Source organism: Lithobates pipiens, unplaced genomic scaffold (genome assembly GCF_037356315.1).
Source record: "Lithobates pipiens isolate NorthernLeopardFrog02 unplaced genomic scaffold, aLitPip1_a1.2 Scaffold_13, whole genome shotgun sequence".
NCBI classification, from domain to species: domain Eukaryota; kingdom Metazoa; phylum Chordata; class Amphibia; order Anura; family Ranidae; genus Lithobates; species Lithobates pipiens.
In genome coordinates, this window is record NW_027507718.1 from 347,838,053 (window position 1) to 348,126,410 (window position 288,358).

Sequence of the window (288,358 nt, forward strand, 5' to 3'; positions counted from 1 at the left end):
AATTATTAATAGTTTAGTTTATAACATAGAAGCAAACGTAAAAAAGAATCAGCAGGAAAATTATAATTTACTGGAAAAGAATAAGGAGTTAATTAGGGCCGATTATAGTAAATTAAGAGTTAATAAGGGGTTAAACAGAGGAACATTTAATAATAAAAAAAACTTTTACTTGACGGGTTACTTTAAACTGATTTAATCTACAGGTCAAAGTTCATCACTTTGATCTGCAGATAAATAAACAGTAGGACATAAAATAAAACAATATTTCTTTATATCCTTCTGTTGTTGATAAACATTGCCAGGCTGCTTTTTTTTTTTTTACAGCTCCACCAGTTGTGGGGGAATCCCGCTGGCAGTTGAAAGAACCGAGCTTGAAAGCATTATACTAAGCATTATGCTTAGTATCAACACCGATCGGCACCGAAACCAGTATCGGTATTGGTGCAACTATAGTGATACCTATTGTATATTTTATCACAGTATGGTTATACAGACCTGAGGTTTAAAAGCAGACCCCCTTTTTAATGGATTTGAAAAAAATATGTGTATAAGAAGCTTAAGTAATTACATCAATTAACATCTTCTAGTTCAAACAAACACCCACTGGGCTAGGTTTATTGCTCTATTGTAAAATAGCTTGACCCAGTCATAAATGGATTAAAATTCAGCCAAATCAGCAGGAATCAGATGCATTTCAATCCTATATGGTCTGGCTGGTTGTACTGAAGTTAATCTATTGATACTTCAGTACAATCAGCCTGTTTGTTTTTTTTTCATGTGATCGCTGGTGACGGCTATAGCTGCAAGCAGTGTTTATTGTGTTCTGATGTCTGGAAAACCTCCCACTGTCAAAATTCAACATCTCTGAGGGTCTTAGGGTCGGTTCACACAGGCGCAACACGACTTTCAACACGACTTTTGGAGGCAACTTGCACACGACTTGGGGCGACTTACAACACGACTTTAAGTCGCCCCAGGCCAGGCGACTTTTGCCGTGGCCAATCAGAGAATGAGCTCTCAAGGGGGAAATCCACGCCAAACGGCATGGGTCCCCCCTCCGAGAGCATACCAGGCCCTTAGGTCTGGTATTGATTCTAAGGGGAACCCCCTACGCCGAAAAAACGGCGTGGGGTCCCCCCCAGATCCATACCAGACCCTTATCCGAGCACACTACCCGGCCGGCCAGGAAAGGGGGTGGGGACGAGCGAGCGGCCCCCCTCCTCAGCCATACCAGGCCGCGTGTCCTCAACATGGGGGGTGCCTTGTCCCCATGTTGATGAGGACAAGGGCCTCTACCCGACAACCCTGGTCGTTGGTTGTCGGGGTCTGCGGGTGGGGGGCTTATCGGAATCCGTGAGCCCCCTTTAATAAGGGGGCCCCCGGATCCCGGCCCCCCACCCTATGTGAATGAGTATGGGGTACAATGTACCCCTACACATTCACCTGTGAAAAAAATGTAAAAAAAAAAAACACAACACACAAGGGTTAAAATAGTTTATTGCACAGCTCAAGGGGTCTTCTTCCGTCTTCGGGGGTCTTCTCACCGGACTCCTCCACTATCTTCTGCTAGCTCTTTTGCTAGCGGAGGAGCCCGGCTTTCTTCTTCGCCGCCGCTGCCCTCTTCTTCCAACTTCGGGGGTCTTGTCCCGCTCTTCAGTTCTTCTTGCCGGGCCACCGCGTCTTCTTCTAGCTCTTTTACAAGTGGTGGCCCGGTCTTCTGTCGCCACTGCCGCCACCGTCGCCGCCGCCGTCTTCTGTTCTACTCTTCTGGAGATGTTGCCTTGTCGCTGTCTCCGCTCACTATGACAGAACACGCGGCATGCGGCGACTTATATAGGGACATCGCCGGATTATGTACCCGCCCATTATGATGTCACATTCCCAGAGGATGCTGGGACTGTGACATCATAATGGGCGGGGACATCATCCGACGATGTCCCTATATAAGTCGCCGCACACCGCGTGTTCTGTCATAGTGAGCGGAGACAGCGACGAGGCAACATCTCCAGAAGAGAAGAACAGAAGACGGCGACGGCGGCGACAGAAGACCGGGCCACCGCTTGTAAAAGAGCTAGAAGAAGACGCGGTGGCCCGGCAAGAAGAACCGAAGAGGGGGAGAAGACCCCCGAAGAGGGGGACAAGACCCCCGAAGTCGGAAAAAGAGGGCGGCGAAGCAGAATGCCGGGCTTCTAACAGAAGATAGCGGAGGAGTCCGGCGAGAAGACCCCCGGAGCTGTGCAATAAACTATTTTACCCCTTGTGTGTTGTGCTTTTTTTTTACATTTTTTTCACAGGTGAATGGGTAGGGGTACATTGTACCCCATACTCATTCACATAGGGTGGGGGGCCGGTATCCGGGGGCCCCCTTATTAAAGGGGGCTCCCGGATTCCGCTAAGCCCTCCGCCTGCAGACCCCGACAACCAACGGCCAGGGTTGTCAGGAAGAGGCCCTTGTCCTCATCAACATGGGGACAAGGTGCTTTGGGGTGGGGGGGCTGCGTGGCCCCCCTTCCCCAAGGCACCCCCCATTTTGAGGGCACGCGGCCTGGTACGGCTCAGGAGGGGGGGGGCGCTCGCTCATCCCCACCCCCTTTCCTGGCCGGCCGGGTAGCATGCTCGGATAAGGGTCTGGTATGGATCTGGGGGGTTCCCCTTAAAATCCATACCAGACCTAAGGGCCTGGTATGCTCTCGGAGGGGAAACCCACGCCAAATTGTTTTAATAAATTTGGTGTGGAGTTCCCTCTTGAGAGCTGATAATTCTGTCAAAATCGCCTCTGTATAGACGGAGATCCGACTTAGAAGCGACCTCCATTGAAATCAATGGGTACCAGTCGCCTACAAGTCAGATTGAAGTAGTACAGTAACCTTTTCTGAAGTTGGAGCGACTTCAGTAGTGTGCATTAAGATGGCTCTCATTTACTTACATTGATTTTTACATGTTGTCTGACCTGAGGCGACTAGGGGCGACCTGAAGTCGAATCTGAGTCGCCCCTGTGTGAACCGGCTCTTAACCTGCAGAAAACAGAATACACAATTGTAAGAGTCCAGGGCTTACTACGCATGCAACAATGGCACGTTGCCGCAAGAGGAAATCCGTGCCAACTGAGCATGTGCCAAAGACGCCTCAGTGTGCTAGCCTGCACCTGCGCAGAAGACTTGATGAAAAAAGGCAGGAAAATGCCCAGGACGCTCACAGGAAATGGCTTCAACCTGATGGAAAAAGGTGGGAAAATGCCTAGGAGGCGTTCTTCTGATTAACCCTTTTATACTTCATTGCCCAACTGGACTTGACCTTGGCTCGGATCTCAGATTAAGGCTTGCATGGTACTTCACACCCCTGGCCCCCTTGCCACTTGGTATTCACCAAGTCTCTGTCTCCATCTCCAGAGGCTTCAAGAACCCGAGGTGCAAGGGAGGCCTCCCCACTACTTCTGTGTCACATCAGGTACGTGGCTCTTGTGACAACAATCCTGGTTGAATATATCTCCCTGTAGAATCAAAATTTAAATGTGTTTCATAACTCCTGAGCTGATAACATTACTTTAAGAATAAGAACATACAGTATTCATATGTCTCAACTAGGGATGGTCCTGATGTTCGAATTGCGGATTCGTGGCAAATTTCAGCGCAGTGGAGCACCCCATAATGCAAAGCGAGATCACCGTGCATTGACGACTGCTGATTGGCCAAAGCATGCACCTGACCTGCATGCTTTGGCTAATGACAATGCCCTCTGCTGTGAGAGACATGATTGGCCAAAGGCAGGGTGCATTAGTACAGTGATCTACCCACTGAGCCATTGTGTTCTGGCATGCCCCCCTCCTGCCAAAACACACTGGTCAGTGCTCACATTGGCTGTGCTGATTCAGCCAGCTTCTGTTAAACAGGCTGATGTACACACGGGCCGAATGTTGACCATTTTCTATTGAATACCAGCCGATATATAGTACCAGACTCAAGTGTAGTATTTTATTAAAACATTAAGATAAAAAAACAATATGAACTCAATAGATGAAACAATGGTTTAATATCTCCTTCCTTCTTACTCAGTCTTGTGCCATTCCACTTTTTATAAATTTTTATGATCTGCTTTGGATTTTGTATGGGCTACACTACTGAGTTCCTCCTTTTCTTGACCTCACTTCTATTATATATATTTATCTCCCTCTTTTAAACCTAGCCCCTCCCTTTTTAATATTTATATAGTCATTCTCCTTTTTGTATGAGCCCACAAGCTGGGTATGGAGAACTTTAAAACTATAGATGCTTTGAAAAGGAACACTGAATAAAAGTGTTTTCTTTGTTACCTAAAGGTATGCCCAATTGTTCTAAGACTTTGTCCATATCTAAAGCTTAGTTTTTACCCAAACAATTCCGCCAGCTGGAAGATAAAACAAAAGCAGATTATACAACAGAGGGACATATTTTTCCTCAAACAATAGCCTGCTTTAAAAATCATCACAAGATGACTACAGATTTTAAAATTGTGTATTTTTTGTATAATTTTCCAGAATACAACCTTTTAAAAAAAAATGGGAAGAGTTGCCAGAAATTTGTACCACCAAATGGATCTGTTTAACCTCTTCCCGCCTAGTCCATGGACGGAACATTCATCACTCCTATTATATGACATCCTCCAAAAACGCACCTCACACGTGCCTCAGTCACCAGTTGTGTCCTCCGATGACTGATCAATGTACCAGCCTGCTGCCTGTACCATGTGATCACCAATCACAGCAGATCACATGACAATTGTATACAAGGGATGGCTTCCTTTCATGCCATTCATTGTGTACAATTGTGTTGCTAACTCTGATTGGTCACAGTGATCACATGGTACAGACATGGCCAATCATAGCTTATCTGTGCCATGTGATTAACTGTGGCCAATCACAGCTAATCACAATAGTAAACACTGAATGAACCAGTTTTATTCAGTAAAAATGGTTTCTTTATACCAGTGAAATTTACTAATATAAGCAATCAATTTTTTTTACATACTGTCACCATTCAGTGTCCCTGATCACTGTCACACCAGTTATATGATGATGCTGTAGTGCACTGGTGACAGTATGTAAAGAAAACAAAATGTGAATTTTTTTATTTTTTATAATTTCTTAATTTTCCAAAAAATTGTGACAAAACAATTAATAAACTCACCATGCCTCTCAATAAACAGCTTAGGCTGTTTAGTTTCCAAAAAGGGGTAATTTGGGGAATATTTCTACTGTCCAGCCATTTTCAGGCCTTAAATGATATTCAAAGCCATCAATACATCAGGATGGATTAATCTTCAGATATACTGTATATACCATAGTTTGTGGACTGTGCAGTGTGTGGACTGTTTCTGTAACAGAATACAGTTTGGTAAATGAAATGTTTTCCTACACTCCAGCCATCTTTTCCAAACTCCCCAATATTAGTTTTGGAACCATCCTATTGTTGGGTGTTTTTGGACGTTAGTTCCCTTTACATCCCTATACCCATGTGACAGGTTTACAAGTGGTTGGACATTTTTTATTCACCCATTCCTATTTGAATTACAAACAGGTCCATTTTATAGGGAAAGCTACAAATTACTGTCTAGAGCACAAATATTTTACGATTGGCGAACAATTCTACATCCAGGTCACAGGCACAGCTATGGGGGCAAGTTTCGCCCCCTGCTATGCAAATTTGACAGTGGGCCTGTGGAAAAACAACTACATCTACCATCACAACCCTTTTGCTGAACAAATATTCACCACTACACATCAATTAAAAGACAAATATGGGGGGGGGGGTTTCAGAATCACATTTACCTAGGTCTGATGCTACATCTGTCCCCCACTAAGACTGAGAACCGAGAGAACAAACACTGACAATTTCTTGGTTCTCAGGCCTCCCTGAGCAGAGAGCTGGTGACTGTTAGTCACCACTGTCTGCTCTACCACCCCTTGCTCACTGGAGCGTTGGGCTGTGGAAGGGGTGGGAGCAACCAGCTCAGGCTCTCAGTGGCTTGCTGAGAGGCTGAGCCGGGTGCCAGTTCAGGCATGTGGGCAGATCCGGACTTCATTGTTGCAATCTTGCCTGAGCCTGGACTGGCTCTGTGCATCAGCCTACAGTGGGCTTTAGCCCGCTGTCTGCTGAAAAAAGGTCACAGGAGTGCAGAAGGTACTGCACTCCTGTGATCCACAGGAGAAGTACAGGCAGATGAGCTGTACTTCTCCTTTAAGCAATGACAGGAGAGAGGGAAACTGGGTTCATATCAGATTTATTACTCAGTTCCCCAATAATTACAAGAAGATAGAAAAGATTGTTTTCAAACACTGGGGATCCTTTTACATGATTCACATTTGGGGCCTCTATTACCTCTCAAGCCAAAATTTACACACCAACCAGCATGGAACATCAAAAATCAAACAGCCCCCAGCAATGTTACAAAGCCTACAAAAACTTGTCCAGCACCAGGTAACCTTTTTGGTCATTTATGAGACATGTACCAGTGGCAAAACATAACATTTCTCACCTACTCCTTTGTTCCACATCGCTTGAAGTTTAATCAAGTGAATGGTAAAACCTACCCTATTTCTATTTTTTACAATGGTTCTACTGAATTTGTCATCTATCCTCTTAAATGCCCATGTGGCTTGGTGTATATTGGTAGGACTATTTAGACACTCAGAATATGATTTGGTGAACATAGACAGGCCATCAAACATGGGAGCATAAAATACAGTGTACTCCGTAATTTCAAAGAAGTTCATGCACCATCCACAAAGAGATTGCAGGTTTGGATTATGGATCGCATTCCCAATACTTATTCCAAAGCAGAAAGAAGGACACTGGATTGTGACAACAACACATTGATGGGGTGGCATTTAAGGGCATCAAACTACACCCCTTTATCAAGCCTATTGGACACACTTCTGGTTCGAAGAGCATTTAACAGACCCAGCGGCTTCCTGCATTAATCTCTTGCCTGGCAGTGCTTTCCTGTTAACTCTGCAATAGGGATGAGCTGAACATCCCCCCCCCTCCCCCCGGTTCGGTTCGGTTCGGTTCGGTTTGGTTTGCACCAGAACACTGCAAACAGGCAAAAAATTTGTGCCAACATAAGGTCTATGGGACACAAACAGGAAAAATCAAAAGTGCTCATTTTAAAGGCTTATATGCAAGTTATTGCCACAAAAAGTGTATGGGGACCCGGGTTTTGCCCTAGGGGACATGTATCAATGCAATTTTTTTTTTTTAAACAATTGTTTTTACAGGAGCAGTGAATTTAATAATGCTTAAAGTGAAACAAAAAATATTCCTTTAAATATTGTGCCTGGGGGTCCCCTTAGTATGCCTGTAAAGTATCTTTCCCATGTTTATGACAGTACTGCAGCTAAATTATACTTGTAAAAGAAAAAATGTAATTTAAAATTGCTCGAGGCAGTAATGTATTGTCGGATCCTGGCAATATACACAAAAAAATATTGAAAAAAAATGGCGTGGGGTCCTCCCCAAAATCCATACCAGGCCCTTCAGGTCTTAAATTTATGGGTAAATCTTATACATTTTTTCCTTTTAGTTAAGAGGGCTGAGTTGGAAGGGAGCATGTGTCTTTTAGACACATGCCCCCTTCTATTAAACTGCATTGATAGGACAACCTCCACTGCAGCATTTTTATTGGGCAGCTTGGACCAATGGTACTTTACCATTGGTCCGAGGCTCCAAGCTGTCCATTGAGCTCAGTGCCTGTCAGAAACAATGAAATCAGACTGAGACAGAAGTACAGTTAAATTACACTTGTTTAAATATAGTACTAAAAAGAATAAAACGTAGTCAAAACATAGCCCAAGTTCAGTAAACGGTATGGATCGTCAGCCAGGCCAGGAGTCAGGGATCAAAGTAGTGGAACAGCAAGCAGGATCTGTAGCCTGAAGGGATGTAAGCAAAGCCAGTCTTTAAACAGGAATGCAAGCGATAGTTTCTTGTGATGTGACCAAGGCGAAGGCAGAGCTCCTCTGTACTGGACTGTTTAAGTAGGCAGGACTGAGGAGCAGGATCAACAACAGCTGGGTAACTGTGGAGAGAGATGGGAGCTGGCAATTAGCTGACAGCTGAGCGGCCAGCTCAGAGAAGTAAGGGCTGGGCCCAACCCTGACAGTGCCTCTGACAAGAAGTGAGCTCATCCTCCAAGTCTGCTGCAAACAGCATATGCCAGCTTGTATTTAAAACTGGCCACTCTGTATGTAGCTCTTCACATCTCTCCACAATTATAGGTGGCAGGAGCCCCAAATTTTGACCAGTGGTGGAGTAGGACTTCAGCTACCTATCGTCGCTGAGCTACGACCCTCAAAGCTCGATCAATTTTTTTGTTATGTTCATGGCAGATGAGGCTCTGCCTCACCTGCCTCACCTGACTGCAAGTCCCTGCTCAATACTTGTTCGGGGGTTCCTTTTGCATGAATTACTGCATTAATGCGGCATGACATGGAGGCGATCAACCTGTGGCACTGCCGAGGTGTTATGGAAGCCTGGCAAGAGGAAGATGAGAGACACCAGACCCAACAATGCAGACGAGTTGAAGGTCGCTATCAAAGCAACCTGGGCTTCCATAACACCTCAGCAGTGCCATAGGCTGATCGCCTTCATGCCACAATGCATTAATGCAGTAGTTCATGCAAAAAGAGCCCCAACCAAGTATTGAGTGCATATTATACTGTACACGGACATACTTTTCAGTAAGTCAAAATTTCTGTTATGAAAAATACTTTTTTTTATTGGCCTTACATTCTATTCTAATTTTCTGAGATACTGAATTTTGGGTTTTCACTAGCTGTAAGCCTTAATCATCAAAATTAAAAGAAAGAAATGCTTCCAATATATCACTCTGTGTGTAACGCATCTATATACAATATACTGTATGAGTTTCACTTTTTTGAATTGAGTTAGCAGCCCACCCCCCCCCCCCCCCACAGTTAGAACAGTTAGGGAACACAGTTAACCCTTGATCGCCTCTAGTGTTAACCCCTTCCGGCCAGTGTCATTTTTACATTGATCAGTGCATTTTTTTAGAGCACTGATCAATGTAATATTGTCACTGGTCCCCTAAAAGTGTCATTTGGGATCAGATTTGTCCACCGCAATGACGCAGTCCTGCTAAAAATCGGAGATCACAATAAAAGTCCCTAAATCTATCCCATAGTTTGTAGATGCAATATCTTTTGTGCAAACCAATCAATCTACACCTATTGCGATTTTATTTTTTTACCATAAATATGTAGAAGAATATATATTGGCTTAAACTGATGAAAACATTTTATATATATATATATATATATATATATATATAGTTACATAGTTAGTCAGGTTGAAAAAAGACACAAGTCCATCCAGTTCAACCTTAAAAACAAATAAATAAAATAAAAAATAATCGTACAATCCAGATACCCAATTTTATGCCCACAATTGATCCAGAGGAAGGCGAAAAAAAACCCAGCAGAGCATGCTCCAATTTGCTGCAGCAGGGGAAAAAAATTCCTTCCTGATCCCCCAATAGGCGATCGGATTTTCCCTGGATCAACTTTACCTATGTTAGTACCTAGTTATATTATGTACCATCAGGAAAGTATCCAAGCCTTTCTTAAAGCAGTCTACTGAACTGGCCAGAACCACCTCTGGCGGGAGTCTATTCCACATTTTCACAGCTCTAACTGTGAAGAAACCTTTCCGTACTTGAAGATGAAATCTCTTTTCCTCTAGACGTAAAGAGTGCCCCCGTGTCCTCTGGGTTGACCGTACAGAGAACAACTCAACACCAAGTTCACTATATGGACCCCTAATGTATTTGAACATGTTGATCATATCCCCCCTTAATCTCCGCTTCTCAAGAGTGAATAAATTTAGTTCCTCTAATCTCTCCTCATAGCTGAGTTCCTCCATGCCTCTTATCAGTTTGGTTGCCCTTCTCTGCACTTTCTCCAGTTCCCCGATATCCTTTTTGAGAACTGGTGCCCAAAACTGAATGGCATATTCCAGGTGAGGTCTTACTAATGATTTGAATATATATATATATTTATTTATTTTTTTTTTGTTTTATTTATTTATTTATTTTTTTGGGAGGGGGGAATATGTATTATAGCAAAAAGGTAAAAAAAAAAAAAAAATTCCAAAATTGTCGCTCTTTGTTTGTTTATAGTGCAAAAAATAAAAACCGCAAGGGTGATCAAATACCACCAGAAGAAATCTCTTTGTGGGGGGAAAAAAGGATGCCCGTTTTGTTTGGGTACAGTGTCGTACAACTGCACAATTGGCAGTTAATGCGACACAGTGCCGTATTGCAAAAAATAACCTGGTCATTAAGGGTCAAATCCTTCTGGGGCTAAAGTGATTAAGCTCACCCCCTTTGCTGCTGCACATATGGGTTACATGACAAGTAAGTAGTTAAGGATCAAGTACCTACTATTTTTTTTAATGAATTATATTAAATTTTTTCAGGTGTGATTATGTGATATGTATCACACATAAAAAGGTATTGCTTTTAACAGTAATAAACTCCAGGAGCAAAATAAAACAAAACGATTTGCAGATGCTGAAAACGAACACCATAACGATAGTGGTATTGAAAAAAACTGCTAAAACAAACTATGACGCATTTTCCTGGTTGATGTTAAAAATATAATCACATAAGTAGGCATACTAGTTAAGAAATTATAGTACACTTTACCCACAACATCCCTAACATGACACTAAACCCTGGTTTAAACGAATATGTATTCAAGTAGGGTTACACCAATACTGTTTTTTATCGGCGAGTACCAATACATGGTGGTGTGATTTGCGTCAATACAAAAAAATTGGAGCAAATCGCACTGCAAAGACTCACATGTGGCTTGAACAGGAATGAGGTGCAATTCTTGTCTGAAGCTCCTGTGTGGGTGTATAGAAGGGAAAAGCACCAGTTTAAAAATGTTAGAACTCACAGTACATATCCGGCCACAGATGGGAACCTTTAATGTGACTGGGAACCTCTGATGTGAAGGAAGGCTTCTAATGTGATGGCGGAACTTTTGATGTGATTGGGAATCTCTGATGTGATGGCAGAACCTCCGATGTTATTGCGAACCTCTGATGTAATGGGGAACCTCTGATGTAAAGGAGGGCTTCTGATGTGATGGCGGAACCTCTGATGTAATTGAGAACCTCTGATATGATAGCAAAACCTCTGATGTGATTGGGAACAGTGGCAGAACTACCGCCATAGCGACCCACACAGCCATTATGGGGCCCGCAGCCGATTGGGGCCCATGGGGAGGATGAGGAATGCATACTGCAGGGGGGCGAGCACCGCCTGCACGGCCGCCCAGCCAGGGGAAGTGAGGAGAGGAAGAGGCAAGCTGTCTACGAGCAGAGAGCGTGATGGTCCGCTGCAAAGCTTTTATTTCCCGGGGCTCACCGCCACATAGCCCCACCTCTTGGCCCGGCACCTTTGATAGACAGAACAGCGGTCCAATGCGTGACATGTGACGTCTTCAAAGGCGCCGGGGCATGAGGTGGTACTATGTGACAGTGAGCCACGGGAACACAGGTAATTCAAATGAAGGCTATTACAGCTCTCTGCTTGTATGGACAGCTTGCCTCTTCCTCTCCTCACTTCCCCTGGACCGTGTGGGTGGTGTTCACCCCCCCCCCCCCTCAGGCAGCTCCACGCTCGCCAACAGCCATTTGAGGGTTGCAGCATGCATTCTTTATCCTCCCCGATAGCCCCGCCACTGGCTCGCCTCTTCCTCTGCACAGGTGAGGCTGCATTGTGCATGGGTCACGCTCCATTGGGTGCAGGTGGGGCAGTATTGGGCACAGGTGAGGCTGCATTGGGCACAGGTGAGACTGTATTGGGCACAGGTGGGCACAGGTGAGGCTGTATTGGGCACAGGTGAGGCTGCATTGGGCACAGGTGAGGCAGTATTGGGCTCAGGTGGGCACAGGTGAGGCTGTATTGAGCACGGGCAGGCCACATTGGGCACAGGTGAGGCTGCACTGGGCACTGGACATGCTGCATTGGGCACAGGCAGGTCACGGTGCATTGAGCACAGGCAGGTCACGCTGCATTGGGCACAGGCAGGGAGGCGCTGCATTGGGCACAGGTGGGCAAAGGTGAGGCAGTATTGGGCGCGGGCAGGCCACGCTGCATTGGGAATAGGCAGGCCACATTGGGTACAGGTGAGGCTGTATTGGGCACGGGCAGGCCACATTGGGCACAGGTGAGGCTGCATTGGGCACTGGACATGCTGCATTGGGCACAGGCAGGTCATGCTGCATTGAGCACAGGCAGGTCACGCTACATTGGGTACAGGTGAGGCTGCATTGGGCACAGGTGAGGCAGTATTCGGCACAGGTGAGGCTGTATTGGGCACGGGCAGGCCACGCTGCATTGGGAACAGGCAGGCCCCATTGAGCACAGATGAGGCTGCATTGGGCACAAGTGAGGATGATTTAAGCGCTAACACCAGATGTTTGGAGTATCTTTATCTGTTGATTGTTAAACTTTTGGAATACATATATTGCTATTGTGGTGTAGGATCTGGGCCTGGTGTCCCTCCTTCCCTTCTCTCCCCTTCCCTCCCTATCTTTTCTTCTTTCTTTCTTTCCTTCTTTTTTTCCTTCCTTCCTCACTCCATCCCTCATTCATCTCAGACTCGAACCACACCCCCTTTGAGCCTTGCCCTTTAAGCCAAGCCCAGTATTTAATCTAATCTTTTTTGGGGGGGGGGGGGGGGGGCAATACAACATTTTGCTATGGGGCCCTGTGTTTTCTAGTTACGTGCCTGATTAGGAACCTCTGATATGATGGCTAACCTCTGATGAGATTGGGAACCACTGATGTGATAGGGAACCTCTGATGTAATGGGGAACATCTAATGAGAAGGAGGGCTTCTGAAGTGATGGTGGAACCTCTGATTTGATGGGGGAACCTCTGAATTTATTGGGAACCTCTGAATTTATTGGGAACCTCTGATGTCATTGGGAACCACTGATTTGATGGGGAACCTCTGATGTGATGAGGAACCTTTCATGTGAAGGAGGGTTTCTGATGTGATTGGGGACCTCTGATGTGATGGGGAACCTTTGATGTGATGGGGAACCTTTGATGTGATTGGGAACCTCTGATGTGATTGGGAACCTCTGATGTGATGGGGAACCTTTGATGTGATGGGGAACCTTTGATGTGATGGGGAACCTTTGATGTGATGGGGAACCTTTGATGTGATGGGGAACCTTTGATGTGATTGGGAACCTCTGATGTGATGGGGAACCTTTGATGTGATGGGGAACCTTTGATGTGATTGGGAACCTCTGATGTCATTGGGAACCTCTGATGTGATGGGGAACCTTTGATGTGATTGGGAACCTCTGATGTCATTGGGAATCTCTGATGTGATGGAGAACCTCTGATGTGGTTGGGAACCTTTGATGTGATGGGGAACCTTTGATGTGAAGGAGGATTTCTGATGTGATAGCGGAACCTCTGATGTGATGGTGGAACCTCTGACACCAGAACCCTCAAAAATTCTTCCAACACCCCCCATGATAGCTTAAACAGAATCTAGCATCTATAACATTATTACATGTCACTTATCTTTACATATTTGTAGTTGTCTGGATGCAAACAGCCCTAGTTACAAGGGACTTGTTTGTCTCTGTGGAGGGATACAGAACCTCTTCGCCGCAGTTTCCGATGCTCTGCTTATAGTTCTGGCTACTGGAGCCCTCTCAGGACTGCTCACTCTGACAGTCCGACCTAGTGGAGAGGAGCTGAGAGTGTGGACAGGAAGAAGAAGGAGCTGCACGGACTGGGCTGTGAGTGCGGGAACAGCAAGACGGAGAGGGGAGGAGAGAAGCTGGCTGGCCATTACCAGATGGCACATGTATGTATTCATCTCATAGTGTGTTGTGGTTGTGTCTAGTGTATTTATGCATGTTTGTGTGTATCTGAGTGCATGTATTTAGTTGAGGCTGCACCGATGGGCACAGATAACGTTGTTAATATTTATTTTTAGAACCTAATTCTGTATAAAACATTTTAGTGTAATTGCATGAGATAATTTATGAGCGCGTGTTTAGGGGAGGAATTAGGGACGGGGCAAGGTAGGGGTTGGGTGGGGCAACTGGTGGTGACTAACCCTTGAGTAACCCTTGAGACCTGGCTAGTAGCTCAGGACTTGAAATTTTGAGCATATATATATATATATATATATATATATATATATATATATATATATATATATATATATATATATATATATATTTATTTTACTAACCTGCCTAATCTAGCTCAAATTCTCTCAATCTCCACATTATCACACTACATATGGCCACCGTGTAAGCAGTCTTATATAGTCTGTGGTGTGGACTTTTGCCCCCTGAGCCATGATTGGTCAAAGGCACCCTACCTTTGGCCAATCATGGCTCTCACAGTGGATCGAGCTGTGATTAGCCAAAGCCTGCAGGTCAGGTGCATGCTTTGGCCAATCAGCAGCCATCAATGAACTGCAATCTCAGTGACATGTGACAGTCAGGGATGTGACAAGTGACAGTCAGGGATGTGACAAATGACAGTCAGGGATGTGACAAGTGACAGTCAGGGATGTACAAATGACAGTTAGGGATGTGACATGTGACAGTCAGGGATGTACAAATGACAGTTAGGGATGTGACATGTGACAGTCAGGGATGTACAAATGACAGTAAGGGAAGGTGACAGATGACAGTCAGGGAAGGTGACAGGGATGTGACAGATCACAGTCAGGGAAGGTGACCATCAGGGAAGGTGACTGATGACAGTCAGGGAAGGTCACAGTCATAGAAGGTGACAGATGACAATCAGGGAAGGTGAGTCAGGGATGTGACAGATGACAATCACAGAAGGTGACAGATGACAGTCGGGATGGGACAATGACAATCAGAGAATGTGACAGATGACAGTCAGGGAAGGTGACAGATGACAGCCATGGAAGGTGACAGTCAGGGGTGTGACAGATGACAGTCAGGGAAGGTGACAGTCAGGGATGTGACAGATGACAATCAGGGAAGGTGACAATCAGGGAAGGTGACAATCAGTGAAGATAAGAATCAGGTAAGGTGACAGTCATGGATGTGACAGATGACAGTCAGGGAAGGTGACAATCAGTGAAGATGACAATCAGGGAAGGTGACAGTCAGGGATGTGACAGTCAGGGTATGTGACAATTAGGGAAGGTGACAGAGGACAGTCAGGGAATGTGACAATCAGGGAAGGTGACAATCAGGGAAGTTGACAGTAAGGGAAGTGACAGATGACAATCAGAGAAGATGACAGATGACAGTCAGGGAAGGTGACAGTCAGGGGTGTGACAAGTAACAGTCGGGATGTACAAACAACAGTCAGGGAAGTGACAGTCAGGGATATACAAATGACAGTCAGGGATGTGACATGTGAAAGTCAGGGTTGTGACGTGTGACAGTCAGGGACAAATGACAATCAGGGAAAGTGACAAATGACAATCAGGGAAGGTGACAGTCGGGGAAGGTGACAGGGGTGTGACAGGTAACAATCAGGGAAGGTGACAGCCAGGGAAGGTGACAGATGACAATAAGAGAAGGTGACAGATGACAGTCAGGGAAGGTGACAATCAGGGAAGGTGACAGGTGACAGTCAGGGAAGGCGACACATGACAATCACAGAAGGTGACAGATGACAGTCCGGTAAGGTGACAATCAGGGAAGGTGACAGATGACAGTCAGGGTAGGTGACAGTCAGAGAAGGTGACAGATGACAATCAGGGAAGGTGAGTCAGGGAAGGTGACAGGTGACAATCAGGGAAGGTGACAGATGACAGTCACGGATGTGACAGATGACAGTCAGGGAAGGTGACAGGTGACAGTCACGGAAGGTGACAGATGACAATCAGGGAAGGTGACAGTCAGGGATGAGACAGATGACAGTCAGGGAAGGTGACAATCAGTGAAGGTGACAGTCAGGGATGTGACAGTCAGGGTAGGTGACAATCCGGGAAGGTGACAGTCAGGGAAGGTGACAGATGACAGTCAGGGAAGGTGACAATCAGGGAAGACGACAATCAGGGAAGGTGACAGTCAGGGATGTGACAGATGACAGTCAGGGAAGGTGACAGTCAGGGATGTGACAGATGACAATCAGGGAAGGTGACAATCAGGGAAGGTGACAATCAGTGAAGATAAGAATCAGGGAAGGTGACAGTCATGGATGTGACAGATGACAGTCAGGGAAGGTGACAATCAGTGAAGATGACAATCAGGGAAGGTGACAGTCAGAGATGTGACAGTCAGGGTATGTGACAATTAGGGAAGGTGACAGAGGACAGTCAGGGAATTTGACAATGAGGGAAGGTGACAATCAGGGAAGTTGACAGTAAGGGAAGTGACAGATGACAATCAGAGAAGATGACAGATGACAGTCAGGGAAGGTGACAGTCAGGGGTGTGACAAGTAACAGTCGGGATGTACAAACAACAGTCAGGGAAGTGACAGTCAGGGATATACAAATGACAGTCAGGGATGTGACATGTGAAAGTCAGGGTTGTGACGTGTGACAGTCAGGGATGTACAAATGACAATCAGGGAAAGTGACAAATGACAATCAGGGAAGGTGACAGTCAGGGAAGGTGACAGGGATGTGACAGGTAACAATCAGGGAAGGTGACAGCCAGGGAAGGTGACAGATGACAATAAGAGAAGGTGACAGATGACAGTCAGGGAAGGTGACAATCAGGGAAGGTGACAGGTGACAGTCAGGGAAGGCGACACATGACAATCACAGAAGGTGACAGATGACAGTCCGGTAAGGTGACAATCAGGGAAGGTGACAGATGACAGTCAGGGTAGGTGACAGTCAGAGAAGGTGACAGATGACAATCAGGGAAGGTGAGTCAGGGAAGGTGACAGATGACAATCAGGGAAGGTGACAGATGACAGTCACGGATGTGACAGATGACAGTCAGGGAAGGTGACAGTCACGGAAGGTGACAGATGACAATCAGGGAAGGTGACAGTCAGGGAAGAGATAGATGACAGTCAGGGAAGGTGACAATCAGTGAAGGTGGCAGTCAGGGATGTGACAGTCAGGGTAGGTGACAATCCGGGAAGGTGACAGTCAGGGAAGGTGACAGATGACAGTCAGGGAAGGTGAAAATCAGGGAAGATGACAATCAGGGAAGGTGACAGTCAGGGATGTGACAGAGGACAGTCAAGGAAGGTGACAATCAGGGAAGGTGACAGGTGACAGTTAGGGTAGGTGACAGTCAAAGAAGGTGACATATGCCAATCAGGGAAGGTGAGTCAGGGATGTGACAGATGACAATCACAGGAGGTGACAGATGACAATCAGGAAAGGTGGCAGATGACAGTCAGGTATGTGACAGATGACGATCAGAAAAACTGACAGATGGGAAGGTACCAGTCAGGTATGTGACAGATGACAGTGAGGGTAGGTGACAGTGAGGTTAGGTGACAGTGAGGGTAGGTGGCAGTGAGGGAAGTTGACAGTGAGGGTAGATGACAGTGAGGGTAGGTGGCAGTGAGGGTAGGTGACAGTGAGGGAAGGTGACAGTCAGGGTAGGTGGCAGTGAGGGTAGGTAGCAGTGAGGGTAGGTGGCAGTGAGGGTAGGTGAGAGTGAGGGTAGGTGGCAGTAAAGGAAGGTGGCAGTGAGGGTAGGTGACAGTGAGGGAAGGTGACAGTGAGGGTAGGTGGCAGTGAGGGTAGGTGGCAGTGAGGGTAGGTGACAGTGAGGGAAGGTGACAGTGAGGGTAGGTGGCAGTGAGGGAAAGTGACAGTGAGGGAAGGTGGCAGTGAGGGTAGGTGGCAGTGAGGGAAGGTGACAGTGAGGGTAGGTGACAGTGAGGGAAGGTGACAGTCAGGGTAGGTGACAGTCAGGGTAGGTGACAGTGAGGGTAGGTGGCAGTGAGGGTAAGTTACAGTGAGGGAAGGTGACAGTCAGGGTAGGTGACAGTGAGGGTAGGTGGCAGTGAGGGTAGGTGGCAGTGAGGGTAGGTGACAGTGAGGGTAGGTGACAGTGAGGGTAGGTGGCAGTGAGGGTAGGTGGCAGTGAGGGTAGGTGACAGTGAGGGAAGGTGACAGTCAGGGTAGGTGACAGTGAGGGTAGGTGACAGTGAGGTTAGGTGGCAGTGAGGGTAGGTGGCAGTGAGGGTAGGTGGCAGTGAGGGTAGGTGACAGTGAGGGAAGGTGACAGTGAGGGTAGGTGACAGTGAGGGAAGGTGACAGTGAGGGTAGGTGACAGTGAGGGAAGGTGACAGTCAGGGTAGGTGGCAGTGAGGGAAGGTGACAGTGAGGGTAGGTGGCAGTGATGGTAGGTGGCAGTGAGGTTAGGTGGCAGTGAGGGAAGGTGACAGTGAGGGTAGGTGGCAGTGATGGTAGGTGGCAGTGAGGGTAGGTGGCAGTGAGGGAAGGTGACAGTCAGGGTAGGTGACAGTGAGGGTAGGTGACAGTGAGGGAAGGTGACAGTGAGGGTAGGTGGCAGTGAAGTTAGGTGGCAGTGAGGGAAGGTGACAGTGAGGGTAGGTGGCAGTGAGGGAAGGTGACAGTGAGGGTAGGTGGCAGTGAGGTTAGGTGGCAGTGAGGGAAGGTGACAGTCAGGGTAGGTGACAGTGAGGGTAGGTGACAGTGAGGGAAGGTGACAGTGAGGGTAGGTGGCAGTGAAGTTAGGTGGCAGTGAGGGAAGGTGACAGTGAGGGTAGGTGGCAGTGAGGTTAGGTGGCAGTGAGGGAAGGTGACAGTGAGGGTAGGTGGCAGTGAGGGTAGGTGACAGTGAGGGTAGGTGGCAGTGATGGTAGGTGGCAGTGAGGGAAGGTGACAGTGAGGGTAGGTGGCAGTGAGGGTAGGTGACAGTGAGGGTAGGTGGCAGTGAGGGTAGGTGGCAGTGAGGGTAGGTGACAGTGAGGGTAGGTGGCAGTGATGGTAGGTGGCAGTGAGGGAAGGTGACAGTGAGGGTAGGTGGCAGTGAGGGTAGGTGACAGTGAGGGTAGGTGGCAGTGAGGGTAGGTGGCAGTGAGGGTAGGTGGCAGTGAGGGAAGGTGGCAGTGAGGGTAGGTGACAGTGAGGGTAGGTGGCAGTGATGGTAGGTGGCAGTGAGGTTAGGTGGCAGTGAGGGAAGGTGACAGTGAGGGTAGGTGGCAGTGAGGGTAGGTGGCAGTGAGGGTAGGTGACAGTGAGGGTAGGTGGCAGTGATGGTAGGTGGCAGTGAGGTTAGGTGGCAGTGAGGGAAGGTGACAGTGAGGGTAGGTGGCAGTGAGGGTAGGTGGCAGTGAGGGTAGGTGGCAGTGAGGGAAGGTGGCAGTGAGGGTAGGTGACAGTGAGGGTAGGTGGCAGTGATGGTAGGTGGCAGTGAGGTTAGGTGGCAGTGAGGGAAGGTGACAGTGAGGGTAGGTGGCAGTGAGGGTAGGTGGCAGTGAGGGTAGGTGACAGTGAGGGTAGGTGGCAGTGATGGTAGGTGGCAGTGAGGTTAGGTGGCAGTGAGGGAAGGTGACAGTGAGGGTAGGTGGCAGTGAGGGTAGGTGGCAGTGAGGGTAGGTGACAGTGAGGGTAGGTGGCAGTGATGGTAGGTGGCAGTGAGGTTAGGTGGCAGTGAGGGAAGGTGACAGTGAGGGTAGGTGGCAGTGAGGGTAGGTGACAGTGAGGGTAGGTGGCAGTGAGGTTAGGTGGCAGTGAGGGAAGGTGACAGTGAGGGTAGGTGGCAGTGAGGTTAGGTGGCAGTGAGGGAAGGTGACAGTGAGGGTAGGTGGCAGTGAGGGTAGGTGACAGTGAGGGTAGGTGGCAGTGATGGTAGGTGGCAGTGAGGTTAGGTGGCAGTAAGGGAAGGTGACAGTGAGGTTAGGTGGCAGTGAGGGTAGGTGACAGTGAGGGTAGGTGGCAGTGATGGTAGGTGGCAGTGAGGGTAGGTGAGAGCAGTGTAAGTTCCCTGTGAGAAGTGGGGAGGGTGGTCCTGTCCTCATTCCTCCCTTCCCCCTCTCCGCCCTCTGTACACAGCATTCCTGTGAACACTTCCAGCGCTCTCTATGAAGTCCGGGACCTGTTAGACATCGGAGGAGATCGGAGAGCGGCACATGAGCTGACAGCGGCGCTCTATCATGTTCTGCACCAAGCTGAAGGAGTTGAAATTGTCGGGAGAATGTCCCTTCTCGATGCTGAGCCAGCCGCCGGAGGACGATGAAGTGCCGGCCAGTGCCGCAGCTGGAGCCCCGATCTGCAGCGAGGAGTCCGGCGTAGTGCGGCACAGAAGAGCCGCCGAGGAGCCTCCGCAGAGGAAGAGCAGCCGCACCAGGGTCTACCTTCACACCTTGGCTGAGAGCATCTACAAATTAATCTTCCCCGAGGTAATCCACACTAATGACATCTATTTCACACACCAGAAACTCTTCTCCCAGGGCTGCGGCAGCTAAGGGGTTACAGCTGACATATTTACAAAGCTTCTTTATATTTCTCTCTAGGGATGGGGAATTATCAATATTTATACAGTCTAGGTCAAAGGAGGGGAAAAAGTCATTGTAAAGCTGGCCATACACAGGTAGGGTGAACGACAAAATTCGAACAGATTCTTCAAGCACACCCAGCTCAGATAGATGGATCTCCCACCGAGGCTTCTTCAGAACAAAAGTCAGCTCCATCAGCATCTGATTGGACGCAGGCGCTGTCCGGCCGACAATTTTCTGCCTAAACCCTTCAGTTTTTAATTGAAGGATGTTGGGTCGGTGGAGTGTCGACAGAGCGAATGTTGGCTGGTTCATCGGAATCAGACGAAACGCGTATGGCAGGTATGACCAGCTTTGGATCAGCAATGGGCACATTTTTGTGCTGTGGTATGTCTAGAGTCACACCTTTGCGGTTGGTTGTGGTATAGCATGTAAATCGCACTCCTGCACCCGCAGCCAAAATCAGTTGCTCTTCTGAAGATGCACAGGGCTGCAATTCATCCTTAATAGCACCCCCGCACGCTTCTGAAAATGCAGCATGTTTTTGGGTCATGGAAATCGTATGGTGCAAAAGCACCATGCCATCTCATTGCGACTGTGTTTTGAAAAAGATACAGGGACCCTTTTTCCTGTGTTTCCAACAGGTACAGCAGCTCATTCAAATAAGTAGGTTGCCTTGCCCACGCAAACGTGGGACGCACTGAAGACATAGGTGTTAAAGCGGTAGTAAACTGCATTTTTTTTTAACCCTGTGGGACAATGACATAATGTGCTAGTATGCATCGCATACTAGCACACTATGAAATACTTACCTTAGAACAAAGCCCTCCAGCGGCACGCTGTCACCGCTGAAGGCGTTTCCATTTTCACCCGTTCTTCGTTATAGGTTCATGTCTTCCGGCCATCCGATTGACTGCACCGCAATGTCATCACTCTTGCGCATGCGCACAGGGGTCGCGCACTACAGCGCGGAGTTCTGAAGGGATGGCATGGGTATGCCATCCCTTCAGAGCTCATGCACCAGTGACGTCAGCAGCTGCATGTAGTGTAAATATCTCCTAAACGGTGCAAGTTTAGGAGATATTTACTGTACCTACAGGTAAGCCTTTTTTTGATCTTGTACCTACAGGTAAGCCTTTTTTTGATCTTGTACCTACAGGTAAGCCTTTTTTTGATCTTGTACCTACAGGTAAGCCTTTTTTTGATCTTGTACCTACAGGTAAGCCTTTTTTTGATCTTGTACCTACAGGTACGTTTTATTACAGTTTTACCTGTAGGTACAAGATCAAAAAAAGGCTTTGCTTCCACTTTAACCTAGCATTAATATGAACATTTTGGGGGTTATTTACTAAAGACAATGCCACTGTGCATGGCAAGTGCACTTGGAAGTAAAGTCGCTGTAGATCCAAGGGGGACATGCAAGGAAAATAAAAAGCAGCATTTTAGCTTGCACATGATTGGATGATAAAATCAGCAGAGCTTCCCCTCATTTCAGATCTACCCTTTAGATTTAGCACAACTGCACTTCCAAGTGCACTTTCAGTGCAAAGTGGATTTGCCTTTAGTAAATAACCCCCTGTGCATTGCTGAGACTGAGGTTTAAACACTGATCCAGCCATCTTATTAAAGTAGACATAATGCCAATCACTAAAATCTCATATAAGCCTTTACATTTTAATGCCGTTTCAAATTGGCCGTACGCTATACAATCCAATTGTACAATCATCTTTAGATCTGCCGCCAACTAATGCAAGGAAATTGAATGGATCGTTCAGGGTGGTCCCTGTATTACATCGTTTTGGTAAATCTATGGAGGATTTGCTTAGATTGTACAATCTGATTGCATATTGTATGGGCAGTTTTAAAGCAGAAGGAGCTATACTCGCCTTTTCTTACCAGCATTGGCATCTTTTTGTGTGCTCCAGTTTTTGTCCATCTTCATTGGCCAGCACAGGATGATATCACTCCTGCGCATGCACAGGGGCTAGTCATTCAGGCGGGCAGGGATTGGGCCAACGCTGGGCTGCGCATGCATAGTTCAGTTTACATGCCTAAGAGCAGGCAAGTACCCTGTTTCCCCGAAAATAAGACCTAGCGTGATTGTCGCTGATGGCTGCAATATAAGCCCTACTCCCCCAAATAAGCCCTACCTCATTTCCCCGAAAATAAGACCTACAATATCTTTAACTAGGGCTTATTTTTTGGGGGAAGGGCTTATATTGCAGCCATCACCAACAATCACGCTAGGTCTTATTTTTGGGGGAAACAGGGTAGGTACCTCTTCTTCGTGTCTCTTTAGCAATAAACAGCCTGCTTGCAGTGAATAACAGCAGAACTTTAGATCCACTTTGAAGTCATTTCAATCTTTTTAAACCTACAGGTTTTGTTAAAATAACGCCTGCCGTGGTGTTTCATGTCCGGGCATGAATTTCCCAATCATGCCACTGTGTTGTCACCCTGTCAGACATGTGTCCACCACAGGTCTACTGTTGTCACCATCGGGAAAGCCACCCTAATAAATGAAATGGGAAGCGATTGCAAAGAATTTGCAGGGGATCAGCAGCGCTGGGATGTAACGAGGGATGGGAAGGAATAGTGTATGCCAAACATAATAATGGTTTGTGATAGTCGCTGTCATTCAGTTGTGGTTTACATCGACTTTAACACTCCAGGCAGTTTGCTGAAATGGAGAAATAAACACTCCGGCAGCCAGCACCAACGTCTTTCTCAGCTATATAAATAGACAATGTAGCCAAGCTCCCTGCCTGGATGGTGTCTGTGCATAATGTAGGTGTATTATCCATCACTGGCCCACAGTGTATGATTATACAGATAGGCACCTCCATGGAGGGGATGCATGTCAGCTGCTTTAATGCGTCTGTGTGTTCTGTCCATTCCAAATGAAGAAGGATGAGTTTTTTTCCGCCAGCACACGAAAATCAATATACAGCGGTGCCCAGAGCAGACGCACTAAGTGATGTGCCCCTATTGGCATGGGTGATTTTTGACGTCATTGTGCAGATCTGCCCTTTCCTAATTAACATTTTTATTGTGTGATAAATATCTGAGCGGGCAGCACTGTGCGCATTTACATCTAAACTGCTTTCTACAAGTCCAGGGCTGTTCAGGTGCACTGTTCATTATGTCTAAGTGATCTCTCCTAAAATAAACGCACTTTCTCCTGCCTTCCTATGATTACACAGTGTGCTGTAATATTTACACCAGATGTTCTTAGTGTTGCCTGCCTGACACCGTTTTCCTGATGTCATTTGTCATGTGAAATGTGACCTTGTTCTAGCCAGTAAGTAGCAGATGCTGATTGAGGAGTGCGCAGGTTTTAGGTTGGATCTATGTTCATTCATTTTGCAGTCAGTTTAAAATTAAATTCTTTCACCATTAGTATGGTAGCTGTGGCCCTTATTGTGCAGACCTCAGGGCCCCTGCCAACAATAGTCTGTTTTAGCTTGCCTAGGTGCTTGCTCAGTTCAGTGAAGAAAATATTTTCTTTGGACCGGTGTTTTCAACCGGGGTGTCGCAGCACCCTGGGGTTCCTCAGCGCCCTGGGGTTCCTCAGCGCCCTGGGGTTCCTCAGCGCCCTGGGTTTCCTCAGCACCCTGGGGTTCCTCAGAGCCCTGGGGTTCCTCAGCGCCCTGGGTTTCCTCAGAGCCCTGGGGTTCCTCAGAGCCATGGGGTTCCTCAGCACCCTGGGGTTCCTCAGCGCCCTTGAATTCCTCAGCACCCTGGGGCTCCTCAGCGCCCTGGGTTTCCTCAGAGCCCTGGGGTTCCTCAGCGCCCTGGTTTCCTCAGAGCCCTGGGGTTCCTCAGCACCCTGGGGTTCCTCAGCGCCCTGGAATTCCTCAGCACCCTGGGGTTCCTCAGCGCCCTGGGTTTCCTCAGAGCCCTGGGGTTCCTCAGTGCCCTGGGTTCCTCAGCGCCCTGGGTTTCCTCAGAGCCCTGGGGTTCCTCAGCACCCTGGGGTTCCTCAGCGCCCTCGGTTCCTCAGTGCCCTGGGTTTCCTCAGAGCCCTGGGGTTCCTCAGCACCCTGGGGTTCCTCAGCGCCCTGGGTTCCTCAGCGCCCTGGGGTTCCTCAGCGCCCTGGGGTTCCTCAGCGCCCTGGGGTTCCTCAGCACCCTGGGTTTCCTCAGCTCCCTGGGGTTCCTCAGCGCCCTCGGTTCCTCAGTGCCCTGGGTTTCCTCAGAGCCCTGGGGTTCCTCAGCTCCCTGGGGTTCCTCAGCGCCCTGGGGTTCCTCAGCACCCTGGGGTTCCTCAGCAACCTAAGTTGCTCCAGGGTGCTGCAAGCACAGGACCCAGTTTTGTCTGGATCAGTGTCATGAGTTGACGTGGTGTAGGTATGCCAGCCACCACCATAACAACGATATAAAAACAAAAGAAGGGGCGCACCAGCCTTGTGCATTAAAAAAGGTCCTGGTGTTCACACCACAAGCCCTGCTGACTTATTGAGCTATATGCCCATTTGAGTCCCTATACTCCGATTATGACCGTTGGGTGCTGATCTACCGATCGAATTGCGATCTCTGGGTTTGGCTTCAGTACATCTATAGCCACCTCCGGCCATTGTCGGTTTGATGTCCGGATGGTGATCCTGCAATACAAGGCTCTCATTGCTTGCCTTCTGGTAAGCACATATGCTGTGTGGTGGAGGTTCACATGTATTCGTGGTCTGTCTGCACAAAAGGATTTTATTAGTCATCCCTTTCACATATTTCACTGGACTTAGACATTATCCTCTATTATTCTCTTGAAATTTGAGGACTGGTTAATTATCACAGAATATATATTCAATTATAATATTTATTTTTATGATTAATTGATGTCATATAATTCAATTTGTGTCACGATATGTTTTAGTATAATTTTATTGCGCAGCTTTTTTTCTATTCCTGTTGCTTGTACATTATCCTTTGGGCATGTATTTAAGTGATAAAAAAGAAAACTACTCACAAACAACTGTAGAATTCTTGAAATATGAATAGTCATCAAATAGCAGCATTCAGTCGTATTGATGACTATTTATATTGCAATATGTATTTATTAAAAGTGATAAAAAAGAAAAGTAATCACAAACAACTGTAGAATTGAACAATATAAATAGTCATCAATGCGACTGAATGCTGCTATTTGATGAGTACTTTTCTTTTTTATCACTTTTAATAAATACATATCCAAAGGATAATGCACAAGGCTGGTGCACCCCTTCTTTTCTTTTTATACCTTTGACTATTAGGATTCCCCCATCCTTGAGGGCAGCAAGGCCTGTGACATTATATAGTTTGTCTGGTAATCCACTTGTGCGCAGGAGCGTTTCTTTTCCGCTATCAAAACCACCATAACAACCAATGAAGCTCTAGGGGTCAGGACACATGGCACCATTCATTTCTATGGTGATGGTGACCAGCTCACTTGTACCATGGCAATAAGTGACTCTGATCCAGGGCAGGCAGGATGCAGGGCCACCCCCAGCATTGAGGAGAAGATGGAAGTATGCCTCCTCCACTTCCTGTCCTCTGCTGGAGCCATAAGGTAGGGCTCTGATATGGAGGAGACTGTGTTATTTGGGGGTTCTGATGGGGGGGGGGGGGCTGTTTGGGATTCTCAGTGATGAGAGGGCCTGTGTGACTGAAGGCCCTGTGATGGGAAAGGCTGGTTGTATAATGGGGGGGGAGGGGGGGGGGGGACTCTGATGTAAAGTGAAGGTTCTGATGTGATGGAGAGGCTCAGATATGATGGGGAGGCGCTGATGTATGTACATGTGGGCTACATGGGCTTATGTATAGGGGCCTCGGATGTACAGTTATGATTCTGATATGATGTGGGGCTCTCATGTATAGGGATGCCTTTAATGTATAGGAGTGACTCTGATGTGATGGGGGGCCTCTGACATGAAGGGAGGATTCCGTTATGATGGGGGGGGTTTCTCTGAGGTGGCACTGGCATGTAGGGGGGACACTGATATGATGGGGGACCTATCATAAGATGGAGAACCTTTGATGTGATGGGGGTTCTTTGATGCAAAGGGGGTGGAGACTGATGTGATGGAGGTGCTTTTGATGTAAATGGGGACTTCTGATGTGAAGTTAATTTTATTAGGGTTGTGTTCATTGTTCCAGGTTCAGGTTTCTCACGGATAGGTAACATTTACCCTTTTTTTTACTTTAGATTGGGGTGTCTCGAGATTTCCCATTTTTTTAAATGGTGCCGCAAATGAAAAAAGGTTGGGAAACATTGCATTAAACTGGCTCATAGTAGTAAAAAATTGAGTTTTTTTTTCCCCTTTGTCTTACTTTTGTTATGCTTCCTAGTCATTTCACTTTTTACTTTTTTTCCCCTGTGATTATTTATAATAGATCTTGTTGGAAGAAATATCAAAAATAGTACAAGTCATTTTTAAGGGGGCTCTAGGGAGCACCAACTTGGAAGCATTAATTTGTAAAGGTGTTTTACTAGCAGGGATCTCGGCAGTCTTATATGTGATCTGTCTCCAGTCTATGATTCCCAGTCTCCAGTAACCCCTATAGCATGTTTACAGTCTTTGACCATCACAAACCCATAGTCTTTGATCATCTTCTTTTACATATCTGCAATGTCCTGACGGCTATCTGTAGCAATGCATTCACTACATGTTATGGGTGGCCCTTCGGTGATATTCGGGGCTGCACTTGAGGCCTCCTGCATCATGACGGTTGAACATCACTGGTATAGAGTCATAATGAAAGGGGCACTCAGGTAACTAGAAATACAGTGGGGCAAAAAAAGTATTTAGACAGCCACCAATTGTGCAAGTTCTCCCACTTAAAAAGATGAGAGAGGCCTGTAATTGTCATCATAGGTATACCTCAACTATGAGAGACAAAATGTGGAAACAAATCCAGACAATAACATTGTCTGATTTTTGAAAGAATTTATTTGCAAATTATGGTATAAAATAAATATTTGGTCAATATCAAAAGTTCATCTTAATACATTGTTATATATCCTTTGTTGGCAATGATAGAGGTCAAACGTTTTCTATAAGTCTTCACAAGGTTGTCACACACTGTTGCTGGTATGTTGGCCCATTCCTCCATGCAGATCTCCTCTAGAGCAGTGATGTTTTGGGGTTTTCACTGGGCAACGTGGACTTTCAACTCCCTCCAAAGGTTTTCTATGGAGTTGAGATCTGGAGACTGGCTAGGCCTTGAAATGCTTCTTACAAAGCCACTCCTTCATTGCTCGGGCGGTGTATTTTGGATCATTGTCATGCTGAAAGACCCAGTCACGTTTTATCTTCAATGCCCTTGCTGATGGGAGGAGGTTTGCATTCAAAATCTCACAATACATGGCCCCATTCATTCTTTCATGTACACGGATCAGTCGTTCTGTTCCCTTTGCAGAAAAACAGCTGCAAAGCATGATGTTGCCACCCCCATGCTTCACAGTAGGTATGGTATTCTTTGGTTGCAAGTCAGCATTCTCTCTCCTCCAAACACGACGAGTTGTGTTTCTACCAAACAGTTCTACTTTGGTTTCATCTGACCATATGACATTCTCCCAATCCTCTTCTGGATCATCCAAATGCTCTCTAGCAAACCTCAGACAGGCCCGGACATGTACTGGCTTAAGCAGAGGGACACGTCTGGTACTGCAGGATGTGAGTCCCTGGCGGCATAGTGTGTTACTGATGATAGCCTTTGTTACGTTGGTCCCAGCTCTCTGCAGGTCATTCACAGTAGGTCCCCCGTGTGGTTGTGGGATTTTTGCTCACCGTTCTTGTGATCATTTTGACCCCATGGGGTGAGATCTTGCGTGGAGCCCCAGATCGAGGGAGATTATCAGTGGTCTTGTATGTCTTCCATTTTCTAATTATCGCTCCCACCATTGATTTATTCACACCAAGCTGCTTGCATATTGCAGATTCAGTCTTCCCAGCCTGGTGCAGGTCTACAATTTTGTTTCTGGTGTCGTTCGACAGCTCTTTGGTCTTCACCATAGTGGAGTTTGAAGTGTGACTGTTTGAGGTTGTGGACAGGTGTCTTTATACTGATAACAAGTTCAAACAGGTGGCTTTAATACAGGTAATGAGTGGAGGACAGAGGAGCCTCTTAAAGAAGAAGATACAGGTCTGTGAGAGACAGAAATCTTGCTTATTTGTAGGTGACCAAATACTTATTTTCCACCATAATTTGCAAATAAATTCTTTCAAAAATCAGACAATGTGATCTTCTGGATTTGTTTCCCCATGTTGTCTCTCATAGTTGAGGTATACCTATGATGATAATTACAGGCCTCTCTCATCTTTTTAAGTGGGAGAACGTGCACAATTGGAGGCTGCCTAAATACTTTTTTGCCCCACTGTAATATGTTGCAGTAATGGCCTTCACATGGTTTTACCTGCAGAATGATTATAATTAACCACTACAGATCCGCGCTATTGCCAAATGACGGCATTAGCGCGGACCTACATTTCCGGGACTACGTCTATTGACGTCGTCCCAGTTACGAGCGGCCTGCGCGCCCCCTGAGGGGCGCGCGCGGCGCGCTCTGTGATCGGCGAGTCCGTGAGACTCGCCTGATCACCGATCCGTGTAAGGGGTCGATCCCGACCCCTTATCACGTGATCAGCTGTCAGCCAATGACAGCTGATCATGTGATAGAACGGAGCCGGTAATCGGCTATTATTCCTCCTCGCGCTGACAGCGCGAGGAGAGAAAAAAAAAGCCGATCACCGGCGGCCGTGATCGGGACATCAGTCCCGATCACGGCCATCAATACAAGGGACCACCTGCCACCTGCCTGTGCCCACCTGCCTCCCGCAGTGCCATCCTGAAGTAAAATAAAAGCAAAAGTAAGTGCCCCCCGTCAGTGCCCCCCGTCAGTGCCCATAGTGCCACCCCACAGTGCCACCCCACAGTGCCACCCAATCTGCCTCAAAGGTGCTGCACCCCAGTGCCGCACATCAGTGCCCAGCAGTGCCGCCCATCTGTGCCCAGCAGTGCCGCCCATCAGTGCCCAGCAGTGCCACCTATCAGAGCCACCTATCAGTGCCACCTATCAGTGCCCATCAGTCCCATCTATCTGTGGTACCTATCAGTGCCCATCCGTGCCACCCATCCGTGCCACTTATCCGTGCCACCCATCCGTGCCATCTTATCTGTGCCCATCTTTGCCCATCAGTGCCGCCTTATCTGTGCCCATCGGTGCCGCCTTATCTGTGCCTATTAGTGCCGCCTTAACTATGCCTATCAGTGCCCACCGGTGCAGCCCATCAGTGCCCACCAATGCAGCCCATCAGTGCCCACCAATGCAGCCCATCAGTGCCCACCAATGCAGCCTATCAGTGCCGCCTAATCAGCGCACTTCAATGAAGGAGAAAAATGACCCGTTTGCAAAATTTTATAACAAACTATTAAAACATGATTTTTTTTTTTTTTTGCATCTTTTTTTGTTTGTTTAGCAAAAAATAAAACTCCGAGCTGTAACTAAATACCACCAAAAGAAAGCTCTATTTGTGGGAAAAAAATGATAAAAATTTCATTTGGGTACAGTGTTGTATGACCGCGTAATTGTCACTCAAAGTGCATCAGCGCTGAAAGCTGAAAATTGGTCTGGGACTGAGGGGGGTTTAAGTGCCCAGTAAGCAAGTGGTTAAAGAGGTCATGCAAGGCTGTCGATCCAGCCAGCCACACTAGACCTTTTTAGAAAAAAAAGCCTCAGTAATGGAATATATATTCAAAATTTACACCTGCATATAAAAAAGGTGTGGTCTTTTACACCTCACGGCACTATGGGGTTTTGCATGAAATTATCACTCAAAGATACAAGTGGGAAATGCTTCTAATATCTGACTTAGTAACTAATTATAATTATTATACAGGATTTAAATAGCACTAACAGAGGTGTAACCAGAGCCCCGGTTCAAGAAACCATGAAGGGCCCTCCTGACCCTGTCCCGGGGGTACTTTCCATTGGTCCCAGGGCCCTTGCCACTGGTCCCAGGGCTCTTTCCATCAGTCCCAGTGACTTCCATTTACTCCCATCATGGGGCCCTTTCCCAAGTTCTGCAACGGGCCCTTTTCCTGCCATCTTGGGACCCCCACAGTGCCCGTTCACAAGTGCGACCGTTGTGACCCAGATAGGTCCGCCACTGACCTTACAATAGCTCTAAGGGGGCACTCTGGAGGAGGATGTAAGGGGGCACTCTGGAGGATGTGAGGGGGCACTCTAGAGGATGTGAGGGGGCACTCTAGAGATACTATAATAGTACCTCCAAAGTGCCCCCTTACATCTTCCTCCAGAGCTCATAAAGAGAATCTGGGTTTTTTGCTGTCAGTATGAATATTGTTAGTGGCTATATAGCCAAAAATCACCAGCCACCTCCTTTTCACACATTCATGATGGGTTTTGGCTTTCAGGGAGGAAAGCAAGTGCAAAGATTGTGTACGTTGGGTAAAACATTTTTATAAAATGTCCTTGTCGGGGACTTAGTCAATAAATGTACTGCTGAGCTTGGTCTCTACTTGTGCAGTGGGGCATGTGAACATAAGCCACACCCCGCTGCCCGATCCAGTGAACGAAAACCTACCAAAAAGGCATGTACATGCACATGCTTAATTGAAGCCTATGTGTGTAAAAACGCAGTATGCTGCACCAAAAGGTGCACCCGTATTGTTTCAAAAGTTGCACTGCACCATGTTGCATTGATGGGATTGGGCACCATAGAGAATATCATTCCAAATGTTGTGCATTGCATTGAAACAGCAGATGCAGGAGAAATCACACTAGTGTGAATGGGGCCTGGCTTGTTTTATACAATATATACATATACAGTATAGAGAGAGGAGGAAAGAAGAAAAAGAAACAATAATGGCAGACAAGAAAATAAAATGCAGTCTACGAAGATTGTAGTGTACAATTTGATGGTCAGTGGAAAAATGCCCTCTTATATTAGTGGTCAATGAAGTGTCGTTTAACATTGGTGATCAGTGGGACACACCCCTTAACATTGGTAGTCAGTGCAAAAGTGTCCCTCATACAGGAAAGAAGGGAGTGGAAAAGTGCCCTCATACATTGGTGGTTAGTATAAAAGGGCCCCTTTACATTGAAAATTAGAGGCCCCTTTACATTGGTGATCAGTAAGAGAGGTGTCTTCTTACTTTGGTGGTCAGTAGGAGAGGTTTCTCCTTACTTTGGTGGTCAGTAGGAGACATGTCTGCTTACTTTGGTGGTAGGTAGGAGATTTGTCTTCTTACTTTGGTGGTCCGTAGAAGTGGTGTCCCCTTACTTTGGTGGTCAGTAGGAGACATGTCTCCTTACTTTGATGGTCAATAGGAGATGTGTACTCCTACTTTGGTGGTCAGTAGGAGAGTTGTCCCCATACTTTAGTAGTCAGTAGGAGAGGTGTCCACATACTTGGGTGGTTAGTAGAAGAGGTGTCTCCTTACTTGGGTGGTCAGATTAGAGGTGCCCCCTTACCTTGGAGGTTGATAGGAGAAATGTTTCCATACTTGAGTGGTCAGTAGGAGAGGTGTCGCCTTACTTTGGTGGTCAGTTAGAGAGGTGTCCCCTTACTTTGGTGGTCAGTAGGAGAGGTCTCTCCCTACTTTGGTGGTCAGTTGGGGAAGTGTCTCTTTACTTTGGTGGTCAGTAGGAGAGTTGTCCTCTTACTTTAGTAGTCAGTAGGAGAGGTGTCCACATACTTGGGTGGTCAGTAGAAAAGGTGTCTCCTTACTTGGGTGGTCAGTAGGAGAGGTGCCCCCTTACTTTGGTGGTCGGTAGGAGAAATGTTTCCATACTTGTGTGGTCAGTAGGAGAGGTGTCACCTTACTTTGGTGGTCAGTTAGAGAGGTGTCCCCTTACTTTGGTGGTCAGTAGAAGAGGTGTCTCCCTACTTTGATGGTCAGTTGGGGAAGTATCTCTTTACTTTGGTGGTCAGTAGTTTAGTGGTCAGTTAGAGAGGTGTCTCTTTACTTTGGGGGTCAATAGGAGAGGTGTCTCCCTACTTTGGTGGTCAGTTGGAGAGGTGTCTCCTTACTTTGGTTGTCAGTAGGAGAGGTTCTCATTACTTTGATGGTCATTAGGAGAGGTGTCCCCTTACTTTGGTGGTCAGTTAGAGAGGTGTCCCCTTACTTTGGTGGTCAGTAGAAGAGGTGTCTCCCTACTTTGATGGTCAGTTGGGGAAGTGTCTCTTTACTTTGGTGGTCAGTAGTTTAGTGGTCAGTTAGAGAGGTGTCTCTTTACTTTGGTGGTCAATAGGAGAGGTGTCTCCCTACTTTGGTGGTCAGTTGGAGAGGTGTCTCCTTACTTTGGTGGTCAATAGGAGAGGTGTCTCCCTACTTTGGTGGTCAGTTGGAGAGGTGTCTCCTTACTTTGGTGGTCAGTAGGAGAGGTTCTCATTACTTTGATGGTCAGTAGGAGAGGCTTCTCCTTACTTTGGTTCAGTTGGAGAGGTGTCTCTCTTACTTTGGTGGTCAGTTGGAGAGTTGTCTCCTAACTTTGGTGGTCAGTAGATGAGGTGTCTCTGTACATTGGTGGTTGGTAAGAGATATGTCTCCTTACATTGATGATCAGTATGAGAGGTGTCCCCTTACTTTTAGTAGTCAGTGGAAGGAATGCCCTGTTACTCTGGTGGCCAGTGCAGAGACTCATATATTGAGAGAAGATATTCTGCAAGCGTGGAAATCAATAAACCACTACTAAAGGAAACTTAAGGTTCCAGAAAATTCCTGTTGAGAAAGACTGGTCAATACATGAGTTGAATCTGAGAACTAGTTAGCAGGGTCTTAATTCAAATTCGATTGAGGTCCCTAGAAACGGTAGAGTATCCCAGGTTTGATAGGGAGTTGTGCATAGTTGTATGTGAAACTAGGTTTTTAAATGTGGCCTAGTCTCTGTAGGCTACCCAGCAGGATCAGATCACAAGGGCTTCTTCAGATCTGTTTTGGTCAAATGCCATACTGAGCATGTTATGGGGTCTCATATTACAAGAAAGCAGAGGTCAAGTTGGGATCCACAGTTTACAATAGAAGAGGAGCCACTGTTTATCTGGTCATTTGGTCTGCCTGCAAATGAGCAGGGACAATGGTGTTGCCCCCAAAACACATTGGCTGTATTTATATGTTTTATTTACCAACAATTAAAATGATGTAGGACTCTTTCATTCAATTATGGTCTGGTCTTTCTTTCTGTATTTCTATAGATTGTGCTACTGTCAGGTGCCCATTGAGGGAAGCCTTGCTGTGTGGAAGCCGAGCTACTGATTTTTTTTTGCAGTTTTCATTTATCTGACTGCATGTCTCTCTAAATATGTGGTTCTGGGGTACAAATCAGCCATTGCCAGTCTAGTACCAGCAGTCTGAGCACTCTGGAAGGTGGCAAAAGGGGTGGGCTATAAAGGAGTGTTTGTAGGCTGCATACATATGACCAGCAATTATTGCTATCACCCATGCTTATACCACGTTTAGACCCCCGAGTATATCATTGCTGTTTTTATTCCAAGTGCGGCCCTGACAATTGCTGTCATGCTCGTTTTATGTTTTAATTTCTTACATGTCAACACAGACTATGCATACATTATAACACATCTTGAAACCATTGCAAGACCAATATAAATCTGCTGTGTGAGAACAGACTTGTACATACCATATATTCAATCTATTTGACAGCACAAGAAGAAAAGCTTAAGATTTCCACTACTTGTCATTGTGCCCTGGTGACATGCAGCTCAGCAGTTTTACGCTCTCTGGGAACCTTTGGTTTCAATTCCCAGGATGACAAGCAGTCATGTTCGCAGAATGAAGTCGCATCTTAGTGACAGTCAAAATAAAATGCCAACGGCTGCAGTGACTGTGTCACTGAGACTATATATACCTGTATGTATCCTGAAATGTTAACACTTAGTGAAATTTACAGTATATACCAAAAAAAATATTATAGTTGTATATAATTTATTTTTTGTAGAAATGAACTTTAATCCCAGTGAAAGTTAATAAGTTAATAATATATATATATATATATATATGTGTGTGTGTATATATATATATATATATATATGTGTATATATATGTGTGTATATATCTATATGTAATAAATAAATATATATATATATATATATATATATATATATATATATTAAATTATACTCATATGCATATCTAATCTATGTCATCTATGTAAAATAACATTATACTTAGAAAAAACACCACAACCATCTTTGTACAAGAAAGCTTACCTCTAAAGTCTTCATAAGACGCTAACTGTTGTTCACACATTCAGGGACTTGAATTAATTAAACATAACTATTCCTCCATTTTCACTTATCTCTTTTATAGCCTGATCCATAAAACAGAGATATTTTATTCTGTTCTTTGGAAGTTATGCTGTCAGCCGGCATGCTATAATGGCAGTGGTGGGCACAGACATGGTCAGGATCTTTTCAGAGCCATGACCGGCTCTGTGACATCAGTTAACAGCGGGTTCAGCCCGCTGTCAGCTCAAAAAGGATCACAGGAGTGCAGAACAAACGTCACGTGATTCATAAGAGAAGTATAGCCAAAATAGCTTTGGCTATATGTCTACTTTAATACATTATAGCTTACCAGTCTTTAGAAGTGGTGTCTGCATTTGTTTTCTGCTTTTTTAGCTAAGAACATTTTCTTCAAATACAGAAAATACCTGTTAATCTAGCCAGAAATGCAGTGTCCTTGTCAGTTCCTCTGATCTGAAAAGAAAGTACAACTATCTTTATATGTATTGTGTAAACTACTAGTTCCATAAAATTATCATCTAATAAAGATAAAAAAGGCAAACATGTTTGAGGTCCAGCCTGGGTGACATCCATGGCTCCCTCCCAAAATATGTGGGTAAGTGTAGCCACCCAGGAACATGAAGTGTGTTGTTTTTAGGATTACCATGTGAAAATAAAGGAAACGGGCTTGAATAAAAGAAAACTAAAGGACTGGGTATCTAATATATCACATAGTTTTGTGTTTAGGTTTAGATATACTCAAAGAAGGCCAAACAACCTATAATCTGCTTGTAAAAACTCTGTACAATATTCTTCAAATTTGCCAAGAGCTGTGTAGTGCAATAATGCTCTACAAAAATATATTTTATTTATACACAATAAGTTAATGCATGTAGTGTGTATGTACTATATACTGTATGTGTGTGTACAAACAATTGGGAATCAAATGAACACTATGGTGCATAGTTATAAAAAATGTATTTGAGTATGTCTCACCATTCGCACAAAAAAAGGGCAAAACGGCATGGGGTTTTCCCCTAATTCAACAAGATGGCGGCTATGCTTCCACTCTCATTGGTCCGCCTGTCACCAAGATGACAGCGGTTGAATATCTGCCTTTCTAAGAGGCTTCTGCCGTGCCCCTTAAATAATTGGGGCAGGCCATAGGAGGTGGGCAACAAGGATATAATGCAGGTGAGGGAGAGGGAGTTGTGAAACTTGGCAACACCATGGGGAGGTGTTGCCAGGTTCTGTTTTCCACCCCACAGGTAAAGAGTGGAGCCTACAACCCCATTAGTTGGCTTTAACTTCTGCCTTGCTGCTGAAGTGACGTCACACACCGGGGGAGTGTATAACAGTGGAAGAAATATATAAATACCCTCATGGGGTTCCAATAGACATGCTGCTCTGCTAACTCTATGCGTGTTTGGCCCAAGAAGGTCCTAGCTTACATTATTACATAAGGTTGGTTACATATATGAATTTGTAGTTTATATTTGTAATAAGGTTTCATGTCTAGTTATAGGCACCTATAGACCTGGGATATATAATTGTGAAGAATTACGTTCAGCCTATTGGTGCTGCCCTCCACAACAGTCCAAGTTTCTCATGTGGTCCCTTGGGAAAATTAATTGCTCGTCCCAATTTACATTGTGGTACATTTTGTGGGTATTTTTATGTTCTATGAAAGGACTTGTCAACAATTTTATGTGAATAAGTAGGAATATTATGTACCCCTTAGTCATTCACATAAGGGGGGTGGTATCTGAGAACCCTCTTATTTGTAAAGGGGTTCCAGATTCTGATAAGCCTCCTGCCTACAAACCCCCACAGCCACCGGGCCAGGGTTGTGAGGCAGAGGCCCCTTTTCTCATGAACATTTGGTCAAGGTGGCCTGGTATGGTTCAGGAATCAGACTGCAAGCGCACATAAGGGTATGGATTTTGGGGCACTACACACATTGCTTTCTTGTTTCTATGTCTTTTCTTTTACCTGGCAGTCATTAATCCCCAGCTGACAGCTGAATGTCCCGGGGGAGGGTGAGTCACTGGTTAGGATGCCTGTGGGTGCTGGCTCCCTAAGGCTGGATTCACAATGCTTTTTGCATTTTGCAGATTTGCACTACAGCCCATTTAACATGGTTTCCTATGGAACATGTTCTGTAGTGCAAATCTGCAAAATGCAAAAAGCACCAAAAAATGCATAGGTGTGAATCTAGCCTAACAACCAGGAGCCCTGAGATGGAATCTAACACATTTAGCAGCTGTAATAATACCGCTGTTAAATGTTTAATTTCACACTTGAGCTGGAGGTTCACTCCATTTGTTTGGCTGTTCACACAGGAATTTCTGTAGACTGTACATGGCGCTGAAGTCTCCTTCATATTATTTCCCCTGCTGGTCAAATGTTCTTAGCCTATAGTGTTAGGCTATTTTCTCTGTTTTATGAATGTTCTTCAGACCACATAAAAAAATGTAAGTTCACCTTACTTTTAACAACCCCACCACAATGCAATTCTATGTCCCATAAATAGTGCATACCCGTGGTCCTCATTTAAAAACTCTGCTCCGGCTGTTAGGGTGCACACACATGTAGCTTCCAGCCCATCCTGGAAATGGGAGAGGTCCCCCATGGCTTCATATGTAAAGAAAAGTGGGAACAGCATTTTAAAATGAGGGCCACTGGTATGTACCAGTTATGGGACCTGGATTGCATAGGGCTTTTTTGTAAAATGTTACTAAAGGTAAACTTACACTTCATACAGGGACAAAAGCACCCCCCTCAATGACAACATGCCTTTTATAATCTTCAGCTTTTCTTTTTTTTTTTTCCTGTGCATTGGTGCCTTTTTTTTTTGTAATCTAGCTGGGGCTCACCCAGCTCATGGTTATTTCCAGACAGAAGAATACAATTACCCAGTCACATACTGCCAAATGCCATTTATGCACAAGATGCAGCAAACTGAGATAATAAGGATTTCAAAAATGTTACAATATGAAGAATGCAGTCCAAGCAAGAAAATGTAACATGTCTGAATACCATGCACATTGCCATGTACAGTGGTGTGAAAAAGTGTTTGCCCCCTTCCTCATTTCCTGTTCCTTTGCATGTTTGTCACACTTAAGTGTTTCGGAACATCAAACCAATTTAAACAATAGTCAAGGACAACACAAGTAAACACAAAATGCAATTTGTAAATGAAGGTGTTTATTATTAAAGGTGAAAAGAAATCCAAACCATCATGGCCCTGTGTGAAAAAGTGATTGCCCCCTAAACCTAATAACTGGTTGGGCCACCCTTAGCAGCAACAACTGCAACCAAGCGTTTGCGATAACGTGCAATGAGGCTTTTACAGCGTCCTGGAGGAATTTTGACCCACTCATCTTTGCAGAATTGTCCTAATTCAGTTACATTAGAGGGTTTTCGAGCATGAATGGCCTTTTTAAGGTCATACCACAACATCTCAATAGGATTCAGGTCAGGACTTTGGCTAGGCCACTCCAAAGTCTTCATTTTGTTTTTCCTCAGCCATTCGGTGGTGGACTTGCTGGTGTGTTTAGGATCATTGTCCTGCTGCAGAACCCAAGTTCGTTTCAGCTTGAGTACATGAACAGATGGCCGGACATTCTCCTTCAGGATCTCTTGGTACTCAGCAGAATTCATAGTTCCTTTTATCACGGCAAGTCTTCCAGGTCCTGAAGCAGCAAAACAGCCCCAGACCATCACACTACCACCACCATATTTTACTGTTCGTATAATGTTCTTTTTATGAAATGCAGTGTTCCTTCTATGCCAGATATACTTGGACACACACCTTCCAAAGAGTTCCACTTTTGTCTCATCGGTCCACAGAATGTTGTCCCAAAAGTCTTGGGGATCATCAAGATGTGTTGTGGAGAAATTGAGACGAGCTTTGATGTTCTTTTTGCTCAGCAGTGGTTTTCTCCTTGGAACTCTGCCATGCAGGCCATTTTTGCCCAGTCTTTTCCTGATGGTGGAGGCATGAACGCTGACCTTAACTGAGGCAAGTGAGGCCTGCAGTTCCTTGGACGTTGTTGTGGGGTCTTTTGTGACCTCTTGGATGAGTCGTCGCTGCGCTCTTGGGGTAATTTTGGGCGGCCGGCCACTCCTGGGAAGGTTCACCACTGTTCCATGTCTTCGCCATTTGTGGATAATGGCTCTCACTGTGGTTCGCTGGATTCCCAAAGCTTTGGAAATGGCTTTATAACCCTTTCCAGACTGATAGATCTCAATTACTTTCTTTCTCAATTGTTCCTGAATTTCTTTGGGTCTCGGCATGATGTGTAGCTTTTAAGGATCTTCTGGTGGACCTTACTGTGTCAAGCAGCTCCTATTTAAGTGATGTCTTGATTGTGAACAGGTGTGGCAATAATCAGGCCTGGGTGTGGCTAGAGAAATTGAACTCAGGTGTGGACAACCACAGTTATAGTATGTTTTAACAAGGGGGGCAATCACTTTTTCACACAGGGCCATGATGGTTTGGATTTTTTTTCACCTTTAATAATAAACACCTTCATTTACAAATTGCATTTTGTGTTTACTTGTGTTGTCCTTGACTATTGTTTAAATTGGTTTGATGTTCCGAAACACTTAAGTGTGACAAACATGCAAAGGAACAGGAAATGAGGAAGGGGGCAAACACTTTTTCACACCACTGTATGCATAAACAAGAAATCCTCTGGCTATGCTTAAAGAGGAACTGCAGTCTGCTCACATAATTTGTAATAAAAACATCTTTGCCATTCTGAAGCTTCCCTCCAATCACTTTGCATATTATTTTATATATACTGTGATTCTGTACCTAACAAATATGCTGCAGAAATCTCTCTCCATTGAGTCTGGCTGCAACCATTTTAACTGTGGGCAGCTGAAGCTGCTGCCTGTTCACTTCCTGGATTTACACAGATAAACAGAGGCACACCTCCAGCTCTGCAGCTCTCATTGGCCCTCTTATGACTCACCCCCCTCCCTTCCTGGCAAACTCTCACAAGAGTGAGAGAGCCGTGCATGATGTCATAAGCCTAGGCTTTTTACCAGACAAGAAACAGGAAGTGGGCTGTATAATATAGGTATTTACTGGCAGAAAAAAAAAAGTTTTACTATCCAAAGTTAAAACAACAAGGGCAGAGGAGTTAATAGATAATAGATGGGTAGATGAAAAAATGACTAAAGTTCTGCTTTAAATGGAAATATGGTCTTTTAGCTTGTTTTAATGGTAGATTTCCATTATAAGTGAGATGTAGCAGCACAAATATTTGATTTAAATGTGGTTAAAAATTAAACATCTCTGTGCCATCTAATGTTGGGGAGAAAAACGAAAAAAAAAAAGACCAGCAAAGAATATGTAACATGGGTATTCTCTGTGTACTACAATGTCTTTCATTAATGTCTAGTACCAATTATTGGTGCTGACGAACATGGGTATCATCACCCAAGCCACCCACAATCAACCATTCTGTGCTGTAATCTGAACATATACAGTATCTTCAACTTGGCTATTATAAGGAAACATAATAGCAGTCCAGCTAATATACTCCAGTTTATTTTTGAGTACTGCATGTATAGTTCCTGTGCACTTTGTGTAAGTACTGGCCATATACACCTTATGGACAAAATGTGTGGACACCAGACCATCAAACCTATACAAGCTGTTGGACATCCCATTCCAAAACCATGGGCATTCATTTTGAGCAGGCTCTTTTACTGTATGTGATTCCACTCTTCTGGGAAAGCTTGCCTGAAAACTTTTTCATACTGTGTCTGTTTGAAATTGTTTCTCTGACAGTGTATCTGTATAATACTGGTCAGAAATTGAGGCCATTTTGCACAGTAACATTTTAATCATTGTGAACCAAGGTTATGTGGGTGAGCTGCTCAGGCTGTATAGGAATGAAGTCCTGTGCCCACCGCTGTGAGTGCTGGCAGGGAAGGGAGCTTGTCCATGCTCCAGGCATTCGTAGAGAGTAACTAGGTGTCCCGGGAGCCACACATCAAGTCAAGACCTGCTGTGTAATAGTGAATGGTGGTCTCAGCCTGGGCCCCTCCAGACTAGGCCTCAGACAATGCCTCTGCCCCTGGAGTTTACTCATGGGGATGGAGTCTCCAGGGGGAAGGGAGCCCCCTTCCACCTGGAAAATTCATCCCCATAAGTAAGCTCCAGTGGGCACAGTGAAACACGTTTGGGCATGCCCTGGCGGGGGTCCAGGCTGAGACTACCATTCTCTATTACACAGCAGGTCTTGACTTGATGTGTGGCTCCCGGTACACCTAGTTACTCCCTAACATTTCAATCATGCAGTGGATTTTGATGCATAAAGTAAAAGGTGGGTTTTAGCTTTTTATTTGGCCACTTATGAAAAAAATTGTAGAATGAGTAATATTGCTGTGAAGATATGTTTGTGTCCATTTAGGAGACACTTGCAGGACCATGTGGACAATAGACATGGAGCCTAAACAGTTGCACCCCACCTCAGTCCAAAATCCCGGTGCAACACTGGTGAGAATTGCACCCTCAGCTGATGAGTCAGGGAAAAACTAGGCATAATTTTTCTTAGAACTGTACAAAAAAAGTGGCAACCACTCCAATCTATGACTCGCCTTTGCAGTAAGATTCACATGGAAGGGCAACACGCATCACAAACAAACAAAAGATTTCCCAGTATACTTACCAGCCAGCCTGCAAAATTGACCTTTAATTACAATTTACGTTAAAAACAGAGGGTTTTGCAAATATAAAAGCTGCAGCGTTCATCTCAGGACTCCTCTGTAAACTGCAGTCCTAAATTTATAATTTAGGACTGCAGTTAGACAGGGTCAGTTTGGTTGCTGTGCAGGCTGGTTGGTAAGTGTACTGGGAAATCTTTTGTTTGTTGTGATAATTGTTCTTTGCCAGTCAGAATATACCTAGTGTATTGAAATCCCTTAGAGCAGCCCTTTTCAACACAACTTTGTTTTACCCCAGAGGAACCCTTGAAATAATATTCATGTCTCAGTGATTCTCTACCAAAAATGATTATACCTACAGCTCAAAGTACATTAGCATGATCTTTAAATTCTAGGAGGTTTTAAGTAAAAGAATGTGTCTTTCCTAGAGTATTTGACACGTAGGGTAGATTATTTTTTGACAAACTTGGTTTTATACAGCAACATTATTTTCAGTAATAATCTTGAAATAAAAAAAAATAATGACAATAGAAAAGAAATACAGAAACGAAAATGGCGGTGTCCCCTAAATAAAGAAAATAAGTTCAATTTGTCTATATAATTTATCATTATCCTGAAAAATGCATGACATGTGTCGGCGGGGCTTGACGTGCCCAGTGGGAACACTAAAAAAGCGCTCACTTATGCCTGTACAGCAGGTGGAAGTTGCGGTCGTGAATTTAGCATTAAGGCGGTATTCCAAACTTAGAAGCGACTTTCACAGTTAACACCTTGTATTCGGTAGCCATACACTGTTGACACTTCTGCCCTAAGGAAACAATTTTGGTTAGAGAGCACCCGGGTGTGCAGCATTCCTGAGTTAGAACCACAGAGTTTGTACCAGTCTCTACCAACCCAGCAGTCCCGTCAGAGCACTCCCAGTGACAATGTCCGTATTTTACTATTGGACACAGGAAACACACTTTTCCGTAACTCCATGCTTGTTCTCCTTCTGGGACTCCTTCTACATCTCTCTCTACGTAACTCCAGGCTAAGTCCCTAGGTGCTCTGTACCATGAGACTGGTCCCACCACCAGTAACACCTCTTCACTACCAGAGTATCCATCACCCCGGCCATGTCACCTGTTTCTTGGCTGGTTGGTTGCTTTAGCATGTGATACAAATACAAATTTCATTAGCAATGGCAATCTAGCCTCCTTGCAACAGCTTCTCTGTTTGACAGACCCATGAATTGTATCTTCCTCTCGTCCCCTTGAATAAGCCCTGTTCTTTTCATCACCTTGCATGTACCTCTTTATTAATCTCAAAACAGGCAATGTCCAAAAGCAAAGAGGATATGCCACAGGTCGAAAACTGAGCAATCCCATGCACCAACCCCCAGTCCCTCAACTGGACTCTCACAAGAGTAACCACTATGTCTTGACTATTTCCCTTTTTCCTCTCCTCTTGGGGCATAAATGAGCCTCTACTTATATGGTGTGGCCTGCAGGGGACAATAACTGCCACGAAAATGGTAGGGAAACCTGACTAGCAGTGTTAACCCTTCCTTCTCCGGATCCAACAGGTCAACCCAGGACACAGTGCAAAAAACCTACATTGTAACAAATGGTTCTTACACATGAATTTGGTTGAAATAACCAGACCCGAAACATAGAACACAATAGAAGAAAATGTAACGCACAGAACATTTTGCAGGAAGCTGCTTACACGTTTAAATGTTCTTGCCCAAATAATATTTATCCCTATTATCATAGTTAACTTACTGTTTTACTATTTCTTTATACTTCTCTGGTTATACAACATTATTCTTTCCAAATAAAAATATAAAATGGGTATCTTTGTCAACTGACATAATCATGGCTTGTACAGGGTAAAGCAGCACTACCACAATAATGATATAATGAAATGTTTTCCCATGTGCTTTATTGCTGCCACAAGTCATAAACCATCACATATGTGTAATTACTTCTCGTAGTCAGTATTGAGCATTTCTTACTGATTTTCGATGCACTGTTTTGCAGTTTGACAGACTGAACCTTGCTCTTCAAAGAACAATCACAAGACATAAAACTAAATTTAGCACCAACAGGTAAGCCCCGTTGCATATTTATTATAGCACATGTATTTGTATATGAAAAGTCACATTATTGTCTAGCAGGAGCTGGTAAGGACTTTCAGCATCCACTGATCTGCCTAGTGGTTTGTTTAATACAGACAGTCTAATAATAGACCGCATAAGTCCATTTAATGCTTCCACCACTGACCTGTCTTTCAAAACCATGTAAGCTAAAACTAATCATATTAAAAAAATGAGCCATCATGTTGTGCATAGGCGGTATTTTTCAGCTGCTTCAATCATTTTCATTATACCAGAACAATTTTTAATATTTAGCCTTCATAAAAACACTTAGCCATGAATCTATTAGGCTGATTAATAAGGAAAAAAGCAAGGTGCAAAGTGCAGTAAGTCACAGCAATCTATTAGAATTTATCTTTCAATGATATGACATCAGTGAAGTGACATTTGATTGGTTGCCTCTGGTTACTACACTCTGCATGTAATCTTTGCACTGCCTTATTACATAACATAGCCAGTTCTTATCTCTATGTTTTCTTCAGCTAAGCACTTGCCATGAATAGTGTCTCCTCTTCAGCTGTTCAGACAGAGATTCTGTTGAAGCCTCCCTTTCTATTCAGTGTGGCATGTGAGAAAATGAAAAAGACCGCTGGCTCTGGTTTCCATTAGATAACGCAACAAAAGCAATCCACCTGCAGATTCACAGAGGCTTCTCATCATGATAGTATTGCATCTACTGAGTAAAAATTTAAGAGGAAAATGGCTGATTCTTAGCCCTTGTACACACGGTCGGAGAATCTGTCAGAATGTGTCCTATCGGACCATGTTGTCGGATAATCCGACTGTGTGTGGTATGCATCGGACTGATTCCTTCGGAATATCCATCGGACCCAATTTTGCAACTTGTTGGAAATATTTCCCGACCAACTGGGCCGATCGGACATACTCCGATCATGTGTAGAGAATTTTGATCGGACCAAGTGCCACGCATGCTCAGATCAAATTCCTACATCAAAGCTATTGGCTACTAGCCTGAATGTAGTCCCATCGTAACGAAATTACGTCATCACGTTCTGAAAGATCGGATTTTTCGACAACTTTGTCCGACCGTGTGTATGCAACAGTTTCGGACAAGATCCGACGGACAAAATCCGACGGGCAAAATCCGACGGATTTGGTTGTCGAAATCTCCGACCGTGTGTACAGGGGCTAATGGTTTTATGGAAGTAAAGAACTCTGAAACAATGCTTAAAACTAGTACCAGCATTATAATACATACTGTATATAATATATATAGATATATCCATATCCATTCTTTTTATATATATATATATATATATATATATATATATATATATACAGTGCCTTGAAAAAATATTCATACCCCTTGAAATTTTCCACATGTTGTCATGTTACAACCAAAAACGTAAATTTATTTTATTGGGATTTTATGTGATAGACCAACACAAAGTGGTACATAATTGTGAAGTGAAAGAAAATTGATAAATGGTTTTCAATTTTTTTTTGACAAATAAGTATCTGAAAAGTGTGACATGCATTTGTATTCATCCCCCTTTACGCTGATACCCCTAAGTAAAATCAAAAAAACAATTGCCTTCAGAAGTCACCTAATTAGTAAATAGAGCTCACCTGTGTGTATTTAATCTCAGTATAAATACAGCTGTTCTGTGAAGTCCTCAAAGGTTTGTTAGAGGAGCTTAGTGAACAAACAACATCATGAAGGCCAAAGAACACACCAGACAGGTCAGGGATAACGTTTTGGAGAAGTTTATAGCAGAGTTAGGTGATAAAAAAAACTTCCAAACTTTGAACATCTCATGGAGCACTGCTCAATCCAGCAGAGTATGGCACAATCCAAAGAGTATGGCACAACTGCAAACCTACCAAGACATGGCCGTCCACCTACACTGACAGGCTGGGCAAGGAGAGGAGGAGCTACAGAGATCCACACCTCCAGTTGGAGAATTTCCCCACAGGACAACCATTATTGTCAAGAATTGGGAATTCTAAGGATATTGGGGCAGTTGCTGAGGCTGCTCCCTTGATATCCACACCCAAAAATGTTTGTTGAGGGGACTATTGCGGTACTAAATAAATCATAAAAGACTTTGTTATAAAAAATTACAAGTAATTTAATAAGGACAAAAAAAATGAAATCCATCAAAACTTTCATATTGCTAAAATCATATACACCACAATTTAATAAACTACCGACGGGTAACCCCGTAAGGTTTCTATTGAAGAGGGGTACAGAAACGTTTCCTCTACCGGTTTTGCGGCGAACCGCTTCTTCAGGAGGATAGTCTACAGAGTAAATAAAAATATTTGCAAATAATCAAATAGCAGCGAATCATATAATGACATAACAGAAGAGTTACAGTAATTTAAATAGCGAGGGGATCAGCTCACCCACAAAGGAGATAGCAGTAGATCACAGGACCCATCGGTTTCCTCCCACGGCAGATGCGGGGGCTTGTAAAGGACTCTTCAAATTTAAACAGATATATATGATATGAGAGTTAAAGTGAGATGAGACATTAACCTATACACACCTAAAGAGCGATATATAGGTGAAAAGAGGATGGAAGATAGACTGTGTATAGGGGCTGTAAAAAGAGCCTATAAGAAGGAAGTGCTTAATTGTGCATCCTAAGGTGTCCTAAGCAAGCAAAAAATTACCAAAGAAATGTGACCAAATTGGGAAGAAAAGGAAAAATAAATAAGGAGTCTGTGGAAAAGGGCAAACCACCACAAAAAATAGGGTAAAAAGGATATAAGTGAAACAAGTGTGAAAGTAAAAGCCAAACATACCGTTTGTGCTATATTATCCAGTGCACACCACCCATGTTCATAGAGGGAGATCGAACAGGGCAACACCATAGTAGCCAAAGAATACAAATGTATAGTGTGCAGGGCAGGTATCACCTACTATATATATAATACACTCCCCAAAGGGAGGAACTGGTAAGCATGTATGCACAGGTTGCTGTTGTAGATGGACACCACAGGTGTATTGCAGGTTAGCACACCAGGTAATAATGATAATTAGTATGGTAATTCATTAGCCAGGAGACAAACATGAACCTGGGTATTGATCGCCATCTGTGGGGGTACACACAGAGCAATCACTTTAAGCATATATGAAAACAGGCATAAAGTAAGATAAGACCAGGAGACCTAGGGTACTAGAGGTCCTAGTCATCGGGTACAAAAACAACAATACTCTAACCTGTATAGACATGTCCAACAGCTCAACCCGGCATGTGGAGTCCTGAAAACTGCTCAATAGTGGTCTAACGCAGACCACTATTTAAGCCCCCAACCCAGTGTTGCTGTAAAGGAGATCCGCTCCCCCCCAGGGGGAAGCTTGGGTCTTTTCTTGGATCCCTTGTTGTGTTCTCCTGTCTGGCAGATGTGCGCTCGCCCTGGTGGGTCCCTTATTTTGGGTCCTTCTTGTGCTGGATGCGCCCGGACCTTTTGGTCCATGGGCCCCTCCGGCACGCACATGCGCTGTGCGCACATCCATGCACAGTGTGTCTACATCAGCGTACGCGATGGTTGCATGGCCGTGCGAGCGCGCGGTGTGGGTGGGCGGACCCCCGTGACGTCAGACGCCGCCGTTTAGCGGCGTGCGCTGATGCCGGAAGGGTTGGGGGCTTAAATAGTGGTCTGCGTTAGGCCACTATTGAGCAGTTTTCAGGACTCCACATGCCTTATTAAATTACTTGTAATTTTTTATAACAAAGTCTTTTATGATTTATTTAGTACCGCAATAGTCCCCTCAACAAACATTTTTGGGTGTGGATATCAAGGGAGCAGCTTCAGCAACTGCCCCAATATCCTTAGAATTCCCAATTCTTGACAATTATCAATTGGGATGATGGTACTGTTATATGTATTACGTATATTTTGTATTTGAGGCTATACTCAGTCTATGGCTAGGACAACCATTATGCCGCGTACACACGATCAGACTAGGTCCACCGGACAATTAGATCGTGTGTGGACTCCAGCGGACTTTTTTCTTCCCAAAAGTCCGACAGACCTAGAAATAAGATTTGCTTCAAAAGTGTCCACCAAACTCGGCTTTTAGCGGACAATCCGTTCGTCTGTGTGCTAGTCTGACGGACTAAAACCGACGCTAGGGCACCTATTGGCTACTAGCTATGAACTTCCTTATTCAACGTCATCACGTTTAAATCCACCGGACTTTTCGAGTGATCGTGTGTGGCCAAGTCCGTTCGCTTAAAAGTCCGGCGGACCTCAGCTGCAAAGTCTGTCGGATTGTCCGCCGGATAGTCCAATCGTGTGTACGTGGCATTAGTCGTGCACTCCACAAATCTGGCCTTTATGGAAGAGTGGTAAGAAGAAAGCTGTTGTTGAAAGAAAGCCATAAGAAGTCCTGTTTGCAGTTTGCAAGAAGCCATGTGGGGGACAGAAAACATGTGTAAAAAGGTGCTCTGGTCAGATGACACCAAAATTTAAAATTTTGGCTTAAAACCAAAATTCTATGTGTGGCTGAAAACTAACACTGCAGAGTTGATGGGAGGATGGATGGAGCCAAATACAGGCCAATCTGTTATGCCGCATACACACGAGTGGACTTTCCGGCAGAATATTCCGTCGGATAGTCCGATCGTGTGTGGGATAGTCCGATAGTTTTTCAATCAAAAATTCTGACGGACCTAGAAATAGAACATGTTTCAAATCTGTCTGACGGACTCAATTCCTATCGGGAAAACCGTTCATCTGTTTTCTAGTCCGGCGGACCAAATACGACACAAAGGCAGCTATTGGCTACTGGCTATTGAAATTCCTTTTCTACTCCCGTCGCACGTCATCACATTCAAAATGAACGGACTTTCGAACGGCTTTAGTCCGCTCATGTGTGGGCAAGTCCCTTTGTTCGGAAGTCCATCGTAACTCCGTTGAAAGTCCGTCGGGAAGAGCGTTGGACCTTTTCTGCCAGAAAGTCTGGTCGAGTGTACATGGCATTAGAGTCTGCAAAAGACTTGAGACTGTGGCAGAGGTTTACCTTCCAGCAGGACAATGACACTAAACATACAGCCAGAGCTACGAAGGAATGGTTTAGATCAATTCATATTCATGTGCTACAATAGCCCAGTCAAATTCCAGATCTAAATCCAATTGAGAACCAGTGGTAAGACTTGAAAATTGCTGTTCAGACGCTCTTCATCCAATCTGACAGAGCTTGAGCTATTTTGCAAAGAAGAATGGGCAAAAATGTCACTCTCTAGATGTGCAAATCTGGTAGAGACATCCCCAAAAAGACTTGCAACTGCAATTGCAGTGAAAAGTGATTCTACAAAGTATTGACTCAGGGGGGCTGAATACAAATGCACGCCACACTCCAAAAAGTTTGGAAAACCATTTAGAATTTCCCTTCCACTTCACAATTATCTGCCACTTTGTGTTGGTCTATCACATGAAATCCAAATAAAATACATTTACCATTTTGGTTATAACATGACAAAATGTGGAAAATGTCAAGGGGTGTGAATACTTTTTCAAGGCACTGTATATACACTCACCAGCTAAAAAAAAAAAAACACTTGTTACAACCAAGGTATGCAGAATACAATCTCTAAATGCACAACACATCAAACCTTGAAGCAGATGGGCTATAGCACAGAAGACCACACTGGGTGCAACTTCTGTCAGCAAAAAACAGGAAACTGAGGCTACAACTCGCACAGACTCACCAATATTGGACAATACACGATTTGAAAAATGTTGCCTGGTCTGTTGAATCTCAAGTTCAGCTGTGACATTCAGATGGTAGGGTCAGAATTTGGCATAAACAACATGAAAGAATGGCTCCATCCTGTCTTATATCAACGGTTCAGGCTGGTGATGTCATGGTGTGGGGGATATTTTCTTTGCACACTTTGGGCCCCTGAGGCTGGATTCACACCTATGCACTTTTAGTGCTTTTTGCATTTTGAATCCAGCCTTAGTGCCAATTGAGCATTGTTTAAACGCCACGGCCTACCTGAGTATTGTTGGTGACAATGTCCATCCCTTTATGACTACAGTGTACCCATCTTCTGATGGCACCATGTCACAAAGCTCACATCATCTCAAACTGGTTTCTTGAACATGACAATGAGGTCTCTGTACTCCAATGGCCTTCACAGTCACCAGATCTCAGTCCAATAGAGCACCTTTGAGATGTGGAATGGGACATTGACATTATTTATGTGCAGCCGACAAATCTGCAGCAACTGTGTAATGCTATTATGTCACTATGGACCAAAATCTCTGAGGAATGTTTCCAACACCTTGTTGAATCTATACCACAAAGAATTAAGGCAGTTCTGAAGGCAAAAGGTCCAACCCGGTACTAGCAAGGTGTACCTAATAAAGTGGCCGGTGAGTATATACAGTGTATATATATATATATATAGGTACAAGGAAATAACAGGTTTGAATAACGTTTGAAAGTGAGGGGCAAATTAATAATAAAAGGGGATGTAAAGTTTTCTTTGCAGTGAAATAGTAGAAAATATTAAAAACGAAATTAATATAGCGGATGGCTAATCATCTTTACAGTAAAATATTGCAAAAATTAGGTAGATTGTGTTTGGTAATAAGTAGTGGGCAACTAAATTCTCAAAGAATGATGGAAAATCCTCTTAATGATAAAATATTAAAATTAGGGTATATTGTACTTGGGGGAAAAATGTTAAATCAACAAGACAAAGAGTGTACAGACAGTCAGTGCACACTTTGTCTTGTTGATTTTGTTTTCATAGTGACTGGTTCCCGCTGGTACTCAGAGAGCTGCATTGACCCCAAGTTTCTGATATAATTCACTTTTGTGGCTGGACTTAATTATGAATCCATGGACTGGACTGCAGCAAGTCTCATTTCATTTTCCAGTTAGTGCAACAACTAGATATACAGTATTATGTTTTTATTTTTGAAAAAAAAAGAAGCAGACAGTTAACTAATAAAGAAGGATGGACATTCTTCTTTACAGCAAAATATTACAGAAAATAGATATGTTGTATTGGGGAAAAAAAGTAGCGGGCAACTAAATTACTAAAGAGGGGTGAAAAATATTCTTTACTTTGAAATATTGGGTATGTTGTGTTGAGAAAAATGGAGGGAAATAAATTAATAAGGAAAGATGGAACATCTTCTTTACTGTAAAATATTAGACAAGTTTTATATGTTGTGTTTGGAAAAAGTAACAGGCAACTAAATTAATGAAGAAGGATAAAAAAACTTTCTTAATAATAAAATATAAAAAAAAATAGATATGATGTATTTGGGGGAAAAAACTTGCAGGGAACTATATTAATAGGGGATGCACTAAAACCTTCTTTACATTGAAATATTAGAAATATTTGGTATGTTGTTTTGAGAAAAACGGAGGGAGCTAAATTAATAAAGAAGGATGGAAAATCTTTTTTACGGTAAAATATTAGAAAAATTTTATATTTTGTGCTTGGAAAATCTAACAGGCAACTAAATTAATAAGTAAGGATGGAAAACCTTCTTAACAATAAAATGTATGAGGAATTGGATATGTTGAATTTGGGAAAAAACTAGCAGGTGACTATAATAATAAAGAGCGGTGGAAAAACCTTCTTTACATTGAAATATTTTAAATATTGGGTATGTTGTTTTGCGAAAAATAGAGGCAACTAAATTAATAAAATAAGAATGGTGCAAAATCTTCTTTATAGTAAAATCTTAGAAACATTTCATATGTCGTGTTTGTAAAAAGTGACAGGCAACTAAACTGATAAAGAAGGATGAAAAAAAAACAATTAGAAAAATTGGATATGTTGTATTTAGGAAAAAAGCTAGCGGGCAACTAAATTAATAAAGGGGGATGGAAAACCTTTGCATTGAAGTTTTAGAAAATTTGGCTGTAATGTGTTCGTAACAAAGAAGGGGTAAACTAAATGAACATGGGGATGGAAAATCTTCCTCGGAGTGAAATATTACTGGATACTGTATGTTAAATACAGAAAAAAGATGGTTAAAAAAAAAAAAAAAGGCCAGAAGATTTCCTGGCATTTTCTGATACCCAAAGTTATAATTACTGATGGATAACAGGGCAACGTTTTGGTCCAGGAAATTGATTTATTTGCCCCTGGGGATCAGGAAGGATTTTCTTTTCCTTCCTGTATGGCAAAATTGGAAAAGTCTTTATTTCAACCTTATTAAAAATGGAATGGCCTTTGTTGAGCATTCTTTTTTTTTCTTTTTTACAGCAGGTTACTGAAAAAAATCTCACTAGAGCAAATACACAAAAATACTGCTGCCAGGGGGCTGCAGGAAGAAGCAGTAGGCAGGCAAAAGACATGGACTGTTTTGGGAGAGGTCAGAAAGGGGGAACAAGAGTGATGACAGAACACACGCTGCTGCTGCTGAGAAGAAGGAACAAGAATTCAGCTGACAAAAGATACAATCTTATCTTGCTGCTTCCTCAGCAGCAGTATTCATCTGTCTAAATAAGCCAGCATTCTGGGAATGTACAGCCACCGGCAGCCTCCTAGTCTTGCAAAGCTAAGATTCCCAGGCACATGTCAAGCTGCACACTCAGTGGAGTCGCTTTACTAAAGGCAAATAGGCAGTATATTTTACTAAGGAAGTTGCACATTGACAGAGTATTTTCCCCAGAGTTTTTTTTCCTCACAATGAGATAAAGCTCTGCTGACTTTCATCAATCACTGCAAGAAAAAAAAAAGCATTTTTTTTTATATTTTCCTTGCACGCAATAAGGTAAGCGAAATTTCCCTGCACTTTGCCACTTCTCTTGCAAAGTAAACAGCCTAGTTGCCTTTAGTAAATCATTGCACGCATGTCCAAGAACAACATACAATAAAAAAATCACTGGACTCCACCTTTGCCAATATGAATGTCCCATGTGACAAAGAAAAAGGGCCTGTGCTAGAGACAATTAACAGCATACACTACTTTAGCAAGCATGGTTATTAATGTGCTATGTATATTTCTTAAGAAAAAAACATTTATTTTTTTATATACATGTTAAAGTGATACGAAATAGAGAAGTGTTAATTGCCATAATTAATTCACAAATAAGCATGCATATGTAGTCAGTACTTGGTTTGGGCCCCTTTTGCAGCGATTACTGCCTCAATGTGGCGTGGCATGGAAGCTGTCAGCCTGTGGCACTGCTGAGGTGTTATGGAAGACCAGGATGCTTCAATAGTGCCCTTCAGCTCTTCTGCATTTTTCTGTCTCATGCCTCTCATCCCTCTCTTGGCAATGCCCCATAGATTCTCTATGGGGTTCAGGTCGGGCAAGTTTGCTGGTCAATCAAGTACAGTAATCCCACGGTCACTGAACCAGATTTTGGTGCTTTTGGCAGTGTGGGTAGGTGCCAAGTCCTACTGGAAAATTAAGTCAGCATCCCCATAGAGCTCGTCTGCAGAAGGAAGCTTGAAGTGCTCCATAATCTCCTGGTAGATTACTGCATTGACCCTGAAATTAATGAAGCACAGTGGACCAACACCAGCAGATGACATGGCTCCCCAAATCAACACAGACTGTGGAAACTTCACACTGGACTTCAAGCATCTTTCAGTGTGTGCCTCTCCATTCTTCCTCCATACTCTGGGTCCTTGGTTTCCAAATGAGATGCAAAATTTGCTCTCATCAGAAAAGAGGACCTTGGACCACTGAGCAACAGGCCAGGTCTGTTTTACTTTAGCCCAGGTAAGACGCTTCTGATGTTTTTTGTTGTTCAGAAGTGGTTTGACAAGAGGAATACGACATTTGAAGCCCATGTCCAGCATCCGTCTGAGTGTGGTGGCTCTTGATGCACTAACTCCAACCTCAGTCCAACACTTTTGAATGGCCTTTTCCTGACAATCCTCTCCAGGCTGCGGTCATCCCTGCTGCTTGTGCACCTTTTTCTTCCACGCTTTTCCCTTCCACATAACTTTCTATTAATGTGCTTTGATACAGCACTTTGGGAACATCCAACTTATTTTGCAATTACCTTTTGAGGCTTTCCCTCCTTATGGAGGGTGTCAATGATGGTTTTCTGCACAACTGTCAGGTCAGCAGTCTTTCCCATGATTGTGATTCCTAATGAACCAGACTGAGAGACCATTTAAAGACTCAAAAACCCTTTGCAGGTATTTTTGGCTTAATTAACTTATTAGGCCGCGTACACACGGGCGGATTGTCGCCCAACTAAGTTCGTCAGACAATCCGACAGACAGTCCGTCCAACTTTTGAATGAACGGACTTGACCATACACGATGAACAGACAGTCCGCTGAAAGCTTGCGCGATGACGTGTACAGCACGTACGACGGGACTAGAAATACGACGTCCAATACACTGCAATGCAACCTTCGGCGTGTAAATCCTTTCTGAGCATGCGCCATACTTAGTCCGTCCAACTTGCCTACACACGAGCGGACTGTCCGCTGAAACCAAGTTTGGACGGACAAAATTACGGAAATTCCGAAAGACTTAGTCCGCCAGACTGTCCGCTGAAAAAGTCCGCTGAAGCCCACACACGAGCGGATTGTGTTTCAGCGGACTAAGTTGGCCAGACAATCCGCCCGTGTGTACGCGGCCTTAGAGCGGGACACTTTGAACTTAGAATATTGCAAGATTTCACAATATTGTAATTTTCTGAGATTGTGTATTTAGGGCTTTCATGAGCTATAAGCCATATGCCGCGTACACACGACCGGACTTTTTGGCAGAAAAGGTCCAATGGTCTTCCTGACGGACTTTCAACTGAGTTAAGACAGACTTCTGAATGAATGGACCTGCCAACACATGAACGGAATAAATCCCATTCGAAAGACCATTCGTTTTGAACGCAATGACGTACAACGGGACTAGAAAAGGAAGTTCAATAGCCAGTAGCCAATAGCTGCCCTTGCGTCATATTTAGTCCGTCGGATCAGCATACAGACAAATGGTTTTCCCGATAGGAATTGAGTCCGTTGGACAGATTTGAAACATGTTCTATTTCTAGGTCCGTTGGACCTATTCTGCCGGAAAGTGCGGTCGTGTGTACGCGGCATTAATCATCACAATTATGACAAATTACAGCTTGAACTATCTTGCTTTGCATGTAATGAGTCTATCTCATATATTAGTTTCACGTTTTAAGTTGCATTATTGAAATAAATTAACTTTTGCACGATATTCTAATTTTTCGAGTATCAACTGTAAAGATCCACATAGATATTGGAGGACCAACCAAACATTCTTCATACCTTTGCTACAGACCTGCTGCCTCCTATAGCTAAATACATGACAACACATTCTGACTTCATTTTTGTTGTGTAATAAATATCAGAAATGTATCCAGCAATTGTGCACCAGTTGTGAGCAAGCAGACAAATGTTCCCGTTCCTTAATTTGCTAACATTTAAGGTGGTTTCAGGGTCCCACACTACCTGCACTTATATGCAACAAGCACGTGTCACCATAAGGCTACACTGAGGCGCTTTACAGGTGCTACAGCGCTAAAAATAGTGCCTGTATAGTGCCTCTCCTGTGTCTCCAGTGTGAAAGCCCAAGGGCTATCACACTGGAGCGGTGTGCAAAAAAGTCCTAAAAGCCTGCAAGCCGTATCTTTGCAGCGCTATAAGAGCAGTGTATTCACCGCTCCTAAAGCACCCCTTCCTATTGTGAACAATGGGGCAGCACCAGAAACCCGTCGGCAAAGTGCCACTGCAGCAGCACTTTGCCGGTGGTTTTAACCCTTTTTTGGCCGCTAGCAGGGGTTAAAACTGCCCCGCTAGCGGCTGAATAGCGCCGCTAAAACGACCGTAAAGCAACGCTAAATATTTAATCGCATTACTGCCGGCGCCCTCCCGCCCCAGTTTGAAAGTAGCCTTAGAGTGGTTTGCACTTAAAATAATCCTTGTGCCCCGTACACACGATCGGACTTAATGACAACAAAACCGTGGAATTTTCTTCAAAGGGTGTTGGCTCAAACTTGTCTTGCATACACATGGACACACAAATGTTGGCCAACAATTACGAACATAGTGACGTACTAGATATACTACGTGTTTTTTCAGCTCTTTAGCGCCACATTGGGCTCCTTCTGCTAATTTAATTTTATTAGAAGTTTGATTCGTGCTTTTCAGTTCATTTCTGAACAGCGGTTCGTCAACCAGACATGTTGCGGAATCGGAGGAGATAACGTGTTTTTTATTATTCACCTTGGCGTTATTGCTTTGACATCATTTTTTTGGTTGAATAATGATTTGATTTGGTATATTTTCTATATTTTTGGATGCATAGAATGCACTTTTTGGTTAAGTTCTATTGGCAGATAGCATGTCTAATTTTATTTGTTTTATTTTTATAATGCACAATAAAAAAATTGTGGAGAATAATACTTAGCTATGTGTTTTACTTCAAATGACAGTTTGGGAGTATGCAGTTACAACATAGTTACAACATAGTTGTATCTTTGAACTTAAAAAAGGGATAATGGTGTTGTGGTAACTTGCACAAATAAAATAAATAAATAAAAATAATATTATTCTTGACTTCACTAGAAAAAAAAGCCTTTGGAAACTCATTTGCAATAACTCCATCAGTATCACCAGCAAAGCAGCTTCATTATTATCCCATTAAAGAAGAAGAGAATTGTGTGCTGCATTTGGAGATTTCATAATTTGCAACGAATGTTAATTCTCCATTACAAACACTAGTTTACAAGACCGACTGCTTCTGCTTCCGAGCATGCGTGTTTGTACTTTGGACTTTTTTTCTGTGTACATACGATCGGAAAATCCGACAACACACATTTGTTGGCGGAAAATTTGAGTGCACGCTAGCCAACATTTGTTGGTAGAAAGTCCGACAACAAATGTCCGATGGAGCATACACACGGTTGGACTTACCGCCAACAAGCTCACATCCAACATTTCCCATTGGAAAATCCAATCGTGTGTACGTGGCATTAGTCTTTCCTTATACCAGGGAAAATCATTGAGGCTTTCTCTCCCCTTGCTACAGCCCATTAGACATATTGACTTTGTTTGCTGAAAGCATCTCAAGCACTGCATGCTCTAAGATAGATGTGCTCCCTGAACCCAACATAGGTCTTGTCTACCGCTGACAGTAGTGTCTCAAAGCTAACTTTTGAGCTAGATATTGATGCATTATGAGTATCCATTCCTGAGAACAGCCCGTAAAAACGAATTAAAACTTTCTCTTTTCCTTTATAAACACAAATACATGCATTGCCGATCTGAATAATATACAGTAAAGATGAATGTTCAGTTTCAATTAAAAACAATATGGACACAAGAAAAAAAAGCTGAGAACATGTAACAGCATCAGTAGTGTTCCTGGAAATTAATGGCACTCCATAACAGATACTACTGCCATGATGTATAGATAAATTAATTTAAAGTAATGTATTAAAGTTTTGATGGTAGGAGTATTGTGCACTGCTTCTATGGGAGGCATGTGCCATTTGTATTGTAAGTGAACCCACTGAACAGAAATAATGTTTTTGGATGCTTTATGTCCTGGAGGCAGAATGTTCCACTGCCTGCTTGAATGATGTTCTGCTATACACGGTCAATCAAATCACTATGGTGCTGTCTAAGCCAGAGGTGCTCAAATAGTCCCAGACTGAGAATTAAAACAGCAATGGCACATAAAACATTTCATCCTAAATTTATGAGCATTGATATTTTTCTGTGTTCTGTATTTCATATTGCGAAAAAAAAAAAAAGATTATTAGTAGACATCACCATAGGCACAGTTAAGCATTGAAGGTCATGTACAAAATGTGACTAATGGCCCTTACTCATGATTAGGGATGAGCTTCGTGTTCGAGTCGAACGTACGTTCGACTCGAACATTGGCTGTTCGAGTGGCTGAACGTGCGCACTCGAGAGCATCCGTGACCGCCGGGTCCATAGGACCCGGCGCATCACGGTAAACGGCCGCTCATAGCGGCCGTTTACCACGTGATTGCTCCGTCAAATGACGGAGTGATCACTTGGAAACAAACCGGCGTCATGTTATGACGCCTGTTCCTCCCTCCCCTTTCTGTACCGATCGGTACAGCGGAGGGGAAAGAGATCGGTGTCAGCAGCGATGTGGGCTGCATCTGCAGTGCCCACATCGCTGCTCACCGAATTTAACCCCTCAATTCCCTGCCAATACTCTGCAATACCAGTGCATACTCTGCAGTACCCTGCCATTACTCTGCAGTACCCCGCCATTACTCTGCAGTACCCCGCCATTACTCTGCAGTGCAGTACCCCGCCATTACTCTGCAGTGCAGTACCCTGCCATTACTCTGCAGTGCAGTACCCTGCCATTACTCTGCAGTACCCCGCCATTACTCTGCAGTACCCCGCCATTACTCTGCAGTGCAGTACCCCGCCATTACTCTGCAGTGCAGTGCCCTGCCATTACTCTGCAGTGCAGTACCCTGCCATTACTCTGCAGTACCCCGCCATTACTCTGCAGTACCCCGCCATTACTCTGCAGTGCAGTACCCCGCCATTACTCTGCAGTGCAGTACCCTGCCATTACTCTGCAGTGCAGTACCCTGCCATTACTCTGCAGTACCCCGCCATTACTCTGCAGTACCCCGCCATTACTCTGCAGTGCAGTACCCCGCCATTACTCTGCAGTGCAGTACCCTGCCATTACTCTGCAGTGCAGTACCCTGCCATTACTCTGCAGTACCCCGCCATTACTCTGCAGTACCCCGCCATTACTCTGCAGTGCAGTACCCCGCCATTACTCTGCAGTGCGGTACCCTGCCATTACTCTGCAGTACCCCGCCATTACTCTGCAGTACCCCGCCATTACTCTGCAGTGCAGTACCCCGCCATTACTCTGCAGTGCAGTACCCTGCCATTACTCTGCAGTACCCCCCATTACTCTGCAGTAACCCCCATTACTCTGCAGTACCCCCCAATACTCTGCAGTACCCGCCATTACTCTGCAGTACCCCCAATACTCTGCAGTACCCTGCTATTACTCTGTAGTACCCCGCCAATACCCCGCCAATACTCTGTAATACCCTGCCATAAATTGCCATACCCAGCCATACTCAGAGATACCCAGCCATACTCGGTGATACCCTGAAATACCCAGCCATAGACGCCCCCCACCCCTCACCGCCCTCCGGTGCTTCTACCAACTCGCCAGTACGATCAAAGCCAGAATCTTTTTTTTATTTTTTATTTCAGGCTTCCCAGCCTAGAGGTGAGATGTGGGGTCATATTGACCCCCCAGATTTCAATGTAAAGAGGACCTGTCACCCCATATTCCTATTACAAGGGATGTTTACATTTCTTGTAATAGGAATAAAAGTGATCAAAAATATATTTTTGGGAAAAAAAATGTCAAACTAAAATAAATAAAGTAAAATGAACAATAAAAAAATAAAATAAAAATTAAAGCGCCCATGTCCCCATGTGCTCGCATGTGCCATACATGTGAGGTATCGCCGAGAATGTTAGAGCGAGAGCAATAATTCTAGTCCTAGACCTCCTCTGCAACTCAAAACATGTAACCAGTAAAAAAATATTTAAAGCGTCGCCTATGGGGATTTTTTAAGTAGCGACGTTTGGCGCCATTCCACGGGCATGTGCAATTTTGAAGAGTGACATGTTTGATATCTATTTACTCAGCATAACTTCATCTTTCACTTTATGCAAACATTGGGCTAACAAGTGGTTAATAATAGAGCTTGCAGTCAGTAGTGTTAGGAGATAGTGCGTGCTGTCTGCGTGCTCTGTACCCAGTACATACCGCTATAATATAGGGCAGGCCCCTACTTTCAAACATCCAACTTACAAACATCTCCTACTTGCAAACGCAAGGAGACAGCAGCAAGTGAGATGAAAAAAGATGGACGACAAAACAAATTATACAGGGGTGATAACCCTTCCCTATGTTTTCCAAAAAGCTTAAAGATAGTTTTTTTGACTGGAGCTACACTTTAAAAATGTACCGGTTGAAAATGACAAACAGATTCAACTTAACACAACAAACCTACACAGTCCCTGTCTTGTTTGCACCGCCTGTATACTGCTGTTCTGAGTATATAGGGCCTGGGGGCCACACGCATTTCCTTTTTTTAATATGGGTACGGGGTTCCCCTTAATATGCGTACAAGACCCAAATAGGCTGGTAATGGGCAGGGAGGGCTACCCATGCCATGTTTCTCAATGATTTTCAACCATATTGCAGGAACCAGATATAACATTAAAACCGCAAGCAGTTTTAAATGGTGTTATTTCCGTTTAATGTCATTTTGTGCAGGGACTGTTCTAAACACGGGAAACACGTGGCACTTCACAGGCATACTACAGACACCCCGCAGGCACCATATTTAAAGGAATATTTCACTTTTTTTTTTCACTTTAATCGTCATTAAAATCAGTGCTCCCGCCAAAACGGTAGTTTTTAAAACTTTTTTTTGCAGTGACCCATGTCCCCTGAGGCAGGAGGCAGGTCGCCAAACCCTTTTTAGGACACTATCTTGCATATTAGCCGTTAAAATTAGCACTTTCCAATTCGAACGTTCGAGTCCCATAGACTTCAATGGGGTTCTAACGTTCGTACCGAACGCGGGGGTCGTTCGCAAGTTCTGGTGCGAACCGAACCGGGGGGTGTTCGGCTCATCCCTACTCATGATTCAAAAATCGGACAACGGATTGTCCATCTTTTTACGCTCAACAGTCACAAGTAGAAATTGAATAGGTTACTAAAGTCATGAAAATTCTCGTACGACAGAAAAGAAAATCGGAAGTGATGTCATGTGTTGTAATGTATTTGTATTGTATTTTCAGATGACAACTGTACTGACTAAACGAAAATCGTACAATCTGGGATCGTACAATCACGTTGAAAGTGGTATTTTTCATCCAATTTTTGGATTGTGTTCAGGCCATTAGACAGGGTCAGGAGCACAAATTAGAACAAAAATACACTAATGCCTATCAGGTATTTTAGTACCTGTCAGAGTTACCGAATTCCCAATCAGTTCTGTGATAAAACTTTTATAGGCTGAGACTTTAGCTGTGTCATAGGTCTGAGACCCCAAATAGATAAGATTTCACATTTTTCTCATGAAAACCGATGCCATGTAAAGCTCAGCTATGCAACACAGAGAAGGTTCTTAAAGAGGACACATTAATTTAGTAGATCCATACCAAAGTTTAAAATGCTTTCTGGTTGTTGAATGAAATGATTTTACATTTGTTTCTCTGTAGATCTGGTTGCAGTACATTTAAGCTGCCTGGCATGTGTGGAAAAGTTCTTGGGAAAGAGGATTTTGAGAAAATTTTGATAAACCAGTCAAATGCAGCAGGTGAGAGAAATTTGGAAAATCATGTCAACCTATTTAAGTGTTCAACACATAGCAAACGTATATTCATTACCTCATGGTTTTTTCATCCACCCCCATAAATTTAGGACTCCCGAAAATGTTTACTGGTTCAGCAAACCATCTATGTTGACAAAAAAGTTCTGAAAACCAATGAATAATATAGAATAACAAATGTGACTAGTATAGTAGGAAAAATGTAATTAATATATGCTACAAAAATATTTATTCAGTTATAAGTTTCAAATATGGTATTATAAGGGAACTTAGTATAGGTCCAATGTATGCCTGTGGTTGTACAAAAAGGTCTTTTTGTCTAAAGCAGTTTACATACAAATTCTGCAGGTTGCAGTCTCCAATGCACACTCCAAGTATGGAAAGATATAATAGACTGGAGGATATAAGGCAAGCGGCATCTGTATTATGCTTAACAATGTTATTAATAACTAGATGATTAGTTGTATTGCGGAACGCCACTGTGGTTACAAGGGCTGCTGTGGCAGTATCAATGAATAAAAACAGCAGTAGTGTTGCTAAAATCCTTTAAAATTAAAGTAAAGCCAGGGTATATAATAATCCTCATGAATAGGACATTTTTTTGCTGTAAAGCCTTTGCTCCTAAATTACCATGCTGTGATTTCCTCTGTAAACATTTGTAGTCCTCCCTTTCCTGTCTCATGTTGTGAAATGTTGTTATTTCAGGAGTTCCCATGGAAGATGTTAAAAAATCTATTGGAGAAGAACTTTTCAAAATATGTTATGAAGAAGATCAACATGTATTGGAAGTTGTTGGAGGGTCATTGAAAGACTTTTTAAACAGTTTTAACACACATTTAAAGCAAAGTGGACAAAGCAGAACTCAGGAAGATGGGGGTGGACTTCAAGAAGGGTCAATCTTGTGCCTAGAAAAAGATCCAGATCACTTAAATGTCTATTATTTCTTCCCAAATAATATAACAGCATTGATTTTACCAGGAATTATTAAAGCAGCAGCATATACACTGTATGAAACAGATATTGAAGTGAAGCTGATACCACGTCGCGATAACGATAGTAATGACTTTATTAAGGAACCCTATCTTTTATACTCTGTGGAGGTCAAAAATACCAAACCATCCTTGTCTCCATGTAGACCACAGTCGTATGTGGTTATCTCAGCAGCTATCTTCTGCAAGACTTTCCCTTTCCATTTTATGTTTGACACAGACATGAATATGCTACAAATTGGTGATGGAGTAAAGAAACTTCTCAACTGGAAGGACATTCCTGGGAAAACCAACTTTGAAGAAAATTTTGAAATAATTTCTCCAAAGATAAGCAGTACTTTTAGTGCGATCATGACTATGTTGAATATGCAGTTTACTATAAGAGTTAAAAGATGGGACACAACCATTGGGAAGTCATCAGAGGTGAGATCAGTTACAGAAATCTAAGATGTATTTATCTGACTAATTTAGTAGATGGTTTGCTTTGGTGTAGAACCTTTGTTGAAAATTTCAAGTGCCCACTTTACATTCATTAGAATTGTTATTACCCTTTGCTTTCCAACCTGTCCTCAAGTCCAACCAACAGAATGCTTTGCAGGTAAACCTAAATATGCACATGTGAAATAAATGAAATGTCTTAATAGTACAAGACAGAAGAAAAGACAGAAAGACACGGGATCTTAAGCCTAGAACAATTTTCATCTGAATAGTCCATATCAGCTTTTGAAAGCATTGTATTAATGAACAGAAAATCGAACGATTATTCTGAATACAGATATTTTTGTCTACTTTTCTAATAGTGTGTACTGGGCTTTGGTCTTAATCATGGATTATATACAGCTACTTTCAGTTGATTGGCAAAAAAAGCTGCAGGGGCATGCTCTAAATAACCCCTCCCAGCTTGCCTCAGTTTTAAGTGGGTTACACACTATAAGAAAATTGTATTCGTATGATTTTTCTTGATGTTTCACAGCAAATTGGAAACAACGAATGAAAATTCTCGTACGACAAAGGCTTTTTTTTTGTTTATTGTTTCTGATCATGCGCAGTCTTTCTTTTCAGAGTTTTCTTGTACGAAAATTGTACGAAAAGGTACACATTAAACAAAAATCGTTTGTTCTGTTCATGTACGAGAAAAAATTGCCCCCTTTTTTTGTACAAAAACTCAGAATTGGCTGTCGAAAGTTATGTACACACTATACGAAAATCGTACGAACATTCTTTGGACAAAAATGTTTGTCCGATTTTTATAGTTTGTACAAGCCTTTATGCTAGTGACCTTAGGTGATAGATATATTCTCTCTACTGAGAGAAGTGTACTTCTTTTATGTTGAGTTTTTTCTCTCATTTCATTCATTCTGTCAAGTTTCTAGCTGCTCCAAAGCTCTCTGTATCAGATTGACTCTTCAGCTGATCTTTGGGGGACTGCACCCATACCCCTATTGGTCCAAGATTAAGGGTTGGCTTGTAAAGTCACTTCAGCACTGGATCCTGTGTGGATGCTCATCTTGGCATATGGCTCATTATGATGAGTTAGCCACGGGTTGCTATATAGGTTCAGAGCCATAGTCTACCTGTGGGGGAGGCCTGTCCCTTGAGAATCCTTTGGGGGGTTGCCCATATTATCCTGCAGAGAATGTAAGACATCTGCCTCAATAAATTGCTCAGGGCTTTCACCCGTCTCTAACCCAATGTGCTGATGCTTGAGTGCAGAGTGGTTATAGTAGAATGTAGGCTGCAACATTTTAAATGCAGTGTTGCAGCCATGGAGAGGGAGTGCAGGTCGTTTTTGGCCCTATCTTGCAGACGATTGTCTTGCAGTCTGTCACCTCAATTTCTATGGCTCCATTTTGCTTCCTCTTGGCACACTCTCTTGGTCAGCACCTGGATTCCCAGCCCCCCGCAGAATACAGAAGGCGATCCATGGATGCTTCTTGGGTTTTACCAGCCCACAGAGCCTGGCTACGAAGGCTTCACCCTTTCCCCTCACAAACAGGAAAGGGAGTAACCCTTTGGGGGACATGTCTCTCTACACATTGCAAATTATAGGTGCATGATCTAGGCGCTAGGTGGTCTCATTGGCTCAGACTCAGCTAATGGCTCCAGGAGATGGGGGGAGATAATCTCTGTACAAAAGGCCCTGTAACTGCTGTTATGATAACTGCTCCCAGCCTGATTACCATCTTTCCTCTGTGAACTCCATTGACTGCTCACCATTCCTCCTACCTACCTAAAGAAGCATTTTCTGCCATCATGTCTAATGTTATGGGCAGGATCTCATGCCTCTTTATAGTCCATAGATTGCAGGGGTGACAAAAGAGCACCTTTATTCTCTCTTTCACAGTTGGTCTATTTTGTGGCTGATGGGCTGTCTGAGAAGGCGGTAGATGAGGATGATACTTCTTATAAAGAAGATTATTTCAGGATGAAACACCTTCAGCTGAGATCTAATCAAAGCTTGGATATCATTGCTCCTAAGCGTTTTGGCCTGAGACCCTAGCTTAATTTTCACATATCTATTCACCACCACATAGAGCTCCTACCTATGGCCTTACTCTACTATGCGACTGGGTGGGTACACTTTGCAAGATCAGAGCCTCCTCTCCATTTATATATGAAGGATCCTTTGGCTCAAATTCTGGTGTGTGGAACTTCTGTGCAAGAAGTGCATGCCTTTCAATGGAGAAGTTTCGTACTTTTATAGACAAGTATATCAAATAAATCACAGGGAGAAAGAGTACTGTCCAAGGAAAAACATGAAAGTTGGCTACAGGTATATCTTTCGACTCCTGAGATCCTTTCCTTTAATCTTTTTCAGGCCTCCAGCTTCAAGTCTAAGTCTGTGACCTTTTCCCAATAAGGAGGTGCCCCAGTTCTGGGACACCTGTCAGTCTTTTCAGCTTTCTGGTTCCAATAAATTTTAGAGGCTGAATCTAGAATGTAATTTTCATGGGCTAAAAATTATAGTTTCAGACTGTGGGGGTTATTTAAGAAAATGAAATCCACTTTGCACTACAAGTGCAAACTACAAGTGCAAAACGTACTTGAAATGCACTGAAAGTGCACTTGGAAGTGCAGTTGCTGTAAATCTGAGGGGTAGATCTGAAATGAGGGGAAGCTCTGCTAATTTTATTATCCAATCATGTGCAAGCTAAAATGATGTTTTTTTATTTTCCTTGCATTTCCCCTTGGATCTACAGCGACTGCACTTCCATTTGCACTTTCAGTGCAATTTCAAGTGCACTTTGCACTTGTAGTTTGCAGTTGTAGATCAAAGTGGATTTGCCTTCCGTAAATAACCCCCTGTGCCTCCTCTGCTTCATGATTTCAAATTTGCGTCCTCTGTAAAGACAGGTAGATCTAGTCATCAGTTCCTCACTTAACCACTTCACCCCCGGACCATTTTGCTGGTCAAAGACCAGACCACTTTTAACTGACAATTGTGTGGCCATGCGATGTGGCTCCCAAACAAAATTGGCGTCCTTTTTTTCCCACAAACAGAGCTTTCTTTTGGTGGTATTTGATCACCCCTGCGGTTTTTATTTTTTGCGCTATAAACAAAAATAGAGCGACAATTTTGAAAAACTCAGACTCCTAATGGACTCTCTGTGTACCCTCTCTTGTTGTCTGGACCCTCTGTACAAAGGGCCTTCTGCTGGAAGGGATTGTTTGACAATCCAATGCTTATTATCCCAGAAAATGGCTAGAACTAGGCTTTAAGACTGCACCTCATTCTTTATATTGGTAGAATACAAAGAAGGGGAATTGGATAGGGATTATAGCGATGCCTAATATATAGAAAATTACAGTATTTTACAGAAGACAACAAACATAGGATACATAAAATATAAGCAGAGTAATAAACAGATAGTAATACTGGCCAAAGTATCCATATGCTTGAAATGATCACTGATGCATGTCAAGTCCCTACATGTTTCACCAAACAGTAGCTTCTTCAGGGGTTTATATGATCATTAGTGTTCAACAGTGGCTCTGATAATAATAAACACTTAATTAATTATTACAACGTCGGGAAGAAGTTGTGACGAAAAATACAATAGTACCAGGAAAAATGCATGCAAATATATATCAAATATATATCATGGCTCATAGACTGTCCCACTTCACAAATCCCACCGAACCTTCCAAGGGGATCCCCATAGAAGGGCACTTGGCCAGGGAGCCCAACAATCACAACAAAGGGAGGCCTGTTCATGTGACCACAGGGGGCATACAGGGGCCAGGCTAGATTAAAATTAAGAATAAAATTATAAATGGAGTAATATATATAGTTGGACATAACACAGTCCAATATTATGGGCTAACATAGCCTCAGGCAATACTTACATATACTCTGCTAAGAAACAATATGGGTACAGGGGTGCAAGAAAAGCCAAACAGCACTGTAAAGTTGTAACTTCACCATATATAACACACGGAAAGTAAAAAGAGGGAAGAAATACAGAGAAAAAAAGATCAAATACATTCTGATAGAAAAAGGGAGTACAAGAAATACTGAAATAAAATATACTGATAAGGTGGAAAAAGAATCTGTAATACAGCACTACAGAGGCGCCACAATGCACCCAACTATACTGAACCCTGCAAGAATAGGATATATCCCAATATAAGCCTGCAGTAGATAACAGCCAGCCAAAAAGAACATCCCATCACAATATGATAGGTGGTGTCAATATATAGTAGTTTTCAATAGTAGCTTATGGAAGAAAAAGGAAGAAAGGATTAAAGAGGGAAAGCATTGGCTCAGCACAGCAATATATGAAAATGCCATCATGCAGCATACCCACGGGTGAGCACAGCATCCAAGCTTACCTGGCATTGGTGTGACTGTCGTAATGGCTGCCCCTGAGATCTAGCTGATGGTATACTGAAATCCCTGGCCCAGGCGTCTGATGTCACCGACCGAGTGTGGACGAAACAGCTGCTGCGCATGAGGGCCCTCCGGGACGGGGGAGAAAAAACCCCCAGGCCAGGTTAGCAAGACTCTAGCATGTCTGACAGCAACCAAAAACGGGCGTCTGTCCCAGAACAGGAGCAGACGCCCGGGGCGTCCGTGCAGCCACACATAATGTTCACCCAAGGCTATCGTGGACAACCCAATGTCTGCCCAAAAAAGAGGAGCCATCAAGGCAAGGGAGGAGAAGAGAAAAGGGTAAAGGACAAGTCAGAGGACACTTATACATAGACAAGTCAGAAGCATAATTATTCATATGTTTTACCAAAATGAATAATAATTATAAAGACAACACACGATTCATAAAAATCTAACAAGAGAGACGGGAAAGTATGTACATATATTAGTCTGTTTTACAGTGTATACCTATGCGGTGATGCAAATCGCAATCCAGGATAGTAAAATGGCTAAGGGGATACATAATGTGGGAGCGAGAGGGAGGCAAGATGGAATAAAGCATTCATGACCACTGCTATTACCAACACAATAACCAGGATTAAACGCATACACTTTACATAAACATAAATAAGGAAAATCTCTACATTACAAAAAAGATTTAAAACAAATATACTTGTTCAAGCCGGGATATCTTGTGGCATCCAGATTATGGATCCACCGAGTTTCTAATTGTAGTAACGTGCCGTCTATGCCAGTAAATATATTACTGTTGAACGCTGATGATCATATAATTCCCTGAAGAAGCCATTGTTTGGCGAAACATGTAGGGAATCGACAAGCATCAGTGACCATTTCAAGCATATGGATACTTTGGCCAGTATTACTATCTGTATATTACTCTGCTTATATTTTATGCACCCTATTTGTGTTGTCTTCTGTACATTTATGCAATAAAATGTATGTTTTTTTAAGTAAAATACTGTCATTTTCTATATATTAGGCAACGCTATAAACCCTATCCAATTCCCCTTCTTTATTTTTTAACATTCCGCCCCCATTGACTTCAATGGGATTCCGGATTCAGCACTCATACTTTAGCCATGTTCGGCAAAGCCTGCTTGATCCTAACCAACGTTGATCCTGCACTTCAAAATGCAATGAGAGAATGTTGTGCTTGCAAAGTTAAAACTAAAACTACTTTTTACTTATCAAAGCTGCAGCTATTTATTCAGTGTGATCTGTTGATGATGTCCACTATTGCACAAAGGCTAGTTAACATTTTTTGACAATACATTTATATTTGAATATGTTATTTAAAAGGGAGGATGATTATGTATGGGACTGCAACCTTCTGTCCTAAAGTAGAATTCCAGGATATTTCTAACTATGCCTAATCCTATACCAACTCACCTGTGAAAGGAAGATGCATATACTTATCTTTTCTCAGAGCGCTCCGCTCCAGTCACGTGATCCCCCAGCGGCAGCTTCAAGGGAGAGGAGAGATCGCCAACAATGGCTGCAATGCCTGTGCGATGACATTACCCATAGACTTGCTATGGCCCATCCATTGTCAGTTGTCCCTTCTCTCCCCAGAAGCTGCAGCTAGGAGCTAATCACATGGTGGGACCAGCACGCCCTCAGGACCAGAACACCCCCCTATTTTAGCATTTTCCCTTCACAGGGTGGCTAATAAAGGATTTAGAAGCAGGTTTAAAAGATAAGTTCACCTTTTGGAACATATTACGTGTTTCACCCATATTTAGGGTGGAACATGTAACATGTCCCAGCAGCTGCATCCTCTCCCCCACTCCCACACACGGCCGTGTTATTCCTTCACAGTTTCCTGTGTATGCACGAACCTCAACTACAATCACTCAATGCCCCCTATGACTTGTAATTCAGAATGGACTGCAAGGTCACTGATGAGCAGCCTTATAGTTCATTCACAAGCCCTGCAGCTTGTAAACAGTCAATCCATATGCAAGTATGGACTGAAAGCTGCAATGCTTGTCTACAGGAGTCTGGCTTTGCACCCCTGATCCACTGATCACGGGTGCAATGCTTTCCAGACTCCTTCGGGAAAAATAATAAATGCACTTTTTTTTTTTCTGCAATGCGCATTTATTATTTTTTCCCAAAACGTGAACTTATCCTTTTAACATACAGTAACTAGGAATAATCTGGAATTCCATCTTAAGATCTTTTTTCCCTGTCATGCCCCAATGTGTGCGAAAGGTTGCATTGAAGCCTGTAAAGGCAATCTACTGGAAAATATGGGTTTTTATTTTAAATGAGATTCAGACTGGTTTAGAGCAGCAATTATATGGATTTATCTGGCAAAATGGCAATTTAAGTAAAATAATTAAGGTGAAGCAAGCATGCAACTCCAATAAAATATGTTTTAATTGTAAAGTTTCATGTTTGACCTTAAAAATTACTTGATAAGTAAAGCAAGTTTTGTGTTCTGAACTAGATCTGAACTGATCAGCCTTTGGAAGCGTTCGCGTAGTTGCTTAAATAAGATGCTTTGCAAGCGTATCTGATCCCTGCCAAGCACATCACCACACCACCTTCTTACCCATATTAACAGCTCCAATAACATGTACCAAGCAGAATGGCAGCCCAACAGTACAGGTGTTAGATGTGCAGAATAAGTAAGGGCTACACCTAAGCCTCCAGAAAGTGTTTATTGCTGGTTTTGTCTCTAGAGGTGATGTTCTGGTGGACATGTTGAGGGTGAAAGAATATTTTCAGTTTGGGCGCATATAGCACTGGAAACCTGACAGGGATTTGAACCCTGTCTATACTATCAAAAACACATAAAAATGTCTGGCTGGAGATTTACTAGTAAATCATAATTTGGAAAGCATGAACCCATCATTGGTCCCATTAGTAAATGAACCATTGCTGATTATTTACCAGTAAAACAACAGTGTTTGGTGGGCTTGGCCATTACTTTTTTTATGTAAGGGTTTTTTAGTCTTATTTTGAGGCTAGGATACAGCTCCTCTTTTTTTCTATTTTCTAGCCCCTAGCTACATCAAAGGATTCGAGATCTTAGGCTCACAAAGTCATGAATCAATTGTTCAGTGTGTATTTAGACGTGAAATTTATCCTACTCTCTGAGAGATTTGGTCTGATTATATGAATGATGCAGGCAGCGTCAGTTCAATAATCAATATTGACCTCAAAAGTTGGATCAGCATGACTGTCTCTTTGGTAACTGCAGAAATAGAGCCTTCAAGGCTTAGGAAGTGAGGCAGAGTTAATCATAGAGGCTGCAAGAGGAAGCACAGGAAGTGTGCATTAATATTATTATCGCTATTTATCTGACCAGCTTGTGCAAGGAAGTAGAAAAAAAAAAAGTCCGCTATATATATTGAAATTTTAGGACTCTTCTTGGCAGATCCTTGTTCTTTTCTGTTCCGTAGTTACAATATTGACCTTGTAGATAGATAGGATAACCTGGTTTAAACAGGCTTTGTCTATTTGTAAATGTTGGAATTGCCATACTGACTTTTCACTGCGCACACATGGGATATCTATTGGAGCTAATACACTTTTGATTGCTAAACATTTTAAAACAATAACACTTTTTTCATAAAATGAGAAACCTATTAGCTTGTTTCTAACCCAACAGGCAAAAACCTGAAACAAGCTGCATTTGTGCTATAGTCTGATCTGATTCAGTCAGAATTGCTGATGGACACATCAGGATGCGATTTAAAGCTGAAATCTAGCCCTAACTTCATATTTGCACAGTTATACAGGTTCCTCCTCTGTACTGAATTTGCTTACTCTGATTTCACTGTACATTTTGAGAAGATTCACCCAGACAGTTCAGGTTTGGAATCATGCGTCTGGGTTTCAGACTGTCTGAAACCCAGACACATTATTCAGACTGGACTATGGCTTCCCAGCAGGGTTGCCGGCTACAGTTGTCTAAGCCGGAAGTGTCTGTTACACTCTGTCTCACACTGCCCAGCACTAACACCCCCCCCCCCCCCCACATACATATGGGAGAGGAGAGAGGAATTGATCTGCACCCTCTTCCTCCCGTCCCTACCCCTCTGTGTCTGCCCACACTCCAATCTCTGGTGCCGTGCCTCAGAATAGGAAAGTGGGTGGCGGAAACTGGAAGCCCAGTAGCGACAGATACATGGATTCAGATGTAAAGGGGGACTCTGTGAACTGTGATGTAAAGGGGAACTCCTGTGATTAGCTTCATATGATTAGAAATGTTATTTAAAGTGGTTGTATACTCATTTTTTTAACTTTTACCCACAGGAAAGCCTATAATAAGGCTTACCTGTAGGTAAAAAAAAATATCTCCTAAACCTGTACGGTTTAGGAGATATTCCCCTCGGTATGCGCCTCTGACTGCAGCGGCGCATGCGCACAAGGGGATTCTCGGCTGAAAGTCCGGCAATGGCCAGACTCGGCCGGGATGAAATCTCCTGCGCGCATGCGTGGGAGTGACGATATCGCGGCTCCGGCCACTCACAGCGCCGGAGCAGCGATACCCGGAAGAAATGCCGAGGGAGCATGTCAGTTCCCTCGGCGTGGATCGGTCCAGATATCGGGGCCTCGTTCTAAGGTAAGTATTTCATAATGAGCTAGTATGCGGTGCATACTAGCTCATTATGCCTTTTGCTTTGCAGGTGGTAAAAAAAATAAAAAATAATTAGCGGGTTTACTACCGCTTTAATCACAAAGTATATCTATAGGTTATACTATAAAAAAATTGCTGTGCTAAAGTGTTCATGTTTGACTTGAAGAAAAAGTGGCACCCCTACCTCAGGTCCTGGTTGAAGAACATCCAGCATCATCCAGTCTTTTCTCCCAAGCCTTACTGTCCGTGACCTAGCCATTTAATGCATTGGATTTCAGTTCTTTTCATTCATAGAGGTTCAGCAACACATGTTGGTGTTACCTAAGATGGCCTGCAAGCAAATGCAGTCTGCCTAGGAGCACCAACTTATGTAGACTGACATCCATCCATCCATAACATTTTCATAACGCCTGCAAAGAGTCAACCTACTGCTATTTGCAGGCACCTTCCACCTTCCATGATCTTCTATTGCATAGAGAAGCACAAAAAAAGGAAAGGTTTTATTTAAAAATGCAACTAGCATCCTGATGAGGGAGGAACCATGAATGCAAAATATAAGCAGGTTAAGTAAACCCTGATGGTTGTTACTTCTTCTTTGTTTCCCTGCAAAGGTAAAGCATAATGGGCTACTATGTGACACTTACCTGCAGGAGAAGCCCGCAATGTGCCTGTCTTCCTCGCTAGTAGCGAGCATCCATTCTTCACCCCTCTTCCTTCTGGGTCCATGAAATCCGGCTCTTTGGCTGGCCGGAGTCGCATGACATTGCGTGACGTCACTCCCGTTCATGTGCACGGGAGCCACCTTTAACAGCATGACCTGAGCTAGAAACGGCACGGCGTGCCCTTTCTAACTCCGGAGCATGCACACAAAAAAATCGCCATACGACGATTTGCAAATATCTCCTAGACCAGTGATGGCGAACCAGATGTTTTGGAACTACATTCCCCATGATGCTCAGCTACACTGCAGAGTGCATGAGCATCATGAGGAATGTAGTTCCAAAACATCTGAGGTGCCAAGGTTCACCATCACTGTCCTAGACCGTGCAGGTAAGCCTTAATCTAGGCTTACTTTTAGGTTAAAGGGTTTACAACCACTTTAAACTTCAACTTTAACCACTTGCCTACAGGGCACTTATACCCCCTTCCTGCCCAGGCTATTTTTCAGCTTTCAGAGCTGTCACATTTTGAATGACAATTGTGCGGTCATGCTACACTGTACCCAAACAAATTTTTCATAATTTTCTTCACACAAATAGAGCTTTCTTTTGGTGGTATTTACTCACTGCTGTTTTTTTTAATTTTTTACAAAAAACAGGGCAAAATGTTTTCGTACTTTGTTTCTGTCAGTAAAATTTGTAACTGAGTAATTTTTCTCCTTCACTGATGTGCGCTGATGAGGCGGCACTGATAGGCTGAACTGGTGGGCATTGATGAGGTGGCACTTATGGGCACTAATTAGGTGGCACTGATGAGGAGGCACTAATATGCTGCACTTATGGACACTGATAGGTGTCACCGATGAGCACTGGTAGGTGACACTGGTGGGGACTGATAGGCAGCACTGGTGGGCACTGATAGGTGGCATGGATAGGCAGTACTGATGGACACTGATGGGCATTGATGGGTGGCACTTATGGGCATTGATCAACAGCAGTGATGGGCATTGGTGGGCAGCACTGAGGGGTGGCACTGATAGCCAGCACTGACTGGCATCGCTAATGGCCACTGATTGGTGGCACTTGTGGGCAGTGGTGGGCACTGATTGCTGCCACTGGTGGGCACTGATTGCTGGCAATGGTGGGCACTGATTGGTGATACTGGTGGCGCTAAATTGTAATCAGGGCATTGATGATCAGTGCCCTGATTACATGTGTAGATGCCCCCCTGCATGGACCCCGCACGCTGATTGGTTCTCCTCACCACACACTCTGTCAGTGTGAGGAGAGGAGTGCCGATTACCGGCATCTCTGTGTTTACACATGACCGGCTGTGATTGGACACAGCCAATCACATGGTTAAAGAGCCGTGAACGTGGCTAATTACAGAGATCATGGTCATGCCGTGCCCTAGCAACACAGTGTGGCAGCGTGAGAGTGTGCGTTTTGGGACGTACGGTGTCCCAGAATGGGAGCCACACCGCCCCGCTGTCATTTGATGGCGGGGCAGGCTGCAACTAGTTAAAGCAGTATTAAACTCAAAAACAAAAATGTAATATATCATAGCTTGCCAAACCTAAAATGTAGTGGCTGTATTTGTTTACTTTTCTTTAGGCTTTGTTTCATTTATTTTCACCTGGTGATCCAGTCATTAGCATACTTCCTGTCTTAGGGTAGCTCCTCTATGGTGGAATAACAGAAACATCTTTGGATAGCTGCAGTACCTGAAAGAGTAGGTTGTATATACTAGTAGATTTATATGGACTTTACATTTTATGTAAGCACTCCTGTCAGTCTTAGGCCGCGTACACACGGGTGGACTGTTCGCCCAACTTTGTCCTCTCGTGTGTGGGCTTCACAGGACAGTTTCAGCGGACAGTCTGACGAACAAAGTTTTTCGGAATTTCCGTAAGACAGTCCGCTGAAACTTGGTTTCAGCGGACAGTCCGCTCGTGTGTAGGCTTGTTCGACAAACTAATTTTCACGCATGCTCAGAAAGGATTTACACGGCGAAGGTTGCATTGCAGTGTATTGGACGTCGAATTTCTCGTCCCGTCGTACGTGCCGTTCACGTCATCGCGCACGCTTTTTTGCCCAACTTTGTTCGTCAAACAATCCGACAAACAGTCCGCTCAAAATTTGCATGAACGGACTTGACCACACACGATGAACGAACAGTCCGCTGAAAGCGTGCGCGATGACGTGAACGGCACGTACGACGGGACGAGAAATTCGACGTCCAATACACTGCAATGCAACCTTCGCCGTGTAAATCCTTTCTGAGCATGCGTGAAAATTAGTTTGTCGAACAAGCCTACACACGAGCGGACTGTCCGCTGAAACCAAGTTTCAGCGGACTGTCTTACGGAAATTCCGAAAAACTTTGTTCGTCAGACTGTCCGCTGAAACTGTCCGCTGAAGCCCACACACGAGCGGACTGTCCGCTGAAACACTGTTCAGCGGACAAAGTTGGGCAAACAGTCCGCCCGTGTGTACGCAGCCTTAAAGGATAGGTTCACCTTTTTACCTTGTTACATGTTATGCATGTATTCAGGGTGTAACATGTTCACGCAAACCCTCCTCTCCCCTTAACCACCCCCTCCCCTTTCCTGTGACAGCAGGTGAGACTTCCTCTTCCCCACTGCCGCTGTAACATTTTAAAATCGATGCGGCTGTGAATGAAGAAACTAGAAGTTCAGTTTTCCACCTCGGTAGGCGTCCTCATAGTTCACTGACACATCCTCCAGCTCTCAAACAGAAAGTCTGTATATAAGTATAGGCGTGAAAGCTGGAGGACTTGTTTGCAGGAGCCTGACATTGCACCTGCGATCAATGCTCGGCAGGAACCCATGAATAAATAATGTACATATGTGCATTTGTTATTTTTTTCAGAAATGGTTTGTCTCAACCCTCCAACTTACAGTTCGGTCTGTTAAAGAAAAGTGAAAAATAAAAGCAAGATAAACAGATGGAAAAACTATGTTATGGGAGGCTCAGAAAAACAGACTCATTTGTTAAAGCTGTGGTAAAGCCACTTTGTTTTATTCCTAGAATCCCCTGTGTTATATTAGGTGATATGCCCCAGTGTATGTGAATTCTAAAAAATACACCACTTCATACCTTATTTCAGAGCGCCATTTGATGCTCATGTGACCGCCTTCCGCTCTCCTTCCCAGTCTGAGAACTACAGCGGAAGAAGCTGAGAATCCCCTGCTGACGTCAGACAGGGGGAGAGGAAAAGAGTAGCAGGCAGTCATATGACAGCCGAGTGAAAATAAATTAGGTATGAAACTGCATATTTTTAATAAAGCACATACACTGGGGCACATAATTTAATAAAACACATGGGATTCTAGGAGTAATATAACTTTTTTTTAGCAGTATTTACTATTATAGCAGCAGGGTACGAGGGGTGGGGAGCAGATCAGCACTGAGACTAGCTGACAGGCAGGGAGGGAGGGGAAGAGAGGAGTGACAGCGGGCTGACGAAAGCACGTAAACTGGCCATGGATCAGCAGCCATGATAAATGTGGTCAGTTTACAGAGAGGAGAGCAGCACCAGGCAGAATCAACCAGCTATTTTATATCATAGAAAGGGACAGATTACACAGCATAAGCACTGTGTTGATATTCATGCTTTATCCCTTTGAGGACCAAGGGACGTATTTGTCCCATGTTTTTAATTGCTTGTATCATCTGATTAAGAATGTAAAATACTTTTTTCTTTTGGTTTGAGTCAAAATATTAGTTTTTATCACAAATGGATCTATTTTTTTGTCAGTTATTTCATGAAATGGCTTAGTTACAGCAACTGAAGTGTACGAACTTACCAAAAAATAAAAAATAAATGCTTCTTTTGGCGTTCCATAAAAAGTGACCTAAATAGTCAGATATTATTAGATCATCTGATATTTGTTGATAGACTTGTGTTTGACAACAACAAATGTTTTTTGTTGTTGTCATTTTTTGTTGTCATTTTTTTCTCTGGGACACATATGTCCAAAGGACCATAGGGACACATTTGTCCCATGTCATAATTCCTCCCCCAAAAATGACACAAGTGTGGAAATTTTATTTATTGTTCAAATACTACATAATAATACATTCTTAAAGGGAAACAAAATAATTATTTTTGTATTGATGACGGTAATCGTATGGTCCTCAAAGGGTTAAAGTAACTTTTTTTTTTTTACAACCGATTTAATACTAAACTGCATCATATATGATATTTTTGATTTTGTGTTTAGTACCATTTTAAGTCATCAGGTTGTAGGGAATAAATGCATGTTTTGGTATTCCCATGGGCACGTGATGGAATCTTCCTAAGGCTAGTTTCAAATGGACACAAACTGGTGGTCAGGGGCAGCCGCCGCAGAGACCTGTTAAAGCTGGCATTTCTATACACTGCATGCACACCTTGATTTGTACTCTGTACAGTTCAATGACCAAGACTGACGTTGTTTGCATTTTTTATATGGAGCCTACTACCAACCTTGGATTCAGAAAGTGTGCGTCCAGGGATAACATTTCTGCTTAGTTTCTGGCAGCAAACTGGCCACAGCTAATTGGCCATTTTTTATGTGGCCATAGCACAGAATGCAACTGCATACAGAGGCGATGTTTGGCCCCCTGTGAAGGCGGCAAACTATCCTCCCCGCATTGCCCATGTGAATGCAGCCTAATATGTAAACAAAATATTTGCAATATTTTTATAAAACATTTCAGCAAAGCAAATGACCCACAGCACTTAGTTGAGAAGTTAAATCTTTCCATACCATTATCAAATAGAATATATTCCGTGCGCTCAGCAGGCGCTCTAAATTAACTAGAAATCCATTGGCTCACCCCTTTGATCGTTCATGTATAAAGTAGCTAGTTTATCTGGTACATCTTGCTCTTATTCAGTGTATACTAAAACATTTTCAAAATTCAGTTTTATGGAAAATCATTTTGTAGAATGCTGAGATGCTGTATATCAACAATTTACTTTTAAAATGTTGTTTTAGTTTAATATATTTATGTTTCATTTTCCATATTATGCTGGGCTTTTCTTAATACTGTACATCTGCAGTTTTAAAGTTGGCAGTATTAAGTTAATGAAATGATTAGAAGTGGTTCTATCTAACTAAAAATAGTGGCACAGACATTGGTTCCAATGCTTGGATTATGCAGTTAATAAACTGCAGATGTGAAAATTAGGTGACAAAATTACTCCTTAATTTTATGCAAAAGTAATATGGCTCAGCTGAATTTCATGCTTCATTTCTATGCTTTTCATTGAAAGCGTAACTCATCACCTCATTAGGTGTGATATACACAAAAATCTTAATGAAATGTGACGGTTTTTCTTAGTAAGTTATAAGGTGATTTTCTTCTCTGGCATAACTTATTAAAAATGTATGTAGATTTTTATTTTTGGGTGGTATAATCATTATTAAAAAGGCTTAGGATAATGACATTCCCTGGAAATAGTAGTCAGAATATGGAAATATTTCTCATACCTGAAAATGAATATTTTGTACATCTCAGATTTGTATTACCAGTTTGACAGGTCGTAAATTCCCTAGAGAAGGGATATTTTCTCTCTCTTAGCAGAAATCATTGCTATGCGGCTTATGGCATTTCTTCTGACATGTTAAGATAGTATATAGTATGGCACCTGATGACACTGCGTATCACATAATTAACTGTGCTGGAGCACTGTTTATTCCTTTATATGGTTAAGCTATTTGTACAGGACTGGAAATGTTTGCACGTGTCATCCCGGCACTTGCCCATATAAAAGTTAACCCAGTGGAGTATTTAACTTTTAGTTGATGTCACAAATCTTGTCCCATAAAAAGTGAAAGGAGCAAAAATAATTAAAAAATTAATTGTCAGTTTATCTTTAAAAAGCTCAAGACTTTGTTTTTCTGCATTTGTTTATTTTATAGTATTTATCCTACTACATTTATGTTTGAGTTGGAAGGAAAACAATAGTGATCGTAGTCTATCAGGGCTCACAGGCATGAGTGTCCGGGCTGCTGCTTTGTGGCTGCCTTGTGTTGCTGTCTGTTTGTTGTCTGTATTTCTCTGACTCATAGAGAGGAACGACCTCTACAGAGCCATATGTTTCTCTATGAGTATTGCATTTTAGTAAAGCAAGGTTCAATATGGTGTATGGAGATTGTAAATGTAGAATTAATGAAATGTTGTTCATTAGGACATAAATGTTATGTTCGAAATAGGGCTGCTGGCTTTCAGAAGAGATCTGTTTCGAAGTCTTAACGATGTCACTTTTGTTTCTTTAAAGTGACATTTGCCATTTCTTCTGCTATCTCATTTAATAGTACCGATACATAGAGGCTTGTAAACTATTTGCTCTCTTTATTATGTTTCAACCCCCCAAGCAATCCCTAGATAGCAGCTGTGAAAACTCAATGTAAAAATCCACTTTAATTTCAGTTTGGCTTCCTTCCCCCCTGCTTTCTCTATTAACTAGGATTATTTATTATTTTGTTTTCTGTCTGCTGACTTCAGCAACTAGAAAAAACATTAAAAGTGGAGGGATGATGATATATTTGAAAGTATTTGATTTCTAGCATCTTTACAGCTGCTATTCATTCTGTAAGAGAAGACAGGGAGCAAAAATAGAGCTTACGAGAGGATTGACATGGGTCACATTAAGTCTCATTTCATCCGGTCTTACCAATTTTACTGGAACTCCTACTGCCTGTAAAATATAATTTTCATAGAATGTTTACAATATTTGATTGTTATAAATATATGGTCTACTGCCCTATATTCTTTTTCCTAACTCAAAATTAGACTATTTCTAAATATAACACACAATCCAAAATGCACAGTACAAAGTGCTGTTATTGTTATGTGAAAGGAAGAAAGCAGGACTTTCTTATGCAGGCCATACATGGTCAAATTTCGAACAAATTTTCTTTTCAAAATCAGAATTTTTTATTTTTTTTTGTGATCCGATGATGCCACCATTGATTTTCGAAATTCGGCCGAACAAGCCTTCAATTTCACCTCATGTTGCTACAGAAAAGAATTTTCTTGGCCGGGAATCTTCTTTTCTCTCCGTAAATTTTCTTTTATCTCCATACATTTTCTTTTCTTATTACATTTCTTGCACGATTCTCCCATCATTGATTAGAAAATCGTTCGTTTTTCAAAAAATTTCCAACATGTTCGATTCCTCAAATTTTAGTTCCGCACAAAAATTGGCTGTTGCTGCAGCCCACTAATGGTGCGAAATTCATACGAAAATTCTTAGATACGATTTTCGAAAGAAAATTCTTTCGAAATTCGAACCGTGTATGGCCGGCATAAGTGAAGAAGTAAGAGCCAGAAAGTTGGACAGCAAGGGTTTTAAAATATATCCAAACTGAAAAACTAAAAATGAATATGTTGCACCTTGTCAATTCTTAGATGGTATGGCTGCATTTGTTTTCATTTTTCAAGTTTTTTTTCCTTTATTTTCACCTAGTAATGTTGCAAATAACACACTTTTCCTCCACTATATCTATGGTGGGAGCCATGGTTGCCACCCAAACTGGGATACAAATATTTCTGAATTTGTTCATCTCCATTGCATAGGTAGTGGTGATAATAGTTCACAGAATGAATTACATAATACTGAAGGTAAGAAACGTCCCTTGTGTTGATTTTTTTTTATTTTTTAGCCCAATGCAGCCACCAGAAGTGCATGTATATCTGATGGGGAAAAAAACCTTTTAATTAGGATGTTATAAAAATTGGGGCATCTAATACTGGTGACCGCTTTGTTCACAATGTTTTTGTCTTGTATTTACAGACAATGAATTTGAAAGGCCAGATGATCTATGTTTTTGAATCCAGTGCCATTTTATTCCTGGGGTCTCCATGTGTGGATCGGCTAGAGGATTTTACAGGACGTGGTCTTTACCTTTCAGACATCCCCATCCATAATGCCTTGAGAGATGTTGTACTGATTGGAGAACAAGCCAGAGCACAAGATGGGCTGAAGAAGCGGCTGGGGAAGCTGAAAGGTACACTTGAACTTGCTCATCAGGCTTTGGAGGAAGAGAAGAAGAAAACTGTTGACCTTCTATTTTCTATCTTTCCTGGTGAAGTTGCCCAGCAGTTGTGGCAAGGGCAGACTGTGCAAGCCAAGAAATTTAGCAATGTGACAATGCTTTTTTCTGACATTGTAGGCTTCACTGCAATATGTTCTCATTGCTCACCCATGCAAGTTATTACCATGCTTAATGAACTCTATACACTTTTTGACTTCCACTGTGGAGACCTGGATGTCTACAAGGTATGTCTATTTTAACTTCCCTGTTCTGGTGCTAATAAGCAAAAATGATTGTTTTGTGCTACTTCAGGGGCAGATCAGCAGGAGAGGGTGCGGATATAATCACTAAATGGGTAAGCCATACTATAATAAGATATAGTGCATAATTCTGGTGCCATATACAGGGATGCGTGGGTCTTTGGTTTAGAGAGATACTGTATATAGTGGGGCATGATTTCAAACATACAGATAAATAGTTTTAGAGTTTATATACACTAAAATGCTTCACAAGGAGTTATCATATGGAAAACGCTAACGAGCTATTTTTTTTTTTTTGCCTAGATTTGGACAAGGGTAGATCGCCTGAAATATTTTTACTACTATGTGGAACACTGGTGGGAAGGTCTTATTACACCGGCAGCATATTCATAACAGGCTGACAACCTTGACTTTTAGCGAAAGCTACTTGCTTTTATCACGTGTAGCTGCACCCTATAATTCCTCCATAAGGATATATGGAGCATTCAGGGATCAGTGACAGTAGCTTGGTTAGAATCCTAGCTTTCAGGTAGTCATAGCTCTGCTAGAGTTGAGTGAAGATCTGTCTGAAATATCTGTTTTGGGAAATCAATAAATGGTTGGAATTACACCCAGGAGCTTACAGATTCAGATTCAGATACAGATTCAGATTATATAATTATTAAACTGAAATGAACTATTTTGGGTTGATCTCATATGAATGTTAATGTTGCAGGCATGACTAATGAAGGAAATCCCTGCCCAGCTGATATTTTCACATGGGTAACACAACAGTGGCCAAAATGTATTTTTCTTTTTTTTTTAGGGATGCATATGGGTAATGCTAGCTATTTCTATTATTTTGTTATGTATTCCATACCACTAGGATTTTACCCAAAAAGTTTCTATGGCAATACGTTAACTTTTTTCTATATGACCACAGCAGGAGGTTATACATTGATCTACATCCCTTGGCTTATTACCTTCCACAGTAAAGCTCTGGGATATTTTGAGCAGAGTTCATCTGTTCGTGGCTGGTTGTTATTGGGGTTGCTACCTTAGATATTCGTAGACTATAATAGGCTTCTATCAGAATAGCTGCTGACGGAACAGAGACTGGATATTTCAATCCTTGTAAAACATTTCTTATGACTCCGCAAATTAATTAACCAATCAAGGCATTGGGAGTTGACTCTCCCAGTATCTCATGCTTTATTTTTATTGTGAATTTTCATGAGGATAATTTATTAGGCATCTGAAAACCTCAGTCTGGAGACATGCTGGCGCTTTGATCCACAAAAATGTAATTCTTTAAACAAGGTTCAATAGATGAAAGGGAAAGACCCATATGACAGCTTTCAATTATTTTTTGTTGTTGTTGTTGTTGGGTAGGGGGATTATATTGTTTGACATTAAGACCTAGTGTTGATCCTTTATTACATTTTTTTTTTTTTCATCATAATGAGCAATAATGGCAACTGCTGGAGCTGTAGGTTCTTATTCATCTCTAGTTAGCAGAGTTAAGGTTTTAAATTAGTAAATTAATGAGCTTATGTATTTTCCAAATACAGTCATAGAATGCATAATCTAGTGGATTAGCAGTAGATATGCAAATGTAATTTTAGATATAACTTTATATTTTAGTTTTTATGGGAAAAGTAAGATCTTCTCATGTTACTATTGCTGTCTGGCTCAGCCTGGGGACATTCCTATAGTTTTCTGTTTTGCTGATTACTGTCATCAGAATAGAAAATGAAAGGAATCTTTATTGATGATAAAAGTCTTATGGTTCAGACCAAAATAATGACTGATTAATCACAAAGTGTCCATTCAATACATGAGCAGCATATCTGGTAATCAGCTGAAGTGAAGGCAATCTTTAACTATAAGGAAAAAGTATACTACTTTTGTACAAAATAATGACAGATTAGTCACAAAGTGTTCCCTCAACCAACAGTACAAGTAGCATACTTGATACATTTTATTATAATTGAATCATCTATATTTCTTGACTTAGTTGAACTGTGAGTTTTGCATTTCATATTTCTGCTCCCCTGATTCATCATTAGTATAAATTGCAGTGAACGACAGTGCACTTTTCCACTGTGGCCTATTTTCTTGAACCTCTGGAAGGATGGGGCTGACCGCTGAAATGCTAATAGCTTTGCTACAATATGAGCAGGGCTGGGTAATTATAGACATAACAAGGCTTTTAGGGGAAAAAAACTGATGTTGGTTGGACAAATCACTGCTGACCTTATATTTTTATAAGGTCAGGAAGCTCCATTGACAGGATCTATTATCTTGAGTATGCGGATTCCTCTTTACATGATGCTTAATGATACTGTGGGGCACCAACAACAACACAATTAATAGAATTGGAGGGCTTGGCCTTTCTAGGCACGACCACAAAGGGTATATGAGAGAAAAAAACTATACATTTATTAAACATAAATGATACATATAAAATTGCATCATATCAACAAAGCAAGTCAATATAACAAAGTCCTAATCGTATATCCAGCACATAGCCACAGGAAATAACATAAATGGTTAAAGTATGAGGTACCACTGATTCCAACATAAATATATTGAACTCCGAAGGAAGGCTATGTAGCTGATAAAGATGGTAATACCGTCTTGGGCTCTACATGTTACGTGCTTAGCTCTTCATCAGGAGAATCGAGCAGACTTAATTTGTTAGATAAGTAGGAAATATATAAAAAGTTTGTGTGCAAAGAGAATAATTCACTGGTGAAATAATAGTCTTGCTGACGTAGCGTGTATCATAGTATAAAAAGGTGACTGAGCGCCTTCACAATAAGAGGTTTAATGTGTAGACTTGAGCAACCAAAGCTAGAACAGCACTCAAAAAATACCTAGGTAGAAGTGGCTTTACATGTAGGAAAGGGCCTCATCATTTATACACAGGGGAGGCTTATATCAATAGCCGGGATGCTGATAGTCAGGTAATAGGTAAGGTTTAGGCAATACGGACACCTAATGGTAATACACAGTGTAACAGTCCAGCATATGGACAGCTGCTTGGGTAGAGAGCAGCCACCGCAGAGGTTTATCTATCCAAATCCTCCATGGCGGCTGCTCTCTACCCGAGCAGCTGTCCATATGCTGGACTGTCACACTGTCTGTTACCATGAGGTGGGGCAACTATAATCTTGGAATTTTTAGACCAAAAGGATGTCGGTAAGGGACATTTTAGACACAGATGTAAAAAAAAGCACAGATTTTTACATACTGTCCCTGGGTTTACTGAGGCTGGCAACCCTGATGGGGCCCCCTAGTGGCCCAGGGCCCTCGGGCAGTGCCCGAGTGGCCAAATGGTCAGTCCGTCCCTGGGATCACCCTATGTGTATGACCTACAAGACCAAACTTTGGCTGAGGTGGAATTCCAACCTGGTGCTGGAGCCAGGGAAACCAAAGAGATGGAAAGTTCTGACAGCCTATGCAATGCCTTTGGGCTGGAGAAAAGTCCTAGATGCCTTTTTAGTACACGGGACTCGATTATCAGAGGAAGCTTGACTTCCCATCAACACCCTGGAACTTAATGCAATTTGGTTGTCCCTTCAACACTGGACCTCCCATCTGTAAAGTAATCCCACCAGGATTCAGTCAGACAGTGCCAAAGGAGTGATCTACATAAACCAAGGAGGCATCAGAAGTTGCACCGCTCAAATCGAAGTGGGCTAGATTCTTTCTTGTACAGAGATGCATATTCCAACCCAGTCCACTGTCCATATCTTGGGTGTGAAAAATTTGCAGGTGGACAGGTGGCAGCCATCAGCGCCTGGATCTGAGTCACATTTTTTGCCACAGGTGGGGGATACCAGAGATGGATCTTCAGTCACCCAGATTCAACAACAAACTGGACAGGTTTGTCAACAGGCCCATGGACTCTTGGACCTTTGTGGTGGATACTCTGGCGACTCTGTAAGATCAGTTTTTCCCAATTTATGACTTACCTTCTCTACCTGCTTCTCAGTCACTGACTGTTAAAGCATGGCGGTTAAGGCCCAAATCTTTAGGGACAAAAGGCTTTGGTAATCCCTATCCTCCTGAAGACTGGGAAGACTACTTCTCACAAAGTCTACTGTGAGGCCGCGTACACACGCGGGGACTGTTCGCTCAACTTTGTCCGTCAAACAGTTTCAGCGAACAGTCCGCTCAAAATTAGCATGGACGGACTTGCCCACACACGACGAACGAACAGTTTGCTGAAACCGTGCGAGATGACGTGAACGGCACGTACGACGGGACGGAAAATACGACGTCCCATACACTGCATTACAACTTTCGGCGTGTAAATCCTTTCTGAGCATGCGCGGAACTTAGTTTGACGAACAAGCCTACACACGAGGGGACTGTTCGCTGAAACCAAGTTTCAGCGGACAGTTTTTCGGAATTTCCGAAAAACTTTGTTCAGCAGACTGTTCGCTGAAACTGTCCGCTGAAAGCCCACACACGGGCGGACTGTCCGCCGAAACACTGTTCAGCGGACAAAGTTGGGCGAACAGTCCCCGCGTGTGTACGCGGCCTCACTCCTGGAAGGCAAACTTTGCATGGTGCTACAAGGCCAGGAAATTCCATCTTAGGAGACGCTTTATGGGATGCATCCTGTTTTTTCTTAAGTCTAGACAAGATCAGCATCAGGCCTTCACAGCTTTTCAGCATTGGGCATCAATTTATTCAGATTTGCAGGGCTTCTACCTGACTTTCTGTTTAAACGTCTGTTAACTTTTACCAAGTAAACATGCAGGCCACCTCGGATGCCAGTTTCACATGTGAGATGCTGCAAGCTGCTCTCTGACTTGCAGGTGTGGTGCACTTTCTAAAAGCACACCACACCTGAATGCAGGAGTTTTGGTGCACTTTCAGAAAGTGCACCAAGCCTACAGGATATATTAGATGTCTATGGCTAAGAGTAGGGATGAGCTTCGTGTTCGAGTCGAACATACGACTCGAATTCGGCGAATTCCGAACGTTATGGGCCGTTCGCACCAAATTCGTGTGGCGCTCACGGCCCACAATGCACTGCAATGGCGCAGTGCATTGCTGGCTCATGATTGGCCAAGCATGCACTGTGACCCCGCATGCTTGGCCAATCACAGCGCCGGCAGCGAGGAGAGCCATGATTGGCCACAGGCAGGATGCCTGTGGCCAATCATAGCTCAGGCTGTGTAGTACACGCCCCACACCTTGTGTAGTGTGTTGGCATCTGTAGCAGTTAATGGGTGTTCTGTGTACCTTCAACACAGTATACAACGATCGTTATCGGCCGATTTTTCGTTCTTGCTCTTCTGTAGTGGTTGTTGTGTGCGTGCCCTGACCGCAGTATACACCGCTATATTCACCTATATATCTAGCGATATATCTATCTTTTATAATAGAGCTGTCAGTCAGTGTTAGGAGATTGTGCATGCTGTCTGCGTGCTCTGAACGCAGTATACACCGCTATATCCACCTATATAGCTAAATATCTTGCTCGTTTTAAATAGAGCTTTCAGTCAGTGTTAGGAGATTGTGCATGCTGTCTGCGTGCTCTGAACGCAGTATACACCGCTTTATCCACCTATATAGCTAAATATCTTGCTCGTTTTAAATAGAGCTTTCAGTCAGTGTTAGGAGATTGTACATGCTGTCTGCGTGCTCTGAACGTAGTATACACCGCTATATCCACCTATATAGCTAAATATCTTGCTCGTTTTAAATAGAGCTTTCAGTCAGTGTTAGGAGATTGTGCGTGCTGTCTGCGTGCTCTGGACGCAGTATACACCGCTATATCCACCTATATAGCTAAATATCTTGCTCGTTTTAAATAGAGCTTTCAGTCAGTGTTAGGAGATTGTGCATGCTGTCTGCATGCTCTGAACGCAGTATACACCGCTATATCCACCTATATAGCTAAATATCTTGCTCGTTTTAAATAGAGCTTTCAGTCAGTGTTAGGAGATTGTGCATGCTGTCTGCGTGCTCTGAACGCAGTATACACCGCTATATCCACCTATATAGCTAACTATCTTGCTCGTTTTAAATAGAGCTTGCAGTCAGTGGTAGGAGATTGTGCATGCTGTCTGCGTGCTCTGAAAAAGACGGACGGCAAAACAAATTATACAGGGGTGATAACCCTTCCCTATGTTTTCCAAAAAGCTTTAAAAATAGTTTTTTTGACTGGAGCTACACTTTAAAAATGTACCAGTTGAAAATTACAAACCGATTCAACTTAACACAACAAACCTACACAGTCCCTGTCTTGTTTGCACCGCCTGTATACTGCTGTTCTGAGTATATAGGGCCTGGGGGCCACACGTATTTCCTTTTTTTAATATGGGTACGGGGTTCCCCTTAATATGCGTACAAGACCCAAAGGGGCTGGTAATGGGCAGGGAGGGCTACCCATGCCATTTTTCTCAATGATTTTCAACCATATTGCAGGAACCAGATATAACATTAAAACTGCAAGCAGCTTTAAATGACGTTATTTCCGTTAAATGTCATTTTGTGCAGGGACTGTTCTAAACACGGGAAACACGTGGCACTTCACAGGCATACTACAGACACCCCCCAGGCACCATATTTAAAGGAATATTTCACTTTTTTTTTTTTATTTTAATCGTCATTAAAATCAGTGCTCCCGCCAAAACGGCCGTTTTTAAAAAGTTTTTTTTGCATTGACCCATGTCCCCTGGGGCAGGATCCAGGTTCCCAAACCCTTTTTAGGATAGTATCTTGCATATTAGCCGTTAAAATTAACACTTTTAATTTCGAACATTCGAGTCCCATAGACTTCAATGGGGTTCTAACGTTCGTACGAATTTGGGGTCCGTTCGAAAGTTCTGGTGCGAACCGAACCAGGGGGTGTTCGGCTCATCCCTAGCTAAGAGTGGCAAACCCACAGGAAAGCTGCAGGTGCACTGTACCCATGATGTGAGTAAACAGCAGCGCATCAGTGTGAAAGTAGCCCTATACTATTATGCCCTATGTATTGCTTCACACTGACCTGAGGATCTCTTCTTTCTTGCTGCTGGCACCACTCTGGAGACCACTAGCAGGGATAAGAAGTGGAGTGCGGTCGGTATGGGGCAGGAGCCAGCACTAAAGAGGAGGCATCGGCTTATGCGGCTCTTATTCCCTTAGTCCCTATTACAGCTCCAACTTTACAAGTGTTCCCTCTGAATTGCACTCTGATGCACTGGGGTGGTGAGTCAGCAAGCACAAACTGCGATCTACCAGTCAACTGGCCTCGATCTACGGGTTGCTGACCCCCACCTTACAGCATATAGTATCCACTAAACTGCACATAGTTAAAATGTATGCCAGAAACTTAATGTGTTTTAAGTGCTATCTGGGGCTCCATTAGGGATATTAATGCCCAGCTCCTGTTCTGCTGACAAAAGTTTTATTAGGCAGAAAATGTGGGAAAATTTGCAACAGGAACACGGACAGAAAAAAAATCTGACGGGGATTTAAGCCTCCCCATATTTTAATAAAATAATGATTTTTTATTTTTGTAATATGTTGCTGTTGGAGAATCTTCACCAGGATAGAAGGTCAGGTTAAATTGGTTCTAAAGGCTGATGTTTTTTTACCTTTGTGCATTCTTTGCACAAAGGTAAAATAACTTCTGTATCCAGCTCCCCCATTGCCCCCTTTATACTTACCTGAGCCCCATCGCGATTCAGTGCTGTACACAAGAGCAGTGTCTGTCTCTGCTTTGTCCCCCCTCACAGGGCAGATTCATAACAGCGGGAGCCAACTGTCAGTCAAACTCTGTGAAAAGGGAGCGTGTCTCTGGATGCAGGCAGCTTGGCTCAGGAATGCCCCTTCGGAAGTTGCTTCCTATGGAAGCACTGAATGAATGGGAGGAGCCAAGAGTGCTGGTGGGGGACCTGAAAAGAGGAGGATCAGGGTTGCTCTGTGCAAAACCATTGCACAGAGCAGGTAAGTATAACGTGATTGGTATTTCAGTAAAAAATAAAAATAAATTACCTGCAGAAACACTTTAAATATCTATAATTGAGCCCCAGACTTTACAGGGGTTCCCACTCTATTTCCCACTCTATCCAACACTAAGAAAAAAGTTTTGGCTGAACACATACTTTAAGGGTAGCCAAACGACTAGATATGATAACATGCGTGGTGATTTTTACTTGCATACATGCAGTTAATCAAATAGAACAATTATATAATTATATATTCAATTTTGATTGGCTGGTAGAGGTACTGAGCTCTGATCCCTACTTTTACGACATAGATTTTGGGTAGTAGCTTTTAAGCCAATACTGATACATGTCTTTTAAGCAGATATTAACATTATCAAATACAATTTTCTGTTCCAAGGTGGAAACTATTGGGGATGCTTACTGTGTGGCAGGAGGATTACATAAAGAAAGTGAGACACATGCTTTTCAGGTTGCATTGATGGCATTAAACATGATGGAACTCTCAGATACAGTAACGTCTCCTCATGGTGAGCCCATCAAGGTATGTTAACATTTGCATATACAAAATAATATATTAGAAACATCTATTTTTTAATAATAATAATAATGCATAACGTATCCAGGAATGTTATATCTATCCTCTGCTGTTAGAATACACTGACTGGTGGCTGCAGCCACTGATCAACGGAAAAATGTTTCAACATTTTTGTTTGAGAGCAGTACATTAAAAGGAGAAGCAGACACACTGATCGAAGTTGAGCTGATCCCACTAATACCGCTCCAAACTCTGACTGTAGGTATATTGTAGCTGGTGCAAACAACTGCTACACCATTTCATATGAACTGCTGAGGAACAATATTCAATATATGACATAGATCATCTTTTAGGTGCTGCCATGAATAATGCATGGATTTGTGTATTTACATTTAGCGATAAGCCCTGAAGGGGGTAATAAAGCAGATCTACCTTGCCTGTTTGGAAGCCAAGCCCAGATACCAGTTCCAAAGCAAGCCGACAAACACAGGCTCAGTGCAGGGGTGTCTACATGCACCCCCCACCTTAAAAACTGGCTATGTCCTCATCGCCAAAAACTTGCTCTTGCTCCCAAAAGCAGAGTATCCTGATTTAGAGGGGTAGGCGGAGGTACAATGGGTAGTCAATAACAGTTATAACATAGTAAATAACGTTTTTCATAATGAAGGACTTTATAACACATAACAAAAACATTGCTACAGGCAGTCAGCCATGTAATGACAGTTACTATTGCAATAAGAATATCAAAAAAGTACATTATATTACCAGGTAGATCCCCACCACTATCTAATCATTACAGCAAATAACAAATGCCAAGTCCACAGTCTTCTGATTTATTGTAGTAGTTGAACACAGGTGGGAAGAGGGATGAGGGTGCAGGGTACTCCTAACACAAGCAGTTACAGGAGGGCAGATTCTCAAGCAAAGTCTTTCAATAGCAGCCTTAAATATTGCTCGATATAAAGGGGACAGTCGGTCAAAGCAGTCATAGTCCTTCTTGCAACCTCTGGCATCTAACCCTCAAAGCACATATGCGCCTGAAGTTCTAGACAAAAAGTCCTACACACAATGTCCAGACACAGCTCTCCAACCAGCTGCTCCGTGACACTCTTCAGTGAAAGGGGTCCATCGCCAGTCCAGCTTCCTAAGGTAGTGTCCTCCAACAGATGTCTTTCAGACCAACAGCCAAGCTCATGATGAGACCTAACAGCAACAGATCTTTAGTAACACAGGCTGTCTCCCATGGGCAGATGCCCAAAGAAAAGAGACTTCTGAACAGGCCCTCACAAACATTTATCTTCTCCCCAGCCACACCTTCTTAGCGCTCCCTCTCAGGGATTGGCTGAGGTCAGATAAATATATACATAGCCCAAAGATAAATCTTCCTACTCTACTCCTCCTACTCTGGGAGCATCTTCCAGATGCAGGCAGCAGCAATCAACCCCCAGGTTTAAGGATAGACCTAAAAAATAAATTGCTGCTTCACTGAGTGGAGTGGAGTCAAAAACTAAATTTATCCAGCCTAGGGCTGGGCGCTACATAGAGATTTGGTGTTAAAAAGGGTCTGAAAGATGCAAACATATTGTGCAGAGGAAGATGCATGACAGAAATTAATTTGAAGCGGTTCTTCACCCTAAAGGGGAAGTTACGCTAATCTGATCCCCCCCCCCCTCCGGTGCCACAATCGGCACCTTTCAGGGGGGAGGGGGGTGCAGTTACCTGGATAATCCAGGTATCTGCACCCACTTCCGGGCAGACCGCCGCAGACCCCCACAGATGCCCCCTCCCCCCATTGTGTTCTGGGAAACACACAGTTCCCAGGACACAGCGGGGACCAGAAGAGACGCGCAGCGCGACTCGCATGCGCAGTAGGGAACCGGGCAGTGAAGCCGCAATGCTTTACTTCCCCATTCCCTGACAGAGGATGGCGGCGGGGGCAGCAGCGAGACGAGCGATCGCTCGTCATCTGCCGCCGACATCGCTGGACCCTGGGACAGGTAAGCGTGATTTTATTAAAAGTCAGCAGCTGCAATATTAGTAGCTGCTGGCTTTTAATATTTTTTTTTTAGGTGCAGAACCGCTTTAAACTGTTGACAGCTGCATTTAGACTAAACAGTTTTGCTTCCAATTATTTAAAAAGACCTCCCACCTGTGCTGAGGTTGAGTTAAAACTGCTGCAACATTTGAAAACCTCTTTAAAAGCCTAAATAAGAAATACCAACTAATCAAGTTAGACTTTTAAAAGCGCTTTTATAAATGTATTACTTATTGGCTTTTTGTTTATCTACAATAGATGCGTATTGGGCTGCATTCTGGTTCAGTGTTTGCTGGAGTCGTAGGAGTAAAAATGCCACGCTATTGCCTTTTTGGAAACAATGTCACTCTTGCCAATAAATTTGAGTCATGCAGTGAGCCAAGGAAGATAAACATCAGTCCTACTACATACAGGTAAATAACCAATATAGTTTACTATACATCAGCTTTTATTATATAGAACAACTCACATCAGGCCTACAGTAGGTGCCAGAGATATTGTGTCACTCTCGCTGCTTTTATCGGCGAGATTGACACCCTGCGAGCCCCGTTGCGGGAGCCAGCGCCGAGCCGGCTCGCATCGGGAAAGGAAAAATGTTTCTTTTAATTTCCCGATAAGCGACAAGCATCGCTGACTGGTGCGGGGATCCAAACTGGATTCCCGCCAATACCAGGCACTGTATTTGGTATGAATCTTAAGGGAGAACTCCACGCCAAATTTTAAATTAAAAAACGGCATGGGTTCCCCCCTCCGGAGGCATACCAGGCCTTTAGGTCTGGTAGGGATTTTAAGCAGAACCCCCTACGCCGAAAAAACGGTGTGGGGGTCCCCCCAAAATCCATACCAGACCCCTATCCGAGCACACAGCCCTGCCAGTCAGGAAAGGGGGTTGGGGCGAGCGAGCGCCCCTCCTGAACCGTACACGGCTGCGTGCCCTCAACATGTGGGGGTGGGTGCTTTGGGGGAAGGGGGTGCCCTGCTGTCCCCCCACCCCAAAGCACCTTGTCCCCATGTTGATGAGGACAAGGGCCTCTTCCAGACAACCCTGGCCGTTGGTTGTCGGGGTCTTCGGGCGGGGGGCTTATCGGAATCCGGGAGCCCCCTTTAATAAGTGGGCACCCAGATACCGGCCCCCCACCCTATGTGAATGAGTATGGGGTACAATGTACCCCTACCCATTCACCTGGTGAAAAAAGTGTAAATAAAAAAACACAACACAAGTTTTTAAAATACGTTATTAGACAGCTCCAGGGGTCTTCTTCCATCTTGGGGGGTCTTCTCGCCGGACTCCTCCGCTATCTTCTGCTCTTTTACTAGCGGAGTAAGTAAGAAGCTTTCTTCTTCGTCATCGCCGCCGTCTGGGGGTCTTCTTCTGACTTCGATGTCTTGTCCCGCTCTTTGGTTCTCCTTGCCGGGCCTCCGCTATCTTCTTATAGCTCTTTTACTAGCATTGGCCCGGTCTTCTGTCGCCACCGCCTTCCTCACCCGGTGACCTCGTCCCTTATACCTACATAAGTCGCCGCACAACGCGTCCCTGCCATTGCGGCCAGAGATAGCGTTGTGTCAACATCGGAAGGAAGAAGAAGAAGAAGAGAAGAAGAAGGCAGGGGTGACGGCGACAGAAGACCGGGCCAACGCTAGTAAAAGAGCTATATGAAGATACCGGAAGCCCGGCAAGAAGAACCGAAGAGCAGGACAAGACACCGAAGTCGGAAGAAGACCCCCGGACAGCAGCGACAACAAAGAAGAAAGCCGGGCTAGTAAAAGAGCTAGTAAAAGAGCAGAAGATAGCGGAGGAGTCCTGCGAGAAGACCCCCCCCCCCCCCAAGATGGAAGAAGACCCCCAGAGCTGTCTAATAAAGTATTTTAAAAACTTGTGTTGTGTTTTTTTATTTACACTTTTTTCACCAGGTGAATGGGTAGGGGTACATTGTACTCCATACTCATTCACATAGGGTGGGGGGCTGGTATCTGGGGGCCCCCTTATTAAAGGGGGCTCCCGGATCCTCATAAGCCCCCCGCCCGCAGACCCCGACAACCAACGGCCAGGCTTGTCGGGAAGAGGCCCTTGTCCTCATCAACATGGGGACAAGATGCTTTGGGGTGGGGGGGCCGCAGGGTGCCCCCCTTCCTCCAAAGCACCCACCCCCCCCATGTTGAGGGCACGTGGCCTGGTACGGCTCGCTCGTCCCCACCCCCTTTCCTGACTGGCTGGGCTGCGTGCTCGGATAGAGGTCTGGTATGGATTTTGGGGGGGACCCCCACACTGTTTTTTCAGCGTAGGGGGTTCCCCTTAAAATCCCTACCAGACCTAAGGGCCTGGTATGCCCCTGAATGCATGCAGGTCTCATTAGAGAGGCGACATTGTCGCTGATCTCTCGCGCTCACTACCATAAGAAAATGTGACATTTTCCTATTGCAGCCAGCGCGAGAACCAGCGCGGCGGGATCGCGCTGGTAAGAGAAGCCTGGCGCCGGGAACCAACGCGACAGGATCGCACTGGAAACACAATATCAGCGGCACTTACTGTACCTTGCACCAACATGGTTCCCTGAATTCCAATACACTTACCTGGTACTTCTAAAAGGTTTTTTCTGCAGGTTCAATTTTTATTTTCCCTTTTCAGTTTTCCAAAAACTTGCGGAAAGTGATGAAGGACTTAAAGAGGAAGTAAACTCTCCCACTCTGATGCTTCTTTTCATTTAATCCATTATAATAAGTCATTATCAGACTATAGCCACTGTAATCCAGCCCAAATTGCGTATTACTTACTGTTTAAAGAAACTTTAAAAAACTTGTTTCCAGGGGTTAGGCAGCGCCATCTTAAGTATTGTTTTCTGAGTCCACAGTGGAGTGTGTTCTCGCCCTTACATTGAGCACTTCCTGTACTGTTAACCAAGCCTCCTTCTCAATCCAACGTTTCTATGGCAACCCTGCTTCCCTGTTCATAGCTTACTTGTTTATTTCATAGTATTTACTTGTGCTAATGTCTAATGGCCATTACTGCAGTCTTATCAGCTGAAGCTGATAAGTCTGACAAAGGGAAACACGTTTAGACTGTATGTGAGGTCACATGGTGTGTAGGAGGAAGCTCTGAGTGATTAGCAGGGTTCAGTGCTGTGCCGTAGGAAGTCCTTATAACAGATAGATAAGACATAGAGAGTGTGCCTTAAATCGGGGGAGATCTGGGCATGCTCAGTGACTTCATTCTACAGAACAACAAGGATTACAACAATACTAAGCAAGTAAGGAGCTATCTACAAGCAGTGTTCATTAGGGTTTTTTATGCTGATTTACATGGGACAAAGTTGTGGGGGAGGGTTTACAACCACTTTAAAGTGATTGTAAAGGATTTAAAAAAAAAAAATGTAAATAACAAACGTGTTACTTTTACCTGCTCTGTGCTGTGGTTTTGCACAGAGCAGCCCCAATCCGCCTCTTATCAGGTCCCCCCACCGGCACTCATTGCTCAGGAGCCCCTCTCTGTGTGTCCATATGACACACAGAGCGGGACTCATCTCTGCCCCCCGCTCCTCCTCACTGGCTCTAATTGACAGCAGCGGGAGGCAATGGCTCCTGATGATGTAGCTGAGCCAATGAGGAACAGGAGAGCCTCAGCTCTTGTGCACATCGCTGTATTGAGATCAGGCTCCATTATGTATTGGGGGGGCTGGGGGATGAGCTGCATGAAGAAGGTTTATCACTTTAAAGAATAGACTACAGTAAGGTAAAATAAACCTTCTGCTTTTACAACCACTTTAATAAATATTAAAGATCAGTTTTACCCAGTACTGATTTCTCAATCTTCCATAGCTACTGGTGTGAGGAAAAAGAACCCATTCAATTCTTTTATCTCTCGGGGACCCCCACTGCCCCTCAGCAGAACCAAAGGAGTCTCATTCTCATCAATGAAGTTTTGAAAGGATGGTAGCGCCACACCAGCTTTTAGAGACTTTTAAAAGATTTTTACTTTGGAACAGCCAACGCGTTTCGAGCATCCAGAAAAGTCTGACAAGATCGCTAATATATTGGTTTAAAATTGGAACAGTTCTTTATCAAAATAAAATATTTTCAGTCCCTGCCTATGAATATCCTAAAGGATGCACACGGTTTCACAAGATGTTATATGCAGGGCCCAGGCCTTCATTGGTTAACTTCCTATATTCATTTTATTGTTCATATCTACAAGAAGATGGAGCGTCTGTCAGGTGTTAATACAAGGTTCCGTTTATCTATTCAAATAGTTCATTTGTGTATGAAAATATCACACTGCTGTAGGGTTTTGTATTGTACTTAATATCTTTTTTCTTTTTTTTGACAATACATTTTGTACAGCAGTAACTTCCTCTTCCCCTTTAAAGCTAAAATTGACAAAACTAACGTGACTGAAGTAAAAATGTACTATAACTGGGTTACTTGCATACTATATCTCTGAAAAAAATTATTATTTCACAGTGAAAAATCATTAATTAACTCTTTAGAACACTACAGTTTACTTCATAAAATAAACAAGAAGATACCGCGCTAAAAATAAAAATGAAAAAGAAAATAAAAAGTTATAAACCAAAACAAACACAATACCCCCTACCAGCAGCCGCTCTAATTTGTGAGATAAGCACAAATATAAATGTAATAACGGAAAAAAGCTGCGCTAACTTATATATACATAATATATATATATATATATATATATATATATATATATATATATATATATATATATATATATATATAACCCCTATTTGTGTATTCAATAAAGAAACAATCCAATATTATATACAATAGTGAATTATACCAAAAAAAAAAAAATAATAATAATTAATAAATAAATAATTTTCACTATTGTATATAATATTGGATTGTTTCTTTATTTATTTATATATATATATATATATATATATATATATATATATATCTATAATGTATATATAAGTTAGCGCAGCTTTTTTCCGTCATTACGTCATAAAATAAATAATAATGTGGTTTCTTTATATAAACGTGTAAAAAAATCATATTGATGAAAATAACCGAGTGTTTTATAAACCTTGATTCTGTGTACTTGTTATTAAATGTGCACATAGGTGTAGCCAAATTTGTAATCATCAGCAGATCCTGCTTTGCAGTGCTACAGTCCACAGTGCTGGGTTGGATTTATTGAAGGAGTATGCAATCATGTGCTAGCAAAAACTTTTTTTAAAACTTTTTTTTAATTGCCCCTGCACAACGTGATTGGGTAGTCAAAGTGATTGCAGGTTCACTCTATTCACTAGCATTCACTTGAAGAAATAATCAGCCAATACACCTCAATGGTTTTGTTTTGTTGCTCCTTCCCAAAATGCAAGTCGACCAACTGCTGCCCTATGAAGAAAGACAGTGAAGTAATAAAAAAATATGAGAAATCTTAAGCTGGGTATGCACATCTCAAAATTCAACAGGAACCAGACAATTTTTAGACTGTGTGTAGCCCTGTCTGTTAACCACTTGCTTACTGGGCACTTAAACACCCTTCCTGCCCAGACCAATTTTCAGCTTTTGGTGCTCTCACACTTTGAATGACAATTACTCAGTCATGCAACACTGTACCCAAATGAATTTTGTGTCCTTTTTTTCCCACAAATAGAGCTTTCTTTTGGTGGTATTTGATCACCTCTGGGGTTTTTATTTTTTGCGCTATAAATGAAAAAAGACCGAAAATGTTGAAAAAAACGCATATTTCTTTGTTTCTGTGATAAAATTTTGCAAATTATAATTTTTTTTTCATAAATTTTGGCCACAATTTATACTGCTACATATCTTTGGTAAAAATAACCCAAATTAGTGGATATTATTTGGTCTTTGTGAAAGTTAGAGAGTCTACAAGCTGTGGTGCGAATCGCACAAAATTGATCACACCTGATGTACTGGTGGCCTATCTCATTTCTTGTGACCCGAACAAGCCAGGAAAGTACAAATACCCCCCAAATGACCCCTTTTTTGAAAGTAGACATTCCAAGGTATTTAGTAAGATGCATGGTGAGGTTTTTGATGTTGTCATCTTTTTCCCACAATTCTTTGCAAAATGAAGATTTCTTTTTTTTTTTTCTCACAAAATTTTCAATGTAATAGGTTATTTCTCTCACATGGCATGTGTATACCACAAATGACACCCCAAAATACGTTCTGCTACTCTTTCTGAGTATTACGATACCAAATATGTGAGACTTTTACACAGCCTGGCCACATACAGAGGCCCAATATTGAAATAGCACCATCAGGCATTCTAGGAGCATAAATTACACATTTCATTTCTCAACCACCTATTACATTTTTGAAGGCCCTGGAGCACCAGGACAATGGAAATGCCCACAAAGTGACCCCATTTTGGAAAGCTAACACCCCAACGTATAATCTATGAGGCATAATGAGTCGTTTGAATGGTTCATTTTTTTTCCAGAAGTTTTGGGAAAATGTGGAAAAAAAATGAAAACGCATTTTTTTTACGCAAAGTTGTCCATTTATAAGATATTTCCAACACATAGCATGTACATAGCAAAAATGACACCCCAAAATACGTTCTACTACTCCTCCTGAGTATAACGATACCAAATGTGTGAGACTTTTACACAGCCTGGCCACATACAGAGGCCCAATATTGAAATAGCACCATCAGGCGTTCTAGGAGCATAAATTACACATCTTATTTCTCAACCACCTATTACAGTTTTGAAGGCCCTGGAGCACCAGGACAAGGGAAATGCTGACAGATGGCACTGGGCTGACAGATGGCACTGGCACTGGGGCTGACAGATGGCACTGGGCTGACAGATGGCACTGGCCCGGTGGCTGACAGATGGCACTGGGGCTGACAGATGGCACTGGGGCTGACAGTTGGCACTGAGGCTGACAGTGTAACAATTTATCACTTACAGATCGCTCTCCCTCCTCACACGCTGTCTCTGTGTGAGGAGGGAGAGACACAGCAATGGGAGATGATCAGAGTATGGCTAGGTATGGCTGGGTATTGCAGAGTATGGCAGGGTATTGCAGGGTATGGCTGAGTATGGCAGAGTATTGCTGGGTATTGCAGAGTATTGGCAGGGTATTGCAGAGTATGACAGGGTATTGCAGGGTATTGAGTATTGGCAGGGTATGGCTGGGTATTGTAGAGTATGGCAGGGTATTGCAGGGTATTGCAGAGTATTGGCAGGGTATGGCTGGGTATTGCAGAGTATGACAGGGTATTGCAGGGTATTGCAGAGTATTGGCAGGGTATGGCTGGGTATTGCAGAGTATGGCAGGGTATTGCAGAGTATGGCAGGGTATTGCAGAGTATTGACAGAGTATGGAGGGATGGCTGAGCATGGATGGATGTGACTGCAATTGTCACAGAGCAGCACTGTGGGCACTACAGATCCAGCCCACAGCACTGCTTCCATCTAATCTCTCACCTCCACTGTATAGATACACAGAGGGGAGAGAGGAACCAAGTGAACGCTCCGTCATTTGATGGAGCGATCACATTGTAAACGGCTGCCGGGTGTACTAAGATGGCCATCGCTCTGGAGCTAGAACGAAGCCGCGGCCTTTCCTAAGGCCAAGGCAGCAGAGCGCTCTGCAGATCGCGGGGTGTGCCACTCCAAACAGGTTGACCCGTTCGGATCATGGATCAGTGACGATCCGTTGTACCCCTAATGGATACATAGTTACCTAGTTGATAGGGTTGAATAAAGACAACAGTTCATCTAGTTCAAACTGTGTAGGTGTGTGTGTGTGTAAAAAAAATATTTCCATATCCCAGTATATTGTTTTTGCTAAGATGCACAACCAAGATTCTTTTAAAACTATCCATACATCCTTTGACACCACCAATTGTGGAAGAGAGTTCCACGTCTTTACTGCCCTGACAGTGAAAAACCCCCTACACAGCTTAAAGTGGTGTTGCCATTTAAAAAAATAAAATAAAAGTCAGCAGCTACAAATACTGAAGCTGCTGACTTTGAATAATTGGACACTTACCTGTCCCAGGGTACTGCAATGCGGGGGATCGAAGCCCCGCTCTTCCCCCCCTCAGTTTCCGGCGCCAACATTGTAACTGTGGGCGCCCGGCTGTGGCTTCACAGCCGAGCACCCACTGCACATGCGCGAGCGATGCCGAGCACCGTGATTGGCTGCTCAATCATCTGGGACCTGTCACGTGTCCCAGATGATTGACAAGAGGGAGGGGGCAGAGCTGAGCCGAGGGGAAGAGATGTCACGCACCCAGGTACTGAAGGAGGCAGACTATGAGGCACCCCCTATCAACAGCCATTTAGAGGTGAGTAAAAAATAATAATTTTCCAAATGTTTTTTTTAGGAACATTCATGATTATATATTTTTTGGGTGCCACTTTAAAGTTAAGCCGCTTCTGTTTAAGTCTAATCGTGTGGCCTGTGTCCTCCTACACTCCCTAGGACTGAAAAGTTACGCTGGAATCACTGTTGAGATACAGGATACCTGCATGTATACCCAGCTTAAGTAAAAAAAAATAATAAAATGCACAGCAATTCAGAAAATACTTGTATAGATCAATACAGTATAAAACGCACCGGCCACTTTAACCCCCCTGGCGGTATTCCCGAGTCTGGCTCGGGGTGGAATTTTTATACCAAAAGCGGTAACCCCGAGCCAGACTCGGGACCGCATCGCTGGATCCAGGAGGATGTTTACTTACCTTCTCCCTCGGATCCAGCGCTGTCTCCCCGCTGTACGAGCGAGCCGTGTGTCGCTCGATCTATCACATCGCCGATCTCCGTTCCCTGCGAGCGTTGCGACGCATGGGGACGGAGATCGGCGCCAAATTCAAAAAGTGAAACACACAGTATACATACAGTATACTGTAATCTTACAGATTACATTGCTGTATGTAAATATTTCACATCCCCTTTGTCCCTAGTGGTCTGCCCAGTGTCCTGCATGCAGTTTTATATTATAGAAACTGTTCTTTCTGCCTGGAAACTGGAGATTGTCCATAGCAACCAAACTGTCATTTTACATCAAAAATGCTTTTAGACCAGCTAGAAAGCAGCGATAATAAATTGGAATCACTCGCAGAATTGAGGGATATCGATTTGTGGGGAGATCCGTCATCAAATACTGAAAAGTAATGACAGTGACAATTCTGCAACTGAGCAAATTTCAGTGTTTTTGATTTGATTACATTATTGAATAATTTTTATTATTGTTATATTATTATTTGGTACAATTATTTATTATATTATAATTTATGATTTCATTTTTCAAACTTTATTATACCCGGGATGTCTGCTAGACTCTGGTTTGGACAGATTTAAGTGAGTTATTCCTAAGAATTACAGGACTACAATATAAAACGCCAAATTTTCCGCTTACCGCTTTTAGCACCTAAAATCCGAAATAATCGTACCGCCAGGGAGGTTAATAGGTACACCTTGGTAGTACCAGGTTGGACTCCCTTTTGCCTTCCGAACTGCTTTAATTCTTCGTGGCATAGATTCAACAAGGTGTTGGATTCCTCAGAGATTTTGGTCCATATTGACATGAAAGCATCACACAGTTGCTGCAGATTTGTCGGCTGCATATCCATGATGCAAATCTCCCCTTCAACCACATCCCAAAGGTGCTCTATGTGATTGAGATCTGGTGACCGTGGAGGCCATTGGAGTACAGAGAACTCATTGTCATGTTCAGGAAACCAGTTTGAGATGATTTGAGCTTTGTGACATGGTGCATTATCCTGCTGGAAGTAACCATCAGAAGATGGGTACACTGTAGTCATAAAGAGATGGACATGGTCAGTAGGGATGGCCGAACGACCAGCGGTTGTTTTGCGGCGAATTTCGGCTGTTCGCGGTCCACCCGATCGGTGCACTATTCCCGCCGTTCGCCCGGCGGACTTCCGTGTTTACTGTGTAAAAGAACTTTGACCTATGATGACACATCCATCATGGGGTACAGGATAGCCAATTGAGACATTACAGCACATGGACACTTGGACATTCCCCCTAACTTATAAATAGACCCGATCCGGCGGCCATTTTACATTCTTTCTACTGTCACTATAGGGAGAGGTTGCTGTGTGGAGCAGGGAGAGATTGCAGTGACCCAAATCGCTAGCTATTTGGTCCACAAAAGTTCTTTTCAGGACTGGTATAGGTGTTAGGTGTAGTTCAGGATATAGGTTTGAGGCACTGCTGTTCTACTGATTGTTGCAGCAGCCTGTCTCTTGTCAGTGTAGAGAGAGGGACAGGACGCTGTGTGCAGTAGGGACAGTCAGTTTAATCATTAGCTGTTACTATTAAGTCCACAAAGGTTCTTTTCAGGACTGGTATGGTAATAGGCTTGTACACGTATAATATTCTTTCTTCCAAATATAGAAAGAATATTATACTTGACTGCTGCCCTTCTGCTGCAGTAGTCCTTAATGAGTATAGGGACTGAGGTACAGTCTGCTAATCATTCACAACCTACTAGTTCCACAAAGGTCCTTATAAGGACTGGTAAGGTCTAGGGTACTACAGTACATAGGGTTGGGTGAGGTACAGTCTGCTATTCCTTAAGGACTGGTATAGGTCCACAATATATGGGGTTGAGGTGCACTACTGCTGACTGCTGCCCTATTCTGCAGCAGTCCTTTATCAGTATAGGGACTGAGGTACAGTCTGCTAATCATTCACAGCCTACTAGTTCCACAAAGGTCCTTATAAGGACTGGTAAGGTCTAGGGTACTACAGTACATAGGATTGAGTGAGGTACAGTCTGCTATTCCTTAAGGACTGGTATAGGTCCACAATATATAGGGTTGAGGTGCACTACTGCTGACTGCTGCCCTACTGCTGCAGCAGTCCTTTATCAGTATAGGGACTGAGGTACAGTCTGCTAATCATTCACAGCCTACTAGTTCCACAAAGGTCCTTATAAGGACTGGTAAGGTCTAGGGTACTACAGTACATAGGGTTGAGTGAGGTACAGTCTGCTATTCCTTAAGGACTGGTATAGGTCCACAATATATAGGTTTGAGGTGCACTACTGCTGACTGCTGCCCTATTCTGCAGCAGTCCTTTATCAGTATAGGGACTGAGGTACAGTCTGCTAATCACAACCTAGTAGTTCCACAAAGGTCCTTCTAAGGACTGGTAAGGTATAGCGTACTAGAGTATATAGGGTTGAGTGAGGTACAGTCTGCTAATCACAACCTACTAGTTGCACAAAGGTCCTTCTAAGGACTGGTAAGGTATAGCGTACTACAGTATATAGGGTTGAGTGAGGTACAGTCTGCTAATCATTAAGGACTGGTATATCACGGTGCTGGTGTCAGTGCTTTATGTCACGCTGCTGATGTCAGTGCTCTCTATCACGGTGCTGGTGTCAGATCACTCTATCACGGTGCAGGTGTCAGTGCTCTATATCATGGTGCTGGTGCTGGTGATCATCTCCTGCACCCTCTTCTTTGCCTACCCTGACCTTCCCTCGCCTCCATTGTCTCAAGAGTCCTGAATTGTCAGAATTTCACACATAATAAAAGAATGCTTGTAGTTGTCGATCACAGATTCACCTCATACATGTGTTATGTCATTGGCCATGTGGTGGGACTATGTGTGCACAGCTAGTAATTATTTTGTGGCTGCAAATATGATCTGTAGGTTTGTAAAGTTCACCATCCCGGTGTTGTGCTGACTTCCTCCTGGGGCTGCTTATTATGAGGGGCTCCCACCATCCCTGTGCTATGCTGACTTCCTCCTGGGGCTGCTTATTATGAGGGGCTCCCACCATCCCTGTGCTGTGCTGACTTCCTCCTGGGGCTGCTTATTATGAGGGGCTCCCACTATCCCTGTGCTGTGCTGACTTCCTCCTGGGGCTGTACCTCTGCTGTGCATATTATGAGGGGCTCCCACCATCCCTGTGCTATGCTCATTATGAGGGGCTCCCACCATCCCTGTGCTATGCTGACTTCCTCCTGGAGCTGCTTACGGTGCTGGTGTCAGTGCTGTATATCACGGTGCTGGTGTCAGTGCTTTATGTCACGCTGCTGATGTCAGTGCTCTCTATCACAGTGCTGGTGTCAGATCACTCTATCACGGTGCAAGTGTCATTGCTGTATGTCACGCTGCTGATGTCAGATCACTCTATCACGGTGCTGGTGTCAGTGCTGTATATCACGGTGCTGGTGTCAGTGCTTTATGTCACGCTGCTGATGTCAGTGCTCTCTATCACAGTGCTGGTGTCAGATCACTCTATCACGGTGCAAGTGTCATTGCTGTATGTCACGCTGCTGATGTCAGATCACTCTATCACGGTGCTGGTGTCAGTGCTGTATATCACGGTGCTGGTGTCAGTGCTTTATGTCACGCTGCTGATGTCAGTGCTCTCTATCATGGTGCTGGTGTCAGATCACTCTATCACGGTGCAGGTGTCATTGCTGTATGTCACGCTGCTGATGTCAGTGCTCTCTATCACGGTGCTGGTGTCAGATGACTCTATCACGGTGCAGGTGTCATTGCTGTATGTCACGCTGCTGGTGATCATCTCCTGCACCCTCTTCTTTGCCTACCCTGATCTTCCCTCTCCTCCATTGCCTTCATGCGCTCCACAGTCCTGAATTGTCACAACAATTTCCCATATGAAAAAAGAATGCTTGTAGTTGTCGATCCCAGATTCACCTCATACATGTGTTATGTCATTGGCCATGTGGTGGGACTATGTTTGCACAGCTAGTAATTATTTTGTGGCTGCAAATTTGACCTGTAGGTTTGCAAAGTTCGCCTCCCATTGAAGTCAATGGGGCCCGCCGCGAACGTTACGGTCCGCGAACTATCGGCCGCGTTCGCGGTCCGCGTTCGCGAAACGTCCCATCGGAAGTTCGTCCATCACTAATGGTCAGCAACAATACTCAGGTAGGCTATGGTGTTTAAACTATGCTCAATTGGTACCAAGGGGACAAACGTGTGCCAAGAAAATATCCCCCGCACCATTAAACAACCACCAGCCAAAACTGTTGATACAAGGCAGAATGGATCCATGCTTTCATGTTTTTTATGCCAAATTCTGACTCAGAAATTCTGTCGCAGCTGAAATCGAGACTCATCAGACCCGGCAACGTTTTTCCAATCTTCTATTGCCCAATTTTGGTGAGCCTGTGGGAATTGTAGACTCAGTTTCCTGTTCTTAGATGACAGGAGTGGTACCCGGTTTGATCTTCTGCTACTGTAATCCATCTGCCTTAGGGTTCGATGTTCTGTGCATTAAAGAGGAAGTAAACCCTGATGAGTTTACTTCCTCTTTCATTCCCTGCAAAGGCAAAGCATAATGGACTACTATGCATCGCATAGTAGCCCATTATGTGTCACTTACCTGACACAGGAGCCAGCGAAGTCACCGCTGTCCCCTGTAGTCCGCCGCATCCATCTTGCTGGTGGCGTCTCGCAGCTCCGCCGCTGTCATTCGGCGGAGCCGCGATGACGTCACTCCCGCGCATGCGCACGGGAGCCGACACGCGCGGCAGATCCATTGTTGGAAATGCCGCGTTCAGTGCGCCTGCGCGTCGATGTCTGCGGCACATGCGCCGTAGACAGCGGTGCCTGTCTTCAGGCAAATATCTCCTAAACCGTATAGGTTTAGGAGATATTTCTTGGACCTACAGGTAAGCCTTAATCTAGGCTTACCTGTAGGTCAAAGTGGTTTGTAAGGGTTTACAACCACTTTAAGAGATGGTATTCTGCATACCTTGGTTGTAACAAGTGGTTATTTGAGTTACTGTTGCTTTTCTGTCATCTCAAACCAGTCTGCCTATTCTCCTCTGACATGAACAAGGTATTTTCATCCACACAACTGCCGCTCACTGGATATTTTCTCTTTTCCAGACCATTCTCTGTAAACCCTAGAGATGGTTGTGCATGAAAATCCCAGTAGATCAGTTTTTGAAATATTCAGACCAACCTGTCTGGTACCAACAACCATGCCATGTTCAAAATCACTTAAAGCGGGGTTCCACCCTAAAGTGGAACTTCCGCTGATCGGAACCCTCCCCCCTCCGGTGTCACAATTGGCACCTTTCAGGGGGGAGGGGGGTGCAGATACCTGTCAAAGACAGGTATTTACACCCACTTCCGGGCATAGACTCCCGTGGGAGTCTATGCCATTTCCTGTCCTGCCGCGCTGTCTGCTGGGACACACACGGGTCCCAGAGACAGCGCGTACAATTCCTATTGCGCTGCGTTACTCGCGCATGCGCAGTAGGGAAGCGGGAAGTGAAGCCGCTTCGCTTCACTTCCTGATTCCCTCACCTAGAATGGTCGCGGCAGCAGCCGAGAGCCGAGCGATCGCTCGGCTCTCGGCTACCGGTATCGCTGGACCCCGGGACAGGTGGGTGTCCATTTATTAAAAGTCAGCAGCTGTAGTATTTGTAGCTGCTGGCTTTTAATATTTTTTTCCGCAGTACAGTCCCGCTTTAAATCCTCTTTCTTCACCATTCTGATCCTCAGTTTGAACTTCAGCAAATCATCTTCACCTCGTCTAGATGTCTGAATGCATTCAGTTGATGCTAGGTGATTGGCTGATTAGCAATTTGTTTTACCAAGCAATTGAACAGGTGTACCTTTTAAAGTGGCCGGTGGCTGTATGTATATGTGTATTATTTCATTCAAATTCACATTGGGTTATGTATAAATGAGAGGCATTTCAAGGGAGAATAGTAGCTAAGATTGGTACAAACACTTAAACAAGTTATATGTGCTTTGGTACTGCTCCATTCACAGAATGCAGGTGTGACGAATCACGAGTGTGTTCCCATACCTCACCTGTAGGGCAGCCCAATCATTTCAATATGCTGGTCTATGCACAAGAAACACGCAAAAGAAGTCCATAATCCTTTTTCAAAGTCACACAACGCACAGAAAGACATCATGTCGTTTTGGAGAACATGAACATGCATGCAATAGCAGATGCTGTTTTGCAGTTAAAGCGGTGTTCTGCCTGGGGAAAAAAAATTAAAGTCAGGAGCTACAAATACTGTAGCTGTTGACTTTTAATATATGAACACTTACCTGTCCTGGGAGCCTGCAATGTCCGCACCCCAGCTGATTTTCAGATCAGCTGTTAGGTGCTATCCATCGTAAGGGAAACTGGCAGTGAAAACTTTCAGCTTCACAGCCAGTTCCCTACTGCACATGCACAAAGCCTGCTGTGCTTTCTAACTGGCCCGGAGGGGGGCCGTACTTCTGAGGGACAGTGCCGCTGCGCTGTCTCCTCGAAGTGGGGAAGGATACCTGTCTAAAACAGGTACCCCCCCCCCAAAAGGTGCCAAATGTGGCACTGGAGGGGGGGGAGAAAGCAGATAAGTGGAGGTGCCATAAATCTATTCCCTATTTTGTAGGCGCTATAACTTTTGCGCAAACCATCAATCAATATACGCTTATTGAGATTTTTTTACTAAAAATATTTTTACTTTTTTGGGGATATTTATTATAGCAAAAAGTATAAAATATTGGTTTTTTTTTTCAAAATTGTCAAAAAAAAAAAAAAAATGCAGAGGTTATCAAATACCACCAAAAAGAAAGCTCAATTTGTGGGAAAAAAAGGATGTCAATTTTGTTTGGGTACAGTGTTGCACAACTGCGCAATTCAGTTAAAGCTACACAGTGCCATATCGCAAAAAGTGGCCTGGTCATTAAGGGGGCAAATCCTTCCAGGGCTGAAGTGGTTAATGTTCAGCTTTCTAGCAGAAGCCTAAAGGTTTTGTACCAATATTGATTGGTATTTGGAACTGTTCAAAATTCCCTCTACCTTGACTAAGACCTCTGTTCCAGCTGAAGAAAAACAGCCCCAAAGCAAAATGCTGCCACCACCATACTTTACGGTGGGTATGGTGTTCTTTTGGTGATGTGCAGTGTTGTTTTTGCACCAAACATATCTTTTGGAATTATGGCCAAAAAGTTCAACCTTGGTTTCATCAGACCATAACATATTTTCCCACATGCTTTTGGGAGACTTCAGATGTGTTTTTGCAAAATCTAGCTGGGCTTGGATGTTTTTCTGGGTAAGAAAAGGCTTCCGTCTTGCCACTCTACCCCATAGCCCAGACATATGAAGAATATGGGAGATTGTTGTCACATATACCACACAGCCAGTACTTACTAGATATTCCTGCAGCTCCTTTAATGTTGCTGTAGTACTCTTGGCAGCCTCCCTGACCAGTTTTCTTCTCGTCTTTTCATCAATTTTGGAGGGACGTCCAATTCTTGGTAATTTCACTGTTGTGCCATATTTTCTCCACTTGATGATGACTGTCTTCACTATGTTCCATGGTCTATCTAGTGCCTTGGAAATTCTTTCATACCCTTCTCCTGACTGATACCTTTTAACAATGAGATCCCTCTGATACTTTGGAAGCTCTCTGCGGGCCATGGCTTTTGCTGTAGGATGCGACTAATGCCGCGTACACATGAACGAATTGTCCGGTGGACTTGGTCGACCGGACAATTCGATCGTGTGTGGGCTCCAGCGGACTTTTTCATCGTAAAGTCCGGTGGACTTAGAAAGTAGTTTTGACTAAAAATTTGTCCACCGGACTTGGCTTTCAGCGGACAATCCGTTCGTCAGTGTGCTAGGCCGGCGGACTAAGAATGATGCATGCTCTGAAGCAAGTACGAGAAGAAAGCTATTGGCTACTGGCTATTGAACTTCCTTTTTCTAGTCCCGTCGTACGTGCTGTACGTCATCACGTTAGAAATCGCCGGACTTTCCGTGTGTCTGTGTGTGGCCAAGTCCGTTCGTTATAAAGTCCGGCGGATTGTTTGCCGGACCAAGTCCACCGGACAATTCGATCATGTGTACGTGGCATTAGAAAGCGTCAGGAAAGACCAACTAGAACAGCCGAATATTATTTGGGTTTAATCAGAGGCACCTTAAATGATGGCAGGTACTGACTCCTATTTAACATAAGTTTTAATGTGATTGTTTTATTCTGAACACAGCTACACCCCCAGTTATAAGAGGGAGTGCACACTTATGCAACCACATTATTTATTTATTTTTATTTTTATTTCCCCCCTAAAAGATTTCAGTTTGTTTTTCAATTGAGTTGCACAGTTTATAGGTCACATTAAAGGTGGAAAAAGTTCTGAAATTATTTATCTTTGTCTCATTTTTTTACATCACAGAAACCTGACATTTCATTAGGGGTGTGTAGACTTTTTATATCCACTGTACTTATGCAGGCATGTAGATCTCATCCAGCCTTTGTCAACCTTTTTAACACAGAGGAACCCATAAAATAACTTTCTGATCTCAGGGAAGATTTGCTAATAATTACTATATCTATAGCTCACCTTTCGTTAGAGTGAAGGTTACTGGAAATACGTTTTCTTACATTTTAGGCCAGTGGGAATAATTACTGTTAAAAAGATCACTGGTGTAACTGGTCAAGTGGTGAGACAAAATTTCACAATTGCTCAAGTAACCCCAAGCAACCTCTGGAGGCACTCTGCACCGACCCCTGGTTGAGAAAGGCTGTTCTAAACTATGCATACTTAATTTAGAGGAAGAATTGCATGTCAGTCCTAATACACAGGATTGCCTGAAGGGAGCATTCGGTGTGCATTGTTGACACGTGTTCCTGAACCTGTATGCATTTGTATTGAGTCAAAAGACCTATACAGGCAATCACGTAAGTGTTTATCAGTTTGTGTGTGTGTGGCAACTTCCCCATACTGTATATTGTGTGCATGTTTGCTTTGAGGCAGTGCAGCACTAAGAAAATAAATCTTCCATGCAGTTCCCTTCTCCCACCACTGCCTGGAAAATGCTAAAGACATACAATCGACCTAGAAATATTAGAATGCCTTCTAATTCCTAAACATAGATGAAAAGTAGGCAGTGCCAATGATACGCAACTCTATTTCTATTACCATACATGGGTTTGCAGTATCGGATCACTGGCAAGAGTCTACAAACTTCTTGTTTTATCACAGTTAGTTTTGTGTCCACTTTATGTAAGCTTTAGAAGAGATAATAAGCTAACAGTGGGACAGAATGTTCTGTACCTTCAGCATTACATAACTAGAGCCATAGGTTTGGTCTCTGGTAATTCCACCACTAGTTGTGGCTTAGCCACAATATATGAACAAAATGGTACTCTTATGTTTGGTATAAATGTGCATTGCTGTTTTATATTTACATTTGTGTTTACAATATTCTTGCAGTTTGCTTAAGGATTTCAAAGGGTTTCGATTTATCCCTCGGTCTAGAGAAGATCTTCCACCAAACTTTCCATCAGACATTCCTGGGATCTGTTACTTTCTTGAAGCTTCTGATCGAGATCTGCTGACCAAGACATGGCGCCAAAAAAAGACTCTCGAAGATTCACATTTTGATTCACATTTCAACAAAACGAAATAAACTATTTTGCTGTATCATTTGTAATGTACTATATTGTGTAGAAAATGAATACTGGTGTAAATGATAATCTTGTCTTCCTTTGATTTGACATTTTTCTTCAGTCAAACATCTCTCTTATGAATGACTTGTAATTCACAGTACTAATTTTAACTGCACACAAGAACTAGTTTTACAGATCCAAAAAAAAGTGATTCCTTATTAAATTTGAACATTTATATTCAAATCCACTGTGTTTTTCAAGCATTGCCAATTGGACCACACAGCTGCTGACCTAAAACTTCATTATGATGGCTATTTGCATAACAATTAAATAAACAAAATGCTGTTTAATAATAGGTCTAGATTAAATGGGTTTCACTATCTTCCCACTGTATCATTATGGTGTCTTTTCATAAATGCAAAACCTTCATTTAGATAATAATCTAAAAAGATATAGCAATGCTTAAAAATCAAACCAGAATTTGAAAATGAATCCTATATACACCGTGAAGCATGCCTAAGTATGCTATACTGTGAAATAGCACTGCTACAGATATCTCAAATCCCTGCTCCTCCCCATTCCACCTCCAGTCAAAGTAGCAATATCAGCTAAAGCATGGGGCCTCCAAATGTTTTTTTTAAAAAAGGCCATTTTAATGTCCTTCAGGCTTTAGGGGGGTCAGACTGTGGCCCGAGGGAGTGGAAAATGTCCTGTCATCAGTGGGAGTAAACAGTGAATCTTAGGTATTAAGGGGAGGAATAATGTTCCATCGTTGGTGCCATTGGGAGAAATAGTGCTCCCATTGTTGATGTCAGTGGCAAGAATTATGCCCCATGGTATGCCCTATACACACAGTCGCATTTTTTTTGTGCGGTTGGATCGTGTTGTCGGAAAATTTGATCGTGTGTGGGCTCCATCTGACTTTTTCCGTCGGAATTTCCGACACACAAAGTTTGAGAGCTGGATCTTAAATTTTCCGAGACCAAAATCCGATTGTTTATATCTGATCGTGTGTAGACAGTTCTGAGGGACAAAGTGCCACGCATGCTCAGAATAAATTACGAGATGAAAGCTATTGGCTACTGGCTCATTTATAGTCCCATCGTACGTGTTCTACGTCACCACGTTCAATCAGATTTTCCGAAAACTTTGTGCGACCATGTGTATGCTAGACAAGTTTGGGCCAAAATCCTTCCGAAAAAATCCATCGGATTTTGTCGCTGGAAAGTCCAACCGTGTGTACAGGGCGTAAGTGTCAGTGGGAGTAATAGAGTAATAGTGTCTCCTATCAGTGAGAAGAATAGTGCTGCCTGATAAGCACAGGACTGCATCTGGCCCTTTGCTCACAGTTTGAAGACCACTGAGCTATATGGTCAGGATTTATGTCTTCTGAACCTGGAGACACAGAGCCACCAATGCTGTTAAACAAACCTGTATGAAGATTACACCTAGGAAAGCTACTTATTCATTTTATAAGATGGAATGGTAAGGTCTGCGCTCTTTGACTTCTCCACGTAAGTAATGTTTTGGGTTTTTTTGTATATAAAAAAAGCAAATCTGATATTACTAGAATGCTCTGAGCTGGTCTGGAAACAAGTTAAGGGGATTTAAATTGGAGTTTAAGCTTGATTTGTGTGGCAGTGAAAAAGCTAAGTGGTTCTAAAAGTGCAATTAATTGAAGAGTGGGTATAAAGTATAATAAACATGTAGATCTGTTAATTATAGTGTGAAGCAGGTACCCATGGAAGCCCCTAAATTCAGGGCACTCTCATATGCAAATCTGAAATTTTGTTATGAAAATGTAGCTTTATGCCACCTCTCCTTCCCCCAATGCTGTACCCTGTAAGCCTTTTAAATGTTCTAAATCAGTAGAAAGAGCACCCAGAGAAAAATCTCCCAAACCTAGGGCTTTCAATAGACGTTGAAAATAACCGCCATATTTGACTCCTATTCTTGTTCTCTAGGCTCCCCCATCCCAGCTACCTTGGTTAATTCTACTGCATTTGCAAAATGCTCCATCACCTTTAAAGGTACACTTACTAGGCTGGGAACACTAAATAGTTGAAGAAGAGGGACAAAGTTTACATAGCTAACAGAAGAATAGGTGGTTAGTAAGCAGGTGTTTTAGGAGCAGGTACCTCTCAGACCCTGCAACAAACTGTTAGACAGGGTTAATTCTGTCTGTTGTTGCAGGCTAGCTTGTAAATGAGTGGGGAATTTTTGTTTGTTGTTTTTTGACATGTGTTGTCTTTCTATGTGCTCCTTGCTGCAAAGGCCAGTAATAGGTTGAGGTGGTTGCCATTGGTTTGTACCCCTATAGTACCATTGAAAAATGCAGTGATAGTGTTCACAAAAGAGATACTACTTACGGTGTGCCATGGTTTTTGAAGAACCCAACAAGATCACATCAGCCATTGAGGCTAGAGGCTAACAAACTGTTAGTAAATAAGGTAAACCTGTGTTTGAATTTAATACTCAATAATATTCATGGTTATCCATAACCACCAGGCCACGTCATTTTTCTAACAGGCGTTAGAAATATGAAACATCTGCTGATGGCTATGAGTAACACTTTTTTCCTATTAACTAACCCACATTTTATATTTGGTTAATAAACTTTAACATAATTACATACATAGTTACATATTTCATTTGGTTGAAAAAAGACACAAGTCAATCTAGTTCAACCAATAAAAGGGAAAAACATTTTTCTACAATCCTATATACACAATCCTATACCCACAGTTGATCTAGAGGAAGGCAAAAAAAACAACAAAGCATGATCCAAATTGCTCCAGCAGGGGAAAACAATCCTTCCCGATCCCCCAAGAGGCAATCGGATATTCCCCGGATCAACTTTAACTATAAATCTTAGTATCCAGTTGTATCGTGTACATTTAACACCTGTGTAGGTTGCAGTTTGCATATTATAGGTGCCAATTTCATTTTTCAATACAATACATTGAAGTCTATGAAACCAAAACCACAAAAAGGTCCCTGGCCCTTTCTATAAAATGCACAGATCTGAACTACATCCATAGGAAACCAGGTTAAATAGAAGACTGTAGTGTGTTTCTGCAAAACTGAAAATGCACTAAAAAATGCATAGGTGTGAACTAGGCCTTAGGAAAGAATCCAGGCCTTTTTTTACAGCACTGCTCTTGAGGGAGCTTATTCCACATGTTCACAGCTCTTACTGTGAAGAAGCCTTTCTGTGTTTGACACTGATACAGTGGAGCTTTTTTGAAGAACTGAAGCCAAAACAGAACTGTCTCATAGTTATTTGCCCGGTATTAGATTTGCATACAAATCTACACAGCATTAACAAGATCAAATACAATTGGTTGCTGTTATCAATATCTACAATTATTCCAAATTTTATAATTGGATCCCAGCTTGTTAATGGTGCTACTCACAGAAAGATGTCCACATTACGTTTATGTCTAAGGTTATGCCATTTCTTTTTTTCCTTTAAAATTTACCTTTATTTATAAAATATGATTCTTGTGATATTATTCACTTCATTTGTTACACAAATTTATATATATATATATATATATATATAAACATATATATAAACATGTCACATGTGCATGACATATACAGAGTATATTTTTTATGTGTTTCTTATGAAAACCTTTCATAAAAATGAATTAACTTATAATTGTCAAAACTTACTTAAGCATTATAATTAATATGATAATTATATAGGTGTAAGAGATTATGCAGAAGTCCGTTGAACAGTCTTCCTGCTCATGTTGCCAAATACTTATACAATAAGCAGCTTCCAATGAAAAATAGTATTTTATTTTGAATGCCGTGATACTGTTGTTTCTACATCTTGTAGCAGTATTTTAATTGGAAAGTCTTTAAAAAAACAACTAGTGGTATACTTCATAGTGTGATCCTTCTGTTATCTTTTAATAGATGATGTAACGCTACCATAAAAAAATTATATGTAGAACAATTGTGTCACCAAGAAATGTTTAAAGCACATTATTGTGTAATAATATATTGCTTATATATTGTCACAGCTCAGGCGGAATGTGCTTCACTAGTTGGTCCCTGGAATGTACTTGTTATGAGACAAGCATAGGCTTACTGGATGTGAGCATTTATATGTGCTCTCTAGATTTATTCAACTCTAATTGTAAACTGTAAATGTCTTAGCAATAAATGTTTTTATATTATCCCATTCTTTTCAAGTGCATCATTTCTTTACTACCATTCCAATGAAAAGAGAACAGCCATCTGCAATCCATGGAGTGGGGTAAGTGTGTCTCTGCTAGGAATGTGGTTTTGGGTTCACTGCTGCTATGGGCTTGTATTGAATCCCTGATATTTGCAAGGTTTGCAAGAAAATTTGTAGGTTTGCCCAATAAATAAGCAACAACCTATAATAATGCAATGCATAGCCTTTGCTGCTTATCAGAAAGAGCCATAAGAGTCAACAATTGGAAGCAATGGATAGCTCAGCCCTACACACAGCAGCCATATTGTCAGTGTGTGTTGAAGCTATAAAGGAGAGCTGACAATTCTGTGTATGGAGAAATAGTTTTTTTTTTTTTTTATTGATACATTTAGAGTACATACATGTTTGTATTTGCTTTTTTTTTTTTAATTAATTCTTTTTTTTATTATTTCAATCGTTTTTATTAACCACTTGCCGACCGCCTCACGCCGATGTACGTCGGCAGAATGGCACGGGCAGGCATAAGCACGTACATGTACGTGCTTTGCCTCCCGCGGGTCGGGGGCCCGATCGGGCCCCCGCCCGGTGCCTGCGGCGGTCGGTTTTCGTTCGGGAGCGATCCCGGACGAGGGGACGGCCATTCATTCATGGCCACCCCCTCGCGATCGCTCCCGACGAATGGAAATCCCCGGTGACATCACTTCCTCTCCTGTAATGTAAACACAGGAGAGGAAGTGATGTATTCTCTCCTCCGTGTCGGTATTTTTCGTTCCGACACGGAGGAGAGCGGATCAGTGAGTTGCACCAACACATCCCACACACAGTAGAACATGCCAGGCACACTCACACCCCCCCTTTACCCCCCGATCACCCCCCCAATTACCCCTGCCCCCCAGTCACAGTGACACCAATGTCATTTTTTTTTTTTTTTTTTGCATTGGTGTCATTTGTGACTGTAATAACTGTTAGGGCAGTTAGGGTTAGCCCCCTTTAGTTCTAATGTACCCCCCTAACCCCCCCAATAAAGGTTTAACCCCGTGATCACCCCCCGTCGCCAGTGTCACTAAGGCTGGGTTCACATTGCAGCGGTTTATGAGAACGAATGTGATTCGCACCGCACTGCAGTGCAAATCACATCCGATCTCTGTGCGATTCGAGTTCAGCCATTCGCCGCACCCGCCGCACCCGCCACACCCGCCGCACCCGCCGCAAATTCGCACGGGACCCTTTTTTTGGCCCGCAGCAGAATCGGATCGCATGGGTGTTCACACCATGCGATCCGAGTTTGCAGATCGCACTGCGATATGCGAACTGATCTGGGGGTGTCAGTAACATTTCACTGACACTCCCAGCAGTTCGCATAGGGCAGTGTGAACTGCCGCCGGGAGGCATGCGATGCGGGAACCCGCCGCGGATTCGCGGCGTTTCCGCATCGCTCCAGTGTGAACCCAGCCTAATAAGCGATCATTTTTCTGATCGCCGTATTAGTGTCACAGGTGACGCTAGTTAGGCAGGTAGGTATTTAGGTTCGCCGCAGCTTTTTATAGCGCTAGGGACCCCCATATACTACCGCATAAAGCCCCCTGATTGCCCCCTAGTTAACCCTTTCACCAGTGATCACCATATAACTGTTACAGGTGACGCTGGTTGGTTAGTTATTTTTTTATAGTTTCAGGGCACCCGCCATTTATTACCTAATAAAGGTTTAACCCCCTGATCACCCGGCAGGTGTCATTTGTGACTAATAACTGTTAGGGCAGTTAGGGTTAGCCCCCTTTAGTTCTAAGGTACCCCCCTAACCCCCCCAATAAAGGTTTAACCCCGTGATCACCCCCCGTCGCCAGTGTCACTAAGGCTGGGTTCACATTGCAGCGGTTTATGAGAACGGATGTGATTCGCACCGCACTGCAGTGCAAATCACATCCGATCTCTGTGCGATTCGAGTTCAGCTATACAGATAGTATGGCTGAATTCGTGTCGCACCCGCCGCACCCGCCGCAAACTCGCACGGGACCCTTTTTTTGGTCCGCAGCAGAATCGGATCGCATGGGTGTTCACACCATGCGATCCAAGTTTGCAGATCGCACTGCGATATGCGAACTGATCTGGGGGTGTCATTAACATTTCACTGACACTCCCAGCAGTTCGCATAGGGCAGTGTGAACTGCCGCCGGGAGGCATGCGATGCGGGAACCCGCCGCGCATTCGTGGCGTTCCCGCATCGCTCCAGTGTAAACCCAGCCTAATAAGCGATCGTTTTTCTGATCGCTGTATTAGTGTCACAGGTGACGCTAGTTAGGCAGGTAGGTATTTAGGTTCGCCGCAGCTTTTTATAGCGCCAGGGACCCCCATATACTACCGCATAAAGCCCCCTGATTGCCCCCTAGTTAACCCTTTCACCAGTGATCACCATATAACTGTTACAGGTGACGCTGGTTGGTTAGTTATTTTTTTATAGTTTCAGGGCACCCGCCATTTATTACCTAGTCTCACTAGTGTACCCCTAAATTTAGGGGTGTCTACTTTCTAAAATGGGGTCATTTGGGGGGGGGGGGGTTTGTGCCATCTTGGCATTTTATGGCCTTCAAAACTGTAACGCCCTTAGAAAGCCTGAAGGCGGTGCTTGGTTTTTGGGGCCCCGTACGCGGCTAGGCTCCCAAAAAGTCCCACATATGTGGTATCCCCGTACTCAGGAGAAGCAGCAGAATTTATTTTGGGGTGTCATTTCACATATGCCCATGGCATGCGTGAGCAATATATCATTTAGTGACAACTTTGTGAAAAAAAAAAAAAGTTTGTAATTTTCCCGCAACTTGTGGCAAAATATAAAATATTCCATGGACTCAACATGCCTCTCAGCAAATAGCTTGGGGTGTCTACTTTCTAAAATGGGGTCATTTGTGGGGGTTTTGTGCCATCTTGGCATTTTATGGCCTTCAAAACTGTAATAGGTAGTGAGAAGTGAACTCAAAAAATTACGCCCTTAGAAAGCCTGAAGGCGGTGCTTGGTTTTCGGGGCCCCGTACGCGGCTAGGCTCCCAAAAAGTCCCACATATGTGGTATCCCCGTACTCAGGAGAAGCAGCAGAATTTATTTTGGGGTGTCATTTCACATATGCCCATGGCATGCATGAGCAATATATCATTTAGTGACAACTTTGTGAAAAAAAAAAAAAAAGTTTGTAATTTTCCCGCAACTTGTGGCAAAATATAAAATATTCCATGGACTCAACATGCCTCTCAGCAAATAGCTTGGGGTGTCTACTTTCTAAAATGGGGTCATTTGTGGGGGTTTTGTGCCATCTTGGCATTTTATGGCCTTCAAAACTGTAATAGGTAGTGAGGCGTGAAATCAAAAATTTACGCCCTTAGAAAGCCTGAAGGCGGTGCTTGGTTTTCGGGGCCCTGTACGCGGCTAGGCTCCCAAAAAGTCCCACATATGTGGTATCCCCGTACTCAGGAGAAGCAGCAGAATTTATTTTGGGGTGTCATTTCACATACGCCCATAGCATGTGTGAGCAATATATCATTTAGTGACAACTTTGTGTAAAAAAAAAAAAAAAATTTTTTTTTTGTCATTATTCAATCGCTTGAGGCAAAAAAATAAAATATTCAATGGGCTCAACATGCCTCTTATCAATTTCCTTAGGGGGTCTACTTTCCAAAATGGGGTCATTTGGGGGGGTTTTGTACTGCCCTGTCATTTTAGCACCTCAAGAAATGAGATAGACAGTCGTAAACTAAAAGCTGCGTAAATTCCAGAAAACGTACCTTAGTTTGTAGATGTGACAACTTTTGCGCAAACCAATAAATATACAATTATTGACTTTTTTTTTACCAAAGACATGTGGCTGAATACATTTTGGCCTAAATGTATGACTAAAATTGAGTTTATTGGATTTTTCTAATAACAAAAAGTAGAAAATATCATTTTTTTTCAAAATTTGCGGTCTTTTTACGTTTATATCGCAAAAAATAAAAATCGCAGAGGCAATCAAATACCATCAAAAGAAAGCTCTATTTGTGGGAAGAAAAGGACGCAAATTTTGTTTGGGTACAACATTGCATGACCGCGCAATTACCAGTTAAAGCAGCGCAGTGCCAAAGTGTAAAAAGACCTCTGGTCATTTACCAGCAAAATGGTCCGGTCTGAAAGTGGTTAAGTTTAGTTGACAGACATGAAAATCAACATATAAGGGGTTACTTACGAAAGGCAAATCCACTTTGCACTGAAAGTGCACTTGGAAGTGCAGTCGCTCTAAATCTAAGGGGTAGATCTGAAATGAGGGGAAGCTCTGCTGATTTTATCATCCAATCATGTGCAAGCTAAAATGCTGTTTTTTTATTTTCCTTGCATGTCCCCCTCAGATCTGCAGCGACTTTACTTCCAAGTGCACTTGCAGTGCACAGTGGATTTTCCTTTAGTAAATAACCCCCATTACAATGTGAGTATAAGTATCAACATTCTTCAGTCGCTTGTATCCTATGCATACTCTAATGCCGTGTACACACGATCGGAATTCTGGCCAGCTAAAGACCGATGAGAGCTTTTCATCGGAAAATGTGACTGTGTGTATGCTCCGTCGGAATTTAGCTGTCTGAATTCCCGCCAGCAAAAATTTGAGAGCATGTTCACAATTTTTTTGACGAAAAAACTTTCTATCGGAAATTCCAATTGTGGGTATGCAATTCCGATGCATTAAGATAAAAAACTTTCTGTGTGCAGCAGCCCCCCTACTACTTACCTGAGCCTCATCTCGATCTAGCAGTGTTGCATAAGAACCTCTGCTGTCTGGGACTCTCCCCCCTGATTGGCTGAAACATAGTAGCGAGCGTCATTGACTCCCGCTGCTGTCAATCAAAGTCAGTGAGGAAAGAGGGGGGTGGGGCCGAGCTACAGCTCTATGTCTAAATGGACACACAGAGTAGCAGCTCGGCTTGGGTGCCCCCATGGCAAGCTTCTTGCCGTGGAGGTACTCGGCAAAAGGGAGGGGCCAGGAGCTCCAGCGAGAGACCAGAGAAGAGGAGGATCTGGGCTGCTCTGTGCAACCTACCTGCACAGAGCAGGTAGGTATTACATGTTTGTTATTTTTAAGCAAAAAATACGACTTTAATATCACTTTAGGTAACAATATTCACCCTATAGACCTCACTAGGGTTTTCTGTTAAGTACAAAAACATTGAGCAAGGTTCAGGAATCTCTTCGCAAACTGAACAAAACAGTTTGGGTTTCCTTCCTACAATGCAAGTCTATGATCTATCTCACTATTTAAAAACAGTGCACTCTCCATGTGTCTGCCATCTGCCATCACTACAGTCATTTAGCAATTAAGGTCCCCATACATATCTCAAATTGTGCCTTATTTCTGATGAATCAAGCCTTGGGTGGCCCTGCAATCACAACTTGGCTTGATAAAAATGTATTCAAAATTTACTTAGCTGAGTGGAAAATTATTGGCCAAAAACGTGATGGATGGCAGCCTTTAGGCAGAATCCTTGGAATTGTTAATTTATACTTGCCAACATTTAAAAAAGTATTTGATGGACATCCTTTTTTTTTTGTACTGTGCATCCAACAAGTAATTGTAGGGAGAGAATGTACTTTAAAGCGATAATAAACCCAAAACCAAACATTTTATAAATTAAAGCTTATTAATCATTAGATGTGGTGGCTCTTTTTTTCTAGGCTTTTCCCCCGGTGATCTGGTCAGTGACACACCTCCTGTATTAGACTGCTCCCACTCTGGTTGAATGAGCACAGGGGACACATTTAGACAGCAGCATTGTCAGTCTGGGGAGGGAAGTGCTAGATGTACTAGCAGATTTGGATACACTAGCAAATTGAAGCCAAACTCCAGCCAATACTCTATAAGCAGTTACAGTAACAGTTTTCGTTTTCCATTTGAGATAAAGGTTTTACATAAATAAATAAAAGCTGATCATTGGAAGCCCCCCCCCCCCTGACAGAGTTAAACTTACTGGCTGGATCATCAGATGAAAATAGAAGAAAGGAAGCCAAAAAAAAGAAAACAACTGCAGCCATCACATCTAAGAATTGGTAATATGCAATATAATAAATGTTTGCTTTTGGATTTTATACCCCTTTAATTAGGGGCATGGCATTTATTTAAAATGGACATGGTTCTACAAGAAGCATATCATTAACCTATTTAACTATTTAATTTTAAAATACTGTGTGTACATCATATACTGTATCATAGTAAGGTTAAGCTGCGTACACACGTAGTGGTATGTCCGACGTACTTAGTCTGGCGGACTTCCCGCCAGACTGTCCGTCGGACTTTCCGAACGGGCTACTTGCCCACACACGGCACTTTTTGAGCGGACTAATACGGCGTACTAAGTCCGCTGTACTATCCGCCCTACTTTTGAAATGAACGGACTCGCCCACACACGCGGAGGAAAGTCCGCTCATTTCGAGCGCGTCTCCAGGTAGGCGGGGCCCGCGAAGGAGACGTCGCTGGCCCCGGCGCCTGGTATAGACTTAAAGGGGAACCCCAACGCCGAAAAAAATCGGCGTGGGGGTCCCCCCCAAGTCCACAACAGACCCTTGTCCGAGCACGCTACCCGGCCGGCCAGGCAAGGGGGGGGCGAGCGAGCGACCCCCCTGAGCCATACCAGGCCGTGTGCCCTCAACATGGGGGGTGCCTTGGGGAAGGGGGGGCCGCGCGGCCCCCCCACCCCAAAGCACCTTGACCCCATGTTGATGAGGACAAGGGCCTCTTCCCGACAACCCTGGCCGTTGGTTGTCGGGGTCTGCTGGCGGGGGGCTTATCGGAATCCGGGAGCCCCCTTTAATAAGGGGGCCCCCGGATACCGGCCCCCCACCCTATGTGAATGAGTATGGGGTACAATGTACCCCTACCCATTCACCTGTAAAATAAAAGTACAAAAAAAACACAACACACGAGATAAAATACTTTATTGCACAGCTCCGGGGGTCTTCCGTCTTCGGGGGTCTTCTCGCCGGACTCCTCCGCTATCTTCTTGTAGCTCTTTTGCTAGCGGAGGAGTCCGGCTTTCTTCCTCGCCGCCGGCCTCTTCTTCCGACTTCGGGGGTCTTGTCCTCCTCTTCGGTTCTTCTGCCGGGCCAGTGGCCCGGTCTTCTGTCGCCGCCGCCGCCTTCCGTTCTTCTTCTTCTTCTTCTTCTTCTCCAGGAGATGTTGACTCGACGATCTCTCCGGCCGCAATGCCAGGGACGCGCTGCGCTGCCACTTATATAGGGACAAGGGGCGGTGTCACATGGGTTTATGTCACATGGGTTGGTCACATGGGTTGATGTCACATGGCAACAGTCCCAGCATCCTCCGGGACTGTGACATCATAAGGGGGCGGGGTCACCATGTGACACCAACCCATGTGACATAAACCCATGTGACACCGCCCCTTGTCCCTATATAAGTGGCAGCGCAGCGCGTCCCTGGCATTGCGGCCGGAGAGATCGTAGAGTCAACATCTCCTGGAGAAAAAGAAGAAGAAGAACGGAAGGCGGCGGCGGCAGCGACAGAAGACCGGGCCACCGCCTGTAAAAGAGCTATAAGAAGGCGCGGTGGCCCGGCAGAAGAACCGAAGAGGGGGACAAGACCCCCGAAGTCGGAAGAAGAGGCCGGCGGCGAGGAAGAAAGCCGGACTCCTCCACTAGCAAAAGAGCTACAAGAAGATAGAGGAGGAGTCCGACGAGAAGACCCCCGAAGACGGAAGATCCCCGGAGCTGTGCAATAAAGTATTTTATCTCGTGTGTTGTGTTTTTTTTGTACTTTTATTTTACAGGTGAATGGGTAGGGGTACATTGTACCCCATACTCATTCACATAGGGTGGGGGGCCGGTATCCGGGGGCCCCCTTATTAAAGGGGGCTCCCGGATTCCGATAAGCCCCCCGCCCGCAGACCCTGACAACCAACGGCCAGGGTTGTCGGGAAGAGGCCCTTGTCCTCATCAACATGGGGACAAGGTGCTTTGGGGTGGGGGGGCCGCGCGGCCCCCCCTTCCCCAAGGCACCCCCCATGTTGAGGGCACGCGGCCTGGTTCGGCTCAGGGGGGGGGCGCTCGCTCGCCCCCCCCTTTCCTGGCCGGCCGGGTAGCGTGCTCGGACAAGGGTCTGTTGTGGACTTGGGGGGGACCCCCACGCCAATTTTTTTCGGCGTTGGGGTTCCCCTTTAAGTCCATACCAGGCGGCGGGGCCAGCGACGTCTCCTTCGTGGGCCCCGCCTTCCTGGAGACGCGCTCGAAATGAGCGGACTTTCCTCTGCGTGTGTGGACTTAGTACGCCGTATTAGTCCGCTCAAAAAGTGCCGTGTGTGGGCAAGTAGCCCGTTCAGAAAGTCCGACAGACAGTCTGGCGGGAAGTCAGCCAGACTAAGTACGTCGGACATACCGCTACGTGTGTACGCGGCTTTAGAAACACAGCCGAGAAGGTATTGTTCATTAGTAAAATTGTTTATGTGTTTCTTTAGCTAGCAACAACTTTTAGTCTGTGCAGTCTGGTTAAAATGCAGCAACCCAACAGCTCTTGCAGAGATTACAGTGGTAAATACCAATTACACAGCAAACACATTTGGCATACAATTTTTAGAAAACGTCCTTTAAGACTTACCAAAAGGCCTGTGTAATAAAACGCGCAAAATCATGTACCTGTACGTCATCATGTGCAGTAGTCACTGGGTGGTACATGAGCGCCACCGGAGGTGCCATTGCGCGCTGATTGGACACAGGGGATGCCAATCAGCTAATCGTTCCCCAGAAAGGCAGAACGGCGATCTGCCTACGTAAACAAGGCAGATCACCGTTCTGACAGGGAAGAAGATGGAGATCTTGTGTTCCTGCTAATCTCTGTCTCTGTCTTCATCCAGTCACAGCATCCCCCACACGGTTAGAAAGCACTCCCTAGGAGCACACTTCACCCTTTGATTGCCCCTGATGTTAACCCCTTCCCTGCCAGTGTTATTAGTGTCATTAGTATAGTAACATGCATATTTTTAGCACTGATCACTGTATTACCGTCACTGGTCCCCAAAAAAAGTGACAAAAATGTCAGTTAGGTGTCCGATCTGTCCTCCGCAATGTCGCAGTCCCGCTAAAAATTTCTGGTTGCTGCCATTACTAGTAAAAAAAAATGAAATAATTAAAAATCCCATAAAAATATTCCATTGTTTGTAGACGCTATAACTTTTGTGCAAACCAATCAATATATGCTTATTGGGATTGTTTTACCAAAAATATGTAGCTGAATACATATTGGCCTAAATTGATGAATAAATTATATTTTTTATTATTGGATATGTTTTATAGCAGATAGTAAAAAATATATATATATTTTTTTTCAAAATTGCCGCTCTTGTTTTGTTTATAACGCAAAAAATTAAAAATGTAGAGGTGATCAATACCACCAAAAGAAAGCTCTATTTGCGAGCAGTGCTGTATCGCAAAAAATGGCCTGGTCATTAAGGGGCTAAAACCTTCCAGGGCTGAAGTGGTTAATATAATCTATAACCTAGCTTACACAGTGCAGGGGTCAGGGTTATAACATCTTGCATGGCATATGCAGTGCAGAGCTTTGAAGTATAATGTACAGCATAATGTAAATAGTGCTAAGATTAGGAATATAATGTACAGCCTATACAGTGCATGGGTCAGGGGTATAACATACAACTTAGCATATGCAATGCAGGGATCAGGAGTATACTGTTTAGCTTAGCACATACAGTGTATGGATCAGGAATTAATGTAAAATATAGTGAATACTCTGCAGGAGTCAAAAGTATAAAATACAATATAGTGTATACAGTGCAAGGGTAGGATTATAATGTACAACATAGTGAATGCAGAGCAGGAGTCAGGAGTATAACATACAACATAGTAAAATAATTGCAGTGGTTAGGACTATGTAAAATACAGCACTGTACAGGGCAGTTGTCTGTAATATTGTGCCCCTTACTTCTGGTCAGTGGGAAAAAACCTACACTTAAGTTGTAGGTTTTCTAAAATGCCCCCCCCCCCCAAGTGCCTGGGTGTCATGTGGGAGCACAGAGTGCATAGTGTGGGTGCACAATGTGGGTGAGCAGCATCTCAGCTTTCCCACTCACTACTTCCTCTGCTTCTGTGACAGACCGGGACCCAGCTTGCCCCATTAGGAGCTATGAATCCAAATGGGTCAAACACAAGACCTGTGGGCTTAATCTGGCCCGCCAGACCATTTCATGTGGCCTTTGCACCTCCTCTGCAGCTGTGGAAGCCCCCTTGTCTCTGTCCCCACCTTGTTTCAGCAAAGTTGGCAGCAAAGAGAAGAACAGATCTCCTCCAGATCCTGCGCTTTTCCATGAAGCTAGGGAAAAGCTCTTCTCTTCCCCACCCCTGTCTTATCAGTCAGCAGCAGAGAGGAGGACAGAACTCCTCCTACAGACCCTGCACCTCTCTATGCTGCAGCAACATCCCCTCATCTCTGCTTGCGCAGGTCTCAGCATTTAGAAGACTCCAGAAGCTGACTCCAGCCCCCCTCTGGTCCTCCTCCAGACCCTGTACTTTCTGCTTCTCAGCTTGGCCCCTAGCTTCTTCCTGGCAGGTGAACTGTGATGTAAGGGAGGGTGGGGGAGTCCTGACATCTGATGTAATGGGGGTGTAGTGCTCTAGACATCTAGTCTTACAGATAAAACTGGCCCTTTGAGGACAACCATAATGCTGATGCGGCCCACGATGAAATGGAGATTCACCCCTGATCTAAATGATGTAGAACTTAGAGCAGTGGTGGCTGGTGCTCCATTTTTTGAGGGGGGCGGCAAATAAACCCCCCACCCACTCACCGGCCCTGCTCACAAGCCCACTCACCAGCCCCCCTCACAAGCCTGACAGCCCTGCACTTACCCCATCCAGGTTGCGGGCGACTTTACCGGCTTCTCCTCCCGGCCAATCTGGTCACTTCTCCTCCCAGCCAATCTGGTCTCATGACCCACTTCCTGTCCTGATTGGCCATTAGGAGAAGCAGGAAGACAATAGCGAATGTTGATTAGCTATTGTCACAAGTAGGTGGGTTTAGGGTGCAGTGCTCTGCGCCCTGGGCACAACCTTTTTGAAGCCAATTAGAGCCTCCGGTCTTCACAAAACCCTAGAACTCTATGCACCCATCATGGAGATTACGGGGCGGCACATAGAGATTGTGGGGGGGGGGGGGGTGCTCATGTGCCCATTATGGATGGGCCGCAACTGGCATAGAGTAAAACAAAAGTTAAATATGCTAAAAAAATAGCAGCAACAGTGTTCCAGTGTTCACCGGAAGCAAGCTAGTGGTGTGATGAAGAAAGAAAGAGAAACAGTCTTGTACTGAAGTTAATTCAACGTTTACAATTTGCCACGCTCTAAGATGTGGCTGTAATGTGTCTCTTTTTTTGAATTAGTAACTAATGTCACGTACACACAGTCGGAATCTCTGACAGAAAAGCTCAGACAGAATCATTTCATCAGATTTTCCGATCATGTGTGGGCTTCAGCGAACTTTTACCTTCAAAAATTCTGACAGACCTAGAAATAGAACATGTTTTAAATCAATTCCTATCGGGAAAACCGCTCGTCTGTATGCTATTCCGACGGACCAAAAACGACGCAAGGGCAGCTATTGGCTACTGGCTATTGAACTTCCTTTTTCTAGTCCCGTCGTAGTCATCGCATTCTAAACTAACGGACTTTGGTCCGATCGTGTGTGGGCAAGTCCGTTTCAGTGGAACTCTGACGGAAAGACTGTCAGAGTTTATTCTGACTGAAAAACCGGTCGTGTGTACGCGGCATAAGTTGTACCTGCGGAAGCCAATAAAGGTGATCGTAATGGTAATGACTGGAGTTCTCCAGCAGCTTTCCTTCAAATGGGAGATGAGTGGTTTGCAAGGCAAATCCAGCAGTCAGGACAATATATTTTCTACAATACCATATTATTCAGCCACCATTATTCATTCACATGCAAATGAGGTGGTAGTTCATCCACATGCAAATCTATTGGAGATTTGCATAAGAATGAGCCAAGAATACAGTGTAACAGGGCAAAGATAGTTACAGACTGACTCAGCACACCAGGATACAGCCTTTGAGGTGCAGCTGAATAATAAACAAGTTTGTTCCTGCACATCTGACAGTTGGTAAGTATCATGTACCATGCCTCTCGTGGCTTGTTTAAATCTAATAGCCACTCAAAAAAATTCTTTAACCGATCCCCGACCGGCGCACGACGATGTACATCGGCAGAGAGGCATGGACAGGCAAATGGGCATACAGGTACGTCCATTTAAATTTGCCAACGTGACATCACGTGCGCAGGGGCCGGGACCTCCGTGAGTCAGGTGGCGGATACCTGCGATCGTCTCACAGGGAGGAAGAATGGGGAGAGGCTAATGTTAACAAGCATCTCGCCGTTCTGTCTAGTGACAGTGTCACTGATCTCTGCTCCCTGTGATTGGGAGCAGAGATCAGTGACGTGTCACATGTAGCCACGCCCCCCACCATTAGAAACACACCCCAGGACACACTTAACCCTTACCCTGCCCCCTAGTGGTTAACCCCTTCACTGCCAGTGTCATTTAGTGGGACTGCGATATTGCGGTGGACAAATCGGACACTTTTGACACTTTTTTTAGGACCATTGACATTTATACAGCGATCAGTGCTCCTAATCACTAGGAACAAACGATCATGGTCTACTCCCCTGACAGAACGGGGATCTGTAACGTTCACCTTTACAACTAGTTTAATATGGCTTAAACGAGAACAACATTTAAAATATACAAATTCTTAAAATAACATGATAGGGGATGTCTTAAAACAGAAGTATGGCTAAAGCTTTTTTTTTGTCATATTTCTCCTCTGGGTCACAGCAGTGCACGTTTTTCTCTTCTGTGACCCAAAAGTAGGTGACAGTGGGCTAAAGCATCACAGAGCCACTCCAGGCTCCGGAAGAATCTCAACCATACTGTTGAGATCCACCGAGATGCCTGAGCAGCAGCTTGCTCAGCCTCTCAACATGAGGATAGGAGTTGAACCATTACAATATCATAGTTGCCAACAATGAAGTGATCAGAGAGGGGGATGTTGGAGTGTAGAGATGATCAGAGAGGGGCTGTTGGGAAGTAGGGATGGTCAGAGAGGGTGGTGTTTGATTGGAGAGATGGTCAGAGAAGAGGGTGTTGGGTGCAGAGATGATCAGAGAGGGAGGTTTGGTGTGCGGAGATGATCAGAGAGGGAGGTGTTGAAGTGTGGAGATGATCAAAGAGGGTGGTTAGGGGAGCAGAGATTAGCAGAGGGGAAGTGGTTTGGGGTGAGGCGATGTTTAGAGAGGGGTTTTAGGGTGTGGGGAAGATCAAAGAGGGAGGGGTTGGGATGTGGAGATGATCAGAAAGGAGATGTTGGGGTGTGGGGATGATCAGAGAGGGAGGTGTTGAGGCATGGAGATGATTAGAGAGGGAAGTGTTGGGGTGTGGAGATGATCAGAGAGGGGGTGTTGGGGTGTGGAGATGATCAGAGAGGGGAGTGTTGGAGTGCAGAGATGATCAGAAAGGGACTTTTGGGGTACGAAATTATTAAAGAGGGGAGTGTTGGGGTGCAGAGATGATCAGAGTGGGGCTTTTGGGTTGCGGATATGATTAAGAGGGGAGCATTGGGGTGCAGATATGATCAGAGAGGGACTTTTGGTGTGAAAAAATGATCAGAGAGGAAGGTTTTGGGGTGTAGAGATGATCAGAGAGGGAGGTGTTGAGGTGTGGAGATGATCAAAGAGGGTGTTTAGGGGAGCAGAGATTAGCAGAGTGGAAGGGTTTGGAGGGCAGGGTTTAGTAGAGAAGGAGGTTTGGGTGTAAAGGTGAGCAGAGGGGGGTGCAGAGGTAATCAGAGAGGGGGCTCGGCAAAGGTGAGTAGAAGGGGGGGGGGGGCTTGGAAACAGGTTAGCAGAGGGGGACTGACTACTGTACTCTGTATATTATATACTCTTGCACTTAATATGCTATTATGTTAGTAAATGTTCCTAGCAAAAGTGTTTTTTGTCTCAACAGTTGTTGGTTGTTGTCATAGACCCTGGCTATTTAAATTACATTCTTCTTTAACCAATTCAGCTTCCTGACCAGGCCATTTTTTGCAATATGGCACTGCTTTGATTTAACTGATAATTGCGCAATCGTGCGACACGGTACCCAAATAAAATGTATGTTCTCTTTTTCCTACAAATAGAGATTTCTTTTGGTGTTATTTGATCACCTCTGTGGTTTTTATTTTTTGTGCTATAAACAAAAACAGACTGACAATTTTGGAAAAAAAAACAATATTTATTACTTTCAGCTGTAAAACATATCCAAAAATTGTTAAAAATCAACTGTCTTCATCAGTTTAGGCCAATATGTATTCCGCTACATGTTTTTGGTAAAAAAAAAAAAATCCCAATAAGTGTATATTGATTGCGCAAAAGTTATAACGTATACAAACTATGGGAAGATTTATGAACTTTTTTTTTTATTATTGTTTTTAGTACTAAAGGTGGCGATCAGCAACTGCGACATTGTGGCTGACAAATCTGACACTAAGTGACACTTTTTTGGGGACCAGTGACACCAATACAGTGCTAAAATAATGCACTGTCACTGTATAAATGACACTGGCAGGGAAGGAGTTAACATCAGGGGCAATCAAAGGGTTAACTGTGTTCCCTAGGAGTGTTTTCTGTGTGGGGGGTGGGTTAACTGAAGAAAGACAGAGATCCGTGTTCCTGCTTGGCAGAAACACAAGATATCTGTCTTTCTTTCTAGCAGAACGGTGATCCGCCTTGTTTACATAGGCAGACTGCCGTTCTGCCTCTCTATGAACAATCTCCAAGTTTCCAGGGGGCATCGCATCCTCTGGACCTGCTGATTGGCTCCCACTGTGTCCAATCACAACAGGAGGGGGTCTCTTTCCACACGCACACCCCCTAAACCCGGAAGAAGGAATCACGTACAGATAGGTGATTTTGCGCTCAAGAGCTGCCCTGCCACAGTAAATGTACTCGTACTTAAGCAGTTAAGGTAGGCTCAGTAAAAGTGTTAATTCTTTGTCTATATTTTGTATGTAGGGAATTCATATGAAATGGAAGAGTTTACACTTTTAAAGTGTACGTCAAGCCAACATTTTCTTTTTCTATTTTTAGACTGGTGAAGGATTAGAACTCCTTTCAGGTTTTTAATATCTGGGGCTCTGTTAAAGCTCCAGTCCCCCCCCCCCCCCAAAAAAAAATGTAAAGTCAGCAGCTACAAATACTGTAGCTGCTGACTTTTAATATTAGGACATTTACCTCGATGTCGACACACCAGCCGATCTTTCAATTGGCTCTCGGGTGCTGTCACCGCCATTTCTTGTAAGGGAAACCGCCAGTAAAGCCGGTTCCCTACTGCGCATGCGCCAAGCGTGCTGTGCTTTGCAAGTGGACCATCAGTGGGGGAAGGAGGAGGGGGGGCCGCACTTCTGGGGAACCTCGCCACGGCGGGGTCACCCAGAAGTGGGGCCAAGTACCTGTCAAAAACTGGTACCCACTCCCCCTCCCCACCGAAAGGTGTCAAATGTGGCAGTGGAGGGGGGAGGAAGCAAACAAGCGGAGTTTCACCTTTTGGATGGAGCTCTGCTTTAAGGTGATTATCCCTCTCTTTCTGACCAGCTGAAAACAGTTTTGCCAGACAGTGTAAGGGGGGAATTCTGGAGCAGGGAGACAGAAATGAAAATCTGACAGAGTTGCTAGCCTTTCCCGACTCTACTAAGAAGAATGATTTTTATCTCTGTGCCCCCCCCCCCCTCTAGTAAAACAATATTGGCAGGAGACAAAGTGAGGGGGAAATCTCTCTGAATAGCGGCAATAGCTGGACAAGGGTTCTAATTCTTCCCCACTCCGCTGGAAACTAAGAACTAACAATTTTAAGTGGACATACACTTTAAAAATGATTGTACTTCTGTTTTTTTTATGTCTGTGGGAAACAAAGGCAGAGCCGGGGCAAGGGGTGGGTGGAAGGTTCAGCTGTCTGGGGCGCAATGGTTTGCTGTACGGATAGGGACACCTTCCTATTGTTACATGGCTGACAGGAGTAGTTACATCAGCAGTGATTTTGATAAGCGTCAGGAAGTGACTGCTGGGCATAGGATCCCCTAAGCTTGCACATCATGAATGGGGGGACAGGGGGACGGGGGTGTTCGTAGTTTGGTATGTCTGCCCTGGGAGCTGGATGACTTAGTTCCAGCACTGAACAAAGGGTTAATCATGTTTTTTCCACCAGGGCTATGCTATCAAAGAGTGGGCTAATCATGTGCTTCCACCCAGGATCTTACATCAATGAAATAGTTAATCATGCCCACCCATCAGGGATCTGCTGAAAGGAATGTACAGCCTGATAGCAATAAAAGGGTTAATCATGTCTCTAGCCATTAGTGATCTTACTAGCCTAAGGCTGTTCCTAGATGGTGCAAATTTCTTTCCTGCAGCCACGGGTTGCAGGAAAGCATTGCCGGAGCAGGTGGGGGAAACCGGGAGAGGACAGTGATTATCACTAGCGGCTATAGCAACTACTTGAAGTAATTGGAAGTGAATCTGGCAAGCTGGTTGTACCCAAGTTGACAACATATACCATATATGGGAAATAAAAGGCATGTTAAGCCCATGAAGCTCTGACAATGGTATTTAATTCTTTATTAATGCATTACAATTATTTGATTAATGCCCAAATTACTGCTATGGTGAGAATCCCTTTTATCACAGATTTTGGATTTTGAAGGTTCATGGACCTGTGTGAGGTTAGACTACTCACTCTCCATCCATTCTCTTATAGACTTGTCTTCTGTTGTGTCTTTTATTACTCACACTTAAAGGGTAACTCCATTTTCATGGAAAAAAATAGCAATACAAAAATAATAACAATATAGCATATACAATTTTTTAGTTTTTAGGGTCACCTTTTTCTGTGTGTCCAGAAAGCTGCCATAGGCGGAGCATGTACTTTAATTAGGGGTGGGGCATTTATTTAATATGGGCATGGTTTTAGAAGAAGGTTAATCATGTGCTTTCATCAGGGATCTGACAGAAATGCAATAGTTAATCATGTCCGGCCACCAAGGATCTGCTAGCAATAAAAGGGACAATAATATCTCTAGCCACCAGGCATCTTAAGCCAGCCATACAATGTTCAAATGTTGCCCGGTTCAGCAGGAGATCCGAACCATTAATGGACAGGCTGAATGTATGAAGTTGATCGATCTAGATCAACTTCATACATTCAGCCTGCCCATTAATGGTTCGGATCTCGGCCGATTCCTGCTGAACCGAGCAAGATTCGAACCATGTATGGCTGGCCTTAGATGTTGTAAAACCATGCCCATATTAAATAAATGCCCCATCCCTAATTAAAGTACATGCTCTACCTATGTCAGCTTTCTGGACACACAGAGAAGGGTTTCCATAAAAAAATGTTTGAAATGTTGGCAACAAAACAATATGGCTTATGTAGCAATTGTATATGCTATATTATTATCATTATTTTTGTATTGCTTTTTTTTTTTACGAAAATTGAGTTACCCTTTAAATGTGAGTAATAAAAGACACAATAGAAGACGAGTCTATATGAGAATGGATGAAGAGTGAGTATTCTAACCTCAAGCAGGTCCATGAACCTTCAAAATCCAAGATCTGTAATAAAAATGGATTCTCACCATAGGAGTATTTTGGGCAAGCATCATAGTTTTCTGCATAACTGCTTTAATCAGATAATTGTAATGTATTAATAAAACATTAAATACCATTGGCAGAGCTTCATTGGCTTAACATACCTTTTATTTGCCATATATGGTATATGTTGTGGTTGGACATAGTAATACAAAGACATGTTTATGCCACATGTCTCAGTTTTCTTGCCCCGTGTATGTATTTACTATTGTCTAAGTGCTGTTTTTATAATGTGTGTCTGAGCTATCACTGGCACTAGAAAAAGGCTTATTCTTCTCTAGAATGTTAATGTGATTTATGAGTGTTTTTAAACACAACGGATTGGTATGTTATTTTTGACTGCAGTTGGACTGTTTATTTTACTTACTATAAGGCATGTACAGATTTTACCAAACATCACAGTTTTTGTCCCACATAGTGAGCTAAGTGATTACAAGATTTTCTATGTAAATCATATCAGAGTCTTTATATCACATTCCAGCATAAGAAACACAATCATCGCCCTCTTTGGACTAAAGGGAGTGGGGAATAAAATCCTCTGTGGTTAACATTAGCAACTTTTGGCCTGTTTCCCAGGTGCCGGGTATATCCAGCCTACGTTTCCCAGGACAGACAGATCTTTTGCAGTGTACTAATGAAAAGGTTCTCACGCTCTTCTATTTGTGGTCTCTGGAAACATCAAAAATGGTATAATGGTCAAGTTTTCTATTCCTGAACTCAACACGCTTACTGAAGCAATAAAATATGGACGATTGCCTAAAATTATCCCCTGGAATCTTAATGAAAATAGCACACATTAAAAGAAACACACAATGACTAAGTAAACTGTCTTTTGTAGACTTAGGAAAATCATACATTTTGTAAGTAACTTAAAGTAGCCCTGAACTCAAAAAGTGACATTTTCATCTAGAACTGTTAATTGTTTCTAAGAAGTATTTCTAAATGATATCAGTGCACTTTCTACCTGTGCCTTCAATCTAATAACTGTATATCTGCAGTTTGAGATCATCTAAGGTACTGCTGCCTGTAAAACTTGGTGATGTCACTACTCTGCTGCTCATTGTTCTTCTGGATGGAGAGAAAGCTGCACCGGAGAAACTTCATTGTAAAGATTTGTGCTTCCTCTACATCTCCTACATCTTTTACCCAGCCAGTTATCAAATCTCCTGTCATTAGGACTGACATAAGGAAACAAAACCCTTCCTCTACCAAGTCACTTCTATACAGTGATAAAGAGGGGTACAAGATGTGCTAATGCCACGTACACACGACCGGACTTTCCAGCAGACTAGGTCCGACGGTCTTCCCGAAGGACTTTTGGCGGAGTTCAGAGGGACTTTCCAAACGAACAAACTTGGCCACACACGAACGGACTAAGTCCGTTCGAAAGTCCGTTTGTTTTGAACACGATGACATAAGACGGGGACTAAAAAAGGAAGTTCAATAGAGTGGTCAATTGCGTCCCTTGCGTCATATTTGGTCTGTCAGACCAGCATACAGATGAACGGTTTTCCCGATAGGAATTGAGTCCATCGGACAGATTTGAAACATATTCTATTTCTAGGTCAGTCAGATTTTTTAATGAAAAAAGTTCATATTAGCCCACACACGATCGGATTGTCCGACGGACTGATTCCGTCGGACCTAGTCTGCCGGAAAGTCCAGTCGTGTGTACGCGGCATTAGTCAGTAATGGGGAAAAGATCAGCTGCAGAGGGACCACTGGCAATTCTGGTGAGTCTTTACCTTCAGCCTTCAGTAACGATTGTCAAGCTCTGCAGCCCAAGTTTAAAATGCTGTGGCCGTGAAGTGAAGCAGACAAGACAGCTCACTAAGGCCGCGTACACACGGGCGGATTGTCTGCCCAACTTAGTCCGCTGAACCGTGTTTCAGCGGACAATCCGCTCGTGTGTGGGCTTCAGCGGACTTTTTCAGCGGACAGTCTGACGGACTTAGTCTTTTGGAATTTCCGTAATTTTGTCCGTCCAAACTTGGTTTCAGCGGACAGTCCGCTCGTGAGTAGGCAAGTTGGACGGACTAAGTATGGCGCATGCTCAGAAAGGATTTACACGCCGAAGGTTGCATTGCAGTGTATTGGACGTCGTATTTCTAGTCCCGTCGTACGTGCTGTACACGTCATCGCGCAAGCTTTCAGCGGACTGTCTGTTCCTCGTGTGTGGTCAAGTCCGTTCATTCAAAAGTTGAACGGACTGTCTGTCGGATTGTCTGACGAACTTAGTTGGGCAGACAATCCGCCCGTGTGTAGGTGGCCTTAGTGTTTTTCTGTTTGCCTGCACTTCAGTTTCCAGAACAGTACTGAATTATAAAATGTGATGTTGGCTGATTTTATATATTGTATACATCTACCATATAAGTCTGACTCAAATCATTTTTAGAAGCTCAAGACTTAAAAAAGAACTTCAGAAAAATTGTCTAGTTTTGCACATCTTGTTGAGCTGAATACTACTAACTACCTGGATGTAACCCGGTACCCTGTTCTGGTTGGATGCCTTGTGCCAGGGGTGTACATACAGGGGTCGCAGGGATCGCAATTGCGATCTGGTCCTATGATCTAGGGGGCCCATGCATCCCCCTGTACACCTGGATAGAAGGGGCGATGGAGACAATATAAAGGAACTGATCCTGCAGGAGGAAAATAAAAGGGATTGGTTCTCCTACATGCTGTCCCTGCTATCCACCTTTTTCTGAGATTGGGCTCCTGTGTACACCTAAGTCCCCCCCCCCCATATCCCCTGCAGTGCTGCCAGGTTCCCCTCCCCCTCTCCTGCAGGCTGCTGCAGGGGATGCTTTCAGGATGGAGAACAGAAGGGGCCTGCAAAATATGTCATCTACTGGTCCCTTCCTAGTCTTAATGAATAGTTAGTAATCTGTACTGATTAAAAACTCTGTTCATTCAAAACTGAGGCATAATAAACTGTTTACTATGGTTCAGTTTGTGAATGAACATGAAACTCTGTACAGAGCTATTTCTGTCTATTCATTCATTACTGCTGAGGCTGCAGAGATTAGCTGTGTCCTCAATACCCTTTCTCTGCCTCAAAGATGAAACATCAGATGTTTGTTTAGACCCATGATATTACACCAAAGCCCCCCAATGGGGCTCCTAAAAATTATTAAAAATACAATTGTAAATAAATAAATAAAATGGTAAAAAATCATTCAAAAATAAAATAACAAAAATGAAAAATGACTGACACCAGTGGCAGAACTACCAGGATCGTAAAGGTTTCACTGATAGGAAATATGTTTTAATATGTTTAGATTTAGTTGATCAATGCTGAACGTTAGACTATTACAATCATAATAGTTGATTCGCATGCGTGTCTTTTAAAGTAGAAAAACATCCACAGAGACAAGTCAAGCTAACTGTAACCCCAAACGCTATTTCTATATGTTTTACAACCATGAAAAGCTCAAGTCCTCGAAAAGGATGCTTTAGCTTGTTACTGCCCACCATCATAGAGATTAATAGACACGTGCACACTGAAATATTTTGTTTTCGGAATTTAGTTTTCATTCGAAAAATACATTTGTTACTCCCGAAATTCCTTTTTATCTATTACGTTTTTCGTTAAAAATTGCATTAGTCCGAAAATCCAAATTAATTAAGGTTGAATCTGTCATTGAAGTCTTATGGTGTCTGTCGAATGTTCAAAGAAGATTAGACAGAGCAGCTAAACTGTATGACTCCGTATAGTTTAGCTGCTCCGTCAAATCTTCTTACAACTATTGACAGACACACCATAAGCCAAAGATTCGATGTTTGTATGTTTTTCGCTGCTTTGTCAAATCTTTGACGTTCATGTTGAATCTATATAGTTCAAACAGAAAATGGACTGGTGATAGTGATCACTAATCAGACAGGTAACAAGATATAGAGGGTATATAGAATTTATATAGAATCTCAATCTATAATATAGAATCTATAATAATATCCCCCCCCCCCCCCCCCCACAACACGGGCAGCCTCTGAGGCTATCACAATACTAGCAACACTAGTATCACTATCAAGTTCACAACACTAACACAATAGCATCAGATTATTATGAAAAAGTTAAGTTATACTGTAGCTTGCTTTACTATTGTTCTGCTGCTGTGCTTAAGCTTATTTGCTAAATAATTCAGGTTCTCTGACAAACGGACCAGATAAGATTGACTGTCTTCTCAAATGATTCTGTTTGTGTGTCTCTCTCTTCTAGCAATAGTAAGTGAAAGTAAGTTGGCTGTACATGTGTACTTAGTTCTAGCTATTTTACTGCTCCTCCTCTTTGGTTACAATCAGCCAATAACATTCATCATCATTATTTTTATTTTACTTCCCCCACCCAATTCCAGCAGCGATGTTTTCTCTCTCTGTCGAATCTTTCCTCTCTATGTAGAATAATCTTGGACTAATAGAGTTAAGGTTAGGCACATTCGACCACAGGTTAGACACAAATTGTTATTGTCAGTGTCATGTCGAATCTTCTATCTATATCGAACTGTTGTCACAACGAAAATGAAAATAAAGCATTTGATTATGTCAGATCTTTCATTTTTCGGATTCTGTACTTTCATTATCGTTTTTAACAAATACCCGAAATTTGGACGAAAATGCATTCGGATGAAAACAAATGCACATGTCTAGCCACTTCAAAACCGCAGTACGTCTATTGACGGCCTGGGGTTTCGGTGGTTATATCTAAATGATGCCTGAGTCCACAGACATCATTTAGATATTGCCGTTTTCAGCCGGCGATTCCCTACACCATAAGAACGATCATAGCGGCTGTTCCGCCGCTTGATCATTCTTACGGGCGGCGGGAGGGGACGCCCCCCCCCCTCCCGCCGCCCTCCGGTGCTTCTACCGACTCACCGTTTCCATCGGTGAGTCGGTCACAGGATCCGCCGGCCCCAGGATGTGATCATAGAGATTTCCGGTGGACTAGATTGTCCCCGGAGTCTCTATGATCGTTCGGAGGCCGGGCGCGATGTTATGACGTCACGCCCGGCCTCGTTATTCAAATTAACGGCACCAATCTGGCTAGGAAGCCAGGATCGTTTTTTTTTTGTTTTTGTTTTTATTCTGCCCAGCCTAGAGGTGAGATATGGGGTCTTATTGACCCCATATTTCACTGTAAATAGGTCCGATCGTGCCATATTCCTATTACAAGGGATGTTTACATTCCTTGTAATAGGAATAAAAGTCATCAAATTTTTATTTTTTTTTTTTAAGTGTAAAACTAAAAAAATAAAAATAAAATTAACAATAAAAAAGAAAAAAAAATTTTTTTAAGCGCCCCTGTCCCCGTGAGCTCGCACACAGAAGCGAACGCATACGTAATTCCCGCCCACATATGAAAATGGTGTTCAAACCACACATGTGAGGTATCGCCGCGAACGTTGGAGCGAGAGCAATAATTCTAGCCCTAGACCTCCTCTGTAACCCAAAACATGTAACCAGTAAAAAAATTTAAAGCGTCGCCTATGGGGATTTTTAAATACCAAAGTTTGGCGCCATTCCACGAGCGCGTGCAATTTTGAAGCGTGACATGTTGGGTATCTATTTACTCGGCGTATCCTCCTCTTTCACATTATGCAAAAAAATTGGGCTAACTTTACTGATTTGTTTTTTTTTTAGCATGAAACTGTTTTTTTTTCTGAAAAAAACGCGTTCGAAAAATTGCTGCGCAAATACCGTGCGAGATAAAAAGTTGCAATGACCGCCATTGTATTCTCTAGGGTCTTTGCTAAAAAAACATATATAATTTTTGGGGGTTCTATGTAATTTTCTAGCAAAAAAATTAGGAATTTTACATGTAGGAGAGAAATGTCAGAATTGGCCTGGGCAGGAAGTGGCTAGAGATTATTTCTTTTTCTTCTTGTAATCACAATGGTTGATTTAGTAAACATGGAGAGTGTAAAATCTGGTGCAATTCTGCATAGAAACCAATCAGATTAAATTTTTTTTTGCAAAGCTTAATTGATTAAGCTGATTGGCTACCATGCACATCTGCACCAGATTTTTTAGTAAATGAACTCCAATGCTCCTCATTAAGGATGAGCCGAACACCCCCCAGTTCGGTTCGCACCAAAACCTGCGAACAGACCTATGTGAACTTTAGAACTCTATTATAGTCTATGGGACTCGAACGTTTAAAATCTAAAGTGCTAATTTTAAAGGCTAATATGCAAGTTACTGTCCTAAAAAAGTGTTTGGGGACCCGGGTCCTGCCACAGGGGACATGTATCAATGCAAAAAAAAGTTTTAAAAACTGACGTTTTTTCAGGAGCAGTGATTTTAATAATGATTAAAGTGAAACAATAAAAGTGTAATATTCCTTTACATTTCGTACCTGGGGGGTGTCTATAGTATGCCTGTGAAGGGGCGCATGTTTCCCGTGCTTAGAACTGTCCCTGCACAAAGTGTCATTTCTGCAGGAAAAAAAGTCCTTTAAAATCACTCGCGGCTATAATGAATTGTTAGCTCCTGTAATACAGAGAACACTCATTGAAAGTCATTGATAAAAAAAAAGCGTGGGGTTCCCCCAAATTCAATTACCAGGTCCTTCAGGTCTGGTGTGGAACCCTGTATCAAATTTAAAAAAAGAAATGACGTGGGGAAACCTGCGTTACATCAGAGGGGGGCGGGGTCACCCATATGTCATTGGGGAAACCAGGCTTCCCCACTCGTGTCAGAGGGGGCGGGGTCAGGTGTTGAGTGGCCCCGCCCTCCTCATATCACACACAGGCCTTACAAAAGCAGTTTTGATGGTATAAGAATGGGGGGGGGGGGTCCGGATTAAAAGTAACATACACACAGACACATGCACACACATGCAGACACACATACAGACAAATGCTCGCCGCACACACATACAGACATATGCATACACATACAGACATACATGCACACGCATACAGACATACATACAGACATACATACAGACACATAGGCACACACACACATACATGCACAAACACATACATACAGACATAAATGCACACACATACAGACATACATACAGACACATGTGCACACACACATACATACAGACACATGTGCACACACAAATACATACAGACACATGTGCACACACACACACACATGCAGACACATGTGCACACACACACATACAGACACATGTGCACACACACACACACACACACATACAGACACGTGCACACACACATACAGACACATGTGCACACGCACACATAGAGACACATGTGCACATACAGTCACATGTGCACACACACACACATACAGACACATGTGCACACACATACATGCACACACATACAGACACATGTGCACACACACATACATACAGACACATGTGCACACACACACATACATACAGACACATGTGCACACACGCACATACAGACACATGTGCACACACACACATTCAGACACATGTGCACACACACACATTCAGACACATGTGCACACACACATACATACAGACACATGTGCACACACACACATACATACAGACACATGTGCACACACACACATACAGACACATGCATACACATACATACATACATATACACACACACACACACACACACACACATGAATAAAGCCCTTTTTAACACTAATTTAGCTTGTAGCATAGTACAGTACCTTTGCGGCTTCCTCATTCAGCCAGGTACTGCACTGTAGGGGGAAGCAAAGAGCACAGCACACTCCTCTGCACTTTACTTTCACTTTTGAAGCTCACGGAGCTTCTCACAGTGCCGGGATCGGGCTCATCTGACAGCCCTTCTCCCGCGGCACACTAAATTGAGAAAGACCAGGCTGGCCATTCAAAACCGGACCGCAGGACGCAATTGGCCCGCGGGCCGGACTTTGGACATGCCTGCCCTAGGCAGTTCCACCTCTTCTCTCTTCCTCTCCTTCTAGAATCCTCTAGAAAAAAGAGGAAGGTCTCTGTGGCTGCCTATGAGTCACCAGCAGAAGTCAGATTCAACTTTCTAGCAGTGCATAAGGCTCCATTCATTCCAAAGTCTCATGATTTTGGATTTCAACTTTGGTGCCACTTTGGTGCAAATTTGGATGGCCATGACTTGGATATGACTTGTCCTTCTGCAAAGTTGGACCGACTGTTGCACTACTGTTGCATGTAAAACATTCAGATACAGTTTTCATGCAACTTTTGAGGGTAACATTGAATTCTATGGCCCTTAAAGGCCCTTTTTTTGTTTAAATAACAAACATGTTATACTTACTTCCACTGTGCAGCTCGTTTTGCACAGAGTGGCCCCGAACCTGCTCTTCTGTGGTCCCTCGGCGGCTGTCTCGGCTTCCTCTCGCAGGTGCTTCTCACGTTCATGCGAGCTCCCTCGCATGGTGAGAAGCACCTGTGGGCGCGCTCCCGTGATACAGCCGGCGACTATAGCCGCTCGCTGTATCACACGGCCCCATCCCCCGGCACGCCGCGTCAGTGGATGTGATTGACAGCAGCGCGAGCCAATGGCTGCGCTGCTTTCCATCCATCCACTCCAGCCAATCAGCGGCCAGGCTGAACGGTGGAAAGAACAGCGGGGGAGAGCGCAGGATTTTTGAGGGGTGAGGTAAGTAAAACGGGGGGGTTGGGGGCACAGGCACTGTCAAATGTTTTTTCACCTTAATGCATAGAATGCATTAAGGTGAAAAAACATTTACCTTTACAACCCCTTTAAGTTGCATGAAAGTCAGACCAAAGTAGTGTATGAATACTTTGAAGTCGCTGCGAATTTAAGTCCCACATACACTATATTACCAAAAGTATTGGAGGGGGATTATGGTGTGGGTTTTTTTTTGCAGGGGTTGGGCTTAGCCCCTTAGTTTCAATGAAGGCAACTTTTAAGGCGTCAGCATACCAAAACATTTTGGACAATTTCATGCTCCCAACTTTGTGGGAACAGTTTGGGAATGGCCCCTTCTTGTTCTAAAATAACGGCACATCAGTGCACAAAGCAAGATCAATAAAGACATGGAGCGAGTTGGTGTGGATGGGGTGGAGAAACTTGACTGGCCTGCACAGAGTCCCGACCTCAACCCGATAAAACACCTTTGGGATGAATTAGAGCAGAGACTGGGAGCTAAGCCTTCCCGTCCACATCAATGCCTGACCTAACAAATGTGCTTCTGGATGATTGGTCAAACATTCCCATAGACACACTCCTAAACCTTGTGGACAGCCTGAAGAGTTGAAGCTGTTATAGCTGCAAAGGGTGGGTCAACTCAATAAGGAACCCTATGGACTAAGACTGGGATGCCATTAAAGTTCATGTGCATGTAAAGGTAGGTGTCCTAATACTTTTGGTAATATAGTGTATATGAATGGTTTCTCATTGGGAAACATGGGGTATGACTTGTCATACTACTTTGATGCCCAAAGTTGAATTACAAGTTGTATAAGTGTGAATGGGGTGTAAAAGTATAAAATGACTACATGATGGTAACCAGTGATTTGCCTTACCACCTGGCTCAAAAAGTGAACAGTCCCTGACTTTGCCATTTGTTATTTTTTGGGGGGGTAATACCTTGGACAGGGATATGAGGTTATGAGATGCACACTTGACTTCAATAACTTAAAGGCAATAGTCTATTACAGACAGGAACCCAAGGTCCTGTACCCAGGTTGTACTGTTCCTCCTGTGGTTACTAACACTCACTAGCCCATCCGTGTGACTCTCAGGAGATCCCCCAGACGTGCTGACCTGCTCCTGCTGTCCTCTCTCCTTGCTCCTGTCCCTCCAGGAAGGACTTCCTCCATGTGTTTTGGCAGGATCCTTCCAGCACCCAAACCCCGGCCCAAGGTCACCCACCCCCCAGACTAGGGAGCACCCTCAAGGGACATCAACAGCCTCCTCAGCACTTCATCTCCATCTTCCACCTGACTGCCCCTGCTGTCATGAAACATGCCTATTTATGAGGTGGTCTGACCCCTACCAGTCCTTTACTGGGGATTGTCTGAGGTTCTAATAAATATCCCAGCAGCTCCTCCTAGCCTCCACCCAATATGTCTAGAACATTCTCCAATGTCCCAGAAAACAGGGGTAGGCACCAGAGAGGCTGCTAGGATGGGTCATCCAACCCTGAGTCACTGAACCCTGATCCAGATCCAGATTCACACCACAGGCTTAGCCCTGAGCTGAATTAAATTTCCCTATATTAAAGCGGGAGTCCACCGGGACTCCGCGTTTTTTTTTTTTTTTAAAGCCAGCAGCTACAAATACTGCAGTTGCTGACTTTTAAAATAGTGACACTTACCTGTCCAGCGCGCCCACGATGTCGGCACCCGAAGCCGATCTTTAGATCGTCTCTCGAGTGCTGCCGCCACCATCTTGGGTATGGGAATCAGGAAATGGAGCCTTTCGGCTTCATTTCCCGGTTCCCTACTGCGCATGTGTGAGTCGCGCTGTGCAATAAGGATGGTCCCCGCTGCCTCTGGGATCCGTGTGTTTCCCAGCAGGCAGCGGGGCACTTGCGGAAAGGGGCGGGCACTTGCGGAAAGGGGCGTAATCTACGCCCCTTTCCACAGAGAGCTATCCCGGAAGTGGGTGCAGATACCTGTACTGTACAGGTATCTGCACCCCCCTCCCCCCTGAAAGGTGCCAATTGTGGCGCCGGAGGGGGGGAGGGTTCCGATGAGCGGAAGGTCCACTTTAGGGTGGACCTCCGCTTTAGCAGTTCTACACTAACAACCTAGTACCCTAGAGGGTGTTACACTGATAATCAATCAACAGTATACCACCAATGATGGTGGTGTTGCAGACCCAAGATGTGTATTTCCAGAGGGACCTGGTCGCACATGCTCCAGTGCCCAAACTTTGTGAAACGTGTGCCTTGTAAGGCAGAAATAACTGTAGTAATATGTATTCAGTATACACCAAGGGAAGTGAAAGAATAAAAACATTCTGTCAATGTCAACGGAAGCAACACTGGATAATCTATATATTTGTAAAGCTCCAGTTAATGCTTGACAGCTGAGGACAAACTACTGATAACAAGAGAGTTGGGGGAGGATATGTCTAATTTCTGAAATGTTTTGCTTGAAATCATCATGTGCAACTCTTATAAAACATAGGAAGCAACAAACCAAACATCTGCACCCTTTACACACATGTTAGCAATCACCAGGCCTGGGAAGTGATGTGGGAAGCAGTCACATGGACCTCACATAAATAGATACAACAAGCAAACAAAACATATTGACCTGGAAAATCGAATAAAGACAAAAGCTAAACAGCACATGCATAATTTATGTGTGCCTTTAACGAACAATACATATAATCAAATACAGTTCCGAAATTAGAATTTAACAAGGCAGATGAACATCATTTTTTTCCATTCTTGTATTTGTAACCTTTATAAACAGACGTTGAATGTTTTGTCATGCTTTCAAATGCATTTCTCTGTTTTGAAATATACCCACAATAGAAATGTTACAATTTAACCAGAATATTGTCAGATTGGCATTTGGGATCTGTTTGGCACCAACACATTTTTTTATTGTAGAGAGTTAATGTAACAACGCACTGTAGTTGATTTTATAATAGAGTTGAGGCTTTTCACCTAGTGCCTAGTAAAGGAGCGGAACTGATCAGGAAAATATCGCCATGGTACACTTGCATTGTGGGGTCCCATAAGCGCACAAATATAAATAATATATGTGCTGTTATACCACCAGCAATGTACACCATGGCTTTTTGTACCACCATTTTTTTTTCACACCTGCAGCTTCTCTGTTGCCCCTCTGATGATGCTGTTGAAATTATTTGTGGAAAGTGGGGGAAAAGACTGCGCTAAACCTAAACAGTGGAACAGCTGCTAACACTCAAACAAACAAAGTCCAAATAAAATACAAAAAATTTGTGTTGCACTACAATCTGTGCACTCTATGGTCGCGTATAACCAAAAAAGCGATAATCACAGAAAAATTTAAAAAGTAAAAACATTATAACATATAAATTATTTCGGAATTTATTCACATCTTGTATGAAAAAAGCAGATGCGACATTAAAATGTGATCACTCAACAATATAAAAAACAGCAATGTGACAGGCACAGGATAAGCAAGCCCTGTCACATTGCTGTTTTTTATATTGTTGAGTGATCACATTTTAATGTCGCATCTGTTTTTTTTCATACAAGATGTGAATAAATTCCGAAATAATTTTTGACCTGCACCATTGGAGTGTTTTTTTCCTTTTCCTTTTTTCACAACATTTGTGTTTATCTATTTGGATTCCTGCTGGGCCATTTCACCGCGAGTACAATCTGGATGGATGGTGCTTCTTTGTAAGCTTATCGCACTACTGGTTCGATTACAGGATCCCTTCCTAGCTGCTTTTCCTGGATCTGGCTTGATTGGTTCCTCCTAAGCGCAGAAGTTCAAGCGCTGTAAGCTCGTATGACACACCGCCGTACGGTTGATGTGTCCAACAAATCTGGTAAGAGTTTGATCTCTTCATTTGGATTGGAAACTCACTTAGGCTGCTTTCACACTGGGGCGGTATTCAGGCGTTACAGCGCTAAAAATAGCGCCTGTGTAACGCCTGAAAAAAACCGGCCCCTTTAACTCCAGTGTGAAAGCCGGAGGGCTTTCACACTGGAGCGATGCGCTGGCAGGACGGTGAAAAAAGTCCTGCCAGCCGCATCTTTGCAGCGGTGAAGGAGCGGTGTATTCACCGCTCCTATACCGCTGCTACCCATTGAAATCAATGGGACACCGCGGCAATACCGCCGGCAAAGCGCCGCTGCAGCGGCGCTTTGCGGGCGGGTTTAACCCCTTTTCGGCCGCTAGCGGGGGTTAAAACCACCCCGCTAGCGCCCGCGCACCGCCGCTAAAACGACGGTAAAGCGCCGCTAAAAATAGCGGCGCTTTACCGCCGACGCTGCTCTCGCCCCAGTGTGAAAGCAGCCTTACAGGGAAAGGATTGGCCTGATTAAAACTTATGTGATCCCTGTATTTCTGTATGTCAGCTTTGTCTGTGTTTTGCCAGTGTCTCTCTATGCGAGAATCTACAGCTGTTTCTTCCAACTATTATGGGGAACAAACTGAATCTCGTGAAGAGGTATGTAACCTACCTGTCTTGAGAAGGACTATAGCTATTTCTGTTTATATATATTTTTATTTTGTATATATGTAAATATGTTTTTATTATGTTTGTAAGATTTTCAATAAACAAAAATTTACAGTATCATGGAGATTTTCCTTCACTTCCAGTTCTGTATACTCAACTAGCATTGAGAGGATATATTTCCAATGTAGGGGATTTACCCTCTTTGACAGTTGTCATGAAAACAAGTGTCCCCACTAGCAGATTTTCCCTGATTCTGTTGTAATGGCAGGTCAAAATCTTGGATCATACCCCACTTTCTTCCAGTGACATTGATGATCAGGACAATTGGTTAATGAGATAGCAATCAAACCTGACAGTTGTTCTATCCCCTCACCACATCATCCAAATAAAAAGTTATTGTTCAGTTGCACTTTAACTAAGTTGTTAGGCAAGGCAGTAAATGTGCCAATTTGGACAATCCACCTGAAACTGTTAGTTAGATTTTTTTGGACAAAGGTGTACTAATCATCCAGTGACTTGTAGCACCATTTGGGGTAAACATATTGTCTAGTGAACTGTAATTGATCTGATCCTTTACTCACTCATTTATGTGTATACTGCTAATTACTGCAACCCATGACAATATGTTGAGTTATTTTACCACTAACCAATCTGATGTCTGTTTTCAGATACTGAACCTTAGTTGTGTGCAGGGTATCTATTTGTGCTCCCAGTAGCAGTGCAATATTCATTTGGTTAACCTGGTGTCTCAGTGAGGCTGAGGTTGTTCTCAAAGTTGAGGCAGAAGAACAGAGAACCCAATCTACTAAGCGGTTCCTGAGGGAGTGTTACACTAGGGTCTTGTTCTACCAAATGCTCCATACTAATGCCATGTCTGTGCTAGATATTCCATGCTAAGAGTCCATCTTGAGATGCAGATTGATATTTCTTATCATGTGGGAGGCTGTTGCTGGGAGCAGTACAGAGGTATTTGAGTAGTAACTGGTTTTGGTACTTAATTAGGCCATCATACAAGAGCCTTTAGTTGTACTTCAAGCATATTTAAGGACCTTTTCCTGTATGTAATTGGTAGCCTATAGGAAGAAATGTCAGCCTAATTGCATTTCCCATAATCTGTCATCTTTGGACTTACTTTGATGGCCATCTTGGGCAACCTTCTTCTGCAATGGTCCTCTTCGACCTTTAGGCAGCACATCAGTTCCAAAGCAATCAGGTCAGTCACAGTAACCTAGAACTACTAGGCAGCCTGGGAGTACTACTAAAAGTTGATCTGTAAGCAATCGCTTTAGGCTAACCCAAAACCTTGTTTTTGTTATTATTTCACCATATAAGTAATTAACAATGGAACTAATGCCCCATACACACGGTCGGACATTCCGACCACAAAATCCATCAGATTTTTTACGATGGATTTTGGCCAAAAATTGTCTTGCATACACACTGTAGCATAAAGTTGTCTGAAAATCTGATAGTTCGGAACGAGGTGACATACAAAACGTACAACGGGACTACGTAGAGGCCAGTAGCCAATAGCTTTCATCTCCAAATTTTTTCTGACATGCATGGCACTTTGTGCGTTGGAATTCTCTACACACGATCGGAAAAAGTCCAATTGGATTTTGCTGTCGGAAAATTTTAGATCCAGCTCTCAAACATTTTTCGTTGGAAATTCCGACAGAAAAAGTCCGATAGCGCCCACACGGGATTGGATTTTCTGACAACATAATCCGATTGGACTTTTTTCGTTGGAATTTTCGCCCATGTGTATGGTGCAATATATCTGGATTAAATTACTCTGGCCTAAAGGCTTTCATTTGAAACATTAATCCAGATTTTTCAGTGGGGAGTATAAAACATAGTAACAGCTTAGGTTATCCTGCACTCACATTCATGCACTGAATTGTTTTTCATGTGGCTGATTTCATAGATCTAGTGCAGTCCACTTGGAGACACTGGTGAATAGGGATCCCCCACCCTGCACAACTAGACACACAGGCTCCAAGAGTCAGAGAACAGTCTGGTGCTTGTTTTTGTGTTTTTATTGAGGGGCTTAAACTTGGATTTGGAACAGTGATATTATGGGATGCCCACTGGAATTTCAAGAACTCTTCAGGCACAATTCTCCTATATACAGTTTATATACACACTCCTCAGCTTCCTCCAGCACACCTGCTTGCAGAATCCTAGCTGGCACACTGATAATTGACCTGGCAAAAAGGCAACAGTCAGATCTTGTAGCTAAAGCCCTTTACAGGCAGGGACCTTGAGCCCCTTGAGTTATGTAGCAAAAATACAGTGTCCAGCTTACATTCCTGTGGCTACTAATCCCAGCACCACCTCTTTAGGCACTGCCAACCCACCTGGCTGCAGCTGCCCTTTTCTCTGGCCCACCTGGCTACTTCTCCACAGTGCTTCCAGACTTCACACTCACCAGCCAACCCGGCTGTCTTCTCCCTGGAGATCTCCTGGACATGCTGAATCTATCCCGCTGTCCTAACACCTGCTCCCAGTGCATCAAGGACAGGACTCCTCCATGTGCTGTTAGAGGATCCCTTCAGCACCTGGGCCCCAAGCCTGAGGTCACCCTCCCCCAGACTAGGGGGCACCTTCAAGGGGGACAAACAGCCTCCTTTGGCACTCCACCTCCAGTTTCCATCTGACTCCCCCTTGCTGGCATAACTCAGGGTCTTTAAGAGGTGCCCTCCCCCTGAAAGCACATTTGCTGGGGATTGGCTGGGGCCCTCCTCAATACTCAGGCAGCTCCTCCTAACCCCCCCCCCCCCATTCTTCTATAAGCTTCTCCAAGGTTCTAGCAAGTAGGGGGAAGTACCAAAGGTGCTACCCAATGAGTCATCTATCCTCCCTGAGTCTGTCACCCTGACCCAGATTCAACCCAGCCTGGCTCTTAGCCAGGCTAAAATTTACCTACATTAATCACTAACTATGTACACCTAGCACCCTACACTAGAGGGCGCTACATAGAAGTAAATACTTCAGAGATTTATGATCAGTCCCCCTAGAACTCAGATAATTAATGTATATATAGTATATTGAAACATTTTGTAGGAGTATTATGTTAGTAAAAATACATTCAAATAGACTTAAGCAGCAAAAAAGAAAAAAAAACTGAGAAAAATAATTCATAGCATGTAGTAACATTGATTTTTTTTAATCAAAGCATGAACTTGCTATTGAGCGTTACTTAATTGAAAGACATGTTTTCCAAGAAGTTTAGTTTGTGTCACATGCCTAATGTTCAGTTTCAGCCAAAATGTTTTTTTTTTAAAGCTTTTAATAGAGTGGGCAAGAGTTCATATTTCTGACACTTTTAGAGTCAATTTGGTTGATTTACTAAAGGAACAAAGAATGTTCGCTTTACAAAGCTGTGATCCAAAGCTTCGACAAGGCTTCTCCTCCTTACTACCATGGGCAATTAGGACTGCAGGGGCCAGCATTAAAGTCCCACTCCAACTCCTTGCATCTATTTTTTAAGATCATTAAACCGTGTAGTCTTCAAGGCAGTCATGTGATAACAAGGGTCCTTCCTCTCTTACATAATAATGTGTCATGTTGATGCATACTGTTAGCCCAAGCCAGTGCATCCTGATGGCCTGGGCTCACAGAGGGGAGTGTTGGATGATGCAGGGCATTAGAGAGGAAGTTCAGGTTTGAGTCAATCATGGGTTTGGGGTGAGCCCAACTCGTTTACAGTTTGTGGAAATAGTGAACTAATATGGCCATTTGCCTCTATACCAATAATGCTTTCCCAATAATGCACTTTCCGGCCCTCGAACTTAGGCAAGGTCAAAAAACAGCAAAGAAAAATTACCAGCCAACCTGCAACAAACCGATTCATCCTATCTAACAATTCACGTTAAAACCCGGAGTTTAGTTTGCACACATTTGCGAATATATATGTAAGGTGCAGGGCCACTTCACAACACACTACTGTACTGCAGTCCTAAAACTATACATTTTGAGTCTCCAAAGTTGGAGCACACATTTAATAATGGATAGATCGAGGGCAGGAAACAGGCAGGCACTGGAAACCCAGCATTCCTATACCTTTAAGGAGGGGTGGGCTCCCTCCATGCATACCTGTCCTCTGTCTATACATTATTATATACAGTGGGGACAGAAAGTATTCAGACCCCTTACATTTTCCACTCTTTGTTATATTGCAGCCATTTGCTAAAATCATTTAAGTTCATTTTTTTTCCTCATTAATGTACACACAACACCCCATATTGACAGAAAAACATGGAATTGTTGACATTTTTGCAGATTTATTAAAAAAGAAAAACTGAAATATCACATTGGGGTATTGGGGTCCCAAGTATTCAGACCCTTTGCTGTGACACTCATATATTTAACTCAGGTGCTGTCCATTTCTTCTGATCATCCTTGATAAGGTTCTACACCTTCATTTGAGTCCAGCTGTGTTTGATTATACTGATTTTATTTGATTAGGAAAGCCACACACCTGTCTATATAATACCTATAGTGTCACAGTGCATGTCAGAGCAAATGAGAATCATGAGGTCAAAGGAACTGGCTGAAGAGCTCAGAGGCAGAATTGTGGCAAGGCACAGATCTGGCCAAGGTTACAAAAAATTTTCTGCTGCACTTAAGGTTCCTAAGAGCACAGTGGCCTCCATAATCCTTAAATGGAAGACGTTTGGGATGACCAGAACCCTTCCTAGAGCTGGCCGCCCGGCCAAACTGAGCTATTGGGGTAGAAGAACCTTGGTGAGAGAGGTAAAGAAAAACCTAAAGATCACTGTGGCTGAGCTCCAGAGATGCAGTCTGGAGATGGGAGAAAGTTGTAGAATGTCAACCATCACTGCAGCCCTCCACCAGTCGGGGTTTTATGGCAGAGTAGCCCGACGGAAGCCTCTCCTCAGTGCAAGACACATGAAAGCCTGCAAGGAGTTTGCTAAAAAAACACCTGAAGGACTCAAAGATGGTGAGACATAATATTCTCTGGTCTGATGAGACCAAGATAGAACGTTTTGGCCTTAATTCTAAGCAGTATGTGTGGAGAAAACCAGGCACTGCTCATTACCTGTCCAATTCAGTCCCAACAGTGAAGCATGGTGGTGGCAGCATCATGCTGTGGGGGTGTTTTTCAGCTGCAGGGACAGGACGACTGGCTGCAATCAAGGGAAAGATGAATGCGGCCAAGTGCAGGGATATCCTGGATAAAAATCTTCTCCAGAGTTCTCAGGACCTCTGACTGGGCCGAAAATGTTTAACTTCCAACAAGGCAATGACCCTAAGCAGACAGCTAAAATAATGATTGTTTTGTTTTTATGTCATATTTTTTTCTTTCTCATAGATTAAAAAAAAATAGAGGTGGGGTGTGTTTATTTTTTGGCGAAGGTATATTTTACTTTGTTTAAAGTTGAAATCCTGCCTAACAGAGTGGAGTGGAGAGAAAATAGGTAAAAATAAAATAGGTAAGTATACACATCCTTTTAACACAGGTTAAGCAGCAGAGGTAGTAGGTGGGAAGAGGGAACAATTTTAAACATAGTCATTGTTAGGTTGGAATTCACCTTTAATGTTATTGGAGCCCTTTTTACATTACTTCAAGAGCAGCAGCTTGAGCTTTTTACTGGCACAGGGAAAGTTGCTTTGTTTGCAAGCACATCACCTCATACCTATACAGTAAAGTATACACCAAAACGCTACATCCTTATTCCCTCTATTGCCATATCTGACATTAAGGTTAGGCAATTCCTGATATTCAAAATGTCAGAGAAACATAAAGGGTAGGCAGAGTTTTCCCATGAAAAAGTAGTGGTGAGCAGGTCCTGCAGGATAAAGCGGCTATGACCTATTCTGTCTGGGGGTGGCCATGCTATACAGCCAGAGCACATGGAAAAGTGGATGTCAAAGCCTTTTTCTTTCTATTAATCCCAAGTGGAGAGCAGCCAATTTTCTGGATCTACTGCAGATGTGTAATCTTCTTCCTCCTCCTCTTTTGCTAATCCCTTCATAGCCCTAAAAACTGGCATAGAAGAGTCAGAAAAATTATTTCAGCACACCATCAGTCACTTCTTGCAGAAGAATGCATAAGAATTCCACATAACAGATATTGTGGACGAAAAAGAGAGTGCCAAAAACATAGAGGAAAGGAGTATCAGACAGGGACCAGCATAATGCAGTGATGTTGCTGCAGCCCATTGCCAAGCGAGTTCCAGCGATGGGGTAAGTGGGGATGATGAGGAAGAAAGTGAGGGAGAGGCAAAACAGCAGCAAAGTAGGATTTCATCCAGGGGTAAGGGCAGAGAGTTAAAGGGAGCATATTTCCTATTCCACTGGATGGCACTGTCCCATTGTACAGGCCACTGCTATTGCTAGGGCTACTCCACAGAGCTCTGCTGCCGAAAAAACACTGCTGTGGTCTGCAGCCTCTTCCTGCAGTGTATCAGCCATGGTAAAACTACTAGCCATTTCTGTACTACATGCATTAGAGGCATATAAATCTGCACCAAAAATATTGATGGAAGCAGTACCTCAATTATTTTTGTCAGCAGTAAAATGCATGCACTCCTCATAATTCCTTACTTTTCATCTCTCTCCCCACCACAAGGTTGCCTTAAGGGATAGGTAGGGAGGATTTACACAGGGTTTCAGTGGTTTATCTTATGCCACATCAAGCAGTAACCTCGCTGAGCAGGGTCAACTGTAGTTTTGAACCTTGCCATAAGTGTCCTAACCCTACCTCCTCATCTCATGCAGCTTCCTTGACCAGCAGGTGTCTCTTACACATTAGTTGGAGCGGAAGAGGAAAAATTCCCCCAATCACCTCCATGCCCAGCATCTCTATACTAGCTTGGAAAAACTGCTAGATTTACAGGTGCTTCCATTCCAGCTCATCGAGGCAGCCCAGTTATGGAGTCAATCCTCGAGCTTATAGACTGTGCTAAACAACAGTAGCAAGTATTCAACCAGTATAATTTTGCCCAGAAGACCTTCCTTACACTCCACCAGCATGTGAAAGGTAATGTGTCTGTGTTGCCAGGCCACTCTGTCAGTGCTAGGGTCAACATGACCATGAACACATGGTCCTGCAAGTTTGGCCAGGAACACTACATCTCTTTCATTGCACACTGGGTGAATATTTGACAGTCAGGAGGAATGTAGGATGATGCACACCGCTGGAGCTTGTGGTGCCGCCCCATGTCCTGTCACCTATGTCTCCTGTTCCTCAGTGGCCTTATCCTCTTACCCCTGAATACCACCATCTTCCCCTGAAGCACTCTACAGCAGACAAAACACTGCCATACTGTTTTGCATCTGGTATGCCCAGGGGACAGGAATCACACTGCACCAGGAATTCTGTAAGCTCTTTAGGTCTAGGTCGAGAGTCTATGATATCTTGTGTCAGGCAAGGTGGTCCGTGACAATGTCACTAACCTGCTGCCCATCTTTCAGCAGGGAAAGTACACACACACCTTGCCTGGCAAATTTACAGAACCTGGTTTGCGCAGTGGTCCACAGTTAGGCAACCTGGCTCCCAGGATGTCCTAGGGCAGACTGGAAGAGCAAGCAGTCATATCTTTTAAATGTTCTCCTGGCCGAAATGCAGCAGCTACACAAGATGTCTGCCAATGAGATGCAATACACCGATGCGCTGAAAATCAATGCTGATCATGCTGCAGCTGTTGAACTAGTAGCAGCAGGCCATCAACGAGTATCTGTATAAATATGGGATGAAGACAGGGTCTTTAGATCTTTTTCTGTTTTACCACATCAGTGGCTTCTTATTCAGAACATTTGCAGTGTTCAAAAGAATGGTAAGCCACAATGACACAACCTCTCTGATGTTCCTCTGAGGGCACACACTCTGTGGTGTGATAGACCAGACAATGGAGGCATAGCAGCAGAAGGAAGAGAAGGACTTGCTGCTTTTTCAGGTCCAGCTAGATCTTTTGCATTATGTTGCCATCCCTGTGAGGTACAGCAAGCAGTATGCAGAGGAGAAATAGGATTGGTAGCGTTGGGATGCTGGCATGAGGAGGCAGAGAAATTGGGACTCACATGCCATGGATCCCAGGATTTGGGCCATGAAGGAGAGGGACCATTAAAATGTCAAATCTAATGATACCATCCTAGAGGGAGCCAAAATTCACCACTTGGAGGAACCTCTTGGCTGCATAGCAAGATAGTGAGATAGTGGCAGGATCACCTCATACCCTGTGCTTCCAATCCTCAGGTTCCTGAAAGAAGGAGCAGTGGTGTCAGAGGCTGTCACAGCAAAGCTTTTAAGATGTTTTTGTAACCAATTCAGACAGGTCCTGCTGCAGGCAGCGGTAATAGGAAGCACCCCAACTGTATTATTCGCAGACACTTTTTGATGTGAGGACCCAATAGATTATCACTTGTCCAGGCAGAACCACTGGCCATAGCATGTACATTACATGCTGGAGCTTTTCACTTGACCTGTGGACTGCATGCTGTCTAAAATGGCCTTCAGTGCAGCAGACAGTTTTGTTAGAGGGACAATTATGCCTGCGCTCTAGGCCCTTGTACACACGGTCGGAGATTCCGAAGGAATGTGTCCGATCGGACCGTTTTGTCGGATATTCCGACTGTGTGTGGTCTACATCGGACTGTTTCCATCAGAGTATCCGATGGACCAAGTTTTCCAACGTGTTGGTAAAATTTTCAGACAAAATGCTCCGATTGGACATACTCCGATCATGTGTAGAGAATTCCGATCGGACAAAGTGCCACGCATGCTCAGATCAAATTCCTACACCAAAGCTATTGGCTACTAGTGTGAACGTAGTCCCATCGTAACGAAATAACGTAATCACGACGGATTTTCCGACAACTTTGTCCGACCGTGTGTATGCAACAGTTTCGGACAAAATCTGTCGGGCAAAATCCATCGGACGAAATCCGTCGGACGAAATCTGACGGATTTGGTTGTCGGAATCTCCGACCGTGTGTACAAGGGCTAACACTTTCTGACTCATTTTCATACAAAAGTTAATTTCTTTGTCAATCAACCTAAATAATGTTACCTTCTATAATTACCAGTTCCTTCCAAATCTGCAAGCTTGTAGACCTGCCAGTCTTCCTATTAAGGGTTAGATCAGGGAAGCCATTTATGTGAACTTGTGTCCTAGCCTCAGTGACTTTAAGATGATGTCGGTACTGCTTTTTTCAAATAGAAAGCATCATGCAGTAGAGCAAATCATTTGCTAATATTTATATTCATTAAAGTGGTATTAAGGGTTCAGCTTTTAAAAAAAAAATAACAAACATGTAAAACTCACCTGCGCTGTGCAGTGATTTTGTACAAAGCAGCCTTGATCCCCCTCTTCTTGGGTCCCTTCCCGGGGCTCTTGGCTCCTTTCCGGCTCACTCTCCGTGCATCCATAAGTTGCTTGGCCCCCTCCCCCACTCTCTCCTAATTGGCAAACTGGCTGTGCTGGGACACCCTCTCCTGATTGCCTCCCACTGCTGTCTTAGCCAATGAGGAAAAGGAGTCCCAGGACAGCCGAGGCTCTCCTGTACATCCCTGGATCGAGAGGGGGCTCTGGCAAGTATTGGGGGGGGGCGGGGGCGGTAGGGAACAGCACACAGGAGGTTTTTTTACCTTCATGCGTAGAATGCATGAAGGTAAAAAACCTTCAGCCTTTACAACCACTTTAAGTTCTTGGGCAAAAAAGTGCACACACCAGATGTCCAAATTCCAAGAATTTTTTAATTTCTGCCTAAATCGGTGAATGCTTTGTGCACAAGACTATGAAATCTATAGTAAGCGGTACATTAAAGAAGAACTTCTCTATCTCAATCAACATTGACTATTTGTAATCCTTATGCTGCTTGCATTAGTAAATATATAGGAATATATATCATATTTAGTTGTTTTAATTATTTTTTTTACATTTCTTTAGTTAGTGCCTGGTTTGCAGGCCTAGACAAATTATGTTGTACATCCTAGGATTCTTCAGGAGGGGAGGAAGGGTTTTCTCAGCTAAGCACACCCTCCTGCCTGCATGCCTGAGCTAAGGACAGATGAATTCTAGGTAATAGCTGCTACATTAATCATCTGTCCTTATGCAAGATGGCCACGACCAGAACTGCTAGGGGGTATTTTTCAAAGAGGTTTCTCCACAAAATAAAACATGGAAACATGGATGGATATGTGAGTTTGCTTTGAATAATAATTTCAAGAAAGTCTTTGGTTTGTGGTGCTCAGATGCAATGTAGTTCTTCTTTTGTATCATGAGTTACAAACCGAAAGTAATGTCTGAATGATAGTGCCAAGGCGGTGCAGGAGTGAACAAGAAATGCTGATGTAGCACCCTGGTATTATGCAGGGTTGCTAACAAATTTAGTTATGCTAGGTGTAACTAGCCTGGCTAATTGGTAGTTGTATCCCAATGACTTTGTGCCCTAAGCCTGAACCTGGTGCATTTCTCTCTAGGGGTGGCACTGCTGCCTTTTGGGATTAGAGTGACAAGTCCACAGTGAGTTCAGACTGTGAATAGACATAATTTCTTAGCCAATCAGAGTAGCTACTTTTCATGATGGGATAGACTATTTAAGGGGAATGAGTCAGGTGATCAGTGTTATTTTAGCCCCAGGCTGAGGCCTGGGGGCTTTATGTGAGGCAGCAGCTGAAGGTTAGGCCTAACCCTGAGGCCTAGCCATGTGTGTTGAGGCTCAACCCGAGGGAAGCCTGATCATTGCAGAGGTTCACCTGGACGGTGAACCGAGTGTTGCCAGAGGTAAAGGAGAAGCAGTTGCCACATGGGACGACCACTCCTGTTACCAGCGGCAGGTGAGAACTAGAGGTCAGAGATAAAGGGGACACCATTGACCAGTAAGGGACAACTACTCCCGTTATCAGAGGTCAGGTTTGTGAAATCTGAAGAAGTACCAGAGCATCCTTTTTCACTAGCCAGGGACGGTGAACAAGTTGGGAAAGCTTAATCGTTCAAGTCAGCGTCCCAGGGGGTGAGAGTAGGTGACACTTGAAGAGGATTCAGCGGGTTAGCTGAAAACCAAGCCAGGGACCCAGCAGGTAGCGTGGGTTATACTTGGAGTGTACAACGGATTAGTTGTGGAAGAGTTCAGGGGATCCAGCAGGCAGCTGGGATCTGAAGGTCTGGTGTAAAGAATGAGAGCTCAGTGAGAAAAGCTACAGCGGGAGGCTGTGAGATGGAGGCCAGGTCCTACACAACAAGGATACCAAGTCTGGTACGTGTACAGATCTGTGTTGAAGTCAACCTACAAGTTCAGTTGCCATAGGAAACAGCAGTTCTACAAATACATTTCTGCAACCAGCTTAAAAGCCCTCAACCTGTATAGCTGTCTGCCTATTTTGTCTCAGAGTCTGCCAATTGCTATTGTATCTGCCTAAGCCCCTGTACACACGGTCGGAGATTTCCACAACCAAATCCGTCGGATTTTGCCCGTCGGATTTTGGCCGTCGGATCTTGTCCGAAACTGTTGCATACACACGGTCGGACAAAGTTGGCGAAAAATCAGATCTTTCAGAACGTGATAACGTAATTTCGTTACGATGGGACTACATTCAGGCTAGTAGCCAATAGCTTTGATGTAGGAATTTGATCTGAGCATGCGTGGCACTTGGTCCGATCAAAATTTTCTACACATGATCGGAGTATGTCCGACCGGCCCAGTTGGTCGGGAAATATTTCCAACATGTTGGAAAATTGGGTCCGACGGATATTCCAACGGAATCAATCCGATGCATACCACACACAGTCGGATTATCCGATGACACGGTCCGATAGGACACATTCCGACAGATTCTCCGACCGTGTGTACAAGGGCTAAGGGAGTTCAGCCCCTAACCCTCTCTTCCCCAGTTCTTGTTAAGAGACAATGGGGTTAATTTACTAAAGGCAAATAGACTTTGCAAAGTGCAGTTGCCCTCTGCAAGTGCAGTTCCTCCAGAGATTAGTAAATGAGCAGAAGCTCTGATGACTTGTGCAATCAAAAATGTGTTTTTCTCTTAATTTTCCTTGCATGTGATTGGGTATCCTTTGCAAAGTGGAGCCTTACCTCATTTACTTAGTTCTGGAACAACTGCACTTGCAGAGGGCAACTGCACTTTGCAAAGTGCAAAGTCTATTTGCCTTTAGTAAATCAACCCCAATAAATCTCTTTTTTTTTCAAAAAGTGACTGCCGCCCAATCTTTCCACCTTGCATTACACCCACTATGCCTAGTAACCCACTCTAAAAAGAAGGATGTCAGCTCTCCCTGACTCTGGAGGTCACCATTAGGCCTCTAGAGGTCAGGGCCATGGCTACACTAGTATGTATTTGCCTGTTATTAGAGTAGGATGAGTAAACAGAACCCGACATCACCGGAAGTGTCGATGAGAAGGACAGGCATGCTCCTTTGTCAAGTTCGATAAAGGGGTGCACATGTCCTTGGCTTTATCATCATACACGGAGCATACAGAGCCGGTGGACAGCTCCCAATGGATCTATGAGTGGCACAGCTTGAAGGACCAGCGAGTCAGGAGACGCACTGCTGCAGGACACCTTCCCCATGCAGATTTTTTGTAACCTCAATGTGAGTGTTTTTATCTATTGCACTATAAAGTCTATACAGTTCCTACTTAGAAGGTACCTCTCTCTTTGATTTTGCCCTCTTGCATCAAGTGCCCTCCTAAGAGTGCCCCTTTACATCAACTGTCCCCATCAGAGTGCCCCTTACATTAATTGCCCCATCAGAGTGCACCTTGACATCAAATGCTCTCATCAGAATGGCTTATAGATCAGTGAATGCCCTCATAGATACCTGCATGGGGCGCAACTAAAATTAGGGGGGCGTTGATATTTCTGGTAAAGGGTACTGTTAATGCTACAGCATACAAACATATTTTGGAAAATGGTGCTTCTGACCTCATGACAACATTTTGGCTAACGCCCTTTTCTATTCCAGCATGATTTTACCCATGTGAACAAAGTCAGCTCCATAAAGACATGGTTTGAGGAGCTTGGTGTGAGGGAACTCGAGAGGCCTGAACAGAACTCTGACATCAACCCTACTGGAAACCTTTGGGATGAATTGGTGCCAGGTCTTCCGTCCAACATCAGTACCTGAACTCACAAATGCTCCTTTAGCTGAATGAGCACAAAATCCCACAGACACTCTGTATAATCATGTGGAAATAATTTCCAGAAATGTAAAGGCTGTTATGGATGGTGCTAGGGGTGGGGGAAAATCAAAATAAATGCCCATAGTTTTAGAATAGGATGCCCGATGAGCTTATATAAGTGTGATGGTCAGGTCTTTATAAACGTTTCCAATCATAGTGTATTGTGTTGAGTGGCAATCCACTTTAACATAAATTCTAACACTTACCATTTAAAGGCATAATTGAATAGTTTAGAATTATATATAATGCATACTAGCAACCCTCTTTTCACCAGGGTATTCCAAAAATGTATTTTGTTCTACTTAGTCAAAGACAAGTTTGCCGTTTGCTTCATCTCTTGGACAGCGTATAGATATGTAAAAACCAAAGTGTGTTTTGAAACTACTAAAATGTTTGTTTTACCATAAAGCAGATTTTTTTCCCTATGACCTTTGCACTCAGTCTCCCCACTGGAATCTTTCACTAGTATAATGAGCATGGGACTTTTTCTCAGATTTATACTGCGTATTCACTTGTTTGACCTTTTGCCAGAAACTTCACTATAAATAATACGCTTGTACATTCTGTTTGACTTCCCTGACTTGCTTTCATTTCTGGCCTTATTACAAGAGAATCTCAGCTTTTCATGGGAATGCTGTGCCTTTTCATTCTGCTACATTTTCGTCATCTGATAGTGGTTATCTGTGGAATAATGCATTGTGTCAGCTCTACATTGTAACTATGTCTGCTATTCTATTAATTCATTCATATGCACATTCATTTCTTTTTACTTCTACTATTGTCATTTATTTCACTAACGATAGTGGACCAAAGACCTAGATATATTCTGAATGTATCTTACGTTTGACACTAAATCCATATAAAAAGTGTATATAAATTGCAGTATCCTATCCTGCTCACACATGTATATTATTATTATTATTATTCAGGATTTATATAGCACCAACAGTTTGCGCAGCGCTTTACAATATGTATATATAGTAAGCCATTACTTTTATGTTTGAATAGACTAAATTCAAACTTTGGATATTTGAACTTTCTTTGTGAGGGTGGCTACACTTCCTTTCCATGGTCACCCTGTATGTCTTTCATAGCCACCCTCCTTAGCGCATCCTCATAATGGACTACTTAACTATGGGGGTTATTTACGAAAGGCAAATCCACTTTGCACTGAGAGTGCACTTGGAAGTGCAGTCACTCTAAATATAAGGGGTAGATCTGAAATGAGTGGAAGCTCTGCTGATTTTATCATCCAATCATATACAAGCTAAAAGGCTGTTTTTTATTTTCCTTGCATGTCCCCCTTGGATCTACAGCGACTGCACTTCCAAGTGCACTTGCAGTGCAAAGTGGATTTTCCTTTAGTAAATAACCCCCTATGTGTAGACACAGCTAAGCGCAAGCTTGTAAAGCCACCAACAAGCTGCTGCTTCTATAGGATCGGATGGAGCACGCATGTGCTTTACTGAATGCCAGCCCAAGGCCTGGCCACACCAAGATGATGTCATTCACCTTGGCAGATGCAGAAATTATGCACTGAGCTGCACATGTAGGAGGGTGAAATTTGGCCTCCATCCATTAAGTGGCACTGCACCACTATACAGACGGAGCTGACTCTTCTGGGGAAAATTTTTCCTTGAGAAATTTCATAGAGATTGCTACTGTCTAATTGGATGCTGAAACTTCTGATAACCTGGCAGCCATTTTGGTGTGGGAAATTAGGGTGCCTGCACCATTTGGTCACGACTGGATCGTGTGGGTAGGTAAGGGACAGAGACACCTTTTGTTAGGGAGTCAGCACAGGGAGAAGTTCTTCATCAAGAATGGTCAGTGAAAGGCCCTCTTGTTCTCCACAGGCATTCTGGTACCTAGATCAGTGATTGGGGATCTCTTTAGAGAGCATAGGGTGTCATCAATATTTACTGCAGTTTGCCACCCCTCCAGCAGAAGCTGCCTGCTGGTAAACAGGTTAAGCCTGGAATACTGCCAGTCTTCAATACTGTGCATTATTGAGTCATATACCACTGCAGTATTGTGATGTTTGCTAAGTAATCTGCTGCTGCAATACTGTGCCATTGCAGATTAATATATAGAGGCAATACTGTGCCTTACGAAAGCCTGGAACAAACTAACTGAACACTGACATCTCTGGTCGGAGCCGCTGTACTAACCCTGCAAAGTAGGTCCAGTGACGTATTATTAAAGCCGACTAGTGCACTTTGCAAGGGATTTTGCTCCAGAGCTTAGTAAATTGGGCAAAGCTTCACTTTGCAAAGAATACCCAATCACATGTGTTGCACGACCCCCTTGGGGACTTCTCGGATTTACCTGCTCAGCTACACCACCATGACCTTGTGAACATTCCAACCCACCTGACACTCTGGGTTAAGACATCTTTGCACCACCTTGAAGTAATAAGTCAAAAAACTCAGTGAGTTTATATTCTATTAAAGTTTACTGGAACAATTCAAAAAAGATATTGTTACACAGATGAGGCAACAGATCTACAGAGCTTTAGGTAACAGTCCTAGCTCAGTAGAATAATCCCCCTAGAGTAGCACAAGTCAACAAAATTTGTAGATAAACAAATTAGATAAATTTGTAAGTATATTATATACACATATGTACAGCAGAATACTACTTGAACCTGAAAGGATAAGAATAAGTGTTTATACTGGCAAACTTCTAAAGGGGGAACCCAGACCGACCTATTAACCTTTAATCCTAATGAGAGATCAGGCTTAATAGAAATGGTATGAGGGCCCTTTAAGTAGTAATGACAGCAATGTCCCCGTTGCAGGCCTGATAGTCTTTACCGGCAGTCGGAGCTCATTAATTATATCCAATAAGGTTCAGTAATAAGCAATGAGATTTCTTGAGATGGAAAAAGCTAAAGATGTCTATGTACACTGTTCAAAGATAGGTGCACTAAAGTATTCCCAAGGTAAAGCTGTCTGTACACAGTGTCCCAGTGAAATAATAAGGAAAGGTTTGCAAAGGTGGACAATTGTCCTCTCACCAATGACCAGGCCGATTCAATGTCTTCTGGACAGCAGCTTACGGAGCGATGCTCATGCAGCTGATCCACTGTGACGATCTCCTGATGTGAAGCTCGAAGCGTGGGTTGTCGGATGACCGAGGTGGTGCTGGATGGATGTCTGATGAACAGAAAGCAATGTTAGGCCCTTCTTGGAATGTTGTACCCACGTGGTAGGCCACAACCCCGCTCTTAATGCACGGAGAGGTCCGTCACGCATCAGGCCCAAGAGGAAGAAGCGTGGGGCAGGTCTCTGGCTTCTTTTATAGCTCCTCCCAGCAATTCCTCTAATGGTAGCAAAGATCCCTGGGATATGTAGTCCAGGTGTATAGTCATGCAGAGCAATTGCCATTCTGAAGAACTACTAACCCCGCAATCCCTTTAGTTTGGCTCTCAAATACAATGTCAGTTAGTATCGCTGGTTACTATAGGAACATACGATATTTAGAAATCACCGTACTTTGCAATTGTAGTCCACATTGCTACACATGCAAGAAAAATAAAGAAAACAGCATTTTTGCTTGCACATGATTGGATGATGGAAATAAGCATCTTCCCCTCATTTACTAAGCTCTGGAGCTAATTCTCTTGCAGAGTGCACAGTCTATTTGCCTTTAGTAAAAAAAAAAACCTCCATATGTCTCTTCTGTATTTTTTTTTCTTTTTTTATTAATTAAAGCTGCACTTTAAGTGTGAAATGGTGAAATTGGGTGAAGTAATCTGTACTTGTGTGTACTTCAAAGCATTCATGGAAGGACATCTGAAATAAAGAAAACAACACTTCATATAATTGATATTAAGCTCACTTTAGACATTAGTTAACCAGGCCCAATATTCCAAGACGCGCACATTTTCAAAGGTCAGGCCTCTTTCAGCAGATGTTGCTGACCTTTAAAAAGTGTTCCGTGGTAGATCATTTTTCAGACCTCGGTTCACAGGTATTTAGGAGGTGATACTGCCAATTACTGCTCACCTTTTTTTCTTTTTTTTTCCCAATGGGGATTTTACATTTGATTGAGCAGATGTCCCCAGTTTCTGAGGACAGTCTCTGATCTGAGGAGACTTTCTGCAGGGGACGTTGCTTTAACTGCTTCCCGCCCATATCATTGTAAAATGATGGGCGTGAACCCTATTGTTCTGGGAGGATGTCATATGATGTCCTCCCTAAAACCACGCCTTGCGTGGCCACTCTGGGCTGTGATTTGGCGCCATCTGTCACCACTTTGTCCCTTGGACACAGTGGATGACTGATCAGTGTACCGGCCCACTACCGATACCATATGACTGCTGTGGCCAATTACAGCAAGTGACATGACAGTTGAAAATAATGAATGGCTTCCTTTTACACTGTTCGTTGTATACTATCAGGATATATACTATACTATCAAACCATCAGGAAAACCCAGCGATACCCAAAAATAGACAAGGGGCTCCAAAAGTGTAAAAACCTTCTTTAAAGTGGTTGTAAACCCTTACAAACCACTTTGACCTACAGGTAAGCCTAGATTAAGGCTTACCTGTAGGTCCAAGAAATATCTCCTAAACCTATACGGTTTAGGAGATATTTACCTGAAGACAGCCACCGCTGTCTACGATGCATGCGCCATAGACAGCGGCGCGCAGGCGCACTGGGTAAGCCCCAGATCGCGGCGATATGCCGCGAGTGACAGCTCCCGTGCGCATGCTTGGGAGTGACATCATCGCTGCTCCGGCGATTCACAGCGCCAGAGCAGCGAGACCCACCAAGAAGATGGACGCTCGGAACTATAGGGGACAGCGGTGACTTCGCTGGCTCCTGTGTCAGGTAAGTGACACATAATGGACTACTATGCGATGCATAGTAGTCCATTATGCTTTACCTTTGCAGGGAATGAAAGAGGAAGTAAACCCATCAGGGTTTACTTCCTCTTTAAGGTGTTTGTTGAAATAGCAATGCACTTAGACAGATGGTCTAAAACAGTGCATGAGTATTAAAAACTGCAGCAATCAGTAACAATAAAAAAATAAGTTGCGGGGACAAGTCTGTGTATCCTCGTCCGACCGGGTTCGCTGCAATTGGACTTCCCACAGGTCATAAGGAACACATCCTGTCACAGCAATATATGTCAAATACAACCAGCCAAGCCTCGTTTTCACATATAAACTTGCAGTTCAATTATACGTAACCAAGCCTCACTTTGAGTATAAGAAGGCAACTCCAGGCCTCGCTTATGACAGTGGAGCCAGACAACCATGGTTATTGGTTTAAACTCAGTGCGGGAGGAGCGGCTGGAGAGACGTACATTATCCGCACTGCATCTTCCATGGAAACATAACAGCTGAGATATCCAAATGCGTATTTGACCTTCCATAATAGAGGGTCTATCCTTTGGGGTAAGAGCACATCCTGACTTTACTGTTGGTGATGTCACATGGTAGAGGACTCTTTTGGATTTTCTTCACACAGGCACTTGAGTTTGATGTTCATTCATCGTATTGTTTGTTTTTCCTTCATCCAGCTTATATCGCTGAATTGGACTTAATAGTTCCCCATTTGGACTTATTGTTTGCCATTTATTGATTAATGAGCACAACTTTTTTTTTGGCAACAAAGTATATTCAGACAGGCAAAAGGAGAGTAATTACTTCACCAATTCCCATTTACAGACTGGGGGCAGGGAGATGACCTAATTGGGCTATAATACTGCACTGGTAAAAATTAAAGCCAACCTTCACCTTCCTTCACAACTTGCTGTGATTTTCCTGCTTCCTCCCTCCACATCACACCATTGGTCAAAAACCTTTTTTTGGTAGGGGGGCTTAGGGTAAAATGGGCCACACTCCCTACTTTGTTACCTAGGCAAGAGCATCACAGCAGCATAAAGCCTCCTGGGATACCATTGTCACATATCTCTGGGAAATTGTCACCACACTGCACATGTGCCGTCTCACATCATCAGGAAGTTCTGATCAAAGAACCCAGGAGGGAAAGCTGGCTTTCTGATGATGTCATAGAGATTGAGACAGAGTAACAATTTACACCAGACATTGCTGGATTCACTGGGTGGATGGGTATGTTTTTGTGGACAACCCAGCAGGTAAGAGTATAAAAATGAAAACTGTAAAGGCAGGGGTGAAGTTCCTCTTTAAGGTCACCGGCCTAGCTCTACTGTTTTGGCAGAACTGTGTAAATCTCAGGATTGGATGAATACAATGAATACAAATTCATCAATGGATTAAACAACTCTCAAATAGGTATTACAACTGTGTACTGTATTTAGATGTTTACCTGGAGTTCTGCTTTAACAACTTTTGGTTTTATTTTCATTGTAGTAGATTATGCCTGTGTTATTCTATTAAAGACCAGGCCTGGACTTTGTTTCTTTTCACACACATACATTGTTGATGTTACTGTTAATATACATGATAATAATCTGTTCATTTAAAGGGGAGTAGACATTACAAAAACACAGGGAATATTCTTATCAGCTGAGAGATTTAAGTTTTGTAACCATGGATGGCTGATTAAGTCCACTGGGCAAGGAATGCAGGGAAATTCTCCATCATTGAAAACGTAGTAGACACTCACACTTTCCAAGGTGTAAAAATAGACACAGAAATCTGCAAGCTCTTACCATAAACATGATACTGCTGATATAAATGCAATGCTCCGAAATCATACTCGTTGGATGTAAGTCCCATAGAAACTTGATTTACTGAAAAGTGAAATAGGCATATTGTACCTTCCAACTGTCTCTCTTTTGGAACTAAATCCCTCTGTCCCTCTTTTCTCTTCAGTTGTCCCTCTTTTTTAGACAGATGTGTACACCTCTATAATAAATGCAATATTTAACTACGAAATGCATTACACAACATCAGGGTTTCTTCAACCAGGGTTCAATGGAACCCTGGTTCCTTGAGTAATGAAGAGTTTCCAGCTCCTAGTAACTACTGATATTAATTATCTTTTTAGCTGAGGGTAACGGGGGCAGTTTTCCCACTGGTCATAATGTAAGTGTTCTTCTCCCACTGACCAATAATATAATGGGTCTTTCTCCCATTAGCCTCCAATGTAATGGACTACCAACCAACTACACTATAAGGAGACACATTTCCATTGACACCAATTTGGAGGATATTACAATTTTCACAGCTAGTGTTTCTTTTATGGCCATAATTATTTTGTTCCATTTCATTATTGTTGAGCAGGGGACCTTTAAATATGCTAGATACATTGCATTCTTAAAATTTTTGGTGGCAAGATCTAGAGATGTAATAATTTTGCAGGTGTTCCACAAGATATGAAAATTACTTTTAAGGGTCCCTCTGTATTAAAAAGGTTGAGAAAGACTGCACTACACTAAACCATTCACCTGATCCTTTTATTTATCACATCATTATTAAAATAAAGTCAGTATTAAAGAACCATAGTAATGGAAAATGAACTGGTGGGTTTAGTCTGTCATTTTTTGCTTACTAGTTCTTCATGGTCCATGTTACTGGGAATGTGGCATGTAGTGTGTTCTTTGCCTGTACACTTTGTGCTAAAGGGTGTCCCTCTTTCCCATCTCAGAAAGTTGGGAGATATAAGTAGGTAAAGAGCACGGACGTAAGTCTGTGTTTACCTTAGACATCCAATCATGGGCAAAAAAAAACCCAGCACATAATTGGATGCTTGTGGTTACCCCCTTTAATGTGGTCTACTTAACACATTAGTAAATTGGGCCATAGTCTCATTCATTAAAATATGTCAGTGGGGTTGATTTACTAAAGGCAAAAGGACTGTGGTGTTGATTTACTAAAACTAGAGAGTTCAACATCTGGTGCAGCTGTACATTGCAGTCAATTAGCTTCTAACTTCAGCTTGTTCAATTAAGTTTTGACAAAAAAAAAACCTGAAAGCTGATTGATTTCTACGCAGAGCTACACCAAATTTTGCACTTTCCAGTTTTGGTAAATCAACCCCTGTGAACTTTGCAAAGTGCAGTTTCTCCAGAATTTAGCAAATGAGCAGAAGCTCTGTTGACTTCCATTCAGGGCTGGTGCAAGGATTTTTGACACCCTAGGCGAAACCTTATTTTGCCGCCCCCATTGGCTCCACCCCTGACCCCACCCCCTTTGCCCTGCCCATATGAAAGGAGGTGGCGCAATACAGGAAGCATCGGCTCTGCTTTCTCTATCACTGGCTCCAGTGCTGCACTTCACCTCTAATTACACTACCGGTTGGACGGAGCAGCTGCTTGAGACTGAGTTAATTACATGCTGCAGCCTGCAGAGCATGCAGACGTGGAGGGAAACCAGTGGCCAGGCGCCCCTAGGCAGCAGGGCGCCCTAGGTGGTTGCCTAGTTTGCCTAGGGGTAGCACCGGCCCTGCTTCCATTCATCAATCATCAATCACAATCATGTGCAACCAAAAATGCTGTTTTTCTTTTATTTTCCTTGCACCTGATTGGGTACTCTTTGCAAAGTAAAGCCTTGCCTCATTTACTAGGCTCTGGAGCAATTGCACTTTGCTGAGGGCAACTGCAGTCGATTTGCCTTTAGTAAATCAATCCCAGTTCATTACCACCATCTTACAGCAAGGTTACTTTCCTGTCTTTTGCAAATATTCCTAATAGCAGATTTATAAAATGAAGGAACCCACTGTCCATAGCTAATGATTGATTAATCTGTCAAGTAGTACTTTGTGAATGTGCCTGGTGGTATTTGGCATATTCTGCTAAGTTACTTTAAAGCACGTTTTGTTTATTTTGAATAGAGTAATTGATTAGTTTTTTTTTTACCTATGTTTCTCATTGGATAGAGTTCTCCTTTCTCATCCTGTCTCATGACCAAAACAGGAAGTGAAAGGAAATCCCCCCTAAGGCTACTTTCACACTGGGGCGCTCAGCGCGTTGGCGCTTTACCGTCGTATTAGCGGCGCTGATCGGCCGCTAGCAGGGCAGTTTTAACCCCCGCTATCGGCCGAAAAAGGGTTAAAACTGCCCGCAAAGCGCCGCTGCAACGGCGCTTTGCAGGCGGGTTTGGAGCGCTGCCCCATTGTTTTCAATGGGAAGGGGCGCTTTAGGAGCGGCAAATACACTGCTCCTACAGCGCTCCAAAGATGCGGCTTTCAGGACTTTTTGACCATCCTGCAAACGCACCGCTCCAGTGTGAAAGTCCTCAGAGCTTTTACATTGGAGTGCACTGAGCGGCTCTTTCTGGGCGCTTTGCAGGCACTATTTTTAGCACTTTACCGCCTCAGTGTGAAAGGGGTCAAAGTGAGAGAATCCCAGAATGTCACCAAAACTAGAATCTCCATTGAAAGTTTTCCCCCTGTATCCCTGTTCTGGTGTCAACCAAAAACTTTGGATTGTATTTTATACTTTCGATGATAACGGTAAACAGAACAAATAGAGAGGGTGAATCTCCCCAATGGGGACACAGCAATAAAAACTGACAGGGGTTCTAATCCCTCTCCACTCTATTCAAAACTAAAAAAAGAAAAGTTTTGCCTTTAGAGATATTTTAAGATTTAATACTCAATTCCTTTCCTTACAAAACTGAATCTTTCAAACTTGCGTTTACAAGTCTTCATTGAATGGCTGGATGGATTGATGGATTATTATACATCAAATAGCATTATACAAGGCAATCTGATTTTAACATTCACTAGTTTGACTTCAATAAACTGAAATGTGTCATGGTTCCTATGGGTTACTAATGCATCATCATTGCTCTGTATGAGACATGACCTCATTGAGCCGCTCAGCCAAAAAGTTCATACAGAAACTACAATACTGCAATTTTATCAAATGTGATTTCTAATCTATGCTATTACTGACTTGATACTAAGGATACAGTATTTCAAAATCATAACAGTTATTGTACTATTTCAAGGCCTAAACAAATGATACAATCTCATTTCAAAAAATATGTCAAATTCTTATAAAAGGATTCTCAAACAATTTTCCATCATAATGAAAGGTTCTCCTGCTCAATGATCCTCATTTTCTCTGCTTTTGAACTTCTTTTTTCCCACCCTATAAATTTTGCTTTAGAAGGTTAATCTTTTTTTGGCTAGAATAAATGGGGCTACTATTGATGACACCACTTTGCTTTAGGATCTAAATTGCCTGGGGGACTTAAAGTGTTTTTTATGTCTAAATTAAAAATCACTGCCAGCCCCCCCTATTATAGGCAGGCATACCACACTATGTAAGTAATTTCTTAAGACAAGGCTTGTAAATACCTATTTAGAGCGATCTGCAGACCGGTCACGTGACTCGCAGCTGCTTTACAGCTCTGATACATGACTTCAGCAGGAGGGGCTGAGATCTCCCTCTGACATCAGCCGGAGAGGTCACATGGCCGCTCAGACCCTCCCGCAGAAGTGCTGTCTCGGAGATGTAAAGTGGCCACGAGTCACGTGACCAGCCTGAAGATAGCTCTAAATAGGTATTTACAAGCCTAATTTTTTTTAAAAAATTACACAGTGTGGTATGCCTGCCTATAATAGAGGGGCTGGCCGTGACCATTGTAAGTTTTTTATTTTTAATCATAGCAGCAGGGGGGTCAGGCAGATACAGAGACACAGACACGGAGCTGACAGGCAGGGAGGAGGGGGTGAGGGGGAGAGAGGAGAGCAGAGAGGACAGCTGCAGATGATGAACATTCTCTGACCATGGTGGTCAGGGCTCAGCAGCCTTGATTTTCGTGGTCAGTGCAGAGAGGGGGATATAGGAAGTGGTAGGATTAGCCAGGTTTTTTTTTACAGCTTAGAGGGGGGGCAGATTACACAGCACAAGCACTCTGCTGTTTAATCTGCTTTAAGGGACCAGGATCTTATTATTATTTATTTTTTGGGTTAACGAACACTTTAAAGCATGATTAAAGGCAAAACATTTTTTTTTCGTTTTGGAGTAGAGAGGGATTAGAACGTTTGTCAGTTTTTATTGCTGTCTGTGTCCCCGTTAAGGAGATTCGCCCTCTCTGTTTGTCCTGTTTACCTTTTCATTGAAAGTAAGAGAAGTATAGGCAAAAGGTTCTGGACCTGGCCTATGATGATGTGTTTGGGGGACACCTGGGAATTGAGAAAACGGAGGCACGGTTAACTCACTTTCGGAGGCCTTTGGTCCCACTGCCCATAATTGAGGTCACCTCCGAAAGGATAGCCATGGATATAGTGGGTCCCTTGGTAAAGTCGGGTCGGGGTCACTCCTACATACTGGTGATCCTCGACTATGCCACCCGATATCCTGAGGCACTACCCCTGTGGAATACCTCATCCAAGGCTATTGCCCAAGAATTATTCCAGTTGTTTACATGGACTGGTTTTCTAAGGAAATACTCATGGACCAGGGCACTCCGTATATGTTGAGGGTTATGGCCGATGTGTGCCAGCTGTTGCACACATCAAATCTACCATCCCCAAACGGACGGCTTGGTAGAATGCTTTAACAAGACTCTTAAGTCTATGCTCAAGAGAGTGGTACAAAGAGATGGGAAAGACTGGGACTGCATGTTACCAGCTCTCCTGTTTGCTATTCCGGAAGTGCCCAAGGCCCCCATGGGGTTTTCACCCTTTGAGTTAGTGTATGGGCGGGGACCTCGCGGACTACTTGACTTTGTTAAAGAGGAATGGGAAAGTGAACCATTCCATCATAAGAGTGTTCTTGAATATGTCTCCTAAATGCAGGAAAGAATCCTAACTGTGATGCCACTGGTCAAGGAACATTTGCAAAAAGCCCAGGAGGCCCAACGCCGGGTCTATAATAGGGCTGCTAAATTTAAAGCACTTCCAAGTGGGGGATCAAGTAGCGGTGTTGATTCCCACTATGGAAAATAAATTCTTGGCCAGATGGTAAGGTCCCTTTGAAATTGTGGAAAAAATAGGGAAGTAAATTATAGAGTCCATCAACCAGGCAAGAGGAAACCGTATCAGATATACCATGTAAACTTGTTAAATTCCTGGATGGACAGGGAATCGGTGACCTCCCTGGCTGCTGCAAGACTTGAGCCTCTGGTTGGGGTGGAGAGTGTCTAAGTCGTAAATACCCTGTCTAAAATCCAAAGTCAGCAGGCCAAGGAGTTCTTGCAGGGAAATGAAGAAAGACTTGCCAGGGGTAACTAGTGTCATTGAGCAGGACACACACACACACATATATATATATATATATATATATATATATATATATATATATATATATATATATATATATATATATAAATAAATATATATATATATATATATATATATATATAAACTTATATATACTAGTCACAATATTTAAGTGCAAAAGGATTGACCCCAGCAAATGAGTGTTTCTTTGGGTGCCTACAGCAGTGGTGCTAACCCCCCACAACTTGTTTTACTGACAAAACATGAAAAATTGACTGATAGAGCACATACTGACACCCTATAATATTACAGAAACTACTATTACTGTATAAACTAAGACAATCAATATTTAAACAGTATAAATTATATGTAAACATTAACAACACGGTGATACCTGGGTTCACAAACTTAATTCATGAAACAACTCCGGTCTGGAACCGAATAGATAGCGAACAGAGGCAAATTTTGTAAATCTGGTTAATCCATTCTGAACGATTTTTTGGGTTTTTGAACCACAGAAATATGAAGCAAAGTACAGTACAGAATGAAGAGAGAAAACACTAACCTTGCTTGAGATGACTTCTGGCGTGGAGGAAGGGGGGGGGGAAGGGAGGAGGGAGGAGGTTATTGTTTGGAGGGAGCGTCCCCCTCCATAAGGACATTGGGGAGATCTCCTTCAGGGGTTTCCTCTCTTCTTTGTCTCTTAGCCACAGGCTCTGTTTTGCTTAAAAATATGTCCAATGAGAGACCAGATTATAATTCCTTAGATTTAACACTCTGTTCCTTACAGTTATGTTAGGGTAGTGCTTCTCAAAAAAATCATAGCACTCATTCCATTTTTCCATAATGGATTTTATGGCATCACTGCTAACCTCCTCCCTGTCTTCCTCTTCCTCGTTGGAATGTTCCTCGAAAAACACCTGCTGCTGCTCACTGTGGAGTTCAGAAAGTTCTTCCATGGTCAGCTCCTCCTTATGTTCCTCAACAAGCTCCTTTACGTCTGCACCGTCGACGTCCAGATCCATACTCTTGCCCATGGACACAATCTCTTAAGCCTTGTACACACGGTCGGAGAATTCATCGGAATGTGTCCTATCGGACCGTGTCGTCGGATAATCCGACTGTGTGTGGTATGCATCGGACTGATTCCGTCGGAATATCCGTCGGACCCAATTTTCCAACATGTTGGAAATATTTCCCGACCAACTGGGCCGATCGGACATACTCCGATCATGTGTAAAGAATTTTGATCGGACCAAGTGCCACGCATGCTCAGATCAAATTCCTACATCAAAGCTATTGGCTACTAACCTGAACGTAGTCCCATCGTAACGAAATTACGTCATCATGTTCTGAAAGATCGGATTTTTCGCCAACTTTGTCCGACCGTGTGTATGCAACAGTTTCGGACAAGATCCGTCGGACTAAATCCGACGGGCAAAATCCAACGGATTTGGTTGTGGAAATCTCAGACCGTGTGTACAGGGGCTTACACTACCTCAGCATCAGACCCTTCAAAGTCACGTTCAATGACACATTCTGGCCACAGTTTCCTCCAGGCAGAGTTTAAGGTTCAGTGAATGACCTCTTCTCAGGCTTTGTCAATGAGGTTAATGCAATGGAGACCATTGAAATGTTTCTTTCAGAATTCTTTCAAAGTCAAGGGCGTCTCTTCAGTGACAATAAAACACCTAGTGAAGAGCGCCTTTGTGTAAAGTTTCTTGAAGTTGCAGATCACTTACTAGTCCATGGGCTTCAGAAGAGGTGTCATGTTGGGGGGGAGGAACTTGAGCTTTATGAAGTCATACTCAGCGTCCATATCATCCACCAAGGCTGGAGGGTGTGCCGGGGTATTGTCCATCAGAAGAAGGCACCTTTCAGGCAGTTGGTTCTCAGAAAGATATTTTTTTTTTATGATGGGACACCTCATGTAGCCATTCCATGAACAATTGTCTTGTAACCCAAACTTTTGCATTGGCTCTCCACATAACAGGCAGTCTGGCCTTGTTCACATTCTATTTTCTGAATGCACAAGGGGTCTGGGAATGGTACACCAGTAGTGACTTAATCTTCATATCTGGGCTTGCGTTTGCACACAGAAAAAGGGTCAATCTGTCCGTTAAAGGCTTGTGCCCCATCAGTGCCTTTTTCTCCTGCGTGATATAGGTTCTGTTCAGCATCTTTTTCCAGAAGAGCCCTGTTTCATCAAAGTTGAACACTTGTTGAGAGATGTATCCTTCTGTTTCCATGAATTCTGCAAATTCTTTCTTGTAGGCTTCTGCACCAGTCTTGTCAGAACTGAAAGCCATGTCTTATCACAATGTGAATGCCATTTCTCTTGTGGAATTTTTCAAACCACCCTCTATTGGCTTTAAATTCTTCACTTGCTGCACTTGTAGCGGAGTTTGTTTGCAGTAAGTCCACCTGCCAGCGGTTTCTCATTCAACCACACTAACAAAAGTTTTTCCACCTCTTCCAGCACTTGTGTCCTCTGCTTGGTTAACATTGTTACTCCTTTTACCACATCATCTCCTTTAACTCAATGGTTATTTTCTTCACCACTATATTCTTAGAATTCCTGCTCTGCACATTTTTGTCACCTTTATTACCGCTCTGCATTTTCTTTTTACCACCATGCTTGCTCTGCACATTCTTGTCACCTACATTTCCGCTCTGCACATTTTTGTCACCTGTATTTCTGTTCTGTACATTCTTCTCACCTGCATTTCCGCTCTCCACATTCTTTTCACCTTCATTACTGCTCTGCACTTTCTTCTTACCACCATGCTTGCTCTTAATTTTCTTTGGAGCCATACTGGATGTCCAGTACAGTACAGTATGTACTAAAAAGCATATAAAACTGTAAAAACAAGTGTGCACCGGGATGTGTACAGTGCTGTACAGTATGCGCTAAAAAGCACACCAAAAAGCTTCAAAATACTGTAAGTATCTTACAGTACACTCATAGTACACTCACAGTACTCTTCTCTGTGACTGCGATCCACCTACAGGAAGTCACAACCGTGTCAGAGCAGGGAAGAGCAGAGCAAATGGCCGTGGCTCGTGTTCGCGAACCAAAGCAAAGTTCACATACTAAAGCAAATTTTTATGAACTTTTCTGTTCGCGAACTGAGCTGTTCGTGAACAGAATAGTTTGTGAACCGAGATATTACTGTACTTTTAACAAGTAATCTGCTGGCCTTACAATTAAAAATTGAAAACAGAGTGATAAAATCTGAGCATGACTACGATGATGAAAGACCTCGGGCACCCTGGGATAAAAATTGATATACATGGCCAGATTATGGCCTAGTCACTATGTACACAGTATTGTGAATACCACATTCCTTGTACTCACAAAATATTCTGAATTACGATACAACTGACAGCCTCACAGACCCAGCCTCACAGACACATGAATATCTCAGCATTGCATATGAATTTGTGCACAAAAGGATATAATTTTGTCTGACTGAGACTGCCTTAACCACTTCCAGACCATACTGCAGGACTATTAGTGCCCTCTGTGGGGGATTGAGGACTCCTTCCCACTCTACCCTTACATCAGTGTTCTCCTGGCAGGTCTCCCTTCACAGTCTGGGCAGACTTCCAGTCCCATTTAGTCTCACTGCAGGGTGGAACTGCAGGGCCTGTGCAAGCACTTCATTGGTTGTTAGGATTGCTAGGCAGTTCTAGCAATCAATCATTTCCACCGGGCTGGCAGCTTAGTGGAAACTGCCAGAAGTCTACAAGGGGACATAACAGAAGCCGGTTTAATAACAAAATAACAGGCGGTTGCCAACACTGGCCTGTGCCTGCAGTCTCCAGTGATGGAAATCTGGCCATGGTCACAGTAAGAGCAATTGTTCATTCAGATCTTACTAAATTTCAGTCTAAACGTATCCGTTATATGTGGGGTCGAAACAGGTTCTTTTTGCCCATAAAACAGCTGGAGGGCTGGGTCTCCCCCATTAGGCACAATACTAGCAGGCCGCTCAGGTCGCCCAGCTGTCAGCAGTCTATGGCCGTTCAGAGAAACCAGATTGGATAGCTATGGAAAGAAGAGCAGTTAATATGGTTCCACTGGACTTTATCAACCTGCAACCTGCGATGCAAAGGATGCTTATTTTGCCTCCTACTTTATCCAACTCTCTTGCTCATTAGGATCAAGTGCAAAATAATTACAAGCTAATTTCGTCCTTTCACCCATTATCTCACCTTATTAGCAATCCCGTCTTTCGTGGCTGTACCTGACTTCCTCATCCTTTGTTTCCGTGGTTGTCAATTATTTGGTACTATGTATCATAATATGGTGGGAATGGCAGAAGCTACAGGGCTTCTGAAACAAGTTATTTGCTCTGATATGAAAGGTCTCGAGGATTCCGTTTCCCCAATAACCTCGCATTGCTTTAATAAACAAATCAGTAGAGCACCTGCCTCAGTCTAAGCAAAGGCTAATCTTCTTGATGTTTTTGGCTGCTAAACTTACCATAGCCCATTCTTGGTAGAAACCCTCTGTATGCATGTCTCTGTATAGACAAAAGTATCTTGGATTATGCTTAATGAACAACTTAATGATACAACTAAAAGATTCAAGGCGGTGTGGAGCCCTTGGTCCAGCTACATTCATGTCAAGCTCCAAGGGTCTTAGCCACACTGAGCTTAAAGCGGAACTTCACCCAAAAGGGGGTTAATCCTTTTGGAACTCATTTTGTTTCTGGGTTTCCCTCTCTCCTTCTGTTGCACTTACTTTACTTTTCTTTCTTCCTTCCTTCCTTCCTTCCTCTGCCTTTTCTGTTTTTTTGTTGTTGTTTTTTGTATTCAGGGCACTGCCCTGCAATTTGATAAGATTAAGCACCCTGTAAGTAGCTTGAGCTGTAGAGTAGGTTTTTATTTATCAGTAATCTTAGCAAAGGAAATCTAAATAATGATTTGCCTAGCTCTTGTCCTGGGCAGGCATAGAACGCTATTGTTTAGTTTATGTATTTTACTCCCTAGGCATCAGTTTCTGTTAGCTCTCCATTGTTTTCGATAAAATGTGCCAGGATTCTGGCTGCTGATATGTTGTTGCTTGATGTAAATTCCTTCAAAAAATTATTAAAAGTTACATTTTGCACAATCTTGAGGCACCCTATTCTAAAATATTCAAAATTAAACAAATAGTTTTACATAATGCAGCTACATTCGCACTCATAGCACACCCAGCATTAGGGGCGATTTATTCATCTAAAGCAAATACACCTTTGCAAACTGCTACTGGCTAGTATTCCATTGTGTCTCTTCTTCCTCAGTTTCTCTCTCTCACTCAGCTAATGTGACCCCAGTGATAATGGAGAGGGACATGGGAGGGGAAAACAAGCATGCTGTGCAGGTGCCCGACATCCTCCCACTCAACCAATGACATCAATGGAAATGTGTAACCAATGAAATCAATGGCTTTGTGTAACTAAAAGTCAGGCCTCATTCAATTTTTTTAGGCATTTGTCAAGTCACCCCCGAAGAAACCTGAAGGTACCCCAGGGTGCCTGGGCACCCTGGTTGAAAAAAGCTGATGTAGAGCATATATGTATAGACGGGCAATCGATTCCCTCCTCCCCGCTAGACTAATGTAAGAGGTGGCGAAGCTAGAAATTCTTTCACCCAGAGCAAAGACTCAGTTTAGCGGCCCCCTTCTTCCAAAGAGAACAGTGTCAGTGTTTTGTTTTTACAGTTGTATTATTTTTTTACAATATTATTATATTGCATCGGTGTCAGAATCTTTAGAATACAGCCTTAAAGGTTAACTCCACTTTCGTCGCTGGAAAAAAAAGCAAATAAAGAAAAAATAATATAGCATATACAATTGTGACACAAGTCATATTGTAACTGAATGTTATTAAAAATTACCTTTCCTTTTCAATCTGCAGCCACTGTAATTTTCTGAAAATGCAATGCAATATGGCTACCTGGAGTTGTTCTGTACACAGAATGTGTACTGAGCACCCCCCCAGAAACAACAATTCCTGCTTGTGTGATTGGCTCACCAATTTTCCCAGAAGTCTGCCTAAGATACAAGTCAGATTTCAGGCATCCCCTGCAACAAATATTTTTGGTGAGCTGCTGCCAATAGGAACTCATCTAAAGGAATGCAGGCCCAGCAGCTTTCCTCACTAGTGCTCTGCAGAGCTGACTGATAATTATGAAACCACTCCCATTAGACCCACTGTGCACAGAGGCACAAAGTAACACACAGTGGGGGTTATTTACGAAAGGAAAATCTACTTTGCACTACAAGTGCAAACTACAAGTGCAAGTGCACTTGAAATTGCACTGAAAGTGCACTTGGAAGTGCAGTCACTGTAAATCTGAGGGTTAGATCTGAAATGAGGGGAAGCTCTGCTGATTTCATCCAATCATGTGCAAGCTAAAATGCTGTTTTTTATTTCCCTTGCATGTCCCCCCTCGGATCTACCATGACTGCACTTCCAAGTGCATTTTCAGTGAAATTTTAAGTGCACTTGTAGTTTGCACATGTAGTACAAAGAGTAGGAATCTGCAACAAAGGTTGTTATAATCCTTGCAATGTACATAGATCACCCAGAGGGGGAATGTTTTTTTTTCTCAACAAAAGTGGAGTTACGCTTTATGCTCCCTTGCATAAAAGTACCCCCTTACTTCAGAGCCCCCTTTACATCAATTCCACTCTTTACATCAAAGTCCTTCCTTACATTAGTGTGCTCCCTTACTTCAATATTCCTTACTTCAGAGCCCCCCTCCCTTACATTAGTTTGCCACTTTATGGCAATTCCCCCTCTTACATCAGTGTCCCTCCTTTTAATAATACTTTCCTTGCATCAAAGTCCCCCCTTATGTCAGTGTCCCCTCTTACTTCTGAGCCCCCCTTACATCAACCCCCCCCCCCTTTATATCAGTGTTCCTTCTTGTATCAATTCCCCATCTTACATCAGCGCCCCCTTACATCATTTACCCCCCAAATATCAATGCCCCCCTTACATAAGTGCCCCCTTTCAACAGTGTGCCCCCCCTTACATCACAGTGTCTCCCTTAAACCAATTTGCCCCCCCCCCCACATCAGTGTGCCCTCCTTAAATCTGTGTGCCCCCTTACCTCTGTTTGCACCTCTTTACATCAATGTACCACCCTTACACCAGTGTGCCCCCCTACCTTAACCAGCATGATGGTAGCAACACCCTGAGAGGTGGAGCAATTGTGAATAGGGAAGTTCTGTTTACCCTGGGAGCTGGGGGTGGACCAAACAAGTGATGTTGGTTGTTAGGGCACCAGCGGTCCTAGCAACCAAGGACTGGGGGGGCAGAATGTTAGAGCTATAGGCAGTACATGTGCAGTAACACAGAACAGATCTTTCAGCTTAGAGTGTGTGTGTGTGTGTATGTACTGTATGTGTGTGCATATGTATGTGTGTGTGTATGTATGTCACATAGTTACATAGTTAGTCAGGTTGAAAAAAGACACAAGTCCATCTAGTTCAACCATAAAAAAATAAAAATAAATATGTTTGTGTATGTATGTGTGTGTGTGTGTGTGTGTGTATGTGTGTGTCCGTGTATGTATATATGTTTCTGGATGTGTGTGTGTGTGTGTGTATGTGTTTGTGTCTGTATGTATTTATGTGTGCATCTGTATGAGTATGTACAGACCTCCGATTCAGCCCAGGGGATCTGCTGTCTACCAGGCACATTTCTTCACCCATTCGGGGTCCATGGTCACTGCCTGTCAGTCTGCAGGTGGGTAGCAGGGGGGAGGATCTGCTGTGAGATGTGCTGCAGTCACCTCACAGATAATAGCGGCACACAGATCTTGTGGCCGGTGTCTGACTGCCAACGTCCGAGGGAGGATAGTTTTGCTGCCGCAGTTTACCAGTGCGCATGTGAACCAGAGCAGAAGGACTAAGTCTCCAGGACCTGACGTCTGAAACCGCTAAGCTTGTGGAACAGGACCTGTCGCCTGTCAGGAGTGGTGAGAGGAGGACACACGTTTAACCCACTGCTACACCCTGCTCTGCATAGACGGCCCCTTACCTAGTAGCCTGCAGCTATATATCCACTTACACTTATGCCGCGTACACACGACAGGACTTAAGTCCGGCAGACTTTCGACTGAGTTCTGATGGAGTTCTGACAGAGTTCTGACGGACTTTCCGAATGAACGGACTTGGCCACACACAATCACACCAAAGTCCGTCGGATTCGAACGTGATGACGTATGACTGGACTAGAATAAGTAAGTTCATAGCCAGTAGCCAATAGCTGCCCTAGCGTCGGTTTTAGTCCTTCAGACTAGCACACACACGAGCGGATTTCTGGGTCCGGCGGAGTTCTGTCGGAAAAATTTGAAACATGTTCCATTTCTAAAGTCTGTCAGACTTTTGCAAATCAAAAGTCCGCTGCAGCCCACACACGTTCGAATAGTCTTCCGGAATCATTCCGTCAGACTTTTGATGTTGAAAAGTCTGGTCGTGTGTACGGGGCATTAAAGAGACAGTCTTTTGTGCACCACCGACAGAGGGCCCCATCACAAGCCAGCTAAAGTTAGTATTACAGTGTCAGATACTTTGCCACCACCTTTAATGGGTACCCCGCTTAGAGACACTTGCAGATACCCATATCTGGGGTATCTTAACAGAGTGCACTAAAGAACATTATTATTGAGTTAGTTGGGTGTAAACCAGCTCAATAGTAGTTAGTGTGGTTAAAACTTAGCCCCAATAATTACTGTCTTCTCCCAGCGGAGAGCAGACAATTCCTCAGCAGGAGTGATTCCCCTGTCAGCATTGTGGTTGCAGGAAAGAAATTTGCACCATATATGGCTTGCCTTACTCAGTTCTGCAACATTGCAGTTTTTATTTGCCCTATAGTGTTGATTGGCTTCATATCAAGTCTTGTACTGTTAGCAGATTTGAGATAATACATCTGCTCTACCTGCTACCTGATAGTCAGGGTCTAATTTTCTGTGCATTGTAACATTGTTGTGAATCACAAACGTTTAAGTTGCCCAGGTATACAAGGTCCTCCAAGCGGGGGTGTCAGTGGGGAGAGCGGGTTTAAGAGTCAGGGCAGAACAGAAGACTCATCAACTTTAGTGTCTCCTGTGGGAGTAGGCACCACATATGGTTTGGGCATCCTTTTGGGTTTTATACAGAGTACCTGAATGAATAAAACTAAGCACAACACATTGCTTTCTTTACTGGAATCATATATCGTTACATAGTTACAAATAGTTGCATAGTAGGTGAGGTTGAAAAAAATCCAACCTATGTGTGTGTGATTATATGTCAGTATTACATTGTATATCCCTGTATGTTGAGGTCATTCAGGTGCTTATCTAATATTTTTTTGAAACCATCTATGACACCCACTGAAATCACCACCTGTGGAAGGGAATTCCACATCCTTGCTGCTCTTATAGTAAAGAACCCTCTATGCATTTTAAGGTTAAACTCTTTTCTTCTAATTTTAGTGAGTGGCCACGTGTCTTACTAAACTCCCTTCCGCAAAAAAGTTTTATCCCTATTGTGGGGTCACCAGTATGGTATTTGAAAATTGAAATCATATCTTCTCTCAAGCGTCTCTTCTCCAGAGAGAATAAGTTCAGTGCTCAACCTGTCTTCATAACTAATATCCTCCAGACCCTTTATTAGCTTTGTTGCCCTTCTTTGTACTTGCTCCATTTCCAGTACATCCTTTCTGAGGACCGGTGCCCAGAACTGGACAGCATACTCCAGATGAGGACGGACCAACGTGGGAGAATTATTGATTCATCCCTGGAGTTAATCTCTTTTTTAATGCATGCCAATATTATGTTTGCTTTGTTAGTAGCAGCTTGGCAATGCATGCTATTGCTGAGCCTATCATCTACAAGGACCCCCAGGTCCTTTTCCATCTTAGATTTCCCCAGAGGTTCCCCCCCCCCCCCCCTAGTGAGTAGATTGAATTCCTATTTTTGCCACCCAAATGCATTATTTTACATTTTTCTACATTAAACCTCATTTGCCATGTAGTTGCCCACCCCATTCATTTGTTCAAATCTTCTTGCAAGGTTTCCACATCCTGCGGAGAAGTTATTGCCCTGCTTAGCTTAGTGTCATCTTAAAATACAGAAATTTAACTGTTTACCTCATCCTCCAGGTTGTTTATGAACAAATTAAACAGGATTGGTCGCAGCACAGAACCCTGGGGGACCCCATTTATAAACACCCTCTGAACTCCCCCTTGTAGCCAGTTTTCAATCCATGTTCTCACCTTATGGTCCATGTCAACGGACCTTACTTTGTACAATAAATGTTCTTGGGTATCTGTGTCAAATGCTTTTGCAAAATCCTGATACACCACGTCTACGGGCCTTCCTTTATCTAGATGGCAGCTCACCTCCTCATAGAAGGTTAATAGATTGGTTTGGCAAGAACATTTCTTCATGAATCCATGCTGATTACTGCTAATGATACCGGTTTCATTACTAAAATCTTGTATATAGTCCCTTACAGGGCCGGCGCTCCCACTAGGCGAACTAGGCAGTCGCCTAGGGCGCACTGCCGCCTAGGGGCGCAGCCACAGCCTTGGTCCGCTCCAGAGGATCAGTTCCCCCTTGGCGAGTGGTGCAGACTGTAGCAGGAGGTGGCTCCATATGGCCGGCTGCAGAGTTGCTGGGTGGGGGAGCAGGCAGATCTCACCCTTCGGACTAAGCCAGGGATGACCATGCGGATGTCCAGCAGCCATGGGTGTCAGCTCTCTGGCCGCCCCGCCTCCCTCCCTGGTTGATGTGCAGCCATTGGAGGAGCAGGGCGGGCGGCATGGATCCACCCAGGCCCGGACTAGCTATAGGACAAACGCAGGGCCGAGGCTGCCAGCCACTTGTCTTGGAGGAGCGAGGACCAAAAAGCAAAGCTTTTCCTGCAGCTCATCGAGCCTCTCCGCGGCCGCCGCTGGAGCGGGGGAGCGAGGGGGGGGGGTGGATCAGCTGAACGGGGGTGGAGCTGAAGGAGGTCTCCCGGACGTGACACGGACTGCCGCCCGCTGCCTGACATGTGGAGGAAGCGAGAAAGAAGTGCACTAAGGTAAGAACTTGTCAGGTGGTGGGGGAAGCGCTGGGGATGAAGGCTTACAGTCAGAGCTTATCTTTGGTGTGTGATCCCATCCCATCCCCTGGCCACATCCCTCCGCCTGGCTCCCTCCCTCCACCTGGCTCCCTCCCTCCACCTGGCTCCATCCCATCCCCTGGTACCATCCCTCCACCTCGCCCCATCCCTCCGCCTGGCTCCCTCCCTCCGCCTGGCTCCCTCCCTCCACCTGGCTCCATCCCATCCCCTGGTACCATCCCTCCACCTCGCCCCATCCCTCCGCCTGGCTCCCTCCCTCCGCCTGGCTCCATCCCATCCCCTGGTACCATCCCTCCACCTCGCCCCATCCCTCCGCCTGGCTCCCTCCCTCTGCCTGGCTCCCTCCCTCTGCCTGGCTCCCTCCCTCTGCCTGGCTCCCTCCCTCTGCCTGGCTCCATCCAATCCCCTGGCTCCATCCCTCCCCCTGGCTCCATCCAATCCCCTGGCTCCATCCCTCCGCATGGCTCCATCCCTCCACCTGGCTCCATCCCTCCCCACCTGGCTCCATCCCTCCCCACCTGGCTCTATCCCTCCACCTGGCTCTATCCCTCCACCTGGCTCTATCCCTCCGCCTGGCTCTATCCCTCCGCCTGGCTCTATCCCTCCGCCTTGCTCCATCCCATCCCCTGGCTCCATCCCATCCCCTGGCTCCATCCCATCCCCTGGCTCCATCCCATCGCCTGGCTCCATCCCATCGCCTGGCTCCATCCCATCACCTGGCTCCATCCCTCCGCCTAGCTGCACCCCCTCTCCTGTCCATCTGACTATATCCTCCCTCCACCTGTCTGCACCTCCCCTCTCCTGTCCACCTGGCTGCACCCCTCTCCTTTCCTCCTGGCTGCACCCTATCTACTGTCCACCTGGCTTCATCCTTCCTCCCACCTGGTTGCACCTCCCCTCTCCTGTCCACCTCACTCCATCCCTCCACCTGGCTGCACCCCCCCTTTCCTGTCCACCTGGCTATATCCCTCCCCCCACCTGGCTGCACCCCCTCTCCTGTCCACCTGGACCAGTTCTGGTGCTAAAGTTATTGACATTTTTTTTTGGGGGGGGGGGGCGCAAGTAGCTGGTCTCGCCTAGGGTGCAAAATAGTCTAGCACCGGCCCTGGTCCCTTATCATCTCCTCCAAGAGCTTGCATACTATTGATGTTAGGCTAACTGGTCTGTAATTCCCAGGGATGTATTTTGGCTCTTTTTTGAAATATTGGTGCTACATTGGCTTTCCTCCAATCAGCTGGTACCATTCCAGTCAGTAGACTTAGGAAAATTAGGAACAATGGTCTGGCAATTATTTGACTGAGTTCCCTAAGTGCCCTCGGGTGCAACAATACAAAAGAGGGGAAGGCGCACTGACCTAGTGCATTACCATAAAAAGAGCTTTATTTGAAAACAAAAGAAATAGCAAAATGGCTACTCACAAACGAATATTGATCAAAGGCAAAATCAATACAAATGGTTCCATCGCACCGAACATTGGCGAATCCAGATGTCGGAGGAATTGGTAAGTACCTCAACGAAAACGGCTAAGCAAGCCATCTGGTCCCAGTGATTTATTAACGTTACGTTTCCCAAGTCTTTTTCTAATTCTGTCCTTTGTTAACCATGAGGGTGCTTCCTGTGATGTGTCATGGGGACAAACACTGCAGTTTTGGTTACTGAAGCCCCTTGATTCCCTCGTGCAGACTGAGGAGAATAAATTCAATACCTTTGCCATCTCCCCATCCTTTGTAACCAGATGTCCTTCCTCATTCTTTATGGGGCCAGTCCTCTCTTTTTTTACTGTTTATATATACTTAAAGATTTTTGGGGGATTGAAGTCCTTCTCTTTTGCTTTTATATGCATTTTTACATTAGAGTTAAGCCAACAAGGACTTTTGTTCACTCTTTTAAAAGTATTCCCCAATGGGATGCACTGGCTAATGGCCTTATTTAATATGCTCTTGAAGCAAACCCATCTCTCCTCCATGTTCTTTATTTCTAAGATTGTATCCCAATTTATATCTTCTAGCAAGGTTCGCAGTTTAGGGAAGTTGGCTCTTTTTAGATTCTGTGTCTTTGTGTTCCCTTTGTGTTTCATATATATATATATATATATATATATATATATATATATATATATATATATATATATATATAATTTACCTTGTTGCAAATGATTTTCCATTACTGTGTTTTAACGCCATGATATGGTTTCTTTGGCGCTAAACATAATGGCCTGGAGCATCAATCAATCTAGAATCTGCTTCCTCTGTATACAGGGAGGACATTGAAGGAGAAGTAGCAGGAGCATTGCCCTGGTATTTGAGAAAGTCATTCTGTTGTTCACTTGATAAAGCTCTTTGTCATGTTATGAATCCCAGCTGCCTGCTCAGCTGACAATTGGCTGGTGTTCAAAAGTAAAGATAGGAAAAAATGTTTCACACTTTGGCGGGTAAAAACCTTTTACTGGGATTGTAAAACATTGAAGCAATTTGCCTTTAGATAGTAAATAGTATTAACCTTAGAACACCCTGAGAACAAAGAGAATGGATCAGAACTTAATTTGCTACTGGTTGTAACATGGCCCAATGTAGAAGGAACAACAATTTTGCAGCCCAAGCTTACTCTGCCTGAATGTTCCCAGTTTGGTCTTCATTATTAGAATACTCAACTCAAGCAATACAATTGTGCATCTGAACTAATCTGGAGTCAACTGAATGGTTCTAATGTCCATTGTGGCATTCATCTTTTGTAGCTAGCTGCTTTATCTGTTAAATCAATTCAATGCAATTACCATAATTGTATTAGTACATTAAGGTGCAATTCATTTTCAAAAGCACCTTAATGCAATAGGGGAACTGTGGCAGTAATGAGGTCTGATGAACCTCAAATTGAGTAAAAATGAGGCGTCATGCTGAATACAGTACCACCCTTAGTTTCCAAAATTCATGGGGCAGTGACAAAATCATTGGGCTAAACAGTTAGCAAACCCCCATCGCCCAATACACATCTATGTGCCTGTTGGCAAGGGAATGCAAGCAATACATGCACATCCCTGTGCCGATAGCACACAGACCTGCAAGGGGCATGCTACTGATTGCCCTGTGTGAACATTTACCTTGCATAAAAAGGAAAAAAGAAAAGAAAATAAACATATCATAATTCTGTATAAAATAAAGTCCTGGGATTGCAGCACACAAAGTGATAATTTTGCCAGCCCTACCTTTTCTCAAACTCAATGTAATTATCAGAAATTAATAAAACCACTGGAAGTGGTGGTCATGATAATACACAAATAAGGCCGCGTACACACGGGCGGATTGTCTGCCCAACTAAGTTCATCAGACAATCCGACCGACAGTCCGTTCAAATTTTGAATGAACGGACTTGACCACACACGATGAACAGACAGTCCGCTGAAAACTTGCGCGATGACGTGTACAGCACGTATGACGGGACTAGAAAAACGACGTCCAATACACTGCAATGCAACCTTCGGCCGTGTAAATCCTTTCTGAGCATGCGCCATACTTAGTCCGTCCAACTTGCCTACACACGAGCGGACTGTCCGCTGAAACCAAGTTTGGACGGACAAAACCAAGTTTCAGCGGACAAAATTACGGAAATTCCGAAAGACAAAGTCCGTCAGACTGTCCGCTGAAAAAGTCAGCTGAAGCCCACACACGAGCGGATTGTCCGCTGAAACACGGTTCAGCGGACTAAGTTGGGCAGACAATCCGCCCGTGTGTACGCGGCCTAACAGTGCTACAAAATGATATAAAATAGCATTAAACATGAAAGATGCAGAGATGTTTATCTGGGCAAATATGAAACATAAAAATGTGTGTGTGTGTGTGTATATATATATATATATATATATATATATATATATATATATATATATATATATATATATATATATATATTCCCATCTATTTGCACCCCTCTTTAGCACTGACATCTACATGCAACCCCCCCCCCCCCCCCCCGCCCCCATCTTCTCCCTCCCTCCTTAAAAGCTCCGCCATCTTCCACATGTCTGCCTCTCTCACTTGCAGGGAGATCATCCAGTGGGGGAGTCGAGATCTGCTCTGCACATGCTTCCTTGTCTGCTCAGGAGATCAGGTCTTTGGGAGCCATTGGGAGATAAGCTATCACTTGTAAACACAGAAGCCAGACTTCTGTGTTTACAAGTGATAGCGGTGAGCAGAGGGCTTGAGCCAGCAGTGGTGGAACTGAGTTCCACCAAGCTCCAGCTGAAAAAAAAGAGAGAGATATATATATATATATATATATATATATATATATATATATATATATATCTTTTTTTTCACAGTCCACTTTATTAGGTCACTGTCCACTTTATTAGGTACATCTGGCTAGTACCATGTTAGACTCCCTTTTTGCCTTCAGAACTGCCTTAATTCTTTATGGCATATATTCAACATATTGACATGAAAGCATCATGCAGTTACTGCAGATTTGTGGGCTGCACATCCATGATGCGAATCTCCCGTTCCACAACAACCCAAAGGTGCTCTGTGGGATTGTGATCTGGTGACTGTGGAGGTCATTGGAATAAAGTGAACACATTGTCATGTTCAAAAACCAGTGGTGAGATGATTTGAGCTTTGTGGCATGATGCATTTTCCTGCTGGAAGTAGCCATCAGAAGATGGGTACACTGTAGTCATAAAGGGATGGACATAACTTTCACAGATATTTCTTAGTGGGTCAGCAAGTATTCGTACATAGGTGGTTCACTATACCTGAGGATGACACTGCCAATACACTAGAGGCGACTGTTGTTTATTTTTTATGAGGCGCTGGCACATCTCCCATATTGGGGTGTCAGGGCTCTGTATAGGCTCATGATATCCATACCTGCAAGCAGTAGGGCATGGGTAGCAGTGACCAAGATGGGTAGCTCTTCTGAGATTTCTCCTCACACACCACTTTGGAAGAATCCTAAATTAACACACTTCTACGATCTAATTATCTGGACTAAGTTCGGTATTAAGACGTCGGGGGACATAGTGGATGGTGGGAAACTTCTACAGTTTGAGGCCCTGAAAACCAAGTTTAATCTTCCCAACACTCTCTTGTTCCGTTACCTTCAGCCCAGGCATGCATACAATGCCCAATTTGGAGATATCAGTATTACCCTGAAAATGAGTGATGTTGAGTCTTTACTGAGGGAGGACACTTTAGACAAGGCCTTGTCTACAATCTATAAACAATTGTTCGGTGGGGGAGGAGATCTCCTTGCAAACCGTAGTGTGGTGCGGGGTGAGGTGTTCCCCCAGATGGATGGGGATGACTGGGATGATGTATGGGACATTAATTTTACTAGATGGTCTCTGCTCAATATAAATTCCTGCATCGTATATATCTTACTCCAGCTAGATTGGCTAAAATGTTCCCTACCCATTCGCCTGGTTGCTGGTGGTGCAGTTCCCTCACTGCCGATTTCATGCATATCTTTTGGAATTGCTTGAATATTCAAGTATTTTGGAAGGAGGACACAGAGTCTATAGCAGAAGTAACAGCCATTCCTATACAGCCCACAATAGAGGTGTGCCTTTTGGGACTGGTAGACAATCTAGCCCCAAAAAGAGTAACTCACTTACTTTGCTGACGATCCTAATCTATTATGCTAGGAAAATGAGAGTGTTATCATTGAAAAAACCTAATCCTCCATCTGTATCAGCATGGAAGGGTGTACTTAATAGAGCTGCACCTTTATACAAGGCTATATTTATTAGCAGGTGCATACCACAAAAATTTGATAAAGTGTGGATGAATAGTGAAAATACGGTGGCGGACTGAGTGGCACTTAATAGAATGCACTTGCAGTGGGTTTTAACTTGTATGTAACTATTAGCCCTTGTACACACGGTCGGAGACTCCGATGGAATGTGTCCTATCGGACCGTTTTGTCAGATATTCCGACTGTGTGTGGTCTGCATCGGACTGTTTCCATCGGAATATCTGACGGACCAAGTTTTCCAACTTGCCGGTAAAATTTTACGACAAAATGCTCCTATCGGACATACTCCGATCATGTGTAGCCTACTCCGGCGGACAAAGTGCCACGCATGCTCAGATCAAATTCCTAGACCAAAGCTATTGGCTACTAGCCTGAACGTAGTCCCGTCTAACGAAATAACGTCATCACGGATTTTCCGACAACTTAGTCCGACCGTGTGTATGCAACATCACTTCCGGACCTCTTCCGGAATTAATCCGTCGGAATTACTCCGACGGATTTGGTAGTCGGAATATCCGACCGTGTGTACAAGGGCTTAGACATATCTAAATGCACTATTGACTGGTATTGAGAAAAGGCGGCCTTATTATTATTATTTTTATTTTTTCACCAAATGAGGGTCTGGAAGGAGGAGGAGGGAGTCAATGCTGAAGAAATGTAAATAGTTTCTCTTTGCGTGTGGCCCATTGGGTCTTGTATATTCTTGTTATTTTAAAAAGTAATAAATAAAACTTTTCAAAAAATAAAAATAAAGGGATAGACACGGTCAGCAACAATACCCAGGTAGCACGTGGCATTTAAACAATGCTCAATTGGTACTAAGGGGCCCAAAGTGTACCAAGAAAATATCCCCCTCACCATTACACATCAGACCAGGCAAGGTTTTTCCAATCTTCTATTGTCCAATTTTGGTGAGCCTGTGCGAATTGTAGCCTCAGTTTCCTGTTCTTAGCTGACAGGAGTGGCACCCGGGTGGTCTTCTGGTGCTATAGCCCATTTGCTTCAAGGTTCAATGTGTTGTGCGTTCACAGATGGTATTCTGTATATCTTGGTTGTATCGAGTGGATATTTGCGTTACTGTTGCCTTTCTATCATCTCAAACCAGTTTTCCCATTCTCCTCTGACCTTTGACATCAACAAGGCATTTTCCTCCACACAACTGCCGCTCTCACTGGACATTTTTCGTACCATTCTCTGTAAACCCTAGAGACGGCTGTGCGTGAAAATCCCGGTAGGTCAGCAGTTTTTTAAATACTCAGACCAGCCTGTCTGACACCAACAATCATGCCACGTTGAAAGTCATTTAAAGGATAATTCCACTTTTGTGGGTAAAAAAATAGCAAATAAAGAAAAAATAATAAAGCGTATACAATTGTGACACAAATCATATTGTCATTGAATGTTATTAAAAATTACCTTTCCTTTTCAATCTGCAGCTATGTAATTTTCTGAAAATGCAATATGGCTATCTGGAGGTGTTCTGTATACATAATGTGTACAGAACATCCCCCAGAAACATAAGTTCCTGCTTGTGTGATTGGCTCACTGATTTTCCCAGAAGTCTGTAGTAAGATACAAGTCAGATTTCAGGCATCCCCTGCAACAAAAATGTAATTTTTGGTGAGATACTTCCAATAGGAAATCATGGCTAATGGCACGCAGGCCCAACATCTTTCCTCATTAGAGCCCTCACATTTTCGTAAATATTTTATTCTATCTTTTCATGTGACAACACTGAAGAAATTACACTTTGCTACAATGTAAAGTAGCGAGTGTACAGCTTGTATAACAATGTAAATTGTCTGTCCCCTCAAAATAGGTCAACACACAGTCATTAATATCTAAACCACTGGCATACAATTTAATTTTATAACATCAGCATTGTAATAGCAATATAAACACTAGTTGACAATCCAATATAAGTTTACTTGAAAAATCTCCTTTCGTGCTGCGAGTATTACCTGTCTGCTGGCCATCATTTTCCACAACTTCCTGGATTCCCTGCATGCCTTGCAGCTTCTCCTCTACTGTTTACTTTCAGTTTCTAAGGACAACATATCCCATGGTACCTGCAAGCCCTTATTCCTGTACTGACTCCACCTCCTGAAACGTTAACGCTACATACACACTTTTTCAAGTGACAGTGAACCTATTTACTTTTATTTAAAAGCACAAGAAAATATTAGTGGCTACTTGAACTGGTGGTCAGGATTTAATTGTAGGTATGGGGGCATTGATATGCACTGCTGTCAGTGTTTTTTGCACCAGAATGAACTGTAAGGCTAGGTTCACTCTTGAGTGTCAGCCTCTATCGTGCATTTTATGCACAGTATTAAACATTTTTATAGCATTTTCAGGCATATTTTTGTGTAGGCCAGTGGAAAGCAAGTTATTCAGGGAAAGAGACTGGTTGTTACAGTATATGCATTTTTCAGGCACAGCCATTGAAGTCTATGGCCCCAAAAACACGCAATCCTATTCCCAACTAATCTCCTGTAATTCTTTGGTGCAACAGGTGATCACACATTACTCAGATGTGAATAAATCCGAAATCTAGAATATACAGTATCTCACAAAAGTGAGTACACCCCTCACATTTTTGTAAATATTTTATTATATCTTTTCATGTGACAACACTGAAGAAATTACACTTTGCTACAATGTAAAGTAGCGAGTGTACAGCTTGTATAACAATGTAAATTGGCTGTCCCCTCAAAATAGGTCAACACACAGTCATTAATATCTAAACCGCTGGCAACAAAAGTGAGTACACCCCTAAGTGAAAATGTCCAAATTGGGCTCAATTAGCCATTTTCCCTTCCCAGTGTCATGTGACTCGTTACTGTTACAAAGTCTCAGGTGTGAAAGGGGAACAGGTGTGTTAAATTTTGTGTTATCGCTCTCACTCTCTCATACTGGCCACTGGCAGTTTAACATGGCACCTCATGGAAAAGAACTGAGGAGGATCTGAAAAAAAGAATTGTTGATCTATATAAAGATGGCCTAGGCCAGTGATGGCGAACCTTGGCACCCCAGATGTTTTGGAACTACATTTCCCATGATGCTCCACTACACTGCAGAGTGCCAGAGCATCATGGGAAATGTAGTTCCAAAACATCTGGGGTGCCAAGGTTCGCCATCACTGGCCTAGGCTATAAGAAGGTTGCCAAGACCCTGAAAATGAGATGCAGCGCGGTGGCCAAGACCATACAGCGGTTTAATAGGATAGGTTTCACTCAGAACAGGCCTCCCCATGGTCGACTAAAGAAGTTGAGTGCACGTTTTTAGCGTCATATCCAGAGGTTGTCTTTGGGAAATAGACGTACGAGTGCTGCCAGCATTTCTGCAGAGGTTGAAGGACTGGGGGGTCAGCCTGTCAGTGCTCAGACCATATGCTGCACACTGCATTAAATTGGTCTGCATGACTGTCGTCCCAGAAGGAAGCCTCTTCTAAAGATGATGCACTAGAAAGCCCACAAACAGTTTGCTGGAGTCAAGCAGACTAAGGACATGGATTACTGGAACCATGTCCTGTGGTCTGATGAGATCAAGATAAACTTATTTGGTTCAGATGGTGTCAAGCATGTGTGGTTGGCAACCAGGTGAGGAGTAAAAATACAAGTATGTCTTGTCTACAGTCAAGCATAGTGGTGGGAGTGTCATGGTTCATTGTGAAAACCATGAATGCCAACATGTATTGTGACATACTGAAGCAGAGCATGATCTCCTCCCTTCAGAGACTGGGCCACAGGGCAGGATTCCAACATAATGACGCCAAACACCCCCCTAAGACGACCACTGCCTTGCTAAAGAAGCTGAGGGTAAAGGTGATGGACTGGCCAAGTATGTCCCTAGACCTAAACCCTATTAAGTATCTGTGGGGCATCCTCAAACGGAAGGTGGAGGAGCGGCAAGGTCTCTAACATCAACCAGCTCCGTGATGTCGTCATGGAGGAGGGGAAGAGGACTCCAGTGGCAACCTGTGTAGCTCTGGTGAACTCCATGCCCAAGGGGGATAAGGCAGTGCTGGAAAATAATGGTGGCCACACAAAATATTGACACTTTGGGCCCAATTTGTAAATTTTGACTTAGGTGTGTACTCACTTTTGTTGCCAGCGGTTTAGACCTTAATAGCTGTGTGTTGAGTTATTTTGAGGGAACAGAAAATGTACACTGTTATACAAGCTGCACACTCACTACTTTACATTGTAGCAAAGTGTAATTTCTTCAGTGTTGTCACATGAAAAGATAGAATAAAATATTTACAAAAATGTGAGGGGTGTATACATCTATCTATATTTCCCCCCTTCATTTTACAAAAATTCCTGCATGTCCAATTGCACCCCTTCTACAGTTGTACTCTGGAAGGAACACACACGTTGTACATGTATATTTGTGTATACCATCATCTCTTCCTGTGTGATCCACGCTGAATTTAACCCCCTGCCTCCCACACTGCAGCAGAGCAGAACCATTTGCCAGCACTTGAATGTGACTTTGCCGTTGCTGCAGCAACAAGAGAAGAAGATGATTCCCCGCTCTCTGCGCTCATTGTTATGTCAGGCATCCTCCGCTCTACACTAACCAACTTCAGCCCGGGGATTGGGCGAAAGCCTGCACTGGACGCTCCGCCATTGGCTGTGGACCGCTGCCTGTCAATAAAGGGCGGAGCGACGTGTGCGGGTCTGTTCTGCAGCTTCCCTAAGCTTCATTAGCGCTGCAGACACTGTCACTAAGTAACTCTTTCTGTTCCATTCCGTGGGCAGGGCAGAGCAGCTGGCAGGATGGTAAGTGTATATGACGATTTCACCATTACATTGTTACACTGCACCTTGGGTATGTTAGAGATGACTATTAGATTGTTATTCTGCACCCTGGGTATATCATAGCTCATTGTTGGATTTTTATACTGCACTCTGGATATATTATATATCTTTAGATGACTACAATGCACCATGCATATATTATATATCATTATTAGATTATTACACTGTACCCTGCATGTATTATATATCATTATTACACTGTACCCTGCATATATTATATATCATTAATCGATTATTACACTGCACCCTGCATATAATATATATCATTATTCCATTATTACACTGCACCCTGCATATAATATATATCATTATTTCACTGCACCCTGCATACATTATATATCATTATTATACTGCACCCTGCATATGTTATATATAATTATTACACTGCACCCTGCATACATTATATATCAATATTATACTGCTCCCAGCATATGTTATATATAATTATTACACTGCACCCTGCATACATTATATATCATTATAATACTGTCCCCCTTATATGTTATATATCATTATAATACTGTCCCCCTTATATGTTATATATCATTATTACACTGCTCCCTGCATATATATTATATATAATTATTATACTGCATCCTGCATATGTTATATATCATTATTACACTGCAATCTGCATGTATTATATATCCTTATTAGATGATTACACTGCACCCTGGCTATATTATATGCCAATATTGTATTTTTATGCTGCACTTTGGGTATAATATATATCATTTCCAGGATGCAAAGGCTTCATATTAACAACTGGGTTATTGTTGCAATGGTGCCTTATGGATCAGCAGCTTCACATCCATGTATTCTGATGCTGTGATGACAGCTCATGAACAGTGCACAGTGCAGCCAATGTGGGTGGGTGTTTCACATCATTCCTTAAAGGATTTTCTCTGTCTGCAGCCCTCTAGACAACATTATTTTTATTTATTTTTTCTTTCATTTTCCTCCCCTCTCTTTTGCTCTTTCTGTAATTATTTCTTTGTCTCCTAATTATACAACATTTTAAGCCCTGACTGTCATAAACAATGACCCCCCCCCCCAGCTAGACAGATCTAGCAAAACACAGAACACTACCAAGTGTACAATACTAATCCGATGAATCGCTTCTCCCATTTCCGGGATGTTTCATCCAGTATCAGGCAGGAATCTGCTGGGAAGATGGCAATGCTTCATCTTCAACGTAAATAATTGGGGACACAGTCACAACTGTATACGTCAGTGCATGAGCTGAGATTGTCTGTATGAGGAAGGCCCTGGGCTCGAATGCGTCACTTTATTTTCTGCCTCCATAAAAGGAGACTGGCCCAGGACACATTTAAAACATTTAAACATATGGAACAGTAACTAGAAGATATTGTTTTGAAAACACGAAAAAGGAGCTAAAGTCTAAAAAAAAACTTCAACAAGGCTTATTATGGTGGGCATGCATGCTTCCATTTTATTATTTGATTGAAGCGTGGACCAATCAAAATAATCCAATCAGCAAACAGTTGAAAAGGCAAAACATCCCCACTGATCGATTTCGATCAGATACTTTCAAACATAGTGGATCACCCAGGGCAGAGCATTATTGATCACTTTGCATCGACCATCAGCACTGAAGTGCTTTGCTTATGAATTTGGTCATATTTTGATCAATCAGATTATGAGACTGCCTGGTAAAAACAGATGTGATCAATTACTTGTGATCATGTCCTCCAACTACTGATTCAAATTCATTTCTGCAGGTGTGGCAAATCAAATAAATGGGTTGTATGCTACAGATTGATTATTCCATTCAAGAGAGTTCAACTGGAATCTAAGGCTGGGTTCACACTAGTGCGAATTGGATGTGGGTTTCTCCGCATCCAATACGCATGTCAGGAGAGTGTGAGCGGTTCTCAATGGAGCCGGTTCACACATTTCCAAGGTGGGTGCGGAGCAGATTGCACAGGGGTCCTGTGTGCCTTTGGCTCCATTTCAGGCCCAAATTTAGGCAAGAATTCAGGCTTGATTCGTCCCTGAAACAGAGAACAGGGATGCACCAGATCCCTGCTGTGAGCCACATGTGAATTAAAGTGATATTAAAGGATCTTTTTTTTTTTTTTTTAAATAACAAACATGTCATACTTACCTCCACTGTGCAGCTTGTTTTGCACAGAGTGGCCCGACTATTCATTTCTGTGGTCCCTCGGCGGCTATGCAGCTCCTCCCCGCATTAGATAACCCCCTCGGGGAAGCGCTCTCCCGAGGGGGTTACCTTGCGGTCGTGCTCCCAAGTCCAGCATTCGGCTTCCATAGAGGCTGATTGCAGGTCTCAGCCCCGCCCCCTGGCACCCGCATCATTGGATTGGATTGACAGCAGCGGGAGCCAATGGCTGGGCTGATATCAATCTATCCAATCAAGAGTTGGGGACCTGTGGAGAGAGGGATGCGCCAACGGAAATTCGGGGTTCAGGTAAGTAAAACAGTGGGGCTAGGGGGCCAGTGACTGCAAGATCACGAACCTTTGCAACCCCTTGTGTGAACCCAGCCTCAATCAATAATTTATCAAAAAGTGCAGGCCAACCACTTAAAAAGAAATGTATGGTCTCTTCTGAGCTTGTGCTCTCCTGTGACCCAGAATCAGCCGACAGTGGGCTAAAGCTTGCTGTTGGTTGACATCACAGAGCTGCTCCAGGCTCTGGAAGGATCCCAACTATAATGTTGGGATCCACCCATATGCTAATTGGTAGTTGGTTCAGCCTCTTAGCTTACCACTGAGAACCTGAGCCAGTAGCCCTGTCCCCTACCCAGCCTAACGCTCCATTGACAATCACCAATCTCTGCTCCGGAAAGACTGAGTGATCAGTGCTCATGTGATTCTCAGGCTTAGAGTCAGCGGGGGGCAGATGCAGTATCAGGCCAATGGAGGTGGGTATGTATGTTTTATTTTATTTGCATTCCCACACTTCTCCTTTAATGACAGAAGAGATGTACAATGTCTCTGCAAAAAAATAATTATTTCAGTCTTCCATAAAATGTACACTTAGCTGCGCATGTACAGTTCAGGGTGAATTCTCAGCGCGGTGCCTGTGTACTGGGATGACTGAACTCCTGCACATGCGTGAAAGTTACTTTTTCTTGCGCCAGTCAATTAAGGCTACCGAAGACCAGTAACCAGAAGAGGCTGGGGAGAAAGTGATGACCCTGGCAGTGTGAACCTTGTGGATGTTTGACTGTTGAAGCACAGGTAAATATTGCTTAGTTCTACTACTGATGTTACTAAATTCATTGTGCTATGGAGAACCCCAAAAAAAACAGAGATCAACACCAGGCTAATGTACCCTGCTCCTAATGCATCAAAAAGCTCATGACAATTGATCAAACCAACAAACCTAAAATAGATAAAAAGAAAATTTCAATAATAGTAATGATAAAAGAAAACAACATATGCTACATACTGTACAATCTTAAGTTTAATAGACTGAATGAGTGAGCATGTAGCACTGGCATGAAAGAAAATAACATGGGTAGCCCAAGAAAAAAAAAAAATACCTGTGAGCGTGCTGCACTTGGACCAGAGTGGGTGCTCTCTTGAATAACTGAAAAACAGAAGGAAAGACAAGAGCACAAAACTCCATAGTGTGCTATATTAAGCAGAAAACATTTCTTAAATGGATAAAATTACACTCACAAAGTGGAAGAAGCTTGAAGCTTGGAAACGCGCCCATGTATCCCACTGTACATGCAAATATCAGCTGCGTCAGATGGTCTCCACTTTGGGGCTTGTGCATCAGTGACAGAGTTCCTTCAGTGACAGTGGCTGTATTCCATCACAAGTGCACTCTTATAACCTTGCCAGGGGCCAAGGCAGGGGTCCTGGTTCACACTTCATCACTCCCAGCTTCCAGGAGACCCATACTGTTATGCCCAGCACATGCCATCTTTGTAAGCGCAGTTGTATCCATTTAATAAATGCTTTCTGCTTAAAGCGGCACTTTACCGAAAAGAGGAATTGCTGCTGGCATCCTCCCCATTTGGCACGTTTTGGATGGGAGGGGGGAGCGGGTACCTGGTTTTGACAGGTACCTGCTCCCACTTCTGCTCAGATCACCGGAACCCTCCTTTCCCCCTGCAGCCTTCTGGAACACATAACAGGTCCCAGAAGACGGGACCATTTACAAAGTGCAGCATGGCTCGTGCATGCGCAGTAGGAAACCGGCTGTGAAGCCAGAAGGCTTCACTGACGATTTCCTATACCTAAAATGCTGGCGCCTGAACCTGAAGCTAATTGAAGAATCGGCTCAGGTGAGGACATTGCTGGATCCCTGGACAGGTAAGTGTCCTTATATTAAAAGTCCACAGCTACAGTATTTGTAGCTGCTGACTTTTAAGTTATGGGGGGGAGACTGGAACTCCTCTTTAACCACTCCCCGCCCATAGGCCCTCATATGACATTCTGGACTTTGAGTGGGGATATCTGAATGATGCCTGCAGCTACAGGCATCATCCAGATATCATCTTTTTCAGCTGTTGATTCTATTCACCATAAGAACAATTATAGCGGCTGTTCATCTGCTTGATCGTTCTTACAGATGGCAGGAGGGGAGGTCCCCCCCTCCCCCCACCGTTTTTCGATGCTTCTCCTGGCTCACCCCTGCGATCGTCGAACCGGAGAACAAATCGGTTGCCCAGGAAGTTGAGCATAGAGATTTCCGGTGACCAGATGGTCCCCAGTCATCTCTATGACCATCGGGAGCCCCGGCACAACCTTATGACGTCACGCCCAGGCTGGTGGAAGTAAACAATGCCAGGGACGTGGCTGGAAAGGCAGAGAGAGTTTATATATTTTTTGATCTCAGCCTTTCTAACCTGGAGGTGAGATGTGGGGTCTTATAGACCCCACATATCTCCATAAAGAGGGCCTGTCACGCACTATTTCTATTACAAGGGATGTTTACATTCCCTGTAAAAGGAATAAAAGTGGTCAACAATTTTTTTTAAGAGTAAGTGTAAAAAAATAAAAATAAAAGTAAAATAAAGAATAAAAAATAAATATTTTAAGGCGCCCCCATCTTTGCGAGCTTGCGCACAGAAATGAATGCATACATAAGTCGCGCCCACATATGCAAACGGTGTTCAAATCACACATGGGAGGTATCACCATGTGTGTTAGAGCAAGTGCAATAATTCTTGCCCAAGACCTCCTCTGTAACTCTAAACAGGTAACCTGTAAATAACTTTAAAGTGTTAACTATGAAGATTTTTAAGTACCAAAGTTTGGCGCCATTCTACGAGTGTGCGCAGTTTTAAAGCATGACATTTTAGGTATCTATTTACAGTATACAAAAAAATTGGTCTAACTTTACAGTTTTCTTGTTTTTTTTCAATTCATTAAACAGTTTTTTTTCCAAAAAAAAACAAAAACGTGTTTGAACAATCACAGTGCAAATACTGTGTGACATAAACAGTTGCAACAATTTCCATTTTATTCCCGTGGGCCTCTGCTAAAAAAACATATATAATGTTTGGGGGTTCTGAGTAATTTTCTAGCAAAAAAATGATGATATTTACATGTAGGAGCGAAGTCCCAGAATTGGTCTGGATAGGAAGTGGTTAATATAGTATGTGCAATGTGCTAAAATGCATGGCATTGGTCCCTTAATAAAAAAGATAGATATGTCTGTTCCCATCTCAGAGCTGCAGTGCGGTTCATTTTGAAAACTATGTCATGTCCTTTTTCTTCTATGTTTTAATGTTTAGTTAGTTGGGAGGCCCACAGATGTCAATGGCAGCACATCAAAACACATATAGCATGCTCTTCTATGCATTGGCAACAGGTATTATAAAGTCTTGGTCAATTGTTGTTAACTCTCATCCACTCCAAATTCTGATTAAAAAAACACATTGAAAATGTGCATCAAAATGCATGTCAATTCACAGAGGAAACATAAGTTGATATATGACAATGCACTTGTCTAGTGCTACAAAAAATCACCACGCTCAGACATACTGTAGATCTAAATGGGCCCTCAAGGTATTTTTCCCATGCATGGACTTCTAATGATAAGGTTTCTGGTAGTACTAATACCAGTTGGTATAAAAATACAGTTTTTATTGGATTACTCCACGGATATTTCTCTGTAGGCCAGAGTATAAACAACAGAATTTAACAAACTTTCTATAAAAGTGGAAGAAAGGAAGGAAGAATGAAATTGCTATGTGTATTAAAGGAAATGTACGATCACTGCATACAGTTTCATTTTATAACATCAGCATTGTAATAGCAATATAAACACTAGTTGACAATCCAATATAAGTTTACTTGAAAAATCTCCTTTCGTGCTGCGAGTACTACCTGTCTGCTGGCCATCATTTTCCACAACTTTCTGGATTCCCTGCATGCTTTGCAGCTTCTCCTCTACTGTTTACTTTCAGTTTCTAAGGACGACATATCCCATGGTACCTTGCTTTCTGCAAGCCCTTATTCCTGTACTGACTCCACCTCCTGAAACGTTAAGTGAACCTATTTACTTTTATTTAAAAGCACAAGAAAATATTAGTAGCTACTTGAACTGGTGGTCAGGATTTAATTGTAGGTATGGGGGCATTGATATGCACTGCTATCAGTGTTTTTTGCGTCAGAATGAACTGTAAGGCTAGGTTCACTCTTGAGTGTCAGCCTCTATCGTGCATTTTATGCACAGTATTAAACATTTTTATCGCATTTACAGGCATATTTTTGTGAAGGCCAGTGGAAAGCAAGTTATTCAGGGAAAGAGACTGGTTGTTACAGTATATGCATTTTTCAGGCACAGCCATTGAAGTCTATGGCCCCAAAAACACGCAATCCTATTCCCAACTAATCTCCTGTAATTCTTTGGTGCAACAGGTGATCACACATTACTCAGATGTGACCTGGCCCCATAGAATAAATCAGAAATCTAGAATATACAGTATCTCAAGCAAAGGATCACATTTTTTTTTTTATTATCTTTTGCTGTTAAAGGTAAAGGGTCTTTGTGACCCCCAGATCTCTCCATAAAGAGGACCTGGCATCCTTATTTGTATTACTGTTAATGTTTCTATTAATGTTTACATTCCTTGTAATAGCAGTAAAAGTGATAAAAAAAAAAGAAAATGAAAAGAACAGCGTAAGAATAAAAAATAAAAAGTAAATGAAATAATACAAATTTAAAGTGTCCCCCATATCTCTGTGCTCGCATGCAGAAGCAAACGCAGATCGCGCATGCATATGTAAACGGTATTTAAACCACACATGTGAGGTATCGCCACGAATGTTAGAGTGAGAGCAGCAATTCTAGTGCTAGATCTCCTCTGTAACTGGTAACCTGTGAAGCATATAAAGCGTCCCCTATGGAGATTTTTAAGTAAGTGAATTGTACAAAAAAATTGGGGTAACTATTATAATTTTTTAAAGTGTATTTTTTCCAAAGGCATTGCATTTGCAAAACGATACGCAAATAATGTGTGACATAAACAATTGCACCGATTGCCATTTTATTCCCTAGGGTCTCTACTAAAAAAAAAAAAATGAAAATGTTTGGGGGTTATCAGTAATTTCTAGCAAAAAATATTGATTTAAACTTGTAAACAAAAAGTGCCAGAAAAAGCCTGGTGGGCAAGTGGTTAAAAAATACAGTACTTCTATAGATATGTGATTATATACAGTATTCTATAGAGTACTTCTATTAATATGTTTATAACTCATATACTATAACTAAGCTGTGTAATGCTTTTTAAATGTTTTGTAACTGCTAATCAATATATAAAGACACACACAGCAACAGTAAGCCAATCCCCTACTCCCTCCTCACAGGAAATTGGCTGACAGAAGCAGGAGCCTATGGCTCTGCTGCCCTCAGTTTCTCCTGTGAAGGCAGGAAGTAAAGGGAATGGTGCTGGAGCCAGAGACAACACTGGAGTAGTGTGGAGTACTTTACAGTAGGGTGGAGTACTTTAAAGTACCACTTTAAAGTGATAGTGTAAGCCAATCCCCTACTCCCTCCTCACAGGAAATTGGCTGACAGAAGCAGGAGCCTATGGCTCTGCTGCCCTCAGTTTCTCCTGTGAAGGCAGGAAGTAAAGGGAATGGTGCTGGAGCCAGAGACAACACTGGAGTAGTGTGGAGTACTTTACAGTAGGGTGGAGTACTTTAAAGTACCACTTTAAAGTGATAGTAAAACCATTCTTTAAAATTGTAGTATTTATAGTAGTTTGGTAAAAATCATCCTTATTGATTGTCCACCCGGGCCTTCAATCACTCACCACATATCCCTGTTTGTGGGTATCTCTTTTGCCTATCCATGTGCAAAGGAGACAACTGTACATTCTTACTCCCGACTGGGGCTCTGTGATGTGAATGCATTAAGATAACAACTGCGGAGCCTTTAGTACTACTTTACGTCCATGTGTACAGGAGCTCAAAATGAGATGTTCTGAATCCTGAGGCAACCATTGCATGGTGCTGTCAGTCTAAGCCCTTGTATACACGGTCAGACATTCCAACGGAAAATGTCCGATCGGACCGTGTTGTCGGATAATCCGACTGTGTGTGGGCTCCATCGGACTGTTTCTGTCGGAATATCCGACGGACAAAGTTTTAGATCTGGGCTATAAAACTTTCCGACAACATGATCCGATCGGACTTTGTCGATTGTGTGTAGAGAATTCCGATCGGACAAAGTGCCATGCATGCTCAGATCAAATTCCTAGACCAAAGCTATTGGCTACTAGCCTGAACAAAGACCCATCCTAACGAAATAACGTCATCACGTTATGTACGATCGGATTTTCCGACAACTTTGTCCGACCGTGTGTATGCAACACAAGTTTCGGACAAAATCCGTCAGACAAAATCAGACGGATTTTGTTGTCGGAATGTTGGACCGTGTGTACAAGGGCTTACATGTTTTTGGGGAATGGATCCAAAGAATGCTGTTAAGGTCATTCATAAGAGAAGAAGAGCACAGGAAGGTTCTCAGCAGTGTGGCTAAACTCCTTCACTGCCAAAAGAATAGGCATGTGACAACAGAAAACTGCAAACCAGCAACAAGAAATATGGGTTGTCAGCCTGCTGCCTTTGTAGTGCGAAACGTGTGTGTGAATCACAAGGGTGGTACTAAGAACTACTGTAACATACTATATTTCAGTGTCTTAGGGGTAATCCCGGAGTTTAGTTGTAGAGGATTACTCTGCTTGAATTTTTAGGTGGAGTTTGGTGGGCTGAGTCACTTGCCGATTTATGATATCTTGTATTTGTGAGGTTCATTTGTTTGTACTGTATATAACATTTCTGTCTCTTTGTTTATAGTATGGGTTTGTCAACCATGCCTTAGAATTGTTGGTGATAAGAAACTATGGCGAAGAAGTGTGGGAAGACATCAAGTAAGTGAATGACGTACTCTATTTCATATGGATGCAACTTTTTGATCATTGGCAATAACTATGGATGGGTGACGGGTTCGCCCTGACGAACACCCTGCAATGCACTGAGCGCTGCACAGTGTATTCTGCACCCTGATTGGGGAAAGCTTTCCCCAATCAGGGCGCAGTGTAAGCTGGTTGTTAAGGAACGGGGCTGGGAAGCCAGCTGTGGTGTCCTTAACAACCGATGAGTCATCAGCTGTCAATGGGTTTCCCCGCTGACAGCTGAATAGAAAAAAAAAGTCTCAGTTAAACATGAAATAATAAAATGGCATGCCCCCCCCCCCCACCCAAGATCTATACCAGCCCCTTATCCGGTCATGCAGCCTGGCGGGTCAGGAAATGGGGGGGTTGAGCGAGTGACCCCCCCCCCCCACCTCCTGAACCATACCAGGCCACATGCCCTCAACTTGGGGGAGTGGGTGCTGTGGAGCGACCACCCCAAAACATGGGAGAGTGGGTGCTGCGGAGCGACCACCCCAAAGCACCTTGTCCCCATATTGATGAGGACAGGGGCCTCATCCCCACAGCCGTGGCTAGTGGTTGTGGGGGTCTGCAGGCGGGGAGCTTATCGGAATCTGGAAGCCCCCTTTAACAAGCGGGCACCTAGATCCCCCTCCATGTAAATTAATATTTGGGGTCCCCCCAAAATCCATACCAGACCCTTACCTGGACATGCAGCCTGGCAGGTCAGGAAAGGGAGGGGGGATGAGCATACAAAATCTCCCAGAACCATACCAGGCCACATGCCCTCAACATAGGGGGTGGGAGCTTCGGGCGGGGGGGGCTCTGCCCCCCCGCCCAAAGCACCTTTTCTCCATATTGATGGGGGTCTGCAGACGGGGGGCTTATCGGAAGCTGGAAGCCCCATTTAACAAGAGAACCCCCAGATCCCCCCCATGTGAATGAGTATTAGGCACATATTTCCCTTACCTATACAACAAAAAACTGTAAATAAAGTAATAAAAACAAAAGACAAGTTTTTGACAAATTCTTCATTGTCCCTCGATGTACATCCATCATTAATCACTCTGCCCGCCAACCCAAAAAAAAAGGCTCCGCATTCTGGGGCAGCCTCCGACCGAATGTATTCTTTGAGATTTGACAGTTCTTATATAGGTAAGGGGTGGTATCACCTGGCAACGTCACCTGATGGCCCCACCCCCTTGTGTCATCACAGGCCTAGCATGCACCAGTCTGTGATGTCAGAAGGGGTGGGGCCACATGGCTACATCACCCAGTGGCCCCACCCTTTCTGACGCCCCTTTCTTACCTATGTAAGAAATAAAGAAGTGCAGAGGAGGCATTCGGCAGGAGGCCGTCCCAGAAGGCAGAGCGTTTTTTTTTATCCGGGTCGGCGGGCGGCGTGATTGACGATGGATTTACATTGAGGGACACTATTTTTTTAATTTTTAATAAAGGATTTGTCAAAAACTTGTCTCCTGTTTTTTTTTTACTTTTTGGTGCTTTTTTGGTGAATGGGTAGGGGTACTATGTACCCTATACTCATTCACATAGGGGAGAATGGGATCCTAGGGCCCTCTTATTAAAGGGGGCTTCCAGATTCCGATAAGCCCCCTGCCCGCAGACCCCCACAACCAAGGGCCACGGTTGAGGGGATGAGGCCCATCAACATGAGGACAAGGTGCTTTGGAGTGGGGGGGGGGGGGATTTTTATTCTTGCACTTTAAGCATAATTAAAATCACCGCTCCTGAAAAAACAATTGTTATTAAAACTTTTTTTTTGCTTTCATTCATGTTCCCCAGAGCAGTATCTGGACCCCCATACCTCTTTTATGGCCAATTAATTGCATATAAGCCTTAAAAATGGCCACTTTTGATTTTTTTCTGTTCGGCTCCTATAGACTTCAATGGGGTTTGCTATTCGGGTTAGAAGATTACCCCTGTTCAGGAGTTCTGCTGCGAACTGAACAAGGGGGTGTTCAGCCCATGTCTAGTAATAACATTGCTGCTAAGCAGACCACATAGAGTAGGATTTCAATTGGCTATTACAACCAACAATAGCAATACCCATGTAATATGTACATAGAGCTGCATTTAGCTAAAGGGATTGCTTGAAATTGACTTTCTACTGTTGGTATATTCAATAAAATTGACTCTCAAAATCTTGCTCTGTATAACTTTAGGGCTGATGTACATGTGTCATAGATTGTCAGAGCCCTAAATGCTCTGGGCTTAGAAACACAGAAATGTAAATACATAGAAGAGTGATGGCAGAAAAATTACTAAGTGGTCCATCAAATCTGCCCATAATGTTATTTATTTATTTTATGTTTTTAAACTTTTTTTTTAGTATAGATCTATGTTTGTTCCAAGCATGTTTGAATCCACGTTTGATAAAATATTACTTTCTAAGTTTAGTTTTGAACTTTCCTTCTGCTAGTTTGAGGTCACAGCCCATATTCTTGGCTTCATATTAAAAATACTGCCCTAAAAATACTGCTTAATCATAAGCAAGTTAAAATTGAACTCTAGGCATGCATTTTAATCTATAGTAAGTCCAGCTTGGACCGAAGTCAGTATGTATAATTCACACCTTTGAAGTGGAAGCTGCAAATCACTGTCATAATTAGCACATTTACAGTGTACATATGTAGTACCGGTAGCATAGTACATAGTACCGGTAGCAATCTTCGGGTCCTGTGCGAAGTGGCTTTCCTAGTAATAGTAACCTTGGGGGGGGGGGGGGGGGGGGTTCTTACTTGGCACTGTTGCCTTTCACAGAAGGTGTTCTCTGATTGAATGATTTGGACGTTGTGATGTCACCACCTGCCTCTCCACCTCATCTAATCAGTGGCAATAGTGGTAGTGCCAAGTAAGTGACCACCTTTGGTTACTATGCAAAAGAGAAGCCACTCAGCACAGCACCCAAAATATCACTGCTATCACTCTAGTAGTGCCAACTAGCACTAGTTGGCACTACCTACATTGGTCCAAGCTGAACCAATGTAACTAAGCAATAAAAACCATACCTAGAATTGAATTTTATTTAGACTTTCAATACTCCTTCCAAGGTCTGACAAACTCATTGTGTGAATAGATACTATCGAATACAGGTTGATGTAGGTCAGGGGTCTCAAAACTTTGTAAGCAAAGGGCCAGTTTACTGTCCTTCAGGCTTTAGGGGGCCGAACTGTGACCAGTGGGAGTAGAAAAGGCCCCGGTATCAATGCCTCATCATTGGTTTTAATGGGAGAAAAGGGCACCCCATTGGTGACATCAATAAGAATAGTGCACCATTAATGGTGTCAGTAGGGGGAATGGTGCCCCATCATTGGTATCAGTTGGTGAAATAGTGCCCCAAGGGCCAGATAAAGGCAAGCAAAGGGCCACAGTTTGGAGGCCACTGATGTAGGTGAATAAGCTAAGTCTATGAGCGCTCATGCATGTCTGAGGATTCACACAATTTTATCTACAGTGTATTTCAGTTTAGGTGGTCTGTTTTATTAAACTCTGGTTTACAGTTTGCGTGTGCAACGAGGATTTGTCTTCACACAAGAATGTTAATGCGGCACACTTCAGCCTTTTATCCACTGTATGCAGCTTCATTTAAATCCTACATGACATGCATTTGTATAAGAATAAATGCTCTTAAGTTCTATATCAGTTAAAGTGGAAAACGTTTCTTTATAGTTTATATATTTTACAGATTGTAAAACAGATTATAGAATTTTCTACATCAGTGTATATCTTTCTGCCAACACATCGACTTCAAATTAGGTTCTTTTTACAAGAACTTTATTATTTCCTTTTACTCGCTTTCACTTTATTATAAGTGAGCAAATAGACCAATTAGGAAAATCATAGTCAAATGTAGATTAGTTGCTGTGATTTTTTTCTTTGCAAGTTGTAATTGCAGGTTGCACTAACCTATTTATTTTACCAACTGAACTTTCAGTTTCAATCCAATAAATCAGCCTTTTTCCACCAGGGTGCCCAGGCACCCCAGAGTGCCTTCAGGTTTCTTTAGAAGAGCCTTGGTAAAATGCCTAAAAGTTGCCCAAAAATTGTATAGAAGCCAGCAGGTGGATCAAACCTGCCTCGTAGTTGCACAAAATCACAGGTTTTCTTTGTGCACCATTACAACCATCTAGCTGCCGGTTGATAAGGAGATTGTTGGGTGCGTCCTTGTTTGCCCCTCCCCTTACTCTCTCCAAAACACTGGAATACTAGTCAGTACCAGTGTGCAAAGGTGTATTTGTTTTGGAAGAATAAATCAGTTGTAAGATTTGGTGTCCTACAGATGTGGATGTTGCTGCATTATATGAAACTATTTGTTTAGTTTTTTACATTTTAGAATGGGGTGATCTGAGATTGTGCAGAATTTTAAAGGGCGTCTTGACTGAGAAAAGGTTTAGAAACACTGCTCTAAATACATTTCAGGTGCATAAAAACAAAAGGTGTGCAAAGTCTTTCTAAAGCAGCCACAGCTTCATTCAACTCTCCCCTACCAGACATGTGCTCTCTTTATTATTTAGATCTGCTTATTAAGTGCCATAACTAGTGATGGACGAACTTCCGACGGGACGTTTCGCGAACGCGAACTGTAACGGTCGCAGCGGGCCCCATTGACTTCAATGGGAGGCGAACTTTGCAAACCTACAGGTCAAATTTGCAGCCACAAAATAATTACTAGCTGTGCAAACATAGTCCCACTACATGGCCAATGACATAACACATGTATGAGGTGAATCTGGGATCGACAACTACAAGCATTCTTTTTTTATATGTGAAATTGTTGTGACAATTCAGGACTGTGGAGCGCATGAAGGCAATGGAGGAGAGGGAAGGTCAGGGTAGGCAAAGAAGAGGGTGCAGGAGATGATCACCAGCAGCGTGACATACAGCAATGACACCTGCACCGTGATAGAGTGATCTGACACCAGCACCGTGATAGAGAGCACTGACATCAGCAGCGTGACATACAGCAATGACACCTGCACCGTGATAGAGTGATCTGACACCAGCACCGTGATAGAGAGCACTGACATACAGCACCGTGATAGAGAGAACTGACATACAGCACTGACACTGTGACATAAAGCACTGACACCAGCACCGTGATATACAGCACTGACAACAGCACCGTGATAGAGAGCACTGACATCAGCAGCGTGACATAAAGCACTAACACCAGCACCGTGATATACAGCACTGACAGCAGCACCGTGATATACAGCACTGACAGCAGCACCGTGATAGAGAGCACTGACATCAGCAGCGTGACATACAGCAATGACACCTGCATCGTGATAGAGTGATCTGACAACAGCACCGTGATAGAGAGCACTGACATCAGCAGCGTGACATAAAGCACTAACACCAGCACCGTGATATACAGCACTGACAGCAGCACCGTGATACAGAGTACTGACATCAACAGCGTGACATACAGCAATGACACCTGCACCGTGATAGAGTGATCTGACACCAGCACCGTGATAGAGAGCACTGACATCAGCAGCGTGACATAAAGCACTAACACCAGCGCCGTGATATACAGCACTGACACCAGCACCGTGATAGAGAGCACTGACATCAGCAGCGTGACATAAAGCACTCACACCAGCACCGTGATATACAGCACTGACACCAGCACCGTGATATACAGCACTGACACCTGCACTGTAAGCAGCCCCAGGAGGAAGTCAGCATAGCACAGGGATGGTGGGAGCCCCTCATAATGAGCATAGCACAGGGATGGTGGGAGCCCCTCATAATGAGCATAGCACAGGGATGGTGGGAGCCCCTCATAATATGCACAGCAGAGGTACAGCCCCAGGAGGAAGTCAGCACAGCACAGGGATGGTGGGAGCCCCTCATAATAAGCAGCCCCAGTAGAAATATGACACCGCTCAACCTCTTCAAACAGGAGGGTACGGGCTTATAGTACGGTGTGCTTTTTTTGGACAAGGAAGTGAGCCAAATGAAGAAAGAAGGTCTGTGTGCTCGATTAAAAAAATTGTTTATAGACATATATATGGTCTACTGGTCACATGTGTTGAATTCCTCCGAGATCCATGCCTCATTCATTTTTAGAAATGTGAGGTAGTTAACACTGTCGTGAGCTAGGCGAGTACGCTTATCGGTCACGATCCCCCCTGCTGCGCTGAACGTCCTTTCAGACAGGACACTGGATGAGGGGCAAGCCAACAGTTTGATTACAAATTGGGCAAGCTCTGGCCAGAGGTGAAGCCTGCCCACCCAGTAGTCCAGGGGTTCATCACTCCTCAGAGCGTCCACATCGGCCGTTAACCCGATGTAGTCGGACACCTGACGGTCTAGGCGTTCCCTGATGCTTGATCCGGATGACACCTGTCGATGGGTCGGCTGAAAGAATGACCTCATGTCCGAAGTCACCAACACATCTTCAAACCGGCCTCTTCTTGCAGGCGCTGTTGGATTGGTACCCACAACTCCTTCTCTGGGAGTGGGAATTGCTCCTCTGCCAGCGCACGCAAAAGCAGAATGCAGCATTTCTCGAAGCAAGGCCTGGAAGTGCTCCATTCTGACAGCCCTCTGTGACGGCGGTAACATTTCCGCTATTTTGTGTTTGTACTGGGGGTCTAAGTACGTTGCCACCCAGTACTGGTCCTTGACCCATATGCTTTTTATACGAGGGTCCCTATTAAAACACTGGAGCATAAAGGCCCCCATTTGCATTAAACTGGAAGCGGTGTGGTGGCCTGGCTCCTGCTCATCATCCAGGATAATGTCGTCCTCTTCATTCTCCTCTGCCCATCCACGCACAACAACAGGGATCCCAGAAAGGTTTAAAGTATGTTCTTCTTGCTCCTCCTCATCCGACCCGGCACCATCCTCCTCTGACTCCTCTTCAGACTCCTGTTGTTCACTTGTCTCAGATAGAGTAGCCCCCCTGGGAATTCATCCAGCATTGCGACTTCCTCATCTTCCCGCTCCTGCTCCTCCACAGCTTGATCAATGACACGACGCAATGCACACTCCATAAAGAAGGCATAAGGTACCATGTCACTGATGGCGCCATGGCTGCGACTGACCAGTTTGGTGATCTCCTTAAAATGGGCGCAGAAGTCTGCATGCATCGCGCATGAGCAGCCACTGGCGCGGTGAAAAAAAACCCAGCTCCCCAGAACCTGTTCTGCCGCAGAGTTCATACAGGTAGACGTTAACTGCACGTTTCTGCTGGAGCAGCCTATCAAGCATATAGAAGGTTGAGTTCCATCGGGCAATCGCAAATAAGACGTCTGACCGGCAGATTGTGTCGCCGCTGAATGCCAGCAAGGCGAGCCATGGCCGTGTAAGATCTTCTGAAATGGGCCGAGATTTTCCTTGCCTGCCGCAAGATGTCCTGGACCCCAGGGTATTTGACAAGGAATCGCTGCACGACCAAGTTTAAGACGTGTGCCATGCAGGGCACGTGCGTAATTTTGCCCTGTTTCAATGCGCTAAGCAGATTGGCACCGTTGTCACACACCACTTTACCAACTGTCAAATTGAGCGGTGTTAGCCACTGATCTGCCTGTGAACGCAAAGCTGAAAGGAGTGCCGGGCCAGTGTGGCTCTTGGCTTCCAGGCACAACAGACGCAGCACGGCATGGCAACGTCTCACCTGGCATGTCGAATAGGTTCTGGGGAGCTTGGGCGGCGCAGCGGAAGAGACGCTAGCAGCGGAAAAGGAGGAGTCAGCCGAGGAGGAGAGGGAGGAGGATGGAGTAGGAGGAGGAGGAGAAGAAGAGCCAGACCTGCATGCAATCCGTGGCGGTAAAACCAAATCTACATGGGTGCCACGGGTTACATGCTTGTCAGAAGGTTCACCCAGTGGGCAGTAAAAGTGATATACCTTCCCTGCCCGTGTTTGCTAGACCACGTGTCTGTAGTCAGATGTATCTTGGCACCGACACTGTGTGCCAGAGATACATTCACTTGCCGCTGAACATGGCCATATAGCTCTGGGATGCCCTTCTCTGAGAAATACTTCCTTCCTGGGACCTTCCATTGTGGTGTTCCAATGGCCACAAATTTTCGAAAGGCCTCCGAGTCCACCAGTTTATATGGCAGTAGTTGGCGGGCTATCAGTTCTGACAAGCCACCCGTCAACCGTTGGGCAAGAGGGTTATCCGGCGTCATCATTTTTTTACGCTCGAACATTAGGCCCACGGAAGCCTGCCTTTTTGCAGAAAAACGTGAGCTTGGCGTGATGGAAGGTGGAGTGGAGGACAATTGTGAGGAGAGAGGAGAAGGAGAAGTAGAAGACGAGGCTGGACGGTGAGAGCCTGGAGTGTGGCTTTGTGTGTTCCGTTGCTCCCACTGGGCTTGGTGATGGCTGCTCATGTGCCTTCTTAAGGCGGTCGTCCCTAGGTGAGTGTTGGGCTTACCGCGACTAATGCGTTGACTGCAAAGATTGCAGATGGCAACGCTATTGTCAGCAGCGGACACGTTAAAAAAAGCCCACACTGCGGAGCCATGTGCCGGTGTCCTGGGAGCGCCAGATGTGACCGTACATGGTCGATGACTCGCTCCTGATACGTTTCCAGTCTGCTTTGTCCCTCCTGTGCAATGTAAGTTATTCCTGCTTCTCCTCCATATCTGCTGGTCCATATCTCGCTCTAAACTCCCCTCCTCTTCCTCTCTTGTGGGCACCCACGTGACATCACTAGACATGTCATCATCGACGTCACCTTCCCCACCGCTATAAGTAGAGATCTCGGAGTAGGCAGCAACACCGGGGACCAACCTCCTCCTTGGGCTGATCTGGGTACTGTCGTCAGACTGCTGAGTGGCGGTTGTTGCTACCTCCTCTTCCTGGTCCAATACCAAGAGTGGCTGCGCATCAGAAATGTCTTGATATGGATCGGAAAATAATTCCTGTGACTCAAGCGGAAGGTATGTGGTGGTGGTGGTGGTGTTGTTGGTGTTAGTGTCTTTGGGGGTGCACATAGCAGAGAGTGAAGAAGAGGGTGCAGATTGAGAGGATGAGGAGGGTGCAGAAGAGTAAGGCTGAGTGAGCCACTCAACCAAGTCTGGTGCGTCCTTTAAAGTAATTGAACGCACCTTCTGCAACTTCCCACTTTGGCTCAAGCCTGTTGCTCCTGCCCTACCCCTACCACCCCTGTGGAAGTTCCTGCCTCTTCCTCTGCCTGTCATTTTTTAAATGACCCTGTGACAAAACTCTCAGTCCCTATACTGATAAAGGACTACTGCAGCAGTAGGGCAGCAGTCAACAGTAGTGCACCTCAACCCTATGTATTGTGGACCTATACCAGTCCTTAAGGAATAGCAGACTGTATTTCACTCAACCCTATGTACTGTAGTACCCTATACCTTACCAGTCCTTATAAGGACCTTTGTGGAACAAGTAGCTTGTGAATGATTAGCAGACTGTACCTCAGTCCCTATACTGATAAAGGACTACTGCAGCAGTAGGGCAGCAGTCAGCAGTAGTGCACCTCAACCCTATGTATTGTGGACCTATACCAGTCCTTAAGGAATAGCAGACTGTACCTCACTCAACCCTATGTACTGTAGTACCCTAGACCTTACCAGTCCTTATAAGGACTTTTGTGGAACAAGTAGGTTGTGAACGATTATCAGACTGTACCTCAGTCCCTATACTGATAAAGGACTACTGCAGCAGTAGGGCAGCAGTCAGCAGTAGTGCACCTCAACCCTATGTATTGTGGACCTATACCAGTCCTTAAGAAATAGCAGACTGTACCTCACTCAACCCTATGTACTGTAGTACCCTAGACCTTACCAGTCCTTATAAGGACTTTTGTGGAACAAGTAGGTTGTGAATGATTAGCAGACTGTACCTCAGTCTCTATACTGATAAAGGACTACTGCAGCAGTAGGGCAGCAGTCAGCAGTAGTGCACATCAACCCTATGTATTGTGGACCTATACCAGTCCTTACGGAATAGCAGACTGTACCTCACTCAACCCTATGTACTGTAGTAGCCTATACCTTACCAGTCCTTATAAGGACTTTTGTGGAACAAGTAGGTTGTGAATGATTAGCAGACTGTACCTCAGTCCCTATACTGATAAAGGACTACTGCAGCAGTAGGGCAGCAGTCAGCAGTAGTGCACCTCAACCCTATGTATTGTGGACCTATACCAGTCCTTACGGAATAGCAGACTGTACCTCACTCAACCCTATGTACTGTAGTACCCTAGACCTTACCAGTCCTTATAAGGACTTTTGTGGAACAAGTAGGTTGTGAATGATTAGCAGACTGTACCTCAGTTCCTATACTGATAAAGGACTACTGCAGCAGTAGGGCAGCAGTCAGCAGTAGTGCACCTCAACCCTATGTATTGTGGACCTATACCAGTCCTTACGGAATAGCAGACTGTACCTCACTCAACCCTATGTACTGTAGTAGCCTATACCTTACCAGTCCTTATAAGGACTTTTGTGGAACAAGTAGGTTGTGAATGATTAGCAGACTGTACCTCAGTCCCTATACTGATAAAGGACTACTGCAGCAGTAGGGCAGCAGTCAGCAGTAGTGCACCTCAACCCTATGTATTGTGGACCTATACCAGTCCTTACGGAATAGCAGACTGTACCTCACTCAACCCTATGTACTGTAGTACCCTAGACCTTACCAGTCCTTATAAGGACTTTTGTGGAACAAGTAGGTTGTGAATGATTAGCAGACTGTACCTCAGTTCCTATACTGATAAAGGACTACTGCAGCAGTAGGGCAGCAGTCAGCAGTAGTGCACCTCAACCCTATGTATTGTGGACCTATACCAGTCCTTACGGAATAGCAGACTGTACCTCACTCAACCCTATGTACTGTAGTACCCTATACCTTACCAGTCCTTATAAGGACTTTTGTGGAACAAGTAGGTTGTGAATGATTAGCAGACTGTACCTCAGTCCCTATACTGATAGAGGACTACTGCAGCAGAAGGGCAGCAGTCAAGTATAATATTCTTTCTATATTTGGAAGAAAGAATATTATATGTGTACAAGCCTATTACCATACCAGTCCTGAAAAGAACCTTTGTGGACCTAATAGTAACAGCTACTGATTAAACTGACTGTCCCTCACTGCCTCACACACAGCTTCCTGCCTGTCCTTATTTAAACTGACAAAACAGAGGCTGCTGGAACAATAACTTGAATAGCACTTTTGTGGACCTAATAGTAACAGCTAATGATTAAACTGACTGTCCCTGTAGCACACAGCGTCCTGTCCCTTTCTCTACACTGATAAAAGACACTCATGCCGCGTACACACGGGCGGACTGTATGGCGTACTTAGTCCGTCATACAATCCGACGGACAGTCCGTCATACTTTCGACTGAACGGACTTGACCACACACGGATGCACAAACAGTCCGTCGAAAGCTTGCGCGATGACGTGTACAGCACGTACGATGGGACTAGAAATAGGAAGTCGAATACACAGCGAAGCACCCTTCCGCCGTGTAAATCCTTTCTGGGCATGTGCCATTCTTAGTCCGTCGAACTAGCCTACTGACGAGCGGATTGTCCGCTGAAACCAAAGTACGACGGACAGAATTTCGAAAAATCCGAAATACTTAGTACGCCAGACTGCACTCTGAAAAAGTCAGCTGAAGCCCACACACGAGCGGACTGTCCGCTGAAATGTGTCGACGGACTAAGTACGCCATACAGTCCGCCCGTGTGTACGCGGCATTAGGCTGCTGCAACAATGACTTGAATAGCAGTGCCTCAAACCTATATCCTGAACTACACTTAACACCTATACCATGATACCAGTCCTTAAAAGAACTTTTGTGGACCTAATAGATAGCGATTTGAGTCACTGAAGTCTCTCCCTGCTCCACACAGCAACCTCTCCCTATAGTGACAGAAGAAAGAATGTAAAATGGCCACCGGATCGGGGCTATTTATAAGTTAGGGGGAATGTCCAAGTATCCATGTGCTGTAATGTCTCAATTGGCTGTCCTGTACCCCATGATGGATGTGTCATCATAGGTCAAAGTTCTTTTACACAGTAAACACGGAAGTCCGCCGGGGGAACGGCGGCAATAGTCCGCAGATCGGGCGGATGGCGAACAGCCGAAATTCGCCGCGAAACGACCGATGGGCGAACCGTTCGGCCATCCCTAGCCATAACCTACCAACTAACCAACCAACCTATAAGATTTCCTCTTTTTCATTCTGTCAGTGTAGATATAAAGGAATGAAATGAAGAATCTGAACAGTTACAACAGGCAATATACAGCTTGGGTAGAGAAGCCCCATGATAGGTAACAGGCATTCTAATTTTCACTAAAGGTTCCTGAGGAGAGATAACCTGGATATAATGTACTAAATCAGCAGAATGGATGGATAATTGGGGGGGTCAGATCATCCTATTGAAGGATTGTGATATGTAAAGGTTTGTTTTAGGCATGGACCGTTTTTAATTGCTTAAAGCCCAGCTCCAGGCTCAGGTTCCCTCTTTTCTTCGAGCACTATGACATCATATTAGGAAAAAAAAAACATATACGTACTTTGTTCAAGGTGTCCTTGGTGTGTTCTGATGACATAACAGGTCCTCTGCCCTCTTTTTCCCACAATGTGGGCCAATCCTAAACTCAACAGAGAGTGTCGCTCTCTGCAGCATTCTGCCATGATCCCTAGATGTCAAGGCTTCATTCCCTACCCTGGGCTTATAGGAGAATGGACACTAGCCATCATTGAACCTGGAATAGGAGCAGCGTTGCATCAGTGCTCACATTTTTATAAATATTTTATTATATCTTTTCCATGTGACAACAATGAAGAAATTATACTTTGCTTCAATGTAGTGAGTATACAGCTTGTATACCAGTGTAATTTTGCTGTCCCCTCAAAATAACTTAACACACAGCCATTAATGTCTGAACTGCTATTAACAAAAGTGAGTACACCCCTAAGTGAAAATGTCCCAATTGGGCCCAAAGTGTCAATATTTTGTGTGGTCACCATTATTTTTCAGCACTACCTTAACCCTCTTGGGCATGGAGTTCACCAGAGCTTCACAGTTTGCCACTGGAGTCCTCTTCCACTCCTTCATGGTGACATCACGGTGGATGTTAGAGACCTTGCACTCCTCCACCTTCCATTTGAGGATGCCCCACAGATGCTCAATAGAGTTTAGGTCTGCAGACATGCTTGGCCAGTCCATCACCTTTACCCTCAGGCAGTGGTCGTCTTGGAGGTGTGTTTAGGGTTATTATCATGTTGGAATACTGCCCTGCGGTCCAGTGTCCTAAAGGAGGAGTTCATGCTCTGCTTCAGTATGTCACAGTACATGTTGCCATTCATGGTTCCCTCAATGAACTGTAGCTCTCCAGTGGTGGCAGCACTCATGCAGCCCCAGACCATGACACTCCCACCACCATGCTTGACTATAGGCAAGACACACTTGTCTTTGTACTCCTCACCTGGTTGCCGCCAAACACACGCTTGACACCATCTGAACCAAATAAGTTTTTCTTGGTCTCATCAGACCACAGGACATGGTTCCAGTAATCCACATCCCTAGATTGCATGTCTTCAACAAACTGTTTGCAGGCTTTCTTGTGCATCATCTTTAGAAGAGGCTTCCTTCTGGGATGACAGCTATGCAGACCAATTTGATGCAGTGTGTGACGTATGGTCTGAGAACTGACAGACTGACCCCCCCACCCCTTCAACCTCTGCAGCAATGCTGGCAGCACTCATACTATTTCCCAGAGACAACCTCTGGATATGACGCTGAGCATGTGCACTCAACTTCTTTGGTTGACCATGGCGAGGGCTGTTCTGAGTGGAACGTGTCTTGTTAAACCGCTGTATGGTCTTGGCCACCGTGCTGCAGCTCAGTTTCAGGGTCTTGGCAATCTTCTGATAGCCTAGGCCACCTTAATGAAAAACAACAATTATTTTTTTCAGATCCCTATAGAGTTCTTTGCCATGAGGTGTCATGTTGAACTTCTAGTGACCAGTATGAGAGAGTGAGAGCGATAACACCAAACTTAACACACCTGCCCCCTATTCACATGTGAGACTTTGTAACTCTAACGAGTCACATGACACCAAGGAGGGAAAATGGTAAATTGGGCCCAGTTTGGACATTTTCACTTAGGGGTGTACTCACTTTGTTGCCAGCAGTTTAGACATTAAGAGCTGTGCGTTGAGTTATTTTGAGGGGAGAGCACATCTACACTGTTATACAAGCTGTACAAATGCTACTTTACATTGTAGCAAAGTGTAATTTCTTCAGTGTTGTCACAAGATATACTAAAATATTTACAGAAATGTGAGGGGTATACTCACTTTTGTGAGATACTGTATATATATATATATATATATCACTCCCGTGCATGCGCGCTGGTGCCGCCGTTAACGGCATGATCGCCGTTAGAAACGGCACGCACAGGTTTGGGAGATATTTCTTGCACCTACAGATAAGCCTTAATCTAGGCTTACCTGTAGGTTAAAGTGGTTGTAAGGGGTTTACAACCACTTTAAAGTAGCACAGTGTCAAAAAGCAAAAAATTACCTTGTCATGAAGGGGGTAAAAGCTTCCGGAGCTGAAGTGGTTAGTGGAGAAAGGTTTAGCTGCTTAGAGACCAAAGACAATAATGGTGACTTGTCCATTGCGACGTGATTGTCTCTTCTGCAGGCATCCACCTATATATAGAATGGATATACATTAGACATATAACTTTGCTGTGCCGGCTTTTCTATGTAAGCTAATGCTTTTGGTAAAAGCAGACTTCAAATTACAAGTGGAAGTTTTTGGTATAGAATTATTGGACTGAAACTGATGAATGGTGTCCCATTCTGTATGAAGGGGAATATGCTGCTCTCATTATATTAAAAAAGGATTGTAATAAATAATTTTATAGGAAATATTCCCTTTGAAAAACTGACAATATAATGAAAAAATGTAAATAACCAATGTTTTAAAACATAGCAGTTCTTTGTCACTAGAATCCGTATAAATTCAGATAAAAAAAAATCACATTCACAAAACTCTATAAATTATTAACTAAGTTGTCTGCTTTGATTTATGGAAGCTGAATCATGTCACAAAAAAGTGTTTGTCTTCCAAATGTGTTAAACCATATATTGTTTCGAAAATTTGCTTTGCACAAGCGCAGTGAACTCAAAACATTTTATTTCCCTATTTTCTTAAATTCCACTCCTAATATTTAAAAAAAATAAATGATGCATCAGTCTGCCAATTTGTTGCTTTATTGTGATGTGTCTAAAAATGTTGAGCTGTCAACAACTTTTTGGGCAATTGATGTGTTTTGTATTTTAAGATTTATTTTTGTAGCGTATTTGCTAGAAAAAACTTACATTCATTTATTCATATGGGTTAACACTAACCTTCGAGGTTACATATGCTTTATGTTGCCAAATTTCTGGACAATTGCAGATGGTACATACACATTTTTTAGGTGAAACAAGGGTGTCCTTAAAGTGGTTCTGCACCTAAAAAAAAATTATTAAAAGCCAGAAGCTACTAATATTGCAGCTGCTGACTTTTAATAAAATCACACTTACCTGTCCCAGGGTCCAGCGATGTCGGCGGCAGATGACGCTCGTCTCGCTGCTGCCCCCGCCGCCATCCTCTGTCAGGGAATCGGGAAGTGAAGCATCGCGGCTTCACTGCCCGGTTCCCTACTGCGCATGCGCGAGTCGCGCTGCGCGTCTCTTCTGGTCCCCCGCTGTGTCCTGGGAACTGTGTGTTTCCCAGAACACAACAGGGTGGGCTTCTGCGGGGGTCTGCGGCGGTCACCCCCGTCGCCATCCTCTGTCAGGGAATCGGGAAGTGAAGCATCGCGGCTTCACTGCCCGGTTCCCTGCTGCACATGCGCGAGTCGCGCTGCGCGTCTCTTCTGGTCCCCCGCTGTGTCCTGGGAACTGTGTGTTTCCCAGAACACAACAGGGGGGGGCGGCTTCTGCGGGGGTCTGCGGCGGTCTGCCCGGAAGTGGGTGCAGATACCTGGATTATCCAGGTAACTGCACCCCCCTCCCCCCTGAAAGGTGCCGATTGTGGCACCGGAGGGGGGGAGGGATCAGATTAGCGGAACTTCCCTTTTAGGGTGAAGAACCACTTTAAAAAAAAAGTACATGTATTTTCAAACCAAGTAAATCTGATACAGATCTCAAAATCTGTTTGATGGCGTGGAATCAATTTATAAAGGGGTGAATTTGATTTTTTCCCCACTGATTTTTTTTCACTGGTCTTTCAATCTGTGTTTCTCCCAATCCACTACTTCTGTATTGGTTTATCACAGATTGTCAATTCTACATGATTTTTCAGGGTAACATGACAGTTTGCTTAAAGCGTTTGTTTCCCCAACACTTCATATTCCTGATATGTGCCTGCTGTACCATGTAGTTGTATGAGCAAGTATCCTGTTCTCTTTGTGTTGCTTTCTTTATTTGAAATCCCTGGTGTTCCTGCTAGTCCTTTTATTTTTATTTTAAAAACTGACTGCACTAAGCAGGAGAGCACAGCGTGGATAGTTCTCTAGCTGTGCAATGATCAGACTTGTCCGGACACTCCCCCGCTGCACAGCCTTTCACTGGGAAGCTCAGTGTGATGCTGTTTCTCCTCCCTGCAGCTCTTATGCAGCTGAGAACAGAGGGAATGGGATAACTTAAAAGGGATTAAAGGTATTTATGATGATTTTATATCTATACAAAACATGTTTGCCTTTTTTTCTACTTTAAACTGAATGGGTTGTTTTACAAGGTGATCTTTTACAATCACTTTAAATGTAGAGGTCTGGAAATGTGCTTTTTGGCTCTAATGAATGACATCTCCACTCTGAACCCTTGAACCGTAAATAATCTATAATATCAGTGCAATAGACCAGGATATTCATAAATTGCCTCATTTTAACAATACCCCCCGGGCCGCTTGCCCACACACACATGCACATACCACATAAATAAAATAGAAAAATTAAATGTTAAAGTGTTACTAAACCCAGGAGCCCACATTCGCTATATAAATGGTCTTCCACAGTACACAGAACATGGAAATGCAATTATTTTAGTAAATATAAACTACTAAATACCTTTTCTCATCAGCAGTATATAGCAGTCTTATGCCTTCTATCAGTGTCTGATAAAAGCTTGTATGAGGAGTTTTCATTCTCCTCTGACCGTCCTACGAGGCTGCATGACCCCTGACCCTCTGTCTGGACAGTTCTGATTGGCCCTGTGCTGGTCACATGCACCCTCCCAAAAAAAAACTCTCTAGTGAACTGAGGAGTGGTGGCTGGTGCTATAAATGTTTTTGTGCGGGGGCGCTAACAAACCCCTCCAGGTCCCCACTCACCATGGTCACAGCTCCCCTCCGCAGCTTTTATGTTAAACCGGTCTTCTTTCTGGGTTCCAAATCTTCAGCTTCCTGATTGGCAAGGACGAGGAGCAGGAAACCGTAAGTGACGCCATGGAGAATATTGATCTGTAAAAAAGTGGGCAGGTTCAGGACGCAGTGCCCTGCGCCCCAAGGACATCCTTAGACAAGCCAATTAGAGCCACAGACTCTAATCACATGTAAAAAAAATACAGGCCTAATAGAATCCCATTAGTCCAGTGCCCCGCACAGTGCACTGAGTGCACACACATAAAATTATTGATTTTTAAATAAATTATAATATCACTAAAAAATTTTAACTTTAAGATGTTAAAAAAATGTTAGTCATATTTTCAGTTATTTAAAAATAAATCATTCTATGATTATGCAAACTAACTTTGGGAACTTTGGGGGGCTGCGCCACTGCCCCCCTTATAGACTGGCCACCATTGAAACTGAGCATGTGCAGAGTGCCTCCTAGGGCACTGTTCTATCAGCAGATGGACTGGGGACAGTAAAAGAAGGGTAGGATCAGAGAAGACAGGATCAAACAGCCTTTTACACAATGCAGAGGATTAACCCCCTTAGGTTCCACAGTGATTTTAACGAACATGCTTTACTGCATATACAGACTGATTTTACTGTTGTGGGTTTAGTAATACTTTAAATCAGAAAGAAAGATTATGCCTGATTGTGTAAGTTCCTTATTACTTAACATATGCTTTGTTTTTTGGTTTATTAACCTGATGCAAGTTTTCTGTGGGGGACTATTTAGTAAAGCATTTTTTTTTTGTTTTTTGCACAAATACTTTAATTTACACCTGAATTAAAAATCAGAAACCCTCAAGTACCTGTCTATAGCTTTGAATTTCCAGGTTATTTAGATTTCTATAGCTGGTTGAAGTTTATGGCAACACATGTTAATGCATGGCAAAACCATGATGGGATTTACAGTACTTCCTCTTTTGCTCCCTGCAAAGCCTGCAGATTAAAAGCATAATGGGCTAGTATGCATCGCATCAGTGAAAACTGACACAAGGCCATGTCTTGGACTTTCTTAGTTGGTGGACCTGCTCTGTTTTATTTTGAATCTGTGCTGAAGGTGATACCTTTCAGAGTGTCAACCCTATTTGACTCACTACCGTACGGTATGTGCATCCACCCAAGTCGGTAAAGTACCTTATCGTGTTTATTCCATCTTTGGAAAGAGTCTATTGGTACACCAATCACGCCAGCCAAATATATTTGGAAGCAAAGTCTCAAGAACTTTTCTTTCTTCTTTTTTTTTGTGGTTAACACATGGACTTGGTTTTCTAATTTATTGTGTTTTATTAGCACTATAAGCACCATTTGATGTTTGTTTTGTTCACTTTTCACATTTTTTGCACTATTGTGTGATTTTTACTACTATTTGGATTAGAATATGTTTCCATTTTCATGGACACAATTTTGAGCGCTGCACATCTTTTTCTACATAGTATGCATCGCATACTAGCCCATCATGTGACACTTACCTGCAAATGAAGCCCACACTGTCCCCTGTGCAGGTCGCGTCAATCTTTGCCCCTCTTCCTTCTGGGGCTGCGGCCTCCGGCTTTGTGACTGGCCGGAGCCACATGACGTCACTCTCCCACATGGGTGGGAGCCGTCACGGCACACACTGGGGAAGAAACGGCAGGGTGGTCTGTTTCTTCACAGCGCATGCACCAATGATGACATTGGCGCACTACAAGTGAAATATCTCCTAAACGGTGCACGTTTAGGAGATATTTCCACTATCTATAGGTAAGCCTTATTCTAGGCTTACCTATAGGTAAAAGTACGACAAGAGGGTTTACAACCACTTTAAAGTGTGTGCATTAACACAAAAAAAAAGGTGTATAACTAGCCTTCAAATACTTTTACTGTTTGTTCAGAATATGTTAATAATTTGTTATGCACATATTCACTTTAAATACTTTTTTCTGTAGCAATTTAAAAAAATGAAGCACCAGTGAAATGTCCTGAAAGGGATCACTTGCAAGAAAAAAGCTTGGAAAAAAAATTTGTGAAAGCCAAGAAAAAGTCACAAAGTTTAAAAACCTGATGGCCAGTACACCGAAAATTGCATTGTTGGACATTTATACATGTGTAATGCAATGAGAACACATCACGAAATCAGCTTTAGCCTTTATGTGACACATTGCATATAGTGTTATACTATCCTGGCCAGCAATGTTTCTGTCATAGAAGGATTTCCTATGCTATAATCAGTATATTACCCTTAATAAAATATTACTTACAAATCAGCACTGTCAATAACTACACCACACTACTGCTGTGAGCAGTCGGGTCTTGTTATAATGATGTGTCCTAGAAAATTTTCAGTTGTCTGTAAATTTTTGTGCAGTGGTCTGTAAGAAATTAATTCTAGGTCAGCAACCCTTATTCAAGGTCAGAGGTATAACAAGAAGCCATAAAGCCTGATGGAAAATCTGGTCAACACAACTAAAAGGACCTAGAGCAAAATGTCACAATAAATCCTCTAATACCTCACGCAACTGACTTGTACAGCTTGTTCAGGCCAAATAGATGTCTGTAGTTTATTCTGCTTTAGTCATCTTCAGGTAAATCTGTCAGGAAAAATAAGGGAGGCTTCCATTGCTATCCTTGTTCTAAAAAATGCTACATGTCTGTTTGTTCTGGATTAGTACTTACTGATTTATATGTCAGGAAATCCAGGGAAAAATGCTTATCTGCATTCTTGTTCCCCATCAGTGACCATCAAGGTATTGACCAAGAATGTCAACATAACATTCAGGCAACTAGTGTTTACTCTCTACACAAAGTAAATATGTAACAAATTAGGGATAAGCAGAATTGTGAGTTTTTATTACCCCAAAATTGTGGGGAAAATCAAGAGAGTTTGGTAAAATTTTATGAAAACGGTGAGTCGATTTGGAAGGCAAAAATAGAAAGCATAAATAAAAAAGCAAAATACTAAATTTACGGCAAAAGTAGACTAAAACCGAATTCATTAATAAAAAAGTTAAATAAAAAAAACAATACAAATTATTCTGAATGAAATAAACTAGACTACTCTAGTTTTTACCTTCACCTAAGGAGCTAAATTAGCTAATTTTGCAGCAAAATCAATTTAGCTATCCGCTCATGGTTGTAGTTGGTAAGTTATGTAGAGTAGATGTGATTGTTTAGAACTATGGCCCTCTGGGCCCAAAGACAGTATTACACTTTTCAGCCATAATCAATATAATCAATACAGCATTTGTAGTCACACAGGTTGTATGGTCTTAAATGTGCTTAAAATGTAACTAAAGGCAAACTTTTTTTTTTTTCATTTTGGATAGAATGGTGGAGGGTTATATTCCCCATCAGTTTTTTTTTTCTTTTGACATCTGCATCCCATTTGGGAGATTTCCCCTCCTGTTCCATAGCCAAAACAGGAAGTTGCAATAAATCCCTCCGAAGTGAGGAAAGGCCAGTGTGCCACCAGGTTCACCAAGACTAGTGCCCCCATTGGAAGGTTTCCCTTCTATTAGGGATGCACTGATACCATTTTTTTACGAGTATGAGTACCAATACTTTTTTTAGTACTCGCTGATACCAATTACTGATACCTACTGCAACTGTTTTGTCTACACTTTAGATGTCAGCAATTGAAAGGTTTTTAACAAATGAAATACATTATTTTTGTGTTTTTTTCAATGTGAAATGTGTAAATATATGTTAAAGGTGTAAAAATATTAACAAACAAAGCAAACAAAATAAAAGTTTTAATTATTAATAGTTTCGAAAATAGATGTGAACAACAAGAAATAAATAAAAAAGCAGGAAAATAATAATTAAATGGAGGAGAATAAGGAGATAATTAAGGCTAATTAGATTGAATTAAGGTTAATAAGGGGTTAAATAGAGGAACATTTGATAAAAAAAAGCACAAAAAAAACTTTTTTTACTTGACAGGTTGCTTTAAACTGACTTCATCTGCAGAGGGAAGGTCATCCCTTTGATCTATAGATTAAGAAACAGATGCAAAAAAAAACCCCAGCTCCAATTACCGGATTTCTTTAACCTCCCTGGCAGTAATCCCGAGCCAGACTCGGGATCGCATCGCTGGATACAGGGAGAGTTACTTACCTTGTCCCCTGGATCCAGCGATGTCCTCCACGCTATGTGATCGAGCTGTCCTCCGCTCGATTCACACAGTGCCCGAGTGCCGCCGAGCTCCGTTCCCTGCGACGCTACGGCGCATGGGAGCGGAGATCGGCGCCAAATTCAAAAAAGTAAAAACACACAAAACACACACAGTACTGTAATCTTACAGATTACAGTACTTTATAAAAAAATTACACACCCCCTTTGTCCCTAGTGGTCTGTTCAGTGCCCTGTATGCACTTTTATATTATAAATACTGTTTTTTCTGCCTGGAATTTGGAGATTGCCCATAGCAACCAAAAAGTGTCCCTTTATGTCAAAAGTGGTTTTAGACCAACTAGAAAACAGCGATAATAAATTAGAATCACTTGCAGAATTGAGCGATAGCGATTTGTGGGGAAATTCGTCATCAAACACTAATTCTAATGACAGCGACAATTCTGCAAATGAGCAAATTTCAGTGTTTTTGGATTTGATTACATTATTGAATCATTTTTATTATTATTTATTATATTATAAATGTTATCATACCCGGGATGTCTGCTAGACTCTGGTTTGAACAGATTTACGTGAGCTATTCCTAAGAATTGCAGGCCTACAATATAAAACACCAAATTTCCATGCAAAATAATTGTACCGCTTTCAGCACCTAAAATCAGAACTAATCATACCGCCAGGGAGGTTAACACTTCAGCTGTCAACAGGGGAATCCCACTGACAGCTAAATTAGTCTTCGGTTGTTAAGTACATGGCGGCCCCGCTCCTTAACAACCGATAATTGCCAACTTTTTTTTTACATTTCAGCTATCAATGGGGGGGATCCCGCTGAAAGAACCAAGCCTGAAAGTATCGGTTTCAGTTATCGGCGTATTTGCCTTCCTACCTTCTATTAATGTTCTGATGTCACCTCAAATTTGTGATTTTCTTTTACTTTTGAAGAAAAATAAGAGAATAGAGAATACCAACCAAAGAAAAAAATCCTGACAAATTTCTGCCACATCCCAAATAGTCTGAAAGAACTGGTAAGGATTGCCCCAAGGGATTTTGTGGGTAGAAAAGGTGGCGGGATTGAAGGAAAAGATAATATTCTTCCAAATTATATGTAAAAATATGAAAAGTTTATTAGTGTACCAAATACATAAATAATTAATACACGTCTAAAAAATAATTAAACATGAAATAGAACACATAATATATCAGCTACCAAATTGTTGAGACACACAAAACACCCGACAAAGGGTCAGATGTAGATGATAGTCACAACAAGTCCCAACTTGTTGGGACTTGTTGTGACTATCATCTACATCTGACCCTTTGTCGGGTATTTTGTTGTTGGAACTTGTTGTGACTATCATCTACATCTGACCCTTTGTCGGGTATTTTGTGTGTCTTTCTTTTACTTTTGAGAACAACAGTAATTAGGACAAATAAAGAATGTAATTCTTCCTAATAGGGGCACAGACAGCAATAAAAACTGACAGGTGTTCTCATCCCTCTCTACCCAAAACTAAAAAAAAAAGTTGTAAAGGTTGAAGGTATTTTACCTTCATACATTCTATGCATAAAGATAAAAAACCTTCAGTGTGAAACTCCTCCTGCAGCCCCTATTATTACGTACGTGAGCCTGATCGTGATCCAGCCATGTGGGCTAGAGTGGCTGCTCTCCTGGGTCTCTGCCTCCTCATTGGCTAAGAGACAGCAGTGGGAGCCATTGACTCCAGCTGCTGTCAATCACAGCCAGTGAGGAGGGGGCGGGGCAGAGCCCCATTCTGTGTGTCTTATGGATACACAGAACGAGGCTTGGGAGCGAGCATGTACGAGTGCCACCATAACAAATGGCTTGATATGAGGGCACTCAAAGAAGAGGAGGAGCCACGAGTGCCAGTGAGGGACCCAAGAAGAGGAGGATCAGGGCTTCTCTGTGCAAAATCATTGATTTTTTTCTTTCTTTCTTTCTTTCTTTTTTATTTAACCTTTAATATCAGTTTAATGTATATTGTAACACAGATTGATTTACTAAAGGCAAATGAGCTGTTCGCTTTGCAAAGGAATTTACACACTAAAAGGGCGATTTCCCTGAGCTCAGTGAATGTAGGGAAGCTGTACTAACTTCCATCAGTCATTCATGCACAATAAAAAATATGATTTGATTAATTTTTCTTGCATGTGATTGGGTATTATTTGCAAAGTGAATGCTTACCACATTCACTAAGCAAGGGAGTTTACCAGTTCCCTTGCAAAGAGAATGGCCCTTGGTAAATCAACCCCAATGAGTCATAATAACTCAACAAATATCCAGCATATCCGTATATTCATCTCAGGCATCACAGTGGTATACCTTTTACAGTCTTTTTGCAGAAATATATGAACTGAGATGTTATGCATGCTTGAGTTAATCCACCTTAACCAGATTTATACAGAACCACAAGGGAACAGTAATGTAATAATTAAGCTATTTAACGTGAGGCTTTGTATGAACAATTTCTAACACATTGCATTGGCATTTCTAGAAGAGAAGCACAGCTCGATGAAGAAGGTCAATTTTTGGTGAGGATAATTTATGATGACTCTAAAACCTATGACCTTGTATCAGCAGCAAGCAAAGTGCTCAGTAAGTAAAATATATACTCATGTGAACTTGTGATAACTGTTTCAGGAAGTTTGAAAGGATAAACATGTCATTTAAAACTGAAAAAAAAAAAAGTCTATTAATATTCTATGCCTTTAATAAACTTGACCTTTATCTAGCAAGTCATTTATGTACTGCATTTGTTTCCGTTAAGGAAGTGTTCACACTAGGGGCTTTGAAAATGACATCTGTCTTGCAGTGCCACCTGTGGTTGAATGGTTGTGTAGCTCAATGTACTGTAGGTAGACATGGCTAACAACAGTACTCTGGGTGGAACTTAGGATTCTGAGAAGAGTTCCTAAGAGATGTGAGAAAAGTATGCATTGTGGCTTGCCAGCAGCCATGAAAAACATAAATATTAGTTTTGGGTTCATTGTGTTTAATATACCCAGTCTAATGTATTACCCCTATTACTTAAATGTATAAAAAGATTTGTTATATAATCCATTTTATACCAAAAATGAATAATATTTGTTTTATTTTGGATACCTAAACTATATCTGGTGCCCAACTACAGACAAAACATTACATTTTGTTTTGGCAAAGAAGCTTAGTGCGTCTGTTAGGTTTTCTATCCCTCTGAGGTCAAGGAGAAGTCTAATTGAATAAGCTTAATGGTTTGAATATGTATGTATTTCATGTCGATTGGATTGGACTGGTTAAAGGGATAAACTAGGAGTGCGAGGTTAGTATTTTTTAAAGTGGAAAGTAGTTTTATATATATATATATATATATATATATATATACTGTATATATATATAAATTATAATACGCAATTTATACAGCGCCAACAGTTTACGCAATGCTTTACAATGTATAGGGGGGGAACAACACAATTACAGTACAGTTCAATACAAAAGGTACCGGAGGGCCCTGCTCATATAGCTTACATTCTAAATGGAGGGGGTGGTGGTACAAAAGGTAATAGCTATATATCGGTACAGAAAAGCCACACCATCTGCACTGTCTGGACTGGGATGATCCCCTGGTTTATTTAAGGAACATGAAGGTTTTCACAGGGGCTCCTGAACATCTACCAAGGCTTGCCTAGATTTTTGTAGATGTTGGTTGAACTGGGTGGACTAGTATATTTTTGTTATATATATATATATATATATATATATATATATATATATATATATATATATATAGTCAATCTGGTTGAAAAAAAAGACACTAGTCCATCCAGTTCAACCAACATCTACAAGAATCTGGGCAGAGATGGTAGATGTTCAGGAGCCCCTGTCAAAACCTTCATGCTCCTTAAATAAACCAGGGGATCATCCCAGTCCAGACAGTGCAGGTGGTGCGGCTTTCTGTGCCAATTGCAACCATTATTGAAGTCAGTTGAAAGGATGGGAAGGGAGGAGGAATGCAAAGCTGCTATGTTACCTAGTGCCTCATTCTGCTCCAATCAATCTCTTTGAAAGGACAGGAGGGTTAAAGCATTTTTACACATTGTACAGCTTCTAGAGTTGAACGTCCACCCTGGATATAATGTAATATTTAAAACAGTATTAGACTCTTTAGATTTTTTTGACCAACCTGTCCTCATAAGGTCAGAATGTTGGCTTAGGCAGCAACTTTCTAGCCTTCACACCTCCTCAATCGTTGGATCCTGACAAACTTTTTCCTCAACAGAGCCATAGTCATTGATTTGGTTACTGTAATGCATACAGTTACCATTTACAGAAGTCAAGGACTCATCTGCCTGCATTTTTCCTGTTGTTGGTGCTACAAAAAGCAGTGAATCGCAACAAAAGAAGACAGTAATGAGAGAACATCACTTCTGCTTTCACCAGCAATATAAATGTAGAACCCCCTGGGATTCTTAGTTGCAGTCTTTGAGTTCCCAAAGGCTGTCACCTATTACCCCACCTGTTACCACATACAGTATAATTCTAGAGCAGAAAATCAATCGTATACTAAAAAATTCCCATTGGCTAATGCAGGATATCTAAGAGTTGACATCTGTAAATGTTGATACTTTTATCTACTTTCTTGCAATTCCAAGACAATACCTTACAAATTTGGAGTTTGTATGCTTCCCTTCCACTACTTGCATATCATTGATAGCACAGTTCATGCAAGGGTTTATTCAATAGAGAAAGACTTTATTGCATGATGTGTTTATTTTTCTGGTTTTCTGCCTGTGTGCTATGGTTTTGCACACATTTTGAAAATACACTGTGAACACTCTGATTGACATGAAGCGAGGGTAGGTTCGTGAAAAAATGAAAAAAAACAGAAAACAAAATGGACCTAGGCACTGATATATTTCCATGTTGAGTGCATGCATGCTAAGTAATAAGTAAATGTAACACTTCCATGCATTTATTACATCTCACAGAGATTGCACATGTACAGCTCACTTTACAGCGCCGATGAAGACAGCAAGCAGTCAGGTAGGTAGGGGCATTTTATTGCAGAGGAGTGCATGTCTCTTCTGCAATAAAGGACTGCCTGTTCACTGTTTCTTACAGTGGAACTTCAGTTCTTTTAAATACAATTACAATACATACAAGTATTTATTAGTTCTATCAAAATTCCCCCCAAATAATTACCGTATCCCCCCAAATAATGCCTTAATCTGCTTTTCTATCTGGAAGTAAAGCATTGTCTTTATTTGGGGATTTTATATGATCACTTTTTTTCTTCTGGAATGTGGCACTGGTTCGAAGAGGACACAATTGTGTTAATATTGGGGTCTGAGCAGTTTTTGTTTGTGTTTAAAAGCGTTTTACAGATCAGGCCTTATTGTGACTCGTTACAAAGTCACAGAATGCTTTTTCCTGCCTACAGCACATTGTTGCATTTATCTTAGCCTAGGGAAGATCACTGACTGGAGTCAAGGAATGCTTACTGAACATAAAAAAGGGAGCATTCAAAAAAAAAATAATAATAATAATACTGTTGCTGGATATTACGAAATGTCAGAAGTGCATTCATGGACACTTGTAAAGTTAGTGAGAGGTCCATTTTAAGAGATAGAATAAGATAAAAAAAATCTAATGATTTGTTAATAGACTGGACAAAATATATTCCAAGAAAACTGCTGAATACTTGGAAAATGAAAGGATTCTCGAGCCAAGTTCAACATTTCCTCATCCTCTCAACCCTCTGTGACCTCATCATGGAAATATATTGTTATATTTATAATCACTTGGATTATGATTTCACTGATGCGAGTTCTCTGCAGACAATGTACACCAGTAAGCTTTGTACTTCCAGGTTGAATGGAAATCATTTACAAAGTCAGCCAACCTATATTTCCACTCCTGCTTTCTGCCTAACTCTAAAACTACCCTAAGGTAATATGTCAAAACTGACCACTCAGTGACAATCAGGTTACATGGGGCAACCTGATAGGTCACTATTTGCTCTTCAGTTTTGTGAACAGCTTTCTTCTTTACATTGGCTTGAGTGATCTATTCTTTTGTTTTTACTTTCAAAAGATTATTCAGTAAAACAACTCAAAGCACAGAAACCCAATGAATGAATCAAATTCTAGACTTCTGATGACCTGGCTATAGTTGATTGGTTGAGAAACTTCTACCAGTATTATGACTTATATTTTGTGTGGACAAGAAGTATTAGGTAGGTCTGTGCTTAAAGATTTGTGACAGTCTTGTAATTAATTCTGTGGTGCTCCTATCTTTCCATAAACCGCTGAAGCTTGTGTTTGAAGGGTCAAAAAGCAAATTCTGCTTTTACTTTTAGGGGAATCTTCATACTGAAAGTGGACCTTGCACTAAAAAGCAAGGCTTGCTTTATAAATCATGCTCCTTATCACCTTAGCAAAACTCTGCATGATAGCTGTAAAAGAAAGTTAACAAAAATACTTATCTTCTACAAAGCTTTCGCATAGGAGAGGATGACATCACTGTGCAGGAGCACTTCTCGTAAGATCTGGGATCCTCTGCGCTCCCAGGATCTACCAGAAAGAGCATTTTATTGCCTCACCTAGGCGGGAGCTGGATGGAAGGTAAATATAATTTTAATTATAATTATAATTTTTCATTTTTTTTGGGCAATTTTGCAACATTTTGCAAGGGGTGGGGGGAACATGATGTAATAAGCGGATCTTGCTTTTTGATGCCAGGTCTGCTTTCAGTGAATGCAGATTCCCCACTATAGTTGGACTGATCAAGGCTATATTCCGGTATAAAATACAGAAAAATGTGCTTAGTACAAAAAGAGGTATTGTAGCGACCTATATTCCGGACACAAAGGAATTACAAGAATAATTATTCTAAAAGGTGCGCAAAACCAATACCTCTGTAGTGATCAACACAAAAATGTGTGTGCTTTGCCTGTGTTACTCTTGTGAGTATATCTACTTTTAATAAATCATGTGGTTTTAGCATACTACTATATGGTGCTTTATTCTTTTTCCTACCCATTATTACTTTGAGGTCCTGGCTTTGGATAACCAGTGAAGGATCGTGGAGGTCGTGTTATCTTGAGTGGTGGCCACCTAAATGGAGGATTTCTGCGCTGTTGATCTCTTATCATTTGGAGATCATTACTGTGTGGTAAGGGAACTGACACACTTGTCTGTGAGGTGGTTTGGGATTTTTACACATTGACTTTTCAAGATTTCACATTTGAACTTTTATAAGTTTCTCTTTGAAGTTTATTTCTTTGTTATGCATAAGTGAAATATATGTTATGGGACTGCTATTTCAAAATGATCCACATTATTCATTATTGTTTAATATGAGTTATTTTATTTTTTGACACACACGTTTTTGTGTTGATCACAACAGAGATATTGGTTTTGCGCACCTTTTAGTCTAAAAATTCAGGTATGTAGCAGCAATGTGACCAGTAAGGAGATTATAGGAGAAATGTCACAGCAAATTCATATTTTTAAGCACACATGTTGGCCTGCTATCTTCAGTCTTAATTGAAACTGATAATTGTATGTGAAAATTTCTATGTGGACCCTGGATATTGAGTCTATTTACATAATCTGTTCTTGTGACTATTACTGAAGTTCCTTTATGCATGAATGAAGTGCTGAAGCAAACCAACAGTTGCTTAAAAGTTCTGCAGTCATAAATTATGCATTCATATAAACATTTGGAGCCTTATTTACTACAAGAGTCATCTATATAAAGGCAAAGCTTGGTTCCAACAATCTTAAAAATCTTAATTGTTATATAAATTAATATGTTTAGCTGGGAATGGCTTACAGCAAAGTGATTCTGAAAGAAAGGCTACTATTTTGTAGAAATAATAAAATAAAATGACTTTTCATGAGAGATGGCTTTTATACTTAGAATTTGAATAACATTGGCTACAACACTGTACTAACAATCTAGCGGTGTGCTTGACTACAGATGTATTCTTTGTTATGGCAACTGGTACTGGTAGAATGTTCCATCATCTGTAAACATTAACCCTGCCCTCAAGTCACTTTGTATCGCTTGTTCTTGTTCTTTGTTATTTTTTTTTAGTTTTTTTTTGTTTTGTTTTTTGTTTTTTACTGGTTCACTTTTCATGACAGTAGTTGTGAAAATAAAAATAAAAAACTCTTCAACTTCTATTATGTTTAGCCCTTTAACTAGCACTAATAGAATATGCATTGTCCTGTATAAGTTTGTTATGCTAATTATATTTTTTTCCCCTGAAATGTCATGCAGATCTCAATGCTGGGGATATTCTCCAAATGTTTGGAAATATGTTTTTCGTTTTTTGCCAGGAATCTGGCTATGACACAATCTTGCGTGTCCTTGGATCCAATGTCAGAGAATTTTTGCAGGTCAGAAAACAGTTCCTGTTTTGTAAATCACTCATTAACATTGCCAGCAAGAAAACATATCAGGAAACTAAATGGAAAGTTCCAAGCTAATTGGCGTTGGTTATAGCAGAGTTTAAGCTCCATATTTATGTTGACCACAGATAGGAAATGAATAGCCAAGCTATCTTATTTCTTAAACATTATGAAAATCGATAGTTCTGAAAAACAAAATGACAGTCAGTGAATCTCAGTTCTGTTAAGAGGTCTCTTGTGTGCTTTTAAGACTTGTATAAATCAAAAATCCATTATGCTGAAATGCAAGTGCAAATGAATTGAGTGAAATGCAAGTCTTTTTAAAGAACTGTGGTTAGAACGCTTAATGGAATGACATTTGGCAGAACACAATATCCTTAAAGAAGAACAAGCTTTCAAATATAGACTTTAAGTTAAAGGGGTTGGTTGTAAGGCTCATGTTTTTTCACCTTAATTCATCCTATGCATTAAGGTGAAAAAACACCTTGCAGTCACCGCCCCCCCTAGCCCCCCCGCTTTATTTACCTGAGCCCCGAATTTCCATCGGCGCATTCTTCGCCATCCCTCTCTCTATGGATTCCCGGGCTCTTGATTGTATAGATTGATTGCAGCGCAGCCATTGGCCCCAGCTTCTGTCAATCAAATCCAGTTACCCGTGGGGCGGGGGACGAGTCCTGCATTCAGCCTCTATGGATGCCGAATGCTGAACTAGGGAGCGCGCCAATAAGGTAACCCCCTCGGGAGAGAACTTCTCCAAGGGGGTTATCTAATGCAGGGAGGAGCCGCAAGAGCCGCTGAGGGACCCCAGGAATGGATATTCGGGGCCACTCTGTGCAAAAAGAGCTGCACAGTGGAGGTAAGTATGACATGTTTGTTATTTAAAAAATACAATATAAAAAACGATCATTTAGTATCACTTTAAACTCCAGGCAAGCAGTGTCTTATCCCTCCCCCAGCCCCCTGACTAGCCAGTAAAAAGAGAAGCAGCAGACTGATGAGCTTATCTCTCTGCTACTCTGCACCCTTTTCTTGTCAACATATTCCTTGTAAACACATTTGCATGCAGCATACCCATTTGGCCTCCAGTCCTTCCCCCAAGGGACTAATACCAGGTTAAAGTCAGATGCTTAAACTGCTTGTAGTTAAAAAAAAAAAGGAACAATTTGTTCATGAATACAGAGGTGCTTTCATTTGTGTCTGCTTTTAATCCCCCTTAAAAATATTTTATTGAGGGACACAGGAATTGAATAATTCTTGGACATTTGGTTTATACAGGTGTCACCAAGAGGTTTGAACGCTAGTATATATTGATAAATAATAGCTTTGGAGGTCATTGTAGATTGCAGGGCTAGCCTTGGATGTGACCTTTGGGCACTGAGCTCTGCATTGTGACACTCTTCTTACCCATGTAAGGGGAGTCCAGAGGTCCAGAGTTGTGCCAAAACCTCTAGTGTTACCCAGGCTCTGAAGACTTAAGTCTCATACACACTGGATATTTTTGCTGCTGCTGTTTTTGGCTTCAGACATTTTTTTCTGCAGCTATTAAACTCCCCAGCATGTTATCCTATGTGTTCATGCACACATAGGATTTGATGGGTGTTTTCTGACTGGAAAAAATCCCAGATTTAGTGGGTTTTGAGAGGAGTTTTTCAGCTGTAAAAATGTTCTAACTCTGAAATAAGCTTAAAAACAGCAAAAAAACACTGAAAAACATGGCTATTCTGCATTGATCACCATTATTTGATCCATAGGCATTTGAGGGAGTATAATTTTGTTTAAAAAAAAGCTAAAAAACGCTACTGGAAAAAAACAGCTACAGCTTTCTACAGATAATGTTACTGTTTTTTTATAACGTCCAGTTTGCATGTCAATGGGGCTAAGTTTTCTTGGAGCCTGACTTTTGAGCAATAAACACAGCATTGTGGCACATTTCAGACCTGTGTGTACTGTGTCAGCCAAGTCACAATTTCTGTCTCTCTGAGTGAGTCTCTTATTGTGGTTAATATATCCTGATATGGTATATGCAATGGCCTCTTCTGACATATCTCAGTGCTTCATGTACTGTATGTACTGCACTTTCCAGCTCTAGAGCCATGGCACAGCCTTTCAGGATGACCTATTCTCTAACAACTTATTAATGAGTGTGGCAGTTTGGGCTGTGGTAAAAGCATTTAACTAACAGTTTTGACATTGGGTGCCATTTTACACTTTTAACTGAGCTGAGGGAACTGATTTAATCCACTAGATGTAGTATTGTGTGTAGGCTCCCCTCCTGCCTTTCAGCCTAAGGGGAAGCACCTTTCTGCTGTTACTGCTGCTGCTGCTGCTTTTAAGTGTATCATGGATCATATAGCCTCATCAGTACCAACTACTTGCCTAATGTTGGGCCTAGTTCTTACCAGTAAGCAGTACCACATGTTTTTGAAAAGATGCTCAGAGGAAATTTCCACTGCAATGTATTACCTTGTCCCTAATTGAGCAATCTGCTTGCAGACGTTCTAATTATGCTCCAGTGCCTTCCATAGCTAAGACTATGTCTGACCGTACTGGGCTTTATTTCTCAGAGTACCTAAAGCCCCAGACTCCAATGAGACTTTATTTGAGCAGGTTCCATATAACTCAGATATGCAATCTGTTCTTTCCAATCCGACTATTGCAGTACATTCTGCTATGCATATAGGGCATCTGCCTATTGTACCAGATATAGAGTCTTGGAGCTTGTGCTTCTGCAAATACTTTCCCCATATACTCAGTACTTTAATCATTCTTCTGGAAACATTCCTGCAACCTCCCCACATGCAAGCATGGCTTGCTCCTGGTGGCTGGATGAAGCTTTTACCCTTTGACCCTTGTTAAATGTTCCCTTCCTTCTGTGGACTGTTCTGTTCTGCACCCAATGGACATGCCACCACTCAGATTGTTGGCATCTTTGCCTTTAGGCATTTCACAGATAAACAGTTGAACTTCCTATTTAGGTGTCAGTTTGACTTAACTGGAACAGCTGTTCTGTTGGTAGTAACTTTTATTTATGAAACCATATCACAATGAATCATATGCTTTTAAAGGGAGCCTTTCAACATAAGCCAAAACCTTTGTGTTCTGAAACTGGTGGATCAAATGTCTGAGGCACTGCACTTCAATTCTGATGACCTCTTAGATGGATCTTAGTTTGTCTCTCGCATGGCAGTGATGTCTGTCCATGTGTAAAGTGTGTCTTGGCCTCTTTCTTAGGATGTGGAGGATACTTTTTAAGAATACCTAATCACTTACAATTTGAGGAAAGGCGTCTCTTTGGTCATACATTAGTTAGTGGCTTTCCTGATTCTATTGCTCCTCACACAGGAGTAGCCTACTTCCAGACAGAAGATTTGCAGATGGGATGGAAGACCCCCAATTTTCATCCACTACACTAGTAATACCTTGTTGGTGATCAGAGTCCACCACATGAAATAAAACCATAAACATCCTGTTTGATGGTACACCCCACTTGTACCGGATTATTGTCTCCTGTTCCTGTTGGATCACATAGACATTTTTTCTTCCCCTCAGTTTTAATGCTTTTGGCTTGGCCTGCAACTTCGAATCTAGACTCTATGATCAGGCATCTGCTTCGATTGTTTTTTCCTTGATTTTCTGTATCCCAGTGTACATAATTCTGGATTATGTAGGTACACCACATGATAAGACGTCAGTCCTCCTATGTTGCTTGGGTCTATTTTGGAGTATTCTACCCCATTTCTTCTCCCACAAATTTTTTATAAAAAAAAAAAAAAAAAAAGTCTATTAACATCTAGTGCAATTGCACTCCTTGTGCTGTTTACCTCTCCTCAGACCTGTTTCACTCAAAAGGGACTTTTCAACCTAGAAGATAAACAAATATTGCTGCAGTTTATTCTGAATTTGGAACTGATTTATTTAGCTTCCCTGAGATATCAGGACTCTTCTTACAGCACTGACTATTGTGTCCATCTATGTGCTCATTTTCTTTTTGTTTCCTTATTGTGGAATACCTAATATATCACTGAGTAAAATCAGTGTTCTAGATTCTGGCAGTTCTCGTTATACAAAGTGACATCTGCTCTCTGTTTAAGTATAGCACAAACTATACAATTTACCCCCTTTGTAAACAGGTAAAAATACATGAGAAATCCATTCTTGTTCTCCCTTTTCATGCTGTTCTTCATTTTTCACCTCCAACACTTTTTAGCATAAGTAGGCAGACAGCAGTCACTTACAAGTGAAGTACTTCATTTCTTCCAGAGATGAGGGTATTGCACAAAGTGCACCAAAAGTCAGAATTAAAACTAACTGACCTACACATAGATTCCCTATGAGCTGGGAGAGCTGTCTGTTCCAAAGAAACAGACCCAAAAGTAAGAAAAAATTATATATCCAGTAAAAAATATTTCTGTGATGAAGGTAAGGGCGTTGTTGTTCCACCTGTTTTCTGTATAATGGATGATTGGTTGTCCGCCACATTATTGTTGGGGTCCATTTTTTTCAGGTAGTAGTTTCTCTTTAGTAGTGCTAACTGTCCTGCTCTGGAACAGATTGATTCTTGGTTCTTTTCCTTCGTCATAACAATTCCAAAGTCTCCTTTTCCCTTTTTATCTAGCCTTTGTTTATGTATTGTTTCCTTCAGATGCTCTCATAGTATGATTCCACATATGTTGGATCTTTCAGTAGCTGTTACCCACCATGCATTGGATTGCTTTGGACATCTCAGATGTCCAAGAATTACTATATTCCTGTGTCCCTCAATGGATGATGAAATAATATTTTTGTATTTTCAGTAAAATCCATTTAAAGACACCGGGGTTTCCAGACCTTCTAAAGCAGGAGTATAATAACGCAAATGTCCTAGAATTACTATATTCATGTGACCCTCATTGGTCTTCAAGAAAAAAAAAGAGTTTACAGGAAGTATTAAAAAAATCAGATCTTCCCAAGAAATATTAAAGAATTTGAGAACTGTGCCTTTCTGGTAGATCTAGCACCATGTGAAACTTTAAAAAATGTATATCACTTTGATTCTGGGTATCAGTACTGACTATACTTTTCCCCTGCCTGTAGTGTCTTGAAAGAAGAAAAAACTTTTTACCAATAGTATTATCTTCCTAAAACAAAAGTTATTTCTTTGTGATTACTTCCATTTTAAATAAAAAAAAAAAAGATTGGTTTATTTTCTAATTCAAGAATAGTGGGCACAATCGAGTTTTCCTTTAAGCTCCATTGGCCAACTGTGCATCTGCTTTTTAAGTTTCTGTGAGTCCCTTGGCAAAGTATAACAAATACCCGTTGATGCTGCCAGTAAAATCCACATAATGCAGTTTTATGTAATTGCATGGCAATGATGCATCACTGCTCCTGAATTCGCAGCAGAGTTGCTGCTCTCATATAGGCTGTGCCTGCTTGCAGTACTGAAGGCTGAAAAAAGAAATTTGCAGAGGGTTGGCTATAGGCATTGTTACTGTTGACTCAGAAGCCTGTAGCTTTTCACAAGATCTGGCCACACCTAATCTTGCCCGCTGCTTTCTGGATTGACAGCGCTACTTCTTTGGCTGAAACCCTCCCACTGTGAGCTGCAATGAAAACACATAGAGGTTGATTTACTAAAGGCAAACCCACTCTGCACTACAAGTGCAATGCAAGTGCACTTGGAAGTGCAGTCGCTGTAGATTTGAGGGGAAGATATGCATTGAGGGAAATTCTGCTGATTTTAATCATAGAGGTCAACCGATATGGGTTTTTCTCTGGCCGATGCCGATATTTAGATATTGCGGCGGCCGATGGCCGATATATGATGCCAATTTTTTTGGGCCGATATGTTAGGCCGATTTTTTTTTATTTATTTTTTTCCCTTCATTTCATAAAATCTAACAGTTAGACCGCTTTCACACTGGGGCGTTTTTCAGGAGCTTTTGGGCTAAAAATAGCACCTGTAAAGTGCCTGCAAAACGGGTTCCCTGCAGTCTCAGTGTGAAAGCCCGAGTGTTTTCACACTGAGGCGATGCGCTGGCAGGATGTTGAAAAAAAGTCCTGCAAGCAGCATCTTTGGAGCGGTGTATACCGATCCTCCACCACTCCTGCCCACTGAAATGAATGGGCACAGCTGCCGAAGCGCCTGCAAAGCGATTCGGCAGTCATGCTCCACGGGCGCATTTAACCCCTTCCTCAGCCGCTAACTGGGTTATAAGCTCCCCGCTAGCAGCCGAATAGCGCCACTAAAATTACGGTAAAGTGCCTCTAAAACTAGTAGCGTTTTACCATCAATGCCTGCCTGCTCCAGTGTGTAAGCAGCCTTAAGTAATAAGTGATACAGAAAATTTCTTACATTTAAAGATTCATTAAACAAAACAAACCTCCAATCAGTTCACTTGTATGTATAATTTAGATTAAAAAATAAATAAATCTTAAATATTAAATACACAAAAACGGGTAATCAAATCTTTTGGATGAAACAATGGGCTAACTTTACTGTTTTAATTTTTTTTTATTTATTAGCGTATTTTTTCCCCAAAAATTAAGTTTGAAAGACCGCTGCACAAATACCGTGTGACATAAAATATTGCAACAACCGCTGTTTTATTCCCAGGGTCTCTGCTAAAAAAAATCTATAAAATTTTTTGGGGGTTCTAAGTGATTTTCTAGAAGAAAATATTGGATTTTTACTTGTAAGCAGCAAGTATCAGAAAAGATTTAGTCTTTAAATGGTTAAACTGAGAATTCCTGCACATGGAGTTCAGATCATTGATAAGTATAAACATTGTATCTCTTTAGCTTCTTTTCTCAGATTTGGCAGACTTGGTCTGCCCAGAGAGGAGAAACAAGTTGCTTCACGGAAGACTTCAGGCAATTTGCATTGACTTCTATTACAGAAGTCATTTGCAAGTCGCGCTGAAATTATAATCAGCCTTTTTTATCAGCACAATCAGCCGATGCCGATTAATTAAAAAACGCCAAATATCGGCCAATATATCGGTCGACCTCTATTCTGTGATCCAATTATTCCTTGCATGTCCCTCTCAAATCTACAGCGACTGCACTGGGGCACAAAAAGCGTACTTTGATTCCTTCTAAGCCCTTGTACACACGGTCGGACATTCCGACAACAAAATCCATCGGATTTTGTCCAAAACTGGTGTTGCATACACACGGTTGGACAAAGTTGTCGGAAAATCCGATCGTTCGTAACGTGATGACGTAATTTAGTTACGACGGGACTATGTTCAGGCGAGTAGCCAATAGCTTTGGTCTAGGAATTTATATCCAGCTCTCAAACTTTGTTGGTCAGACATTCCGACAGAAAAAGTCAGATGAAGCCCACACACGGTCGGATTATCCGATAGCACGGTCCAGTCGGACATTTTCCGTCGGAATGTCCGACCGCGTGTACAAGGGCTAAAATATATACATATACAGCAATAAATGTTAGTATTCTTTATTTTATGATGATCATTTTTTATTTAAAGCACACTTCCACCCAAATATGGAACTTGCGCTGTCCGGATTCCTTCCCCCTCCGGTGTCACATTTGGTACCTTTCAGGGGGGAGCAGATACCTGTCTAATATAGATATTTGCTCCCACTTCCGGCAAAAGATCGCTGCAGTAGCCATGGTAATCTACTCCATGTCCGGCCCCTCCTCCGTCCCACCTGCTGTCTTCTGTGAAACACACAGGTCCCAGAAGACAGCAGGGACCACTCAGAACGCGCTGCGTGACTCACGCATGCGCAGTAGGGAACCAGGCTGTGAAGCTGCAAGGCTTCACATCCTGACTCCCTTACTTAAGATGCCGAAGCCGAGGGACAGGTCAGCTTCGGATGAGGACATCGCGGGCGCCCTGGACAGGTAAGTGTCCTTATTTTAAAAGTCAGCAGCTGCAGTATTTGTAGCTACTGACTTTTATTAAATTTTTTTGGGCCGTAACTCCGCTTTAAGCATTAATAATAATAAAAAGTAAATACTCAATATGGATGTTCTCTAGGTCCCCTCTCTGTAGTAACAAGTAACAGATAACCCCATCATAAACAAAAGGCCTGTTGTTTGCAATGTTTGATAGCATGTAGTCTCCATATAATGATGGCATCCATCTGTTGGTTAATATACAATACCAAGTGTCATCTGCAGGTAGAAACTGAGATCTCTAGGAAGAGTTCCCTGTTTAGTTAACACTTTGAGGGGCTCACAAGTGGGAACTCCAATTTCATTAGAAAATCCCTTTAGGTTTGGTATTTGTGGAATAAAAAGACTCACCAAGGTTTACTTTTCTATTTACAGAACTTAGATGCTCTGCATGATCATCTTGGTACCATTTATCCAGGTATGCGTGCGCCATCATTTAGGTGCACTGATGCAGAGAAAGGAAAAGGCCTTATTTTGCATTACTACTCAGAAAGAGAAGGACTGCAGGACATTGTTATTGGCATTATTAAAACAGTTGCACAGCAGATCCATGGAACTGAAATAGTTATGAAGGTAAGTGCTTGAAGCCCTTGTGTAATTTCTTAGTTCATTCTTCTCATGCTCTGCAAAACTGTTTGTTAAAATCCTTGTACTGTACATAGATTACCCAGAGGGGAGTACCCTTTTAATACCACAATAGGTGTGTTTGAGCTAATGATTGCTAGCCTTGCATGTTTAATAGTATTCCATTATAAAGATAAAATGGTCCCTTAATAGTACCTAAAATATCAAACCCCACTCTGTAATATAGAATTGCATGTGGGTACAGTCATGCTTTTTTTTATCATACCACAGTAGGAAAATATATTTGGCTCAAGCCACATCCGAAACACGTACAAAAAAAGTACAAAGAGTACAAAAAAGCTGCAGGACCAGATATGCCGGAGCCGACCTATCTAACTAGAGTTTAAAGGCTCAGCATGGGAGACATCAAATTTATAAAAAATTATCTTTATTGTATAAAATACATAAAAACAAAGGCATAAAAGCCTAAAATAGATCCACAAATAAATGTTGAAAATTACAGTCTACTAAGGTAACAGAAGACCCTAAACATGTACAGTAGATATCAAGAAATATATCAGCACTTGTGAAAATGTATGCTTCCAGTAACCCAAGCTGCCAGGTCAATGTTTCGCCAATAACACAGCTTCTTCAGAACCCAATATGGCAAAGTAAAGCAACACTAAATATATTATGCAGAGAAAGAGAAAAAATGAGTATAAATACAGTGTAGCATTTAACCACAATAGACATATTATTTCTTTAACCCATAAACATGCGTACAGTATTGCAGTGGATCATGCAAACCTCAGTAGAGTGTAATTTGCAAAATGTATTTGTGGATCTGTTTTAGGCTTTTATGCGTCTGTTTTTTGTATTTTATACAATAAAGATAATTTCTTATACATTTGATGTCTCTCATGCTGAGCCTTTAAAGTCCAGTTAGATAGGTGGGTTCCAGCATATCTGGTCCTGCAGCTTTTTGTATTTTATCGTACCACATTATTCTCAATAGAAGAACAAACTGATTTGCAATTTTCTATGAATCTTACTCATTTGATATTTGTCACTTGACTTAGGATCCTTATGCTGTCCTTATCTATGTTGCTGATTTGTAGATAATTACATAGATCAGGTAAGCCAGCCCTCACATATTCAGAGAAATTAAAGAATACTACCCTTTTTCCAGCAAGTCCACTATAGGCCTCTTCATATTATATCCATCTTAGAGCTCAACTTTTAAAGATAATTCTCATAATCTGGTATAAAAACAAATGCTAGCTAAGTGTAGCTTTCAGACTCTGGTAAAAACAAATAATGGGTGTTGATTGGTGGCTGTTAGGGATGGGCCGAATGGACCCCTGTTCAGTGTGCACCAGAACTTCCAAACACTGCAAAAGTTCGGACCCGAATAACTAACCCCATTAAAGTCAATAGGACCAGAACATCAAAAATCAAAAGTGCCCATGTTGAAGTAATTGGGCATACAATGGTTATAGGGGTCCGGTCCTGCCCTGGGGGACATGTATCAATTAAAAAAAAAGTTTGTGAAAAACTTCATTTTTAACCACATGCCGACTGGACCATAGCCGAAAGACGGCTACAGCGTAGCCGGCATATTCTGGGAGGGCGTCCTGGGGCCGGGAATATCCGTGAGACCCAACGCGTCATGGAACGGGGTAAAGAGCCAATGACAGCAGCCCCTTACCACGTGATCACTCCGTCCAATGACGGAGCGATCACTTGTCAACAAACCAGAGCTTGTCCAGTGCAGCTCCTCCCCTCTCCTCGCACTGATCGGTACAGCGGACTTTTACCACATGATCACTCCGTCCAATGATGGAGTGATCACTTGTCAACAAACCGTAGCTTGTCCAGTGCAGCTCCTCCCCTCTCCTCGTACTGATCGGTACAGTGTGCGAGGAGAGGAGGGAGCCGGGTGCAGCAGTGCTGTGGGCTGTCTCTGGAGTGCGCACAGTGCTGATCTGTGCCCATCCATGCTACATCCATTCATCCATCCCTGGCTCATCCATGCCTCATATGTGCTCATCCATGCTCCACATGTGCCCATCCATGCTCCATATGTGCCCATCCATCCCTGGCTCATCCGTGCTCCAGCCATCCCTGGCTCATCCATACTCAATCCATGCTCCATCCCTGGCTCATTCATGCTCCATCCATCCCTGGCTCATCCATGCTCCTCAATCCATGCTCATCCATGCTCCATCCATCCCTGGCTCATCTGTGCTCCTTCCATCAATGCTCATTCATTCCCCATCCATCCCTGGCTCGTCTGTGCTCCTTCTATCCATGCTCATTCATTCTCCATCCATCCCTGGCTCATCCATGCTCCATCCATCCCTGGCTCATCCATGCTCCATTCATCCCTGGCTCATCCGTTCTCATCCATGCTCTATCCATCCCTGGCTCATCTGAGCTCCATCTGTGCTTATCCATGCTCCATCCGTGCTTATCCTTGCTTCATCCATCCATGGCTCATCCGTGCTCCATCCGTGCTCACCCATGCTCCATCCGTGCTCATCCATGTGCCATCCTTTCTCATCCATGCTCCATCCTTGCTCATCCATGCTCCATCAGTGCTCATCCATGCTCCATCTGTGCTCATCCATGCTCCATCTATCCCTGGCTCATCCATGCTCCATTTATCCCTGGCTCATCCATGCTCCATCTATCCCTGGCTCATCCATGCTCCATTTATCCCTGGCTCATCCATGCTCCATCTATCCCTGGCTCATCCATGCCCCATCTATCCCTGTCTCATCCATGCCCCATCTATCCCTGGCTCATACATGTTTATCCATGCTCCATCTGTGCTCATCCATGCCCATCCATGGCTCATTAATGCTAATCTATGCCTCATCTGTGCTCATCCATGCCACAGCAGTGCTCATCTGTGCCACATCAGTGCTCATCCACGCCAACTCAGTTCTCATCCATGCCGCATCTTTGCCACTACAGTGCCTATCAGTGTCTCACAAAAGTGTAATAGGTAGTCAAATTAGATTTAAAATGTATGTCCCTGTTGGTGCTCCTTGCATGTTGGGCCTCTGTATGTGTCCAGTCTGTGGAAAAGTCTCCAACATATGATATCACTATGCTCAGGAGGAGTAGCATATATTTTGGGGGGTAATTCTTGCTATGTAAATACTATGTATTAGATATATCTTATAAATGGACAACATTCTGTAAAAAAAAAAAATGCGTTTTAATTTTTTTCTTTCTACGTTTTTCAAAAACTTGTGGAAAAAAATTATATGTTCAAAAGACTCATTGTACCTTATAGAATATACGTAGGGGTGTTTACTTTCCAAAATGGGGTAATTTTGTGCATGTTTCCATTGTCCTGTTGCTCCAGAGCCTTCAAAATTATAAGAGGTAGTCAAAAAATGAAATGTGTAATGTATGTCCCTATAAGGCCTGACGTTGCTCCCTGCATGTGGCCAGGCTGTGTAAAAGTTGCACACGTGTGGTATCGCCATACTCAGGAGGAGTAGTAGAATGTGTTTTGGGATACAATTTGTGGTATGCATATGCTGTGTGAGAGAAATAACTTGTTAACATGACAATTCTGTGTGAAAAAAAATCTTCATGTTGCAAAGAATTGTGGGGAAAAATTACAACTTCAAAAAACTCACAATGCCTCTTACTAAATAACTTGGAATGTCTACTTTCTAAAAAGGGGTAATTCGGGGGGTATTTCTACTTTCCTGACTTGTTAGTGTCTCAAGAAATGAGATAGGCCGTCAGTACATCAGGTGTGATCAGGTGAAATCAATTTTCAGTGATTGGCACCATAGCTTGTAGACTCTATAACTTTCACACAGACCAAATAATATACACTGATTTGGGTTATTTTACCAAAGATATGTGACAGTATAAATTTGGGCCAAAATTTATGAAGAAAAATGACTAATTTGCTAAATTTTATAACTGAAAAAAAGAAAAATGCTTTTTTTCCGGTCTTTTTTCATTTATAGCGCAAAAAATAAAAAACCCAGTGGTGATCAAATATCACCAAAAGAAAGCTCAATTTGTGTGAAAAAAGGACACAAAATTGATATGGGTAACATGTTGTCTGAGTGAGTAATTGTTATTCAAAATGTGAGAGCACTGAAAACCAAAAATTGGTCTGGTTAGGATGGGGGTTTAAGTGCCCAGTGGTTAAATGAGCAGTGACTTTTTGATTTTTAAAATGAAAAGTGAAAGCCTAAAAATAAAAAAAATCCTTCCAATATAGTGCCTGGGGGGTCCCCTTAGTCTACCTCTTAAATGACAGATCTGTACCATGCCTAAAATCTGCTGCAGTAATAATTGCATTTATAAAGGCCAACAAAAATTACATTTCCCCTGCAAGCTGCCTTTATATTGCTCAGCAACAGTTGGGGAGTCAGTGTTGATGAGGCCACAATGTAGTACACTGGGAACAATAGAGATTTTTTGGATACACTTTGACTTTATATAGAAGTATCGGGTACGTAAAAATTGGTCTTTGGGTGTCGGTGGCACCTTCCCACCGTAACCCTAGAGGTAATCTTGATGAAAGCAAGAATTGGCCTAGCTGTAAAAAATTGCAATGATATGCACCTGTCAAACAAGTGCAGAAAATTTGCCTTTGGGTGTCTTTGGCACCTTCCCACTGTAACCCTATAGAGGTGCTCTTGATGAAGGCAAGAATTGGCCTTGTTGTAAAAGATTGCAATAATATGCACCTCTCAAACAGGTGCTGAAAAATTGGTCTTTGGGTGTTAATTGTGCACATGAAACCTATACCAAAAACATTCTCCCAGATGTAACGATTGAACAACCTCGAAGCTAGCCAGCCTCGAAGTCCTGCAGAGATTCCGCATCCTAAAAAGACTTAATCAGTGACATCAGCATCAGGGGCTTCATAGCTGCATCAGGAGCTTCATAGCTGGTAATCCAGGACTGATTCATTTTTATAAAAGTCAAACGGTCCACAGAGTCTGTGGACAGACATGTTCTATGATCAGTAACAAAACCTCCTGCAGCACTGCATGCCTGTTCTGAAAGCACGCTGGATGCAGGGCAGCCCAACAACTCAATAGCATACTGGGCAAGTTCTGGCCAGTGGTCTATTCTCATGACCCATTCTCAGGATCATCAGCTGAAAAGTTCTCCATCTCTTTTTTGGCCCCAAGCTGATCATCCACCATGTGATGCAGACGCTGCCAATGGGATGTGGAGACTGACAGCACTTTAACTAAAAAAATTCCAAAATGCCTCACTTAGACGGACGCCTTCAATAAAATTCTCTTAAACATGTCCTCAAGAGATTTTATTCTCTGCACTCTCTGAGGGGACTGGATGAGTTCTGAGCCCTTGTACACACGGTTGGATAATCTGTCGGAATGCGTCGTCAGATAATCCGACTGTGTGTGGTATGCATCGGACTGATTCCGTCCGAATCTCCGTCCGACCTAATTTTCCAACATGTTGGAAATATTTCCTGACCAACTGGGCCGGACGGACCTAATCCGATCATGTGTAGAGCATTTTCATCGGACCAAGTGTCACGCATGCTCAGATCAAATTCCTACATCAAAGCTATTGGCTACTAGCCTGAATGTAGTCCCATCGTAACGAAATTACGTCATCACGTTCTGAAAGATCGGATTTTTCGCCAACTTGGCCCGACCGTGTGTATGCAACAGTTTCGGACACAATCCGTCGGACTAAATCCGATGGGCAAAATCAGACGGATTTGTTTGGCAAAATCTCCGACCGTGTGTACAGGGGCTGAGACCTTTCCCTTATAACAGTGGTCAAGGAGGGTTGCCAACCAGTAATCATCCTTCTCTTTTATGGCACGTATTCTTGAGTCCTTTCGCAGGCTTTGAAGCATGAGGTTGCCCATGCGCCTCAATGCTTGAAAATTAGAATCCTCAGGGTCACTCAGGATGAGAGCATCTGGAACTTCCTCCTCCCAGCCTCGTACACCCAAGGGTCCTGGGGTTGGAAAGCCATCGCTTACAGATTAACGCATGTCTTCCTCTTCTTCGAAGCCTATGAAAGTGCCAGAATCCTCATCCTCCTCCCCTCTCTCCTCCTGTGTGTTCTGTGGCATATGAATGATGGTGTCTGGATAAAGTGGGCCTTGAGAGGAAAGAAAGTCCTCCTCTTCCTCCTGCTGCTCTGCCTCCAGTGCCCTGTCCATAATGCCACGCAGAGTCTTCTCCAGCAGGAACAGAACAGGGATTATGTCACTGATGCATGCACTGTCACGGCTCACCATACATGTGGCCTCCTCAAATGGTGACAATACAGTGCATGCATCCTTAATGATCAGCCATTGGTGTGGCTAAAAAAAAGCAGAGGAGGCCTGAGGCTGTCGTTGTGCCGTATTCGCACAGGTACTCGCTGACACCTGTCTGCTGCATGTACAGCCACTACAGCATTGACAAAGTCGAGTTCCACCTGGTGGGCATGTCACAAATCAGGCGGTTTACGGGCAAACGGTGGATTTCTTGTTGAATTTCAGCCAACGAGCACTGACTGTGTATAACCGCCTGAAATGGCTACAGACTCTTCTGGCCAGCTTTAGCACATCTAGCAACCCTGGGAATGTATTTAGGAAACGCTGCACCACCAAATTGAGGACATGTGCCAGGCATGACACATGTGTCAACTTTCCCTGTCTAAGGGCGGACAGGAAGTTTGAGCCATTATCACACACTACCATTCCTGGCTCCAGCTGGAATGGTGTGAACCACCTCTGGGCCTGTCCCTGCAGACCTGCAAGAATCTCTGCTCCGGAGTGGTTCCTGCCCCCTAAACACACCAGCTGAAGCACATGGCACCTTTTAGCCTGACTCTGGGAATAGCCCTTTGAACACTTAGTGGGTACCTGATGTTCATAGGACAATTCTGCAGAGGAGGGCATGGAGGTGGCTGAGGAGGAGGAGAGGATAGAGCTCACAGGTCTGGCATCATCACCACCAGCTGTATGGAGATGTGGGGGCACAACAAGCTGTAGCACAGAGCCCTGTCCTGCATCCTTTCGAGTTGCAAGCAGCATTACCCAGTGTGCTGTGAACAAAATATATCTTCCCTGTCCATGCTTGCCAGACCATGTGTCAGCAGTAAGGTGGATTTTACGGCTGACTGCCTTGCCCAAGGATGCCACAACATTCCCTTCCACCTGATAGTAGAGAAATGGGGTGGCCTTACGTGAAAAGTAGTAACAACTGGGAACCTGCCATTGTGGTATAGCACATTGTGCAAATTTATGGAAGGGGGCAGAATCCACCAGGCTGAAAGGCAAAAGTTGGAGACCCAACAGCTTTGACAAGCTTGCATTTAGACGCCGGGCATGTGGGTGGCAGATACTGTATTTTTTTTTCCCACTGCAGCAGATGGGGAAGAGAAGTTTGCTGGCTACAGTCTACAGATGGTGGTGTGCTGCTGGCAGATGTGGTGCTAGGACCTGGGAAACCCTGTGCTATACCATCATCCCTGTCAATGGAAGCTGCTGAGCATTAATGACTCGGTATAGCAGGGGCAGACTTAACTGGGTAAGGAGAAGGAGGACAGATGTATGCCCTTTTGTGTGGCTGTTAGGTGCTCTTGCCAATGGGCTGAGTGGTTGGACGTTAAATGCCTTGTTAAGCATGTGGTACCCAAATGGTTGGTGTTTTTGCCATGTTTGATGTACCTGAGACACAGTTTGCAGATAGCAACAGTGCAATCTGCTGTAGATGTGCTGAAAAAGGCCCAGACAGCTGAGATTTGGAAAGTGGGCTGGGAGATAACAGCTGCAGAATGTGATGGAATAGGGTGGCTGCTCACTACTCTTACTCTAGTGGCTGTGAATAAAAGTACCCCTGTTCTTTATTTTGTTTTTTAAAACTTGGTCCAAATAATTAAAACATGGCTGACTGACAGATAAACGTTTCTATATTTTCTTGTATAACATATTATATCTTATCTGCATTTACAGTGAAGCTGATTTTACTAGAGTTTAGAATGTTCACTTTAGTTATCAAATCATGCAATAAGAAAATTCTTGTTTATTTATTTCATCTGCATAAGATTGGCTAATATTATTTTTCATTTAAACATTTTCAACTACTTTTAGTAAGTCAACTTCAATATATAGTAGTGAGTATTAACTAGCTACAATATTTCTCTTCTTTAGAGTAAAATATAACAGTAATTTATTGATTTTGATAAGGTTGTTCAGCAAAGAAATGAAGAATGTGACCACACTCAATTCTTGATAGAAGAAAAGGACTCTAAGGAGGAGGACTTGTATGAGGATCTGGACAGGTTTGAAGAAAATGGGACCCAGGAATCACGCATTAGCCCCTACACATTCTGCAAGGCTTTTCCATTCCATATAATGTTTGACAGAGACCTTGTTGTTACACAGTGTGGGAATGCCATCTACAGGGTTTTGCCACAGGTAATTATTTTATTTCTGTAGAAATACAGATTTTCAGTAAATAAAGACATAGGGAAATCATCTGATTGCTCTTTACCAGGTAGCCACAACGACAAGTATGCTCACTTGAGTACCCATGCATAAACCCAAGGCACTATTTGGCCAAGAAGGGTAATAATAAACTATGGGCTAAAAGTCTTTCAGTTTTTCCAATTGCCTTCTTGTCATTGTGTCTACATAAGTGTGCAGTTTCTTTTAAGCTGGCTGATAATTTTTATATCTTTAAAGTGATCTTTCTCTTAATAACGGCAAGGCATTTAATTTCAAATTTAAACGGCATACATTTCTAGAATGTTATACAATTTCCATTAAAACACCAAAAAAATATCTTCTGAAGTTCACAATTGAAGAATCAGAAAATTATCATAATTAAGGAGATTTATTGATATTTATTACACCAGGAAAATCACATGTGTAAAGGACATCAACCCATAGCATCACATTTTACCTTTCTGTAGCCAGAACATTTGGTGGTCTTCTATATGTAAATCTTTTATGACTTATTAATTAAGGAGCAGAGGGAATTAGAAACTTGGTCTGAACCAAACACAACCAATTAGCCTTTCATAGTATCATGGTAGGGGTATATTGTTGTGGGCTGAAGAAGGTGTACTGTGCAAAATGCTCCAAGGTGCCTCATTGGTTGGTTGGCCTGGTAAAAGGTGGTTGTTCCTAAAGAACATAGTTTATTGTGACACTGGGGTTCATTTACTAAAACTGGAGAGTGCACAATCTAGTATAGCGCTGCATAGAAACCAATCAGCTTCCAGGTTTTTTTTTCTTAAAGCTTAATTGAATAAGCTGAAGTTATATGTTGATTGGGCTGCAGTAGATTTTGCACTCTCCAGTTTTAGTAAATCAACCCCACAGTGTTTCACATTTTCCAACATCAGCTTTCTTTTTGGCTTTTGGCATTCGGTCTCATAATATCTAAGAACCTCAAAGCAGGTTGGTGCTAGAGCAGTTCCCTTTTCCAGCTGTGATTGTAGGTCTGAATAAGGAGCAGGAAGCTAGAAAATGCACAAAATGTTTCACTGACAGCTTTGATCGAGGTCTGGTGAGTCCAACCTACCTTGCCGGTACTAGCCAGAAATCTACCTAGGCCAGTCCTTCCCTGAAAATAAAGATTGTGTAAGTTTCTCTGAAAGCTTTGTCCATAGCAACCCATGCAATAAAGTAGCACTGAAGGCAAAAAATGTTTTCTCATTTTGGATGGCGTAAGGAAGGATTATAACCTCTATCAGTTTTTTTGCCATCTATGTCCTATTGGGGAGATTTACCTTCACTTCCTGTTGCATAGCCAAAACAGAAAGTGAGAGAAAATCCCTGCAAATTAAAGGATCCCCTTGATGGCCCTCCATGTCAAAAGTATTGTCCCCATTGGAAGATTTACCCTCTATTACCTTTCTAGGGCCAACCCCAAATTTGGTATTTTCTTTTCCTTTCACTTTTAATGACAATGGTAAACAGGACAATATAGATGGTGAATCCCCCTAATAGGCACACACAGCAATAAAAACTGACAGAGGTTCTAATCCCTCTCCACTCTATCCAAAAGTAAGGTTTTGCTTTTAGTTATACTTTAAGAATACATGGTGGTAACAATCCAGATTGTTAGTATAGAATCAGAAAGGCCAAGACATTCAGTATTCACACCCAAAGTACTTGAACCAATTCTTCTGAACAGTGGTCTGTAAAAGTGTATTCTAAGACTTTTTTAGGATTCCATAAATAGAAATACCAAACTAATATAACTATTTAATATGATTTATTCTTGTGTGTTCCATCATTTTACAGCTGCAGCCTGGAAATTGTAATCTTCTTTCTGTGTTCACTTTGGTGCGACCACATATTGACATTAGCTTTCATGGTATCCTGTCTCACATCAACACTGTGTTTGTCCTGCGGAGTAAGGTAATTGATTTTTAATAAACCTATAGACTGATATGCTGTAAAGAGATAAGCATTCAGTAGATAAAGAACACAAAAATGTGAAAAGAGCACAGGGAGATGTGGCATTTAGACAGCAGGATTGTAGCAGATGCTAAATGTCTTTTGTTGAGCATTTCAAAGCTGACAACCTGACAATATGTTTGCGGTCCTGTTTATAGTTAACTGTCACTCTTTTGAGATGGAACAACCATAAAGAACAAACCATATCTCCTGACATCTTCAGATTAAAGATCTGAATATTTGTTTCTTACCACTTATATATTCTGATGTCACCTGGCATTCGGACCGTGTGTACTAGGCTTGAGCCCCGTACACACAGGCAGAATGTTGGGAGACATTTGCCAGTACAAACAATACTGGCCGCCATTCTGCCCATGTGTTTGTCGGTCTGTCTATCAGAAACCAGCCAATAGGCTGGAAAACCAGAAGCTGACTGACTCGCTGGGGAGATTGCTGGACTAACCTCGCAACTGGAGCTGTCAGGTTTTTTTTTTGTGCAATCCTTGGCGTTGCACAAAAAAAATGTAGTGTGTACCAGGCTTTAATGGGGATACAGACAACACTAAAGAATGACTGGTGTTCTAATCCCTGTCTACTGTATCCATCCCAATGGATTTCAAACCGTGCTGTGAAATATCGATCAGTTTCAATTTTGATGGAATAATACATGCCTAATTTTTGGAGTGATTTTTTGCAAAACAGTTTTTTGAAAAACACTATGAGCTATTTTACTGCTGCACTGTTTAGTGAATGGTGCCGAGTATAATTGGGAAACTAATTATTTGATCCCCTGCAGCTTTTGTAAGTTTGCTCTCAATTACAAAGAAATTAAGGGTCTATAATTTTTTTTTCATAGATGTATTTCAAATGATAGAGACAGAATATCAACCCAAAATCCAGAAAAAAAACACATGATATAAATGTTATAAATTGAGTTGCAGTTCAGTGAGTAAAATAAGTATTTGATCTCCTACCAACCAACAATAATTCTGGCTCCCACAGATTGGCTACAGTATGTGCTCATCTGGTACACAGATTAGTCTTGTCAATTTAAGAAGGTACTCCTAACAACAACTCATTATGTGTATAAAAGACACCTGTTCCTAGAATCTCTTTCTTCCATTCAAACCTCACAGTTAAGACCAAAGAGCTGTCCAAGGATGTCAGGGACAAGATTGTAGACCTGCACAAGGCTGGAATGGGCTAGGAGACCGTCAGCAAGAAGCTTGGTGAGAAAACAAAACAACTGTTGGAGTGATTATTCGCAAATGGAAGAAATACAAAATAACTATAAAGTGCCCTCGCTCTGGAGCTCCATGCAAGATTTCACCTCATGGGGTAAGGATGATCATGAGAAGAGTGAGGGATCAGCCCAGAACTACACGGGAGGTGCTTGTGAATGATCTGAAGGCAGTTGGGAACCACAAACCATTGGTAACACAATACACTGCCATGGATTGAATTCATGCAGTACCCCACAGAGTCCACCTTCTCAGGGCACATGTACAGGCCTGTCTGAAGTTTGCCAGTGAACATCTAAATGATTCAGAGAAGGATTGGAAGAAAGAGCTGTGGTCAGATGAGACCAAAATTGAGCTCTTTGGCATTAACTCCACTCACTGTGTTTGGAGGAAGAAAAATGCTGACTATGACCATAAGAACACCATGCCCACAGTTAAGCACGGAGGTGGAAACATTATGCTTTGGAGCTATTTCTCTGCTAACGGTACAGGTCCACTTTGCCGCATTGAGGGGCCAATGGACAGGGCCATGTATTGTAAAATCTTGAATTAGAACCTTCTTCCCTCAGCCAGAACACTGAAGATGGGTGATGGATGGATCTTCCAGCATGACAATGACCCCTGCCAAGGCAACAAATGAGTGGCTCTAGAAGAAGCACATTAAGGTCATGGAGTGACTTAGCCAGTCTCCAGACTTTAATCCTTAAGAAAATTTATGGAGGCAACGGAAACATCGAGTTGCCAAGCAACAGATAAGAGGATAATATTGGGGTTGACTTACTAAAACTGGAGAGTACAAAAATCTGGTGTGGCTGTGCATGGGAACCAATCATCTTCTAACTTCAGCTTGTTCAATTAAGCTTTGACAATAAAACCTGGAAGCTGATTGGATTCTATGCACAGGTGAATCCGATTTGGAATGCTCCAGTTTTAGTAAATCAACCTCATTATTACAGAAGGTTTAACCCTCCCCTACCCTTTCCAAAATGTAAAAAAAATTTTTAAAAAGTGGGAAGCCACAGGACGATCACTGGGTCAAAGGTGGTCTGACACAATGCTAAATAGGGGTTTCTAATTTTCTGGAGTGGTATTTACTTTTATGATGACATTTGGAGAACTAGAGTGTCTGACAATGATGTTGTTTTTGTGTTCCCTCATAAATAATGTCTAATGCCGCATACACATGATCACACTATCCGGCGGACTTAGTCTGGCGGACAAACCGCCAGAAAGTCCGCCAGACTTTCCGAACGAGCGGACATGCCCACACACAACCGGACTTTCCCGGCCGACTAGATCCGCCGGACTATGGCTGGAGTCTGTACTTTTGAAAATGAACGGACTTGCCCACACACGGAGGACAGTCCGTTCATTTTGAATGCGGCTCCAGGTAGCCGGGACTAGCGCAGGAGGTCAATGTCGCCACCTTTGGCGGCGAGATTGACACGTCGCTAGACCCATCACCTGGTATGGACTTAAAGGGGAAGCCCTATGCCGAAAAAATGGCGTGGGGGTCCCCCCATGGTCCATATAAGACTCTTATCCGAGCACGCAACCCGGCCGGTCAGGAAAGGGGGTGGGGACGAGCGAGCGCCCACCCCCCTGAGCTGTTCCAGGCTGCGTGCCCTCAACATGGGGGGGGTGCTTTGGGGAAGGGGGGCATGCGACGACGACAGCCGCGACAGAAGACCGGGCCACCGCCAGTAAAAGAGCTGGAAGAAGGAGCGGAGGCTCGGCAAAAAGAACCGAAGAGGGGAACAAGACCCCCGTAGTCGGAAGAAGAGGTGACGGCAGCGACAGAAGACCGAGACGTGGCTAGTAAAAGAGCTAAAGGAAGAAAGCGGAGGCCCGGCAAGCAGAACCGAAGAGGGGGACAAAACCCCCGAAGAGGGGGACAAGACCCCCGAAGTCAGAAGAAGACCCCTGTGCAGCGGAGAAGAAGAAAGCCGGGCTCCTCCGTTAGTAAAAGAGCTAGCATAAGATAGCGGAGGAGTCCGGTGAGAAGACCCCCCAAGACGGAAGAAGACCCCCAGAGCAGTGCAATAAATTATTTTAAACCCTTGTGTGGTGTTTTTTTTTTTTACATTTTTTTTTACCAGGTGAATGGGTAGGGGTACATTGTACCCCATACTCATTCACATAGGGTGGGGGCCGGTATCTGGGGGCCCCCTTATTAAAGGGGGCTTCCAGATTCCGATAAGCAGACCCCAACAACCAACGGCCAGGGTTGTTGGGGAGAGGCCCCTCCCCAAAGCATCCCCCCATGTTGAGGGCACACGGCCTGGTACAACTCAAGGGGGGGGCGCTCGCTCGTCCCCACCCCCTTTCCTGACCGGCCGTGTTGCGTGCTCGGATAAGGGTCTTATATGGACCTTGGGGGGACCCCCACACCGTTTTTTCTGTGTAGGGTTTCCCCTTTAATTCCATACCAGGTGACGGGGCTAGTGACGTGTCAATCTCGCCGCCAAAGGAGGTGACATTGACCTCCTGCGCTATTACCGGATACCTGGAGCCGCATCCAAAATGAACAGACTTTTCTCCGTGTGCGGAAAAGTCCGTTCATTTCAAAAGTCCGCCGGACTAGCACACATACGGCCGGATTGTCCGGCGGACAATTTTTGAGTCAAAACTACTTTCTAAGTCCGCCGGACTTTTGGGAAAAAAAGTCAGCCGGAGCCCACACACAGGCGGATTGTCCACCGAACTCTGGTCCGCCGGACCAAGTCCACCGGATAGTTTGAGCTTGTGTACGCGGCATAAAAGGTGATATTTTCAATACACAATGCACTTCTGTAACATTATCCAAATCAGTCACTATATAATAAAAAAAACAATAAAATATTCTACAATATTCAAATAACTGCTTAATTAATAAAGGAGCTACTGTATAAGATTCATGATTGTGTACTAAGCACCATATATAACCCCATAGCATCCAAAATCCAAAAAAATTACACTGAGCATGCAGATTCTACATAGAAAGACGTAAGGTGATGGAAAGAGTAATAATACTATGCACTCCGTAGCAACCAACTAGATTTCCATTTTCAGGAGTTTGGAGCAGTCAGAACAGTGACTTGTTGATTTGGGTGCTCAGGGTTACTACATTTTGCATATTAATGTTTACTATTGAATACATCTATATGACAATAAACAGGTATTACAAGGTCTGCTTGAGTCTTAATGTTTTTTTGTTCATACTTAGAAAAGTGTCCAATAAGCTCTGCATATACATAATTCTAACACACAGCCAGCTCGATTCCGTTTCCACTATATTTTCAGTATATTTCCTTTTAAGGCTATGTTTATCCATGGTTCATGTCTCAGAAGAAAAAAAAATGTAAAATACAATTTTAAAATATACAGTGAGATTTTATTTGTAATACATAGGATCATAGCAACTCATTATGCCAAGTAAAGACTGAAGTTGAATGTTTATACTTTGCATAGTGCCAAGCCAGCCTAATGAAGTGTCCCTTCCTTTTATTGTGATGGCTGTGCAATTCATTGCTGGCTTTCCTTTAATATTAAAGGAAAGGATGTAAAATAATTTTACTCATTTGAATTGCTTAGATTGCGACTGTTATATTGGTCCTTTTATCCATAGAGAGATGGTTTGTCAGGGTATAGACAGATGGTTTGTTTAGGCTCATTATACTTCCAATGTCAATGTCATCTTCCTATATTTAACTTCTTTTTTCTTTGTTTTTTATTAGCATAGGCTCATAGTACATTTTTGACTACAGTAACATTGAAGTTATTAAAGAAATGTGGGCAGGGTTCCAGAAAATACAAGGCTTGTTGTACCTATAAATAAACAGAGAAAGAGAATAAGGACAATAGACTTAAATTTGGAAAGAGACTGGCGGCGTTAAACTAAGGTTACCTGTATATATTTTTAAAGGACCAGTTCACCCAAAATTAATATTTATTTTTTGGTAGATACTGAAAGGCAGAATGTAAGAGACTAAAACCACCAGTTTCAGTTGTCTCTTGGGCCAGTTTTAGTTGTCTATTGAGATCTATTGGTTAGATCTTTGAGCTTAAGTTACTGGGTCTTCACATCTGCTGTTGCCATTATGAGGGATTTTAAATTTGAATTTATTGTATATTAAGTAAAATGCAGCAAGAGATACTATAGTATAAGTACAGTATAACAACTTATTTATGCACACGACAATTGGCAACTTACAAGATAGTTTAGTGATATTGGCATATACGTAGATTATGTAGAAGCCTCATTCAGGGTCAGTTTCTGTGGATGGATTTCGCAGAACAGGGTGAGCTTCCTTGGGAGGGATTATGGCACCTGTAGCTGTAATACAAAGAGAGATACAACCGGGGGCAGCAGACTGAGTGCAGTAGGTGAATGAAAATCAAACTTTGCAAATAGCAAATCACAGAAGTAAAAGTTTAAGAGCCGTATAACAAGTGTCGTCTATGGCTGTGGACAGGAGCCCCGAAGAGCACTGGGAGACCACAATATGGTAGTGGAGAGCGCGTGGCTCAGAAAGTAAAGTCATGTATGTGGGTGTGGTTTTGCATTTCAAGGTGGGGTTGCCTCTTTCTCAAACCAATAGCTTTAGTATTAATGCAGCCCTGCCTTGAAATGCATAACCATACCCACACACATGACATCACTTCCTGAGCCACATGCTGTCCACTGTTGGTCATCTTGTGGTCTCCCAGTGCTCTCCAGGGTTCTCATCTACATCCATGGGCTCCAGGGACAGCTGAACCTCACTCAACCCTCCTATATCTGGATGATTGAGGCAGAATTCCCACATGTTATAAGGCTTTTAACCCTTTATTTTTGTGAGTTGCTTTTTACATTCACCTATTGCTACACTTAGTCTGCTGCCCCTGGGGGTGTCTCCTATGCATTACAGCTACAGGTGCTGCAATCCCTCCCAAGGAAGCTCATCCTGTTCTGTGAAGGTCCATGCCCAGAAACTGACCCTGAATGACTTTTCTACATATATATGCCTGATATTACTACATTGTCTTGTAAGTTGTCACTTGTGTGCATAAATGAGTTGTTATACTGGTACTATAGTACAGTGATGGCGAACCTTGGCACCCCAGATGTTTTGGAACTACATTTCTCATGATGCTCGTACACTGTGCAATGTAGTTGAGCATCATGGGAAATGTAGTTCCAAAACATCTGGTGTGTCAAGGTTCGCCATCACTGCTATAGTATCTCTTGTTGCATTTTACTTAAAGAGGAAGTAAACCCTGATGGGTTTACTTCCTCTTTGTCTCCCTGCAAAGGTAAAGCATAATGGGCTACTATGCATCGCATAGAAGTCCATTATGTGTCACTTACCTGACACAGGAGCCAGCGATGTCACCACTGTCCCCTGTAGCACGAAGTGTCCATCTTCTTCCGGGTATCGCTGCTCCGGCGATGTGAGTGGCCGGAGCAGCGATGACGTCACTCCCGCGCATGCATACGGGAGCCGCCACTAACGGCATATCGCATGCTCAGTGCGCCTGTGCACCGCTGTCTTTCCATAACCTGGAAATTCCTAAAATGAAGTATAGTATGTGCAGAAAAGTGACTATGTGTTCTAATATAATGCATATCATAATATTTTATTTAAGGAAGGTTTACTTGATGTGGAAAAGTCAGAGACAGAAGATGAACTGACTGTCAATGAAATTAGTTGTCTTCGGCTGAAAGGACAGATGATCTACTTGCCTGAAGCTGACAACATTCTCTTCCTCTGCTCTCCAAGGTAAGCTGTCATGTTTGTCAAATATCTCTGAGCAAACTTTAGAGCAGCTTTATAGAAAAAAATTAAAAGCTCCAGCTATATTATATATGATAAATCATTAATTTTACTAGGGATTCAGACACTCCAAATTTATATTAAATAAATTTATAACACCCACAACAGATAGGATGTATACAGGTATATATATACACACACACACAGTATATATATCAAATAGGTATCAGTAAAGTAAGTAGTCCTTTTCTTCATAAACTATTGGTGTAAAATTTTTAATTGGAGGGGCAGCATTTTCAGAAAGAAGTGTCAGTAATGACAGACATTATTTTCCCAGGAAAGGTTTCTTGAGAATGTAATGTAGGTGCCCAGTCTTATAATAGTGCTATACTTTAGTGAGGACAATAAATATAAAAAATTGCTAGGCAAAAAATATTGTTTGCATTTCTGATGATTCAGGTATAAGTTTTTGCATTTCCTTCTTGTTAACAGATGTATATTAAAAGAGGCATATGTAGGCTTATGCAGGCTATTGTTACTGACCTTCCAAAAAGTCTACCTTTCTAGCTGACATGGTGATCCTCTAGTTTTTGCTTTTAAAGTGTCACTAAGTAGACCAGTTAGTTAGATCAGGAGTTCTGACTTCACTCGCTGCATATTTGTGACCATATAAGGTGGCCCCAGGTCCAGGAACATCCAGATACCTGCTTGTCAGCTTAGTTTATTTTCATAGTACCTAAAGATCCACAAAACACACCATTAGACAAGTATTGACATACACAGCTGCCTGGTCCATAGCTGGCCATTGAGGTCACCCATTTCACTTGACAGCCAAAATGAAGGTGAAGGGAGGTGTTGACAGTTATGAACCAAAAAGTTGCGTGGTCAGTAAAATATTAAAAGTCCATGGGGTTTTGGAGAATTCTAAGCACTCTGAATATAAATTAAAGTTATTGCAAAGGCTTTTTTTTTTTTTGTAACAAACAACCCGGATCCTCCTCTTCTCTGGTCCTTCTTCAGCTCTCTTAGCCCCTCCCTCTGGTGAGTGCCCCCTAAGCGAGCAGCTTGCTACAGGGGGTACTTGAGTTGAGTCAGAGTTCTGTGTATCCATTCAGACATGGAAACCCAACCCACCCCCTCTCTCCCCTGATTGGCTGACTGATTTTCATTGACAGCCATGGGAGCCAGTGGCGCCGCTGCTTTGTCTCAGCCAATCAGGAGGAGTGTCTGAGACAGCTAAAACACTTGTGGACACCGCTGCAGAGAGACAGAGCTCAGGTAAGTGATTAGGGGAGTGCTGGGGAGGCTGCCACACACAGAAGTTTTTTTTTTATCTTAATGCATAGAGTGCATTAAGATGGAAAACCTTCTGCCCTTTACAACTCCTGTAAGCCATAACTGAGGCCTCCTTACAAGGTAAGATGAGTCTGTGGGATCATTTTTAAACACGATAGCTTGCTAGGAAATGGGAGTACCATTTAGAAATGACAGCTTCTAAGATGATAAAATTGCCATTTTTTCCACGCACCACATTGTGAATAGTGAAATTAATATAATTTACAGTGCCTTGCGAAAGTATTCGGCCCCCTTGAACTTTTCAACCTTTTGCCACATTTCAGGCTTCAAACATAAAGATATAAAATTTTAATTTTTTATGAAGAATCACCAACAAGTGGGACACAATTGTGAAGTGGAACGAAATCTATTGGATAATTTAAATTTTTTTAGCAAATAAAAAACTGAAAAGTGGTGCGTGCAAAATTATTCGGCCCCTTTACTTTCAGTGCAGCAAACTCACTCCAGAAGTTCAGCGAGGATCTCTGAATGATCCAATGTTGTCCTAAATGACTGATGGTGATAAATAGAATCCACCTGTGTGTAATCAAGTCTCTGTATAAATGCACCTGCTCTGTGATAGTCTCAGGGTTCTGTTGAAAGCGCAGAGAGCATCATGAAGACCAAGGAACACAGGCAGGTCCGTAATACTGTTGTGGAGAAGTTTAAAGCCGGATTTGCATACAAAAAGATTTCCCAAGCTTTAAACATCCCAAGGAGCACTGTGCAAGCGATCATTTTGAAATGGAAGGAGTATCAGACCACTGCAAATCTACCAAGACCTGGCCGTCCCTCTAAACTTTCAGCTCAGACAAGGAGAAGACTGATCAGAGATGCAGCCAAGAGGCCCATGATCACTCTGGATGAACTCCAGAGAACTACAGCTGAGGTGGGAGAGTCTGTCCATAGGACAACAATCAGTCGTACACTGCACAAATCTGGCCTTTATGGAAGAGTGGCAAGAAGAAAGCCATTTCTCAAAGATATCCATAAAAAGTCTTGTCTAAAGTTTGCCACAAGCCACCTGGGAGACACACCAAACATGTGGAAGAAGGTGCTCTGGTCAGATGAAACCAAAATCGAACTTTTTGCCCACAATGCAAAACGATATGTTTTGGCGTAAAAGGAACACAGCTCATCACCCTCAATACACCATCCCCACTGTCAAACATGGTGGTGGCAGCATCATGGTTTGGGCCTGCTTTTCTTCAGCAGGGACAGGGAAGATGGTTAAAATTGAGGGGAAGATGGATGCAGCCAAATACAGGACCATTCTGGATGAAAACCTGTTGGAGTCTGCAAAAGACCTGAAACTGGGACAGAGATTTATCTTCCAACAAGACAATGATCCCAAACATACAGCGAAATCTACAAAGGAATGGTTCACAAATAAACGTATCCAGGTGTTAGAATGGCCAAGTCAAAGTCCAGACCTGAATCCAATCGAGAATCTGTGGAAAGAGCTGAAAACTGCTGTTCACAAACGCTCTCCATCCAACCTCACTGAGCTCGAGCTGTTTTGCAAGGAAGAATGGGCAAGAATTTCAGTCTCTCGATGTGCAAAACTGATAGAGACATACCCCAAGCGACTTGCAGCTGTAATCGCAGCAAAAGGTGGCTCTACAAAGTATTAACGCAAGGGGGCCGAATAATTTTGCACGCCCCACTTTTCATTTTTTTATTAGTTAAAAAAGTTTCAAAAATCCAATAGATTTCGTTCCACTTCAAAATTGTGTCCCACTTGTTGGTGATTCTTCACAAAAAATAAAAATGTTATATCTTTATGTTTGAAGCCTGAAATGTGGCAAAAGGTTGAAAAGTTCAAGGGGGCCGAATACTTTCGCAAGGCACTGTAAGAACTATGAAAATTGAATAATATACATAGTCACATATAAAATTAACTTGAACAAAAATAAATGTGATAAAGTCCCAAAAAAGTATTTTCTAGTATTCTTTTTGGTTAAACACACCAACAAACATCCACCGTGTAATAATGTAAGATTCCACCACATTGAAGCAAAAGATGGCCAATAAATTTTGATAAGCATGCAGATCACTTAATTAGGAAATGCTTGATTTCACTTGCACGTGCTTGTGAGTCAGCAGTGAAATGTAGAAAATATAAGCAAACTGTGCTTTTTTTTTGTTTCTAAATGTATTGACAAGATTTTTTCTAAAAAGTATGTTTTTATATTTTAACGTATATATTTAATACAGAGCCAGGATTTTTTTTTCTGAAATTAAGTTAATCATTAATGCATTCATTATTTACAGTGTAATGAACTTAGATGACTTGACCAGAAGAGGTCTATATCTCAGTGACATACCTCTCCATGATGCCACCCGTGACTTGGTACTGCTTGGGGAGCAGTTCAGGGAGGAATATAAACTGACTCAAGAACTTGAAATTTTGACTGATCGGCTGCAGCACACCTTAAGAGCTTTAGAAGATGAGAAGAAAAAGACTGATACGTGAGAAACGTTTCACCATTTTATGGTTATGTAGTACCAACAACCTCCTTCTGGCCATTTCATACTGGACTTTCTGAGTGCACATGCATCTCCACTAATATTAGTATAGTCAAAATCCCCATATGTTCATTGATATTGTGCAGAAAATTAGTCTGTGCCAGGGGTGGACTGACAACAATCAGGGCCCCTAGACCAAATAAAGCAAAGGATCCACCCATGCCTTGCCCATGTCCCACCCTTGGACCCTTGGCCCCGCCCCTACATTTTGTACAAATGAATAAAAGCAAATACAATACAGTGTTATGTTTTATATATATATATATATATATATATATATATATATATATATATATATATATATATATATATACACAGTATACAGTACAGTGAATATAAAAAGTCGACATACCCCTGCTAAAATGTCAGGTTTCTGTGATGTAAAAAAATGAGACAAAGATAAACAATTTCAGAACTTTTTCCACCTTTAATGTGACCTATAAACTGTGCAACTCAGTTGAACAACAAACTGAAATCTTTTAGGTGGAGGGAAGTAAAATAAAATAATAATATGGTTGCATAAGTGTGCACACCCTTACACTAATACTTTGTTGAAGCACCTTTTGATTTTATAATAGCACTCAGTCTTGGGTATGGATATGAGTCTATCAGAATGGCACATCTTGACTTGGCAATATTTTCCCACTCTTCTTTGAAAAAACACTCCAAATCTGTCAGATTGTGAGGGCAACTCCTGTGCACAGCCCTCTTCAGATTACCCCACAGATTTTCAATCAGATTTAGATCTAGGCTCTGGCTGGGCCATTCCAAAACTTTAATCTTCTTCTGGTGAAGCCATTGTTTTGTTAATTTGGATGTATGCTTTGGGTCGTTGTCATGCTGAAACATGACATTCCTCTTCATGTTCAGCTTTCTAGCAGAAGCCTAAAGGTTTTGTACCAATATTGACTGGTATTTGGAACTGTTCATAATTCCCTCTACCTTGACTAAGGCCCCTGTTCCAGCTGAAGAAAAACAGCCCCAAAGCATGATACTGCCACCACCGTGTTTCACTGTGGGTATGGTGTTCTTTTGGTGATGTGCAGTGTTGTTTTTGCATTAAACACATCTTTTGGAACTATGGCCAAAAAGTTCAACCTTGGTTTCATCAGACCATAACACATTTTCCCACATGCTTTTGGGAGACTTCAGATGTGTTTTTGCAAGATTTAGCCTGGCTTGGATGTTTTTCTTCATAAGAAAAGGCTTCCGTCTTGTAACTCTACCCCATAGCCCAGACATATGAAGAATATGAGAGATTGTTGTCACATGTACCACACAGCCAGTACTTGCCAGATATTTCTGTAGCTCCTTTGATGTTGCTGTAGGCCTCTTGGCAGCCTCCCTGACCAGTTTTCTTCTCGTCTTTTGGTCAATTTTGAAGGGAAGTGCAGTTTGGGGTAATGTCACTGTTGTTCAATATTTTCTTCACTAAGTGAGGACTGTCTTCACTGTGTTCCGTGGTATATCTAATGCCTTGGAAATTATTTTGTACCCTTGTCCTGACTGGTGCCTTTTAACAATGAGATCCCTCTGATGCTTTGGAAGCTCTCTGCAGACCATGGCTTTTGCTGTAGGATGCGACTAAGAAAATGTCAGGAAAGACCTACTAGAAAGGCTCAACTTTACTTGGGGTTAATCAGAAGTACTTTATATGATGCTACACGCCGATATACATCAGCACAATGGCAGCGGTGTGCAAATGGGTGTACCTGTACATCCCCTTTAAGAGGCAGGGCTAGCAGGCATGCGCACACCCACCGCATACAGCGTGACCGCACCCGCGGCCTCCCGACGATCGTGTCACGGAGCCACAGAATGGGGATGTGCCTATGTAAGCAACGTATTTCCCCGTTTTGCCTTGTGTCATGATAGAGATCACTGCTCCCTGTCATTGAGAGCAGTGATCGATGTCATATGAGTTGAAGCCCACCCCCACCCCCACAGTTAGAATCACTCCCTAGGACACACTTAGCGCCTTCATCGCCCCCCTAGTGGTTAACCCCTTCCCTGAAAGTGTAATTTACACAGTAATCAGTGCATTTTTATAGCACTGATCGCTGTATAAATGACAATGGTCCCAAAATAGTGTCAAAAGTGTCCGATGTGTCCGTCATAATGTCGCAGTCCCAATAAAAATCTCAGATCACTGCCATTACTAATAAAAAAATTAATACTAAAAATGCCATAAAACTATCCCCTATTTTGTAGACGCTGTAACTTTTACGTAAAGCAATCAATATACGCTTGTTGTAATTTTTTTAACCAAAAATATGTAGAAGAATACATTATGCCTAAACTGAGGAAAAAATTTTTTTATATATTTTTTATAACTTTTTAACCCAATCTAATTGAAAAACAGAATAAAAGTGTATACATGCAGTCAAATATAGAGATAAACACAGAGATACATTCAACAATAAACAAAATACAGGAAGTGAAGCGGGCAACTTTATTGGGACCTGGAGGGGATCTCTTTCTAACAGAGTGTACAGTGGACACCTTCATTCACCTTCATTTTCCTCCTTGTGCCATGACTCAGTGCCATTGTATGGAGTCAGTGCATTCCATACAGTTCCATCATACAGGGCCATCGCATGATGTACAGTACCATTGTACAGAGCCATCGCATGCCATACAGAGCCATCACATGCCGTACAGTGCCATTGCATGCCGTACAGTACCATCACATGTCGTACAGAGCCATCGCATGTTGTACAGAGCCATCGCATGCCGTAGAGTGGCACTTTACAATGGCACAGTACAGCATGTGATGGCACTGTACAGCATGCGATGGTACAGCATGGCATGTGATGGCACTGTACGGCATGCATTGGCAATGTCATAGTCCCGGTCTCTCTGAACTCGCTTCTGTTCATCTTCTACAGAACTGTCTGTGTTGTCATACTGACCAATTAGCCACTCCTCAGATCACCCCAATATAATGGAGAGAATCTGAATGGCTGGACAGCTTGTGTCCCTCTCAGGGGTCACATAGTGTGCAAACATCAGATCAGCCTGGGCTCTCTAACTTGGATGAAGGCAGTGATGACAGGGTCAGAGGAGAGGAATGTGAATTAGATATGATGATTTCTGTGCCTGGCTGTTTGTGTCTAATAATCTACATAATGTGTAAAGTGAGAGCAGCAACATAAGTGCTGAACGTCCATCACAACATCTCCACATACATGAGACTGGATGGCAGAGGCAATATGAAATGAAGAGGAATGAACCCCAGGCCCCCCTGTGCTCTATGCTGGCGATCTCCTATCTGGATAGAGGGAGAGAAGCACCAAGTTCACAACTTAGGGAAACACAACGGAGTGAGGGAAGCGTGGCTACAGGAGAAGCCCCTGATTAGAGGAGATGTGGCGGAGGAGATCCAGCCCCCAGCGGTTGACAGAGATCAGAGGAGACACAGTTCTAAAAATTTTCCTTGACCTCTGACGATCTGCTCATTTGCATGGTAAAATAATATATTTTTTTTAAAGGGCGGGCCCCCTTCCGCGATCGGGCCCTCGGACCACGGCCAAATCGACTGACTGGTCAGTCTGCCCTTGGTCTGTGCCAATTAATGTGAAGGTTTATTCAATTATTCCAACATTAGCTTGTATGTAGTATGATTCCTCCGTATACCTCTGCAATGAGTTACACCCCCCCCCCCCCATCACACACACATACTGTCTAATTTAAATGTGAAATAACACCAGTGCCAATCACTAAATACAAAAGTCCTTTGTACAAATATACAATCACACAATTCAAACAGTGAGGAAGACGAGCAATGAAGGCTTATTTAATAACAGAATCTGACAACAGTCCTAATTGAAATACAGACGGGTCAGCCCTTCTGATAATTGCCTGAATTCCAGTTTCCCAGTAGAGACCTTTAGACCTTTCATTTAAATTCTTTAAATACAAACTTTTATTACTAAAGAAATAAAATGTAAATAGAATACAGTGTAAAATATATACACAGTATCTCACAAAAGTGAGTACACCCCTCACATTTTCGTAAATATTTTATTATATCTTTTTATGTGACAACACTGAACAAATTACACTTTGCTACAATGTAAAGTAGTGAGTGTGCAGCTTGTATAACAGTGTCAATTTGTTGTGCCCTCAAAATAACTCAACACACGGCCATTAATGTCTTAACCACTGGCAACAAAAGTGAGTACACCCCTAAGTGAAAATGTCCAAATTGAGCCCAAAGTGTTACTATTTTGTGTGGCCACCATTATTTTCCAGAATTGCCTTAACCCTCTTGGGCATTGAGTTCACCAGAGCTTCACAGGTTGCCACTGGAGTCCTCTTCCACTCCTCCATGACGACATCATGGAGCTGGTGGATGTTAGAGACCCTGCGTACCTCCATCTTCCATTTGAGCATTCCCCACAGATGCTCAATAGGGTTTTGGTCTGGAGACATGCTTGGCCAGTCCATCACCTTTACCCTCAGTTTCTTTAGCAAGGCAGTGGTTGTCTTGGAAGTGTGTTTGGGGTCATTATCATATTGGACTACTGCCCTGTGGCCCAGTCTCTAAAGGGAGGGGATCATGCTCTGCTTGGGTATGTCACAGTACATGTTGGCATTCATGGTTCCCTCAATGAACTGTAGCTCTCCAGTGCCGGCAGCACTCATGCAACCCCAGACCATGACACTCCCACCACCATGCTTGACTGTAAGCAAGACACACTTGTCTTTGCACTAACCTGGTTGCCACCACACATGCTTGACAGCATCTGAACCAAGTTTATCTTGGTCTCATCAGACCAAAATACATGGCTCCAGTAATCCATGTCCTTACTCTACTTGTCTTCAGCAAACTGTTTGCAGGCTTTCTTGTGCATCATCTTTAGAAGAGGCTTCCTTCTGGGACAACAGCCATGCAGATCAATTTGATGCAGTGTGCATCAACCTCCCGCTTCAACCTCTGCAGCAATGCTGGCAGCACTCATACGTCTATTTCCCAAAGACAACCTCTGGATAAGATGCTGAGCACGTGCACTCAACTTATTTGGTTGACCATGGTGAGGCCTGTTCTGAGTGGAACCTGTCCTGTTAAACCGCTGTATAGTCTTGGCCACCATGCTGCATCTCAGTTTCAGGGTCTTGGCAATGTTCTTATATCCTAAGCCACCTTTATGTAGAGCAACTATACTTTTTTTTCAGATCCTCAGAGAGTTCATTGCCATGAGGTGCCATGTTGAGCTTCCAGTGACCAATATGAGAGAGTGAGAGCAATAACACCAAATTTAACACACCTGCTCCCCATTCACACCTGAGGGAAAATGGCTAATTGGGCCCAATTTGGACATTTTCACTTAGGGGTGTACTCACTTTTGTTGCCAGCAGTTAAGACATTAATGGCTGTGTGTTGAGTTATTTTGAGTGGACAACAAGTTTACACTGTTATACAAGCTGTACACTCACTACTTTACATCGTAGCAAAGTGTCATTTCTTTAGTGTTATCGCATGAAAAGATATAGATATATCCCACATTTTGGAGATACTGTGTGTATATATATATATATATATATATATATATATATATATATATATATATACAATATGATTCATTTATAATTCAAATAAATGAACAAATGAATGAATGGAAAAGATTTGTTTCTGAGACATGTTTTTGTCCTTTTATAGATTGCTGTACTCTGTTCTTCCCCCATCTGTCGCTAATGAACTCAGACATAAAAGGCCAGTTCCAGCCAAAAGATATGACAACGTCACAATCCTTTTCAGTGGCATTGTGGGATTCAATGCGTTCTGCAGCAAACATGCTTCTGGTGAAGGAGCCATGAAGATTGTGAATCTCCTGAACGATGTTTACACCAGATTTGACATCTTGACAGACTCACGAAAAAATCCTTTTGTCTATAAGGTGAAATGAACAGTAATGGGAGAGAACAACCTAGACAATATGCATTGATCAATACAGTTAATGTGGTTGTAAACCTCAGACATGAAGTATGAACAAACCATATCCCTCGTGTGTAGTTGTCTCAGTTAAGAGCATTAAGTGTAATTTCTGTCTCCCAACCCGGTCCTGTGCTCCGTGACCATGGCCCGCGGGACCAGCGGACCCAATTGCCGCTGGTGTCCTGCGATTGGGTCGCAGAGCTGAGGAGAACGAGGAGAGGTCTGTGTAAACAAACCTCTCCCTGTGCTTCCCTGTGTGGCTGTCACGATCGTCTCTTCCCTTTTATAGGGAAGAACGATCTGTGAGGTCACAAGGCAGGCCACACCCCCTACAATAAAAAAAACACATCACGTCACACATAACCCCTCCCCGCCTCCTAGTGGTTAACTCCTTCACTGCCAGTGTCATTTACACAGCAATCAGTGCATTTGTATAGCACTGATTGCTGTATAAATGACAATGGTCCCGAAAATGTCTGATGTGTCCGCCATAATGTCGCAGTCACAATAAAAATCCCTGATCACCACCATTACTAGTGAAAAAAAAATGAATAAAAATGCTATTTTGTAAACGCTATAACTTTTGCACAAACCAATCAATAATAGCTAATTGAGATTTTTTTTACCAAATATATGTAGAAGAATACGCATCGGCCTAAACTGAGGAAAAAAATGTTTTTTTATATATTTTTTGGGGGATATTTATTACAGCAAAAAGTAAAAAATATTGCATTTGTTTCAAAATAGTTGCTCTATTTTTGTAGCACAAAAAAAAATAAAAATGCAGAGCTGATCAAATACCACCAAAAGAAAGCTCTATTTGTGGAAAAAAAAGGGCGCCAATTTTGTTTGGGAGCCACGTCGCACGACCGCGCAATTGTCAGTTAAAGCGACGCAGTGCCGAATCGCAAAAAGGGGCCTGGTCCTTTGGCTGCAGATTGGTCCGGGGCTTAAAGCAGGGTTCCACCCTAAAGTGGAACTTCCGCTGATCGGAACCCTCCCCCCCTCCGGTGTCACAATTGGCACCTTACAGGGGGGAGGGGGGTGAAGATACCTGTCAAAGATTTTTTTTTTTAGGTGGAATCCCTCTTTAAGTGGTTAATAAGGGGGAAGTTAAATTACAGACTAAAGTTCCACTCTAGGGCTGGTTCACACAGAACACAGTGTGTTCCTTGGGTGTTTCCCACACCATGCTCAACAACACATCTTCTGCAGGTGCCAATACATTGTTAACAGCATCCCAAAAGCAGATTGCAAAAGCAGTGCATTTGTGGACACCAAATCGCATGGTACTGCACTGCTATGCAATTTGGTATGGGGTGTTTTTAAAAAGCAGTGCATGCAATACTTTTTACTGAATTTCAGGGCAATTTGCAGCCCATTCAAATGAATGGGCTGCAAAATCGCTCTGCATGAGTTCACACAGGAATCGCTTAGGTGCGTGGACCACGTTTCAGTGCGATAAAGGTTCAAATTGGCCCTTAAAGCTGTAGTAAACGGCCAGAAAAAAAGTAATGGGCCCCACTGCAGGTTTAAGTCATAATGTACAAGTATGCACTGCATACTAGCATATTATGACAGACTTACCTGTACGCAGAGCCCTCCAGCACAACACTGTCATGGCTCCCCAACGATGCCATCTTCACTCTGTCTTCCTTCGGTGTTTGCTGGCTTCGGCTGTATGAGTGGCTGGGGCTGCAATGACGTCACTCCCACACACGCGTGAATGCGGGAGCCCTTGACTCCGGCATGGAGCTCTGAAGGTCCGGCATTGTATGCCTTCCTTTCAGAGTGCATGCGCTGGTGACATTACCGGCTGCATGCAGGGTGAATATCTCCTAAACAGTGCAAGTTTAGGAGATATTCACTGTACTTACAAGTAAGCCTTATTATAGGTACCTGTAGGTACAACCTCAAAGTGGACTTTAATTCCACCTAAAGGCACTTCAAACCAAAGTTCTACATTTTGGTATTATGCCACGTACACACTAGCTTGGATGGTTTTTATGACGGAATTCTGCTCAAGCTTGGCTTGCATACACATGGTCATACAAAAGTTCGCTGAACTTTCAACCGTCAAGAACGCAGTGATGTACAACATTACGATGAGCCGAGAAAATTAAGTTCAATGCTCCAGAGAATGCGCCGAATTGTTTCCGAGCATGCGTAGGAATTTTGCACATCGGAATTGGTACAGACGATTGGAATTTCCGATCAGAACTTTTTCCGTCCGAAAAATTGAGAACATGCTCTCAATCTTTTGCTGGCTGGAATTTCGCTAGCAAAAGTCTGATGGAGCATACACACGGTCGCATTTTCAGACCAAAAGCTTGCATCAGACTTTTGCTGGTGGAATTTCCACTCGTGTGTACGGGGCATAAGTGTATCTAAGCATGCAGCACTTTTGCATCAGTTCACTATTTGATTTGCTCTTACCATTCAGCTGTATATGAAAATACTTTCTTTTGATTGTGGCATGAGTTTGCTGTTTTATACAGTCCACATTCCAATTAAAAATATATTTAATCGAAATGATAATTTTGGTGTTTTTTAATTGCAATATTTTTATTGATTTTACTGTTACATAAAAATATAACAAAGTAAACAAAATCAACAGGAAAAACATAAAAGATAGGCTCATAGGATACATTGTAAAAGATAGGCTCATAGGATACACTGGTTTGAAATGCAGAAGTCTAGGATATAAACACAACTTCGTAACAGTAGAGGAATAATACCATGTCCATGGGCTGCATAGGAGAGCCTAACAAAGAGGGGGGGGGGGGGGGGGAGTGGGACTGAGCTTTGCAATAGATATATAGTGATCATCATTTAATATGGGATACATGCCAAGTCACCCAGGGTTTCCATGTCTGAATTAGTTTAAGGTAAGCATGGCTGTCCGCCGCTAAGGTGCTTTCAAAGATATAGTGATCTTGTACCTGTTTAATTGAATTTGAGATGGGGGGGGGTTAGAAGGATTTTTCCATGTTTTTGTGATGTTGTGTCTGGCTGCTAGTAAGATGTGGGTTACTGTTTTGTGGAAGTTGTATGGGGTGTTATCAATTGTTAGTTTCAGAAGAGCTAGGTCAAGTGAAGGAGTAAAGGTTATTCCCGTGACCTGGGATAGAGTAAAATTCCCACCAGTAGGCTGTTAGTATTGGGCATTCCCACATAATACGTAGAAGTGAACCAGTTCTCTACAGTTTCTCCAGCATTTTGGGGGATGCGTTGTGGTCCAAGTTGGCAATTTTCAGGGGAGTTAAATATTTGCATTGGGTTATGTTTTGAGTTAACTCCCAGAGGGCACTACAGTTAGTGGCTTTGTATTTAGAGCGTAGGACTAGTTTTTATTGGTCGGTATTGTAGCTTTGTGTTAAATCTTGTTCCCATAGGCAAAATGGGTTGGATAGTTGAAAGAGCATTTTTTCCTATAGCAAACTGTAGATTAATGAGATTCCTTTTGTAGCTTTAGTTCCTGGAGAGTAGTATGTTAAAGCTATATTGACGATGGGGGTTAGAAGATGGGGATTGTGGTGTATACAATGAGCTATTTGGAGGTACTGGTAGTGAGATGAATTGGGCAGATTTAGGTCTGTTTGTAGTTGTGTGAACGGTTTAATATGATTACATATCATGATGTCGTTGAGTAAGCCTGGAGTGTCTTTAGGCCAGGTGGTGAGATTTAAGTTGGGGATGATAGATAAGGGGAGTTGCATAGGGATTTTAGGTGTATTGTGCCAAGGCATGGAGGTAAATTTTCTTCAGGTCTTGTTGGAAGCTATGACTGTAGGAGGGAGGTATTTGGAGAGCAGAGATTTTAGAGGGAGGCTGTATAGCCAAAGTTTTAAGTTCCTGTTAGGGATGGCTTGGCATTCTAGTTTACACCGAAGGGATTGGGCTGCCGGAAGAAACCATTCTTTGAGTTGGGTGAGGAGGGAAGAGTAATAGTAGTCTGAGATGTCTACTAGACCTGACCCACCCACTGATCTGTGTTTAATTAGCCAAGTCCGGGTGACTCTGGGTATTTTGCCTTGCCAGATAAATTTGCCTAATAGGGATTGTAGAGAATTTAGGTAGGAGTGGGGGATAGAGATGGGAAGAGAGCAGAACATGCATAGGAGTTGAGGGAAAGTAGTCATCTTATAAGTCGCTAACCTGCCTGCCCAAGAGAATTTGTGTTTAGCGATTTGTGCAAGGGAGTCAGTGTACTTCTGTGTACTTCAGTATGAAGTTAGCTTTAAATAGATTGTCTGGGTTTTTAGTCAATGTGATGCCTAAGTATGTTAGGCCTGACTATGACCTCTGGAAAGGGAATTGAAGGGCTAGAAGGTTTTTTGTGACACTATCTATACCTAGGTTAAGTATATGGGATTTTGAGGAGTTTACTTTATATTAGGATACTTCACTAAATTTATTTAAGAGAGCTTGGACTGAAGCTAGGGAGGATTGGGGATTTGTCACCATAAGGATAATGTCATTGCCGAAGAGGCTATTTTTGTGTATCTTGTCCTGCATGTGTAATCCCGTGATCTGGATGGAAGTTCTGATGTGTCCTGCCAGGGGTTCCATGGCTAAGCCAAAGATAAGTGGGGAAAGAGGGCAGCCTTGTTGTGTACCGTTTGTTATCCTGAATGGAGAAGATAGCATTTCTGCTACGTAGACGTTTGCTGAGGGGACAGGGTAAAGGGCCATGATGACTGTGAAATCAAACTTGAGAGAACAGCCTGGAGATATCCCCAATGAACTCTGTCAAACGCCTTCTCTGCATCGAAGGAGAGGAGCAGAGAAGGCGTTCCAGAAAATTTGACCAAATGTGTTATATTAATTAGATGCCTGGTGGTGTCAGAAGACTGATGTTCCTTGACGAACCCTTCTGGTCTTGGTATATGAGGGAAGGAATAATGGACATTAATCTGGTTGCTAGAATTTTGGTGTATAGTTTTAAGCAGCGAAATCTGTCTAAAGTTCTGTCGCATTGCTGGTTATTTTCCAGGTTTGGGGAGGGCTACTATTAGAGCCTTCAACATTTCCTCAGGAAATAAAGAGGAGGAGGCAGCTTGAAGAGGTCGCAAAGAAAGGGGGATAGGGTATCTCTGGATTGTTTATAGTATTCCTGGGGGAGGCTGTCAGGGCCCAGTGATTTGTTATTTGGGAGCGAGTTAATGTGTTGTTGTTTGTTCTATGGTTGAATTTGATATTCGTTGGAGATTCCACTTTTCTGTCAGAAAGTAGTAGATCCATGTGTATGAGTTGTGTGCCATGAAGTGGAATGAGAAATCCTTCTCTATTGTATGATGACATCTCCACATGTCGTAAAGGTTGTTCGATTATATAAAGCTAAACATTGGCGGAGTGTGTCTTAAGCTTCCGTTAGATGTGTCAAGGTGGTAGTTAGGAGCTATGTTAAAGACCCCACAGAGGATTAGAGAGCTCTTCTTGACTTTCCTGGACTTTCCTCAGTAGTTTGTCTAGGAATGAGATTTGATGGGGTTTGGGGCATAGAGACAAACCAGGGTGAACAAGGCAGAGTCAAGCATAGATGTCAAGAGCAGATATCTTCCTTCGGGGTCAGTAGTAAGATCCAGGAGTTGAAAGTCTATAGAGTTTTTGACAGCAATCAGTACTCCATGCTTCTTTTCTGTGTTGAAAGAAGGGGGTTGCAGAGTTTTTTAAATGTGTCTCTTGGGCGCAGATTATGTTGCATCCTAGTTTCAGGACAGTTTGCCAGAGAGAGGCTCTCTTGGCCAGATAGTTGAGGCCTTTGAGATTTATGGATTCTATCTCAATACCCATTGTTTGGTTTGCGTATGCTGCGTGGTAAACATACTCACATTTAGTAGAGATGAAGCACAGACTAGGAAGAGAGGAGGCAGGTGAACAAAATGCAAAACAAATAAACAGGAAAAAAACTAAGCAGCTGAGGTCATGTGAATAGTGCTGCATGACACGATAAGGGGGGGAAGAGTTCAAGCAGGTTTTGCACTGCAGCGGCAGAGCATCAAGAGGGGGAGGGGTGTTGCTACTCTTATAAGCTGTGAGAGACCCTTAGAATTTGGGTTGGAAGTTGCGGTTTGCTTGGTGCCAGAGGGGAGGGACTGGGCCCTGAATTCTCCGGGAGCTTGAGGGAGGCTGGGGGTCAGGGATTATTACTACTCTACACTTTGAGTAGGACAAGGCCAGATTCGAGCGTGGTGATAGTGACCGATCTTCCGTTTTTGTCGACAGTTTGGTTGAGTAGCCCCATTTGTATCCAATGTTATGACTCCCTAGGGCCTTGGTTATGGTGTTGAGTTGGCGCCTAAGGTCCATAGTGAACTTGGAAAGGTCCGCAAAAATGTGTATGGATTAGTAGGGGTCTGGTAATTGTAATGATCTGGACTTCCTTAGAATCTTACAAGGAACAAAGCCTTTGGGATACGGTGGATGCGGTCAATGGATAGGTCAATAGGTTGGAGGTCAGGAAGGAGGGTGCAAAACAAATTTGTGGCATATTGTGTTAAGTCTGAGGGTCGCACTGCTTACAATCCCCCTTAACTTAAGTTTATTGCATCTGGAGTGATCCTGCAAATCCACTATTTTCGCCTGCAACCATTGCCGTTCCTCAATGCTATCTTCATTAACATCAACTAGATCATTAACTAGGGGATTATATACAAGATTTTAGTAATGCGAATGGTATCATTAGCAGTAATCAGCATGGATTCATGAAGAATCGTTCTTGCCAAACCAATCTACTAACCTTCTATGAGGAAGTGAGTTGCCAGCTAGATAAAGGAAGGTCCGTAGACATGGTGTATCTGGATTTTGCAAAAGCATTTGACACAGTTTAATGTACAAAATAAGGTCCCTTGGCATGGACCATAAGGTGAGTACATGGATTGAAAACTGGCTACAAGGGTGAGTTCAGAGGGTGGTGATAAATGGGGAGTACTCGGAATGATCAGGGGTAGGTAGTGAGGTCCCCCAGGGTGCTGTGCTGGGACCAATCCTTTTTAATTTGTTAATGGGGTGGGCAACTACATGGCAAATGAGGTTCAATGTAGAAAAATGTAAAATAATGCATTTGGGTGTCAAAAATAGGAATGCAATCTGTACACTGGGGGGAGAACCTCTGGGGAATCTAGGATGGAAAAGACCTGGGGGTCCTAGTAGATGCAAGCTGCTGCTGACAAAGCAAACAGAATATTGGCATGCATTAAAAAGGGGATCAACTCCAGAGATTAAACAATAATTCTCCTGCTCTACAAGACTCTAGTCCGGCCGCACCTGGAATATGCTGTCCAGTTCTGGGCACCAGTCCTCAGGAAGGATGTACTGGAAATGGAGCGAGTACAAAGAAGGGCAACTAAGCTAATAAAGGGTCTGGAGGATATTAGTTATGAGGAAAGGTTGCGAGTACTGAACTTATTCTCTCTGGAGAAGAGACACTTGAGAGGGGATATGATTTCAATATACAAATACCATACTGGTGACCCCACAGTAGGGATAAAACTTTTTCGAAAAAAGGGAGTTTAACAAGACTCGTGACCACTCATTAAAATTAGAAGAAAAGAGGTATAACTTTAAACTACGTAGAGGGTTCTTTAGCGTAAGAGCGGCACAGATGTGGAATTTTCCTTCCACAGGCGGTGGTCTCAGCGAGGAGCATTGATAGTTTCAAGAAACTATTAGATAAGCACCTGAACGACCACAACATACTGGGATATACAATGTAATACTGACATATAATCACACACATAGGTTGGACTAGATGGACTTGTGTCTTTTTTCAACCTCACCTACTATGTACTATGTAACTGTAGTAGTAATATCAGTAACCACATGCTCCACTGAGTTTACTCACTCTCCTAGTGAAGAGATCTCTGTGGAGAATTTTGGGGTGAGATTAGTAAAGTCAGCATGTAAAGATTTCTGCAGGAACATGTCCTTGAGCAGTGTGTCCATGACAGATTTATTGCTGGTGGGGAAGGAGGCTATGGAGGCGCACAAAGCATTATGTGGGAGGGAGGGGGTTTCCCCCGGCTCACCGGGCCGCTGGTTGAGGCACAGTCTAGCCTCATTCTTGCTTTTGCAGGGCTGGTACAAGGAGGGCTTGCCGGAGTGGAGTCTGGGGAGGGCGATGAAGCCCCTGGAGTCATCTCAGTGGGTGTCCGTTCCTCCGGGAGGTCAGTGTAATGGCCGGAGCTTCTGTCAATGGCGGTGGGGGGTCGTGGAGTTGGTGCCATGTGAGGGCTGAAGAAAGAACTAAGTTTTTGTGGTCGGCATTCCTCCTTGTGTTTCCTTATCATTCTGGGGAGGTAGGGCGGTGTGTGTCCCGCGATCTGTAGTTGTTTGGTCGTTTAATTTGGGTCTTTGGTGCTTTCTTCCCCCTCGCTGCCCTGGAGCTCCTTTATCATGCAGCCATTCACAGTGCACACAAACCACCCCCCCCCCCCCACCCATTTTGGTGTTTTTTGCATGCTTTAAAACAGGGGTCTCAAACTGGCGGCCCTACAGCTGTTGAAAAAACTATCATCATGCCTCTGCCTGTGGGAGTCTTGCTTGTAACTGTCAGCCTTGCAATGCCTCATGGGACTTATAGTTTTGCAACAGCTGGAGGGCCGCCGATTTGAGACCCCTGCTCTAAATAGATCATATTAAAAAAGATTGGTTTATTTTGCAATTACCACAAACATTTAAAGTGATCAAACAGTCTCCTAACTTGTCTGACCATTTCTGTTTAACCTAGGAGAAAATAATTGAGAACAATAAAAAATATGCCTACTAATGCTCCTTTTTTTAACTTTGGCAACTAAAAGAATATCAAAAATATTTTTCAATACGTTTGATACAGTATTTGCACTACAAAGATCCATGTAAGTTAGTATATGTTGCTTGCTTTTTTTTTTTTTTTTTTCTTGAGATCAAATAGAAGAATGAATAGACAGGTTGAAAGAATATTCAGTCATTTTGTATTAAGTTATAACATGTATGGTATTTTTTACTTTTTATATTAACCATTTATGTGGTTTGCAGAAATGAAGTTTGTTGAAAATGTTTATGATTTTGACCATTTTTAGTGATATTGGTAATTAACATAATAGCTAAGATGACATTTTGATTCTACATGAAGCAAAGTGAAAGAAAATACTTCCAAATATGAAAACAATTCTGAATAAACCTAAAAACAAGATGCAGAATGCCCTTTATCTACAGCTGTACAGACTGTACATTCATTACATGGATATTTAACCTAGCCTGATCTTCTTTCAGGTGGAAACAGTTGGAGACAAATACATGACTGTCAGTGGTCTTCCAGAGCCTTGTGTTCATCATGCACGTTCTATCTGCCATCTTGCTTTGGATATGATGGAGATTGCTGGACAGGTTCAGGTTGATGGAGAATCTGTACAGGTGATTACTATTCCATAAAAAGCCAGCCATCGCAAAGCTTGTATTTTAAATTTGTGTAATGCACCTTGTCACCTTAAAACTGAGTGAACCAAAAACATTTTTGTTACAAAGAATTTTCTTAAGTAACATGTAGAGGATTTTTTTAAAACCAATGTGATGCACCTATACTGCATTTAACCCATGTTTCTTTTTGTGGATGTTTTATTTTACATACATATTTAAATCCATCCATTCTGTGTACCTTTTTATTTTCGGAATAAATGAAACACAACTTGTTTTGCAATTCTTTTCTCCCTTCCAGATCACAATTGGTATACACACTGGAGAGGTGGTGACAGGGGTTATCGGTCAGAGAATGCCACGCTACTGCCTGTTTGGAAATACTGTTAATTTGACCAGCAGAACAGAGACAACAGGGGAAAAAGGGAAGATCAATGTTTCTGAATACACATACCGGTAAGACCAGTTTATTCTTTGAACTTAATGGATGTGTGCCTTTTTTCAAGATGAACAGCTATGCCACTATTAAATTGATAAAAAAAATATTTAATACTTTTGTACAGATATCCTTTTAATGACTCTGCCATACCGCCCCCCCCCCCCCCCCCACTAAAGTATTATACTGGCAGATTCACGCTGCGTTGCCCATGGGCAAACTCTCTCAGCCTATCCTGAAGTCTTTTGCATCATTTGCACAGACAAACCCCATTCATTCCTATGAAAAGTTGTCTGTCAACTGACCCTGACCCACTAATGGATGGCCATTAAATGGGGACTCTAGCTTGTTTCCATTTATACAATTTTCCAGTGGTACTCCGTTCTTGAAAAAAAGCTGTACAGAGCTTGAAACATCGCTGCTATTTACTGGATAATGTAGCTTTTTTTTAAACAATTGCTTAAAGCATTTGTTAAACAAATGATCCTGTACCCTTAAAGCATTTTATACAGCACAGCACTTGTGCTGTGTCATTTGGCCCCCTGTATACCCTAAAAAACCTGGCTGCTCCTGCCTGGCTATACCCTCCCCTCTGCAAACAGACCACGATAATCATGGCTGCTGAGCCCTGACATCATGGTCCATTTGCTTGATTTTGTCAGCCGCAGCCTGCTATCTTCAGCTCTCCTGTGTCTGTATCTCGTCTGTGTCTCCTGTGTCCTCCTATCCCTCCCCTCCCTGCCTGTATCAGTGTATAAGAAGTTTCCCTGTGCAGGTGTTCTGTAAACAATTTGACTGGTTGTACCTGTATGAGCTCAGCTACTGCCGCTCAGCTGATGCGCATCTCTCTCTCTCTCTCCCCTCTCTCCACCTCCTCTCCGACTGACGTCAGTGGGAGGGCTTGGCCCCACCCACTGTAGCTGTGAGCCGGAGAGACAAGAGAGGAGAGGAATCAGCTGAGCGCCCGGAGTGGAGCTCATACAGGTACAATCGGACAGATATTTTACAGAACACAGGCACAGGGAAACTTCTTATAATGGTACAGAGAGGGTGACAGCATTTAGTAGAAGTGAGTTAACAACCACTTTAACCATGTATAAATAAAAGAGCTATTTTTTGCATACCTTTATGGAAGTCCTTGGTGCAGTTTGTCAGCTTAATGCGATTTCTTATGTACAGTTCAATGGGATAATAGCATAAAGCCCAGTACATACTATAAGAAAATTGGGCGTTTTTGTCTGAGGAACGATCATATGATATTTTGATAGTGTGTACACAACTTTCGACAGCCAATTCTAAGCTTCCGAATGAAAATTTATGAAGGGACAAACTTCAAAATGTTTTTCGTATGGGACCAGAACGAACAATTTTCATTTAATGTGTACCGTTTTCGTACAAGAAAAAACAGAAACAAAAGACTGCACATGATCAGAAACCATAAACAACAAAAAAAAAGCCTTTGTACTATGAGAATTTTTGTACATTATTTCCTTCCTCGGTTTCAACTTGCTGTGAGACATCCAGAAAAATCAGACAAACGTTTGCCCAATTTTCTTATAGTGTATACCTCACTTTCGTTATATTTTTATCATTCAATAAAAAGCTACTAATGATAAGTGTTTATATGCTATGGCTTGTTTTTTCATGTTTCCATGGAGTTAGATACTGTTTCGTTGGGGATTTTTAAGCCCATAATGGTCTGACCACAGCTTATATTCAATATAAAGTTTTACTTTCTGAACTGGTGATATAGTGTACTTATTTCATTGATCATTAGGAGCCTTTTTGGCCATGTTTTTGTCATAGCAATAGCACCTTTTATTGTTTTATTGGTTCCTTCCATTGAACATGGCAATTTATATTTTAATGGGTTTTGAAGGTTTTTACCAGGGGGCCGGGGTAGAAGAGTACAGTAATTGAAATTAAGTTTTTGAAAACTGGTCATTTTTTCTTAGTTTTTTTGTAATTGTGGAAAGTTTTTTTTCATTGTTTTGTCCTTTATTGGAGAACCCCTGAAGTTTTATAATTTGTACCACTTTTCTTTTGGTGACAGGGCTGTGTCCTCCTTTTTTGATTGGCTTGATGTGGAATTGTTTGATTTTTTTATGGATTTGTGAGGTGCAGATGGGATTTTTGTCCTAGCTACAAAAACCTCCCCTGTATACTTTTTGTTTACTATGCATACATTTGATAACTTCAAAATGGAAATACATTAACTAGAGCTTCTGTACACATTATTCCCACAATCTACTGTTGTTTAGTTCTTCCTTCCATGATTGCAGTCATTGTGGAAACTGAAAAAGGACTCTGCACTGTTAGCTTAGCAACTAAAGAACCAGGGGAAGATACACTCTGAGACAAGACTCTCACCAAACCCTATGGATGAAAGCCCTTTTTGAAATATTTTAGTTTGTTACCAAACTTATTTGTATTTTACTATTAGAATAGCATTATTGTTTCATATATCAAAAAAGCTGCCAAATGGCCCATACCATGATGTTGTTTAAGCATTTGCCAAAGTAGTACAGATGATAGCTAGGTCAGGTTCCATTAAAGAAGGCATTCTAAATAAGCATTGCTGTATTTTCTAAAAGCATATGTTGGGACCCAAGATGTGGATAATGTAATGGAATTCAAGAGTACCCTTGCCTCTGATAGCACTGATTTGTTACCATGAACATTCATTCATTCATAACATACATACAGTTAGAACATACATTTCTTTGCGCAGCCTTTAATCTCTCATATTGCAAACATCATTTATTTTTAATATGACCATTGTTTTGCATTTCCTTGCCGTTCATACTTCTTAAGCCTGAAGATCTTTTAGTGAGACTATACAAGAAGTTTTTTTTTTTTTTTTTTTTTATAAAAGCCTAATATTTCAGCACAGTAATCTCCAATAGATAAAGATTTATATTGCTTCTGCTGTAGCTGGAAAATACAGTGAGACACATGTAACTAGATACCAGGCACATCAAATATGATTTACTGCCATTTATAAGAGAGATTATCCAAGGGTAAGACAACAGAGTAGCACAAAATTTCTCCATGTAATAAATGTATGCCCAGTGAAATTGCTCAGCTTATTAACCTAAATGGTTTGTCACATAAAGTTTGTACTTTCCAAAGCATGACTGAGATATTATGGGCAATTAAGTCAGGATAGAACAATTCAAAATTATTTGTCTACGTGTGCATTTATAAAAAGCTGGCGTCTAGTGGGTGATTTCAGTGCCAAGGGATTTTTGTTAATAAAATCCAATCCTAGGGATCTAATAAATATCATAGGCATGAGTTAAAACATACAGGGTTGTGAGGATCTGTGCTCCTTAAAAACTCTGAGTCATTAATACATAAATGTTTAGGTTTTGAAGATTCCATTGCAAGAGCTTACTGACAGACCAGTGAGCTATGGAATGATATACACTAAGTCCAAATAGCCCAGGCGAGTTGATAGTAACAAAGTGCTAGCACTGCTTTGAAGGACCACTGTTGTGACGGGTGCCATTTAAAAAGAAAATAACACACTAAATACTAATAGTATTAACTATTGACAGATATCGGAATACAACATTTTTCACCATATCGGTCATTTAACATTTTGCAAAGTCCTATTATATTTAGGAGATAGAGAGCAAGTAAAAATAAACCAGAGGAAAAGGAAAATGACTGTATTGGCTGATACAGCTGATGGTCTGCTATTGTAGACCAGGATGCCTGAAGCCAAGGAGAGATGTCAAGCAGTTTCCTCTGTCCAGTAGTTGTGCATTTGCGGGACCACTCCCCACTCCTTTTGCAATGCTATAAAGATAGATGAGACTCTTGGGCTCTGATGTTGATGTTTGGGCTTAAACAATTGTTGTCTGGGTTGTGTAAAATGAACATTTAGTATACTCTTGCCCTGAAGTTGATATTGCTTTTCAGATATATTTTTCAATATATTTGTAGATCGCGTTGCTTAAAGAAGCATTAAACATTTATGACTGATTTATCTTAGAATGTTTTGTATTCATTGCATATAGATGACAGTCCTTCACTATTCTTCTTCGATTTTATAGCAATCTGTGTGTAATATCCAGTTGCATAGGAGCAATGTATAAGTAGTTATGTCCCTGCATGGCAATCTTGGTGGTTGGCCTTGTACTTAGCTGTCCTTGCGCTTACCTAAAAACATTTTAAGCAATTAAAACAGCTGCATCTTTGAATATTTACTCCCATTTTCTCCTGATATAGCAGACCTGGCTATCTGAGAAACAAGTCATCACCATCCTACCAAATGCTCAGAGTTACAATATGGAATATACAACAATATACGACACAGCCATGCTTTTAATAAAAGTTTATTTTGTTGATTTTTTGAATTATCAAGGTGCTTGTGTGTGGAGTAAATGGGAGTATTAGTAATGTTTGCATAATACATGATTTATCACAAGATTTTCTTTCACATATTTTTATGGAAAATGTATTATGTATATTTTGGAATACAAATGGTATTTTACTATCTTATGTATGCTGGTATCTTTAAAGTCTGATCTTGTGTTACTGGATTATTTTTACACATACGGGTGTTGTGCTATACTAGCCTCTTATATTATTTGGTATTTCTCCAGGTGTTGGAAGCTTTACAATGTTTGTTACCTTCCAAAATTCCGAACTTGTCCATGCCATGCTATGGATAAGGGATTTAGTATAGGGGGAACTGTAAATTCCAGGACATAAGGCTTTTGGCGCATAACTCCTACTGATTATTCTTAGACTCACTTTGATAAAAAAAATATTTTTTATCTTTATTGTACAGGTGTCTTATGAGTCCTGAAAATGCTGATCCTCAATTCAACTTACAGTACAGAGGTCCAGTTAGCATGAAGGGCAAAACAGACCCAATGCAAGTCTGGTTTTTATCCAGGAAGATCACAGATGTAGAGGTATGACTAATATGGGTGTAAGACATTGCTTTTCTAAACATTTCACATATTTCAGGTTTGATATAATTTGGGGTTGTAAATCATTGTCTGTGATTCATACAGTATGTTTAAATATTCAGATGTGCTCTTTTTCAGCATCACACATGCAAGCAGTGTTTATATTGACAGCCAAAAAGATGTACTGTAGATCTTTTTATTATATGGAGATTTATAAATATCTTATATTTTTCTTAAAATGACCATATTTGTCGGTGTATAACATGCACCCCAAGTTTTTTAAGGAAAAAACTTACATTTAAATACCAATCAATGCAGCCTTGTCAGTGTCATTTGCAGCCTTGCATTGCAGCCTTGTCAGTCATTTTCAGCCTTGTCAGTGTCTTTTGCAGGCTTGCCATTTAAAAATGGCGCCTCCGAGATACAGAGTGGATTTTCTGTGTATCTCGGCAGCACTCGGTAGCTCTTGGCCGTTCTCGGCTATTTTTGGCTATTTTCGGCCGCTCTCGGCTATTTTCGGCCACACTCGGCCGTTCTCGGCGGCTTTCGGCTTTCCGAAAACCGCCAAAAGCCGCAGAGTTTGGCCGAAAATAGCCGAAAGCCGCCAAGAATGGCCAAAAGCCGCAGAGAACTCACAATCAGTGGGGGATCGGCGCATAACATGCACGATTTTCCCCTGATATTAAGGGGAAAAAAGTGCGTGTTATACGCCGATAAATATGATATATGTAAAACTCAAGATTTCTTTCACTAGACTCTACTCTTTTTTTCCCACAAATAGAGCTTTCTTTTGGTAGTATTTGTGGAAAAGTGATGGTGCAGCGCTAATAACAATCTGAAAATACAAATGGGTGATCTGAAGTGTATAGATAACCTGATACACATCTAAATGTATCAAACTTAGAATAATTGTGAAGATATCAAACTAACAATATACATGTGCAGTATTGAAATAATGATATCAGGTGATGAAACCAATATATACAGTGGTGTGAAAAAGTGTTTGCCCCCTTCCTCATTTCCTGTTCCTTTGCATGTTTGTCACACTTAAGTGTTTCGGAACATCAAACCAATTTAAACAATAGTCAAGGACAACACAAGTAAACACAAAATGCAATTTGTAAATGAAGGTGTTTATTATTAAAGGTGAAAAAAAATCCAAACCATCATGGCCCTGTGTGAAAAAGTGATTGCCCCCTAAACCTAATAACTGGTTGGGCCACCCTTAGCAGCAACAACTGCAACCAAGCGTTTGCAATAACGTGCAATGAGGCTTTTACAGCGTCCTGGAGGAATTTTGGCCCACTCATCCTTGCAGAATTGTCCTAATTCAGTTACATTAGAGGGTTTTCGAGCATGAACGGCCTTTTTAAGGTCATACCACAACATCTCAATAGGATTCAGGTCAGGACTTTGGCTAGGCCACTCCAAAGTCTTCATTTTGTTTTTCTTCAGCCATTCGGTGGTGGACTTGCTGGTGTGTTTAGGATCATTGTCCTGCTGCAGAACCCAAGTTCGTTTCAGCTTGAGTACACGAACAGATGGTCGGACATTCTCCTTCAGGATCTCTTGGTAGACAGCAGAATTCATAGTTCCTTTTATCACGGCAAGTCTTCCAGGTCCTGAAGCAGCAAAACAGCCCCAGACCATCACACTACCACCACCATATTTTACTGTTGGTATAATGTTCTTTTTATGAAATGCAGTGTTCCTTCTACGCCAGATATACTTGGACACACACCTTCCAAAGAGTTCCACTTTTGTCTCATCGGTCCACAGAATGTTGTCCCAAAAGTCTTGGGGATCATCAAGATGTGTTGTGGAGAAATTGACACGAGCTTTGATGTTCTTTTTGCTCAGCAATGGTTTTCTCCTTGGAACTCTGCCATGCAGGCCAATTTTGCCCAGTCTTTTCCTGATGGTGGAGGCATGAACGCTGACCTTAACTGAGGCAAGTGAGGCAAGTGAGGCCTGCAGTTCCTTGGACGTTGTTGTGGGGTCTTTTGTGACCTCTTGGATGAGTCGTCGCTGCGCTCTTGGGGTAATTTTGGGCGGCCGGCCACTCCTGGGAAGGTTCACCACTGTTCCATGTCTTCGCCATTTGTGGATAATGGCTCTCACTGTGGTTCGCTGGATTCCCAAAGCTTTGGAAATGGCTTTATAACCCTTTCCAGACTGATAGATCTCAATTACTTTCTTTCTCAATTGTTCCTGAATTTCTTTGGGTCTCGGCATGATGTGTAGCTTTTAAGGATCTTCTGGTGGACCTTACTGTGTCAAGCAGCTCCTATTTAAGTGATGCCTTGATTGTGAACAGGTGTGGCAATAATCAGGCCTGGGTGTGGCTAGAGAAATTGAACTCAGGTGTGGACAACCACAGTTATAGTATGTTTTAACAAGGGGGGCAATCACTTTTTCACACAGGGCCATGATGGTTTGGATTTTTTTTCACCTTTAATAATAAACACCTTAATTTACAAATTGCATTTTGTGTTTACTTATGTTTTCCTTGACTATTGTTTAAATTGGTTTGATGTTCCGAAACACTTAAGTGTGACAAACATGCAAAGGAACAGGAAATGAGGAAGGGGGCAAACACTTTTTCACACCACTGTACCATACATATAAATGCAATGTTATAAGGTAATTAAACCAATGTATACCATAAATATAAAATACAATGATATCAGGTGATTAAACAAATGTATGCCATACACATAAATACAGTGAACAACTTATTATAAACTCAAAAGCAATAATAAAAAAAATGAATAAAGGAAAAAGTCAACTGAGTGAGAAAGATTGTTTGATGAAATGGAAATGTCCAAAACTTATGTATATTGACACCCCAAATAGTAATTTTCAAGCCACAGCTAAACGTGCATGAAAAGGGGAGATGGAGCACCGTCACCAATAACACTGAACCCGCGTACACACGATCAAACAATCCGGTGGAAAAGTCCGCCGGACAATCCGCCAAAAGTCCGGCGGACTAAGATTGTAGTTTTGCACATCAATCTATCCGCTGGATTCGCATTTCGGCGGACAATACGGCCGTGTGTGTGCTAGTCCGCCGTACTTTTGAAATGAATGGACTTTTCCTGCCCGGAGAATTTTGAACGCAGCTCCAGGTTACCGGGACCAGCGAAGGAGGCGTCGCTGGCCCCGGCACCTGGTATGGACTTAATGGGGAATCCCTACACTGAAAAAACGGCGTGGGGGTCCCCCCCAGAGTCCATATCAGACCCTTATCCGAGCACGCTACCCGGCCGGCCAGGAAAGGGGGTGGGGACGAGCAAGCTCCCACCCCTCCTGAGCCGTACCAGGCCAGATGATGTCCCCGCCCATTATGATGTCACAGCCCCAGCATCCTCTGGGACTGTGACATCATAATGGGCGGGGACATCATCCGGCGATGTCCCTATATAAGTTGCCGCACGCCGCGTGCCTGTCATTGTGGCCAGAGACAGCGGCGAGGCAACAGCTCAAGAAGAGAAGTAGAGGAGAAGAAGAAAAGAATAGAAGAACAGAAGGCGGCGACAAAGCGGCGACAGAAGACCGTGCCACCGCTTGTAAAAGAGCTAGAAGAAGGCGCGGTGGCCCGGCAAGAAGAACCGAAGAGGGGGACAAGAGCCCCGAAGAGGGGGACAAGACCCCTGAAGTCGGAAGGAGAGGGCGGCAATGGCAAAGAAGAAATCCGGGCTCCTCCGCTAGTAAAAGAGCTAGCAGAAGATAGCATAGGAGTCCGGCGAGAAGACCCCCGGAGCTGTGCAATAAACTATTTTAACCCTTGTGTGTTGTGGGATTTTTACATTTTTTTCACAGGTGAATGGGTTGGGGCACATTGTACCCCATACTCATTCACATAGGGTAGGGGGCCGGTATCCGGGGGCCCCCTTATTAAAGGGGGCTCCCGGATTCCGATAAGCCCCCCGCCCGCATGACCCCGACAACCCTGGCTGTTGTCCTCATCAACATGGGGACAAGGCGCTTGCTCATCCCACCCCCTTTCCTGGCCGGCCGGGTAGCGTGCTAAGGGTCTGATATGGACTCTGGGGGGAACCCCCACGCCGTTTTTTCGGCGTAGAGATTCCCCTTTAAGTCCATACCAGGTGGCGGGGCCAGCGACGCTTCCTTTGCTGGTCCCGGCTACCTGGAGCCGTGCTCAAAATGAGCGGACTTTCCTCCGTGTGTGTAGGCAAGTCCGTTCATTTCAAAAGTACGGCGCATAGTCCGGCGGACTATACGGCGGATAGTCGGTTGAGACTAGTCTGCTGAAAAAGTCCCGTGTGTGCGCAGGTCCGCTCGTTCGGACAGTCCGGCAGACAGTCCGGCAGTTTGTCCGCTAGACTAAGTCCGCCGGATAGTCTGATCGTGTGTACGCGGCATGAGGCTTACCAGAAAGTATTGCTTTAGTAGGACATAGGCCCCATGAATCAAACAGACTTTTCTGTGATTCTTCACCAAAAATAGTAGAGCCGGATGGATATAGTCGTTGAAACAAATGGATAAAATAATCTTCTCGCTAGGACCACCGGTCAACAAGAAAGGAATCTACAAGATATATAAAACGTCATGTGGATACAAACATATAGGGCATTTTGGAAGAGGTAAAACAAGGGCTTGTTAATCGATAAAATCACGCATTGGGAATATCAGGCTCGACCCACCGTGTTTCATCCACAAAGATATCATCTGGGGTGTCGACCTGCCTGTCCCACTGCATTTATATATATAAAATATGCCAAAAATTTAGGAGACAAACCTGTGCGTGCTTGTCCTAATTGATCCTGTATGTCCACTGTGGACAAAGATGGTGGCATGGCTTGAGTTTTAAGCCTCACTGTGGTATCATCACAACATATGGAAACAGGATATATTCAGATATTTAGTCTGATTTTCATTAAATTTGTTGTAATGATTACATGTATATCAATCAACAATCAAACCAACCATCACTATTGAGGACATATACATTTTATATATATGAGTTGCTTGCCCATGTGATAATACCACTCCAGTATTATGACATATCACGTTTCTTGTTCTCTAATTTATTTTCCTTTTTTCTTTTTTTTTTTAAGTTTATTTCTCACTGGACAGCAGTTTATTTTGTAATCTAACAATTAGGTCTATACAAGCCTCGATCAATCAAAATGAGGCTTGGTGTTTGTTGTCCTGTGTTCCAGATACCACTTCCATTTTTTTGCGCCCGCCTATCCCCAGCTATTTATAGCGAGGCTTGGCTTTCGCCTTGATGTGCGTTCCACTGCGTACTTCCTATTTGTTTTAATATGCCATTCATGACTTTTTAAATTCATATATAATTTATTTATTTTTTTAGTCCCGGTCTTTCTGGTGTGTCTATTCAGACCTATCTTACTTAGTTCTAATACGTAATTCCATGTTCCCGGACATTTTTTGTTTCCAGTCAATTGATACACTCCATCCTTAGCCCTCCAGAGCGAGGCTTGGAATGGCACGTGTCATTTCCTTTTTCCTGATTCCATATGTTGTGATGATACCACAGTGAGGCTTGAAACTCAAGCAATGTTGCCATCTTTGACACACTCTATTCTTAGCCCTCCAGAGCGAAGCTCTGAGTGGCACGTGTCATTTCGTTTTCCTGTTTTCATACGTTGTGATGATACCACAATGAGGCTTGAAACTCAAGCCATGCCACCATCTTTGTCCACAGTGGACATACAGGATCAATTAGGACAAGCACGCACAGGTTTGTCTCCTAAATTTATGGAAAATGTTATATATATATATATATATATATATATATATATATATATATATATATATATAATATATATTGTATATATATATATATATATATATATATATATATATATATATATATATATATATATATATATATATATATACGCGCAGTGGGGCAGGCAGGACGACAACCCAGACGATATCTTCGTGCATGAAATGGGTCACGGGCGAGCCTGCTGTTCCCATTGTGTCATTTTATCGATTAACAAACGCTTGTTTTACCGCTTCCAAAATGCCCTATATGTTTGAATCCACATGACATTTTATATATCTTGGAGCTTCCTTTCTTGTTAACCGGTGGTCCTTGTAAGAAGATTGTTTTATCCAATTGTATTAACTTCTATATTCATCCGGGCTCTACTATTTTTGGTGAAGAATCGCCGACAAGACTGTTTGATTCATGGGGCGTATTTTCTACTGAATCAATACTTTCCGGTAAGGCTCAGTGTTATTGGTGGCGGTGCTCCATCTCCCCTTTTCATGCACGTTTAGCGGTGGCTTGAAAATGACCATTTGGGGTGTCAAGATACATACGTTTTGGACATTTCCATTTCATCAAAAACTCTTTCTCACTCAGTGGACTTTTTCCTTTATTCATTTTTTTATTATTGCTTTTAAGTTTATAAAAAGTTGTTCACTGTATTTATGTGTATGGTATACATTGGTTTAATCACCTGATATCATTGCATTTTATATGTATGGCATACATTGGTTTAATCACCTGATATCATTGCATTTATATGTATGGTATATATTGATTTTATCACCTGATATCATTATTTCAATACTGCACATGTATATTGTTAGTTTGATATCTTCACAATTATTCTAAGTTTGATACATTTAGATGTGTATCAGGTTATCTGTGCACTTCAGATCACCCATTTATATTTTCAGATAGTTATTAGCGCTGTACTATCACTTTTCAACTTTTACTTTTTGCAATTGTCATTTGCGGTGTACTTACCAAGTTTTTTTTCACTCTTTTGGTGGTATTTGATCACCTCTGCGTTTTTTATTTTTTACGCAAATAAACAAAAAAAGAGCGTACATTTTGAAAAAAAAACAATATTTTATACTTTTTTCCATATCCCAAAAATGTTTTTAAAAAACTAATTTCTTCATCACTTTAGGCCAATATATATTCTTCTACATATTTTTGGTAAAAAAACGCAATAAGCGCATATTGATTGGCTTGAGCAAAAGTTATAGCGTCTACAAACTATTGGAAAGATTTATGGCATTTTTAGCCATACTGCGACATTGTGGCGGACAGATCGGACACACATTTTTGGGACCATTGACATTTATGCAGCGATCAGTGCTATAAAAATGCACTGATTACTGTGTAAATGTCACTGGTAGGGAAGGGGTTAACACTAGGGAGCAATTAAGGGGTTAAATGTTCTCCCTAGTTAGTGTTTCCAACTGTATGGAGATAGGACTGACTAGAGGAAGGAGACATATTGTTGTTCCTACTTACTAAGAACACACAATATGTCTCCTCTCCCCCTAACAGAACAGGGATTTGTGTGTTTACACACACAAATCCTTGTGCTGGCTCTTGTGCCCGTGATCACGCCCTTCACATGCACTGGGTTCCCCACCGTGCAGCAGAGTGCGCACGTGCCCCCTAGCGGCTCTTAAAGGAATAACTTACCCATACAGGGTTTTGCCC

The 288,358-nt window shown here is 42.9% G+C and overlaps 2 protein-coding genes across 6 annotated transcripts in view; both read left to right on the plus strand.

Annotated features, from left to right (window-relative positions):
* Nucleotides 1–19,967: 19,967 nt before the first annotated feature.
* GUCY1A1 (guanylate cyclase 1 soluble subunit alpha 1) lies at nucleotides 19,968–113,354 on the plus strand. The gene is made up of 8 exons (XM_077477092.1): nucleotides 19,968–20,375; nucleotides 43,417–43,484; nucleotides 60,736–60,833; nucleotides 61,551–62,257; nucleotides 79,789–80,274; nucleotides 88,624–88,767; nucleotides 91,055–91,209; nucleotides 108,989–113,354. Exons 1-8 carry the CDS (start codon nucleotides 20,130–20,132, stop codon nucleotides 109,182–109,184), a joined length of 2,100 nt encoding a protein of 699 aa, XP_077333218.1. The 5' UTR covers nucleotides 19,968–20,129; the 3' UTR covers nucleotides 109,185–113,354.
* Nucleotides 113,355–190,950: 77,596 nt separating this feature from the next.
* Nucleotides 190,951–288,358, plus strand: part of GUCY1B1 (guanylate cyclase 1 soluble subunit beta 1) — a 101,371-nt gene continuing 3,963 nt past the window's right edge. Inside the window, exons 1-13 of one of the 5 annotated variants that reach the window (XM_077477093.1) lie at nucleotides 190,951–191,085; nucleotides 200,435–200,508; nucleotides 224,552–224,652; nucleotides 230,320–230,438; nucleotides 238,732–238,929; nucleotides 247,133–247,363; nucleotides 249,200–249,316; nucleotides 256,204–256,337; nucleotides 259,941–260,138; nucleotides 265,858–266,095; nucleotides 275,389–275,529; nucleotides 275,831–275,985; nucleotides 280,767–280,893. In XM_077477093.1, coding sequence (XP_077333219.1) covers nucleotides 191,083–191,085; nucleotides 200,435–200,508; nucleotides 224,552–224,652; nucleotides 230,320–230,438; nucleotides 238,732–238,929; nucleotides 247,133–247,363; nucleotides 249,200–249,316; nucleotides 256,204–256,337; nucleotides 259,941–260,138; nucleotides 265,858–266,095; nucleotides 275,389–275,529; nucleotides 275,831–275,985; nucleotides 280,767–280,893 — 1,836 coding nt within the window. In that variant the 5' untranslated portion in view covers nucleotides 190,951–191,082. Of the gene's footprint in view, nucleotides 191,086–200,434; nucleotides 200,509–224,551; nucleotides 224,653–228,126; nucleotides 228,269–228,528; nucleotides 228,657–229,086; nucleotides 229,207–230,319; nucleotides 230,439–238,731; nucleotides 238,930–247,132; nucleotides 247,364–249,199; nucleotides 249,317–256,203; nucleotides 256,338–259,940; nucleotides 260,139–265,857; nucleotides 266,096–275,388; nucleotides 275,530–275,830; nucleotides 275,986–280,766; nucleotides 280,894–288,358 lie in introns of those variants that run through there. The other 4 variants (XM_077477097.1, XM_077477094.1, XM_077477095.1 and 1 more) reach the window with 4 other exon arrangements.

Excerpts from the sequence above, each read along its gene's own strand:
- GUCY1A1 (XM_077477092.1), top strand. The coding sequence starts at position 20,130 with ATGTTCTGCACCAAGCTGAAGGAGTTGAAATTGTCGGGAGAATGTCCC. Across the intron at positions 20,376-43,416 it reads ACAAATTAATCTTCCCCGAG|TTTGACAGACTGAACCTTGC; the intron begins GTAATCCACACT and ends ACTGTTTTGCAG. Across the intron at positions 60,834-61,550 it reads AAACCAGTCAAATGCAGCAG|GAGTTCCCATGGAAGATGTT; the intron begins GTGAGAGAAATT and ends TTGTTATTTCAG.